This window comes from Epinephelus lanceolatus, chromosome 20 (assembly GCF_041903045.1).
Source record: "Epinephelus lanceolatus isolate andai-2023 chromosome 20, ASM4190304v1, whole genome shotgun sequence".
In the NCBI taxonomy this organism is placed as follows: domain Eukaryota; kingdom Metazoa; phylum Chordata; class Actinopteri; order Perciformes; family Serranidae; genus Epinephelus; species Epinephelus lanceolatus.
The window spans coordinates 26045849-26334206 of record NC_135753.1 but is presented as its reverse complement, the minus strand read 5'-3'; the positions used below and the strand labels follow the sequence as shown (position 1 = coordinate 26334206).

Below are 288358 nucleotides of genomic sequence, written 5' to 3'. Positions count from 1 at the left end.
TTCTCTGTCGTTATTTAATACTACGCCCATTTTTGTTGGTTTTATTTATGATTATTTTATTCAGTCAAAAAATTAATATTCCTTTTATTACTAATCGACTGGTCATCAGTTACTTGGATGCACTGTTATCGATCATTGTGACTTCTGACAACTGTCAAACAGCTGTCAATGAGTTGTCAAACAGTCATCTGTTTGTGGCTCAGCCGATGTGACGTATTGTCCACTGTGCAGAGGATTGTGGGTCAGAATAACCAGAAAAGCATGTAATAGAACATCCTGGTATTTTTGGCATATTGCATTTGACATACTGTGTTTTGGAACATACTAAATCTTCAGGTGTCAGAGTGTAAGCAGCATGCATCCAAGAGGAAGCTTAAAGAAATCACGGGCACAGCGCAGAAAAAAACGCAAATACAGACCCAAGCAAAGCTCGTTCCAAAACGAGAGTGAATCTAGGGTTTGCTTTCACTTCTACTTTCACTGGCGATACTGTTTGCAAACAGTAAACAGTTTCTGCATTGCATACCTGTAAGTAATAGAATCTGTTCGGGGTTCATCTATCTGTTACAGCTGTAAGAAAAGTTACATTAAGATTTTTCCCGAACAGTGCAGGACTCTTCATATGATATGCAAGGAGAGAGTTTGTTTACTGCAACATGCTGCTGGGCTGTCTTGTATCTTGTTCTTGTTATGGAGGGAGAGCAGGTGTCTATTTTTGGTATCTATGTTTCTGACCACTTTTACAAAGATAGTGTAGCTCCTGTAGCTCATGGAGGTCCATCTTAAAGAAGTATTTCACAGCTGGAAAGATGTTCCTTTCTATTAAACCTAGGCTGTCTATGCAGTAGATGCAAATACTTTTGAAACTGGTGCTATGTGAATAAGGAAAATGAAGAAAAAGGGCTGTGATATTCGCTTTAATTCAAGAGATTGAAAGTCTACATCTACTTAATTCGCTACACCAGACCAGACCAATAAATGCTCCTCTTGGTGGGTGATATATAGACCCTTTTACTGTGTCGTTAACAGTATGACATTTTTTGGTGGGTGGGGCTTAGCTAGAGGCAAAACAATTCTCCACAGACATTAGCCAGCGCTAGCTAGCAAGTTCTGTTGGCTTGTTTTAGACAATGGAGGAAGATGATGCGAGTGGTGTATTCAGATATACTCATACTGAGTGTCGGAGCACATTCTGGCACAAACTTATTAACCAGGCAGTGGTGGCTGGTATACGATAAAATGTAAGTTTTGAGCCATGACTCCTTCTATTCTGACTCCCAATAAAACAACAAGACAACATTTTAGAATTCCCATGTAGTCTAATAGCCCTGTGGTGGCAAGCTGTGTTTTGCCTCTAGCTAATAAAATGATGTCATTGTGACGCTGGCCGTAAAAAGGAACTCCCATTTTGAATCCTCAAGTTCGACATTTGACCGTCGCCATCTTGGTTTTTTGGAGCCAGAAGTGACTGTGTTTTGTTGAGAGGCTGGCAGTGTGGAGAAGTGAGAGTTGGATCTGTCAGAGAAGCCGAGGACACTATCGGCAGACAACTTGTCACTCAAAGCAGTGCGTAAACAGGTTATATAAAAATTCAACCCTCATTCCATTGTCATGAAGAGAGACTTTAACCATAGAAACCAAAACCGATTTAGTACCAGCATGTAAACAGGTTTAATTTGGCATTTTAACATGAGAGTCTATGGGGATTGACTTGCTTCTGGAGCCAGCCTCAAGTGGCCATTCAAAGAACTGCACTTACATGCACCAGGAGAAACAAGGTGCATAGACAAGAGTAGGAGGATGTGTGATATTTAACTACTAAAAGAAAGCATGTATGTGTTCACATGTGCGTGTACACACACAAAAATAGACTTCATAACTTTATGGATTAGGATTCTTTGGCTAAGGACACATCTCTTCCCAGTCTCTCTCTTTTCCTGTCTCTATATACTCACTTTCATAAACATGGAATCATGCAGACCGTCTTGTTGCCTCTGTGATCTGGAGTTCTTTGTCTGCTTTGGCCCGTCTGAAGTAAAGGCTTCTGGGTAGGGAGACAAAGTCTGGATTATAGACTGAATTTAATATAGCAAAATTAATCTACCCCACTGCAACACACGCAGCACAAACTCTCACCTACACACACATCCACAAACACCCGGCACAGTATAAATCTTCCTTAAGGTCCATCTCCACCCCCTCTTCATCATAACTGCCTCTCATTCATTAGCTGCACACAAACACACCAATATATACCCGTGCACACACAAAATCATGTCCACACACACATAAATACACCAAGTGGGATTGCCACACGACTAAGATAGCCCCCACGCCACAGTCCCTCTCTCTCTCTTTTAATTACAAAGAATGGGCCTGGGTAGGTCACACAAAACAAATCAATATCTCTAAAAGAAATATTCAAATGTGACCTAGAAAACAGAGCTTGCGCCCCCATTTTATCATTGATTTTTGACGCAAGGTGATTTAGTCTTTGAGAGATTTTTTTGTTTTGTACTTTTTTTTTTTTGTTTGTTTTTTTTTTTGCTGCGTGCCAAACAGCACATAAATATTTACTCCAAAGATAAAGCACAAGTGCGAGAGAATGAATATTGAATTTGGAGGTAAGCATGTGTGTATGATCCAATATCCATCCAAAGAGAGACTGCACATTGTCTCAGTCAGAAAGGCAATATAAATATAAGCATATTTGTTAGAGGCAGGGTCAATATCATAAGGTGGATATGGTTTGCGCCTCTGAGGCTGCTTAGAAAGATAGTTTGAAATCAATGGTGTGTCTGGCACCCAGCTCATTGTCTGATTACTCTTTTGTTTCTTACAGCTACCAGCTTATTTATTTTTTCAGATTCAATCAGGGTGGAAGACCCTGTCTCTCTTTTACTTACACTATTTCATTTAGAAATCAGAGGGGCTATATTTTTAATAACTGGTTTGTCTTACATTCAAAAAAGTCTGTTCAAAGAAGGATTGCTGAGCACCCCTGTACTTTCTTGCCTTCCCATAGTGTGCTGGTTCACAGTCATGCCATCACACATTTTCACCGGGGAGCTGCCCAGTACAGCCGCAGCCTTCCACTGTGGGCAACTGAGCAGTCTCACTGGGGCAGTTGGGAGTTAAGTACTCATCTGGGGATTGAAACTGCCAGCTTTCCTGTCTCATGCCTGCTTCTTTGACGTTTAAGCTGCTGCTGCCCTCAGTTAAACAGCTTGACTGATTGGATTTTTTGGAATTTGTTAGATATTTCATTAACATTTCCAACTCCGTGCAGTTGAGGTGACAGTTAGAGATGTTCTGATATCATTTTTTCCTTCTCACTAACAATTCCGATACCTGAACTTGCATTTTAGCTGATATCAAGTACCAATTTTAGGATATGGCATAGGCTCTACGTTGACGCAGAGTTTACGCCATGTTCTACACTGTAGTCTGACATGCATCTCCCCAGAAATATAACCACATGTTGTGGCAACGCAGATCTCCTGGCTATTTTTGTAGGCTGAAACCATTTCCCTCAGTGGAAACAAAGCATTTATTTACTTAAATTTCTCAGATAATAGATTGTGAAGACAATAAAGCCTCCACAAAAATAGCATTTTAAGTCTTGTGTGTGATTTATCCTGGCTTCGTATGAGCAGAGGAAATCTCTGCTAGTCACTAGGCTAATTTACCCAATGTAAAATGTCATAGGCTTGTGCTAATAATGTTAGCATGTTGTATTTGTTTGGAAAACATGTTAGTATAAGACAGTTGTTTTGTCAGTGAACCTTGTGAGTTGTAATGGAGCCAGATTTTGTACTGTTACCTTTGTTAGGTGTTGCTGTTGTTCCTGGCTTCATATGAGAAGAGGAAATGTCCGCCAGCCGCTAGGCTAATTTATACAATGTAAAATGCCATAGGCTTGTGCTAAAAACATTAGCATGTTGTATTTGTGGGAAAAATGTTTCCAGCAAAAGACAAATTAATTGTCTGTGAATGCTGCGAGTTATAGTGAAGCTGATTTGTGTACTTGTGTTTGAAATTGTCGCTTTTAAGCCTACTGCCACCTAGTGTTTTGGAGGTGTAACTAGGCTCTGCATAAAGCTGACGCACATGTATAAATCTGCCTTAACCCTGTATGAATGTGAGATGAGTGTCAGTCTTAAATCCTTTGTCAAATATAAACAAATACATACAGAGAATGATGCCATAGAACTTTATTTTACTATGTAATGTGAATGATAATGATAAAAACAACTATTATCTTAGACATAAATTCTTTTAGGAAAAACTGTAAGTTCAGCTACAGTTCAGGAGCGAGCAACACTGGTGCCACCCCTTGAATCTAAAGTCCTTGCATTCTGTGAATGCCGCCTTTTTACTTTGAGGATTTTCCAGTGTAAAATATTGCCAAATTGCTGACAGCTAACATTATACTATTTACCGGAAATAAATTCTTCTTTGCTGCTCTAAAATAGTAGTTGCCAGTGGCTGCACAGCACAACATGCTTACAATTTTAGAGCAGCGAAGAAGAATCGATTTCCAGGAAAACTGCTTTTTTATCCCAGTCTGCTTTAAAGTTTATTTATAAATTATGTTGTATTGGATCGGTGCTTAGACTCATGTAGTCAGCAACCAGATGCAGCATTTTAGGCAGTGTAATAGGCAACTGTAGTGGCAGTGTTACTGCTTGCTTAGTTTACAGATACACTATCTGGAGAAAGCTTAGATGACGATCCATGTGCTCCTATGTGGAAGAAGTTGCAACATTTGGAATCCAGAAACATTTATTAATATCGCTATAATAAAGTTATAGTGAAGCATTCATTGTGATGGGAGATCGTTTCAGGAATGTTTTGGAGTGAGAACAAACAGATTACTTTCTAGATGTGCATGGGGCTGCAAACTCAGCTGTTTGTGATGGGTTTTACTCTTAGCTGATTTCTGTCAGTCCCTCTGCTCAGGTGTTCTGGCCTTGTGTGTGTGTGTGTGTGTGTGTGTGTGTGTGTGTGTGTGTGTGTGTGTGTGTGTGTGTGCGTGTGTACGTGCATTTTTTCGTGAGTTAGGAGGAAGAAGAGGGTTTAAGCCTGGATTAAGTTCAGAGGATGATTTTTATCCTTGTAGGGGGTCTCTAAACGGTATGAGATGGATGCAAGGTGACCCTATCTAGTCACACACACACACACATAAACACACACACATACACACACATAGACAAACACACAAATAAAGGTAGACTCCAAAAGAAACATGCAATCACCACGCACTCACCAACGGACACACACATGCGCGAAAACATATAAACACATACCTAAAAGGGCAAGGACTCACAGGAAGAAAGACTCTAGAAGAAACATGCAATCATCACACACACACACACACGCACACACACACATACAGGTGTGTTGTGGTCCACAAATAGGGATTATATAGTGCTGATGTTAGAAGTAAAAGAAAGAAAAGACGGCTCTGCCAAAGCTTCCTCTTCATTGTCACGCCGATAACACTAACAGTATTGACAGTGGATAGAATCACACCTTCAATCACTTCCTCCTTTTTATCCTTTTGCTTTTTTTCCTATTTGTGCGTCCGACTCTTATATATCTCTTTAAGTTGTGTGAAAGATGTGCAGTGTAGTAGAGAATAAACAATTAATGGAGAGGTCTTCCAGCAGTGTATGGTTTCTTTTAGGCTTTGCAATCATACAGTTCCTGATCGAACATCAGGCCAGGATCATGCCATTAAAGAGCAAAGGAGCGGGTGACTATGAGACATAAAAATATAAGAGAGAAACAGAAAGGGTGGGGGTGCCCTCTGTCATTTCATCTTTTCATTTTCCATACAAGTGACGGCAGCGTTTGATGGAGAAGCCGATTATTGTGGGATTTCTCTTTGTTCTCGGCCATTAGAGCTCGAGATAAGCGGCGGACAAGCAAATGGAATTTTCTCATTCAAATCCTCCTCCGCCGTCCTCTTCTGTGTGACTTCCTCCTTTCTTCTCCCCGTCGTTTTCCAGGTCCGTGTCCACGTCTGAGGCGCTGATCAGATTTAGCCCTTGGAAATGAGATTTCAAGGGACTCAGTTCATCGCACAATGCCGAGCATGACCTTTGTTTCTGTCTTTGTGTCTGTCTTGCAACATTTCTACAGTATGCAGGTGCGGGTATACACACTCGCACACACACGCATGCACAGATGACTCCTCTTTAAAGTGCATTTGACACAAACACTCAACACACTTTATTAAGAGTGAGAACAATGTGGGAACAGAGTAGAATAAAAGAAACAAAGATGACAGAATATGGATAAAACAGGCAACATAGTGTAAACTTGCTGTTTGCTCTTGCAAGACTGGGGCCTTTGGGTCTTGACTTGGTCTTTGAGGTGGGAGTGTGGGTGTTAGGTCTGATCTAAAGAGCAGGTGCAAACTCTGATTCCCTTACATGCTTACACGTATTGTTAAATAGAGTGCTCCGAGGGAAGAACTAGCTATATCCTTGTGGCTCCTTTTTGAAGTCGTAAACTCAGCTCAGTTTAAGGCTGCAGCAGGAGGGGAAAAGTTGATCATAGTTTCTCTTGTTTCTATGGTCACCCTCCCTTTTGCCTTCATTTCACAAAGTCTTTAACTTATATCCTTTCTTTTTGGCGCTCTTCCCTCTTCACTTGCTAATACGAAATAATAAAAAAAAAAGGGCCTGCATCCCACCTCGGCTTCACCTTCAAGAACTCCCCCCTCCTCCATGGGATCATTCCAAACAACTATTTCATTCAGGGATGGTAATCAGACAGACAGTCACACACACACACACACACACTTGCACACACACACACACACATACACACAGTAATGGCAGTAAGTGATTAGGTTCACAGATGAGGGATCATTTTTGTCCATTTTCTGGGAAACGGTGATTGCTCACAGCATTCATTAGCAAATCGCAGAGGTCAAATGATTCAGAGGCAGCACTCGCTCTTTTAAAACCACCTCGCACAGTCCAAGATGAATAAAATGAGGCCGCAAATTAATAGACATACCACTAAACTAGTTCTGCAGATGAAAAGGACACGGCGTTATTACGTCCTTGATGTCTCTGGAAAGTTTAGCAAGCACCAAAACAGCCTTTTTAATTTCTCAGCGCATTAGCGTCGATTATCAACAAGAACCAGTTGCATTTTTGCAAGAATATCTGTTTGCGGTGCTGTCGTACAGTCGCAGGGAATATACAGCACAAGAGCCCATTTGAATGGCGCCTTGTGTGAATGTATCATTGAAATGTGTAATCCCCGAGCAGCTGGGGAGCCGCGTGTGATGGAGAGAGCTGGGCTTCATCATAGCCTCCACAGGAGACGGGATGAGTCCGGAGCGAGGGAGACAGACAGAGACGTAGAGACTGAGAGAGAGAAGGAGGGAGGAGGAGAGACACCATACTGACAGTATGAATGATACATCATATGATTGTCTTGGACAGAGCTGTTCTCTCTGACTGCCTATACTGCACTCTCCAACTGTCCTCCATTTCACAAGCCCTGGTGGACTGATTTATTACACTCAACAAAACTGCTATAGACTAGACTCGCTGTTGCTGTCCTTAAGTTTTCAAACTTTTTCTCAGGGGCTTATTCCTAGAATAAATGTATGGATTCTTATTTATCATGTTGTTGTTCCCTTGTATATTTCGCAGTGACCGCAGTTATGGCTAACCTAAAATAAGTGAAAGGCCTAAACTTTGGTTCTAAAATAGCAGAATTCACAGTTCAAACTTTTATTTCTCCTAATCAATGTAAAAAGTTCACTGCTGTTATTCTGTTGCTTTTAAGGAAGAGATAGGATTTTTTTGTGTGTATGTCAGGCGCTGAGAAATCAATAGCAAAATCAAATAAAGGTGGCATATCAAGACATTTAAGTGGATATATCTGAAATTCGCTTTTGTTTTATCCGCTATCAACTTGTCAATAACAGTCGATAATCTTTGAAGTGTGAAGTCTTCTCCTTCCTTTCCTCCCTCCGCTCGACGAGCAAAGGGCCGGAATAAACACATGTCATCAGTTGGATAACAAGAATGGTGTGTTTGTGGGATGTAGGTTACATTTCAAAGGTTTGAAAGGCCAGAGAAAGCTCCCGTCTGTGAATTATTGAAGAGGTAAGGGATAGGATGGAGAATATGAGTGAGTAGCATTTAGAGTTCAGAAGAGAGGGAGAGATGGCCGGCTCGCAGTGAAGTTCTGTGTGCACGACCACGATGGGAAATCTATATATGCTAACCTTTCTTTGTCTGTAGTTTTATTGAAATTGACTGGTCAGAGGGATGGTATTTCATCAGGGTAGTATGGAGGGGCTTCAGTCCCTCCTGAATCCAGACCTCCTTCACTCCTCAACTTACAAACTGTGTTTGCACTGTATGCGGATGATGAAATCTTGTAATATGTGAGCTCCTACTTCCCAATTCTGTCTGGAACAGCTCTTTTTTTTACTTTTCTGGTTGATAGAAACTCGCACTCCTGATAATAAATGTACGTGCTCCAGTGTTATCCTCACAAACGGGCACTGTTATTCAGTTTTTAGACACTGAAACCCTTTTCGGACGATGTATGCACACAATCAAGGTATTCAAATATCACAGTATGTCCATACATTCTCAGAACACTTATGGGATTACATTTGTTTTGGACAAAAACATATCAAATTTTCACTGCCATTTTGCGCCTATTTTCTAAATTTGCCAATTTACCGTAAATAGAGACAATCATCAGAAATGACAACATATGGAATTGCAAAGAGGATTAGGCATAAACATCTCCCATATCTCCTCCAGCCACCCCGTTGAGGGAGGGCAGGTCGGCAAATAGGCTTTTCACATTTCAGACACCACAATGTCACTCCATCTCATTGCGGCATCCATTACGTGCTACCTTGGGAATGAGGAGAGGTCCATGCTGAGAATCAGGGCAGAAAATGGCCGCCCGCGAGGAGGGGTAAAATGGCCAGCGTTATTATTCTGGCTCCCCCCCAGGGGGAATTGGCCTGAATATAGATATGCAACATTATAAAACCAGGTTATTATCTGGGTGCAGGGTAACGGCCTCTTGCCTCTCTCTCCCCTATGACACATACACACTGATAAACACACGTGCACGCGCGTGAGCACGCGTAGCCCTGCACACATATTATAAAATGTGTGTGCAGTATCTGGGTGGTGTAGCATACTGTGATGATTGTTGCCCTTCTGGTGATTGAGAGACGTTTACTGCTCCTATTGTTGCCGCTTTTTCTCCTGTTTTCATCATGTGTCTTTGTCTTTTTGATTATTTTCCTCTTTTATTTACAGAAAATTAACATCAAGCTCCCCTCTGTTCCCCTCTCTGCCTCTGCTCTCCCAGTATACATAATGTCATTTTATGGTGCAATGATATTTCCGATTTCAGTAATGTAGACGACGGCTTCATATCAGCGAGCATTATTCACTTATGGGCGGCTTGCTTTAAAACATACTATTACTTTGGTAATAAATTTGTTATTTGAGTCGATATCTCTCTGTTATTTGTGTGTGTTTGTGTGTGTGTGTGTGTGTGTGGAGGAGGGATTATGTGGAGTTTTTACAGAATATACCTGACATGTGGAGCCGTGTGTAGATATTCACCACCACAATGATCTAGCTCTTTTCACAGATGCACACATGGACAAATGGACATTTAGTGCTATCTCTACATGCAGCACAGGATTGACACAAGCAATTTAAATTAAAGCCACCCCTCTCTGCCTCTCTGTCTCTCACTCCATATGTCTTCCTCTTTCTATTTATGTTCTTATCTTCCTCTCCTCCTCTGTATCTTCCTCTCTCAGTTCCATCTTCCTCTTTCCCTCCTTCCGCTCTTGTTCTAAATTTCCCTTTTTTTTTCTTATTCTGTTGATCTCGGCTGATTATGCCTGCCCTCCGTAGATTTGCCCCTTCCTTCCGATGCTTTTCATACAATTTAATAGCTCTCTCTCTTCTCTTCCTCCACCTCTTTCTATCTGTCTATCTGACTTCTCCAGGTCTGCGCTAATTCCCTCCTTTATTCATGAACCTAACCCTGCTGGGTTAGTTGGCTTGGTGTGTATGTGTGTGTGCGTGTGTCTGTAGCTTTGTGTGTGTGTATTTGTGTGTGAGTGTATGTGTGTGTGTGCGAGAGGAGAGGCTGACAGTAAATAGGAATATGAATCTTTAAGGGCCTGCTGCTACTGTGGCTGAAATGACTTTTCAGAGCCGCAGTGATTTTCCAAGAAGGATGTTGATGAGGGCCGGATTGCAGGAGATGTGTATATGAGTGTGTGTGTGTGTGTGTGTGTGTGTGTGTGTGTGTGTGTGTGTGTGTGTGTGCTTTGGTTACTGCGTGTCTGTTTTGTCTCTGGGAGTATATTTTTAAAAAGGTGACCTCAGTCTTCTTGTCTCCATTTCTAAATCCACAACCCTTTTAACTTTATAATCTCTTTTGCTTTCACCAATAAAGCAACATTTGTTCAGTCCATTGTTTCTCTAAATATGGATTTGGATATAAAATTGTTCATACGTCCAGCAATAAAGCAGGTTTCACATAACTGCTATATATGTTTCAGCTGACTCCTGAGATAAACTGCATTTGTGTTCATCTGCCCGCCTGACAGAACAACATTTTTACCCACTAAATATTCCCTACATCCATTCAGAATAACAAACTACAAATTAACATATCTAAACTCTGCTGTTTTGCCGTTTTCATTTTTGTCATTTCCAAAACCTGAGCCCCAAAGCCCCCCCCCTGCCAACTCCCTGCGGATGTAGCGGACAGAGTGTGGGACCTAAATGACTATTTGAGCACTGCAGCCATGTGTCCAGAGCCCAAAGTGTCAGGCTGATTACTCACTGCTGACCATGATGAGTCAGCAATAATTCATTAGCGGGCCCGAGAGCACAGTTGGGAGAGCAGCTGGGGGTCAGGGTTTGGGGTCGCAGGTCATGTGGGAGGTGCCGCTCACTGAATTAAAATAAGTGGCTAGCCTTGGAACGTGTGCTATCAAAATATTTGACATTTGGTGGAATTCAGCAGGGACATGAAATGGCAAATGTCAAAGAAATGGAAAATATTTATCCAAAAGATGTGGATAACAAGTAACCTGAAGAAAAAACTGCTTTTAAAGTGTTGCTGGAGTGTTCCTTTCAGAAGGGTTTGAATTTTGTGTGTGATGTGACTGAACACCATTTGCCACCAAAACTGTATTCATAAATTGTCTTTTAATGGCTGATACACTGAATATACAAAACATCTTCCCTTGCAGCTGCTTCTGCATAGCCTCCATTTTCTCAAACATTTCTATCATGTGGCTTTTAAGTACATCTTCTCATTTGTGCACACTTATTAATTATGAAAACCTGAAGGGGAACATGGATTTTACAAGGGCTGCCCCAGACTAAGAATTTTCCTAGTCAATCAAAAGTCGTCATTTAGGGCCATTAGTCGACTAGTCGCCTGCATGTTTACGATATTAATTTAATTATTAAATGATATATTTTGGGCGGGGCAACACAATGGTTTGAGTTGAAGGTGTGAGAAAGAATAGTATCAGTAACATTGTTCACACTGTGCTACATTACAGAGAAATACAAAACCGTACTAATGAACCTTCATTAATATAGGCCTGTATTTTATCTACAAGTGCACGTCACACACTGAGCGAGCCGCCTGTTAATGATGCTGTGGGCTAATGGGCATGTAGCTACTTCCATGTTTCAGATGATACGTCATGTTTGTAGTCGACCAATGAAGGTGAGTTTACATATCACCTTGGGTTCGTCCTTCACCTTCTCAAAATGAACCCACACTTTGGATTTCCTGCCCGACATGTTATTAACTAGCCTGTGGAATAACCGCAGGTACCAGCCCTGGAAATTAGAGGCTGCACACATGTTGCGACTTTGACCACCTGGAAAACACAAGGTCTGGCGTTGGTGCCAGCTTTCATGAGCGTGGCGGCAGGTTGCGTCTGAGCTTAACCTGAAATCCTGAGTGCAGAGCTGATCTTCTTCCATGCGCTGTTTATAAGTGTGTAGGCCTATCGTCCGTGGGACACTTTGTCCCTGCACTAACATGATCAGCTTTTCTGTATTTATCAGACTGAATATTTACAGGAGAAGGGAAAGATATCTGTCGACTGTGATTGGTTGGTAATGTGACTCCTGTCTGACTGCTGAGTGTGGCCACTTCCTGTGACTGTCCTTTCAAATTAAAGTCCCACATGATCCAGTCATATAGGTTTTGATTTATTTTGACAAGGCGCTAGTAGAGTTTAATTGGGGGGGGGGGGGGGGGGGTTCTGCGACTAAGCGACCAAAGAAATCTTGACAATTAATGACCTTTGTGGTCAACTATTGGGGGGCAGCCCTAGATTTTACCCAGATTTACCTCCTCCAGTGACCTTAATAATATTTGTCATGATGCACATTTCATCATCAGAGCACGAAAGAAGAACAAACCAGGATTCATGTCACTTTTTGTTTTGTCCTTTTACATTTTTACTCGCCTCCAAAAGAAGCTCATCACGCCTCACAAGGTTGGCTCATAGGCTACAACTGTTTTTACATTAGATTAGATTTAGCTGTAGATGGAGAGCTTAGAAAGGTCAGTGGGTGAGATACTCCTGTTTCATAAACTAATCAAACCTGACAACCCCATCAAAAAGGTCCAAGCAACTGCTGACAGATTCTTGAAAAAAAAAAAAAAAAAAAAAAAATTTGACTGCGTGAGCGTGAGTGTACGTTTACTCCGATGGTGTGTGCGTCCGTGGCTGTGTGCGTTTGTACCTGCTAGAGTGCACCTGCTACTCTGGAGTGTCTGTCACTAGCCTCCATCACATTACCATACAGCCGTGACATCTCTGGCAGCCTTCTGAAGCCTCAAATCTGATAAAAACAGAGATAAATCTGATCTCTGATCTTCCTGATGAATATGATAAGACCTGCTCCAGGTTAATGGACCTTGACACCTATCAGGGCCCCGGGAACCACTGATCCTGGATCAGAGGTGGAAGAGACTGTGGAGGTGGAGTAAGAGGGAGTGAGATCCATGGGGGGGTTAGTAGAAGCTGCCCTAGAGAGGTGCTCGCAGGCTGGGTTTGGATGACAGCCATGGCTGGGTGACGGTCCAAAGCTCCATGCAAAGCCCCCGTCTCTTGTCTGTGGGAGAGAGGCGGGGCTCATTCTCAGTCAGTCACACACGCACACACACGCACACACGCACACAACTTTCTGTCTCTCTTTTCCTGTTTTTAATTCTCCCATCCCACCTCCCCTCTCCTCTCTGTCTCTCTCGCGTATTCTTGTAGACTCTCACTCTCTTCTATTTCTGTTTTCTCCCTCTCTCACTCACACACACACACACACACACACACACACACACACACACACACACACACAGGGATCTGGGGGATATATAGGGGTGTGGTAGAGCTAGTGATGGGGCTCTGCTTTGATGCCCAGTGGGAGATTACAGGGCCAAGAAGCAGAGATAAAAGTACAACCGAAACACAGGTATCTGCTCTTGCTTATGCCTTACAAACACATTCACACATACGCTTACACACATCCATAACACATGTTCCGAGTCGGCCTAGGATGCACACACGCAGACACACACCTACATACACACTAACATCTAATGGCTAGTCAGTGACACTGAGGTCTTAGCCCCTGTCTGCCAGTCCTCATTTGTTTCCCCAGCCCCTCCTATGTGTGTGTAGCAGTAGCACTTGCTACCGGGTGTCTTGTTACTCCTCAGAAGGTCTATTGATTTAACTCTTGCCACAATCTATAACACTATTGTCTTGCCTTAAGTGTCTCATCTGTACAATTCACTGGCAGGAGTCTATACATCAAAAACCCTGCCTGCTTAAGGATATTGGTATTCTGCAACATGCTGGGAATTCTTTTTTTTTTTTTCTCTCGGTGAATTTCACATTTCTTGCACACTCAACCTTACTTTTTTTTTTAAAGCAAAGATGCTCGCAGCTAGGCGTAACGCGGTCTGGTACGGGTTTATTTTTACTACTGCTGTGTTTACGAAGTCAATATTTTATTTCACAATATCATATAGCAGTGGTGTAGAGCAGGAGTTATGTTTTGGTTTTTCCAGAGTGGGACTAAGATGAGATATTTAGTGTTGTTGTGGGATTTTGAGGTATTGAAAAACAATGACATCCTTTGGTTGAAATATACACATTGGCCCACAGTTGAGGAAATGGAAATGAAGAAAAACAAAGGCTTTGGCTCGGGCCTCCGAAGGCCTTTAGGTATGTTTCCAGATCTGGTTTAGTTTAAATCTTAAACACACTTTCTTTCCAGGGCCATTCGGAGAATACAAATCTTATATGCATGCATTGTTATACGAACACATCTTTTGATCCTTTTTGTCCAAGCAGATCAAATGAGAGCAACAAATCATCCCGGTATTCTGATAGAAAAAGGCAATCGCCTTTTCTTGCGAGCTGCCTACCCACTCCAGTGTTTGGCCTGAAAACATTACAATCCAATATTCTTTACAATAATTGTAAGCCCTATATTGATATTGCTTTTATACCTTTCTGAGGCAATATGGGAACTATAAAGAATGTCAGTGCTTACATAGTTATCTGATGGATGTACAGTATTTTACGAGCTCAAGTCCACAGTGTACAAATCTCAAGGTTACCTTTCAGAAGCTGGCAAGATGTTGCAATTGATTGCCTTCAAGTGGCACCTCAATACAAATCATTGACGAGGGGATTTGGCCTCTTCTCAGCAGTATTAATTGATCTGGTAAGAATATTTTGAGAATACTATATCCAAAACGATGCAGTTTCTTTACCTTTACCTTTTCAGGGATGCAAAGTTCTTTGAAGATCTGTACCTTTTGGACACGTGTTGTGTGTCCGATGTTGTGAGGTCCCGTGCTCGAGAGGTATCACAAAGTTCCTGCTGCTGTACGGCCTGCAGCATTGTAAGCAGCCAAATGATGATATAACATTGGTTTTGACGAACCAAGTGGAAGTTACTTGGCGTCACTCGCATGAACATTTCATCTAAAAAAAAGGAAGCAAAAGTCACTTTTATGCATTTATGCATGTACGTAAATAAGCCAAAGTAAAATTTATAAGCCTGGGAGAAAATCTGATAAATGTTGGAACACATATTTATAGGTTTTAGATCAGTGGTCTTCAGTTGGTCCAGCGTTATTCTTGCATTTGGCCATGTCTTTGAGCTAGTTTGCTGTCTCAGTTAAGTTGCTATCTGTTAGTCACTCACTCTACAGCAGGAAAAGGAACTTCAGAATAAAAGCTCTGTGCCGGATATTCACTGTACTTCAAATAAAAGTGTTTTTTTTTTTGTTTGTTTGTTTTTTTTACAAACTTGACACATTCACGAGTCAATTGCGGTCCATTTGGAATGAACCCATGACCTGCTTTTGGACCACGACCCACCAGTTGGGAACCACTGTTTTAGGTACATGTAGATTGGCGTATTAATTAAATTGAGATCTGTGAGACATGAATGATTGACCCATGTATCTTCCGCATCGTAAGGTAATTTAACTTCTTATTACAGTCAAACTTTTAGATAATTCATTGAAGGTGAAAAGCCAAAGAGTAAATGTTTGAGATGCACTCCAGTTAACACTTACCACAATATACAGTTTTATGGACATCTGCAAATGCTACTGTTTGAATTCATACCACCTATGGACAAACCACAGCCCACTGCTTTCCCTCATGTTGCGAGTCCATAAATAGCTGTATGCCATTTATTTTTTTCATGTCTCTGTCCTTCCACAGTTTCCTCTGTCCATACTGAATTAGCCTTCGCATTTATATATATATTTTTATCTTTCTCTCCATGTTGCCAGTGTGCTCTGCCACTGATCTCCATCTGCCACTCCATCTATCTCACCATCATGCTAAGAACCCTAAAGTCACGCGGGGCTCTGGTTGTCACGGTGAGGGCCTCTGTCACTGTGGAGATATCAGCGGTATAATCCACGGGAGGCACATGTACCTCATCCTAGTTACCGTCGTCAGGCTCAGCAGGATGTGACACGGGCCCAGCAGGAAGTGGTAGTGATTAGAGAGGGACAGGGTTATGGAGATGCCATTACACTGGGAAATGATAAGAGGTGTTTCATTAGGAGACGCAAACACATGGCGGCTGTTTTTCCAACATTTAGATTAATATTGAACTTCCTGTGGCATCTATCTATCTATCTATCTATCTATCATAAAAAACAGCATCCTCTCTGTGATGCACACGTTTTCACAAATGATTCTCTCCATCTCTGTATTGGTCCGGAATATTTACACTGGAAATCAAATTCTGTTGTTGTTTCTGGTGCAGGCATGAATAAAAACATGAGGGTGATTTTCCAAGGCAGAATAATGTGCCATTGGCGCCTTTTCCTCTGGAGTTCCATTGCCCTAAAATGAGGCCGGTCAGACGGGGAGTGATGGCGTTCCATGATGGTATTATACGATGACTACCTACCCGCACGCTTCCTTCGCCCTCTCCCGCGCTCCCTCTCTCTTCCCCCTGCCCCATTTTAGCCTCACCGCCACTGTCCAAATACTAAAAACCAGCCATTTTGGATCCGCATCACTGTCATTCCATTATGACGGGAGCAGGCGAGCGTGCACGCACATGTGCAGAGATCACAAATATGTATGAAGTGAATGCACACACGGCCGCACGCTGACATTGTTTCACAATGGTGCAAAAATATCTAACATTGTGAAATCAGTTTGTGATGGAAAGATATTGTAGCTGCTATGTGCTGACAGGCGTTCAGCACTGTAGCAGTTTTAAATGTCAGTATACAGAAGAGGAAGGGAATATGGTATACTGTGACTCCACAGATCTATTTCAGTAGTGGCCTAATTGGACTGATACTCCACATAACGGAAATACATATGGGTGCACTATAAATATATCCTTTGACTAGACTGCTGGCACCACAGATGTGATGAATACATGATTTACCCAGCATTCACTGTCCGACTTATGTGTTGCACTCTCCCTTTGCGTGGTGTATCATGTTGTCCTTGAAACGTGTCAAAGTCTTTTACTAGTCCATCAATATAGATCATCGCACGTTCAACATTCCTTTATACCTGCACTTTAGCCGTTATAGAGATTCTAATTTTTATTCTGTGTTTGAATAGACTGTACATCTGAGCCAGACTGTTCATTTATCCGAGCTGAAGGCTCCTATTGAACGTAACAATGGGCCTACGCAAAGTAATGTTCATAGCAGGAACTTGATCCCTGGATGATGGCTGTGTTAAGATGGCAGATAGGGAAAGAAATCCTCCCCAGCGGTGCCTTCCATCTTTGATATGCAGGCCCTCCTCACATATGGCTCCCTCTATGAATATTTCACACGTTTGTTTATATATATTTACACGCACATTTTTATTAGGGGGAATTATGTCTCGGAAATGTCAAGGTTAATTTCCTGGTAAGGGGAGAGAGTGAGACAAGGGGGCGAGGCCTGCAACAAGGAGAGGAATGTGGAGGATTTGAACGTGTGTGTGTGTGTGTGTGTGTGTGTGTGTGTGTGTGTGTGTGCGCGCGCGTGTGCATGCGTGTGTGTGTGTGTGTGTGTATGTATGAGTCACTCGGTGGGTGCGTGTCTGCGTTGAACAACCACAAAAGAGAGGACAGTAGCCCCATGTAGGAAGGATAGAAACACCTTTATTATTCACATATCTGTGTCATAGCAAGCAGTGGTTCAGATTTAGGAGGAGAAAGACAGGGATCAAGAGAGGGAGAGGATGTGTGGCAGGAGTGTACACAGTAAATATTTTCATCCAGTTCGGCTCAGGCGTACCTGCCAGTGAAAAAAAAAAAAAAAAAAAAAAAAGAAACAGGGACAGCAAAGGTAAAGAGAGACGGCAGAAATATATATTTACCTCCTGGTGTTATAAAAAGTATTTTCTCCAACAGTGCAATTCTAGTCAGGCACAAAAATATTAACATGTAAAAATCATGAATAAACAAAACTATATGGATGAATGCAGACATCATGATAACATCTTTGTCGGACGACTTTCACCACACGTGACAGATGACAGTGAAAGTTTAGGAAAACGAGCAAAAGGTGAGCCGGGTGAAATCGTTTCTATTCAGTCAAAAAAACAAAATATCATTGTACCTCGACGTGCACAAACAAAGAATAAAGTGCATGTTGCTGTTTCATTCCATGCCCCTGCCTCCTCTCTTCCTTCCATCCAATTTACCCTCTTTCTTTCTATTTGGTGAGACATTTTCCCCCCTCCGCTACAAAGCCGACGTCATGTTCAGAGCTCTTCTACATAAGTGTTTCATGTCATTCCTTTTCCCCCTAAAACACACTTGCCTATTCCGTGTGTTCCTGGTCTTATATTTGGGTTTGAGAGTGGATAGGTAACATTAAAGAGCTATCACTTTCTCTCTGTGTCATTTCCCCCTTCTTCATACGCCATTTGATCTGAAGCCAGATATGGCTTTTAGATGTGGATGCGGACACACACACACACGCATGCATGCAAACACATGCACAAGCGCAAACAATGCGCACACACACACCCTCCTGTCTGACTGACAGATAAACTGTTTGAGGGGGGAACACACGTACATGCGCACTCAAAAACAGTGCAAAAACACACCTTTATCTCGCGGAGGCTTTTATTTTGTGCATTTCCTCCGAGCCAAACATCAAACGGCGAATACCATCTCACATCACACAGACAAACAACAATATTACAATCCCCGGCACTCGACAATGCCATTTTCAGATGCCCCACCCTTGACAACTTGTGGAATGGGTTGAAGGAAAAGGAGGATTCAAACAAACAGACATGAATACACAACAAATACCACCTACAGCCAATAAAATATGCATGGCAGAGGACGACTACCTTTAAACTGACTACTGTCAGAATTAATAACATGCACAGAAACACAACGGCGGTGACTGTCTTCCACAGGTGTTTGCCTGTGTGTCTTCATAGTCTATTCTCAACATGTTCTATTTTCACTCTTACTTGTGCGTGCGTGTTAGTGCTATCGAATTTAACAGTGTGATGTCAAAATGGAGACACTCAGATTATTAGACAAGCAGCAAAGAAAGACGTGTGTTTTATTTTTAATATTCTTTGTCATAAAATACTTCTTAACATGACGTAAATCTTTTCAATACCTGAGCAGAGCTGTGCAGCTGTGCAGAACCCTCCAAATATTTAAGTACAAAATGTTCTGCAAGTCTAAATTAATGTGCTCAGATTGTAAGAATGTGCCCGTCAGAAAAAAACCTTGATACGTTAGATCCCAATAACTCATCTTTTCTTTTACTCCTGCCTTTGTTCACTCTCTTTCTGATCTGTAATTGAAAAAGCATTCCATTTTTATTTTTTCGCCACTATCCAAAGGCTAAATCCAAAACACCAGCCAAGAGGTTAGCCTGGTCACCTGGCACCCACAGGCGCTCTCTCTTTCTCCCTCTCTCCCTCTCTTTCACACACACACACACACACTCACACACACACGCGCACACATACACACACCTGGCTGCTGTGCTTCAATAAACTGTAAATTCCTCCTCTGCGCCCACCGTACCCAAGCTAACCCTTTAAAAGTCACCCGCCTCCACCTTGTAATGCATGAACACACACGCGCAGGCACACACACACATGCTTACCCACAGTCACACTCAACAGACAAGCCCAAACACACAAAAAAACAATGTGGCTTAGTGGATGGTATCAAATTTAGTGGCCACGGGGATCTGGCTGGGGTCGTAAATCTATATCTAACATGTGAGAAAATCTCTACATGAATATCTGGAGACACAGAGGGAGAGGGAGACAGAGAGACAGACAGCAGGGTACAGAGGGAGAGACAAAGGGAAAAGGAGCAGAAAGCAAAGTCTTGTGGGGAGAAGGAGAGAGCCCACAGACAAACGGCATCAGTAGGAGACAGGAGTCTGAGCAAGGTATAGAAAGAAATAAACAAACACATGCAAGACGGCAGAGAAACCGAGTGGGAGAGTGGGCGACAAAGCACGGCGGAGGAGAGGAGGAATAAGTAAGGGAGATAAAGATAAACCGGCAGAGGGAGAAATAGAAAGATAGACGGAGCAAGAGAGTCACAGACGGAGACTATGACAGTGAGAGATATATGGGCGGAGAGACAAACCGAGGGAGAGAAGGAGGGCTGGGAGGGAGGGAGACAGACAGACAGACAGACAGACAGAGAGCGAGAGAGATACATGACCCCTCTCTCTCTAACAATGGCTCTTCATGTGGTGCCCAGCTTAGCAGGCGAGCCGCTGGAATCAGGAATGTGGAATGTGGGATTTCAGGCTTGGAAGTGATAGCTACTGTCTGTGTGTAATATTTAGGGCCGACACAGGGAGCCTCTGGCACGCCATGAAACACATGGACGGCACTGCTTCTTTTTTTTTTCCTGCTGCTTATGTCTCTCGCACGCTCGTGTGTGCACGCATACGTATGTATGAAAGTGTTGAAACGTTAGTAATCAGATAAATGCGCGATATATAGGAAATTTTAAATGTCTAAGAAAAACATTAGCGGGTTTTTCTTGTCACTGAATTGTCTCTACTGTCATATTATCTCTGTCAGTTTAATCATAGTTCATGTGATGTGTGGCAGAGGGAATATCCAAAACTTTTACTTAAGGAAAAGTGGCAATACTGCAATGAAAAAACACACTTTTGCTCAAGCAAAAATAAAAAATAAAAATGCTTTTGCCTCCTTTTAGAGTGTTGCATCGTCACACACCTTTTAAATTTATGTTACAGCATTAAAACAATTGTTAATATTATTTAAAAACAGCATTTACAACATTTCTAATGGATATGAGGCTGATGTAAATTACTTTAAATGCTGTGTATAGTTTAACCGATGACAGTGTATTATATTTGTTGATTATATGATTTTAATAGCTGTGAAATATGCAAGCATTGGAGTTAAAAGTATAATGTTTGCCCTAAAAATGGAAAGTAGTGACGCAGTAAGTAGCTTAAAATGTTGAGTAAATGTACTCAGTTGCTGTCCACCACTATGTTTTAATTATTATATGTTGAAGTCTTGAGCGTCCAAACTCCGATCCACACATAAAAAGTTGCTCCGGTGAGTCAAATCTTCGCTGCATGAATAAAAAGTTGCACATATACACACACTGTGTGTTGTCACTCTTTGTCTCTCCCTCTCCGTCTCCCCCTCACACACGGAGCTAACACACACACACCGCTGCTAACACAGGAGACAGTTGTTGCTGGCCGCCCCAATGCCTGTCATGGCTGTTAGGCCAAATCCCATGAATTATGGCTCTTCCAGATGTAAGAGATTTCTAAGCTGCCTCCAACGGCCTGCGGTCTGTGGTGAGAGAGAGGGAGCAAGAGAGAGGGGGGGGGGGGGGGGAGAAAACAGAAAGAGAGGGAGAGATTTGGGTTTATGCAGTGTCATCCAAAAATCCATCTTCCTGTCTTTATCCCTCATCTTTATTATCTCTCTGTATTCTATCACTAGAAAAACTGTCATTACTTTCAATTACATTCGGACAAAAATATTATTTTACTTATCACACGTTTGAAATTTCTCCGGAATATGTGACTTGCGAGGAAGAGTGACTACCAAGCATGCTCATATTTTTTAAAAGTGGGCTGGAAATTGGATATTTTTTGCGGAGGAATATATTTTTCCAGTCGGACGACGGGTGTTTGTGTGAAATGAAATCACGTCGTATTCGACATTTCCTCTGTCGGTTCGTCACCTGTTGGTGATTTTAAGAAGGTTAGAGGTGAAATCACATCATATTTTAACAAAGGCATTTACATGATCACCATTAATTAATTATCAGAACATATTTATCATCGAAAAAAAACAAAAAACTACCAGTTGCTGCAGGATTATCGACACATTGATCATTCTGTCTGACCAGTGCATTAGCTTAATTTCCCCGTACGCACGTCAACACTTAAAATTCAACCCCCATCGTCCTCTTACTTCGTTTGGTCTGCTCTCACTCTTTCTCTCATTAGTACTTCGTAACCAGACAGTTTATTTGAAATTATGAAAGCATTACACTCTCTGATGTAGCAGTTTAAAAATCAATAGCTGAAACCCTAGCCGCCTCACTTAAGCCCTCTCCTATGGCAAAGGGGATGTCTCTTTCTCCCTCTCTCTTAAATGGTAATTTCATTTGCAGTCACTAAGACCTCACTGATAATTACCAATGCCCTGAGAGAGAAAGGCGAGTGAAAGAGAGAGGGGAGACAGGAGAGGGAAAGAGGAGAGATGGATTAAGAAAGGAGAGTGAATGCCAGTCATTAGAAAAGCTTTCCTCTCTCCCTCCTTTGATCAGAGTTAAGAACACATTGCCTTCGCTCTATCGCTCCCTGACACCAACCTCTGAAAAGAAAAGATGGAGCACAGGAGGGGGAAGAAAAAGGTGAGCGAGGGAGAGACAGACAAAAAAAAATGATCCCTGAAGTCTTAAATAGCAGGCCTTAATTTTGACATTGAACCCTCTCTGTTCTTGGGTTACACCGGGGCCGTCCATTTTCAGAGAGCTCCACCATCCATTTTTTTTTTTCCTTTCCCCTTCCCCGTCTTCATCTCTCAAATGAACTAATCAGAAAGAGGAATATGAAGTGTCCTGCAGGATCCATTTCTCTAGAAGCATATGGCAATGATTGATGGGGGACAACTTTGACTTTCTCAGGTCATCCTCCTCGCACACATCTGGGAGCATGCAATAATTCTCTTAATTTTAGACCCCGTCTCTTCCTCCTGCTCCTTCTCTTTCTATCCTTTTTCAAAGAACTTCAATCTCACTTTAGCAAAAAAAAAAAAAAAAAAGCCTCCAGCCTATTCCTTCTCTCTCTCTCAAGGCTAACACAACCAGTCATTTTGGCTGAAATAAAGGTACTGTAGTGGTTGCCAGATGTTTATAAGGACTGTTGGGGCAATCCCCTTGTTTTTTTATGGCTCCCATGATTTTTCTTTCTTGCTTAAAAAAGCCTCAAGAACCACTTATGTCATATCGCCACGGTAACTGGATTTACCATATGTGTAATGCTAGTTGATATTTCATCATGACAAATACTGTAAAAGAGCCACAAGGAATATGAGTTACCTGTGTTTATTGCTTTTGAATGGATTTCAGTTTGAAGGCGGCTTCTTTTACAAAAAGCCACACGTCCAGGTCAAACCAAAAAAAAAAAAAAAAAAATCACTTTTGCTTCTTTAATTCAAAGCAAAATGAAACATAATGAAGTTAGAAAGGGAATTATCGCTGCATCATTATTAAAAGCTGTTTGAGATTCCAACAAGATTTAAGTTTTCAGTGTGTTATGAGAACGAGGAGGGAGAGAGACAAGCATCTCAAACCTCCCCGACAGCAACTGGGCCTTGTTAGCCGTGCATTGAAATCATCTTTGACTCCGGGTTTACAATAACAGAGAGGAACTTCGACCACTAAATGCTTTCGGGAAACCCGCCCGTCCTCCTTCTGCCATGTGATGATCCCACCTCTGAAATATTCAGCGCCATTAACATTCCGATGGGTATCATCCCCTTTCAGACACAATTCGCTCTGCTCTTCAGACCTGTGGGCCAAGGCAGGGAGAGGCCCGGAGCAGATGCTATCTGTTCTCATTCTTCACAAGATCTCTCCTCCTCAAAACGCACACTTATGGCTGTTATATTTGGTGCAGAGGAGACGATACGCAGACTAGTGACAGGATCTTTTTTTTTTTAACTAAACATAAATACAATAGAATCAGATTTTCTTTATATGCCCAATCATGATTTACACTGAATTAAATCACACATAGTTGTATTTTAACTTCAGCTTGCCTCATCTAACTTAACCTGTGCTCTGTTATCTTTAGATACCCAGCCATTAAAAACTTCCATCAGTGTTATTGGCCAATAAAGCTGAAATGTGTTTTATCTTAATTGCTAACGATGTGGCTAAATTGTTTCGCCAATCAAACCTCGTGTTCTCTGCTATACTTACAGCTGCTTTCATGTTGTCAAGACACACAGTTGAGCTGGCCACAATTAGCTAGGTGCTGGATGGTGTGTGTGTGAGCATGTGCTGTCTTTAATCATGTGTGATCATGTGAGAGACGGAGCACTACACTTTAAGCACAATTAGCCAGGCATTTAGGCATCTTAATTGGTGACATTCGATCTCAGGCACTCGCTGATGAACCACTTAGCAGCAGACTTATGGATTAGCAACCGCCGCGGCTCTCCCTCCTCAGATGTAACTAACAGGTCAGGAATTAGTGCTCTTAACGCTGCCTTACAAATGAAGACAGCTGTATTGACTAGCACGGGAAGCTACTTTATCTTCCACTTTGCTTCTTCTAAATTCAGTCTCACTCCTTCCGTCTCTTCTTATCATCTCTCATCGTGTGTTCTCTCGTCTTATCAACTTGGAGCAAGCTTTTGTTTAAATTTTGCTCTCTCTGGGGTGATTTCAACCACCATGTTGGCAGCGGGCCACTCACATTTGGCCGTGACACTATTTGGCGTTTTGTTGTCATGGCGCTGAAGCTGTCTCAGTTGTCTGGGCAACATGCGCCGGGGCTCATGGGAGCCTCATAAATGTCATGTATTGACGGAACCGCTCGGGAGAGCAGGAAGTCCTTGCCAAAAAGAAGATAGATAGAGCGCCACTGGTGTTGGGGATGCCATGTTGCATTAAATCATGTTTGCGCACGGTGATGCGGACATGCACGTGCACTCTTGTACAGATGTGTATGCGACCATGCATACAAATACAGTGACACTTGCCAACACTAGTGCTTGTAAACAGGCGTGTGTGCATGCAGTGATCACCAACAAAACACACAGATTTTACACATGTGTGAACAAACTCTTGGCTTTATTCTCGCCCTCCCCTTTTAAACTAACCCCTGTTTAAGGTGGTGATTCAGCAGCCTCCACCCCGCCCTCTGTAGGTGTGTCACATTTTCGCCACACTTTCCCCTCCCCAGGTCACTGTCATGTGCCTGGACCTACTGAGCAGAGAGGCTTTAAACAGGAGAGACAGCACTTGTCCGTTAGATTAGCGCATCCCCGACGTCACATGCCTTCGCTTGCACACGTCACCACTTGTCTGGAGGTGCCTGTCGAGGTTCATTAGAAAATGCCAAGATTTAAGGAACGGAGAAATTTTGTCAAAAGGTAGACAAAAATCTCTGGGATGCATCTAATGTGTTTCCCCTGAATGTGGGAACATTGATTTGATCTGATGTTGTATAAAATGCTGGTATGAAAACAAGTTTTACATTCTTTTTTTTTTTTATTAATAAAAATGCCTTTTGATTTTTTTTTCTCTGATCAGAAATAAATATTTCTGACCCCACGTCATTATTATTCAACACAAAACACATATTCTAAGCAACAAAGCAACTCCAGGCTGAGGCGAGGGCCAGTCGGCATTTCAAACGCCCCTGAGATTCCAGATATTCTAATACCGTGGGACCTCCTCTCATATTTATTGTGGGAATCAGAATTTATGATGAGTAAATTGGGCTTCTTCATCTGTGTGCCGGGGGGGTTGCAACATGCGGCCGAGATGGCTTGACTTATTGATTACAGGGAGCAGTATGCCCCATTTCAAAGGGAAGGAGAGCCCCCGCCACGCAACTTCTGAGAATTAATTTGCCCGGCATGGGCCTTCATGAGAAACACATGTCAGTACACACACACAGAAATGCAAGCATAGACACAAACAGGCACACAAAAACCAAAGCCTGCAGGTAAAAGAATCACACACACAGAAACAGCTACACATGCATGCAGCCCCCTCCAGCCCCACAACACACATACACACGTGCATTAGACCAATTTTTGCAGTGCTCCAGGTGACAAGACAAGGCCATTCTGTTGTAACCAAAGATTGTGCAGAGATTGTGATCGTACTTGCCGGCGTGAGCGTAACACACACATCTTAAACATTCTCCCACTGTCTGACAAAAAAATTAAACCTTAAAAGGTTCACGGTTTGTTTGTTTTACAGAGACAATAGCTGATTTGTTGCTGCAGTGGTATTTAGCGTAGCAACACTAAAGATGTTTCTGTCTGTGTTTTTTTTTATTCCCTTTTTTAAATTCAGATTATTTTTCCAGACAAACCAAATAAAAAAGGAAAAAATGAAGAAACACAAACCCTGCGACTTAAAAGTATTTTAAAATCTTTTTTGGCCTTTCAACCCCTCATATAAAGTAACATCCAGTGACACTGTAACTGTACTGGGAGCAAATATGACTCCGACACGGTCCCATCCAAAGCGTTTCTCCAGATCGAGCCACAGCTGAACTATCAGTGGTTCATCCCTGGCATTGTCCACTGGATCACCCTCTGCACTCAGACACCAGCTCCTATTTCACCAGCAGCACCCGCGCTAATTTATCATCATGGTCATGACAGACAACACATCTGTGTGTGAATGGATTGAGTGAGGACAGAGCGAAGTGAAGGAGGGACAGCAGTGAGAGCAAGGGGTGGGGTGGGATGGGATGGGGCGGCAGAGAGTAGGAGGAAATATGGTAGCAAGGAGGATTCGGATCGCACAATTGGCAGGGCTTTTTAAGGGTCATATTTTGTTTGAAGGGCCCCATCCTACCCTTTGCTCGACCTCTCTCTATCCCTCCTGCCTCCTCCCTCATAACACGCTGTCAGCTAACCCCCTCGGCAACTGGACAGCTCATTGTCTTGGGCTATCTTATATTACAGCCCATATACTGCAGGTGTGATATGGAAAAGCATTAAAGAGCTTAAGGAGTGAATTGAGAATGTAGACCTGCAGAGGTTTACGTCGCCATATAAAACTGCGGCTTCGCCGGCTATGAAAGGGCAAGCCCATGACGACCGGCTTCTCGACGCTGGTCGCTTATGAAATATTCTTTTAAAAATATTTATAATTTATTTATAATATAACGCCGGTTGACTGACACCGCCGGTGTTTGTCAGCGTGGCCGAGCTGACGTTCCCGTGATGGGCTTGATGGGCAGATAGGTGGAAATATGGATGGACAACAGATGGGGAGACACGCACCTCGCACACACACGTGTCTTGTGTTCATATGTGCGTGCTCATATTCATACGGCATTTGTGTGTGGTTGTGCGTACATGCATGCATACATGTCGAGACAGCAGGTGCGCGCATACACGCGTTCTCATGTGTGTGTTCAAGCAAGCATATCTGTTTACTTTTGCTCTCCAAAACCCACTCACATTTGAATGCAGGAGACAGGACACATCTCCCTGCTCTGTGAGCCGCTAGACAGCTCAGTCAGAATATTTTAGAGTACACACACACACACACACACACACACACACACACGCCTCCCTGGGGTACCCCATATGCAGCGCCTGGGGAGTGCAAAATGGAACTTTTTAAAAGCCAAAAACACTTCTCCCGAACAAACTAGTCTCGCTTAATAATACCACACCCGTGTTTCTCTCTCCTCTCTCGCGACAGGCCGTCATTATCTACAAGGGGTGGGTGTTTCGGCTGCTTTTTAGGGAAAGGTCGTGGTTGTTGTTTTGGCGCCTGAAAGCCTTGCTACATGACATGGCAAATAGACTATAAACTATTTGGAATCTATGCATCAACAAATACATTTTGGTATGGAAATGGAAAAAAGGGAAGGCGTTTGGGGGGTTGTGGATGTAGCGCGAAGGTACTGCGACTTGCAAACTCCCGAGACGTTCGACTGACTGAATTGCTTATTTTGGACCTGCAGCACATGCTCCAATATTTTGATGTGCGTTACTCATAAGAATCAAGAAAATCTGTCTTGTTGAGATTTTTATTTTTTATTTTTATACCATACAAAAGAAGCTAAGGTCTTTTTTTTCTTCAGTTGAGGTAAATGAACTTATGTACACACACACACACACACTCACAAAAACAAACACGCAGACTCCAGGCACACAACCAGTATGTATACAGACAAACACACATGCACCTTCTGCTCTTATGAAGATAAATATGGCAAGGGGTAAATTTTCATCCGCACCCACTGAGCGGGACACACACATTCATCTTTGCTGTATTTGGTGGTGTTTTGGGGGGTGTGTGTGTGTGCCTGTGATGGAAGGGGGGGGCGCATATTGGGGATACAGCAGCAAAGGGTGTGTGCACCTCACTGCGTTTTCAATGTATGGAAATGTATGTGCATTTTTAAAGTAGGGGGGCTAAATTTATTTCTCTTCCCCACGTGCACCCTTCGCCCCTTCCCCTCTCTCCACACCTCATTCCCGAAGCTGATAGACCTATGGATGCATGATAGATGGAGAGAGAGGGAGAGAGAGAGGGATGGAGGGGGTCTCTGCATGGATGCATACATGCATGCATGGATGTATATACACCCCACCCCACCTTTCCCTCTCAAACACACGCTATAAAGTCCCCAGCACACACACACACACGCATGCATACACACCTCTGAATGCAGGATTCATGCGCATACCAAACGTAATCCATAGTTTTACATAATGGGGAGGAGGAGGGAGGGGAGGCGAGCCGGCTCCTGTAGCTGGGTGATAAAGATAATATGAATCATCTGACTCTTTCTCTTTCTCTGTGTATGTATACACATTCACCTAGGGAGATGCTGATATGCTATAGGGGAATATAATGAGATATGGAGAAGGTCCCCCCTGATCGTCAAGAACACATGTGGGTCGTATGTGTGCTTTGTGCAATTTTCACAATGTATAAGGATTATGCTTCACGGTATGCAGAGATTTAAGGAAATTGCTCCAAGTGCAAGTCACATGTGTGTGGAATGGCAAAGCTATTGCACTATTTGCACATATTGCATTGGGAATGCACGATCGAGTGCACTGTTTTGATGTGCAATTGATGGGTTTTCCGTACGTTTGTATAATAGTATGTATATACTGGGAGACTGGAGTTTGTTTGTCGCTGGAATTAATTAACACAAAGTATGCAACACACTCTACATACAAACAAAAAGAGGAGTCACTGTTAATTATTCCAAGAAAGTTAATTTTTCTGAATATAATTAAAGGCATTTAACCATCAGGGACAGAGTGAGATCAAAGATGTATATTTGATGTCATGCAGATAGCATTTTTAAATTAGCAAACCCTCTTAACTTTATAATTATCTTTGGTGTGAGAACTGAGGCAGGAAGTTCCTTTGTGTTAATTCTGGGCCTGAAATAGTCTCCCAAGAATTAGATGAAAATTAATTAGAAATAATTGCAGATAGACATGCAGATTGCATTTACAATGCAAATAAATCTTAGAAGAGCAGAACTAAACTTTCTCTTTTTTTGCCAGTGTTATTCTGTAATAACAGTAAAATATAAGAGGGATATTTTTATTCAAATTCATTAACTTTACATGACATTTTAAAGCCACTCGTGGAATTTAAACACGGATTTTAACAGGGATGTATGTTAATAGAGGTTCTGTTTAAATTAAAGAATTTATTTCCTTCACCTTAATTTCATTGCACGACGTGACAATATTTCCCCGTCTTATTTCTGGGAGAGGATTCATGTTTTGGGATGTGTGTGTCACAACCGCTCTCTTCCCCCCTCTCTCTTCATGTTTCTGCTCAAGCTGACACACACAGTAATGTCCAGATATATCAAGAAAGAGAAATAGGAAGAGGGAGTGAGATAGGGTGTGGTGTGTGTGTGTGTGTGTGTGGGAGAGAGAGAGAGAGGTTGAATTCTATCTCCAAGTATCAGTGGCCCCACGGAAAAATAGAATTGTTTCCTCCATATTAGGAATCAAAGCTAAGCCCGGTGTTATTGTGTCCACCATTTTGACTGCAGCCGACAGACCTTGAGGAAGCAGGTGCACCGGTATGAGTGTGTAGGTGTCAGTACATTTTATTTATTCATTTTCTTTCTTTTTTTATTTCTTATTTTTGCAGGTCAAAGCGCATGCGTCTGTGAATACAATTGTTGAATATTTATGTGTGTATGTTTGCGTTATGTTCACATATATCTATATACCTACCATGTTGTGAATATGGGCGAGTGTGTCCATGTGTGTGGCCGGTGAGCAAGTATGTACGCCTGCAGGTGTCCATGCCTTGTGCGTTTATAGTCCCAGGGAACTGTTGACCTCACCCACCAACCCCCTGCACACAACCACACTGTGTGTTTCTGGAGGACCCTTGAACTTGACCGTGAAGGGAAGAGGAGTGACGGGGCTGGAGCTGAGGCTTAAAACAAACAGCTCTGATGGACAACAAAGACAAGAGAGGGGGTGGTGGGGGTGGTGTTGGCTTGGGCTGGGGGGGGGTGCATAAAGGTTGAGATTCAAGGGGGGAGGTCCTCAGGGTGCATGTATGTTTATGTTGGTGTGTCCATATGTAGTTTATCAGGTCTTAAAAATCCACTTTTTAAATTCCACCAACACTGATGCATTTCTGTTATATTGCCTCTTTTTTCTAAGGTTTTATACAGTGGGTCAAATGCTGCCACAAGAAAGCAGCATGGTATGGTTATCAGCAACATGTGTGTGCAAAGATGCATGCAGTATACGCTGTGTGTCCATGCATGTAAAATGTGTTTAACTGTCTGTGTGCATTGATTCTCATGTATATATTATTTTTGCATGTTGGTCCTACGTGTGCGTGTTTGGATCACTATTTAGATCATACAGTGAGACGTAGATTTGACGCAGAAAACCAAGCAAAAGTAAACTCTCAAGGTGTTTGATTGTTTGAATATGGATGATCGTTAGCTTTTTAAACGATTAAAATATTAGGGTAACACATCAAAACTAAACAAGTAAGACTTGTGACGTGTGAGACCAATATTCCAAATAGATGGTGGTAAAGATGAGTTTAAATAAGAAGCTGCAGGAGAAGATGAAAGGAGTCAGACAAATGTGATAGAGAGGAGAAAGTTAGAGAGGAGCAGGGTTAACGTGGAGAGGAAACGGGCGAGGAGGAGGATGGAGAACAGGTGGGGGTGGGAGGGGGTTGAAAGAGGTCAGGGAGCATAGCATCTTTTGGTGAAGGAAATGAAGGTGCGTGTGTATGTGTGTGTGTGTGTGTGTGTGTGTGTGTGTGTGTGTGCGCGCATGTGTGTGTCTTCCTAATTGTGAGTAGAAGGTGAGGGGTGAGGGCTAGGCACGCTTCTTGCAAAAACAGCAGATAGAGATGGACAGTCAGAGGCAGCACTGTACTGTGTGTGTGTGTGTGTGTGTGTGTGTGAGAGAGAGAGAGAGAGAGAGCACATGTGTATGCATGCGCATCTGCGTGCTTGTGTGAGCGCACGCGCGCACCCCTACGAGTGTGTGTTTTAATAGCCACAGTCAGAGAGCCTCTGTCAGACGGTCAGCTAATTGGCCATCTTACAAGTACAGAGGAGGCTGCTCGCAAATTGGCAAAAAGGGCAACCGGCTTCAATCTGATACCAAACTCCTTTCTGTCACGATGCTGTCCATTAGACAACAGCTTAAGTCAGGGAAATGGAACAAAAATAAAGAAAAACAGAATACAAAACAGGGGGAAAATAGTGGCGTAATTGTGCTTTGGAGACTTGTGTTGTTGCGCTTGACCCGTGTGTAGCGAGACAACGGGGATCATGCCAGATTTAGCGTAAATAAAAATTTGGGGGGAACGTTGTCAACTCATTGGGCTGGCGTTTTTATATCTGTGTGTGTGTGTGTGTGTATGTGTGTTTCCCTGTTGCAGAAGCCTCATGTATTTTAATCCATGTAAAGTCCCAACTGGGTTCCAATTAGGAACAGGTTTCCTAACGCCCTGAGGGGAAACTGATAATTATGCTGTTGACTGTGGTTGTGACTTAGAGTGTTTGTGTATTTCTGCGCGCGAGTGTGTTTTCAGGGGGACTTAGCACAGTGTATGATATCCTTTTTTTAATCTTTCTGTGCTGTTTACAGTGCTGACGTTGTTAGTCGTAGCCAATGATTCCTCATAATTAGACACGATGCAGATATTCCAATCCTCTTATCTTAGTTGTTTATCATGAGTGCTGAGCTTTACATATACACTTGTGTATCATGTTGTGCTCTGAATTTAGGCTTGAAGGCACAACGGGCAAATGTGGTTGAGTTGTTTCTGATCATTTTTGGGCCTTGTCTATTAAGCATATGTTAAAGTGTGTGTGTGTGTGTTTGGAGGGACTGTACAGTGGGTGGTAGCCTATTCTTTTTCATCTTTCTGTAATGTTTACACTGCTGATAGTGTTAGCTGTAGCAAATGATTCTTCATAATTGGGCATGATGCCGAGATTCAAATCCTCTTATCTCAGTTGTTTACACACTGCTTTGGGTATAAAATCTAAGCATGAAGAAACAGCAGCCATATTCGAACAGTATATACATATAGTATCAGGGAATCTGTCTATTAATACATGGGCATTACGAGGCTCAGGCGTGTGTGTGCATGCCAGGTAGCCATGCCCTAATGCTCTTAAACTCCCCGCCCGCCGCGTAACCTTGAAAAGAGAGAGTGACGCTGATGTAGTGGACAGCGCACCTCTCACATCGAAACCTAAATGTTGAAAAATGTCCCCTCAGATAAAATGGATGACCCAACTTGCAGAGCCCATTGGTATAAATACATTGCTCTGCGAGGCTGAGCTGAGAAGAAAGCCAAGAAAATGTTGAATTTTCTCTGTATGGTTTCTGTGCTATTTGAAAAGCTCGCCATAGCGGCAACAAAAAAAAAAGCAGCCCTGTGTTTATTTTCAGCACTGCAGTGTTTTGGGGATGCTAGGGCCTCCTCCTTGCTGTGTATTCATGAACTCTTATTGTGGTTGCCACTATTTCCATATCGTGTCGGTGCAAAAACGCCTCACAGAGGGGGAATTGAATATGAGATATTTACAGCGTTTTTCTTAATCCGTACAGATGGCCATGCTGGGGTATGTACATATCGCTGTAAACTGTTGTAGACTTATTCATATCAGACGAGATTCTGGGAGGGGGTATGGGGTTAAAATCCAACTCCAATTTACAAATCTGAGATAATTTCCACACTCCCCTCTGAAGATTTTTACATGGAAATGAAGGGAGTGGAGGGTTGAGGGGGGCACAAGGAATCTTTTGAGACTGCAAAACAGCATAATTGTTTTGCTATCCAGTCGGGTGTTATACTACACATAATATATGGTTATTTCATACAGCCCCCAGACTGCCAAGATGTTTTCAATTTGGCACAGCCCTGCGATCATGATATCACAGAGAAAAGAGGGAGAGAGCTTCCAGTCTGGGATGGCCAGAGCAGTGAGAGGGCGATCATTTTGCCAAACTCAAAGGCTTTTTTTCTCCCCCCCCCCTCTCCCTCTCTCTCTCTCTGGGACGAATAATTCCACAGTTGCTGAGGCACTGAAAAAGCAATCTGCGGAATACCCCAGGGTCATGTCTGTGGCCGGATGATTTGTGTGAAATGTCATACATTAAATATAAGTTTAACATTCAGCCCGGTGCACTGTAAAACTGCCCTGTCGTTGCCACAGTCCGCCATTTCCCTCTGTGCAGGGAGGGTTCGGGTTCAGGAAAGCGGTCACAAAGGAGTTGGACACACAAATACACACACACACATACACACCACCCCCTGTGTCTGCCCAATCTTAGAGGGAGTAGGAGGGAAGGGGGGTGTAGCGGACGACGGGGAGTTGTGAGGCCATTCGATCCACAGCTGCATTTCATTTACGAATGCGAGAGCACTAACTTTTTTCTTGAAAAATATATCTATATAATTTTTTTCAATTTCATCTTGTATTTTTTCCCAGGGAGCTTTTGGGCCAGACAGGCATTGAGAAAAAAAGAGGGGGGTGAGGTAGACAGACAGATGGACAGAGAGACGGACAGTTTGTCTAGAGGCAGGTGTTGGATTCGCGTCCAGGCTGAGATGAGAAAGTAAGAGAGGAGGTGAGGAAGGAAAAAAGGGTTGTAACTAATTCATAAAGTTTCAGGAAAATAGCGAGCACTGAGAGGAAGAGAGAGGAGAAGCGAGAGAGACAGAGGAAAAAGGTGTCTCCAGGGACTTCAGTGAAGCAGTCATCCCAGAGAGAGAGAGGGGAGATTCTGTCCATCCTAGCAGATGAGAAAGAAATGACAGAGAGGGTACAAAGGATGTCATCTGCCAGATGGACAACTGATGAGTTTTCTCCCTTTCCTCTTTGTCTTTCTGTGTTTTTTTTTTTCTTCCTCATGGCTTGTTTGTTTGTGCTCAGTCTGAGCCTCTGGAAAGTTTCTGTCTGAATGACTACAATAAGATCATGTGTTTGATATGTAAAGGGGAAACGTGGTGGATATTTCAGAAATGTGAAATCCATTGAAGATGGCCAACTGTGGTGCTGATCAAAGGGCAAACACTGGATGTTTTCGAGTACAGAAAGCATAAAACACTATATCTGCCCTGATTAAGATGTGCCAGACCCATTTGATATTGTTCATGAATGTAATTACGTACCTGTGTGCTTTCTCAAAAAATATTCTTATCTCCTTGGCACAGTTCAATTTAGTTTTCGCCTGGTGGTGTTTGACAACATTTGCATCTAAAAAAATCCATGCACCCTTTCTACAAATTCTGCTTATTATTGCCATGAAAGAGCTTACCACCAGATTTATCAATTTCACCTTGAAGGTGTTGTACTCGCCAGTGCATTTGTAAGCAAGTCGGAACTCTTTGAAGACAAACACAGTATCGTACAATCTGTAGCCCACCTCCCCCTCCACCTCCCCTCCTTTCCTACCCCTTCTCCTCCCTTTCCACTCCCTACTTCAAAGCAGAAAGGCTTAGATGAAGGTTTGGAAAGAAATGGAAAACAAATTGTTCATTTGTATCTGGGAGGAGACCAGACACTTGAGCAAATTCTCTCTGCATTCTCGCTTTACACGCGCTGCGGTAAAGTTATCTTTAAGGTGGGGTTGCGGGCGAGCCGGGAAGAGGCAAGGCCCGAGCAATTGCTGTTTTTAAGTCTCAGGCAGGCAATCAAATGTGTAAATGAGAGCGAGGCTAGTCAATGATCACCTTCGGGATGCGTCAACAGAAATATTAAGGGGATTTTTCTGCACCATTCTGTAGAGAAGATGCTGAATTTTGCGTTATTTGCACTGCAGTAGGTAAGAACTATAATCAAAAAAAAGTCAATGCAATATTTATGTGTTAAGAAGCATTTTCATATATATCAAAGCAGAGTTGATTGAATAGTCCGAATGTAAACTTTCTACACCAGTAAAGGCCCAACAGAAGTAAACTGGACAGTGGTTTCAAGTCACGATGACTGATTGATCTTTTGTTAGTGTTACGAGTCAAATAAAATACAATAATGATAACATAAAATCAGAAATGTAACCAGAAGAGTCAAAATTGATTATGGCAGTGATGGACAAGGTGTTAGGCTCCAGCCATAGCTTATTAGGTCCATCTATAAATGCATAAAACAACAATGCGTACCCTCTTGTAAGAGACCTGTCCTGAGCTTTGATCATAAAGAATAAAACTGTGCTCCTTCTTTGACAAAACAGAGAAGCTTGAACCATTGACCTCCCTAAATTAGACCATGTGGAGTTAAACAGACACCTTGTACAACAGCATTCAGATAACATGCATATCACTCCGCTTTAGTCTCGGGGGCAATGCCCGAACCCCAAACTCAAACAATCTAAAAGATAAAGAAGAAACTGCTGCACACTTAAAGTCACCTCGGCACCAATTCATCGTGTCAGTGTTTGATTGATGAGATGAAGGACCGTGCGGCCCAACAAAATTGTAACTGCCACTTCTTTGTATTACCGGCCTCCATTCAAGCACCGGTGCAGGGCATCTGGGGAATTTACACCCATGCGTTTGGTGGGGATTGAATACCTGAGTCACTGCTGTACTGTATCGTTTGTGTGGCAGTATCTATACATAACGGTGCATCCCAGTCCACGCGGTATAAGGCGGAGGATGAGGGACTCCATACCATAAGGGTATATCACAGTAATTCATATATGTTTTGAGCTGCAGGCCTATGATAAGGAGAAATGGGTTGATGGGAGAAGGCCAGACTGCGGCTCCTCGGCCATTATCCACAGGCAGGCAAATCAAGCCAGCAAATCAGGAACAATGGAGCCCTCAAAGAGCAGAGTGGGGATCAAAGCAGCGCTAACTGGCCATTGCAATCCAATTGAAATGTTCACTTTGCATCTCTCCAAAGGTAATGGATGTGGAGAGTGGGAGGTGAAAAGAAAGGGCTGCCCGCTCGCATTTGACGTAAAATTATGGAAGGTAAGAAGAGAAAAGAGGAGGAAAAAAATGCACGTGACAGCCCTGGCCTTCTTAAGTCATCTACTGTAGAAGCTTCATAATGTCCCTTGGTTATTTTGACTTTGAATTTGCAAAGACCCATTTTTTCACTCCCCTTTTTTTTCTTCCTTTGAACCTTCCAATGGTAACATTATGATGATATATGAGATGCTATACTATGGCCCTTGTGCATGTGGAGTAGGATTGAGGCAGGCTATTTCTTAAAGTGTCCTCTCGCTTCCCTCGCTCTCCCGCCGTCTCACTCATTCTCTCTCTGCCCGTCTCTCCCTCTCCACCTCTCTTTGTCTCCCCCATCACTCTCTCCCTCCATCTTCCCATCTCTCCATTTGAATGTGTTGATCACCTGGGGAGATGCTGCATTAATGCTGACGCCCAGTAAAAAGCAGAATCTCCTCTTTATTTATCTGCACTAAAATTCCTCCCAATCTTTCCAGCACATTTCACTCAATCACGCAACTCAGGCCATTCCATTAGCCACACAGGGGCGTTTTACCTCATTGAGCACAACACGCCCCGCACTTCTATGAATATAGATTCCCCTAAATTATGTATAATGGGAGTGCTCAGATTTTAGCATTTTTACTAAGAGGGTTTGAGGGCGTATGAGTTGTTTCTGCTGCTTTTTAAGTGCATCTTGAAATTCACCAGGTCTGCAAGAGACTGGAGATGGTGTATGTACTTCCTTTGAGTTTGTAGATTGTAAATGGAGCAGGGTGGATGTGTACGAACATCGAAGGTTGTCAACAGGTCAAAGCGAGGTTCACTGAGTGCGTGTTTGTGTATGACAGATGAAAGATTAAATGTACAGATTTTTTAGATGTCGGACTTTTTCCTAAATAATTTCTTCAAGGGCAACAATTCATATAGTATCTAGTGATAATGGCTGCACCTTTCGCTGCTGCTTTTATAATATCTCAGTAGTAGTCGGACCTTTCTTACAAGCTACTGCGAGGTCTTAGTTGAGGAAGTCTGAATTTGATCTCTTGTTGTGCCAAACGTTTTTTGCTCCGAGTGTGAGCGGTGTGACTAATTGGATGGTAAGTAATTTTAATTCACATGTTGGCAGTTGGTGTCCATGTTGCTCAGCGGGAGGGAGGGACACAGCTGAGCGATATCAACAAACAGACCAGCAATTCTATAATCACAAGAAAATCAACATCCTCATTACTGACTCCAAGCTGCTGCCTGCATCAAAACGAGCTTCAAAACTCTCCCCCCTTGTTTTCAGGGAGTGATTATGTTTAGTGTCAGGCCAGACATATCAACTTTTGTTGTGCACAGAGACACGCTCACCAGAATACTAACAACCCATCAGGGGAGAGGATAAAGTTAGAGGTATTCTAATCTGATTCATATTGCGGCTGTTCGTTTTGTGTAGCGCTGTAATCATGCTGTAACATCTTGCAGAATTTTTTTTTTCAGTAACTTAAAACACACCAATTAGTATATTTGGTAATTGTTTCATATATTCAGATGTGCAGCTGCACGATTTTATCACTGTATTCAAAATGTTTTTCATCAGTTGATGTCAGTCTCCTCCAAAGTGTGATGGATGTTTTGGACACAGGTGTTTTTGGATAGCAACCACTGAAAAAATATTAGTCTCAGCCATGAATGTTTTCGAAAGAGGCAAAATTAATCGGGGAAAAGTAATTAACAAACAGTTTTTATGTAACCTCAGTCACATTCAAGGGCTGTACTGAAGCTTTTTTTCAACTTTTTTTCAAATAAAATCATATTTTATGATGTCGTCACCTTAAAAAATGAAATTAAAAAAACTCTCAAACCAAATCCTCAATTTGAGTAAAGTGATTCATCAGATTAAATTAGTCCTTTTTTTTTATTAAATTGACTTCCTTTGATAAATAAATGTAATTTAAGTGGATCTGCTGTTAACATTACCCAGCTTGTTTTTAGCATGGGAGCTAACTAGCAACAGTGCCAGCAGATCATTTTATTGCTGTTTTGCATTTTCACCAGCAACACCACCAGGAGGAAACCACAGCTACCTAACCAGCTCACCGGAGGTTGATCCATCGCAGCAGGTCCAGTCTTTGTGCATATGCAGGTATGTCTCGCTCCCAGTTGAACCTCCTGTGCATAACGCTTCAAGTCTACTCTTTGCTGTAGGCTCCAGTTGTGGAGCCCTCGTGGGTAAGTCTCACCCTGTCCGCAACTGTGCAACATATCTTTATCCAACAGTTTGAAGATATTTCATAAAAATGCACATATATTGGTTTGATTAATATCTAAAGAATTAGTACTTCACAAATGATGTAATGTGCTGTAAAACTTCAATTAAAAACCTAGTTCCAATTAAACGCCCAGTCCCTTTTACTAGCCTGGTGTGGCTACACATTTTGACAAATAAAGGCCTGTCTCAATTAGAGGCCTGGTTCTTCAGATGTATAAAACCAGTTTGTTGGCTTCCTCAAATTATGTGTCCATTCCTCGATTACCCTGTAAGTTATTCATATACCTTTAGTCCACAGGATACAGTGGTGTGATGTGCCGTCTGTCGGTGCTAGATCAAATGAATGATTCATAATTAATATGTTATCTGAAACCTATTTTTTATACAAATGATACTGACACTGGTTAAAATAAACAATTTGATCATTTTTGTCCAACTTTGCTGAGATAGAGTTCTGCGTAAAAGGAATTAAAGACCTGTCCCAAATATCAACCTGTTGACTTAAGTGATTTAAGCAAATAATAGCCCAGGCTACTGATTGTGGTACAGTTTTGTGGTACTCTACGTGAAGTTACATAGTTTAGGTTTAGGTAAATAAAGTTACTGTGATAAGGTTTAGGTAAAGAAACATGGTTGGGTGTCTCTGGGTTTAGAAACGTAAATTTACATAGGTTAGGTTTAGAAAATGAAACTGGAGATGACATACCTTAAAATAACTCAAAGTTCAACTTGGTTTCAAACACTGGTCTCCAGGGGGAAAGTCCTGTGTTGTTTGACCCATCCACCACCGCAACATACCTCCTCCTTTCGGTCTTTTTAGTACTTTCTTCATTACTCCAGTCAGTGCATTAGTCACATGATTGCAGCCTTCCTGATTATGTGGGTTACATACCAATTGTGGTGTGTTAATTTTTGTAGGTATATGTGCAAACAGTGCATGAAAACAGCCGGAACTGTGCAGAAATACCAGGTTTAACCAGGATGAATAGCATGCAAAAAAACAAACCTACACATTAATTGCATTTAGAATCTGTCACAGTTATGAACAAGGCTTCTGGGCTTCTAACTACTGGGCACAGCCCTACGTTCTGCAGTTTAAATTAGATGTTTGGTCCTCATATTTGAAAACAGCCAAACCCAGCTGGCATTATAGTGTTTATTCACTGTTGAATCAGCGTCATACACCATGGTTGAATCACTGTTTGATTATGTTTTGATTGTGAAAGATGAATCAACATTGACATTTCATTAACTTCAAACATTGCTTTAAAATTGTTTCAACATTGAAACAGATCTTTCTGAAATTTCAATGTTGATTTCTGAGATTTTTTTTTAACCTTTTTACAACCATCAGAATTAGACGTTGTTTTTATGTTGTTTCAATGTTGAAACAACAACTGACATAATTTCAACCACATTGTAACGTTGAAGGTCGGTCTTGTGCCAGCCAGAGGATCAACTATGTTTCTGTTGTTCAGCTTTTGACTTTCGGATACCTGGTAAACTGTGATTACATACAGTAGCCAAGTACCAATAGCAAATATGTGGTGTCCTCTGTGCCCTTTGACCTCTTGCTGTCTTTTACTACATTTTGGAACCTTTATATATCTGTGGTTTGTGTTGCAGCAGGGCACTTTAACAGCTACGCCACCTTTTTTCTTTCTTTCATTTTTTTAATGTATTTTATATGTTTTGTGGCTCCTTTACACTGTCAGATTTCAACAGTGGAGGAGTGCGTAAATGTATCGTTTACTGGTTTGAACTTAATATTTGCTTCTACATAACATGATCCTTTTTTTTAAGTACAACGTGTTTCTGTACATGGATTTATTACCTTCAGTATGTTCAAAATGCAGAGTTAACTGCATGTGAAGCCCAGCAGCAGCAGCAGCCATTAATGTATATACTGTTCTGGTCCAACTTTTCCTCCACTGCTGCAAACGCAACCACACTGCTGGACGCATTGATTAGGCCAAGCACCCCTCAGATCTGACCAACTAACAGAGATGGCTCAGAGCCGGACCTCATGCAGCTTGGCCACACTAGCAGCCGTCCTATCCGATCACAGCCCATAATATATTCCATAATATCACATGACTGTGCATTTTATTTGCTTGCGGCCAATCTTGGCAGAAACCAGCCGAAAGTAAAGGCCAATAGGTTGAAGGTTGCCAGGGCTTTCTGCATGTTTCATGAACATTGCACCCATGACACCTATTGAATTTATGCTGTGAAAATTCAAACATATGTAAAAATCTTTTAAGGAATTATTCTTGGTGATGCAGCGGCAGTCTGCGGCCGAGCGCCAGAGAGGCTGTCAGAGCCTGTTTTAGGTTGAACCGGGGGCCTGTGTCGCTGGCTGTCCCTGTTGTTAGAGCGTAATGGACGTGTCACCCCTGAGGAAAAGGCTGCTGGCTGCTTGGGTCACCATGCCCTTCAGCACATGACACACACGTCACCGATGTGACAGGAACATGCAAAAAGCATACAGACACCATGGCAACGGAATCTGTGTATGTGTGTGTGCACACGGCTGGCTGTGTGTGCATTGATCCACTGTGTTTCCCAAACTGTATTATTGACCTAAATGTTGTTCCTAACGTCTAATCTGTTCTCGCTGAGATGTAATTTTATAAAGAATTTAGAAACACTTGTTAGTTTCACTTAAGAAATTGTCGGCTGATGGAAATTTATTGCCGCGATTCAGATGGATTGCTTTCATAAAACCTGATGTTGCATTGAGAGAGCCAAATATAGTAAGCGTTCCAGTAACTGTATGATGCCTCAGCACACACATATGCACACCCACACCCACACTCACCCACACACACATATAAACATACGACAAACACTTTCTCATATACAGACGCATACGCACTAACACTTGTTATCGATCTACAGCTTAGCTCATGCCAGCAGGTAGTCCAACTCACCGGTTATTCTGAGGAATTGCTTTCAGTAGCTCTATCCACACACACACACACACACAGGCGCGCGCACACACTCACACACAAACACTGCATGATTGTTTCCAGTGGTTAAATCTACACAATTTGTGCACAGCCAACTCTTAAGACGCCATCACCTCCTCTTCACAGATCAAGGGCTGAGTTTGTCGATACCACGCACACACACACACACACACACACACTTCCACCCTTAGAACTGAACCAAGTTTAATGCCGTGAGAGTGTCAAGTTGAATACTGTTGCATAGTTAGAACAAAATCCTTTATCCTGTCCTCTCATCCCTCCCCTTCCTCCTCTAAATATTGCTTTTCCTCCTTCTCTGTCATAGTCATGCTTCTTGAATTCTCTTTACAGCCGATGACACAGTTTGGAGTGTTAAGGATAAGGGATTAAAGCGTTTTGTGTGAGCATGTATGAATGGCTTGGGCGTACTCGTGTGCAAGTCATGTTTGTTGTGATCCCAAACGGCCCGGGCACTGCCTCTAACGCCGCATCCCCCTTTTTTGAATCTAATTTGAAAACAAGTAAGAGGAACACAAAGTTCAGTTTGTAAAAGCCAGCATTTGGTACAATGGAATGTTTCTCATTAAAGTCAATCAGCCAGTAGACAACAAAAGAACCTTTCATTGAAGAATATGAAGTGAAAATAAAAAACAGGGCACTGCTTTAGCTGGCACCGCTCTCCTTGTAATATGTTATGTGTGCAGCCTCCTCCTCTACTCCCAAAATCGGCCTCTCTTGTTTGAAACGGATCGAATTAAGATGTTCAAGGATTTTTTTTTTTTTTCTTGCCCCTTCCCGCTCTTCTGAAAGGTCATAAGTCTAATGTAATTATAGCACATAACTGCGGCAAGGGAAACACATGCCAGGAGATGATATGAACATACAAGCTGTAAACTGCAACTTTCTCTTCGCTAAGCAGAATGTTGCCTTTTTATGACTGAATCAATATCTTTAACTAAGGCTTGTAAAGCAGCCCGGGTAGAGACTTTATTTAGGCTTACCTCTGCCTGACCTCTTCTTACTCCGCCTTAACTTTTCCCTGCATGAGAGCAGCAGGAAGCCTTGCATAAGGACCAGGAGGCATTACGTACTGTATGTATGAAATTGCCCCGATGTGGTTCATTTTCAAACGGACATTTATTGAATTTATAGTGATGTATATGCTGTTTCTTGATATGATTGTGCTGCAAACTAAATTGATTCTCCCTTCCACTTTCACATTTTAAACTATATTCAAACTATAAGTGATGTGTCATTTAGAATATTAAAACCACATCAGGCATTATGTAGTAAATGTTGGCATTAAATGCAAAATAATATAAAAAGTTCTGCACTCCGAATTTCATTTTAAAATAATCTGAAGGAGAGTTTTGCAGTCCTATGTTACAAGTCTATTAAAGCCTTTGAAAGTGAATGGAATAGCTGGGCAAAATATAACGTTATAAAGAGATGTGCTCAGTCTCAGAATGAAAAAGAAAGGCAGAGTGTAAAGGAAAGACGAGAAGGAGAGAGTCCACAGCATGTTGTGGGATATGGTTTTCATCCTACAGAATTAAATTATTTTTAAATATAGCTTATGCATCTCACATGGCCTGAGTCTGAGCCTACCTCTCTCTGCTTCTCTGCGGGAGACTCTTGATGGGCCGCTGCAACTTACAAGGTGAGGGTCATGTGACTGGCTGCGGTGGCCAAGCTAGCATTCCTACTAGCAAGCTAGCATGTTTAGTGCCAGCTGACCATTACTGACCACTATTAGCTATTTTTAAAATGTTATAGATCCCACTGGTGTGAGATTGATGATGTTATTTTGAGTTTTTATTGTATAAATAAAGCTATAAAGTTGCACTGAACAGACAGAGCTGTGTTTGCCGGAAGACATTAAACACATCTCTGATATCTGATCTGTTGTACGGAATCTGGAAAGTATTTTTAATTAGAAGGCATCCTCAAATAAACGCATTACAGGTCTACTTGCATGAACATTTGAGGCTGGTTGCTACAAAACTTTAGTTAGTCAATCATCTGTTTAAGATTTTTTTTTCATCATTTGAATCATAATTAACTAAATAGAGAAAAAAAGACAGACCTTCTGGAAAACCGCGCCATATATCTGCTAAAAGTTACCTACAGCACTTTGCTCTTCTTCCCCCTCATCCTATCCCTCACTCTGTCACACCTTTCCGTCTGCGTTTCTACCCTCATCCGTCACCCATTCAGCTCAGCAGCTCTGACAAACACTGCGATGCACTGTTTTTTTCCCCCTAAGAAATCCAACAACAACAAATTTGACTTTATTTAATAATCCGTCCGATTTTTCATCAAAACACACTAATTATTATTTTTGTACAAACACCTCTTTAATTGTTTTTCCCCTCTTGACTCGACTGTTACCTGTCTAACCGAGTCATTTTGTGTCTTGAGATCCCGCTTTCTGATCTTTTGTTGCCTGCTGAGGTCGGCTGTAATTCTCTCCCCAGCCGAGACATAAATAAAGAACAAATGGAGGAAAAAGAGAAGAAAACTTCTAGTAATTATAATAATCAGCGCGTTGACTAACCAACAAAGAAACAGGTGTGTGTGTATGTGTGTGTGTGTGTAGGAGGAGGATGGAGGTGGCACTGTGAGCATGCTCTCTCTGCTATTTGCTCGACTGGTAATCAGCCAAACACGCTACAAGTCTCCTGCTATGATTTGCCCCCCGGTGTGTCTCCAGTCTGAACGCCTGTGAGTAAGTCAGTGTTTCTTTATGCCGATGTGTGCATGTATTTATATAGTATGTATCCAGTATATAAGTCTGCTCATGTCAGTGTGTGCATGTATGTCCATATGTGTGTGTGTGTGTGTGTGTGTGTGTGTGTGTGTGCATCTCAGGATTTATATTTGTTTCCTGTTTCTCCCCCCTGCTGAGGGGGTATACCCTCACTGAGGTTTACAGCTTGTGTGTGTGTGTGCGTGTGTGTGTGTGTGTGTGTGTGTGTGTGTGTGTGTGTGTGCTCACAGATGTGTGTATTTGCCGGATGGGAATACAACTCCTAGGACATTTAATCTAGGGTGAATTTCACGCTAGTTACTGCTTGTCATCAAACATTTCTAGCGTAAAATACTGCAGCGATCTTTTATTGGCGGATGTGCGGGCCGAATTCACTGTCAGACCCCTGAGTGCCCCGCTGCCCTCCAGATACACTGAATGTGTGTGTATAAGTGTGTGTGTGTGTGTGTGTGTGTGAGAGAGAGAGAGGAAGAGGCTGATCATAGACAAAGTTTGTTGCCTCCTTTTTGATGCTTTTCAGTTGAGACAAATGAGTGTTTAAGTGTGTGTCTAAGAGTTTTAAGTGCAAATGCAAACTTTGTACTGCAGATACAGAGACATGAAAGCCTCTTTTCTGCACACACACACACACACACACACACACACATGCACACACGCACAGATCTGATCCCAGGCTTAGAGGAAGACCGATCCAGTATATCTACAGTCGTATGTGTTCACTTAGCAAGCCACAGCTGCTAGCGCCATTACTACGATTTCCTGTGTGTGTATGTCTCTCTGTCTATCTGCCCCCTCAACACACACACATCTAAAGGCCTTATCCGAATGGGTTTTAGCAGGACACATATTTTACACCCGCCTGAGTCACTCTGATGTTCAGGTGCTTCACTGTAAAATGTGACCCAGGTTGTCTTCTAATGCATATCACAGCCCGAAAAAAAAAAAAAATTCATGCAGCCCCTCTGCCTTTTCTAAAACACAAAGGAAGGAACTAATAACTTTAACCGTCTGAACAAATTAAGGAGTTCTACCTTTTTTGTGGGTTTATTAAAAGCTTTCAGTATTTAAGTGGGCAGGGAAAAACAAAGGACACATTTGTTTAATAGAATAATCCTTCCTGTGTTTAAGACGACTCCAAAGCTTTCAAATTTGAGCCTTAATGTTTCGACAAGCTGTTCAATCAGTTGTTTTTTGAGGACATCGCAAATGGCAGGCTGTCTCTGAAATACGTTTGCTTGTTTTACCTGACCCACTTTTCCCTCCACCGCGTGTGTTTGTGTGTGCGCGCTGTCCCTCTTTGCTCAGAAGGTTGTAAATGTAATCTTAGACACATGTTACTTCGGCTGATGTTTTTCAGATTGATGTCAGTTGCGATTAGCATATCTCCTGCCAAGACACAGGAGTGCTCTTTAGAGCCTGGCCTCGTACACACTCGCGCTCTCTCACACACACACATGTACGCAAACCGTTGGGTAAACATAGCTACAGCTGCCATTTTGAATGATTGCACGATGATTATTTGATGCAGTGATTTATTTTGAACGCAGCCTGTAAGTAAACTGAGGCAGGAAAGGATGAGAAATCTGACTGACAAGCTCCAAAACAAAATTCTACCCCAAGACAGTCTCCTGACACCCCTTTCCCAGCAACATATTATTACATCCAGGCCCCAAAAAAACACATTTTAACACTCCCTGGCCTCCAACTTTAATGTCACCCTGTCTGTTTCTTAAAATGCCGTCTGCAGAGAGCAGCCATGTACGTAAATGCAGCTGTGACCAACACACTCCGCGCCGAAACTGTTTCATTTACATTCATCTTGTGCTTGGGAATGGAGAATTCCTCCTCCAATGTAAGACAGCGGGGGGAACTGTGCAAAACGAATTTCTCGCCATCTCTGGAGAGCCAACGATATAGGGATTCAGAACACACCCTTCAGACAATGGAAGAGGAGGGGGTCTTATTTTCTCTTCTCTCTCTCTCTCTCTCTCTCTCTCTCTCTCTCTCTCTCTCTCTCTCTCTCTCTCCCCTCTTTCCCCTGTCTCTCTCCACACCTCCCTGACCCTGCTTCCCCTCAACCTGCCCAGCAGAGTGAGAGAATAAGTGTAGCACCAACACGAGGGGGGGTGGGGAGAGACAGAAAAAGAAAAGTCAGATAAAAGTAGTTAAAAGAGGGAGAAAAGAGGAGGGGGGGGGGGGGGGGGGGGTAACAGGAGAGTGACTGACCAAATACCCAGCGACAGAAGCAGAGAGGAAGACAGATGCAGAGAGGGGAAGAGAGAGGGGGGAGAGAAGATGAGAATATATATGCGGTGGCCAGTGTTGTGAGACAAGGCAGGTTGCTGTCACTTTAAAAATGACTGTAATAAAAGTGACCGTCGGAAGATGGATCTGGTGATTTTGGCTTGCTAATCAGTCATCTGTGAAGAGGACCACAGCCCAGATTCAGCGGCCGCCTGACACCTCTTGATTGATGCCTGTGCCCGATAAAAAAGGCCCATTAACTGTCCTCCTATTAAAGTGGATGAAATGGCAAAAAAAAAATGCTCCCCTCTCCCACTCTGCTCCTCCAATCTCTCTTTCATTTAAACCCTATATCCTTTTATATTCTCTGCCCTCTTTCCCCCCTTATCAGCCCTCTTTGCGCCGTTAAGGTAGTCTGTTCTTCTTACAGTTATTATTGAGATGGTGGGAGATGTTAATCAGCAAGGCCTGCTTGTGTTCTGCCTGCGTGTGTGTGTGTGTGTGTGTTCACGTGTGCACCGGATGTCACATACTGTATTTGAGTACAGTCCTCGCGCTGCAAATCAATACATCAATAGGTGGCCGAAAACACACCGCCTTAAGCACCTGTGTCACACATTCTTGTTAGGTATGCAAATGAGTAATCAGTGATGTCACAGAGTGTGAGCCTTCCCTTAGCCTCATGACATGCGTCAAAGAAATAAATAAAATAAAATAATGACCCCGCAGCTGAATCTCATATCTCCTCATCTCGCCTTCTCCCTCTAAGAAACACACACACATACACACACAGAGATTGCCTGCAATAATAATAACCCCACAGACGACAGCTTCAGCCCCCTCCCCTCCCATTCCCTCATCCCCACCTCACCCCCCCTCCCACATACAATCAAACAAAGCCTCTCTCTTACCTTGCGCATGACCAATCCTTCCATCTCTCCCTCTTTTTTTTCCTCCTCCTCTCCTCCACCATCCTGTCTATGCATGCTCTTCCCTTTCTGTAAACCCAACCACACCTAACAGCAACACCTTGCACTCTCCCGACCATCCCACAGCCTACAGCACGGCACTCACACCCCCAATAAATACAGCCCTGGTCTGCCGTTTTCCCATCTATCCCTTTTTCTCTGCCCCAGTCTCTCTCTCCCTCTCTCCCTCTCCCCTTTCTCTCTCTCCTCTGTCTTTCCCTCTCCCCTCGCTCCTGGCTGGTGCTGGTGAAATATCAGGGCAAACGGATTCCAGCTTTTTTCTCTGGCTCAGAGGGGTTGTTCTGTGCGATTTGGCCCTGGGGTGCATTTCAGCGCTTCTGATGTGAGAGAGGGGGCGAGAGGGAGAGAGAGAGACACGGAGGGAGAGAGAGGGCGATGGACAGAAAGAGAAAGGAAGTGTGAGAGAGAGAGAGAAGGAGAGAGAGGAGACACTGCCAGGGTTTATCCTTTTCTTTCTGTGGGGGCAGTCAGAGGTTTTAAAAAAACGACAGGCTTTTGACCGGTGTTGAACCAGCAACTCAAGGTGTGCACGCTCTCCGTAGCTTACGGAGGCCTTGAGGTGATCTCCATACATAATCAGGACAATCCACCTCCATGACAGGTGCGCGGCCATCTTGGAATCTCTCTGAGCCAGGGGGACTTGAGCAGAGTGTCCGCGTTCACGGAAAAAAGATGAACGACTGCAGCTCTGCGGTTTTATTGCTTTAAATAAATTGACAAGTGCTCGAATGAGAAGAAAAAAAAAGTTTCCTTTTGCAGAATATATATTTTCATTACAAGACAAGACTGTCTGGTATTTTGATTTCATTGAGCTGCTTCAGGACACCTCGACAAAGATAATAAAGTGCTTGAAAATGTACCTGTGTTATTCATTTTACTCTCTAAAATTAAGGGTGTGTTATTACCTTTGTTAAAAAAAAAAAGTGCATGAGAACAAGTTGGGCAGAATATTTTAGTTTCCTTTGAATCATCTTTTCAGCATCCACTTTAACAATAATAATGACTCTGGTATTTTTAGTTTTCAGGCCAGTCATGTTCTTCAAATACATTTTTCAAAGCACATAATTTTGCAGATTTTTTTTCCACAGCTGATTGTGTTTTACCTTCTCCTTTGTGTGTCCATTCACGTGTGTGGTTTGCACAACTTGGTGTGTGAGTGATATATGTGTGTGTGTGTGTGTGTGTGTGTGTGTGTGTTTATGTTTCCTAATCTCACATCACACTGTGGGGCGTTCTAAAAGGATTTGTCATTCTCAGCTCAGTTGGGCTGATTGTGAATTAAATGTATTTTTAGGCACCTTTTTTTTTTTTTTTTTCGTCCTTTTGTGAACCCAGTCAGAATTGAGGTCAGGACACACAAACATACACACACACTCACACACAAATGCACACACCATCTCAGAGAAAGACACATAGCTTTCAGAACAAATCACTGTTGAACTACCCTGTGTGGAATGATTCTGACATTTTGTTTGGGAGAAATAGCATTTAATTGAAGGGAGGGGCGATACGGATGGCAGTTATGCAACCAAGGGAAAATGTCTACATTTCAACCCAAATTGAAAACATAACAGAGTTTGTGTTTGTGTGTGCCTGCGTGCGTATGCATGTGTGTGTCGAGGGGGTTGCTTGCACCATTTCACTGTTATCCACAGTTTGCCTGCTTGTTTGATTGTGAATTAGTTCAAGTTATGGAGGTTTTGTTCCATAAAAACAATATTGACGTTGCATTATAATACAAGTAACCTCTCTCTCCTGCTTTTTAAAGTCCATTTGTCTTGGTTGAACTTAATTTGCAGGTGTAACATTTACATGTTTGATGAGGAAGTGCAGAGCTCTCCCTTTGCCACATGTTCACTTTGCTGGTTAATTTTTAATCACTTCATTTTGCGCTAATTATTTTTTGCATAAAATAATCAGCAGTTAATGATGGGAATTACAGATTAATTCATTTAATTTTCAATTTCCAAGAACAGAAAAAAATTACCTCCTTTTCCTCGTTAACTAAAGTTCCACAAGCTTTTTAAAATCATAATTGGCCTCTGCTGTTTTATAATTTGCTTCTTTTTTTAAATATTAAATTATATCTTTAAATCATGTTGATGTCCACAAGGAAAATCTTTTGTCTTTTGCCCCAACACACAAAAGGTCAGAGGTCAGACTCACCCACAGAACAGGCATCTGCAGCAAGGACTGACTCACTCTTTTGCTCAATGACACTTCGGCACGGTAGACGCTCGCAGAAATGACTGCTTGAGCGCAGGTCATCCAGTTTAATGATGGTCACTAGGAAAGGAGGCTGAAGAGCCCTCATGAGGACTCTTCTGACACAGTGATGAAGCCAACAAGCATCTTTCAGGGTCACTGCACAACTCAGAAATTGACGCTTTTTCTCTCCCTCACCCTTTCTTTATTCTCTCTTTCTCTCTCCAAGCGTTGCCAATTTGTCTGAGCCGCATCCGCTAATCCGTGCGCATTTACGCATTGGTCATTGCGCCTCCGGTTGACTTGGCTCGCTTGATAGATGATGGCGTCCAGGCAGGAGACTGACTGTACAAGCTCACAGCTGACAGCAGTGTTGGGTGGTAACTCCGTGCTTTGTGATTTGCTGCAACACAAATAACGAGCGGTGAAAAGAATATTTATATGCGTAAACGTTTTTTGGGTCAAAATTATGATTAAAAAATGTCGGGGTTTTTTTTATCACGCCAGTGGAATTAAATTATTCAAAATGATATTATAGCCTCATTTTAAGTATGATATTTGTCGCAAAATAGGGATTGAAATACTTTGAAATTATTAAAACATCCACATTTGGGCGTAAAAACGCTTAAATATAGGAGAATAATTTCGCAGCAGCAGCGTCACAAATAAAGGCCTGCTGCCAAGGAAAAGTGAACCACAGTAGTATTACTTTTAACTTCTGAGTAACTTATTACTTTCTGGAACAGCACCGGCCATGAGACGCTTCTGACGTTTCCCCCCTGGATGTCGAGGTGTCAATCTGTTGCCATAGAACTCACTTCTCGCTACTGGCCGGGTTATTTGCCGTGTTGGGATGGCGCACTGCGTGTCAGAGGAAAAGGAGAGAGGGGGGGCTGTGGATGGAGATGGGGATGGGGATATGGGGGGCATGGATGGATGGATGATAGGTTGGGAAGGTGGAGGGGGTGACAGTCCCCAAGAGAGAGGGAGAGTGGGGGCTCCTGGAGAGGACCTCTCGGACCACTAAATTGACATGTTCAAGCTCCTGGCTTGTCATGAAGAAAGCACTCTAATAAGCCATGTGACAACATACAGTGGAGCAGTCTCACTTTCATGAGGCCATTAAATAGCAGGCCTCCTGTTAGATTTCAAATTATATTCCTATTGCTTTAATTTGACTCACATTTTATTGTAATAATTTATTGCAACACAGTGTGCGCCATCATTTATTAATATTACTTTTATTATTATTTATTCCCCGCAATTTAGCGTATTTTTATAAATATAATAGTATTGTGGGATTTTTTTAATCAAGCTGCATATTTAATACATTTTTCAGGAATATTTTTAGATGCAAATTGGAGGTAAATTACCAAGTTATTTCGATACGGAGCACACAGGTGCCATTGTTCCCATGCACGACGTCTTTACAGGTCTATAAGTGTGTGTGGATCTGAGTGATAATCAACAGACTTTGGCGTTGAACAGTGTTGTGTGTGTGTTGTGTGTTGTGTGTTGGGGCATCAAGAGGAGGCCGTTTTGGGGAGGGGGGGGGCTTTTTTATTCCTCTGTCCATATATGGAGGACACTCACTGGACGCGTGTCTATTAAAGAGGGATCAACAATGAAAAAGATCGGAGGAGCAAAGGGCCAAGTGGGAGGAGGGCAGCAGGGCGAGGGGAGACTGAATGGAAACAGCAGTGGTGTTGGTGGTGTGTGAGAGAGAGACGCACATGGGGAGGAGGGGAGGGTGTGTGTGTGTGTGTGTGTGTGTGTTTCTGAGTGTGTGTAGTGTTGATTTCCTCTCGCGAGCCACCGAAATGCGGGCGACGACGTCTGCCAAGTCACCCTTCTCCTCCTTCTCTTGTTTCTCTTCTTCTCCTGCTCCTCCTTCTTGCTTGCCACAACACTTGTTCTTCTTCGGGAGCAATATCACGGCAGCCCCCCTCCCCCCCTTGCCTCTGCCCCCGCCTGCATCTGGGTAAAGACTTTACAGTCAGGGGCCATCGATTGCTCTTATCAAATAAACAGAGTGGCACCGGCGGCTGCACGGACCCACCACCCTGCACCTCCACCCCATCCTCCTTCCTCTGTCTCCTAATCTCAACTCCCCCCCTAATTCCCCCCCACCTCTTCCCCAGCTCGAGAGCCTTAGCAGCTGTGGTCCCATGTAAATTTTACATGATTGGCACCTCCTTATTTTACCCCCATTCCCCTGTTCCTCACCCCCCTTTCATATCATGTTGCATATTAATGCACAGTTTATGCAACAGCTCATCTGACAGTGCGCACCGGCCATCATGTCCAAGCCTTTTCCCTGAGAATTTGCATACCTGATTATAGTGCCTGAAGTGCTTGATTGTTGCTGGGGTGGGTTATGTGATGCTGAAATGTGATATTTGGCGTGGAGGCGGGGGGGGTGGGTGGGGGGGGGGGCGGGGGGCTGGAGGGGTGCTGAAACGGTTCCCCTTGACCCTTGAAATGCAACGTAATCCCGTGTGGCCCCGTTTGATTGGGGCATTTTTCTGTCTAATTGTTGTCATCAGGACTTGCACTATCATTGTGCATCTGGAAGCACTTTGACATCTAAGTCAGTGGGTTTTTTTTTTTTTTTTAAAGTGGGGGTGCAAGGATCCTCAAAAGGTCCACGAAGGCCACTCAGTGGGTGCGCACTCCGTCTGGTTAAAATAAAGAGTTTAATGTCACTGTGATTTCATTAACTCTGAAATTATTCCAATGAGAGGACACGTGTTGAACAAAGGTGTCACCACTTGCAGCGGGTTTACAATGCAATGCTGGATCAATAACAACAACAAAACCCCACATTGGGAGTCCCAGGGACAGAATCCAATTAAATGGGGACCCTTGGCATAAGGTGTGTCCATTTGGGGGTCCTTGACATGAAAATGCTGGAGAAGCCCTGATCTAAGTGACTGAGGCAAAGGGCTGCATTGACAGTCTTTGTTTCTTTTTTCTCTTCTCTGCTTTTTTTCATCTCTCTCTCTCTCTCCCTCTCTCTCTCAATCCCCCCCTCCTCCTCTCTGTCTCCCTCTCTCTCTCTCTTTAAAAGGGAGCGGAAGAGTGGGCTGATACCGGTCTCATGTTGCGTATGGATTTTCGTTTATATAATCGATTGAAATGTCCCAATACATTGATTTCGGGTTCAGTGTTTTACAAACAAGCGTTTATGGGTCTCGATTTTATGTTAGGGGATGATTCCAGTGTGACACCGACGCGCAAAGAAGTCGGGAGTTGTTGATTTTTAAATAAATGATCTAAACACACACAAATAAAATATCTATTGTTTCATGTATAAAAAAAAATATAAAAACTGACTCGGGATAGGGGGGAAGGCGAAGAAGAAGGGAAAGAGGGTGAAAAAGACACAATATTGTGCTGCCTCTCTCCTTAATCAAATAAAGTGGTGTAAAAAAACACACACACGCACACACACAAAAGCATTTCCTTCCCTCTGAATTTCTCCTTGAATTATATGCCATCACTAGTGTGTGTGATTGCGGAATATTAAATTAAAGTGGGATAAGTCCGCACCGAGGCGGGCTGCGTCCAATCCGCAACTCATTTCCCCTGTTGTAGCACCGCATCACTGCGCTCCTCTCTTTTCAATGACAATGTGCCAAATCTGGGCATTTTGAAAACACTTTCCATATGCTATTATCGGATCGCTACTGAGCAAGAGAAAGACAGAAAAGAAGAAAAACGGAATGTTTTATACCAAAGGTACCGAGAGTTTACATTTTTATTTCTCTTCTCTTTCAATGGCTTATTATACTTTATGCTTTTTGGGGGATTTAAAAGAGGTAAGAGGAGGAAAATTTTGAAGTTTTTACAACGATTGCATATTTATGGAGCGCTGTTGGATTGCTTTAGGGCTGAGTGTGGAGACGTCGACAGACTTTATGTTGAGCATATAGGGGCAAAAACTTCATTTTGTGCCACCGCTTTTTTCACTGCGTTTTCCTCTTTTATTGCTAAAGAGCCAGTTGTTTTTGCCCACTCCTCTGGGGAGTGTTGTGCCAGCAAACAAGTTAAAGAAACATTTTTTCTGTGACGTTAATTACGCTGAAATCACAGAAATAATTCTGTCTTTTTGGATTTATTTGCATTTAATTGATTTTGCAGCTCGGTGCTGTAATTTAACACAGATGACAACTTGCATGTGACTTTACATTTCGAGGCTTTCTGTGTGACGGATTTTTATTATATTGTGGTGGGAATACAGTTTTGATTATTGCACATATTTTGCAAGAAGCATTTTTTTTTTTATTTGGTTGGATTATTTGGAAGTGAGTGGCAACATCTTATATTGGTGTCACGCGTTGAAAGAGTCACACTTAACTTGTTATTGTGTGTTTTGTGGGGCCTTTGTGGAGCTTGTTTGTGCGTGTGTTTGCTGGACGAGAGTTGGCCAGTGGGTCACTGTGGCAGGTTGCGGGTCAGAGCTGTGGGCTTTTGCGTGTTGTGTGTCCTGAGGAGGCAGAAGGGGTCAGCCATGCAACCCCATGAGGGCGCCGACGCATAGGACAAACAAGGTGGATGTCTGTGTGCACATCCAGAAAACACTGACCAGGTGACCGCTTGTGCACAGCTGGAATTGACTAGATTATTATTTTAAAAATATATATAACATAAAAAGCTACAGCAACATCAACTCTGGTTTCCAGTTTGACTTTTGAGCATATATCGATGGAGCAACAATGGTTGCATCCCATGGCATCTCTCAGTGTGTCAAGCCTTTAAGGTAATATCTCCGGACGATTCAAAGTTATTGATCCACTGGCATAAGATCACTATGAGTGTTCAGTGCCACATTTCACTGGCAATACATGCATTAGAAAAGAAAACACAACGCCTTTAATGTTTGTTAATTACACAATAATTAAAAGACTTTAATTCCACTCATCCTGCTCTGTGTTAGTGATGCCACTACAATTTTCACAGCAATTTATTTGCTTTAGATCACACACAAATACTCGCACACTCTCGCGCACACACACGCACACACAGACACACAGGAGCAAGCACACACAGACACCAGACCGGAGTTTACAGATAAAAATCTATAATTAATCGAGGATGCTGCTGATATGGAAATAGGGCGAAATATTAGTTAACGCGGTCTATTGTCAAGCGGTCCTCCGGAGAAAGAGCATCGTCTGCTGGGAGAGAGGGAGGGTGGAGACCGGGGGGATTTACCAAACGCAGGAGGTTAAGATAAGCGGCAGCCTATATCAGTTCTCTAAATCCGCTTTGTACTTTCTCTTTTTCTCACAGAAAACAAATAAAATAACAAACGCAACTCCGCTGAAAATGTCAGCAGCGCGCACAATTGTAATCATAGAAAGTGAGGAATAAGTACATCCTTGCACAGAAATGGAGATGCTCGTGTAAGAAAAAGGAAAATCACGGTGGTTTTTGTCAACAAAAGTCCTCCGTTTAGGTGCGTAAAGTCGCAAATGAGAAATAGGTCCACTCCATGCAGCTTTGGGAAGCTCGACGCACGGCCCCGGTGGACTTTTTGCGTGTCCGCCGCAGCAGCGGGTCGACTCGACTCTCCAAGCCGTCTGTGAGCGACGCCTCCCAAGGCTGACAGGCTAGAAAACCCCCCTGGAGGACAGGGAGGCAGCTGCAGCAGTAGCGGCAGGCAGCAGCAGGAGCCTTGGATCCGGGTGAAAAGTGACGCCTCTGTTTCCTCACCTCGACCCACCCACCCCCCTTTGTCAGAGACCTCTCTAAACCCAGAATAAACAGCCTCGGGTCGGGTCGGGCTCGGATCTCTTGGCTTCTTAAGGATCCAGTTGGTATGGGTGCAGTCCAGTCAATGTGGCTGCAAAGTAGACCTAGTAGTTCACTTGCCAGCAGCAGCCTTATCATCACATCCCAAGCCCCGGCTCATGCAGTTCAATTCACCCCCAGCTTCGATTTTTTCCATGAAGGCGAACAAGATCTCTTGATTTTCTCCCCGATTGAGACTGTGTAAAGTCTTCCTCTTGCCCAAAAGCCACTATTAAGGAACCGGGGGGGAAACACACAGTAAACGGTTTGCATTGAAAGGCTATAGGGCCAACAGACCGATGCACTTTGTAAGGACACTAAATGTAAACGCCAGTGAATGGAGCTTTGAATAGAGAGGGGGATTTTTGTGTGACCCTGTATTGGATTTTGCAGTTTGGCTCTATTGAACCCACACGGGGCCTCAGCGGTCCCGAAAGGGCAGTGATGACTTTCCAACATGTGGTGAATTACTGTGATGCATTGTGGCTTTGATTTTTAAGCTTGGACGTTTATATCCGCCCTGTATGCAACAGATCAGATACTCCTCATTCCGAGAAAAAAGGCGACTGTACTATTAGAGAATCCAATAAAAAATAGGTGTAACGGTGCATCCACGTGAAGCGTAAATTACTCACACGTGTGTGGATGCTTTTTGTGTTTTTCTACATAAATGATATTACCTATAAAATGCATGCCACCGTATGTGCAGGCCGGGTTTGACGCGCGATGTGGCACGGTTGTGTGGTTTGATTCTCTCCCTCAGGTGTGTTTTTTCTGTCTGTTTTTATGCACATTACTGATTAAAAAAATGTTAATCTGACAGTCAATCTCTTTTATTCATATTCATAAATTGTTCCAAAGCTTTAAAAACTCACAGATGTATTTTTTCTGTATGAATTCTCGGATTATTCCGCAAAATACGCGCTTCATTCTGCGCATCCTTGGAAAATGTAATTCACCTGTAGTGTCATGATCAATAAAAATCAAAAGCAGATGTAAATACACAAATGAGCATCATGTTCAGAGTATTTTGTTAAATAAAAGGAGAAGTGTGTTGGAGCGTCTTTGCGCTTCAGTGCAGAAATATCCGTCTGTAAAGTGTGTTTTCTTTATTATTATAGGGCAAGATGAGTTCTAAGTAGTTGTAAGTAATTCAGAGTGCAGGCTGTTTGCTGTGCAGGAAGCTGGTGTCCATTGTTCTACATGTGATTTGGCCCTCAGAGAGAAACCATACAAAAGGATTCTTCTGCGCGCATAGACCTATGCGGCCGCCAGGGCTCCGTGTGCGCGTCATTTGCAATGTGGAGACTGTTGATCAACTCACTAATTACACTTCTCTCCTCTCTCTCCCTCCCTCTCCGTCTCTCTTTTTGCTCCCTCCCTCTCTCTCTCTCTCTCTCTCCTCTCTCTCTCTCTCTCTCTCTCTCTCTCTCTCTCTGCCTCTCTCTCTCTCTGTCTCTCTACCCATTCCCAGAGTGCATATCGGGAAATAGACACACAAAGACATGCGCACTCAACTTAATCAGCCATTTTTTTAAACAGGGCTAAAACGATAATAATTAGCAGAATAAAGACATATCGGATTTTCATTTCCTTTCCTCCGTTTCCCGACCCCCGTCCACAAGAGAAACTGCGAGGCAGCCCGTCGACACGTCGTTTCACCGCCACCGGAACCAAAATAAGGGATAGCTCTCTAAACGCTTGACATTTGTGGTTTTACCCCCTTTTCCCAATATAAAGTTGGAGGATTATTGTAATTTTCCCTGTTTTTCCACGTTTTGATTGTCCAATTACGCAAGCCGCTGGATGTGACTGTTTTATAAAGCCAAGAGCAGAGAGAGAAGCGGAGGTGACGGCTTTGGAGGGGGAAGAAAGTAAGTTTTTTTCCTTTCCACCTCTCCCTTTAACTTTTATTGAGTAGTTTGGGGTGTGTGTTAAATTTAGGGGTCGGCTATCGATTATCTATCTCGCTGGTGGATCTTTGACATCGGGGCTGTTTGGATAACAGGTGCTGGGTGTTTTTTAGTCCAGAATAAAGGCGGATATCGTGATGTTAGTGCAACTCCGGCGCTTTGGCTTCAATAAAACAAGCGAGTGACAGGGTCGGAGGCGTTCTTACGCATGTGTCCGTGCTATTACACTTGGATATCACGTCCAGACCTGCCTTTTGCAAAGTTTATACTATTGTTACGGAGATCGTGTGGTGGACAGACACACTGAGTACACTGTTAGATACGAGACGAGCGTTTCTCTTCCCCCCCTTCTTTGTGGCTTTGCAGTGCGGATGTGGTGTTCCCTTTCCAGGAGTCCGATCTCTCGGACATGTCCGCTGTGAGCTTGTTTCTAGTCGAGGGATCCGGCTTGATGTTTCCTCACACTTCCCGACTCCTCATTTCACTCCCCGTTCACCAGATATGTGGTTTAAAGACATCATCCGGACGCGCCGCAGCGCTCAAAGCCAGTTTTAACACATCGGGTTTCATGCACCTTCCAGGCATTCACGGCCGGAGTGACGATCAGTCTCCCGACACGATTCCCTCTCGTGTGCACAAGTGTATCTCTCTATAATACTCGATTTGACGTCTTTATTAAATAATCGTTACAAAAACAACGTGCATGTGCCGCTTATGGTCCATACATCTTTACCTGCTGCGCTCAGAAAGTCGTCTCACTTTACCGAGGCGTGGGTGGCTGCGTCGCCCAGGAGGGAGAGCGATCGTTGGGCTACTGATAGCACGGCGAGTCCCTTCAGAGCCAGCCAACTCCTGGCTCTCCTGTTTTCCTTTCTTATTAGAAACACCAGAATGTTTCCAAAAGCCATACTCTACAGTTATTTATTGATATTACCACATTTTAATTTCCGCTTTCCATCCATAGTCTACAAGTTCCATTTCCACCCTCGGTGCCCATCCACGTCGGTGGGTTTATAATTTCCTCCTCACAAATTTTCCCTCTCTTAATTCCCAGAGATGCGGGTTGCAACATCTTCTTTTAGTTGTCGATTGTTGTTGTTTTGTGCCAATTTAGAGGAGGCAGATCACAGAGGTAGGGCTTCTCAGGTATTTTTGCGCCCTGATGGCTGTTTTTTTGAGGTAGGCAGATAGACTTGGCTCGGATTGGGACGCGACAGTGACAGGGGGGACATCGATCGCACGGGAGGAGAAAAAAAAAACAAAACATCAGGGCCAAGGGGCCAGTCAGTCTCCAACCCGGGTATGTAACGGTGTAGTGAGTGTGTGTGAGTGTGTGTGTGCGTGGAGAGACTGTATACGCTCCAGATGAACGGTGTACAGGGGTAGACGACCTTTTTACACGAGTGTCTGTTTTTACACACGGCTTTCCTGGCTTTTTTATGTGGATGTAAGATCATATTTATCCCCGAAAATACAGGGTTTTAGAGCAGTTTTTCCAAATGTGTCGCACTTTTAAATTTGTTTAGATTATTGAATGCGTGGATAATTTTAAACACAGAGTGTGAGCTTACTTTTTAATCAAAATACGTGTTTTTTTTGTGGAATCTAAAACAACAAATATGGACCATAATCACTACTTTAATTATCAGAAATAATCAGTTTTATTATTATTATTATTATTATTATTATTATCATTATTATTACTGTTATTATTATGCAAATACATAAACTGATATTTAAACTAAATCCAATAAAAACATCCCAGTTAAATGTTGATTTAAATCAGATCAATTTTATAGATTGCTAAACTATGAGCTCTGATGTTATTTGGACAGGATGGATCTTCTCTCCAGTTAGACGATTTAATTGCATCTGCATAAAAATCCTTCATGTCTTTACAAAAATTGTAGCCCAGGCCTACTAATAATAAAAAAAAGAAAAATTTAAAAATAAGTGGAATTATGAGAGGAGATGGTCGTGTCTAATTGCAGTGAATTTCATCAGTTAATGACAGTATTGTCTCACTCTATAATAACACAATCTCTCTGGTATTTTTCTTGTCTTGCAAATGAGAGAATTTTGCAGCTTTGTGTTTGCAGAAGCCCAGGACCCTTGTTTTTGTTTTTCTGTGCGTGGCGTCTTAGTGCTATCAAAGGCTGGGTGTGTATATCTCTGCATGTTAGTTAAGCAGCTTGTAACGTTCATTTCACCCGTAGCAGTCGAGGGGAGGGATACAAAAACATATAGTGTGAGAGATGGGCTGACAGCCCTGGGAGGACAATAGCTGTTGGCTTGAAAATGCTTCTTGATTATTAAAAGCTAATGCATTTTCAGCATTGCAGCCTTCATTAAGGGTGCGGATGGAGGGGTGGAGGGTGGGGGGTGGCGAGAGGGATGAGAGGGTACTGGGAGGAGGAGAGGATGGGAGAGGGAGAGAAGGGGAGAGGGAGACAGGGGCTGAGTCTGTCCTATAACTCCTGGGCCCAAGACACATGCAGCTAGAAGATTGGCTCGGGCCTCTCCTAGGGGTCGACAATGTGTCATTTCCACCCGGGTAGATTGCCCTCTGCCTATCTGATATTAATGTGCAAATCAATATTTCAGGGATTAAATTTCCCTTCTTCATTTTTTATGGTTTCTACCTCAATAAGTCTCCCGTCTAATAGAGGAGGCTGGATGATTTAGAAGCCTTTGCTGCAGAAAGAGAGAGGGGAGAGAGAAAGAAATAGAGAGGAGCTTTGCAACAAGGCTATCGCTGCATTTTAATGTTCTTCTTCGTGGATCCCCCATAGGCCCTTAGTAAGGAGGACTATATCGCTGCTTTACAGTGTAAAGACAGCCAATTTGGCTAAAAGGGCAGAAAGGGAAAATATGAGTCCGGTTGAATACTTAAGACGCTGTGGTAATCCGAGTAGCAGGTATTAGTGAAGGGAAGCTCCCCCTCCTCAAAGACACACACACACAGAGCTACATCCAAACCTGCATTACCAGCCGTCATGCTTCAGCGAACAGTATAGCTCACTACACGCAGCACTGCTATAACAATATATTTTTTTCTGCTTCTCCTTTTCCTCCACGTTTCGCCTCTTTTGCATGGAAGCCCATCGACGTCCATTGGAGAGATTTACTCTCCGGCGTAATAACATCTGGCGTATAGGCGCGATAGAAATGAATCACTCTGACACAATGACCTGTGTATGATTATTGGGGTAGGGAGGAGCGTATTACCATAGTCATAATGCTGCATCTCATTGAGAGTCAACTAAATGAGCTTGGACCCTTTGACTCCCCATAGACATTCATTAAGGGACAGTGCACACAGAGGCGTCTGTCTGCCAATAGGTGTGTGTCTGTGCATGTGTGTTTATTTAATCCTCCTTCCTGTACCATCTGGTGCGTGTGTGCATGCGTGTATACGTGCGTGTCCAGCGACAGCACAGTGCGAATTGTCCCCCCCCCCCCCCCCCCAAACACTCACACACACACACACACACACACACACACACACACACTCAGCCCCCAAAATGCCCCCCTTCATTCAGCTTTTGCAGCAGAGCAGAGTAGACTGTTTTAACATACCCTTGATAGGGAGAGTGTCAGCGAGTGAAAACACGAAAAGAGAGGGAGAAAGAGACAGAGGAAGAGGCACAAAAGAGCTCTAATTGTAGCACGACCGCTTGGCTTCCTCCCTGATTCACGGCCATTACGATGTGAAAAGCACAACCGCCTGTCCTCCATTATCAAAACGGCAGGCCTACACACACTCTCACATCCATACACGCATACTCACTGGGGGGAATCATGTAGATTTTTTGTCTCTTATCTATGGCTCAAATAACTGCTATCATTCTGGTCACCAGCTCCGAGGAGATTCAATATTGAACATATCCTGCATTCTCCTCACACGAATAGTGGGTGGTTGAATTTACAAAGTAAAAAATAAATTCTTAATTTGAAGGTTTCCAAGCTGGATCGTCTTATTTGACTCTGATGGGGCCAAGTTGTCTTTTTAAGATTCTCCCTTTCACTCTCCTTCCTTAGGTTTTTAATAGATAGTGTTTTATGCAACATGTATTATGCAACTGCAAAGCATGTCGTTTTTGATGCAAAGAGCTATCTAACAGCTGAATATTTTAGATAGATCAAGGTGTGATATTCTCTCGGCTATGTAGTGCGTGTGTGTGTGTATGTGTGTGTGTGAGGGGTGACGGTCTGCAGTAGTAGTGTCAAGGTCTCCTGGCTCAGCGAGGCCTGTAGGGGGAGAAGCTAAGAAGTCCGCAACAGCTCAGCATTATGTCTCAAAGAAGGGGGGCTTCCTTTGTCAGCCCTGGGGCACCACCGCTAACACACACTTTCTCTCTATCACACACACTGAGCGAGAGGCGGAGGAGGGTTAAAGACTTGGAACGAGATCAAGCCCCTCCGTAGCTCCCAGGGAGGGTACTTGTGAATATTCGAGTTTTAGTGTAATTAGCACTTAATTATATTAACATATGCAAATTGTCAGGCGGAGAGCTTGTACCGCCGGTGGGTATCGGCTGAGATACAAGTGACTCTATTGTACCACCACGGCAGAAAAAAAGAATAATGGGTGTGTGTAAGGCAACCAGCCAGCAGCCAGCCAGCCAGCCCCCCGTGCTAGCACATAACCAGCTAGCTCATTTAAGTCTCTGGCTGGCCGCTTTGCCAAATTTCATTAGTCGCCATGACGACCTGGCTAATTGTGCTGACTAATGTCCCCTGATCTGTCGTCACTTGGGATGGGTGTGCATCCCCCCCCCCCAAAAAAAAACATGAGAGGGGCAGATAGAGAGAGGCCCGACTGTCCAGATTAAAGCAGCACACAATGACTCCTATTTACACATGTTCCGCTTGTACGAGCATTTGCATATTCAAAAATACTCTGCCATCTTTCCTTGTCTGCTCACTGTGTGTGTTTGCATGTGCACTCGTGCATTGGCAGGGCTGCGCGCATGTGGCAGCAATGTGTCGGCCGGGACGACACAACAGTTCAGCTGTGTGTCGTGTGTGTGTGTGTGTCAGTCTGCGTGCGTCACATGTGCAACACACTGCTGTCTGTGAAGCGAGACTGGTATGGACCCTGTGTAGCGACATAGCTGAATTTGTTTTTGATTATTGTACAAGACCGAGATTCTGGCAGAGAAAGAGCTCGGGCCTAAATAACAGGGACAAGGAGTTCTGCCTTTGAAACTTTCAGCCCTTCTTTTCATTCCATCCAAATATCTAATTACAACACATCTTTATAGCTACCCCCAACCAAGCAGCAGGACTTTTTTTTAAGGGGGAGGGTGGACAAACATTTAATTTTCTGTGCTTCCCGCTAGCCAAAGGTGGATAGAGATTGGGCCTAGTTGGTGCTACTAGTACTTGCATGCTAATCCTGTTTTTTGACAGGAATGTAAACTGATATAATTGCTTTTCAGAGGCAGGAACGGCGGTTTATACAAGTGTGAAAGCACGGGAAAGGGGATTAGCATTATTTTGCATAATGCTGGGCAGGCGCTGAATGGGGCATTGAACGCTTGACTGGGTGACAGAGATGAAAGAGAGATGAAATGCTCTACCCCTCTTCTCTCTCTCCCTCCCTCTCTCCCCTCCAGTCCCTCTGTCTCTGGCCGCTGCTGCCGGTAGAGGACTGTGTTTGCTGGAGAGGACCCCGGAAACACGGGGCTGGTGTTTTTGGCTGTTTGTTCGGATGCCAGCAGATGGAGGCTGTCATGTGAGGCAATATGTATGATAATAGAGTAACTGTGGTAAACTCTTGGCTTCCTAAGCCTCCATGTATATACTAAACTGCATCCCTAAAGCACTGGAGTGTGCAATTATGTAGTGGATGGATGTGGCTCAGGTAGCATTTACATGGAAGGAAGGGAGCGGCTTTCATGGATCAAATCAAACTACACTGTTCTTACATTTTCCTTTATTGAGATGTTTGTGAAGGATTTGGTCGGATATCGTCTGGGTAGAGGCAACTGTGGAATTGCGAGGCAGGTGTGTTTCATGTGAATGCCTGCATATGTGTGTGTGTGTGAGCTGTGCTGGTAGTGGTAGTAGGCGGGGGCACAAGGGTGGTGACGCAGCTTAAAATTGCCACCGTGACTTCCATATGACCCGGCTCGACTTTGTGAGTAATTTATGATCAACCGTCATCATTGCTATTGCATCTGGCGTATGGAAATGATCCCGGGTCGAGGGAGGGGCGCGAGGTTGGGTAGTGGAGAACATGAACGCCACAAAGGCCGGTGTGGCCTGTTTTTGTTGTCTCTCATTGGACAGGATCCTCTTTCTTTGACCTTTTGCACGCCTTCCCTCGCCTTTCATATGTTAATGCCGGCCAGACCCGAGGAGGAAACGTGCTGGAGCTGAGTGGAGGAGGACAAAGACTCCCTCTCTCTTTCTCTGCCTCCTTTCCACGCTATATCTCTTCTTTTCTTGCCTCTTCCCCTCTCAACAACTTGACAGACTTTGGCATGAAAGGAAGTGAGTGCTTAGCGGATGGGAAAGGTGGGGATGGTGTTCTCGCCGTGACCTGCACCACCTGTGAGGATCAAGTGCGCTGCAGCGATCCTTGGTTATGTGTATGTGGAGTGTTATTTTGAGTGGCCCTTGTAGTGTGTATTGCAGATCGGTAATCGTTTGAGCCGTGCCACCGGTAGTGTTATAGCTCGGTCGGTTGAGGAGTGATTTGTTGCTTTTCGAGTGAAGCTAGTCGAGTTGTCATACAGGGTCTATATTTCTCCCCATCTCTCTCAGCTCTGCCAACTCCATGTTCTTAGAACCAGTAAAGTACTGTCTCTGGCGGGGTAAAAGGATACTAATATAGTTACTGCAACCCTCCCCTAACATAATACTCCAGCACACCACTGTTGAGCATGACGTGGTTTCAGGGCTCTTCTGGCTCTGTTATGGGAAGGGGGCATGTTATCTGTAGGAAATGTAATTTTTGTCCTCATTGAAATCGTTCATTATTGAGCGCGGTTATCTAAATGTTTTTGTTGCTGTTGGTCCTGCGCCAGTCAGGATTGCGTTACCCTCTCCCTCTCTTTTTCTCCCTCTCTCATGTCTCTATGTCTGTCTCTCTCTCATCTCGCCAGGCCTTCATCAGTCTCTTAAGGGAAAATAGAAAGAGGGGGATTTTTCTCTTCCCTCTGTGCGCCGTCCCGTTCTCAGGCTCTCCTGCCTATTTTGCATCAGCCATCTCGTACAGGATATTAGCCATGGAAAAACATGGGTCTGGGTATTTCATTTAGAATAATATGTTTATTCTTTTCATTTCAAAGTGGAAATGGGGAGGGAGGGGGTTCGTAGGGTGGGGAAAGAACAATCAGGGCCGTGTGTTCGAAGAGTTTTTCTGTTTGATCTGAGGTCCTGTGGGCCCTGGGGGTGGTTAAGATTCTCAGGTTTAGGTCAAATCAAATAGGCTGTTGAAAAAATGAGGCCTCGCTCTTTCTGTCGTATTGTCTAACTGATTTGCTTTCTCTGTGGAGCTCTGCTGGTGTCTCTGTCTCACGTTCTCTGTTACTTTCTGTCTCGTCTTTTATTTGTCTTTTTTTTTCTGTGGCATGGCAGTCAGGTAGGGAGGGGAGTTAATCGCAAAACTTTTACTTTATTGTACACATGTAGCTTTGCTCATTTCACGTCTGTTCATCGGTGTAGACTTGAAGTTGCGGTTACCTTTCAGACTGTGACATTGCTTGTCCTCCATACTCCTTGACGTAGTCACCATGAAGGACACTTGCTCAGCACTTCACGTCCATGTGAGTGCCTCAAAGTCCTCATCTTACATATTCAACAAAGCATTCAGCGGGCTTTCTGTTTTAGAAAAAGCTTTGTCCCTCTTGTACTTACCAACAAAATAATGCACAGTACAAAAGGTTATATGCCACATTTTATCGATTGCTCTTAGAAGTATTTTCATTGCTTTAAAAGCTGGCGAGGTAAAAACAAAAGCAGGAAGAAAAAAAGAATATGCACAACTACTTCTTCCAAAGAGAAGTTAAAAAGACAAGCTCTGAGTTAAGAGAGGAGGGGGGAGAGAAAAAAAGTTGATGAATGACTAAGTTTCTCCAGGTTTGAGAAAAGATACACCACAATAGCACAAGACGTCTCATGACAAATGATACATTCTCCCTCCTCGTTGGCCAAAGACAAAGGTGGGGATTGAAGAGGCAGAGAGCTCAGTCACAGGACAAATGCACATTAATAGACCTTGAGGGGAACAAAATAAGGAGAGAGTGATACTGCATATCAATTAAAATAAAATAAAAAACTTTGCAGATGTGTTTCAAATCACCTCTGCTTTCTTTTCTAGCTCAGGTATATTATTTGTATGTGTGTCGGCATGCGCACGTGCCAGTGTGTGCATGTATTTCTCATATGCGACATGATTGGCATGTGGTATTCCTGAAGGCAATAACATGTGGATATCAAGGCCATTGGCAGGGCTCGTCAGGGAATAAGTGGCTAATTAATTATGCATGACTTGTGGGCTTAAACAAACAGTGTAATGAGAGATGAGATGAATTTACCAAAGAATTTAGCCCTAGTTGCGTGGAGACCTTCTCGGTTATTCTAATAATAATAATAATTGAACAACACACAATTCTTTTACTCTGTTATCAGTATGGAAACTTAAAAAAAAATCGAAAAATTTAAAATGCACTAAATGCCCATCCACGCTACTTGATTGTGGATTGTTTTGTAACTACAAGGATACATGAGCAGTGTTAAAAAACAGAATCTTTCCTTTTTCCAATGCAGCTCTCAGTCTGATCTAATACAGGCAAGTAAGCATGTGTCTCCACAACTCCCCCGAGGAGACTCCAGCCAGCACTATCCCTCTCAAACCCTGCCTCTTCTTTTTTTTCTGGCTTGGCACCAGCCTGTGGAATAATCTTTAATTATTTGCTTTTAAACAGAAAAAAAAATATAATAAGACTCTTTTTTTTTTCCTGTGACAGTAAAGAAGAAGAGCAGAGCAGGCACTGGAATGTTCTTGTATATGAAATTGTAGGTATTAACAGGGCCGGTTTTGTCAGCGGTTTCACTGATGTATCAGCTCCCTGCCCCTAGACTAAATAAAGAGGGGAGTTTTTGCAGTGTTTCATCCCAGTTTAGATGAGCAGATATAGGATGGCTTTGGAGGAATTGTTAAAAAAGCAAAGTATGGCTGAAGAATGGGGCTCTTCCTTAGCACAATACGCTAAACAAGTGTCAAGATGTGGTGATGGATGGTGCGGTGTTCCTCATGGCTTGTTGGAGACACTCATCCTCACACCTTTATGTGATATTATAAAAGCAGCAGCGGGGATTTTATTAAAATACCTGAACATACAGTGATTACGTGCCCTGTCCATGATATATGTGTAATTTAAAAACTAAGATATGTACCGTATCTGTTTGAAGCTGGCTTTGCTTTGCTGTAATCTGTGTGTGTGTGTGTGTGTTTGAGAGAGAGAGATATTGCTGACTCTGTTCTTCAGCTGCCTTGTCATTGACCTCCACGGTCACCTGGTTGTCACATTAAGGGCAATGCAACACACATACAGAGGTAAAGAAAAAAAAAACAGAAGGAAAGACGGCAAAAGAAAGAGACCTTTATTTCATGTTGATAATTTAACACTAAGTACACAGTGACGTGTTTTTTTTTCCATCTCATGTTAGATTTCAATATGTTATTGTGTCACTTATATCTAATAGCAGTTATTTCCTGCAGCGAGCAGCAGGGTAATGGGTCCATTTCATCTCGGTTCCCTCTCAGCAGGCTGGCCCTGGATTTGCGTGACATGGTGTTTATTTGATAAAGGAATATTATGGTGCTAATCTAAAACCACGCTAATTACATCTGACAGTTGTTTGTTTGTAGTGAAATCCAATTAAAACGTACACTTTTCAACTCAATTGCTCATCTCCCCCCCCCCCCCCCCCCCCCCCCCATTCTCTTTCTTCCCTCCCACGGTAACCAGAAAAAGAGCCTATGATGGCATAAATAACAACTGTGCTTTCCTTGTGGTTTTTGTGAGAAGAGGGCAAACTCACAACAGCTGTCAGAAAAAGGGGGTTTGTTTAAAAAGCAAATGGCTTTGGTCTAAAGTTCATTTGGAGACCTCTCTAATTAAATAGAGAGCCAAAAGCTTAAGTTAATTAGTAATTCCCTGGGTCCAGAAATTAGACCTGTCACGAGTATTCGAGCTCTTGGAAAGCCAAAAGGTATGTGTGCGTTTGTGTCTTTGTGTGTTTTTCCACAAATCCCTTACGCCTGCTCCCATCTCTGTACACAAGTGTTCCTAAATGTGTGTTCATCTGTTTTTCTTATGCTGCGAGGCCGAGCATTTTTTTTCTCTTCCCCCTGTCGAAATGCTTGTGACATTAATATTCTTTTTGTGGCGTGTCAGAGAAGTGCTTCGGAGATGTTTAAGTGAGGGGCACATAGCTTGTGGCGTCAGTCAGGATACCTGCCCTATGATTATGTTTATGAAGATAATAACAGGGCTAGGGTCCCGCCGAGTACTGTCTTTAGAAAACAGCGGGGGTTTGAACTTTAAACTTTATTGTTACCCCTGGAAAAGAACTGGAAGGTTCGGTCGCCATGTCGCAGAAATGTCTGTGCAGTTAGCAAGGTGTCTCTGTCTGTTCCTAACTGTTAAATGTAAAAGCAGATGTTCTCTTCTCTCCTTCTGCTTGACAGTTGGACAGATAAGCACGGGCTAAGCAAACACAAATAGGCTGACTTTAACACAAAAGAGAGACAAGATGTCCCTGCCTGTTCAGACCATAATAGAGCAATAAGTAGCATTTGAGACAGCCAGCAACCACACTGCTATGGCACAATGCATGGACTAACATGTGCTGTCCTATCACTGGCTGTGCTGCTGGCATGTTTCTCGGCCACTTGATATAGATAGACATCTTTCACCAAATAGGGCAACGTTTGTGACGTTTTTTTTCCCCCCTTTCCCTAAAAAGGACTGAATGTTAGGCAACAAGTAGCCGGAGTTGCCACATTAGTTTGTAATGCTTAATAATAGGTTCCAAAATATCAGCAGGACTTACTGCTCTTGCAAAACTGATTTCAGTGCTGGAAAAGTACTTCATGCTTTTAATTTCCGACTGCTGTGCCTGCGATGTGGCAAGTATTTTAAGAATATATCATTGCTATTTTTTTTTTTTTTTTTTTTGTGGCTTAGGATAAGTTTCATGTACAAGTTGTTTCACAAGCGTCGCAGTTATCACGGCTTAAAATAAGCAGAGAATCGGCGGCTCGCAGTAGTTGATACAGTATAACCAGCCGTTTATATTTGCCAGGTGGATGTGAAATGCCTGCGTCAGAGACTGCTCTCTGTGTCTGTCTGTGAGTGTGTGCTATCCTTGACTGACGTGGACAATGTTTGCTTAACCTCTTCTGCGCTGCACTACCACGGCCTTGTCAATTTAAGTGTGTGTGTGAGTGTGTGTGCATGAGAGAGAGGGAGAGAGGGAGAGCAGCAATGGTAGCTTTCATTTTTCATGTTCCCAGCAGTATTTTTGCTAAACAAACCTGCTGAGAGGCAGAGTGAGAGAAAGAGAGGGGTCTGAATCAACATAAATGAGTGATATTTGTTGTTTTTTTCCTGTAGTGACACATATATATATATACACCCCAATAGATAGCACGCATTTTAGATACCAGGCTTTGTATTTAGCAGGATTATTAATTTCACTTGGCAAATAATCCCACCCTGCCACCCCGTTCGACTTGCTACGTTATTGCAAAGAGGAGGTGTGTGTGTGTGTGTGTGTGTGTGTGTGTGTGTGTGTGTGTGTGTGTGTGTGTGTGTGTGTGTGTGTGTGTGTGTGTGTATGGTCTCATGCTTTTGCCTCATCCAAAGGATAAGGCTGTGATTTATGTAACAGCTAAGCCCTTTCATATTGTGTATGTTGTACCTTACAAGAGCATGATGAGCAGGCTAGATTAATATTTATTTAGCACAGGCAAATCAAGGATTAAGCAGTCATCATTTTAGCACTAATCCATGTCTCTGGTGAGATGCAGAGACAAAGAGGGGCAGATTACTAAACACATAACACCGCAAAAACCACAATTAGTTGGCGACTTGCTTCCCCTCAGCTGTGCAGGAACAGAGATGGGCAGTGGACGTGCACAAGCGCACTAAAAGCGATTGTTTTTGCTTCATCACGCTTTGGTCACTTACCTATTGTTGACCCTGTTTGTTTGCCTCACCCTGACTTTTAACTTGTAGTTCTCACCCTCCTCCTCTCTTCAAAAGAATCCCTCATTGAAATTAGCGGCGGTTTGTCTGATTCACTCATCTGACGTAAATGTGTCTCATGATCTTTCCACTGTCCGAACACACATGCACACACTCGCACACACAGAGACTGACACACATGCAAGGGCAATGAATACTTCTTTCTTAGCTCCAACCACGTGGGAGAGGGACAGTTTGCTTATACTGTGTGAGTCTTTGGGAGAGTGTGTGTGTGTGTGTATTACGAGTTACTTGGGAGTCTGTAAATAAAATTACATTCTTTACTAATTGAGTTAAACTGCTTTGCTGGAGATGTGGCAAAGAAAGATGAAAGCTCCCTGTGTATGTTTTGTGTTTGTACATTGCAAGTCCGTGTGTGTGTGTGTGTGTGTGTGTGTGAATTTCACTGTGTAGGGTGGTAATCGAGTTAGCTCTTAGCACTCTCAGGTGGGGATGTTGTGTGTGTGTCACTGTTTGCTAGCTCCGTCCTCAAGCTTCAGCGTATGTAGAGCGTCAAACGTGGCCTCGCCAAACAGATAATCAGGAGCCAGGCTCGGAGTAAAAAAGCAGGGTGTGTGTGTGTGAGTCTGTAGGGGGGCGCCGCTCACACGGGAGCAACGACAAGGAACAGCAAAGGGGCCTAAAAAGAGCATTGGAGGGCTGTTGCAGTGTAGTGAGGGGTGATTTGGGAGGGCGGGGAGGGGGCTCCAAACCAGATGTGAGGGCGATTGAGAGAAAATAAAAAGAGGAGAGATAAATAAAAAGAATGGACAGACAAGTCGTGCTGCGATAGAGAAAGACAGGGAGAAGCACAGAGAGGGAGAATGGCATCCTCAGTTCCCCTTTGCCCTCCTTCCTCTCTCTCACCCGGCCACTGAATGTTAATGGCTTTTTCTGCTTCACCCCCCCCCCCCCCACATGCACATACACATACACATATACACACACACCAATACACCCCCCCCCCCCCCCCCCCCCCCCCCCCCCCTCCTCCAATCCCTCCCCATGGACACTGGTGCTTTGTTTGTGGCAGTGCTTCTATTCTTTCAAACTTAATTACCTTCTTGCCTTTTGTGGCGTCAGGGGCTGGAAGTTTTGCTCTGTGGCAGTGGAGGTCGTCACACATTCTTTGGCGGTGCATTCCCTTAATCTGGGGGGTGGCGGAGGTGGGGGTGGGGGGGTAAAGAGAGCGGCGGAGGGGAAGAGTCTAGAGAGCGGAGCGTCTACCAGCATGAGCTTCTAAGGTGGTTATAGTACCCCCCCTGTGCACGTGTACGCACGCGTGCACAGTCATAATAGTCAGGACATAGGCTGCCCTTTGTTTGTGCGGTTCATTTCCAATCAACCCTAATTAACTAGAGAGTGTTTCCAGATTGCCGGCAAAAGAAAAATCCCCACTTTTTTTTTTCTCGCTCCCCTTGGTCTTTGCTGTTCTGAGTTCGAGGAAGGGGAGTTAAGAAAAAAATGGAGGCATTAGCTATGTAGATTGGCTTTGCCTTTGATGCTGGAAAAATCTTTAGCAAGGGCAGTAAGTGGTGACTGCGACCCAGCAGTGTCTCACTGTTTATTTTCATGTTTCAGTTTGAGTTTAGTTTGAAATATTGCCTCTTCAAAGGCGTGAGACTTGTGCATATATTTAGACTGGACTGTGTAAGCCCGAAGTCCATTTGTAAAAATGTTACAGCCAGTCAAAGTTGTCTTTAATCCATTAAACTTTGTCTCTATGAAACTGTACACGCGGCAGATAAACACTGACATTGACCTGGGATACACATCCAAGGTATTACACTGAAAAACTGTTTTATGGAAATAAATTTAACTGGGCTCTAAACTCAATAGGGTGTCCTAGAGTCTTTGAGGTGGTTGCCTGTTAGCAGGAGGGCATGATAGATGTTTTCACGTCAGCCTGGTTGAAGTTAGGATAGGGGCTGGTGTAATCTGATCCTAAATCAGATTTGGGGACCCATCCATGGCTTGAGTGATATGATTCTCTTGTTGCTGTGAGAGAGAAGAGAAGACAAACACGGCCCCTGGGTTCACAGTTTGTTCTCACCTGAGTCAACAAGTTTGTTTTTGCATACTTGACTATTTTTCATGTCCTGTGACACTCTCATCTCGCATGTTGCAGATTATTTCCAAGGTCACCCAGATCTATTTTTTTCTCTAACAATGAGATATCAGGTAAGGACCTGAGGGCAGTTGGGTGTATGTTACCTGAGCAACCAATGAGACCAATTTACTTGTCATCAACCTGAGGGATAGAACCTGCATACCTACTCTAGGAAGAGAAAAAAGGGCCACTTCCGTCCTCTACATTTCCTCATTATCTTGGCTCCCCCTCCTCCTCTGAACCTTTCTCTCCATTCTTTCGCCTCCTACTACAATCCCAGATCATTGCTCATGTAGGCGTAATTTTGATTTTGATTCGCTAAAAGGCATTTTTTTGCGGAGTAGGTAATTTGTCGAACAAGATTCCTGTGCTAAATGGAGTGGGGCTTGCTTTAGGTGTCTGGGCCGCGCCTTGCAATAATGATAAGGTGTCTTTTGGTAATGAAGGCCTTTGCTCACAAGGGAGACACAGGGAAGAGGACGGGAGGACAGAAAAGGGCGTGGGGGGGCATCAGGGAGATCTACTGCATCTAGGGTCTAATATTACACCTCCAGGCAACAAACAAGGCCTGCGTGAAAACCCTTTGTGAGATTCAGAAGTAAAGAAGACAAAAAAAAAACTTGGTCACGCAAAAGCCCTCCCCCTCTCATCCTTTTGCAATTTTCTCCCTCTGTCCTTCCTTTTAAGACTTTAAACAGAGAGCATTAGGCCCTCTTCTGTGATTGTGTGCATGTGTGCATATGTGTTTGTGCACGCATGCATCAGCGCTCTTTGATGGCAGCCGAAGCTCCCCTCACATTGTGAGGAAGGAGATAATTCCCCTCCTCCTTCATCCACTTCGTTTTTCATCCCTCCGTTTCTGCATGGCAACAAATAAACAGGTCTAATTAGACCAGAGTAGGCCTATTCATGGCACTGACAGTGGGAGATGGATGCAGGGGCTTTCACAGAGCCCTTCGCCTTTGTCTTTGGCTAACGCTTGGTGACATTTTGATAGAAGATTTGGTGTTAGACTGAGGGGCCACATGCCGAGAGAGGGATGACCTTCTCGGAGACCTAGAATGGACACATAGCCGTGGTCTCAAACTGTCTCCTGACTTTGTTGTTTGACTTTATGAGCTTTCATGGGTCACCTTAAAGAATCAGCCTGGATTTAATTTTGCCAGTTATTAGCTGCGCTCACTCATGTGTCCAAGCAGTTTGACAAGCAGAGAGGGGAAAAAACATTTGGAACTCCACTGACCACATCCCAAAGTACCGATCTGCCTAATTCCAGTGTTTACAGATCCTCTAAATATTCGCAGCAGTATTAACAGCGCTGTCTGCCCTTGCATTAAGATATGGGACAGTTAGTGATGAAGAATTTGAACCTAACAGATCCCTGTGTAAACAAAGACGGCAGTGTGGCGACACTGCAATTACAGGTTTGGCATTTAACAGGCTGCATTTCTGGCTAATGCGCGATCGTCTGACAGGAGGACAAAAGCAGGAGGAGACCCTGACATCACCGGGAGCTCAGTACCTCAGGGTCTGCACTGTGGACATGTTGTTGTGACACTTCATGTGTTATCAGCACACTTATTACAGCGGAACAAGCTTATAATTGATATTAGGGCTCTGTATTGGCAAGAATCTGGTGACACAATACGTATCGCGATACAGGGATTACAATTCAATATATTGCGATATATTGTGATTTCTTTGTGAGCTGTCATTGCTAGAGGTGTGCTGTTTGTGACTACCTGTTTCATAGGCCCCTGTTCTTTGTGTTTACCCTTGCAGTGTGTTATTAAGTTGGACTGGAAGAGTCAAATGGCTTAAGATAGATTACAACACTAGACTTCACAGTCTGCACAAAATGAACCACTGCCACGAGTCTTTGCATGTCAACTATTAATTAAAAGTCTATAGGGTTTTATAGGGTTTATAACACTGCGATATTCAAGTGTATCAGTATTTTTCTGTGGTAGTGTTTGTAAGATACAGGATCCAACTACTAGCTAATCCGGAAGCGCTTTAAGAAAAACCCAAATAAGGCGGAGAGAGGAGAAAAGTTTGGAAAAAAATGAGAAAGAAAAAAAAGAAGTGGAGAAATCCCCCGCTTTAGACTGCCTCTCTGTCTCTCAGGGAGCTACTGAAAAGCAGATGGAGGGATAGAGGAGAGAGGAGGGGAGGGGGGAGAAAAACAATAGGCCAAAGAGTCCCTTAGCCCCTTTCTCCCATCAGAACTAGCAGTGTCCAAACCAGGCATTCCTGGGCTATTATTTGCCTCTCACAGGATCTGATCTGCCACTTTAATTACCTTAGTGTATGTGTGTGTGCGTGCTTGTGTGTGTGTGTGTGTGTGTGTGTGTGTGTGTGTGTGTGTGTGAGACTGTGTCCGTGTGCATGTGATGTGAAAGCAAGGCGACATGCTTAATTAAAAAACAGAGGTAGGAGCGGCTCGGGCCATCTCTTTTGTTCTTCTGTTAAAAGACGGGAACTGTTTCTGCAGTGTGGAAAAACCTGGGCGTCATTGTTAGTTTCCCTCTCTCCCTCTCCTTCTCTCGCTCTATGTATCTGTCTATCTATCGCTCTCTTTCAAATGAAAGTAGTCTGGTTGGTCAGCAGAGCGAAGGAAGCCAGTGGGGGAGAGAGGGAGGAAGGTTTTCTTAGCTAGCAGTAACATGATCTGCCTTAAAAGAAGCAGGAGTGGGCAGTGCTGCCGTGAAAGGTGCAAAGCCTGGGGAATGGAGGAAAAACAAAACTTTTCCGTCTGTTTATTCTTGAAACAAAATGTCAGGTAATCAGCTTTCATAGAGCTGATTATGAGTTATTATATTGATCCGTGCAAGTCTGAAGACTTTGGTGTCCAAAATGTTGCTTTGAGCTCAGAAAGGTAGATGAAAATATTATATTCTCTTGATAGCAAGATCAGACATCTAATTACCTCTCTGTCCAACTAGTTAAATTAACACATGCTGAATGGATCAGAATGACTTCAAACGCCTCCACCAGGCTGCAATGCACCACATATTTTTTTCATAAGAGAGGATGGGCGAAGTTAAGAGCTAAGACTGTAGCATTTTGCTTAAGATCTTGCATCCGGTTTTCTGAAAAGCAAAAAAACAGCTCCACTTTGAGTTCTCAAATGAGGGTCAGCTCTTAAAAGACACTGATATCCAACTTAAACATTAGTCACAGTGTTTGTTTGTTTGTTCGTCCTCTATTGGTGACAATTAATGGGCTCAGTCAGAACCAGAGATACCAAAATAATGGACAGTTAGAGTACTGTTGGCAGGCAGTGCACGTGTAAACAGCAGCTAACCTGTTAGCATTAGGGGTGATGTGTCAGTGGCAAGTGCTTAACACATTGGCTTATCCATAAGACATAATTCCGTGCTTAAAGTGTTAGGAGATGCATAATTCATAAACCGCAGTGTTTTATGTCCGAGCTACAATTCAAAGGGGTTGCTCCCCAATGAAATAAGCAGTGAAATGACACCACTGACAAGTAGTAAATCCTGTCGTATGTGTCGCATTAGCTCTCAAACCCACTGCTTCTGAACAGCTTTACCCTCAATCACATTAAAGACAAACCTTGGTGAGAGGGACACTGGTGGAAAAATGAAATATGTTTATGTTCGACTGCAGGAAGAAGCCTGGTATGTTATTTTGGCGCAAGGTGAGCGCGATGGACGATTTAAAATGAATGAGCTGTAATTTCAGTAGATGTGGAAAAGCCTTTATTTTATATAATTTTTCTCTGCTGCCAGATTCACTTTGTTTTCTTTTCCTGTCACACGGGCAGCACGGCTGTATCTGAAATTGTGAAATTTGTGGTGAAACAGGCCGAGTGTGTGTAGTTGTGTGTGTGTGTGTGTGTGTGTGTGTGTTAATACCGTGCATTCTTGTGGCATGACACATATTTGGCCTGTTTCGACCCCATGCTTGTTTAGAATGCAGAGCTAATTGCTGCTAATTTCTTTGCAATTACAAATGTGAGTGAGCATCTAGACAGGTGTGTTTGTGTTGTTTGTGTATAGAAGATCATAGCTGTTATCTGCAGGATCCGCACCTTGGGCTAAAAATCACGTGGGTTAGAAGAAAAATCAGATTAAGTGTAATGTTTGTTTTGAATCCTCTTAATCTAACGTTCGCTGAGTTTACTGTATCACGGTAGTAAGATGGATGTTGGTATCAGTCACAGAAATGTTCATCTTTTGGCAGACATTTTTGCTCTCCATTAAGATTCTTTTAAACAATGTTTGCTTTACTCCGCCTGACTGTACATACCAATGCTTAGAACTTAATGTACATGCTACACGTCCACCTACATTTTGCCACATCCATGCTCAACAGATAAGCGCTGAAATTCATTTTCTGCTCCTTGTGAATTCTCCTTTAATCTCACGGATAGAGACACAGAAACTGAGTGAGACACAGAGAGAGAAAACATAATTTCTCTCTTTTAATCTATCACTAGTCCCCATGGAATCATCTCTGGGATATGTCAGATTAGACCTGATTATAGCGCGTGCACACACATGCACCCGACAAACACACTCACACACGTTTGATTTCATTCCTCACGCTTTTACTGTCCCTCCCACTGGCTTTGTTTAGCCCTGGATTGTTGCAGATTAATCCTCTAATTGCTTTGTAGCTTTGTTGTGAGAGAGAGGGAGTGTAGGAAAAGAGAGGCAGAATTAAGCAGCAGGTGGATTGGGTTAAAGGTTAACATGGCTCTTTAAAGCTTTCTTTTAATGCCAGCTCATTTACACGCAAGCATCTGAAAGGCGCTGGTACTGTATCAAGTTCTAAAAAAACAAAAAAACTGGCATGCACAACTAGTTCATTTGTTGCATTTAGCTGAGCAAGAAAGCTGTTTCTTTTAAGTAGCAATGAAGCTTCAGTTCTCAAGCTTTTAGTCTGTTTTTCTTTCTCTCCTCTTATGGCTTTGTCTCTGTTGTTTTCCTCTTGTTCTTTTTAGGTGATGGGAAATTATGCCTATGATTACAAAATGAAATGACTGTGGGGTGCTGTGTGTGTTTCTGGGCTTGGGAGGCTTTTTTTGTACATTGTGTGCGTGTGTTTGTGTGCGCCTTTGCCGTTGCATTTGTGGCTTGTTGTGAAAAGCCAAGAGATTGAAGTAGTGAGGGGCTGAGAGATGGGCAGCCGCCCAGGATTGATAACATCTCGCTGGTATTCCAAACATCATTCCTTATGGACGCTCATTCTTTCTCCCTCTTTCCTACTCTCTCTCACGTTTTCCCTTTATAACTCCTATATGAAAAGACATTTGAAATATTCTTTAATTTCCTGATTTATTCCTGCAGCTGCACACTCACGTTGAAAAGTTGCCACAAGCGGTGTTCTACCTCAGTGGCTTTCAAACGTTTTTGAAATGTATGGACTTTGAAATATTTTTTCAGCCCAGTACCCTCTGACCAGCGCAAAACATTTTTGGTGAAGCAAAAAGGTTCAGTGCAGCACTGTGTCAAACCCTTGAATGCTGAATTAAAATGTTTAGAATCAATCGCTTAATTAATGGCATCAGTGATAGTTTTTAAATTAACATTTAAAAAGAATTCCATGTACCCCTCGGGGTTCCCTCATTTGCAACACACTGTTCTTGCTTCCCTCAGCTGCATGACAATATACACTTTCGTAATTTCCTTGTCCACACAGAGTCTAAGTCATACCTTCAGGGCATTAATAGGTTAATAGGTGCAGCCTAATTAGCAACTCCTGACTGGTAAGAACATGCCAAGACTGATTTAGCCAATGACTAAGGACTCTTCTAACTCCAATCCACTCTTCCTCTTAAAGGAAGACACTAACTGTTCTGCGAATAAGGTATTTGATAAACTTTGATAGTTGTTACCTCTGTGTGTTTGGTAATTTGCTCACAACTTTAGGTTATGCAAAGCTAGCTGGTACTAACCTGACACCATAATCTTTTAACACAGCATTAGCACACACAGGACACAAAAGAGGCGAAACTGCTTCTAGCTTCCAGTGTTGCACAGTGGTATGTCGATCAAAGAGTCTATTTACTAGACAATTGGGTTATTCCTATAAACTTCCCTCCTGCCGGCTGGCGTGGGAGCTGCTTCATTCATTTATACCTAATTTCCCCTGTTTCCAAGCTCTGGTCCCTGGGGTCAATAAGAGACGAAACTTTTGTTCAAGAATGTTTTTGTTTTTTTCTGTGGTCATGGCAAGCAATCTCAGTCTGCCAGGTTTAAGACAAAGATGCAAGCGGGAGCAGTTAATATTAGATTTCTCTGCTTTTCAAAAGTTGTCATGGTGTTAGCTCCTTAACACTGGTCTTATGTCTGGAGGGTGGTGGGCTATACAGAGGTAGAATGTCATTTTGTTTTGTGCATGTAAGATGCAACTGTAACTTTTGGTGTGTAGATCAATATTTGTAACATGTTTCTCATCCAAATGAGTCTTAAAACAACGCAGTTAATACAATGTTGATTTTGGGGTGAGAATAAGTTGGAGTTGATTAGAATAATGTTAACAGTGGTTTAGAATTAGCCAACATTATCTCCTGTTAAACACCATCTACTGAATCCTAAGTCCTTTTTAATTCCTGTCTTTCTCAACCCAGGTCCCTGTTAGGCTGGATGAGATGAGATCCCTATGTAGTGGTCGTCATGGCAACTTGTGACTCTCCCCCTATGGTGTCATCACGGCAGCAGGAACATGGTGGCCAGAGGCTGGACGCTGCTGCTGAGGACAACTCCGTCGTCGCCATGGAGACCAGTGTCGCCAATAGCAACAACGCCAACAACAGCCAATCGTCGCCTGCTGCCATTGGAGAGCCAGAGAATGGCCTTGGAGAGCCCGCTGTGAGCCCACTGAGGTCCACTGCTACCCCCACCACTGTCAGTGCAACCACCGACCCTGTAACCGAACAGAGTCGGAGAGAAAGCTTTACTACCGGTAACAAAGGGAGTGTTACCGGGACTTTACCAGGAGGAGGAGGAGCAGCTTTGGGTTCGGACTGTTCTGCCCCTGCCACGTCTCCCGTGGCACCGGCAAAGGAGATCCCCTGCAACGAATGTTCTAGTTCCTTCTCCAGTTTACAAAAATACATGGAGCACCACTGCCCCAATGCCCGTCTGCCTACCACTGGAGGTCACGAGGAGGGTGAGGAGGTTGAAGGGATGGTAGGGGAGGAGAGCGAAGATGAGGGAGAGCGTGAGGTGGGTGTTGCAGAAGTGGGGGAAATGAACAGCGAGATGGAGATGGAAGAGGATAGTGATGTGGAGAACCTGAGTGGCGAGATCATCTACCAGCCCGATGGCTCTGCCTTCATCCTGGAGGACGCCAAAGAGCAGCGTGGCAACCAGGGGGGGCTCTCTGGGCCTCTCCAATTCAGGGGCCTGCTGTCCCCCCAGACCTTCCCCAATGCCCAGGTCAGCAGTGGCCAGAGTGGCCTGAGCCCAGGGGGGGAGCGGTTGGAGCAGCCCGCTGCACCCATGTCCTTCTACCCCCAGATCATCAACACCTTCCACATCGCCTCATCCCTGGGGAATAACTCCCTAGCGTCCGACCACCCCTCCTTCCCAAATACCTCAGCTGGAGGGCTGGCGGGCGTTGGTCCCGTGTTGCACAGTTTCCGTGTCTATGACCTCCGCCACAAGAATGACAAAGACTATCTAAAGGCGGATGGTGCAGCCAAAAACTCCTGTGTGTCCAAAGATGTCCCCAACAATGTGGACTTGTCCAAGTTTGAGGGCTGCGTAGCCGATGGGCGGCGGAAGCCTGTGCTGATGTGTTTCCTGTGCAAGCTGTCTTTTGGCTACAGCCGTTCCTTCGTGACACATGCTGTCCATGACCACCGTATGACCCTGAATGATCAGGAGCAGAAGCTGCTGAGCAACAAGCACGTCTCTGCCATCATCCAGGGCATCGGCAAGGACAAAGAACCTCTTATAAGCTTTCTGGAACCAAAAACCCCCCCCAACTCTGTGCTACCCCACTACCCCACACCTGCCAACTTCCTAGGGCCAGACACGGGGCTCCGCGGCTTGTGGAATGCTTTCCACAGTGGGGAGAATGCCGATTCCCTTCAGGCAGGTTTTGCCTTCCTGAAGGGCAGTGCCAGCAGCTCCTCCAATGACCAAACCCCCAGAACCCAAACCATGCCAAAGGCTGAGACCAACCCAAACCTCGGGGGAGGGGCTGGTGCCCACAGAACCCCCAGCGGGAGTTCTGCTGCTGCTGCCACTGGTGGCAACCTGGAAGGTCGGAACTCTGATAGTGACTGCAAGGGCCACGTTAGGGACACATGCACTTTGCAACCCAATGGGCCGGACCTGAGCCAGTACCCGCATGTCAAGCGGGAGCCCGGTGCAGTTGGTGGAGAAAGTCCAGAGCAGGATGAGGATGCTTACTCCAATGGTGGTGGAGTAGAAATGGAGGCTGATGAGGAGGAGGAACAGGCCATGACCATGGCAATGACAGGCCAGCGGGCCGACAGCACCAGTAGCAAAGATTTCCCTCTCTTAAACCAAAGTATTTCCCCCCTTTCCAACAGTGTGCTAAAGTTTAACAGTGACAGCAAAGGCCCTGAATCCACCTCCTCTTCCTCCCTGCCTGTGTGTGAGAAGCTGGAGATGGAGAAGAGCCGCCTGTCCACTGCCCTGGCAGCTGCCAGAGAGCGGGAGAGCAGCAATGACTCAACCAGCGAAGCCCTGGCAGGACGGGATGGGTCGTCGCCATCCTCCCACCCCCTTGACATGATGATGTTGCGCAGAGATGATGAGAGTCCTGGACCTCTGCATCAACACGCAGGAAATCCCAGTACACCTGGAACTCCAGGGACACCTGGTACCCCTGGTCCAGGTGAAGGGTCTCCAGGTAGTGGGGTGGAGTGCCCCAAGTGCGACACGGTCTTGGGATCCTCGCGGTCTCTGGGAGGGCATATGACGATGATGCATTCGCGTAACTCCTGTAAGACGCTGAAGTGTCCCAAGTGTAACTGGCACTACAAGTACCAGCAGACGCTGGACGCTCACATGAAGGAGAAACATCCGGAGTCTGGTGGATCATGTGTGTACTGCCGCACAGGACAGCCTCACCCTCGTTTAGCCAGAGGCGAAAGCTATACCTGTGGATACAAGCCTTTCCGCTGTGAGGTCTGTCCATCTAATTTTTCATCTCTGTGGACTCTATGGTTTTACTTCTGTCTTTTTTGTCTTTATAAAATTTCAGAATCATGACATTGTCCTTATTTTTAACCATTTTAGTTGGGTTTTTATTTGATAAGCCAACTTTTATCCTCGATTTAACCAAAACCTAATCAACTAATTGGTGGACATCAGCTAATAGAAAGAGTATATCATAATTTTGGCAATACAGTTAAAGCAATTTGCTTTTGAAGACACCTTTGAGGCATGGGTATCTGACCAGTTATAGCGACCTACGAGGAGGATATCTTTAGTCAAATGAAGAGTCAGTATCAGAAGAGAGGAAGGAGGGAGTTAAATGTGTTTGTCTCTTTCTTTTTCTTCAACAACATCTATTACAGCTATAAAGGTTAAAGTAATTATCTCAAAAGAAATCAGAGTTTTCATGCAAAATCATTCATCAGATATCAGCTAGTATTTATGATAAATGCACATTGTGTACATCATGCATCACTGTATAAATTCTTCCCTTCTAGGTATGCAACTACTCAACCACCACCAAAGGCAACCTAAGCATCCACATGCAGTCGGACAAGCATCTAAACAACGTACAAACACTCCAGAACGGTGGCAGTGAGGCACAATATAACCACAACCACGCCAACCCTGTGCCCAGTGCCAGCCTCGGTGGAGGCTGCGGTGCACCCTCGCCATCCAAGCCCAAACAGAAGCCCACTTGGCGCTGTGAGGTAATGAAACAACAGTGTCATTGTAGTGCTGTGGTAGCTACATACCAATTTGCTTGTTTCGATGTCTAAACAATGAGCCAGTTATTTCCCTCTGCGTCACTATGTCTATTATTTTTCTTGGCCACATCATCTGACCTCTGGACATTATAAAACAGAGTTTCTCATACATTTTAGAAACCATAGAGAATTCGTCATCATTACCAGAAGTCTTTTATCTATTCAGTGGATGGGGTATGACGACAGTTGTTTCAGTTGTTCTAAGTGCCCCTTTTAAACATTATATAAATGGTTATAATAAATTGACCATTAATGAAAATTAATCCCAATGATTTTTAAAAATTAAAACAATGCTTTGATGATGATAATTAAATAAGCAGAGTCAGATGTCTTAAATAATTCTATTCATCCCGTCTTCCCTCCAACAGGTGTGTGACTATGAGACCAACGTGGCACGGAACTTGCGAATCCATATGACCAGCGAGAAGCACATGCACAACATGATGCTGCTGCAGCAGAACATGAAGCAGATCCAACACAGCCTCCATCTGGGCCTGGCCCCGGCTGAGGCAGAGCTTTACCAGTACTACCTGGCTCAGAACATGGGCTTGGCAGGTGTAAAACTGGAGAGCCCGGCTGGCAGCAGCGGCCCAGACGCTCAGATGATGATCAACCCGTTCCAGCTAGATCCTGCAACGGCGGCTGCTCTCGGGTCTGGTCTAGGTGAGCGATACTAGTCAATTAAAATGCAAAGAAAGTTTTGTTGAGGGTGTGACACAGTGTTTTCCTTTTTTAATATATTTGCCCTCAAGCTTGTTTTTATCGGTTTCTTTGTCTCATCTTTCACTTGGTCAGTTTTATGTGTTTTGTGTCGTATATCTGATGCCATCTGGGTATTGTTTTTATCTCTGTGCCTTTCCTTTGTTGCTCTTCATTTTTCTTCCTGCCCTCTCACCTACTCTTTTTCTGCTCCCATCCCTTTTTTACCTTGCCCCCCCTTTGCCGCACCCTCTTCTCTTTCTCTTCCCCTCTTATCTCCGCTCTCATATTGTCCCTCTGTCATTGTCTCCTTTCTTTGACCCCTCTCGCTGATTAAAAAATGATTATGAGACGCCACATGAGAATTATTCTTAATCTTTCATTTGTAATTTTCTTAAGTCAGCTTAATCCCCCCCCCCCATACACACCCCACCCCACCTTCGCTCACCCTGGAGAGAACTCACACACATGTACACACACGCACACACACATACACACTCTCACACAGCAGGAAGCGGATTCCCGTAGGAGTGAGAGAGATTTAACAATGACCCTGCAGTGTTACACACCCACTCCCTCCTCTAGTGTGGAGGTCACAGCCCAGCCAGCAGATGTACTCTCAGTGAATTACACTGATAACACACAGCTCCCCATAGTGAGCGCAGCTGTACATAGGCTTAGATGGTGGTAGAATATTTATGTATTCAAATACTGGCGCAAAAATGCACACATGGGCGCAGGATGAATATATGTGTGCATGCAAATTTAGATATACACACTCTTAATATCTGCTCACTTTTGCGTCGTCATTCAGCTGAAAGTGTGACACACAAACTCATATTTAGTCATCGACTAATTGAGGGAATTATACTTAATCTGTAAAAAAAAAAAAAAATCAGATTCAGATGATGTGTAATTGTTAAATCCTCTGCACTCCAAACACAGTGTTGTGATATTATCTGAAAAAAAAGGACATGATTAGTTTTGGTAACATGCATAGAGAGACAATGAAGGGATCAAATGAAAGAGTTAATTACATTTCTATGAATGGCAGATCTTTTCTTTTTTTTTTGTCCCAGGGTGGGCGGGAAGAAGAAAGAAAAAAACTTGTATAATGCATTGATCAGCTTTTCAAATCTGTGCCTGGATGTGAGAAAAGCCTGCAGCCCTAAAACCGTTGTCCCAGCATTGCTGAGAGCAGTAATTAAAGCTACCTGATGAGCGAGTTAGCAAGTTGAAAAGGATGATTGTAATTGATCCTGATTCAATCCTATTAGGGTTTTTTATAGACAAGACTTTGTAAGGAGCCCTAGTCCTCTGCGAGGCTTTATTTTATCAAATCCTTTTGTGTGAGAGAGGCCTGCATGGAGGACTCACTTTTCTCTCCACGCTTAATTTCATTAAAAGAGCCTTTTCTCTTTCTCTCTATCCGTTATCCCTCCGTATGCATGCCAGCCTTTCATTTTTACCCGAGCTTTGTTTTCCTGCTCTTTGTTTTTATGTACCATTCGTCCTTCTGTGCACACTGCCTGCCTTCTATCTGACATGTTATGCTCCTGTGCTTCCATGTATGTAATCCTGATGAAAGCTCTGCCTTTAAACACCGTTCTGTCTTTCTTTTTGCCGTCTAACCTGCTTTCTCGCTCATTTTCTCCGCAGTGAATAGTGACCTCTCAGCGGAGTTGCGTCTTGCCAGTGGTCAACTGATGGCAGACGACCTATCTCTGGTGTCCTCGGGTGGAATGGGTGGCATGTCCTCATCAGACCCCTCTCTCTCCTCCCTGTCGCCACCTATCAACGACCCCTCGCTGCGCCTCTACCAGTGCGCTGTGTGCAACTGCTACTCCACGGACAGCCTGGAGGCTCTCAACGCCCACGTCAATGCCGAGCGCTCTTTGCCCGAAGAGGAGTGGCGCTGTGTGGTTGGCGATGTCTACCAGTGCAAGCTTTGCAGCTACAACACGCAGCTTAAGGCCAACTTTCAGCTGCACTGCAAGACGGACAAGCACATGCAGAAGCACCAGCTGGTGGCCCACATCAAGGAGGGAGGCAAGGCCAACCAGTGGAGATTAAAGTGTGTGGCCATTGGCAACCCTGTGCACCTCAAGTGCAACGCCTGTGACTACTACAGCAACAGCGTGGATAAACTGAGACTACACGCCACCAACCAGAGGCATGAGGCCGCCATCCGCCTCTACAAGGTAAAAACACATTATGATTCTTGCAGGACCCTGATTACACTGAATAACATACAGCTCAATACAGCTGTAATGGCATTCCTGCTGGTATACATCTGAGGGGAACACGACTCATTTTAAGATCACATTGAGATAAAGCACACATGTTTGTGTTTATAAAGAATTTGCCCCCTCTCTTAACTGCAGTGTCACATGGATATAAAGTTCCCATGAGAATGGAATGACCGAGATAGAAAAGGTCACTGTCAGAGCGCCCAGGATGATTTCCTTCGGATATGGGTATATGTCCTGCTTCTTATGACCAGCTGGCACTACTGTCACTGTTAATTACACACAAGTCACGTACTGTCAGCGGGTTTCACATGTTTTAAAGTTTTGATTATCTTCAGCTGTCTTTTCAGCTTGTTTTTTTCCCCCCACGCAGCTGTAAATAATTCTGGAATAATTCAAGAATTTGTTTTCATGATTAGGCTTCAGAGACATTTTAACAAGTTAGCTTTGAACAGTGACACAGTGAAAGTAAACCACACTCTAAACTTTGGTATGTGATCCCTACATGATGCACAGATACAAGAACTTAAAGGGACAGTTCATCCAAAAACCTTACGTGTAGTGCTGTTTATCAATCTAGATGGTTTTGGTGTGAGTTGCTAAGTGTTGGAGATATCAGCTGTAGAGATGTCTGCCTTCTCTCCAGTGTAATGGGACTAGATGGCACTCAGCTTGTGGTGCTCAAAGTGCCAAAAAAATACATCACTTAACAGCAATGTCTCTTCCCAGAACTCATGACCCGGTTACTGTTGTGAGCAGTTTCATGTAGGAACTATTTTCTTTCTACTGAACTACACCCACCAACCATATCATAGCGCTGAAGGAAGAGTGCATCTACTGCTAGCACCACTGAGCTAGCTCACGTTACAGCTCAGCCAAGGAGGACACCATTATTCTTTATGTCTTGCGCCATCACAAGCAAGAGCCTCTCACCCATGAGTAGATGCACGCTTTCTTTGGTAGAAAGAAAATGGTTCCTACATGAAACAAGGTCTGTTGATTACCTGTAGTCACCGGGTCATGATTTCTGGAAAGAGACATTGCTGTTGAGTATATCAAATGTATTTTTTTGGCACTCTGAGCACCACAAGCTGAGAGTATCTAGTTCCAGTATATTCAAGAGAAAGGAGACGATATCTCTAACACTCGGCAGCTCACACCAAAACAATCTAAATTAATAAATAGCACCACAGGTAAGAGAAAAAATATATATATTATTGGTTTTGGGGTGAACTGTCCCTTTAAAGAAACAAACATTGCATTGATTTTTTTATTTTAAAAAATGGCTTAATCGTTTTTTTAATGAAAGAACACATATGTATTAGTCTACAATAACCACACAGAACCACACAGTTTGTTTACATGATCATTTATGTGCACATCCACGCGGCTTTCCTCCAGACAAACACTCTCTGTTCTTCAGGTCAGTAGGGAAACCTTTCTTTTGCCTTGGGATTACTTGGTCGTGACTTGTCACAGGTTTACCACACCAGTTGCCCATCAGAGTGCTGAACTCGCACATAAGTCACTTACTTAACTAATTAAACCCTTTGCTCTCCGAGCAATAAACAGTTCCTGCGAAGAAAATTCCAACACAACCAATATTTGGCGTCTTTTCTCCTCTGCAGTATATTTAAGGTGATTTAGTTTTGTCAGACGTCTCCTTCAGCTTAATAGGATGCTGTTACATTTCCAAGGCCTTGACCTACAGGACAGGATCAAGTGCATTACATTAATGAGGGTTTCTTTACTACTGTACACAACATTTGGCAGTGGGAGGTGTTTGTGTGTTTATGCGTGTGTGTGTTTGTATGTTGTGCCTTAAATGTAGAGACAGCAGTAGTAAGGATATAAAAATCGGGTTCTGTTGATGTTGTTAAAGTAGAATATACAGCTAAATTTTGTACTTATGTACCCACTTTTGTATTTTAAAAAGAAGACCCTGTCATGATTATTTACTCTTATTTTCAAAGTGTGATTTTTATTCTTTAAATTTGAAACTAGAAGCAGGAAACTCAGATGAAGCAGAATTAACACAACAAAGATTAATATTTAAATCTGCAACATCACATTTATAAAAGCAGTCTTATTCAGTGACCCACCGAACTTTGGATCATGTTTTGTGAGAGGGGTTTCTGTGTTGCACTGTAGCGGCATTTAGTCAGAAATCTGTGTCCGATTCTTACTTACAGTTCCCAGGCTTGAGTGGATTAAGCACATTTGGCATTCTTAGGGTTATTTAAAACAGTTGTAGTTGACTTAAACAGGATGTACGTATTGACACGGGATTGGCCGGCAGTCTGGCAGAGGCTGAACTTGGCATGGGATGAGTTGGAGATGTCTGTCCTCGGGGGTTGTGTAGTAATTGCATTGAAATATTTTAAATTTATACATTCCTAAGAAAAGTGCTGCCTGCACAGTGGCCTACATACAATATCGCTAACCTATAGGATCAGCTTGATTAGCCCACACTAATCAGGATCTCCTTACTGCCAGAGGAAGACTTAGGCAGAGGTGTGTGCATGTGTGCTTACATTTTAGAGTGTTGAGACACTTTTAGGTTGATTTAAAATGAGGCAATAGCCAGATAGTAGGTTACCTAGGCTACACCGAACACAGGCAGCTATGTAATCATGCAAAGAAAGCTATTTATATCAGTTGTGATTAAATGTACAAACCCAAGAAGCACAATCATCAGTACAGAAATAAAACGAAGAGGTTTGCCTGAACATTTTCCCTAATTTAGTTCTTGTGTTGCTTTCCAAGAACCTTACGCGAAGCAGGGGTGTATCCTTTTAGGCGCACACAAACAGCAGTTTAGCCGAGGCAGGCGAGGGTCATCCCGATGCCCCCTGTGTGCACCCATACACCCCTGTACCTCATCTACCCACCCACCTACCCCACAGGCCTCAACAAATCTGTTCCACAGATGACGCTTTTAATGCCTCTGGCAGAAATCCCACTATTTTACCCTCGGACATGTGGTAGTAAAGCAGAGAGAGGGGGAGAGGAGGCATAGAGCAGAAGCGGAGCAAAAGGCAGAGGGAAAAAAATCATTTCTTTATTTGACCAGAAAAACACCTCTCCTTTTATGTATTGGCAGAGGTGAAAAGCACATGGGGATGGAGGTAGCTTGGCCGGGCGCATAAAAGATCCGAGTGTTGACGACTTTACCATCTGGTTTTTTGGAAACACAGAATATCTTTATGGCATGGGAAACCATTTGAAGATACAAACAAAAAGCATATTCAGGAGATTTTATGGCTGCTTTGTAGCAGCAATGGAGTACTTCTGAGGGGAATTGGGAGTTTAAAAGTGTTCTTTTTTTTCCCAGACTTTGAAACTGCAAGAGGGAAATGACATTAGCAGCACATGGACATCAAGTCATCTGGTGTCCAGGGCACAGCAGGTGGCGCAGGAAGTCATAGGCCTTATATGGGGAAAGCGGAGGTCTACGCCTCGCTGCGTATTGGAGAGGAAGTGTGGGGAATATGATTGGTTGCTGTTTGTTTTTAATGAGAATAATACCACACAGGGTGTTTTTTCTACGTAATCTGTCGTGATAGAGAATTTAGTTGGAAATTCAAAGTGTGCACAGAGCCTCACTTCAGTGTTATCACAGCTGTTTGGTGCAAATCTTTATTCCCTAAATGACAAAATGGAAGATGTTTTAACGTAGCGTTTGTATGCTAGCAGCCTGTGAGGTAATCTCCGCATTAAACGGTGCCGTAGCATAGCGTGTCCATAGCTGGCCCGGCTCGTGTTTGCATTAGCGTTGAATATGATGATGTATGGCTTCGTTATGATTTTTAATAACAAACACTGGCCTTAATACACATGGAGACAGGAGTAAATCTGTCAGTGCCATTCACAAGTGCTGCAGGGCTAAGTAGGGGGTTTAGCTGGTAGTGAGCGTGTGTGTGTGTGTGTGTGTGTGTGTGTGTGTGTGCGTGTGTGTGTCCACAGAGCTTTGAGGTTTAGATCTGGGCTGTGCTTGCCCCTGGGTCATTAGGAGTTGAGAATGTTCATGGTCAGTGTGGCATGGTCAAGGACCACACACACATGTACGCACACACATACACTCTGTGTCTCACAGGCCGTGGCACCTGTTTCTCAGATGGCTGTCCGAATAAATCTTAAACTGTCCTCAGCCACCACCACCATCTCCACCACCCCACCCCTGTCTGTCTGTCTGTCCAGCTTTCCGTCATAACTCAAGCGGAAATGGACGTCCGGGGTCCACTGCACATTTCCATATCTCTGTTTTTCTTTTCATTATTTCTTTTTCCTTTTCTTCCCTCACGCTCTCCTTTGAACTCAGAATCTCAGGCTTATAAAACACTCAACTTTTTATGATAGAGCGGGAGGAGAGAGGACGTTAAGATAGGGCGCTTTGTTAGCGGGACGTACAGAGAATGAGAACAGAGATAGAAGGTGTCTCTTTCTGACGCCGTCTTGCACTCTTTCGCTCCCTTTCGTCGTGCCCACTCTCTTTGTTTTGTCTCTGACTCTCTCTTTCTCATATTCTCTCTCTTTCTATCTCTCCCCTGGGGAGACGCAGATAGGCCATCTCATTACCCATGATCCTCTTGGCAACACCATGGCCGGGAAACGAGGGGTGGGGGGAATTAAACGAGGGGAGTGATGGGAGGAGGGAGGGAGGGAGGGAGGGATGGAAAGAAGAAGAAGAGGAATGGAGGCTGGATTTGTAGATGCATCAAAAGAGGAGTCTCCCCTTTTCTCATTTTCATCATCTCCTTTGTATTTTTCCTCTGTTATTTTTATTTTTTTTGCTTTTTTCTCATCAACCACTGGAGTTTTTTTCTTTCAGTCTCCCAACTCTGCCCCCCCTCCCTCACATTTTATTCTCCGCCATCTCCCTCAGATGGAGATGGCTGTGCTTATGCATCTGTGATATTAAGTCTACCACTGTGCCTTGGCTATTAGCAAGGGTCAACCCTGCCCACTCTCATTTGAAAATCAAATGGCCCTATATATATGCAGCCCAAATTATTGGACTGTCATTTGGACTTGTGTGATGGGGAAATGGACAGGAGATTGACTCCCATAGATTTGCATAAAAAGCCATTGTGCCGGTCCCTGGAATAGAAAAAGAGACTGGATCTATTTCAAATGCATGGCACCATTTATGACACACACACACACACGCTCTCAAATAAATGCATATGTGCATACAGAGGTATGGTATTACATACATTCATAGAGACACGCTCACACATACAGTAACCACATACACGCTCACATACAATTGCAGTCTTATCAAGTTACCATTTTTCCACTTGAGCCCGTGTCCGCTTGTTCCAGACACAGGCTCTTGATCACTGCGTCCTTGTCTCGCACTCGCAGACAGACCTAAAGAGTTTCTCTTCAAAAAGGAATGTTTGCAGACACTTCACACTATGCTACTTGACTGCAAGATATAGATTTTCATGTTCTGTCATGGAGACTGATGGTGCAGTCTGCCGCCGAGAGTTCAGCGCTGTAAACCTGAGCAGATGAATTCACGTCAGTGTTTTTGCCAGAGAGGTTGTCTGTCTGTCTGTCTCTCTCTCTCTTTTCATTTTTCATTTCTACAAGTTGTTATTTTCCTCCCTCTCTCTCTTTCTCTCTCCCTCTCTCTCTCTGTCTGTCTCTCTCTGCGAGGCAAAGAGACGCTGGTTAGTAGATTATTCAAATCGTCTCCTCTTTCACCTGCGTGGAGATTACAATGGAAATCTTTCAGAGGTCCGGGGGTGGTGAAGTGGGGGATGGAGGGTGGCGGCTAATTAAAGCATAAAAGCAGGTGTGTGCATGTGTGTGTGTTTGTGTGTGTGTACACTGTTGCTTTGTGTGTTTGACAGAAAGGTTTGAATGGATGGACTTCCCCTCCCTCCCCCTTCTTCCTAATAATCCTCATAGATATTAATAAGAGTTTCGCCCATTCTCCCTCCAACGCCTTAACCAGATGGTCGGCAAAGCATTAGTGTGTGTGTGTGCGTGTGTGTGTGTGTGTGCAATATCCAGCTTTGGTCCACCTCCTGATTGACACTCATACGTAATGTTTAATTACCCCAGCCAGCTTCCCTCTCCTCTCTCCACCTCTCAACCCTCCTGTGATTTCGTCAAAACCTGCACACTGCGATGGTGGGACCTAGCAAGGTGTGTTTCTGTGTGTGTGTGTGTGTGTGTGTGTAAGACAAAGACAGGGCTGGTTTTCTCATATTAATAGCCAGATGTGATCCTCTTCATAATCATCCCCACTCCTCTCTGAGCTGTGGGTCATCTGGGCCGGGCCAGGGCCAAGCCGTTTGTCCATGTGCAGGGGACTGTGAAGCAGATCGGGGCTGACAGGTATGGGAACGATACAGAGAAGAAGAAGGGGGGTTATGGAGTGTGTGTGTGTGTGTGTGTGTGTGTTTGAGGAGGGGGGGGTTTAGTAGTACTCGGAGTCTTCCAGACCACCAGAAGGAAGGGAACATCGCTGGGATGCAGGAACAAAGGAGCTAGCAGGAGTTTGTCTTTTTTTTTTTTTTTTTTGTCTTTTTTTCCCCCCTTAGCTCATCTGAACCCTCCCACCCTCGCTATTTCCCCAACACCCACCCAAATACACATTTTCCCCCCTCCTCCATCCATCCTTGCACCCCCTACTCCCACACTTGTCTTCCTCCTCCTTCCTTTTTTTTTCCATCCTTAGCTCCTCCCTATCCCTTCTTTTCTCTTGGGTCTTGATCATCCTGTTGGGACAAAGATAACAAGAGGGTGTTTTTTAAAAAAGAAAGGAATAATCAAAGAGGGCGCATGATCTCAAATATGATCTCCCGGGGCACGTTGCCTTCACTTTTGATTCCTTGATTTGATCAGAGCCGCTTCAGACAGATCACATGGCAGGAAGATCAGCTAAATATTTTTGTGTAAGTTCATTAGCGTAACTTTTGAAATAAACTGACATTAAAACGCCTAATTTGTATGAAAGTTGTCTTAGAAATCGTCTCTTTGTACTTTATGTGTCAATTAGGGACAAGTAGGTGCTCTATTCTTAAAATAGTCTGAAACGTTACGTCAGCTCTGGAATTGTATTTAGATAGAACAATCACGCTTTTCCCCTCTCATGAAGCTATCAGGATATTGATATGGACAAAGTTGAACTGAAATACTCCTCAACGCCCCTCCAAATCAATAATCAATCGATTGGAGGTAATTGTGCCTCCCTTGGAACGGTCCCAAGTCTCTCTCCCTCTCTGTCGCTTTCTCTCGCCTCCTCACACTCTCTCTGTCATTATCAGCATGTGGCCCAGTATTCGGCATTTCAGCATTCCAGCTGTAATTGATTTTAACCATTAGGTGCTCAGTGAATAGATAAGTAGTGGGAGATATTCGATTATACGGTGAAAGAGAGAGAGACGAGGATGAAAAGAGGGAGAGAGAGGGAGAAGGATTGAGGGATGTTGTCGGCAGGGCCGGAGAAAGAGGAACTGACCTGTCCTGCTGTCTATCTGTCTCTACCACTGGTCTTCCATCCTTGCAGCAGCACAATACAGCTGACCTCCTGTGAGTTCAAGCAGCTTAGTTTCTGCGAGGTAATCCCTAATGCTTTGAAATAGACCTGATAGAAAGCCCACTTACTTGTTCAGGATTAATGTGGGTTGGTTGGGGGGGTTGAGGAGGAGGGGTCCTTAGTTTTCGGCACATTTAGTTAAATTAACCCATTGGAATTATCATATTTACCTCTTGATTGTGGAGTTGCTCGTGCAGGGATCGGGAGTGGACTGTCTTTAAAAGCATGTCAACAGCAAACAGATGGGAGACTTGCATTTAACATGCATCCATAATATCAGCCGCATGCGTTAATACGCCGCCCTCCGCTATTGTTTATGTTTAGATTTACTATGCTGGTGGCCAGAGCGCTATTATTCCTTTCAGTGGTTGCCCATCCCCTACAGAGGCCATTTTGAATCTGAGTGCAGCTGAGGGTGGTATTGCTTTCCCACTGTTTTCTGAAGATATAAGTCTGATTTTTTTTTTTTTTTTCACTCTGTCCTTTCTCCTCTTTTCCTCGTTCTGGCAGGAGTGTAGGTTAGGACTAGGGGTAGGGGCGGATGGGGAGGGTGGTGGGGGAACAAAGGCAAACATTTGAGTAATCTTCAAAGAGCCCATTGGTATGTTGAGTGGACGCTGGTATGCGGACTGCGGCTGAGGCTTTTTCAGGGGAAAACAATATCCTTCCTTTAGACGGCCGGGGCCTGGGCAAACACTACCAGCCAGGCGACTCTGCCCAGTGCTGCCACCACTATCAGCTTACCCCCCCCGGCTCATGCAGAAAATGGTAGGGTCCTCTGTGTTGCCGGAACAGCACAGAGCTCATCATTACAGGGTTGTGGGGGTAGACAGAACATCGCGGGGTGTCGAAACGTTCAGCTGACTGCGCAACTGTCAGAGAGATTGTTACCTCCCTGAGATGCAGTGAGTTTTTAAATGTTTGAGTTTTGATACAGAGAGGTAAAGCAGACAAAAAGAATAAGGCGTGCGCTGCAATTGGCTGCCTTCTGTAAAGAAAGTAGGGAGGGATCAAGTGTGCCATCTTGTAGGTCAGCTGCAAGGCATTTGATTTTCTGTGGCAATATGCAAAACGGAGCTGCTGAAGAGGTGCTTTCATTGTGCGCTCTTTGGCAGAGGTACCACTCCAACGTGCACACACACTTACACACAGCTCATCCACACAACAAGTTGCATTGTTTCCAAGGAATAAGGCCTGAATTTTACCTTTTGTTCTATGATGAGTGTTGAAATCTTCGGAGAAGAAGTGGATTCTGTAACATTATAAATAGTATTTTGCAGTATTTAAAGTTAGGTATAGGTTAAGCAGGTCATGTGTGATCTGCTTATCAAAAAAGTAGCATGCTCGAGCACTCATTTGATAAAAACAGCTCTTTAAAGAAAGAAGCAGACAGTCTACCATTTTGTGACAGTTCCAAAATGAACTCCCTTTGTCCAGTAATCACTAGCCATTTTCTCACGAGGATCCACCCCAGGGATAATTTCTCCCATTTCTCTGTCATTAGCAGGGTCTGGTATTAGGCTTGTGTTTTGTTCCCTGTACCTTTTGTTTTGTGCTAAGTGAAACCATGCGACAGGGTAGGGGCTAACTGGAAAACAATACTCCCCTTCACAGGCCCAGGAATGTGTAATTAGTGATTTGAACCCAACTACGCTCGTCTAGATTCTTCCCTATCATTCTCTCCCTCTCCCTCTGTCTCTTGGTCTTTTGTTCTCTCTGTTATAGATTCTCACTCTCTTCGCCTCTCAATCTATCGGTTAGTTTCTCTCACTGTATGTTTCTGTCATTCCTTTTGTCTAACTCTCTCTAATAGACATTTTTCAGCAAGTCTCCATTACAAACGGAGCGAAGAAAAACAAACTTGGCAAAAATCGCTGCTCCTCTCGGCACCAAAATTATTTTTCCTTCTCTTCCCTTTCAGTTTTAGTTAAATATAACAACATCAGTGTAGTACAAACCTCTTTGATGGTACCAGCCAATACGCTGAAGCCCCAGATTTTTCAACCCCTTTATTTTTGTTTTTCTCCCCATCTTTCATAGATCCTGTCAATTAGGCCTTGCCTTGATTTCCCAAAAGCATCACTGCATGTTGGGAAAAAATGGAAAATGATGAACCCTACCCAAAAGCATGTTAGCATTTCAGCAATATCCCTCCCCTTGCACAGCACTGGAAAAAAGATAATCCCACAAGCATGTTAGCATTTCAATGATCTTGATCTCAGCATTTTATGATCTCTGTCCCATTGTGAGTTGATGGAAAAGATAATCTTCGCTGCAATATGGTTTAGGGAAATGGGGAGGTCTGGTCAGTCTCACCTGGCTGCGATGGAGACAAGCGGGGGCTTTTAGACCCTAATGGGCTAAGGTCAGGATGGCTAATAGGGAGTAAGTGGCTGAGCCATGCTGTCTAAATCTAATGCTAATGTAAATACTGATCCATTTTCAAGGGGTGGGTGGAGGTGAGCTGGCTTTCAAGACACCTAACACACATACATGCACCGATGAGTAAGTAAGATTTGTCCTGGTGTCTCTGCCTCCAGGAGTCTGTTATTCGACTGCTGGGTCAGTATCATAAAACATGTGGCAACTGTGCTTAGAGATGCAAAAATACTTTTTGTCCTTCACATTCATTGACTAAGATCTGACGACATGGATCATGTTGTGAATCAGCAGGATTGTTTTTTCCTTGTTCCTTTGCTTGGGTGTGTGTAACTTATGTTAGTGTGTGTCTGGGTGAAAACGAGAGTCAGAGATAGAGTCAGAAAGGATTTTTCCAAGAGAGAGGCCAGAGGTCAGGAAGCTGTGAACTACAGATTGACCTTTGCCCCATACGTCAGACACACTTACGTCACTGCTACAAGTGTGTGTGTGTGAGTGACTGCGTGTCCATGTGTGGGAGTCAGAAAAATGGAAGGCAAGACTGTTAGCTGGACTTTAGAGTTATATTATTTTCCAAGCTCTCACAAAGCCCTATGACTACTGCTTCCTCATTTTTTTCTGCTGACAAACAGCAAAGAATAAAGGAGGAAGAAGAAATGGAGTGAAAAAAAGAGGGAAAGAACAAGTCGAAGGCAGAGAGAGAGAATGGAAGAGAGAGCGATGACAGAGAGTGGAGAAGAGCGGCTAACACGGAAGGCTAGCTTTCCGCCGCTCCTCTGTGATAATTCATTTATTTGGTTTGCCGGCCATTATGCGATGGATGCTTATTATTATTGGGTGACCTAAGCTAAGCTCACCCACAGGCCCTGCACCTCATGGACAGGCCCCAGAGCTGCGATCACATGTGACTGCCAGCAGAGAGAGCCGACAGAAACAAGAGAGGCAATTTAGCTCTGGGAAATATTTTTCTTTGCATTTATGAAAGTCGGAGCCTTGGTGGTAAAGAGGGGCCATCAGGAAAGAAAGGAAGGTCGGGGATTTTTTTTTTTTTTTGCTGAGATTGTTTTGTTTCTCCAGTATCTTTAGATCACACACAGTGGCCTTGTAGGAGAGAAAGAGAGAGGCAAGAGATGTGCGTTGTGTCTGTATATGTGTGCATATGCAATGTGCACTCAGCACTTTTTGTCTGTGGCTTCTATTTGCATATTTGTTTTTGTGCGTGTGCAGCACTGAATCTGTCTCTCTGTACACTATATTTGCTGCTCTCTTTATCCGTGGAAGCGAGGTGGCACATACCTGGGCCCCCAGCATCTCTTTTTCAGCAGTGCAGTCTGCCAGAGAATCCATTGGCAGTGATCTTGCGTTACATCTATGTCTTGGGGGCTGAGCGGCGGTTAGCAGTAACATGTGTTAGGGAGGTGGTAGCACTGATGGAATTCTACACTTGGCAGCCTTCCAGGCAGCGCTGGTATGTGTTTAAAATACTTTCAAGGAACAAAACACGCTTTTGTTGTTTGCTGGGCCAAGTGGGGCTGTTTTTGTCTCAGATGGCCCCCGGGGGCCCAGGGGATAGCACCGGAAGCTGGTGACGTTCCAAAAAGAAGGTATACCCGACAACAAGCTCCCTGCTTCCCCTAAAAAAAAAAAAAAAAAAAAATTAAAAAAAAAAACACTTATAAAAGGAGATAAAGAGGTTTTTATTTTCACAGTGTGTGGGGCGCACATTTGCATGCAGGCACATATTCTCAGCGGACACAAATAGGAAAACAGGATGTGTATACTGATTCCTTACGTGTAAAACGCGTACACACATGCTCTGACGCGCACACACACTGGTTATTAAGACATAGCTGTGGCAGCGGAGGGATCTTATTTTCAGTATGTGTTCATTAGCTGCCTGGTTCTACACTTAATGACAGGAAGGAGTCATGTTTGTACTGAATACCCTAATTTGTCATTTGGTTTACGGAGAAAAAAGAACACAACCCCACTGCTTTGCGCCTCTTTCGAAATATTTTTTTTGTCGTATTACCGGCGTGTATGCACAATCACAAGCGAAAGACAAAGAAGGATGCAGGATTTGTAGACAGACACAAAAACACACTTGTGAGGTAAAAATCAAAAACTGTAGAGTCGAAATTATTGATGCATAAAAACCAAACAGATCCAGGAAGAAGAAAAGAACATGAAGCATTAAAATTATTCCCTCACCCACACACACACACACACACACACACTTTCACGTACATGTACACGCACAGAGAGATAAAAGAAGTTGTGAGAAGATGTCTTTTGCCTTGGCTTATTAAGAATTCAGTTAATGAGGCAGCTTTGTCACCGCAGATAGAACAAATGAATATAAGACAGCAGTGCTGCTTTTCCTCCCGCCCAAACGCAGGGAGCGAGCGGAGGGGAGGTGTGTGTGCTTGTGTTTATGTGTGTGTGAGAAAGGTGTTTTGTAAACATCTCATTCTGCATAATGAATGCAGTCCTCTGTCATCCTCACCCACCCACACAGACACACACACCCATACACAGACGCACAGCAGCAGCAGCAGCAGCAGCAGCAAACCACTACACAAGGGAGCTTCCCTTACCTGTCAAATTGACTCTCCTCCCTTCTGCTCGTAAGAGTACCAGTGTGTGTGTGTGTGTGTGTGGCATCGACAGGGCCGACAATGTTGTGTTTTTGACAGGTAAACAGGAAGTCCCGAGTGTCGTAATTTGCATTGTCTGTGCACGGGGGTGTGTATCCTCCACCATCCAGAGATGTCTGCGCCACGTTTAGGTCCACCCAGGGAGCGCTGTTTAGCTGGTTTTGATTGGCCCATGGGGAACGTTAGCTTATTTGGTTGTTTGCCAAACACTAATCCCCAACAATTAACCACCAGGCACTCTGGAGAGGTGCCATATTGACAGGGACGGGCGCTTTTTGCCACTCTGCAAACACACACACACAGACGCTCATATGAGATAAATGTATGTACAACACATACACACAAATCAGCTGTGGCATAAATTACATACACATTTCAAGCAGACACACGCGGGCGCAAACCCAGGAGCAGGAACAGTGTGTTTGTGTGTTTGAATATGCATTACACAGCCCACGCCTGGCAGGAGTCAAAGTGCTCCTTTAAAAGTTCATAAATCATGGATGTTCTGGCCTGTGATCACCAGACCGCCTGCATTTCAGGCCTGCAGAGTGCCAGAGAGCGACAGACAGCCCTCTAGTTTAGGTCTTAAACAAACCCTCTGGAATGTGCTGATGGGGAGAGAATTAATATTAGGCCTAAACCTATCTGGCAGCCCGGTTCAACCCCAAGTATATCATCTAGCTACTCTCAGCCTACGCCTCAGATCCCGAAAACAAATAGGATATATGTTTTGACGTGGAGGGATGTGAAGCTTTTTAGACGGCTGCTGATTTATATGAGATTATTAATTTGGAACCAGCGTGATAACCTTAATGGTAATGCCAGGAGGAGCCACTGGAAACGCCCTCTCTCTCTGCCCCCTGATAAGACCCTCAACTATGATGCCTTTCTCCTCTGCTGAGAAAATGAGCACACAAAGCACAGCACATTTACAATACGCTTTCCTTCTGTGGCATTTGTTAATATAATACTGAAGGTTGATTACTAGAGCTTAACACAGTTCTGAGTAGCACTCTTCCACAATTGAAAGATCGAGAGAGAGCACACGCAGCAGTGAAACGTGTCCTTGTTTTTATTCTGCAGTTGTAATAATTGATGACAGTGGGGATGTATAAGAGTATGGCGGCTTTTGTGTGGCGTCTAGCATATGGAAGGCCGTTATGAGGGGCAAAACGAGACGATTGGTGCATCCATCCAGTCTTCATACTTGAACTCCTTCACTTGGGGCATCAAGTTCTCAGGCAGAGAATATTGACTGCTCATGTTTGAAAAAAATATCGTTGACAAGAATCAGAAATAAAAACAACATTTATATTTCGGTAGAAAGACATTAAACCTCCGTGTGTGTGCGTGTTTGTGCTTCCGTGAGCACATGTGTGTGTGTGTGTGGTTTCCACGGTAAGGCTCAGCAGCCCAGTTCTCCTGCGAGGGAGGGAGGGGGAGAAAGAAAAGGAGCAAAGAAAAAGAGAGAGAAGGAGCGAGGGAGGCCTCCTTTCACAGAGAAACAAAGATAGCTGTAATTAATGGCCCTGAGCTCTGGACTAGGGGAGCTTTCTTCTGACAACTCCGACTTAATTAAAACTTAAGACTTCTGAAAGGGCCTCTGACTGCGAGGGGACGTCCCACCGTCTCGTGAGAAAAACCTCGTAAGATTTCCTACAAAAGAAAGAAAGAGGGAGAGACAGAGAGAAAAGATGTGTTAGCGGCTGTAGCTATGTTGCTAATCCCTGTTTGTCAAAGGAGGAAGAGGGAAGAGGAGGGGAGGGGGGGTTAGAACTCACACACCTGCAGCTAACTGTGCCCCCACCACCCCTCCAAAACACCACACACACTCCTCCCACACACACATTTTTCCAATCTCTCTCTTCTTGCTCCATATAACCTGATGCAACAACGCTCAGGAGGAAATATTACCTTGCTAACTTTTCATGTACCTCTAGAATGAAACATCTTCCTATAGGAGCCATGAGAGACAGAGTAGGGTTAGCACGCAAACACACACACCTACACACACACACACGCCATTATGTGTATTAATTCATGCATAGAAGCCTGCACCTGTTTCTCACATGGCTGTCTGAATAAATCTTAACAAAGCACAAACTAACCTACGTGAGCCACCTCTGTGTCTCTGTCTCTCTGCCTTGCTCTCTTTTCCTCTCTCTGGGTCTTTCTCTCTATCTCTCCCTCCCCTCCCTTCCACAGAGGATCAGATAATAAAAGCTTGGCCTGCTCTTTTGTTTTTGTGCATTGTTCATTAGCCCGGCAGCAACAACAGAGGCACACTTGATATGCTTGGCTTGACTGGGTGTATGGGAGTAGGGCAAGGTGGGATGGGGGCTGTGCTTGCTTACGTGCATGCGTGTGTATGTGTCGGTGCACGCGCACATGGCGAGGTAGGGGGTAGCTTTGCATGGCTGCAATGCCATTAAAGAGGCAACTGGAAATTAAGGGCTTGCAACTGACAGCACACGTTGAATGAGAAACCCCTGCAGCTGCCAACAATGAGGAGAGCTGGACAATGTGCATGTTAAAGACCAAAACAGTGCTCTGAACTCAACCCTTTATCTGACTTTTTGTGTGTTGTTAATCTTTATGTCACCTAAAACATATCCAGTTCATTTGGGATGTGTAATGTCTGAATATAAGCACAATTACTCAGAGCTCTGACAGTTATTGCGTTGATAGTATTATCACTATTTGACGGTATTTAAGTGGAAACAGTGACTTTTCAAACTCTGGTGTTATGATTGCGTTGCTGTTTCAAAGACAGCCTTTCTGTTTCCCTCAGAGTCCAGCAACTGCCACAGTTTCCGAAGTTACTTGGTTTTTACACTGTCACCATTTTCGATAGTAACGGCAAAGAACTTACATTGATGCTATGTGGTACCTGGAGTTAGCTGCCGATAGCTATCAGGGGAAACAAAAGCAATATCCTCTTCCTAAACAATGGTTTACACACTTCCTATGTGCCATAAATTAAGTCTGTATTTTCCCAGGAGTCTTACAGGGAACCCGTATAAACACTTTTTCTTTACTACATAAAGAGAAGTTAAACGAAATTGTCTTTGTCCATAGGATTTAATCATTGTTCTGGAGCATATATTTTTGTAACCTAGCCTGCTACTACACCACGAATACTAATGTGACACTGTAGTAAAATGTTAAATGAAATTCAGCGTATCTTCATACAATGGTTCGTATCATTTCTAACGAATTAGCGCCCCATGAATGAGGTTATGTCTTATATACAGTTACGTACAGTTACATAGGTTAGGTTTAGGAAAAGAAACATGGCAACAACGTACGTTGAAGTGATTCAAAGTTCACTTGGTTTCACGTGGTTTTGAGCACCGGTCTCCTGGGGAAAGTTCTGTGTTTTGTTACCCATCCACCACCCCAACCTGCCTCCCCATACGCAGACTGTTTCCTTCTTTTCTCCTGTCGTATTAGTCACGTGATCGCAAACATGAATTACTGGCTTATTATTACATGGTTATACACAAAGTTTGGAGCACTACTTTTTATAGGTATGAGCAGTGTATGAGAACAGCCTGTGATACATAATATGTAATACCAACGACTGGAATCACAGTTTAAAGAGTGAGGAGCATACTGTAGGAAATAATGGGCCAAGCAAATTTTTTCTACCCATTGACTTTGTGCTTGTTTGATGTGAAGGCAACTGGGACTTCTGGGCGTTGGAATTTTGGAACCAAACTGGAAGCAGGGTAGAAGGAAAGGCTTTTATAGCCTTAAAGTACTAAAGACTGAGAACATGATTTTGCAGACAAGCGTCACTTGTTGCATTTAATTTGCTCAAATAACTTAGTAATCTCACAATTATTAAAAACACCACTCTAATGAAAACGCTCCAAGGAAACAAATGTAGCTGTGAGAACAATAACTCCTTGAATCGACCACAGGACGCTGTAAAACACCACCTAACATCTGCGCTCTCCTCTCCTTCTGTTCCACAGCACTTGCAGAAGCAGGACAGTGCGTACGGCCCGGAGTCGTGCGTCTACTACTGCACGCTGTGCGACTACTCCACCAAGGCCCGCCTCAACCTGGTGCAGCACGCCCGCTCGGCTCGCCACCAGCAGAACGAAGGACTGAGGAAACTCCAGCTGCACCAGCAAGGCCTGGGAGGGGACGAGGATGGACTGAGCTTCCACGAGCTGTTCCACGTCAAGGAGTGCTCCTCCAGCCAAGGTCTGCGCTTCTTTAACCCACTCTTGTCTGTTTGCTTAAGTTGTGACTTGAGTTTTTGTTATTTCTATGGCTTATGTTGAGGTGGTGTACGCGTTTCCTGTGTCATATCCTTTTCTGTCACCTGACTTTTTTCAACACACACACACACACACACACACACACACAAGACTTTTTTGTTCCTGTTTGCTTGTGTTTTTTGAATTTTAGTGAAATGCTGATCCCAGTTGTGGTGGTCAGTTTTCTTCGTTTGAAGTCAGATCTATCTTTCCTCGCTCCCTGCACTCCTCCCATCTCTTTTTCTGTTTTCTTGCACCACTCCCTCTTTATTCTGTCAAACCTCCCTCCCTCCCTCCTTTGGCCTTCATATCCAGATCACGTCTCTCGATACAGACCCGTCCATTCTTCCTAATCTCTCCAAAATGAGCATACTGTTCCTATTAGGCTGCCGCGCTTATATGTGCAACACACACACACACACACACACACACACACACACTGTCCCGTGCACAGGGACATCCCAGGCAGGCAAGCAGTCAGCTTATGAAATTTCACCTTGGGAGTATCTCATAGTGAAAAAGGCCTGTACACACATACGTTAGTCACACACACACACATACGTTACTCACACACACACACACACACTCACACACGCACACACACTCGTATGCTACGGCTACACAGTCTCTCCCTGGAGTGAGCTTTCATTTCCTTTCTCATGACCAAAGCAATTTGGCTTTCATTTAAGACTCTCCGTCCTGCCAGCAGCTAATAAGTGTAACAGAACTGTAAAACATTCAGAGAGACAAAAAAAAAAAAAAAAAAAAAAGATTAATCGTTTTTCTTTGAGTGGGGGTTGGATGGTTGGTGAGGGGTTGCAGGGTGTAAGGGGGAGGGGGCTGCGCTGTAATTTAAACCAGAAGACCAAGAGTCAGGGTCCATTATTTAGTCATCCCTATGTTAATGCTGCCGGGAGAAAATGAGCGCTTAACTTGTTTTTGCTTTGCTTGACCTGAAGGAGCGGGTGGGATGGAATGGGGGCGAGGAGGAGGAGGAGGAGGGGGGCTAACACGTTTTGAATAGCATTCCAGAATAGCATTAGTCCATACATCCATCTGTGTGTGTGTGTGTGCTCCCCAAAGTGTCCTGTTTATACTGTACATGTACTCCCAAAACAGATGGAGGCCCAGCGCTTAGAAACATATGTGAATCCCACCACACACACACACACACACACACACACACACACACACACACACACACATGAACAGAAGAAGAGCTCCCAATCCTGAAATGGAGACTGTAGCCAGCGTGCGTTTGGTTTTAATTACACATGGATCAAAGTTTCGGTGAGATTTGGGGTGCAGCAGAAAAGCATGCTTAGATAAATCATTACCGTACATTTTAACATTACCCCCCCCCCCCTTTCTCCTGCTCTCTTTTTGTCTCTCTCTTTCTCTCTCCTTTTTTGTCCTGCTTATTCCGTCTCCCACTCTCCCCTGCTCCTGTCCGTTTTTTCATCTATAACACAAGCCCGGCTTCAAGCCTCTCTTTCTTTTTTACATCTCAAACCAGTGAGCGCAACCAGGTTTTAAACCTGTCAAAAGCAATATTCGCCCGCTGCACCTATTTCAAATGTTCCACTCTTAAAACACACCATATTTGTTGCTCGGGCCCTGGTTTTATACCTTGGCTTTGATGCCACATGGTGAATTTCCATGAGGAAGCTAGTGCAAAGCTTAAGCGGACGCTGGCAGGGTCCAAAATGCTAAGCCACTTTTTTGGATGCCCTCCTTTTGCCCACTCTATATAATTTTTAGTGAACAACAGTATTCTTTCACAGGGTACGTGGTAAACGTTTCAAAGGTATTTCCTTGTAGGCCGTACACGTTTGGCAGGTGTAGGCAGACAGGGGGGGGAGTGAGAGTAAGAGTGTTTCAACCAAAGATCAAACAATGAAAGTTAATGCAATGAATCAGGGGTGTATTTTTGTTCTGTCAAGTTTTGTTGCCTTTTTTTGGTACATTTTGTACATGTTTGAGCTCTGTGTGCTTTTTGCAAGCATGCCATGCTACACCAGGTTATGTTACATGGAGGAAAATGTATGTTATAGCTGCTGTGAGCTCCCATAGTGATAGATGATGTGAATGTTTTCACCGATGGAAAAGCCTCTATAGTAGGCAACATTTCCAGCCAGCGTTCGGTTTAAGGACCCTCTGTTTGTGTGTACGTGCATGTGTATGCGTGCTGTTAGTTTTCTGGGGCTACAACTCCTGACTCGAGCACTTTCTGTTCATTAGAGACTGGTATGAAAAAGATTAATTTAAGTGCTGACCGGTATCTTTCTCTTAAAGCCTGGGACCTGGCACTGAGCCAGATAATTATAGGCCCATTTGGGAATAAGAGTTCTAATGCTCTGGACTTTATGTACATGTGAATGGCTTTCATTAAACAATTTTGATGCTGATTTTATGGCCTAATTAAGGATACAGTGCTGCAGAGACGCACCGCAAGGGTATAGGTGTTTTGAACAAAGACAGGAGTGTACAAGGAACACTTCGGCTGGACTGCATTGTGTGCATGTCAATACATGTGTTTGCTGGTGCATGTTTATTTGAGAACCTTTCACTCTTTGTTATCCTTTTGAGTCTGTAATTCCCCGAACCTGGGCCCAGTCGTCTCATCCTTTACACTAGGTAAACACCGTTGTGAAGTCAGACTAAAGTGTGTGTGTGTGCTTATCTAGTCAGTTCTCACTGACTGTACGGCAAAAACTTTTTTTTCTTTTTCCTCCATGATCTTTCAGCTGTGTCCTACAAAGACAAAAAGCTCACTGTTGCCCGCATTGCTGAGATAAATCTTTGGTCTCTGTGTACAATTAGCAGTGCTACAGAAAACTGAGTTTATTAAAAAAAAAAAATGCCAGTGTGCATCAGAAGAGCATGTATAAATGAATTGCCTCTCAACATGGAGGACTTGGAGGCCGTTTTGCTTTGAGGGTCGTCCAAGAGTTGTTAGAGAATTAGATTTCTTCTTCTCTATAATGCAGTTCCACCCTGAATAGAGCTGTTTAGTAAAAGTCAAATAAATAAGTGAAAAATATGACAGATTGCCAGTCACGGGTATTCCATTGTCGGTTTTATGATTTGAATAATTTGTTTATCTGGATTTTTGGAAGCATTAACAGCCTCTGAAGTTTAGATGTCACAGGGATTTTCCCCCTCTGACTTCTTCTTCTTCTGTCCTCTATCGCAACCATTTGACCATTTGTTTAGCCGTAAAAAAAGCTGTGAGGAGGTGTGTGTATGTGCGCATGAGTGTTTTTTGTACGTGTATCCTCGCCCATTAGCCCCGTGCTCCATCATGTGTAAAGCTCCTCATAAGCCAGACCAAGCAGAAACAACAGGGCCTTTTCTGCATACTTTACTTTCTGTCATTTTTTTTCCCCCTTTCGTTCCTTCTGTCCCTCACAAAAAGGAAAGGGAGATGGGATCTTATGGAGGTAATTATTTCTGAGAGCCTGGCCTGTCATCCATCCCTCCACCACCCCACCACCCACACATCTCCATCCCTCTATGCCCCCCCCCCCCCCACCCAACCCAACATGCATTAAAGAGGGAGGGAGAGGACCCTCTTTGTCTGAGTCCCCCTTTTAAACAAAAGACCTCTTCTGACTTAGAGAGACCGACAACACTTTTATCGTGTGGGTTTATGTGTGTGTATATGTGAGTGTGTGCATATCCAGAGCCCTTTTGTTTTCTCTGAGTGATAAGGCTCTGGGTCATTTTTGGTCCTAGTCAAATTAGTGTAGCTGTGCTAAGCATTTAGATAGCAGCTGTAGGCTAAAAACGGAGCCTAATGGACACTTATTATCCTTATATGTGCCTGTGCGTCCAGCAGGAAGTGATGGAGCATGGGCAGAGAGCAAATGTGCCATCTTGCTTGTTTCCAAGTGCACCGACATTCCTCCTTCCCAAATTTACCCGACCCAAACTGTACGCGTCTGAACTGAGTCAAAGCACCCAAAAAAAACGATCATTCAATTTTCGATGTGGGAAAAGGGCTTTGCTGTTTCCCCAAAGAGCATTTCAATGTGATGACACCAAGGCATCTTTTGAGGTATTAGGTTTTCCCTCCTCCCTCACTTTCACTCCTTCACTCCTTCATCTTATGCTTTTTTTTTCCTCTGGGTAGTGGGGGTGGTTTCGCCATTCCAGCGGTTGTCTTCTTTTTTTTTTTTTTTTAAGGAGGTCTCTCCTCAGACAGAAGTCTATTTCCAGGGTTTGTCTCAGTAATTTGTGGCCATTACATAAACATTCACGGATGGCCGGAGCAGCGAGAGAAAGGATGCAACACACACCCAGATCTAGCTAACCGCTAGAGTTAGCGCAGCGGTGGCCATTTTCTTTTTCAAGTCAGAGTGCAGTAGGTGAGAGCAGCTGACTGGCTCATCAGACGACTGTTTTGTCCTTTTTTAGTTACTCCTTGCCTCTGCTGCATGTGCCACCCCCCTGATGTAGTCACCCAGGAGATATCCATGTTTAGATTAGACGTTTAATAGGTTAAGGCAGCCAATTATATTGCATATTGATTTGCTTACAAACAGCTGATTGCCTACTGTTAATAAATTATTCCTGACCTTTTCTTCCTCATTTACTGTGGAACAGGAAGTTACTTACATAAAAGGTAAAGTCCACAGATTTCAGTCAGGCGGGATCCATTCCTCGCACAATAAAAACTTGGAATGTTATTCTGTGTGCCCAACATGAGTAAAATGCAGTTCCCTGGGAGAACTATTCTGATGAGAGTGATGTGATGTTACCCAAGGGGATTTCTCTGAAGTATGTAGTTTTTTATTGCTGTACAATTAGCTGGAGACAATGCACTGCATTTTAAATCATTTGTCAAATCAAAATAAGGCACATTCATATATGTATATTATTATATTTTCGGCAAGTAGCAATTTACCCCAAATTTCCCAAAACCATATTCTCTATGGCTGAGGGAGTAAAAGATGTGGTCATTTTTTGAATAATTCCATCCAAGCGAATTATAATTACTTTGCGGTCTGTGTGTGCACATAGGAAAAAAAAAGGGCAGCAGGCTGACTTGTGCCTCAGAAAAAAATGAGCCTCGTTCACCATAAACTATTTTTGAAATGGTGTGTCGGGGCGGTATGGGCTCAGGCCGATTGTTTTTCTTTGAGTTGAGCAGCTCTTTGGTGGAGGGGTATTACCCAGGCTAAATTGTTCCCTCATGTTTTCCGCCAAGGTTCTGTGCCCACCACACTGACAGTTATAATTTGCAGAAATTGCGCTGATTATCTGAATTAGCATACCTGACCAATGCCACATTAGTCTTATTTACAATACAAAGCCGTGGGGCTATGAGGACGCATAATAAATATGACTTAACCCTTTGAAGAGGGGACTGGCGTCACAGGGCCAGGACGTCTTTCACATCGGTGATATCACAAAGAGCTTTAGGCTCCACTCCATATGGAGCTGAAAGCCTCTGAAAGGTCCTGGAAAAGGAAGTGGTGAATGTAAAGTCCGAGGACCATATTGAAATCACAGGGTTATTGCATGTTTTTCCTTCTCTCTGACCTTTCTCTTTCAATATTTTTTCACCTCTCAGCTCTTGTCCCCATCTTGTTTCTTTCCCTTTTTTCCTGCCTTCATCTTTTTCTCTCTCCCCCCCTCCCTCCCTTTCCACCCCTGCTCTTCTTTATTTTCATCTCCCTCACCTCCATTCTTCTCTCTCCCCGATCCCCTCATACACCCTCTGTCCATTGACTCTTAACCACAGATGGACAAAACAATAGGCCATGTCACACAGCATTAAGACAAACAATCTGGTGATGGGAGGAGGGTTGTGTGGAGCTGGAGCCGCGGTAACCAGGCAATACGCTCACTGGGTCCAAGCAGCCACTAATCTCAGACCGCGATGATACAATTCACAGATGGACATTTAAGGCAGCCTGTATGCACACACACTCACACAAAGCGGAGAGCAGGAACTTCACTTTAGGAGGTAGCATTGTCAGGTAGAATTTCTGCCGCTCGTTGCAGCAGCAGCAACAAATTCTCTCCTTCAATTGCTCCCTTCTTCCTCACTCTCCTCTCTGTTTCCTTTCCCTCATCCATCAGTGGGAGGTATGGAATTGATAGCAGCTATTGATTACCTATAGCAAAGGCTAATCGTCGCTAACCGGAGGAAGCTTTGCAGCTATAGCAGCTGTCAGTGGCTTGTCGTGTGTGCGTGTGCGTGTCTATATGACCCTCCAGCGGTTCAGTAGCAATGGCTTTTCCTCTCCAGTGTTTACTTACAGCAGACTAATGGCCTTAAAGCAAGGCAGCACATGTAACAAAGAATAAAGATTCCGGACATTCGTTCCAGAATAGGGGGAAATGGTATGCCCAAAGAAACACTGAGAGACATGCCAAGTTTCACCTCCCCACCTATGTGAATAAGACCCATCTCCCTCTCTCTCTCCTTTTCTTCATCTCCCTAATAGGAAATTTTGAGCACACTGTGTGAGATTAAAGCAGAGAATCAATGCCTTGTGAGCAATAATTTCCAGACAAATCTCTTTCATCTTTTTCTCTCCATTCCCACCCCCCCCACTCTCGTTCTCCCGTTCGTTCTCTCTCCCACCTCCTAATGCTAACAGGGGGTCTCATGTCATGACATCCCATTCGCTTTTATCATGTCCTAATAACACTCTGAAAATAGAGAGAGAAAGAGGAATGTGACAGAGAGAGAGAGGGGGGAAAAGGATGCTGGGAAAAAAGAAAAAAAAAGAACGGGAAATGGATAGACTGATAAAAAATCCATTGAATGAGCCTGGGTCTTGATTTGTGCTTTGATGTGGATGTCTTTGTGCAAATTAGACAAATATGCCTGCTGCTTTAGTCATATCCGAGCTCCTCGTAAGATGCCATCTCCCTTTGCTGTTTTCTGTGAAGGATGGGAGGAAGAAATGGCAAGTTCATTTAGGGGCATAAAAATATACATTTGACTAAATTTAGGTGAATAGGGAGACAAAAACATGGCGAACAGAAGGTGTTGTTATGTAAAAAAGGTAGCCGGCACAAGGCGGTTAAAGAAACCGAAAACAAAGAGGACGTGAGGTATATGCAGACGACGCTGGTGTTTCTGCTTGGTTGGGCCCACAAGGTGCTTTACCCATGATGGCACATAGGGCTAATGGGCAAGGACACACACACACACACACACACACACACACACACACACACCTTGGTCAGGCCTTTGTTTCAAAAGCAGGTTAATGGGGAGTGAGGAAGAGGAGCGTTGCAATTTTCTGCTCTTTAGGCGCCGGAGAATTCTCTCCAGTGTAAGAGAGACCAGACTCTCAGCGTAATAGGCATTTTACACCCTCATCACCTCTTGCACACACACACACACACACACACACACACACACACGTACATACAAACACACACTCACCAGAAACGTGTGGGAGTGTAATAGGCATTCTATGGTGTGTATTGCCGGTCCCCAGAGTGCCAGTAAGTGTTAGACATGCATAGAGTCGGCAATGAGACAATCAGCATGCTGAAATTGAAACCTTGTCTGGAGTCACACAGGAGGGGAGGAAGAGGAGCAGGCGGAGAGGAGAGGAGAGGAGAGGAGATGGGAGCGCAGATGGCAGGAGAGAAGGAGACGAGGAAGAGGAGAGACTGAGGGAGAGGAAATAGGAACTGATGTTTGTTTAATTGCCTCATAAGTGATGACACAGATAATTATGTCGAAAAAGGAGATGCTCCTCTCAGGCAGGGCCGACGAGCAGCTGTATCTGTTTTCGTGCGTGTGTTCGTGTCGCCCTGTCGCTCCCTATAGCCCCATCAACGGTCGTCCCCTCCAGCCACATCAAGTATAGGACACCATTAAAGCATTACGGTTTGTGTCATATCAAATCATTCAGCTTAATTAACAGAAACACACACACACACACACACACACACACATACACTCATCATTCGGAATCATTTTAATTACTCTGTAACATCCTGATTATTAATATCTCCGCTTCATATACCTGGGGATATGAAGATGAGTTCACCTATATTTCCTGCGCTGTGTGTTTGCAGGCGTGTGTGTCCATGTGTGTGTAAGTGATGCTCCCTTGACTTCATATCTAATTGTCTTTTTTAATGACAATATTCCACTGTGTGCCGGCTGTATGTAATGAGTCAGGGTGTGTCAAAGTGCAGGCCTGAGCTGTCTGCTTGAGTTAAGCTCTTCCCGTCTACTGTAGGAGCCTCCAGCATACACACTCGCGCGCACGCACACACACACATGTGGCGCACACACTCGAAGAGACAGTATCAATGTGGGAGTTCCTGTATCTGACACAAGATTAAGAGGGCCAAGTGGAGGAACGTCGAAGAACTGCCCTGTTGCATTTGCAAGAGGGAAAAAGGACCATCCTGTCACACACACACACGCACACACACACATGCAAGCATCCTGTGCTGTAAGTGAGCAGTAGCCTCCCTTGCATTATTCACAGTGGCCGAGTGATCGAAGCCTGGTTCAATAGCACTAAAGCGGCGCATGCTGGAGAGATTTGTCTTACAAAACCTTGACACACACACACAGGCGCACATATGCTCTCACACACATTGATTTTTGGTGGTGGGAATCTCCCAGGCTTTGGACGAAAGGCAGGGACGTGAGAGGGGCTTCCCCCGTCAGAGCAACCCCCTGACAAACGCACGCATACACACCGACACATTCATTCTGAGCCTCACACACTCTCACACACACGTGCGCGCGCAGTGCATAGGCAAATACTGTAAGTACATCTTTAATTCACTCAAAATGAGATTTGATGATGATGAGATCCAGCGATAGCGTGAATAAGAAAATGAAAGAAAAAAACTGGAGATGAGAGACGAAGGATCTGCCTCTTAGATCTGATGGGGTTTCATTTACAGTCAGATGAGCTGATGGTGAAATAAAAAAAAAGCAAGAAAAAAAGTCTAACTGATCATATTTCTGTTTTCGCTGACTCTCCTTTTTTTGCATTTTACCATCAGGGGGCTTTTTGCAAGCGAGGCAGAAAAAAGAAATCACGCATTTGCCTGATATGTCATATCTTTCCGCTGCAGTGTGTGTGTGTGTGTGTGTGTGTGTGTGTGTGTGTTTTCCTTTTTTCCACACAGGCGTGTTCAATTTGAAGCCTTCACTTGATTTGAATGGCGATTTTTTTTTTCCAACACATCAGTCACTTCATTCAGTTTTCCTATTTTCTTGAGAGCGGCGGCGGCGGCGGCGGGCAGCGTAGCACACATCACCCCCTCTGGCATTTTTGACGTATTAACATGTATCGACAAGCCAGCGCTCGCATGCCTGTAAACACTGACGCACACATACTCACACCTCTGTCCCCTGAAGACATGTGATCAACCAGACCCAATCCCTTGTAATCATCTGGAACCCCCTCCCAACACACACACACACACATATAGTTCCCATTCAATCCTGGGTAATGGTTTGGGGCAGGGGGCTGAAGCGGTGGGCTTCTTTCCCTTAGCCCCAGTGTCTTAAGCTGCCATTGATTAAATGTTAACTGATATACTCGGCCCTGGCAATCTTGTTAGAGCTGGAGCAGGCAGGCAGCTAGACAGACAGTTTAGGACCCGCGCCCTCCTGATCAATAGCACAGATAAAGATTTCATCCATCAATGAGCTCCCAAAACAAAAGGTATCTGATACCTGATTAGGCCCGTGGGGACAAATACACACACAGATTTGAACACACACTCGCACATTGCCACATGAGTTGGAGCACATGAAGGTATACTCGGTCGGATCACAAATAAATGCAGTGGGACATAAAAACCTGCAGGTGAGCTTAAATAAGCATACTTTTCACACTCTCTCACACATACACACACACACACACACACACACACATTCCTTTCACTCACTTATTTTGTCCGGAATAATACCTCCACAAAACCCATCTGAAGTCAATCAGTTCCACACCTAATGGTGTAATTACAACACGTACACACACACACACACACACACACACATGCACAGTCAAGTTTGCAGATAAGGCAGCCCTGACTTTTCCCGGATGAAGGTTAATTATGCTGTGTTAGTTCACTTAGGTGTGTGTATTTGTTTGTGCATGCAGGTGTATGTGCATCTTTTCCCAGCAAGTATATGTGTGTGTGTGTGTGTGTGTGTGTGTGTGTGCTGCGCCTCAAATGCACGTGCATTTAGATCCTCAGAGCATGCCAAAGGCACCACAAAACGGCTGAATCAATGTCTGGGCGACCACGACTGTTAAAGTGTATCAATAATGTTCCCCTATCTTCTTTCCCGGCTAACGTCACGCGGCAGTTTGGAAGTCCGAGCCTTAGCCGCAATTAAGACTTAATTATAAATCAATATAAGGAGTCATTTGAATATTGATTTTTCCTTTTTCTTCAAATTGTTAACATATTCCCTACCCTGTCTACGCTTTTTTTTTTTTGTTACAACTTTAAGGAGAATCAATACTTCCCTTTACAGTCATCAGAGAAGTGCTTTGGCATAATTGGAGCCAAAAACACGACGGGATATCTTCATGGGGTTCGATACCCTAGAGGTGGTCAGGGGGAAGGAAATGTCACAGCCCCTTCAAATCCTGATGGCCTTTCAAATACAGTTAATGACGCTTTGTGGTTGTCAAAGAGTGATCTCATTTTGGGGGATATTGGGTGACATTTGTTGTCACAATGCCAAAATGCATTTCCATAATTTTCACGGCTGACATTTTCTTTGATATGACACTGTATCAGAGTGCACTTCAAGAAAAAAAAAAAAAAAAAAGATATCAGTGCAACCCAGTAACCTGCGTTTCATTTGATTTAAATGATATCTTTGCTGTTTTATTTTCCTGCTCAACCATTTTGAGGGGCTGTGAGATTTTCAAGTGGCGTGTCAGGGGCCGGGAGTCTAATGCATGGAAACATGGAGCTTTCTGTTTTCTGACGGCTAGCAGAGATAAGGTAGAGATATGGCTCTAGCACTGGCTCAAATCTAAAACAGATCCCGCTGGGGGGGGGGTAAAGAAAGTGAAGGGAAGAAGAAAGGGAGGGGTGGAGGTAGCAAGAAAAGGGAATATTGTCAATCCTCTAAGTGTCTGGCGGTGTCTCTCTTTCTTTCCCTCTTTCTCTCACTCTTTCTCTCCCCCACTCTCCCTCAGTAATCTGATTTATTTGAAGCATATGTGTGCTGCTCTGTCTTTGTCTGCTTCTATTAGGGCCAGTGGGGGCCCATATGACATTGTTTAGCCAGTAATGAAATGGACATTTTTTGCATGTTTTTGAGAAAGTCAGAGGAAAGCCAACACTCCTTATTTGTAACCGTCTGCGAATACCATCTCCGGGGCAGTTGCCCCAGGTCTGTGTATTCATGTGTGTGTGTGTTGCATGTGAACATATGTGCCCATGTATTACAGGTTCCATGTGGTCCTTTTGGAGATGATTCTGAGCAACCTAATGAATATTTGGGCTTGAAGATATTTTTCTTTTTCTTCCGTGACTCTATTCTTCTTATGTTGAAGAGTCCTGCCGTCCTCCCCTAAGCTCAGCACATAATAAGGCCCTGACGATGCACACATTTTTGTTTTGCAAACTCTTGTATGGCAAAAAGATGTGTCACATGGACTTATTGTCGGTATATGAAATTGTTATGCGCTAATGGCCGCTGTGTGGTGGTCCGAAACTCAACCGTGGTGGCCATCAAGAAGGAATGTAGTCATAGAAAAGCGTAGAAAATGAATAGGAATTTTTTTTTGTCATAATTCTTTGTGTAAATCACACAAACACATTGTAATCCAGGCTAAGATTTATATAGTTATACTGAATGCAGCTTGCATACAATGTTTTTTGTAGTTCTTGAAAATACGGATTCACATTTCCGTTGTGCCGAAATCTCAAATTTTTGTTGATAAAAATTTACACCGATAACTAATGCAACTTTTCGTGCTCCTATAACTGCGTTTCTATCTACCAAAATCTTTTCTTTGATTTCCATCCAGGATTACAGTCTTGTTTTTGGTGCCTCTGAAAGCAGATGGTTTTTATGCAGCTAAAAACGGGACAGTAGCCCAATAGGATAAAGATCTGTTTAAGCATTATCCATTTGGCCACTGCCCGTCACAGGCCTATTTTAAGCATAGACCCAAACACACACGCATACACACATAGCCATTCTCTTAAACCACGGCAGCCATTTTATTAGATTCCCTGATTTCCTGCCTCGCATTAGTTCTCGGAAAATAAATAAACCTTGAATACATGACAAGGACCAGTCTGGTCAATTGGAAACTATATCTATCCTGCTGGTATCTTTGTTTACCAGTGTAGTGATGGATGGACAGATAGAGGGATAAATGGAGGCAGCGGAGGAGCAGATAGGCATATGGATGGATAGCTGTGTGAAAAGATATAAAAATAGATGGACAGATGGATAGATAGGTGGATAGATAAATGGATGGATAGATAGACAGATGAATGCGGCAGGGAGATCTTGTTGGGCTGATAGAGTTGAGCAGGTATGCCGAGAAACAGCTGCTTTCTTCATTAGGTTCATCTATCGATCTCGGACCCTCGCTGTGCGTGCGTGTGTGTGTAGGTGTGTGTGTGTGTGTGTGTGTGTGAGGGAGAGAGAGGGGAAAGACAGCAGCCTCTGTAGATAAGTGCTGGTAATAGAACAGAATGAATTCTTATCACAGAGATGGGAAGGCCATTAACCCTCAGCTCCTAGTTCTCTCTCTCTGTCTCTGTCTGGTCCGACTCTCTCCCTCTCTCTCTGTTCCTCCCTCCCTCCATCCTCCGGTCTGGACCTGACAGGGTCACGTTGGCGAGCGTGTGTGATATTTCCACTATGTGTGTGACTCTCCGAGTGTGTGTGTGTGTGTGTGTGTGTGTGTGTGTGTGTGTGTTTTGCGGCTGCCGCTGTGCAGACTGCCCCACTGGCCAGATGTTTATAATCAGGGGCTAGATAAATATTGGACCGAGGAATCATAAAAGACCAGGAAAAACAGAAAATAGAGAAAGGGATGGAGGGGGAGGGGGGGGGGGGGGGGGGGTGAAACAGAGGAGAGGAATCTTCTTTTCAAATTATTCCTAAATCCCTCAGTAAGCTTGCCGTGCCGCCTCCTCGATTCACCTACTCAGCCTAAGGTGATTCAAACAGCCGAAATGCAATATGGCTGTTGTGTAAGATGCAGGTGTTTGTGTGTGTGTGCACACGTGTGGAGGTGTACAGTAGGTGTGCTAGCCTATTGTATAAGGCCAGGTGTTGCGCCGTTTTTTTTTTTCCACTACTGAACCTTTTGAAGCCATATTTTTGTCCTGTGAAAACCTTTTGTATTTGCTATTAAAGAATCATTAACATCATCCTCCCCAGTGCTCACAGCACTGAGAATGAAACCCCTCTTAACACGAAACAACAGTTTCTGTCTGCGCAGCAAGCAAGACATGCAAGCCTTTAATCTTGGCTATGTTTATTCATATGATTTTTTTCTTCTTTTTTTTTTCAAAAGAGTAATAGGTGTTTTGTTAGTCGCCTGCAAGACAGCGGAGCAGGGGCAATTTGAGCGAAGGAAAATACAATGAAGTGTCTCAGGAAGTCGTAATTGACAACAACAAAGCAAATTTGGAGCTGCTGATACAAGCGTTTTTCACACAAAAGTCATTTTTTCAGCTTATTCTGTCAGTTCAACTTATTGACATTCACACCAGGAGCGTATTAAATGTGACAATCCTATTGTCTGGCTCTCAGAGTCAACCTGAAACAATAGATATATATATTTATATATCATTTTTTTCTGCTGCTGTAATAAGTTCTCATGTGTTTTAAGCAATAAGTGGGTGTGTGTGGGTGGATCAGAGCGTGTGGATGGAAACACGTGTGTTTGCTTGTGCTGGTGTGTGTGTGTTTACATGTTAGCATGTGGGCTGTGGACCTCGGCGCATGAAATACATTGAGCGCCGCGTGGGAGTGAATGTGCGGAGGGTTTTTGCGTGCGTAGGTGTGTGTGAGCGAGTGCAGGTGTGTGTGTGTGTGTGTCAGTTATTCCCAGGCCCTGTGCAGGAGCTGTAGCCCCTCTCCGCTGGGTTGATGTTTAGTATTTTAGACATGCTACATTAACAACATCTGGTTAAGATCTAAATGCTTGTTAAACGCGCTGAAATTCGGGGGGGAAAGGTACAGGGAGAACGAGAAGAGCGGAGGAGGGGGGGGGATAAAGAGAGAGAGTAGGGTAAATAAAGATTTGAGGGTGAGAGAACGGGAGGGAGGGAGATCAGTAAGTCTGTAAGGTTATTACCCTGGCAGTATTACCACTGGCCCTTGACTGTGTGTGTGTGCGTGTGTGCGTGGCTGTGACTGTGTGGGATGGTGTAATGTTTCAAAGCTTTCCCCTTTAAAACCTAGAGGCCAAACTAGAGCCACGCGCGGCGCAGGAATGTGACATCACATGGCCCCCTGTTCCTCGCGCACGCACACACACATGCACACGTGGTCTCACAGGGGACCTGACCAGAGTTGTAGGAAGAAATCAGCGTCAACATCACGGCTAAGTGGGGGAGACATGGCAGTCATGGGTGTTACGCAAAACATTAAGGCTGCGTTACTACCACAGATACACTGGACACATACCATATCTAGTCTTTGTTATTAATCCTACACGTATAGCACAACTGCAGAGTCCTAACAGCTGTACAATAGTAGTTTCTCACTCTACTAGTTAGAGCATTTCTAATGATATTTTCTTTGGCAGCAATTACTGTTTCTCTTGATGCTCCGCTTTCATAGTGTCTATGATTTAAGATAAACAATAATGTAAAAAAAAAAAAAAGTGTTTTTTTTCTGACTCCTTTACCCCTTTAATGAGCACCATCCTAGCCCTAAGGAAGCAAATTAGAGGCAGCTCGGCCCAGCTAATGAATTCAGCCATTTTGGAGGCTCCGTGTCCAGTTTCTCTGCATTGCATCGCTCCACCGTCGTGTGCTCCACGACTGAGTCCTCCACCGGGCACATAATGACCCGGCATGGCGGTTATGGGCCCTTAGGGGGAGACGGGAAGGGGAGCGAGTGGTCTCAGAGCAGGTCATTATACAGCTAGAGGGCACACACACACACACAAACACACTGCACTGACACTTTCAATACATCCTCCATTGCCTCCATCTCCCATATGTCTGTTCCTCCATTTTTTCTTTCCAAACATCTCTCTTTATACATCTTTCTCCTGCCTGTTTTTTTTTTTTTTTTTTGTATTTTTGACTGCGATGTTTTTAAGTAAGATGTTGTAAAATATTTTTGTACTTAAATTTGTACTGGAATAATTCAGAACATGTTTTCCTCTAAGGTCGTGTAAACTAAAAATGTGTAAAGATTTTAGGAGGTTTTTTGGACAAACAAGAGAGTTATTCATCCAGGGCCTTAATTGGTTACACTGGCTTCCAATTAATAGTTGAATCTAAAACCAGGCTGATTTGGCTGTATCCCTGATCAAGACTCACTTAATTATTCTTCCTCTCTAACGGTTAAATATAGGCTGGTGTTGGTTGCAGGGTAATCGGACCCAGGGTCTGTGGTTAGCTCGAGCTCACCGGCCGGCTTTAATGTTCCGACCGACCCACATCAAAGAGAGTCCCACCAGGCTGCCAAAATCACACACCCTCCACAGCCTGACCCACTCCCTGTGTGTGTGTGTGTGTGTGTGTGTGTGTGTGTGTGTGTGCAAGGCGGTGGAAGGTGACTGCGAAAGTTTTTGCTCTGTGCGTCCTCTGGTAGCGATTAAGTTGATGGTTAAGAGAGTCCCTGCTGCAGAACCCTCTCCTCTGTGTCTCTCTCCCTCTCTTTTTCTCTCACACACACACACACACCTACAAACACACACACACTTGCACATGACAACTCACATGCAAACACATGCAGTCGCTGTCTCACTCACTTGATCAATGGCGCACATCCACACCAACACACTCGAACGCACGCAATGGCACACGCACGCATGCACACACCCGTGTGGTGTGTAACTGTCAGGGTCAGTCAGAGGGCAGACGCTGTGCTGATGTATTGAGAGAGCTCGTCTGGGAATGTCCTCAGTGTGGAAACACATTCCCCGTATGCACGCATGCACGCTCACACACACACACTCACACACACACACACACACACACACACCACAGATCTAACCGACTAAAAGGGGAAAGGAGTGAAAAAAAAAACACTGATGAGGCCCAGATGATCACCCCTCCTCTCCTCTCTCTTTTTCTCTTTCTTCACCCACTCTTCACCCTCATTCCTCCCTCTCTTTCCCTCTCTCTGTTCATTGTCTCTCTTTTCCTCTGGTGTCCTATGAAGCTACAGGTAGACTGCCCCCTAGAGGTTAGTTAGGGTGCTGGTTTAGTAATGTCATGATCAAGCACTGGATGCATCTGTGGCCACTTTCACCAGAGCCATGTCCTCCTTTCTTTGTTGTCCTGTAGGAAAATGGGGGAGTTTAATTTGCTAGTATAAAATGTGATATAAAACCTATCGAGCAGTATCAAACAAATTAAGGTTAAACTCATAAAGTTGTTTATTTTTAGTCCTGAATGTGTTGCCAGATATGTGCATGATAATGGTCACTAACTTGCTGTATTTAATCTACATTTTTGTTTAAAGTCGCAGGCGATTTATGATGTAAATTTAAAAGCTACAGTATATTATAATAGTGATTATTATATACTAATAAAAATACAAATAATCTGCTTTATAAAAACAGACTGCTTTCAGTCAAAGCAATGGTATATATTTAATTTTTTACACACGGTACATATGATGCTGTGAGGGATTGAAGGCAGACAATAACAAAAGAGATAAAAAGGTGTGTTTTTTCGTGCTGCTTTTTGAGATTTTTTTATTTTATTTTATCCTTTCTTTTGAGACATTGTCCTGACCTTGCAGTGTGTGAGATCTTCGAGAGCTTATTTTTCTCTCTGTGTATTTCTGCTCTGACCCCTCTCCCTCCCCTTCTTCTCTCACTCTCCTGTGAAACATGCTGTTCGATTTGTGCTATTTGCTTTTCCTTGGCATCGAACAAAAGTCAAGTATAGAGAAAAGATAAACCAGTGATGAAAGACTTTCGAACCCACTACGCACAACAACATTTACACAAGCACGTGCACACACACACACACACACACACACACACACACATGCTATCCCTCCTCTGCCCCCTCTATACGAAGGTGGGGTGAATTAAAATACAAAGATGGACGCTGCAGCACCAGCAGTGAAAATTGCAATTTCTGCAGCCCGGGCTCTCGTGGCTGACAGGAGATATTTCATCCTCGTTGTCACCAACGTATTAATAAAACATCAGGAGCAGAGTGCAGTCCCAGTCTCTCTCCCGTTCACACACAAACACACACACACGTACAAGGACGCACACATACACCTTGAAATAGTCTGTGCGTAGACATGTGCAAAATGCGAACAGCGCTCACACGCGTGTGCAAATGCAAAAATACAACGGCGTTCATGAATACGAACACACACAACCACAGTTTCCCTCCTCAATCACATGCCAGCATCTGCCATGAAAATTTCATGCTGTATATAATGTCCACTTAATGTGTTAGCGCTTAAAGCAACGGCGCCAGCACTTAGTCTGTGTGTCTGTCTGTGTCTTTGTGTGTGTCTTTGGTTGTGTGTGTGTGTGTGTGCGCGTGTGTGCACCCCGCTGTATGTGAAAGGGTTAATCATATCATGTTTCCGAGGGGGGTTCTGCAGACCCCTTGTGCTCGTCATACAATGGCCAAAGTGATTGTATGCAAATGCAAGCTGACCTCAATGCACCCTTTGCCTGATTTCTATGAATATGACTCTGTGTGTGTGTGTGTGTGTGTGTTATAAAATATGGTTATTAAGGCAGTGCAGGATTGATGAGCGCAGCTTTTTTACGCACACTCACACAAACACACTCGCACACAGACACATACACCAGCTTCATTCTCTGGCAGAGTGAGGGGGTTTGTGGTGAAAGAGACCCCCCTCCTCCCCCCGTTTAGAAGACATGAAATTTTTAACGGTTTTGCTCTGTGTGTGTGTGTGTGTGTGTGTGTGTGTGTGTGAGAATATGATACCGTGTGTGTATGATCTGAAGCCTGTGTGCAAGTGTTTCTGTTTGATTTTGCATTTGTGTGTGCTAGCCTGAGATGGTGCAGGGTCCTACTAGCTATATGTGTGTATGTATGTTTTGTGTGTGTGTGTGTGTGTGTGTGTGTGCGTGCGTGCCTGGTTATCTGGCCTCTCTCAGACTGCTCAAAATTCATTACAAAGTGACATCAGCCCAGCCGGAGACAAATGATGGCTGGATGAAAGGGAGCGCTGGGGCTCGGCTAGGATTAGTGTTAGCTTGCGCTGGCGACACATATACACACATACGCACTTGTACACACACACACGCACACACACAGGGCGCGCACACACTCGCACACACACACTTTAATCCACTGGCAGAACACTGCAGATACACAGAATTATCAAACAAGGGGCTGAACTCTCAGAGATGGGCAGGCTAATCTGCTAATAGTACAGAGTTGCACGTGTGTGTGTGTTGGTGTGTGTGTCTGTGCGTGTGTGTGTGCACGCAGATTTTTTACAGAGGTAGCAGAAATATAAAGAGAGAATATCAATACATAGGACAGTAGTGGACATTTACAGTATTTACATGTGGTTTTTTTCTTACCGTAATACTCCTAATATTGGTCTCTATTTTTTTCTGTGTTATTAATAAAGTAGCTTTTCATGCTTTTTTTTTTTTTAAATTACAATTAAATGGTAAAAATAATATTTTGTCTGTGCTATGATATGAATACTTGTCTCACCTGAAATATAAAGTGGGGAAATATTAAACATTTATTTAAAAGGAAATATTTTGACAAATAAACATTATTATGCCTGTTTTTAAATACATTTATTTTTATTTATTTATTTATTTAAAAAAAAAAGTGGCTTCTGTAAAGAGGGAACCAAAATGATTTTAAATAGTTTCCATGTAAGACATATTTTTTGCCACACAACTTCCCCGTTTTCAGGCAGTGTGTATTACGTTTCACCCGTTAAAAGTGGCACAGCGGGGCTATTTTCAACAGAACATGTGTTCAAGTCACTAGATGCATTATTTGCTAGCGAGATAAACTGTACTTTAGCGTAAACCTAAGCTCTGTGTAGAAAAAAAGGGGTTTTATGAGGATTAACTGAACATACACAAGCAGGAATATTTTCAAAATGACTAATATGATACAGCAATATCTGATATCTGATAAACAGTGGGAGGGTTCTTTTCACAGTCGCAGAGAATACAGCTTTTTTTTTTTTAAAAAAAAAAGAAAGCATCATGGGTAATGTAGTAATTCTTTTTCTTCTGTGCACTTTCAGAAGATACTGCTGAGGACGGAGAGAGACCTCCTCGCTCTTCCTCCAGGCCTGGACTCAACCTCACTGACCGGGACTTGACTGACAGCAGGAGAACTGACCGTAAGTCCACACACACGCATATACTACTTACACACACACACACACACACACACACACACACTCAAAAAACACATATGAACCGTAAGCTTCCCTTCTTTTCTAAGTTATCGTTCATCTCTCCCTCTCTCGCCTTCAGATAAGGTCCTAACATGTGTGTGTAACATGTGAACGCTGCTGACTAGCCTCCATGTGACCTGCTTTAATCGTTTCCATCTGACAGAAAGAGAAAAAGAGAAAGAGAGAGACAGGGAGTGGGAAAGAAGGAGAGGGAGAGAGAAAAAAAAAGGAGAGAAAGAGAGAGGGATAAGTTGAGTGTTGTGGATATTACCAGGCAATGTCCAGGCCCCAGATTATTTTTTAATCAAATCAGTTTGCGTGCTTGTAATTTATAAGCGCCTTGCATTAATCTTTTCTCGTTCTTGTGCCCTCTCCGATGACATATTAATTTTTCATAAGCGCAGGATTAGATGGGGGGGCCTGTGTATATGTTTTTCTAATATTGCACCGCATCCTTGCAACCCTTAAATTAGTTTTTTTTTCTCCTGCACCCTCCCTTCATTTTTCTTTCTCTCCTGTTTTTTTCCCCCCCCCTGGCTCAATCCATCCTTTAATTGTTGTCCAATCTGTGACCCCATCAGCAGGCATTACCTCACATAGAGGGAAAAAAAAACGCAAGATAGAAAGAAGTGCTTATTCGTTTGTAAGAATGGCAATGTTGTAAGCGGGGAGGGGCAACAATCTGTACAAGGCAGCTTGGTGTTTTTGTTATTTTGGGGCGAGGTAGGGAGCACATAATGCCTCCGCTGCGAGGCTGTGGTCGGGATAGCCCTGGCTTTGTTAGATTTGATTTACCCAAATAAGAATTCATATGGTCTTTTTATGTATGAGATGGAAATCCATGGCTGGGGATGAATATTGCATGGGGTCTCTCTCTCCCTTTTTTTTCTGTCATTGCATGGGGTTCTCTCTCTTATTCTTTCTCCCTCTACTAATGTCTCCTCTCTCTTACCCCACTCTCCCCCTCACACACGCACACACCTTCCAACTCCCGCCCTCTATCCATCTCAGACTCCCTCCCCACCTCCTCTTCCTAGCATGCCATACCTAGCTCCATAATGTGAGGCTCAATGAGGCAGAAGGAGAGCTGAGTGAGGCTGGGGCCTATTAGTTTAGCTAGTCATCTATCTTTCAGCTCTATCTCTCTGACAGGCCTGTCTGACGGACTGGCGGGGAACCACCATCCATGCATTTACTGCCGCATATTACCGCCGGCGTCATTTAACACCACCGCACACATGCAAAAAAGTCTCCGGGTCCCTCCTACTTTAAGGCGTGCTTACGTATGCGCGTGTCCCCGAGTGTAGTTTATCAGATGTCAGGAGTCTATGTAATAAAGCCGAACTGTTTTTCCCTTTTATTTTTTATTTTGCGAATAATTTGTTCGAGGAATCGCCTTGGGGTCGGCTGCGAGTTTGGCTAGGAAGCCAGATATAATATTGCTAGTGGGGGTTTTTGGTGTTTTATTTTGCATTTGGATTAAAGGAGGTTTCAGAAAGTCAAATGCCAGAAAATGCAAAAGGGAGTCTGGTGTGTCAGCGTGTTGTTATGCTAGGGTTATCATCAGAGACAGGGCCTTGTTTTTCTCTTTTCCCAGCTTAAAGTAGTAAGATTTAGCATCTCCATCCTCAGCCCCAAATCTCTGGCAAGCTTGAAATGTTCAGATCTGTGCATGTGTGTGTGTGTGCGCGTGTGTCCGTATGGAGATCTCCAGGGAAGGGATTACAGTGTGACCAAGTGAGCAGTGTGTTTGCGCACTTCATCTCCAAGACCAAGATCCTTTAAACAAAGAGGGGCAGATAGATAGAGAAGGGAAGAGAGAGACAGAGATATAAGGGAGGGGGCGGGGGGGGGGGGGGACACAAGGAAGAGACAGAAAGAGCTTTTTCCCTTGCTTCATTTACATTGTCTTTTATAATCCCATGTCACTTTAGATTAATTATAATCCATGTTACATTTTCCATGCAAATGTCCCCGATGTGGATTACTTCCAGATAGCTTTGTGCTGTGCGTGTAGATGGTGCATGTCGCCACCATGGCTCAGGGGCCCTCTTCTTATAAATAACCAACTAAACAAAGGCCCTGGCATGGAAATGAGCCTGTCAGGCAGCCTGAGGAAATTACAGATCTCTACCTGCTTCAAATTAGCAAAGAAATTACTCATTGCTCCTACAGTCAAATGTTACGTATTAATTTCGTGTATGATTCTGAATCGTGCAGATAAGGAGGGGAAACATGATCAGATGTTAAATATTCCATATTAGCTTGTTCACACTGAGAATATTCTCTCTTTTTTTTTTATTTGCGTGCATCTTGCAAATTTGCCCAACTCAAGACGGGAGCTGCTTTTCTGTCTCTCCAATATTAAAATATATTAAAGATATTAGCATGTTTAATTACAAGCCCGCAGCAATTCTTTTGTGCATGTATGTGTGTTTTCCACGCGGTGACAGCTTGTTGAACGTCTCAGACGATTTGTCAAATGTGACAAGGCCGTGCTCATATTTATCTCTCATTAGAGCACAAGCTGGAGATGGAAGAGAAAGGAGGGCTAGTCATTAAAAAAAAAAAAACACAAACTACAAGACAGCTGCTGTTTAACAGCCTTTTCTCTTCCTCTCTCCATCTCTGCCTCTCTACATCTCACTTCTTTCCAGTCTCTCTCTCTCCCTCTGTGTCTCTCTCTACCTCCCTCCGGCTAGATCTGGGCCTGCTGAGTGCTTCAGTGGGAGTTTGGGGTTCAGAGTGTGTTGCTGTAATGTTATCAGGTGACCGGGGGTCAGCCTAATGCGTAACCTCAGAGCAGTAGGCCAGTAAATCATGCTGGCCGGCCCTCCCTGGCCTGTTTTGGCCAGCTCTCCCTCCTAGATTTACTACTCCGTAACCTTAGCCAGTCTGCCAGGGCTCAGGACAGCTAAATTGAATACTAAATCCAAGCTGCCGCCACCCAGCCTGCTCCTTCTTAATTGACAGCCCACCCCCCCCCCACTCTCTGCTCTATGTTTGTGGGTCTTTTTTTTTTCTTATTTTCATGAAATGAAATGTCAGGAATGGAATCTAATTGTTTTGCGGCTTGTAAAAGAGAGAAAAAAGATTGCACTAGGTACGCTTTGATTGTTTTGAAAGCCCAGCTTCAAGATGTAGTTGATTTCATATAAAGTCATAGTTGGGGAGATATAAGGATTCAATGATATGCTTGCTTGTGTGAAAATCTCATTTGCTTGGTTCAGTTTGCACAAAATGTCTCACCCTTTCCGACACAAAAGGGCAGATTCTAAAATAGATCCACGGGAAAAGCATTAGCTGTGATGGTATTGCTGGTCCTCCTGCCTTTTGAGGAACAATTTGGGACAGAAATATCCTGAGGTATTTAGAGCTATGGGCTCCTCTGTCCCTCTCTATCATTTTTTTCCTTGTTCTTCCCTCCTTTTCCCGACATTTCTCTGCCTCTCCCTCCGTTGCTCTGTACTTCTCTCCATTTGAGCGCCCACTTGCGTGTATATAAGCGTGTGTATACGCAGCTCCCTAAACACCATTGACAGTTGCAAATAAAGATGGGTGGTGAGTGTGCCGCTCTCTCCCCCTGCAATGCAAAAGGGGTTGAGTGTCATAAATCACCTTTTGATTTATCTAATCAAGCAAGGTCCTGCTGCATGCAGACATTTGTCATTGGGGGGGGGGGGGGGGGGGTACGGTGTCAGGTTTATTCTGCCCCTCCGCTTCACTGGGCTGCAGCTGGTGGAGCCCACCTAAAGATGAAGGGATGGAGGGAAGGTGGGAAGGGAGGGGAAAAGAACAGGGAGGAGGAGGGAAAAGGACACAGTCATTAAGTGCGGGGCGCAGACTCAGAGACAAAGGAAAATGAGAGGAGTCTTCTGCTCCTGTCTTGTCCTCAATCCTGCTCACTCACATTATCTCTCTCTAATTATTTGAGCACGACTGAAGGTGAGAATATGAAGCTACACAAGCATATTTACATTTTCGCTCACACATTTGTGGATAAAGCTTGGGATTTGCCAGCCATTGTGTTTATTTGTGTTACAGGTGATTATATCCTTGGAGGACACTCTACAATTTTGAATGCAATTCTATGCCTCAAAACAACTTTATTATTCACTGGCAGGGCTTGGCATTTAAAGTGGCTAAGTGGCCATAGAGGGAACTGCTCTCTCAACATTCAAGGTTAACCAACTGTTTTTCTTTGCATGAGTGTCATAAGTGTTGATGAAAGCAAGAGGTCGAAGACGAATCTAAACCAGAAGGACAGATCTCGGTGTTGCACAGACACGCACACACATGCTACACAAACATACATTTACATTCAATATGACAGTAATCAATGGTGATCTGTGGGCTCTTTCCCCCCCGCCGCATTGTAAATGTGTTTGCAGCCCCTTGTCTGACAATCGCCTCATCTCCTTTTGCAGGGGATGTAATTTAGTTGCAAATTGACTGGAAGACGGAGGCAAAAATTGAAAGTTGAAATTAGAAATGGTCATAATAAATACGGGAGGCGGGGCGCAGGCTTCGGAAAGGTCAGGTGATATGACGGGTGCTTCCAGGCTGGACCGCTCCGACCAATGGAGTGTCAGAGGCCTGTCATGAAGTGCGTAACGCACACACATACATGCACATAGACACACACACGAGCCCTGCAGGGGCCATCACAGGCAGCAGAAGACGAGATTACCTCGCTATTCTGAGCTGCAGAGCAATTCGCGGATGTTCTTGGAAATTCACATTGTGCCCTTGTGTTTTTTTTCTCTCCCCTCTCTCTCTCTCTTTCTTCCTTTCTTCCTCCCTCCCTCTCTCTCTTGTCACTTTCCTTGACAGGCCAATATTTCAGGCTCCAGATATAGGGGATTACAAATAAAATAAGTGGAACGCCTACTTAATGCAACAGAATTAAAATGCATGAACGGGCCGGAGGAATTGATATGCGCCCAATACAAACACGAGCCACAGAATAATATGAAATACAAAATGTTTTTTTTCAACCCCCTCTCCATGTATCAGTGCTTTGATTTCCCTTTTTTTCCATTTGTGCATCTAGCGTGAAGCGTTGATTCGCAAGAGTGAGGCTCACATATTGCCTTGAGTGACCAGACGAGGGAGGGGAGGCAAGAGGAGGGGGGTGGCGGTGGTGGTGATGGCTTAGGGAGAGAGGGAGGAAGAGAGCAAGGGAGATGGGGGGGAAGGAGAGGAGGGAGGGAGAGAGTTGCTGTTGCTGTGTCTTTGTGTTGTGCCGAGTGGGTAAATTGCAGTGGCAGAGTATAGCAGGGCCTGCATGGCTTGTATCTCAGGATGAGGCTAATGAAAGATTTATCAGTGGCTGCAGCATTTACTAAATACAACCAGAGGCTGATCTCTCCACATTGAGCCCTGCTGTTAACGTCACACACGCTTACACGCACACATACAAATAGACACACAAATGCAGTGCTGCTACTGTACCACCAGCCGTGACCAAGCCCTGAAAATTTAGCATCTTGTACAGACAGAGAAGTTGTTGAGGCAGCTGGGGGAATGTATATGAACTAATGAAGTGTATAATATTACCATAACATTTAATGTATGTCGTGCTGTGATAATGAGCCTGCCCGAGTTTTCTCCATTTCACGTGTCCTCAGGGCAGAAACACGTCAGTGTATATGAATGTGAATAATGCAGCCTGTGCTTGTATCCATGTTTTTGGTGTCAAATCATTTTCTAAAATCATCACCTATGTCCCAGTGAATATTAATTAGGTGGACTTGTTTGTCTTATTCACCTATTGCGTGTTTATTAATCGTCGTTTGACCACTTTGTGATGTAACACCACACGCCACAAAATGTCAGACATTTCAATTCATTCGCTCAATTGTGTCATTTTTATATACGTGATATATTCCAGAATAATATTCCCATTTCTCATACAGTATGTACGTGTGATCTATGGGATGCCATATATCAATGTGACATGGCCCTGTTACTCTCTTTCAACTCTTATGTTAAATGTGTCATTTTGCTTCAACGCTCAGTCCAAAAAGCTCCATTTAAAAAATAAATCAACGGTTTCGCCATCAATCATTTTGCAGTTTTGCAGCTTTGTTGTATTTTTATATCGTTGCTGTCATCTGTAATGCTTATATTCTCTCTGTCTCCCTCCATCATCTGCCAGGAGTGAACGCCACATCCAAAGAGGTTACCGGACCGAACGCCATGGTTAAACATTCCCTCCTGCCAGATCGACAAATTGAAAGTCCACCAAAAAGGCCAAAGTCTGCTGAGGGGAAGACCTCTGCCAATGAGCAGGTAAAGGTTTGTAGAATATCTAAAGGAAACTGACAGTTTTGCTGCAAAAGCAACAACCTTGAAAATGTTACCGGTGTAGTTTGTGGCAACTCAAAGAGGACCAACCAAGGACCTCTAAGTGTTTTCACCTTTCTAAAGACATCAGCAGGTTATGGAGCTTTGTGTGCATCTTTTGAGAGCGTATATCTGGCAATTCATATTCCAAATAAATTTTTACCGCTCAGGTACAGAAAGCTAACAGTTAATGAGGCAGGTTCTCCTTTATAAGCACTAATGAAATCTAACCTTCACTGTCACTGTGGGATGAGCTAATGGGAAGACACTTATGAACTGCAAGACGCAGAAATGCTAAGCTAAGCATTTAGCAATTGCTGGCGCCAGCTTTCTATCAAAGGGTTAAACGCAGCCCACCATTCCCTCCCTGACAGAGCTTTTTAGCATCAAGCACAGTAGGCCGGTCTTTGTGTTCTTAAGTGGAATACCTGCACTAGCCTTAGGCCTCCCTCCCTACTTCTTTCCCCCTTTTTGCATCTCTTTAAATTATATGTGTTTTTAAATTAGATTATGAAGTATTAGCTCGTCTGGTTCTGGGCCCTGCAAGGAGGGAGGACTTAGTCATTTCAGAAATGGATTCTATTAAGACAGGTGGTGGGGAGGCAGCTATGTTCAGAGTACTCCCTGTAATGAGGGCAAGGCGCAGCTAGAGAGAGTACACACCTTTGTCATCTGTAATACTGATTAGAAATTCTGGCCAATCGTGTTTTCTGCTAATAAAATTGCATGAGTTGAGAGACTTAAGTGAATTACATGAAACATCTACATTTTCTGTGTTAAGGGGGGGAGGTGGATGTGGCGGGATGAGGAAAGTGGGCAGTGAAAAACAGGAAATCCTTGTAAGAATTAAATTCCATTTTGTAGATGTGCAGTTATTTTCACTCCTAACAGTGCAGGAGAAACAATGTGACCCTTGTTTGTTTTTAAAAGTTAAATCTGACATCTTTTGTGAGGCAGGTATTAGAAAGTCAGCCAGCTACAGTAATGGCTCTGTTGTGTAAGAATGAGGAGTACATCTTGTGCAAAAAGTAATTCCAGCTCTTGGATTAATTTCTTCATTGCACAGGATGTTCTTTTTCTCCACTCCCAATCAGATACTTATCACACCATCTTGTTTTTTTTTTTGTTCCTGTTTTTCTTTAGGTTCAGCAGTGTCCATATTGCAACTACAGCAGTAAAGATGCCAACCGTATGCAGCTCCATGTGATGTCCCAGCATTCCATGCAGCCAGTAATTCGCTGCCCACTGTGCCAGGATGTCCTGAGCAACAAGATTCACCTGCAGCTGCATCTCACCCACCTTCACAGCGTGGCTCCTGACTGCGTGGAAAAGCTGATTATGACTGTATGTTGAAGTAATGATTACGACAATTTGTGTGTTTGCATGTGTAAGCTAAAATGTATTTTTGCAAATTTGCTAATTCTTTTGTCATTTATGAAGTGTTTAGACATCTACAACAAATTGTTCTTTTTTCAGTTTTTAGTATTCATCTTGAAAAGTGAATATGTGATGAAAAATGGAAATTGTTTTGTTAGAATTGTCCAGTCCTACCTCTCGTCTCCTGTGTGGTTTAGGGCAAGGGCTTACTGCAAACCCCCATAAAACATTTTGCATGCGTTTGTTATACTCCCTTGAGATACTGTCATGACATTGATCATTGTTGTTGACTGAGAAGAGCAAATTCTATCTTTAAAATACTTGAAACAGACTCTACGATATCATATCATTATTTACGAATGTATATGATAATGAGGGCATTTCTTTTGTCTTTATAGGTTGTCGGAGCTGACACGGCAACACCGAACAATATAATGCATCCCCAAACTGGACAAGACAAAGGTCTGTCTCTAATGGATTCCTCTACCTCTCTTACTGATGGGTCAGGAAAGTCTCAAGGTGAGCAAAATTTTGTACTTAGATTGTTTTTATTCGGTCACTAATTTGTTGTCTAAGTTATAATACCGTTTAACTTAAATATACATACATGTAAAACTATAAAGGAATACTTCACTAGCAAAATGACCACTAACTTGAATTTGTTAAGTAAACATTTTTCTCATAAGCCTCCATGACAAACGAAGAATCCAAAAAAAAAGGCAAACATTCTTCATGAATTGAAATAAATGATGACCATGGATAACAACAGCAAAACTATTTCAACACATCTTTTTACAAACTCAAACACAGCTCCTGCAGTATAATCCAAGTCTCATTTATCCAGTAGTATGCTCAGTACTTCCCAAACACATGCATTTTCGCTAAAACATTACTGTCTCAAACACATCAGTACAAACAGTCTTATGCGCGGCCAGGTAGCGTGTTGGGGCAGACACGTGTGTAGGCGAAAGTGATTTATATTGTAATGTTTTAGCAAAAGTGCATGTGTTTAGGAAGTTTAGCATTTGACTAGATAACTGAGACTTGGATTATACTACATAAACTGAGAGTGTTTACATATGGGGATCCCCAATGACTTCAATTCATGAATGTTCACCTTTTTTGGATTCTGCATTCACCATGGAGGCATGCAAAAAAAGAACAAGTTTTCGTCACAAATTCAACCCAACATGCAGAGAGTAATTGAAATACAAATTGTCATTTTGCTGGTGAACTATGATAAGTAAATGATGAATTGTGTTTTACTTTAAATTGTATTTTCTGCTTTTAGGAAACATCTCAAAGGATGAGCTGACTAGTCAAGACAAGAATGAATTGGACCTGCAGGGTGAGGAACTCAAGCCCCCAAAGGAGGCCTCAGAGGCCCCAGGCTGGAAGAGAGCCAGCGGGTTAGGACATGATAGCAAGTCCCCTGATACTCTACAGGACCATCTCAGTGAGCTCCAAAGGCTCCAGCAGCAACAGCAGCAGCTCTCAGTATCTGATCGTCATGTCTACAAATATCGTTGCAACCACTGCAGCCTGGCCTTCAAGACAATGCAGAAGCTTCAGATACATTCCCAGTACCATGCCATCAGAGCAGCCACTATGTGCAGCCTTTGCCAGCGCAGCTTCAGGACATTCCTGGCCCTCAGGAAGCACTTAGAAAATGGACATCCTGAACTTAGTGAAGCTGAGGTGCAGCAACTCATAGGAAATCTGCCACTAAATGGAGATATCACTGAGAGTGAGGCAAGGGCCTTGGAGGAAGCTCAGGCCTTTGACAATGACTTGGACAAAGATGATGAAATGGACCAGGAAGAGAAACCCAGTCCTACAGGAAGTGACAGCAGCTCTCTACTAGATGACATGGGAGCAGAACCAAAACGGACCCTACCATTTAGAAAAGGGCCCAACTTTACAATGGAGAAATTTTTGGACCCTTCTCGGCCTTACAAGTGCACAGTATGTAAGGAGTCCTTCACCCAGAAGAACATCCTGCTAGTCCACTATAATTCAGTTTCCCACTTGCATAAGTTGAAGAAGGTTCTTCAAGAGGCGTCAAGCCCAGTTCCACAAGAGACAAGCAACAGCATTGACAACAAACCATACAAATGCAATATTTGCAATGTTGCCTACAGCCAAAGCTCAACACTTGAAATTCATATGAGGTCAGTGCTCCACCAGACCAAAGCCAGAACAGCCAAAAGCGAAATGAGCAGCAGTAGCACTAGTGGTCCAGTGCCTGCAAAGAGCCCAGCCCCAAGCACACAAGGGAACAACAGCAACTCAGACACTGCTAGAAGTGGAACGCCCTCTGCTAACAAAGAAAACACTGTGGAACCCAAAGAAGCTAACAGCAGCAACAACACAAAACAAACAGCAACTACTGACCATGTTTCAGCACAAGCCAGCAGCCACCAGTCAGCGCAGACCTCAGCCCAACTGCAACTGCAGCTTCAACATGAACTCCAGCAACAGGCTGCCTTCTTCCAGCCTCAGTTCCTTAATCCAGCTTTCTTTCCCCATTTTCCAATGACCCCAGAAGCACTGCTGCAATTTCAACAGCCACAGTTCCTCTTCCCCTTCTACATCCCAGGAGCAGAGTTCAACCTTAGCCCAGAACTTGCGCTGCACTCAGCAGCAGCTTTTGGAATGCCTGGCCTTACTGGATCATTCCTAGAGGACCTGAAGCAGCAGATGCAACAGCAACACCAGCTGCAGCAGGCTCAGGCCCAGCAACAGGCTCAGCAGCAACAACAACAGCAGCAGCAGCAGCAGCAAGCCTCACAGACACAGTCGCAAATTCAGCAACAGAAAAACCAGCAACTGCAGAACCACAAATCCAAAATGGAGTCAAGCACTGTGTCAGTTTCAGAAATTCAGATGTCAAGAGAGGCAGAGGACCAACTAGAAAAACAGGAAAACAGAGCAAAAGTGGAAAATGCAGGTGATGCATTAAATGATAAAGACAACAAAGACCCTAGAAAATCAAAGTTCTCAGAGCCATTGATTCCTCCTCCACGTATTGTGTCAGGAGCAAGGGGCAATGCAGCCAAAGCACTACTAGAGAACTTTGGATTTGAACTAGTCATCCAGTACAATGAAAACAGACAGAAAAACCAAAAGAAAAACAAAGACGGAGTTGAACAAGTGGAAATGAACACTGATAAACTTGAGTGTGGGATGTGTGGAAAACTCTTTTCCAATATGCTTATTCTCAAAAGCCACCAGGAACATGTGCACAGTCACTTTTTCCCATATGTGGAGCTGGAAAAGTTTGCCCAGCAGTACAGAGAGGCCTATGACAAACTCTATCCAATAAACCCTGCATCACCAGAGACTCCACCACCACCACCGCCACCACCCCCTCCTCCTCCACCACCTCCAACTCAAGCCCCAGTTACAGCTCCTCAGCCTCCTTCCACATCAATGGCCAAGCCCCAAACCCAAGTACCTTCACCGGCTCCTGTCCCCCATCAGACCCCACACCAACCATCTCACCAGGCACCACCGCCCCAGCCACCACCCCCTCCTCCACCACCGAGTGCCCCTGCTGCACCTCCCCAAGTGCAGCTCCCAGTTCCCTTGGATTTGCCCCTTTTCCCACCCCTAATGATGCAGTCCGTCCAGCACCCGGGCCTGCCCCCTCAGCTTGCCCTCCAGCTGCCCACTATGGACTCTCTTTCCACAGACCTTACACAGCTCTGCCAGCAACAATTGGGTCTAGATCCAAACTTCCTCCGCCAGTCCCAGTTTAAGCGACCACGCACCCGTATCACAGATGACCAGCTTAAGATCCTCCGTGCCAACTTTGACATCAACAATTCCCCCAATGAAGAGCAAATTCAGGAGATGTCAGAGAAGTCTGGCTTGCCCCAAAAAGTCATAAAGCACTGGTTCCGTAACACCCTCTTTAAAGAGAGACAGCGGAGTAAAGACTCTCCCTACAATTTTAATATTCCTCCCATTACTACATTGGAAGATATTCGAATGGAGCCCCAGCTCAATGCACATGAATACTACAGAACTGACTCATCCTTCAACAAGAGGTCCTCCAGGACCAGATTCACTGATTACCAGTTAAGGGTACTTCAGGATTTCTTTGACACTAATGCCTATCCAAAGGATGATGAGATTGAGCAACTTTCCACTGTGCTCAACCTACCAACGCGGGTCATTGTGGTGTGGTTCCAGAATGCCCGCCAGAAAGCTCGCAAAAGCTACGAAAACCAGGCAGATTCTAAAGATAATGAGAAAAAAGAGCTGACCAATGAACGATACATCAGAACCAGCAACATGCAGTACCAGTGTAAAAAGTGCAACATCGTGTTCCCACGCATTTTTGACCTTATCACTCACCAGAAAAAGATGTGTTATAAGGATGAAGACGAGGAAGGTAATGAGGACAACATCTGTGAGGAATACGTAGATACTGTTGAGCAAGGTCCAGCTAAGACTATCCATGTACCTTCAGAGCCATCCAAACAGTCCCAAGGAACTGCCAGCAGCTCTGGCTCAAGCTCCCCTGTGATGGCCTCTCCCCGTGCCAGCATTGGGAAAACTTCCCCCAAGCCAGACAATGCCCCTGAAACTGAACCTAAACAAACTGAGACTGCACCCTCGCCTGTGATCAAGTCCCTACCAGAACCCAGACCATCGAAGGCCTGCACACCACAGCCCCCTCCTCAGAAAGCTCCCCAGCCACAAATGTCAAGACCCCATTCCCAGCCACAGGCAGCTGCAGTGCCCTCAAGTCCACTCTCCCTTGCCCTTTCCTCACTCACAAACAGCCTCCCTCACCAGATGCTTCAGTACCAGTGTGACCAGTGTAAGATTGCATTCCCTACTGTAGAGCTATGGCAGGAGCACCAGCACATGCATTTCTTAGCTGCCCAAAACCAGTTCCTTCACTCTCAATTCCTTGAAAGACCCATTGATATGCCCTATATGATATTTGACCCAAACAACCCCCTAATGGCTAGCCAGCTGTTATCTGGAGGCCTCTCTCAAATGCCTTCTCAGGGTGGCTCTGGATTGGCCTCTGCTGCAGGCTCTGGGGCAATGAAGAGAAAACTGGATGATAAAGATGAAAGTGCTAATGACAAAGATGGTGGAAACAGTAGTGAAGAGCAACACAGAGATAAACGTTTGAGAACCACCATCACACCAGAACAACTGGAGATTCTCTATGACAAATACCTACTTGACTCTAACCCAACAAGGAAGATGTTGGACCACATTGCACGAGAGGTTGGCTTGAAAAAGAGAGTTGTGCAAGTTTGGTTCCAAAACACTCGCGCAAGAGAGAGGAAGGGGCAGTTCAGGGCTATAGGGCCCTCCCAGTCCCACAAGAAATGTCCCTTTTGCAGAGCACTGTTCAAGGCTAAATCTGCCCTGGATAGCCACATACGATCTAGACACTGGCATGATGCTAAGCAGGCAGGCTTTAGCTTGCCACCAAGCCCAATGATGAATCAAGACAATGAAAGAGGTGAAAGCCCAAATAAATATAATTTCTTTGACTACCCACAGCTGCCTACCAAGACTGAGCCAAATGAGTATGAGCTTCCTGCTGCATCCTCAACTCCAGTCAAACCATCTGAGGCACAATTAAAAAACTTCATAAGCCCTTCATCCTTAAAAGCTGAAAACTGTGATGAAACTGAAGGGCCTAATGTTAATTCAGCAGAAGCCTCATCTTATGATTTCAATAAGATGGACTTTGATGAGACGTCATCTATTAATACAGCCATTAGCGATGCTACAACTGGAGATGAGGGTAATAACAATGAGGTTGAGAGCCTCACAGCCAACGGAGGGGACAAGCTGAGTGAAAACAAGAGTGGCCTGGCACCAAATTCTGATGGTGGCAATGAAAGGTTCCAATTCAGCATGGTGAGCCCTGCCCTCAGCTTCTCTGGAAAGGACTGTGACTCTTACTATAGCTCCAGAGATGATGAAATTGATGACTTCAATGACAGGAGTGAATCGTCAAGTCTAGCTGATCCCAGTTCCCCTAGTCCATTTGGGGCAGGTAACCCCTTCAGCAAGTCCGGGAAAGGCAGCAATGCCGGGGACAGGCCAGGCCACAAACGATTCAGGACCCAGATGAGTAACCTGCAACTTAAAGTCCTCAAAGCCTGTTTTAGTGACTACCGCACTCCCACAATGCAAGAGTGCGAAATGCTTGGTAATGAGATTGGACTCCCCAAGCGTGTTGTCCAGGTTTGGTTCCAGAATGCCCGTGCTAAAGAAAAGAAATTCAAGATTAACATTGGAAAGCCATTCATGATAAGTCAAGGCTCACCAGAGGGGCCCAGGCCTGAGTGTACTTTGTGTGGTGTAAAGTACACTGCCCGGATGTCCGTCCGAGATCACATCTTCTCCAAACAGCACATCACCAAAGTGCAAGAAACCCTGGGAAACCAGGTAGATAGAGAAAAGGACTACCTAGCACCAACCACTGTCCGTCAACTGATGGCCCAGCAAGAGCTGGACCGCATGAAGAAAGCTGGTGAGGGACTCAGCCTGCCTGGCCAGCAGCAACAGACTGCAGTGGACAACAATAATGCACTTCATGGCCTCAGCCTACCCTCAGGCTACCCAGGGTTATCTGGCCTTCCGCCAGTGCTACTTCCTGGGGTCAATGGGCCATCATCACTTCCGGTTTTCCCACCCAACACACCTGGTGAGTTAGTATGACGAACAGTGATAAAAAAGTTAAATAGACTAGAAGCTTTATGAACTGAGCTTGATCATGCACTATTTTATTCTACTATACTACTGTTTATTCTGTATCACAGTGGTGTTTGTCAAAAAGTCTTATTTTTTAAAACTATTTTAAAATCAAAATGGTTGGAGTTAGTGCATGCATAATGTCATCATCAGAGTTGAACTGCTAATTGATAATTCAGAGATTTTTTACAACAAATGTATCTATATCATGGCTTTTGTTTGTGTTGTTTGTTTTTCCCCTTATTGTAGGTTTGGTATATTTATATTATAATATATTGGCAGATTGAAATTATCATAAAGCGCATGTGACAGTTTTGATCCATAACAAAATCTTAACAAGAAAGACTCAGCCAGTGACAAATTAAGCATCATTATCTTGTCATACAAAAAAAATTTCCATAGTGATTTGGGGTTGAATATTAAAATATTGAATATTTCCATATTTATATACCACTGTATTTCAGCTTTAGCGTCTCCCGGTGCTGGCATGCTTGGGTTCCCTACACCAGCCACCCCCTCTCCTGCCATGTCTCTCAGCACTACCCCAACCAAGACTCTTCTGCAGACTCCTCCTCCTCCTCCTCAACCTCCTCTTCCTCCTCCTGTTCCCTCCACACCTTTGGCAGCAGTAAATCATACAGAGCAGCAAGGTAAAGACTCAGAGAGAGACAGCAGCAAGAAACCAGGAGACAAGCCACCTCAGATGAAGGTGAAGGACAGAGAGAACGAGAGCGGCTCACGCCCCGAGACCCCCAGCATGGCCAAGAAAAGGGAGAAACTATGTCCAGCTCCAGGGAAACCAGGAAGTGAGACTCAACTAGACGCAACACAGCTTCAGGCACTTCAGAATGCTCTTGCCGCGACTGATCCAAGCTCTTTCTTGGGGGGGCAGTTCCTGCCCTACTTTCTACCTGGATTTCCCAACTGCTTCTCTCCCCAGCTTCCTAGAGGGGTCCAAACAGGGGGCTACTTCCCACCACTGTGTGGAATGGAGAGCCTGTTTCCATATGGCCCAGCAGCAGTCCCACAAGCTGCCATGGCCGCTGGTCTCTCCCCGACCGCCCTCTTGCAGCAGTACCAGCAGTCCCTCCAGGATTCACTGCAGAAGCAACAGCAGCAGCAGCAGAAACAACTTGAGCAACAGCAGAAACAACAACAACAACAACAGAAGCAGCAGCAGCAGCAGCAGAAACCAACCCATGTGAAGACACCCCAGAGCATACAGAGCACCACCACCAACTCCTTCAAACCAAAAGAAGCTATAGATGCTAAGGATAACACCAACAAAGGCTCTTCAAAAGAAAGCACAAAAGAAGAACCGAAAACAGATACCAAAAGTACCATGGATTTTCCAGACGCTTTTATTGTACCGTCCGTCAAGCATGAGTTTATATGCAGGAAGTGCCAGATGATTTTTGCTGACGAAGATTCTGTGGTGCGTCATCAGAAGTCCTTCTGTTACTTCGGACATCCTTTTACTGACCCGCAAGAGACAGTGCTTCGAAAGGCAGTGAGCAACTACACTTGTGTTGCCTGCAATGTGGTTGTTAACGGGAATGAAGCACTTGGCCAACACCTTCAGTCGAGCTTGCACAAAGAGAAAACAATCAAACAAGCAATGAGAAATGCCAAAGAGCATACTAGATTATTACCTCACTCTGTCTGCTCCCCTACTCCTAACACCACATCTACCTCGCAGTCTGCAGCTTCTTCTAATAACACCTTTCCTCATCTCTCTCACTTGTCCATGAAGTCCTGGCCAAATGTCCTGTTCCAGGCCACCACAGCCCGGAAAGCTGCTTCCTCCTCCCCGTCTGCCTCTCCTCCTCCCCCCCTCTCCTCACCTTCAACGGTTACCTCAACTTCCTGCAGCACCTCAGGGGTTCCAACCTCACTACCCACCGAGAGTTGTTCAGATGAGTCTGACAATGAGCTAAGCCAGAAGCTGGATGACTTAGATAACGCGTTGGAAGTCAAGGCTAAGTCGGCCTCTGGCCTAGACGCGAGCTTCAGTAGTATCAGAATGGATATGTTCAGTGTGTAGGAGTGACAAAAGGATCCCTTGCTTAAAGAAAAAAATAAGACTTTTTAAACTGCAGTTCCAAAGTTTCTCTTAACCCAAAAAATTACAGTACCAAATGATTGACTCAGGATTGTTTTTCCCATATTGATATGCTGGCAAGATATTGATTGATTTTTGTTATGGACAGAACTGTTGCAGATGCTTGACTGAGCTTATATTGTATACAAAAACATGGAGTAGGAAAAAATCCCACAGGCTCCCTTGGGGGGGCTTGTTTCAAGCCAAAAACTCTCACGATAGCAAATTGCACCTCAGCTGGATTGTTTTCCAAATGCTAGCATGTACTGTATGGGATGACGATCCAGAACCCTCAAAGAGAATCTCTCTTAGTTTAGATAGGTGTAATTCAGTAGCTTTAAATTCTCAGGTCAGAACATAACATTTCTCATTTGTTAAAGCAGCAACAAGCCTGGGTACACTTGGCTTATAACCAAAACATGTCAAGCTTTATCGGACGCATTTCCTTGATGTGTATAGAGTACCAAGAGACAATATTACTGTTACAGTGGACAATGTGCATATCCTTTTAGTTTTGCCCTACAAAGACAGTATGGTTTTGCCACTGAGGGAATTTAGAATGGTGAAGTAAATGTGTATGATGCCCCTGTGTTTGCCAGTTTGTATTACAACAAGCTGTATCTATTTCCCAACCCCTTTTTTCTTGTAGTATATACTAATCTGTGCCAACTCTTACCTTCTCACTTTTACCTCTGCTCACACCCTTTTCTGAAGAGGTAATAACTCTAGTTTTGATAGACTCTCTCGGATTATGTGAATATAACATTTTTCATTTGTGAATTGCTGTACTGTTACGGTACCTGCTTGTGTCTGGACTATAGTGCACTTATTTTGTTTTTATTTGTCTTTTTATTATTTGAGTAGGCCATTTGTTAATTTAATAGAATTTTTTTCTGTTTGTATGTATGTTTGTGTTTTAATTATTATTTGTGTCTATTGCAGCAGCATATTGGTCCATATTTGTTACAGGATTGATGCCTAACAATCTAGAGACCTATTTAACAATTGGTGCATCCATGAAAGCAGTACTGTATACTTGAAACTGTTAAGGTACAAGTTGGTCACAATGTTAAAAATGGTATGATCATTTACGTTTGCAAATATGCTGCTTTTAAAGGGGGACAACAGCATTTTTGTTGTATATTAAAAAACATTTTCATGTACTTGTAGGACTTAAAACAGTGTTACACCTATGCGCAGCCATTTAGTGCATAGGTTGACGTCCTCCCATGAATTCTCTGGGCACTTCTGATGATCTACAGTTAAAGTCAACGTTTTTAATTTTTTCCACATTTAGTGATTTCAACATTGCAAAGTATTACCTTACAAAGTTTTGCTGCTACTGTGTAATGTTATTTTGCTTGCCATAAATTCTCTCAACTTTCTACCAGACAAAATACTGATCCATTAATTGCTTTGCTTTGCTCTTTTTTATTTTATATTATTTTGTTATTTTGCTGTGGAACTAAGAATGTGAAAGCTGTCAAAGGGTGTTCAATTTTTTACGAATCACTTTCTAGTTTGGTAATTGAAACCAATGTGATTCATTCCAAAGTAACAGAAGGCTATTTGTATGAAAGAAAAAGGCTTGTGAACAAAGAAAGCTAAGCTGTTGTACATATTCGTAGTTGGCTGTGCATGGTACAAATTTATTAATATGAAGAAATGCAAAAATGTATTGCTTTTGGTATTTCCTATTCTGAGATGAGCAAGTAGCATGTAATGCAACTGTTTGACAGGTTAAATCAAATCATGCTTAGTTATTGTTTCAAACAATGAAATCAAGTAACATTTCCTCTTCTGTTTTTATTATTGTAAAGGTGTTTTTTTTTTTTTTTCAAAAGGTTTAAAGCAAAATGTCAGTTTTTCATTTTCTGCGTGAGCTTTTTAATTGTCATTGTTTGGATTTTTAGTATTTTAACATTTACTTTAATCCTGAAGACACTTTTCGATTGTGTTTCATAAGAGACATCCTGGCCTCCCAAGGTGCAATTCTGCCATTGTACAAACATGAGCGACTGTCCTGATTCCAAAGGCTTTCACAACTCTGGCTTTTTGCCTTTCCCCACTCTGTGGCTCAGCATTATAAGACTGAACTGTCAGCTAGCATCATGTGCTAAGATGTTAGCATCAGACAGGACGCTTTCCACACCAAGGACTGGTAAAAGCTAACAAACCAACAAAAAGGATGGTCCAACAATATAACTGTACATAGATATTGCAACTGCACAGCAGCCAAAAAGAAAAAAAAAAGAACTTTTTAAAAAAAATGGATGGATTGTGTCATGTTTATGGGGACAGCCTTCAAAAGGTTGAAATTGGAATTGTTCTTCTGGATGTCAAAGGGATTTTCATGGCGCAATCATATCCTACACAATATGTACTCTTCAACATCTGGGTTACATAGGAAATGCACCCTGAGGTTTTAATAAGAAGAAGCCCCTATGGCTAAAACTTTAAATAAACTAAACCAAAAATGTTATTGATGTTTTATATATAGAGAGTAGTCGCATTAGTTTTTGTTACTGTACTGTTTGAGGTCTCAACTGTACCGTATCACGGTAATAACATGGTTTTGAAACCTTTTTTTTATTTTGTCACAGACCTGTTGTCATAGTTGAAATGACGTTTATTGTAGATGGTATTTGAACAACTTCTGGAAATAGTTCATCAAGTATGTTTGTTGCTCATTGTTGTGATACATTAAAAACTGTATCTGCAAACCAGTTTGGTCTCATCAAATCTTCTTCATTGGATTTTCACTCCCTTTAGGGTCTATACAGCTAACTATGGTAAAGTTTCATTCGTTTTTCTTTCATCCATCTGATTGACTGGCAATTGGGCAGTAATTTAGAATATATGTTTATTTTAACTGCTGTAAATGACAGTTTTATTTATCAGTGCATTACAGTTCTTTTTCTATATAAGTGGAAACAGACAACCTTTCAAAGCCCTGCCCTGCCTTGCCAAGTGATATTGTTGTTGCCATTGTTGGTGTCATTGGTGCAAAGACCACCAGTTCCCTTTTTCCTTTTTCCTCAGAGTCTAGCAACTTCCAACAATATAGGATTTTTTTTCCACAGTTACTTAGGTTATTCCATCATCCACAGATTCCGCGACTGGAGATATTAATGTAACCAAGGGTTAAGAGTTGCGCCTATACTTTAAAAGGTAGTAAAATAATAACATAGAGGCTCCGTACTGTGAACCGAGATGGCAAACTTTTTTCCCTTCCCGTGTTGTCAACAGCAGTGCAACTCCCTCCGTTCTTACCTTTCACAGTAAAAGCCCGAGATGTACGTTGCATGACTGCTAAACAGAGGAAACTGAAATTCACTCAACATTTCGCTAAGAGGCTACTCAATAAAACAGCTTACAGTAACTGCAAAGGACATTAATACTCTTTAGTAGCTGAGGTTAGCCACCAATAGCTAGCGGAGAAATCAAAAGTGCGATCCTCTTCCTGTTTTGGTTGCTCAGTGGTTGACACACTTCCTTTGTGTTGTAAATTTAGCCTTCATTTTCCCGGGAGATCTTACCTGGTGGCAGACAGAATTTTTGTACATACTAAAAACAAGGCTTATGAATCAGTCTAAACGCTGATGATGTCATTATTCTGCCGACAACATTGTGCAATCAACATGTACATCATAATACTAAGTTAAAGGTACACTATGCAGAGTTTTCAGTTTGTAGACATGCTTGCCCGTGCAAGGGAAAGTATAAGCCAACCTCAGATTCACTCTCATTTTGCATGTCACTTCACTATGTTTGCATATTTCGTCGCCGTGTCTCTTGGATGCCTGCTGCTTACAGTCTAACACCTGGTTGCTACCTTTTTATAAAGCCCCAACTAGTTGTGGATGAAGAACCTGAAAGCTTTACCTAAGTAAAAGTACAGATATCTTACCAGAAAATGACTTTGGTAGAAGTTAAAGTCACCTGTTAGAATATTACCTGAGTAAAAGTAGTCTTAAAGTATCTGATATTTTCTGTACTTACATATCAAAAATAATCATATGATATTAAATGTAGTTAAAGATTGAAAGTAAAAGTAATTCTGGTAATGGAAAAGCAAACAGTCAGAATTCTGAGGGTTATGAAGCTTTGTCTTCTTCACTTGTACATCTTAAAAATGGAGCGTACATTACACTTAATGAAAAACAAGGTCTTCTTCACAACTCAGAGGCTTTAAAGAAAACCTTTTGGTCAGTCACCTGTCATGAATCTTTACCTCCTGGTATCATTACTCGCTCTTTGTGCAGAGGGACGCCATTTTCTGTTTCCATCATGATGTCGGTCTCATCGCCGGGTGTAATGTAGTCACTAGCATATAGCATCTGAGCTAACGTGCAGCCTGGGCTTGAGTGGACATCTAAAAATTAACTGCAGCTATGTGATTAACCTGTGATGTAACGTGCAACCTTCTGATTATTTTATTTAATTCTTTTTAGTAACGAAGCAACGAAAACTCTTAGGACACAGAAATTCATAGATACTGGAGTAAAATACTTTAACCTCAGTACATATAAATGTGGTGAAGTAAAAGTGAAAGTTGACAGAAATATAAAAGCTCAAGTAAAGTACAGATACTTCAAAAAAATACTTAAGTATTTACATTACACCACTGGCCCTGGCCTCACCTGTGTTCTGCGAGTGTACGCACCCATTAACGTCCTGAACACAGAAAATAAGAAGAAAATACAGGCAGACTGTAGATAAATACACCTCCACACACTTCAAGTAAATCATAAGTGATGATTCTGTATGAGTCATTAGTTTTGTAGGAAAACCCTGCCAATCTTTAAAGCAAAAAACGTGGATATTTTCATTTCAAATGTATTTTCCGTGGTATGCTTTCAATTAAGACACATCTTTTCCCGAAACTTTCAAGTATGCCTGTGTCATGCTGTTAACAAAATAAGTATTGTATCAACATCCCTCTGAAATTGTCATTCCAGTCACTGACAGACTAAAATTCCAAATCATACAATGGGTATTTCCTGTTATTATGCTATTTGTGGTAATCTGACTCTAAGCAGATGCAGGGGATTATGTTTGGAAGTGTCTGCTAATCTGGATCTGATCAGGTGCAGCTCTGGACCGTTCCTATTAAAAGGGAAACGCCCACAATAACAAATCACGACCATGGATAAACAGACATGCAGCCACAACATCTGTTATTACCCAAGATTGGTGATCCCCAATTGGCAAAACTAAACAACATTTGAAGCTAGATTTCCACTTCTATAGATAGAAATAGATTTGTAAAGAAATAGTTGTTTTAAATTGCTGACTATATAGTGCTTTTAAAATCCTATTAAGAAGCAGAATGCGCGTCGGTGTGAGACAGGAGGGTGACTTTTTAGATCTGAGGTCAACAGATGCTGTCACATTAAAAATTGCACCTCAGGAAAAACCTCAACACAATACATCACACCCTGCCAGCGAGACGTGTCTGCCACCAGTGTCAGGGTCACGGAGAAAGCCGACATTCACAAGTCGTTAAATCCACCTAATGAAATTTCACAAGGGCAGCAAAAATGAAGGGGAAGATGAGGATCTTTTCACTCCAGCAGAATCGGTTGTGGCCTTTATTGTTTCGCTTAACACACTTCAGTGTGCAGTGAAACAGCCGCGACATGTAAAAGCCTCAAAAAGCAGCTTTTTCCTCCCCCCTTCTGACTTCACCCCTCGCCCTTGACGAATGTGCTCGGCTCACAGGGTGCAACTGTTCTGCTGAATGGCCCTTTCCTGTTGCTCACCCTTAAAGCGCAGACGGTTGCCGAGGTAGGGCTCCCCCCCTCGCCATATTATGGGATTGAATTGCGTTTGACCTTTGTGGAGAACAATGGCTGAAGGCCTTTCATTCTCAGCGCCTAGAAGAAGGACCTCTTTACTCTGCGTTTCACTGTGGTCCGCCTGTAATTCACGAGCAGGATGACAGGGTGATCTATGCACAATAAATGTGTATGTGTGTGTGTTTGTGTACACGAGGCCATACACGAGTGTATTGTTTGCCAGTCCTGACTCATATCCACTGAAATTGCTGTTTATAGGTCAAACAAAATATAACATTTTTTAAAAAAAAAACCATTTCGATCTGACCGTATTTCAGGAGGCCACCCAATCTTGTTACCTAACTGCACTGTCCTAGAATAAAAAGGCCCCTCTGAAGAGAAGAGTAGTTCATAGTAGTTCAGACACAGCTTTGCTAAAGAGGCCGCAGCAGTGAGCGGTCTTGCCCTGAATACACGATAAAAGGTTTACTGTAAATTCTAAATGGCGTTTTCTGCAACCCATACATCACTCATGACCATTAGGTTCCACCCTCACTGCACAGTGCACCCTTCTAGCCACAGCTTTCCAGATGATACAGTACAGAGGCTGCAGTTCAGGCAGATCTGCCTTTGAATAGCCTGCAGCCAATGGATTTTCTCTGGATAATACAATGTTTGGGACAGAGAGGCAGGGATTAGTCCAGACGGATACATCCACCACCCCCCACATGCCCAATCTAATTAGACTGGAATCAGTTTAAGATGAAAGCAAGCCCTAGCATCACCGCACTAAATACTGGAATTAGTATTCCCCGCATGGGAATTTAATGACGGAGACTGAAAATCCAATCACATTCACTCCCAGTTTAGCCCCTCATGCATTGGGCCTGGACAATGACGAAACGAAAGAACAACAACAATGATTTGTCTGTCAATAGATATTGACCAACATCACATCTGAGGCCACTTGCGTATTGGCGTTACTATGTTGTCATCATTTAACGAGGATAAACAGCTTATAATCAGATATTTAGACAGTCTGTTTCTGATGTAAACCTTTGTCACATTATGACTCTTCCAGCGGCCACAACAGGAAGACTAACAGCATGTTTTCGGACAACAACGCCCATCGTCTTGTGTTTCTGTTTATTTACAACATATCAATGTGGAGTTCAAATCAGCAGTGCAATTACACAAATGTTTCATGTCTCTCTAATGCGTTTCTGGCCCTACAAAAAAAGTTAACCTGCTTTGTGGAAAATGATGGACTTTGCTTGTCCTCGCTCATTTGTTCTCCTTACTTAGAAGGCTGCATACGCACATAAAAATCCTTTAACAGGGATTGGTGAAGTTAGTTATTAATCAGCTCCTTACATCAAAGCCCTGATTGCTGCATAGGAATTGAAACTGTCAAATTATTGCTATCAGGCAGACGGCATCAGATCCTTTTTAGTTTCTATTATCTTACAGACTTTGAGCCCACATTCGCTGATAAAACAGAACACATTTTGCGGCACATATTCATGTGAAACATTCTCACAGTCTCTTGACTTTATCTTGCCCTTATTATTATTATTTCTCCACCTAAGTATATGCCGTCAAGGGAACTCTATTTTAAAACCGCTAAAATGCAAGCCATATTTCAGCTTCAGCTTTGGTGATTAACGGCACAGACCGGAAATAACTCTGGCACCTGTGTTCCATCCACCACACAATATCTCCTACACCTGCGATTCATCCACCAAAGCATTACACCTGAGGAATCAGGAAGCCATTGTCCCCCGTGCACAAATACTCAACATGAAATCTCATTATTTATTGCTGGCTGTATTTGGGGGTATGCGCCAAAGCGGAACCTGTTGTTTTTTTCTGCTAACAGGTGTAATGCAACTTTTCAACTCATCCAACAACTGATTCTGCAAAACTTTGCTACTTTTTACCCCCAGGAGGAAATTCAGTGTGCTTTTTTAGTAAATGAGGAGATAAATATTGTTTGTTGGCAGCACTGCATCAGTGGGGGAGAGGACACAGCAATAGGCGACAAAAGCCACAATTCTCGTAGTGATGCATCCTTTAAGATGGGAAATAAACATTAACCGCGTTTTCTCCGGATCTGCCCAGGCGTCAACAAAGGCCACACACACACTAACATGAAAAAGGCAATCTAATCTTCATTCTATATATCTTTCTTTTGGCCTGCTTTTAGTGTTTGCTGCTGCAATACCTAATTTCTGAGGTACAAAAGGAGAGAGGGAAGGTGAGGAAAATGGAGGGGGCAGGAGTACACCTGCCTTATCATTGCATTGTGGATGAAGGATACAATCACTGCTGGCATTTCTACAAGACACACAGCCAACTAACACATATTCTAAAGTGAAAGAGGAGGAGGAGGAGGTGAGAGGGAGAAAAGGAGGAAGGCCCAAGAGGAAAGGAAAAAGAGACGCAGACAGACAGGCCAACAGGCTGACAGAGACGGTGTGTCAGGGACAGAGGGAAAGAAAGAAAGTAGTGATACAGACAGCAAAATGAGCAAGTGATAGAAGTGAAGTGAGAGTGAGAGCAGGAGAGAAAGAAAAAGGAGGGGCGACCTGAGAGAAATCAAACATGGGCTCTGTGCAACAGAGGTACGTCGGCAAACGAGCATGTTATGGCAGCCCGCTGGGACTTCCCCGGCAGATCGTTTGTGCTGTTTCCCAATCTGTTCTGAGGAGCGGCACAGCCCCACATGGGGACGTGTGAAGGCGTCAAGATGGGATTGCTTAAGACAGATGAAACAAGGTGTTTTTTGATGCCATCTCGAGCGGACAAAAGCCTGATTTCCTGTTTTGCCTGTGACACAAAGGGTGCTGTGTAGTTTGCAGAACAGTTCAAGGCTTTTTGTTGTCAGGGCTGTAAATAACTGAACACACGAGAGGTGAAGTTACAGAGGTTCTGGATCCACGCGCCAAAAACTGAAAAACACATTCCTCTTTCTTTCTTTTTTTTGTTTGGCATTTATAATGTTTAAACACCTGTATGAAAAGGTTGCCTTTCTCTGTTTCACCAGGCCCAGGTCCCTGACATTAACACTGTTAGGTGTCGGCTTAAGTATTGATTCAGTCCAATGTTTTAGTTCAATTAACACATTATCAATCAAGGTGTATAAATGCCACAATCCCCCAATCCCAAATGGATCCCTTATAGACTTGTTGACTCAATCCCTAAGCCCTTACAGACCTAGGACCAATTCCATTTCTTGCCCTTAGCCCTTAACGAGTCTGTAAGGGATCCATTTGGGATTGGGGGAAGCTTGTTGGGAAGGAGTGTGCATGTATGTGTGATGTTTTTCTTTTTGTATTTTTGTTGGTCTGCCTGGCATGTTGGAGTAGATGCTCAGCAGTTCAATCAAGCATAGTGCAAACAGGTTTGCCTAATTATGGCTGAATCCAAATGTCCACCCTCTGGACTTGCAGACAGAGCCCTTGCGGACTTCAGTCATACGCACTGTGACAAGTTCGCTGTCACCACGTGAAGTCTGCGAGGGCAGAGACCGCCATCAAAATGTTCAGGCGACGATTACAATCATTGTAAATGCTATCATAGTCTGTAGATCTAAGATATAAATCCCATGTATAGGGTTGTTTTGTGAATGAACAAAATAAATTTCCGTATAACATACAGACTGCAGAGACTCAAATACAGAGATGGTAGTAATCAAGGACTGGGTTATGACTAAATAAATTCGGTAGGCCTATTAGTCACATCAGAAGATCTTCTTCAGTGGATTTTCGGCCACTTTTCTAGCCTTTTTGGCATTACACTGGGTAACCGGTAGGGTAGCCTGCAATGGTACAATGCATTTTGATGACTCTCCAAAGCCGAAATTTCTACGTGTTTCTGTATCATGATGGTGCTGAATATTATTTCTGGTCTACACCATTCAAATATTGTTTTAATAGGCTACAGTAACTGTTTTACATACACCTAAGTTACACAAAAACCCTACCACGTTGCATCAATATTGCAATGAAGTCTGTTGAAGTCTGCATCCCAGGCGGACTCTCTGGAAGTCTGCAGAAAGCCCACTTTAGGCCCCTTGTGGACTGGAGGAACTGTAGCTTTGGACAGCCATAAGCACTCCCAAACTTCTTCTTCTAAGTCTGCGAGTCTGCGAGTGCCCGACATATGGAATCAGCCTTCGTCTTCTTAGCAGGGAGAGCTGGGCTGTGTTTAAATGCAGGAAGATAGGTGACATTTTGAAATCTCATATTAATGTTATGGATGTTTGCTCTGTTTATCTCACCCTATACTTACCTGGGCAGGTAATAGTTTCTACTTAGGTGAGAAGGTGAAATGCGTTGGGGAAGGTATAGGCAGCTTGCTGTGCTGCTGCAGCTCTCATTTGTTTGTTCTTTTGCTTCAGTTTCATTTAGTTTAATAGAAGTTCAATGTTCAAGTAAACTTTAGTAAATTAATGGCACTTTTTTTTTTGCTCTATCCCTGCTCGTCGATTGGTTCTTCAACCAAACCCCCTTCTCTGTCATGATCCTGGGTTTGTTTATATGTTGTTATCTTATGACTTTCCTTGTTCCTTGTTTCATGTTATTCATTCATGTTTAATCTACTTCCTGTTTTATTTTGTGGATTGTCTCCTCATGTGTCGTGTCTGGTTTTACTTCCTGTCTTTGTGTGTTTTCCCGCCTGTTTTCGGCCACACCTGTCTCGTTAGTCCTTCCCTGTTCCCAGAGTCTTCCCTTCACACCTGTCCTGTATTAGTCCTGCTCCACCCTTGTCCTTAGCCGGTGTCCATTTCCATCCTTTGCCCATGTCTTCCTACTCCAGCTGTGTCTCGTCCTTGTGATTAGTTTTCTGTATATCTGTGTGTTTCCCTTTGTCCTTTGTTAGTTCGTCTGTTGTTCATCCTGGGTGCATTCTGTGGTTGTGCCTGTGCCCATCCCCATTCATCGTGTTTTCTCGGTTGGTTTTCAGTTTGGTTTTTAGTTCTGCTTTCATTTGGACTTTTAGTTGCTTGCTTTAACTGGTAAGCTCACCTTTTTTTAAGGGTCCTCCTCTGAACTGACACGTGACATTATCGGCTCTTTACATGTGGCGGGGGTGCTACAAGCTGACAAACAAACAGTATTACTTCTTAATTTCTTACATATTTTCCTTGAGTGTGAAAACCAGCGTGTAAAGTGAATATCCTGGCACACACCCATTTACCTCTGGGCAGCCCCGGCTTTTTTTACATTCACTGGACCCCTGAAACAATACCATAGTAACAGAGATCAAAGTGTCAGGCTTCGTAATATTGCTTTACATTTTAAAGGGCGCTGAGCAGTCCGGGCTGAGGTTTTTACAAGGCGAGCTGAGTCGTTGGGGAAATAAGGGAGCAATGGAGGAGGGAATGAAGGAATTTTAGGGGGTGATGGGATATGTCTCACTCTTTGTTCACGTACACACACATACACTCGCAAACTGAAATCATACCATGTGCAGCGGAAGAGCAGGCGGTGAGGAAATAGAAGCTAAATATAAAGTGACACGCCGCATTCCCCAGGTCATTCACAGGCCTTGCACCAAATCACAATGCTCCACAGCTCGTCGTTTATCACACACACAAGCCCGAGTCCCACAAAGAAAATTATAAAGCAGCCAAATAAGCATGCCTTGTAATTTATAGAATCACTGATGAGGGGATGAGGAGATGCATTGACATCAATTTGGCTCAGATACTGGTGCATTCTTACGATCCTCTTTGTGTATCAACTCAGCATCCTGGCAGGAACATTTGTAACAAAAAGCTTTTTTAATGTTTAAATGAAAATTTTAATGAGGCCCTGTATTGCTTTTCCTTTTGAGTCTTTAAGAGCCCTCTAAATCATTAAAACTTGCTCTTTCTTTGATTTCAAGGTCATTTGAAGAAATAAGGCATCCTTAAGTGGCCCTCGGACCAAAAGTGGCCTATATGCCAAAGACCGCAAATGAATGTAGCCTAATGCTTTTTAATTTGCATTCATCTTTAAAAACACAGAAGAGCCATCTCTAAGTTATAATAGGCTGAGATGGCAGTTGGAGGCCCTCTAGTCATTAGTAGCAATGCAGCTCCTCTAAAATGAAGGCCTTTCTCATCTTGTTTTAACTTAAGCCCATTACTGCAAAGATACATTAGCCCGCCGTCCGTTGCCTGTTTGTCTGCATACAATATTTCCGTCTGGCTGTGTGTGTGTGTGTGTGTGTGTGTGTGTGTGTGCGTGCCCACATAAAGTTCACACATACATGCATACATTCACCTCCTTTTCCTGCCCATGAGCAAGAGCACATGCAACACCGCCGCTCAGCAAAAAACACATGCATGGAAACAAAGGACGCCAGAAACGGGGACCTTAGGAGGAGACGACATGCATTGTTTGTTTAATCACGAGATGACTCTGTAATTATGTTGTCATCTGCCCGCTTCTGCGCGGCAAAACTGGGCCGCCACTGCATGCCTTGCTCCTCGCTCATAATTCCACACTTCAAGCTTTTTTTTTTTTTTATCACAAACATCAGTGTGTAGAGACTGATACTGTTTTTCGGAGCAGTCACATAAAGCCTGTTTGACAGTCACTATGTGTCAACTCCGAGTGCATACGTACGAGTGTAGGGCAACAGATGAGCATTTCTTTTACGCACTGTATTGAACTGATGAGACAGCAAATAACAGTGTGTCCTATTAAACACAGCAAGATGGGGCTTTTCTTATTTTCTCTTATTCCCCCCATCCTTCCCTTTCAATTTTGCTTCACGTTTCTTTCTCCTCTCTGTTCAATTTCCTCACCATTCTTTTGCCTCTTTCTTTATCTTCCCCTATTCTGTGCATGTGTGTGTGTGTGTGTGTGTGTGTGTCTCTCCTTTACCCCTCCTCTCTTTCTCACTGCGAGGATAGGTGGTGTGTGTCTGTGAAAAACTGAACATCTCCAGTGAAATTGGTTTTCTGTGGAGAAGCTGATGGATCACTCTGTGTTCCTGACAGGAGTCGGGGATTGTTTATGCCATACGGACAAATACATGTATACACACATATAGATATATATACACACACATATGCAAGGGGTGAGAGGACGAGGTTGGTTGTTAATGCCGGAACAGAATTAATTTTTACGAGCCGTAGATTGCTGTTTATGGGGAAATACACTTTTAAGCTGCATGAGATGTAATCTAGATTGTAGCATTCCCAACAATGAATTATGGTTTCGGAGGCAACAGCTGCAGCAGCCTTCCTCTCACCCTCCATTTCCTCAACGCACACACGCAGATTACTCGCAAAATGTTACTGCTTTTAAAAACAAATGACTTCATATGCCAGGCATATTAGCCCCACACACACACACACACACACACACGCACAGATCATGAACATCTAACTGTAAACTAGTTAAACAAAGAAAATTATTCCCATTTTCAGCCTGAACAGTGTTATTATCATCTTTTCTTTAACACCAGCAACCTCTATTAGAAGAGGTGAGAAATTATTCCATTACCAGCAATCTCTTCTCCTCCTCTGCTTCCACGTACACATACATGTAACCACACACACACACACACACACACACACTGTGAATGAAGGAGGGGAAGCTTGCTTACATTATTATTCCAGCATCTAAGGGTAGCATTGGCTAACATGTGCACACAAAGGGTCTAAATTTCACACCACAGTGCGTCAGATGCTCGCCTGCTTGGATCACGCACACACATGCACACAAGCTGTAAGACATCCTCTACACTCATTTACAAGCATTTACAAGACACGACTTGAAAATAAAAGAGGCCTCACTTTTAGCATTTTGTTCCAACTCTCTCTCTGCTGAGCTCTTCACAGCTCCCAAAATGTTTTACGTGCTGCCCTGGTTGTGTCGCCCTCAACGGAGACATGACACCCTTCAGCACGGATACACACATCAAATGCACCAGATATTGATTTCTTATAAATGTCATATCAATATCTTTAAGGACGATATACAGAGAGGTGATATATGTTGTAAAAGTAATTATAAAACACATCTTAATGAAGGCAGTGTTGCATTTTTGAAACTAATCTTGCAACAGTTTGCAGGTGTGAACAAGCAGATTAACCTGCTTAGTTATATATTTTGTCATATTAAAGGACACATATGACCATTTAAAGATCAAATACTGCTCACTCTCATGCAAAAGACACTCCTGATTTCCACTTGGTGTATCATGACCGAGCATCAGTTGCATAAAAGACTACAATGACACAAATTAGTAATGCTAAACATACAACTTTCTGTGCAGTCAACTTGTATTAATGTGTGTTGGAAATAAAGTTTTTTTTTCAGCGATTAAATTCATTCCCTGTGTCTTTTTTTTCTCCCTTTGCTCCCAGTTTTTATCAGCACTCATGCAATAACTCGAGCGGAGATGGAGCAAATGTATTCCACCCATATGTATGAATGAATGAATGAATATGATTACCAAGTCTTGGACCCTCTCAAGGACAAAGTGCTGTGTTCTCCCTGCGTGTGCTGTTGACAGCCTCGTGTATGTGTGTGTGTGTGTGTGTTTTGTATTTGCGGCGATGCATTTTAAAACGGACGTTCACCTTTGTTTAGGGTGTGTATGATTTGAATTTTGTGAGTATATTTTCTCTTTCTTGTGTGTGTGTGTGTGTGTGTGTGTGTTCATGTGCAATTAAAGGTTCATATAGTGTATGTGTGTTCAGTGGCTGTCCTCTAGGACTGCTGCTTGTTGTGGCGTAATGACAATCTATTTCCTCCCACAGTGCACACACACGCACACAAATACCCATCTTCCCCCGGTCTCCTCCCTCACCTCCTCAGTGACTGTCACATTCAAATGCAGCCGTTTGCAGGTGACGTACCCAGGAAATGCTGTCCTGTAATTGTGTCGCTCTGTCTTCCTGTGGTGAGGTAGCCGGTGGCTTGCCGCCTGCCTGCCTGCGACACACCAGAATTACCAACTGAGGGGGGAAAGAGGGGCTGAAGGGAAGAGAGGAGGGGTACCATTAAAATGCAAAATCACCACTGCGGTGCAGTGCGGCGCCTCGCTCCCTCACTCTTTCTCCGAGGCAGCCATCTTATGATGGAACGAGTATGTGTTTGATGGTGTGTGAATGTGTGTCCGTTTGAGTCTTGTGTGTGTGTGCGCGTGCATCTATATGTCTGTGTGTTTGATAGAGTGTAGAGTCGAGCTGCGGCGAGGAATGGTGAGATGGCGTGGGGTTGGCAGGCGGGTTCGTGTGCGCGTGTGATGGTGTGTGTGTGTGCGTGTGTATGTGTGAGGCAGGGGTGATAAATCAGAGCTAGGTAAAGGCTTTTTAATGCAGCGGACCCCTCTCCCAGCCTCCATCTTCTGTCAGGGCTCAGTAAAAGATGAGAGCCCCCTGGGGAACAGCACTAGCCCGCAGCATAGCAGGACTACGCCGCAGGTCACACACACACACACACACATAAACGCACACACACAGGGGCCTGACGCATAGCCACTGACTAGGCCTTGTGAATGAGTGAATACATGAATAACTGAATCTATTGAATGCATGAATATATAAATAAAACTTTCCACGGGAGCCACGTTTATTGATGAACACCCCACAAATAAATGTGTTTTTCAAATGATTTCCAAATGAATTCCTAAATGATTTATGGCCGGTGATATTGCATTTATATCAGAGAAAATATTTTTGTAGAAAACAGAATGGATATTTGGTTCATTTCTGCCTGCGCTCCTAAGGTCAAACAGAGTCTTTGTCGATGATGTGCCTTGAGTCTTGAAGCGGCCCCAAGTTTCAGGGGGCCGGATATGAAAAATATGTGGAATTTGCCAACATCTGACAATACTTAGTCGGCAATATATCTCCTGTCTGATAGAAAAATGTGTTCTGAATTGCAGATACGCTCTCTTTTCTGGCATACCTTTTTAATTTGACTTTGAGGGAAAACACGCCGGGCTCCCAGATAGACAAGCAGAGATATGACTGCTGAAATGTTGTGTAGGCCTTTGTGGATGGGGCAGTGAGGACTCCAGCAGCTTGGCGCAGAAGACAAGCACAAACACTTGAGAACATAATACTTGACAACGAGCCCAGAGTGTCAGTTAGGGGCCCTACAGAGAAAAAGTCTGGCATGTTTGTGAAGAGGATGAAAACAGAGACTATGAAAATGCCAGAGAGCTGATTCTTGGTTAGAATTTCAGAGAATATGGGACTTAAATTTATGTCCTTTTTTTCTTTGTATAAATTTGTCTAGTTATTGAAGAGGACTTATTGTGCTTTTCCTTATTGCCTGTCATATATGTATAATGTTACAATGTTGGTAAGTGTTTGCATTATGTACACTGCTTCATGTAGCTCCATGCTAATGTAAGGAAAACCAGTAATCTTGTTTATTTCTCCCCAATTTTTGGATCATATCTCTGTTAAAACTTATCTGGTTGATTTGGTTTAGAAGCTTTTATTGGTGATTTTTCCACCGAAAATGCTGCTACACTATGTTACAGTTATTCCCTCGCTGCAATGACGACGCAGAGACACTCAGAGTGCAAATGCCGAAGACCCGAAAATGCCAACCAAACAGAGCAGACTGGGCTTTTTCAGGATGGAGACTTAAAGAGAGGTGCTAAAACTGAGTGTTTTAGACAGAGGGTAAAGTGAACGCAGGTTCCTCAGGCCAGGGCCGTAATCACCTATTTAACACTCGGGGTGGGGGGGGGTGTTTTCAATCGACACCTTCTGCGACCCGACTCTCCAGTGGGGTCTAAGGGGAACAAACCCCAGGAGAAACTTTTAGAAACTTTACTGCTATATTGACCATTTTAGAGCGCTGTGAAACAAAAATCTTAGACTAGGGTTCTCTAAGTTTTTATGAGCGCCATTTTAGGGACATAGGGTTTTTATTTTATTTTATTTATTTATTTATTTTTTAATTTTTTTTTTTTTTTTAATTTTTTTATATTACTATTATTATTGTTATTTGCTTTCAGATTTTATATTTAATTGTTTATAGTATTTCCCTTTTATTCTTATGCTTCTAATTACTCTATATTTTTTCATACATTTTATATTCTTTGTTACGCACTAATACACTAAGCCAAATTCCTTGTATGTGACAACCTACTTGGCAATAAAATTCTGATTCTGATTCTGATTCTTTATCTCGGGTGCATCGGTACGATGGACAACCAAGAAAGGACGGCAGAAGAGATATCCGCGCACCGATACAACTGAGCTGGAAAAAAAGCCCCCAAAAAGGTTCACAGGTTGAGATCAATGCCAAAAAATGTCAGTTTATTCAGAACATTTATTCAAAATAATAAAAAGGTATTTAAAAAAGCAGTAAATGTTTCAGACCTTGACTATCATCAGGGTGCCAGGATATGATTGAGGGCCACAAAGGAGACATTTTTAATGACTTTATTTCATGATGAACTGCACTATGATTTTTTATGACCTTTTTGATGGCATACTAACACTTAACAAAAACAGTCGACAATGGTATATGTAATGTTCATACTACATTCATGTTTTCCACTTTTAAATACATTTGAAAGTAATGAAATAAAAAGAAACTACAGAAGTCGAGCAGCGGTTTCTGCTGGGGTACGGTGTCACCACATGCACATGAACTGCTGTTCACCATAAAACTAGAGCCAGTAGTAATAATAAGGGCAATTTGTTATGTTTATTTATGATTCTGATTACATTTGCCAATGTTTATTTGTGTGGTTGCAAGTTGTAGAAAGCAGGGGTTTCTTTTGCTTTATATTTTTAATAAATATATTATAATTAGTGCTTCGATTCAGGTGGACAGTTTGAGAAAAATTAAGTGTTTTTTGAACATTAAGCAAAATGTTCTAGTGGAAACCCAAAATACAAGTATGAACCTGAAAATGAACATAATAGTTCCCCTTTAAACAATCTGGAATTACTTCCCAGAGGAGGGCACTGCACTTTCGCCAAACCACAAAAGCTTTAACCTTGAAAAAAACTGGTGATTTACAAAATTGGTTATATTTGAAGGATTTAGCTGAAATTATGTAAGGAAATTGAAAGACACGTGAGGCAGAGCAACAGTCACAGGCTGTGTTTTGTATATTATGCCACACTATACTTGACCCTGCTCTGACAGGGTCAGTTATAGTATGCATATATATGAATTTGGTGGGTGCTGCAGGAATATAGATGCATCACTTAGTTGATATGGATGGAAAAATCCTCTCAGTCTGGTTTATGAATTGTGTGAGAGTGGGTGAAAATGCATCTAAAATCATATCTTAACCTCAACCAGAAATTAGGGGAACACATTATATGAAGACATGGCGCTACACTGGAGAAAATTAAACTACACCACATACAGAAAGTGTACAGCATCAGATTTGTGGAGGTAGGACTTTTGTCTGTTTAAAAACTCCACAGTGGAGGTTTAGACCTCATGTAGTACAACAGAACAACATCATAATCAAAGTTTTTTCTTCAGGGTACAGCTCCATGTTCACTCAAGAGTATATCAGCACTGACAACGCGCAGCTCCACTCACAACTGTGTGTTTGTGTGTTTAGAGGCTGCAGCTCAGTTTGCACTGCACTCTGCGTCGAGATGAGAAGGTTAATGCGCATGTTTGTGTGTGTTTGTTATTCTTTCTTGTGCATGTGTGTCTCCGCGCATCTGTTGGACTGAGCAGGTTAATGCCGGTTGACACATGCGGTTCACTGATCTCCTGGAGGAGTCGAGACTCACAGCAAAACCTTCACACACAGGTATCCATGGCAACCACAAAAATTATATTTCTTCCTTCGCCGGCAAGCCGGAGATTCCAAGATGCTGAAATGCACAAATACATTGTCATTACCCGGCAGCCTCATACTTAACAGGGTTAGGCTTTTTCTGCCTGCTGTTTTCATTGTTCGGTGTGTTGCCTACACATGTAATTTAGAAATTCCTCTTGTTACCTTTCCCCGACTGAAGCTCTATATTATCTTTACATGCAAGGTTGATGCTGCTCTCTGTGCCCACGTGAGGCTGCTTTATTGAAAAATCCTTCCATCCACAGACATTATTGTGTCTCTGTTTTACATTCCTACATATTTTTGTGCTCAACTTGGTTCTGCGATGGGAAATATTAGATTTTGTCAATGAAATGAAGCAATGGCGGCGAGATTGGCGAGACGTTATCAAATATTCATGTCACTTTACATGTGCTCCTGCTTGTATTTGGTTGCTTGTGAGGATTGAGGGCCTTGTAGTAGCATTGACTGACAGATGATGGGGAATAAAGCTCTGTTCTACTCCACTATCTTCCTCTGTTGTTGCTGACAACTTCTGGTTGATTGCACAATGATCAGAGGCTTTTTCTCCCCTCCAACACCAGTACATATTTATAGAAATGAGATTATAGCCTGGGCTTCAACAGTATAAAACTAAATATCCATACACAATACTGTTAGCACAAAAAGAGCTAAAGAAAAAGAGATTTTTTTCATGACATATATCAATGTGTGTGTTATAAAACTGGAGATAAATACATGATATGATATTCATCTTAAAATACATTCAATAGCCTCAATTATTACACTGAACAGACTGTAAAATGGTGCAACTTCAAAAAGTTTATAAGCTTGTACACCGCACATCAAACATCTTTCTCTAACAATCCTCTTAAAAAGTGCATAAGACTATATTGTACCGAAAGGTGTACTCGCACCAGAGCCAAGCACATGCCTCCTTTTTTCATCTCTTTGAGGGGAAATAGGAATAAGCACATTGTGTCCTGCACCACATTCCTGAACAAGCAGAGGTTCAATCACATTTGCAGAAGTTATCGAAACTTTCAAAGAGCTCAGCTGGCGCCTTAAGCCACAGGAAATTCACTGGGACATCTGGAGGGATGTGTGCAGATTATTGCTCATTTAGTCTGTTCTAGACATCAGTAGGAAGAGGACTGAGATGGCTAAACACACGCACAGACTGGAGGATGCACACACACACACACACACACAAACACACACACAAACAGGCTTGGCTTTGGCAGATCTAACCCCAGGCTCACCACAACACACCTGTGTATAATCCCCCATGATGCCCTCTGGTCGTTTGTCCAATCCCCTCGCTACTCCTGTCCTCGCTCATCCAATCAGAGGACAGGTCAGGTAAAGTTTGCTTCCATCTCTTTAGCCCTGTGTTAGCGTAAAAGGATGTGAAATATAAAATTCACTGCTGGTGTCTGTTTGGTGTTTTCATTTGATGCGGTCTCGGATTCCTCACATGTCCAGTCGTCGTGCAACAAAGAGACGGGAAAATAATCTGCAAAGACGCATGTCAGATTGTAGAATATCTTAAAAGTGGATTGATTATATTATTGTAAACTTCTGCTCGTTACAGTATGAACAGCAGCATTTAAAGATCCACCATTTTAAAAATGGTTTCTGAAGGTGGACAGATAAATAGATAGCAATATAACAAGAAATATAATATATTCTTTATATGAATCTCTCCTCCACGTCTGTGTCTGTCTGCATGCACGCTATTAGGGATATCTTTGTTTCTGATGTGGAGGAGGAGGATGCAGCCCACATCAAAACTTTTTTAAGTTATACAGTAGCGTGACCTTTATCGACGTGCATCATAAGATACAGGACTTGTTACTGTATTTTCTTGATCTCTGCGTTTGCTCTTCCAAACTACGCATATTGAGGTGAATATATAGATCTCATATAGATCCCAAATTATCCTGGGTCTTGAGAACAAAGAAGGAAAGGCCAAATTCTGTATATTCCCCAACCGGAGCTGCTCCATCTTCTCTCAAGGTGCGAAATGCAACCAGACAAAACCTCAACACCACGATAAAAGCTGAGGAAATTACTTCCTTATTTTAGGAGTGATTGATTGTCCCCCTGACCTGTTAGACTGAAGAGGTGGTTAAGAAGAGGAGGCAGACGAAGATAATTGGGCCCGGTGGTATCCAAAGCCCGGCAGGTGTTGAAAGAACTCTCATAACACAGGTACCTGCAGCGGCTGCAGCCCTGAACTCCAGCACACCTAGGATTTCACTACCTTGGAGGAATTTTGGTGTTTTATGTTTGGCATGTCTTTTATTGAATAGATGAAATATGAGGGATGCGTGTAAAACCTATTGACACGTTGGACATGCCACAAGAAAAAAAGTACATATACAGGTGTCAAAACTCCTCTGACGTGTCAGCAAATAAATGGTGCGTTTTTTTGTTTCATCTTTTCTTGGCACGAAAATAATGTCATTCACTCTTTGAAAGTGATGTCAGTTGTTAGAAATATCTCCCCCATTTACCAGAGAGGTGTAATTCCCTTACCTGTTGAAAAGGAGGTAAAAGCTTACACTCATGAGCAAAAGGATCAGAGATGGAATTTTGTTGAAGTGAAAAAGCACAGGTGTTTTTACTCTTTAATTTCATTAGCGATGCATAGGGCTTTCGGAGTCCTTCTAGCCATTTCAAATGAAGAGGTAAAAGCCGGGCATAAGCTTAAATGATAACATTCTTTCTCAGAGAAAAATATGCATGTACGAATCAAAGCTATTGTACTATCCTTATTATTATCTGCAAGCCAAGGGCTCTGTTCCAATTAAAGAATACCACAGATGGACCATTCAGCGAGCAAGCACACACAAACGAACCTACAATAGGTACAGTAAAGTACCCAGTATTACTGAGCCAAGAGAAGAGCTTTTTACTTTAAAAACTATTTAATCAGGAAAATCAACGCCTCACATCAAAGAAATGGAGATGAGGGACAGGCGGATAAAGAGGCTCATCAAAGAAGGAGATCTAGTTAGGGATTCAACGCCCTAATTCCCTTTCTCTTAAAACCTTCGTCAGAGGGGGCACAGGGCCAATTTGCTCCCTAAATGGCTGCGTGTGAATGGGCAGATTGCTTTGCATAGCCGCTGGGAATCTGGGCTTCTTCCTCTTTTTCTTCTCCACACGGAGCCTGTGAATTAGAAAAGATCCAAAGACAGATAGGCTTAACGGAGCCCTAGCTACCTTCCTTAAGTCCAGAGCCCTGTTCCAACTTCCAACTAATTCAATCCATGGCCTAACTCAATTAATAGACTTTAATGCACTGTTTCTTCTTTATCTGTTCTCTTTCCAGGGGGATTGGGAACTTCACTTGGAGTTGTCGAGTAATATCTGCAAAAAGGTTTGAATTGTAAGTCTGCCTGAATGTTAAAACAATGACACGTCCCGGCGGCATTGCGGTATATGCATCCTTAATCTCCAACATCTCTTTAATCTCGCCTTCTGGGACTCGCTGTACATTAATGTAATGTAGTGCATAAAATATTGACAAACAGTCTTCCAGGTCTCTGGCTGTATATGCATTGCTATAGGATTCATTAGTCAAAATGTCCTTGATGTGAGAGGACCTTCCAGTATCCACACGGTAAGACCTACGCTCTTTACATAATGTCAAACCAATCATCGTCTCGGATTGCAACCTCCGCCTCAAGGTGTACGTTTTCTTTTAATCAAACGAGGGGCTATTTCAATACTTCTGTGTGTTTAAACTGTACAATTCATTAATTTTGGCCTTGCATTACCACCAAGGACATATACCCTCACACATATGCTCTTTCGAAGATCACATCGGTCAGTAGCATCAATTATTTAAGATCAGCCCTGCCAGTACACCTTCCCAGTATTCTTCGGGGCATTCATGCACCTCATGAGGACAAATATACCACGCTTTCCTCTCCGCTCAACAGAAACACTAACCTCATCTGAGTGCAAATGTGTGTACGTCTGTCTGAGCCGGTAGATCTGAGACCAGCTCTCCGCAATAGGCTTTCTATCACGCCTGCAGTTCCGATTGATCGTCTCGGCAATCAGCAATTAAGCCCTAGTGATCAGAGCGGGAGAGGGGAGGAAGGGGGAGGGAAGAAGAGGTGGGAGGTAGCCCCCCACTCCAACCCCACCCCGCTCTTCTCTTGTCAGCCCAGGAAAGGCTTCACTCAGCTGGGGTGCGTTTGGCCCCGGGCTGGGCTCACTGGTGGAGGTTAACTCCAGCATAAATAAGCATCTTTGGACTCATTACAGGGATTAGAGAGTAATTCGCCTGCGAGGAAGGAGACGACTGCCAGGGTTTTGGTACAGTTTACTACAGTCTTATAGGGGCGAGGGCCCTGGAGATTACAGAGGGAGAGAGATGGAAAGGCAGCAAAAGAGAGAAAGGCCAAGGGAAAAGAGAGGCTGGCTGTCAAGTGTGTGTGTGCATGTGTGTGTGTGTGAGAGTCAATCCAAGCCCCCGGCTGCCCCCTTGATCTTGAGCATGTTGGGGTGCTGTGAAAACGGATAATGGGAGTTAGAACGACCGGGCCTGTCTAGAGAGAAGTGTGCTGATTGTTATAACTTTCCCTCATCTCTCTCTCCTCCACTTAACTAAATAAACACCCAAGAGGTAGCACTCTATCAATTTTAATGATGTTGAAATACAATTTAGGCACAAAATACACAACAAATGCTAATTTGGCCATGATGAGAGGCATCAGAAATTCCTCCCATTATTTATTCAGCTGACTTTCTGCATTTTTCATCAGAACAAATATTCCCATTTCAACAAACACACACACACACATACACACACGCATACACGTGCTAACACACAGCCAATTTGGAGCATAAATCAACACGTTCACTCATCAAATATATGCTCTGTGTGGTTCTCTGTAGTCTGTCCAGTGCACCAAAGACAAATAGTTCTGTCCAAAGTCCAGCCGGAGAAACGGGGAAGGGGCAGAGGATTGTCAATATATGCTCACATATATTAAACATAGCAGGTCTATGTGTGTTCAGAAAAGACACAGACATCATGAAGACTGGAGTCAAGTCATAGACTAACTCATGACTTAATGGGGACTATTAAACCATTGTCTTTTTTTAGGGTTAGGGCTATAAAGATATAACCACCACTTTAATTTCAATAAATCCCTGCAATTACAAAATAAACTGAGCTTCTTCTCATCGTCACCTGCCAATCATCTCAACCTCCATCTTGACCGGCTCCGGCTGCCCTGCCTCTGCGCCACATTTGGGGCAGGTGAGGTAAGGGTCTGCGATGCTGTGGCTCTTGATGCAGTAGTAGCAGAAAACATGTTGGCAGCCTGCCGTGTGAGGCATGGTCGGCCACTCTCCGCACAGTCCACACTCTTTCCACACCCCTTGCCCTTCCGTCGCTCCCTCCCCATCGGCGCTTCCACCCCCTAAAACAACTGAAAGCACCGTCGCCTTCAGTTTCCTTGTATTGATCAGCGGTAGCAGAAAGATGAGGAACTCGGCAAAGCCGTGCCACAGCAGCTCGCGGTTCATGTACTGGTAGGTTACGTCCCGGACCACGTTGGGCTTGCTGAAAGCCGCCCGAGCTCCGACAATCCTTTCAGCCAGGACAGGATGGCGACCTTTCCTTAGGAACACGAGGAAGTTAAAGAGGCTTGCCAGCTGCATGATACTAGACACAAGGGTGAGGCACTTGCGGAGACTCTGCTGGAGTAAACCACCGTCTCTTTCGGACACAGGCCCCCCTGATCCCAAGCACAGCAGCAGGCTGTGGGAGCGCTCCTGAAGCCAGCGTGGACCTGCAGTGAGCAGGGCCAGACCCAGCTTCTGCTTGCGAGACAGAGGTCTGTACCGAGGAGACGAGGACAGGACGTTGTGGTAGCGCAGGCTCAGTAAAGACTGGCCCACTGTGGCACTGCTGGAATAAAGTGTAAACCTCCACAGGAGCAAATGGAGCAGAGCCCTCAGTTCAGGCTCCAGCGGGGTGAGTAGGCCGGGGCGGAAGTTCTGGAAGCACTGGGAGAACTGGGTCCATACCAGCTGCTCTAGGGCGGAGTCTAGCTCGAGGGCATCCAGCTGGCTGATGCGCAATACCGGGGTCTGCGGGTCAGCTTCGGTTTCGGGGCCAGAACTTCCAGCTGTCCTTCTTTGGTTGTCCTCACTTTCAAGACCTGCTGGAGACAAGTAAACAACAAGGATGGACATTGAAAATATTTTTCAGGATTTTCACAAGTGGATTTCAATGTTGAAGTTTATACATCATGTACAAATACAAGGAGATCGAGACCTTTTTACAGCCTGGATCGGATTTTCATTTTAGTTTGGGCCATGATACTTTATTCACCAACTTTACTGTTGACAAAATAAACTTCAAAAGTGATCAGACAGGTTTTAAACAAATGAAAGTAAAAGTAAAAAACGATCCCCAATGACGGCCAAAACTACATAAACAAGATCAAGTACATAAACGTCTCATAACTTGACATGATCAAATATCTTATTAACGCACAGGCAACACCATACTTGATCTATTAAAGTCACAAACATGACCAACTATTTAAAGGACAACTGGGTTTTTGGGAGGAATGAGGCCCCGGAGGTGAGGCCCATCCTGTTAGGAAGGTTATTTTCTCTTTATACATAGGAACGGAAATCACTTTTCACATGTAAAACCCGTCCTTAATGCAACCTTTGAGCTGCGCATTGCGGAGGAGCAGGGGGTCTTAGACTGCTCTCTCCAGTGTATAAACACAACACAATCCAACACACATACACACACATAGACACACACACACACACAAACACAGGAGGCGAAGCCCAGGGGCTCTTGGTGCCTGCTCCCTCTGGAGATAGGGTGTGTGTACAAATCACATCACTAGGGATTAGGCTAACGGCACAGTCTCTGGTACACCGTAAACATCTGCCAAATGTGGAACAATTTTCCTCCCCTTAGAGTCGACTCCATATGGGATCCCACCATTGTGACGTCTGGGCTATTTTGCGCTGCATACGTTTTCCAAACTGCTCACAGCCCCCCCCCCCAGTTTTATCTGCCCTTTCCTCAAATGAAATGCTTAAGAAGTGGGAGACTAACTAACGCACGGAGAGACAGAGCAAGGGGCCCACAGAGAGAGAGAGAGAGACAGAGAGGCCTTTTTCTGACAGTGGCTTTTGTGTCTCGCTGAACAGGATTTGTCACGAGGCTTTAAAAGAGATTTCAGCCGGGTAAATATGGCAGTTTTGACAGAAAGAGAGAGAGATGATGGTCACTTTAGACGTTTCTCGAGGAGGTAAAAAAAAACATTCTAATATGTGGTGGCAATGCTCGGGTTTATTGTGGCGCACAGGACCATCTGTGTATTCATGATGTTTCAATAGAGCCAGGATACACCGTCCAACTAAGTTAGAATTAGCAAATGAATGAAAAAAGAGTGAATTCCCGCTGAAGTAAGCAGGTGTGACAAATTCATTGAGCTGCATTTGAAATGCTGCCATGTTTAGTGACTAGAACCTCGCCTGTGACGGAAGTAGAGTTTGGGTTTAAAAAAAAAATAGAGGTAGTCTGAATGTGTATGGTAACCAATAAACAGGCTCCATTTGTTTAGCTTAATCTGAAAGTTTTTCCTTGATGGGAGAAAATGTGCAGATTATGTGCCTGTGTGTGTGTGTGTGTCAAGGGTAGCCTTGATCTATGCAGAGCTCTAATACAGAGCTAAATTAATCTATCAGTCCATGGTTACACAGACGCGCACACACACAGCCAGGTGGTGGAAATCCCCGTCACAGCAGCAGCCCTCTCGGGAGAGCAAACCCGGCCGGGTCCAATATTCTTTTCAAAGCCTTTTATCGAGCAGTTTACAAGTTATGAATGAATATGTTTTATTTGGGGAAACACGGTATTGACAGCCACCTATCAATAGTAATGTGACTATTGTCAAGGGTCTGTCAATATTAATGTAATTATGATGTAGAGGGATCAGAGGGATGCCGGAGTCGGGGGCCAAGTAACATCTCCTGCCCACTGCCATATCAATAGCTGGGATTGCTATTGACAGCTTCCCTTCAGACTTGCAGCACTTGCCAAATATATAACAAGCAGACACTTCAGTCAATGCCGGGCTGCCTATAAAAATTAAGCATTTGAATTTACAGGGCTTTTACCGTGGACAGCTGGAAATCCATGTTCCTTATGTAATAGTCAAAAGTCACAGTCAATGCCAGTGTTTACAGAGCACTGGCAAGGTGTGTGTGTTCAAGGACAGACACTACAGCATTTGCACACAAGAAGTATACACAGATACAAGCAGCCATGCGGACTATTTCTCTGATGAATTCGCTCAAACACACACACCTGGTGTGATATATTGACTTGATAATTCTCTTGTGGGTCAGCCAACCAGCTGACCTGAAGACAAAAATGCCCTCTCTTGGAGAGTGTGCAGCTGACAACCAGCAGAGTCAGAACGCAGGTTAGAGGAGATCGCTGAAAATCAACAGAAAATCCAGGCCCTGGGTTCTGGGGTCTGGCATTTCTACCAGAGCTGTATAAAATACTTTAAAAACATCTTCCTGGGAATATTAAAGGGTATTTTGATTCAGGTCAGATGAGAGGTTTTTTTTCTCCTCCCCTTGTTCCCTTAGCCTGTGCATCTTGTTCAGACAAAGATAGCGCACTGACTCAAGGCTGACTGCCATAGCTTACAGACAACAACAACAACAACAACAACAACAATATCCAATCTAACAGGGAACACACTGCAACATCGCTTCAAGGCAAAAGGGGCCATGACCAGCGTGAAGAAGGAGAGACGAGGCAACAAAAGCGTACAGAGCATCAGACTGAAGCCTCGCAGCTGCACCAGGTCCTCTGAAAACTAGACAACGGGCTGTAGTGACAGCTACCCAACAGAAAGATGGATAGACAAAGAGACAGACAAAAAAAAAAAAAAAAAGACAGACACGTCAGACAACACGTCATGAAACCCCCAGCTGGGAGCTCTGAGCTACTGTCTACTGATACAGTGAAGGAAGGAAAAAAAACTGGGGGCAAAGATAGCTAAGGAGAAAAATGAGGGAGGGGAAAAAACAGATAAGCACAAACCTCTCCCTAGGAGCTGACCTTGAGACTGACGGTCACAATAAAGGAGGAGGGAACATTCCTGAAGCATATGCGGCTCAGCCACACTGAGGTGCGGGCATCCAGGGAATAGCCTATAGACAGAGGAAGGCTGCACTTTCTTCTTGACCTTGGCTTTGGTGTCTAGGGAGGGGATGAGGGTGTTTAGGGCAGGGGGGGGACTAAAGACTGGGGGATGCTGGGAAGGTGGGGTATCTCTAGGGGATTGCGTTTTGCTTTTTCTGCAGTGGACAAGTGCTGTGAAGCTGCTCACAAGGCTATCATTCCTTGCCGTTTGGAAACTGTACATCCAAAAGTCTCGATTTAGCTCCTGGCGTGGCGCAGGGCTCAAATTCCTAAGCACTTAGCTATGGTTGTTACCATAATATATTTGCTGAAATAATGCAGAAACGTTCACTTGGCTTACTATGATGCTTGTAGCGAGAAATAGGCTATGCATTGGCAAAGCATGGATTACAACTTTACATTTTCTTCTCTCGCTCATGTAAATTAATTTGTGTAAAAGCTCTGGTGAATAAAACCTATTTCTCTGAGCGCTCCAGTCTCGTTTTTTTCCCCCCTCTCTCCCGCTCCCTCACTTTATTGCCCTTCTTTCGCCAGGAACGAGTGCGGGCCTATTAGCCATGGCCTTCTAATGTCCTCACTATGAAAACGGATGAGAATGTCAGATTTAGAACTTTTAAGAGAGTGATGTCATACAGCAGACCGCAGGCATTACGGGGGGACGCGAAGATTACCCAGGCGGTAACCAGACTAATTGTTATGAGTCTGTTTCATGAAATATGAATGTGTGCAAATGCACAGAGGGGTCTTCAGGCTGTGTGTATGTGTGTGCGTCACACACTAATGCTTTATCAAGGCTCTCCTCTTTCTGTAATCACCCAAGACTCCTCCGAGCCATAGGGTGAGGGCCAAGCTAATGCCTGAACACACAAAAAAAAAAAAAAAAATACACATCAGTTAGAGCAGCACATCTGACACACACAAAAAAATGTGCTCTGCTTAATCTGGTTTGCTCAGAAGGTGAATTATTTAAGAGAATTAATTGATTTCAGGAGTAGGAAGGTTGAGTATGCTGGGGCTGTATGAGTAATAAGTACAGGGGTTTGCAAAAAAACAACTTAAAAAGTAATGAAACATTTAGAGGGCAGAGAGGCACAATGAACGTGGAAGGGAAAAAGCGGAACAGCTAATAAATGAGAGAACTGAAGTCTTTCTTAGGAGTCACTGAGAGAGCGCTCGGGCCTCACCTCATGCAAATAACATGTGTTGTACTGAGGAATATTTGATTAGCACCGTTTTTTTTAGCCTCTGCTTCATGCATGAAAATATTTTGGTTGCTTTTTTAATATGTGTAACAATTAAAATGTGGAAAATTCTAAACTGAGGTGAAGCTACTGTAAAATCTATGAGAGTATGAAGGCCACTGCAGGATGAGAGGGTTAAGAAAACCGGAATATCCCTTGATATGTATCTATGCATCAGTTAGAATTGGATTGCTGCCGCTTCAAACTGTACCCCTAACGACATGTCAGCATGTTATACTTTCATCTCAATTTGGAAGAGAAACCTGAACATGACTTGATTTTAACACAATTGTTTTAGCATACTGAATGTTATGAGGACATTTTAAATGGCCTCTCTGTAACAGCTGTAAAAGGAATTGGCTGACAAACTGTTTGCCAGTTCTTATCCATCTTTGTAAAGCTGGTAAACATGGATTATAGAGTAGCACTGGAAGGACAGAAAAAAAAAATGGACAAAATCATTGTGAGAATTATGAGGACACATAGATAAATTAGATCATTGTGCAGCTTCTGAAACTGACATTAAAATCCTTTGACACTGTTGCTCAGCATATAACAATTAGGGATGTACCAATCTGATATCTGGATCGAATATCGGCCCTGATATCATTAAAACAGATGGATCGGGTATCGGAAAATGCATGTGTGGAGGTATTTCACACTATTTCAACTGCTGTTGCACTTAGGAAAGAACTGTGTAGTCATCAATGCCTGATGCCTCTAGTCTTTTCTGTTCTACATGTAAAGGTATATAGCTTTTTAGGTCAACCATGGTATCGGATCGGCATCGGGTATCGGCTGATACTCAAAGCCACAACATCGGGATTGGTATCGAAACTGAAAAAGCTGGATCGGTGCATCTCTAATAACAATTAGTTGTACAATATATGCAGCAATGTATGTGGAATATATTTTTGCTTCTGTTTCAAGAGAAACTATAAAGCTAATCCAAGTGCACAGATAACCCCGCTGCCTTTATCACTTGCCTTCATCTGGAAACTGTATAAACTGACCTTGTGACCCCAGAGTGAGATCACAGCCCAATTTAACTTCAGTGACTCCCTTAAAAAACACACTCATTACACTAAGTGTTTAGCTCCAGAGGCACGCGCCTGCACCTCAATCTCATGCAATCAGCCGCTCCACGCTCGCCTCATAATGACATTGTCTCTTAATTTTTTAAGCCCGTGCCCATCAGTCTTTAACAACAACAAAACCCAAATCTGCTCCATTTTGATAATAAGGCAAAAGCATTATGTGATAATCACAGTGGGGATTAGGTTTTGGCAGAGTGTGCGGGAGCAGTGCAGTCAAAGCCAGTGGAAAAGAGAGATATAACCAAGAGACAGATAAGAGTAGAGCAGTGATGATTGGGATGAGAGAAATGAAGTGAGTAGTCTCTTGAAAATCAATAAGATCAACTTTGCCTTGAATCTCAATGTGGAAGGTTTTGATCTCTGGCACTGATTATTTAGGGGAATAATGGAATTATGTGCGGAGCAGTATAACATACTCTTGAGGGAACACACACTCACAAGGTTACCATCCAAAGTTGCAGTTGGTAAATACACCTGAAGATGACTTAAGATGAATACTAATTCACAGTAACGATAGTCAGTCGTTTGAAGTGTATGCAGCACACACATCGACTGGCATTAACAATCGATTTGGTTTTAAATGCATACATGCAGTTAAGGGGGACAAATACCGCTTTACACACACAACACTGACAGCAACACGGAGGTGATATTAGTCCATGAGTCCGTTTAAAAGAAGCAGACATGACGCATTTGAGCTCTCTGTGAGAAAACCAGAGTATGGGAGAAAATACTGCACACTTGAATGTTCGCTAAACAACATAACAAAGACATATTTACCCATTTCTTTACAGGGGAAAAGACAGTCCTCCCCGATAAGACGAAAACAATCTGTATTTCCGCATTGTGCAGTAACCCCCGCCCCTTCAGGAAAAGCCACCAATGATGTACCGTAACGTCACGATTAAGCAGGCGATTTGCACAAAGGAGCCAATCAGATCGCACAGCGCCAAGGCAGCGGCAAACTGTAGGGGGAAGCGTCGGTCTGTCTTCATATAACTCATTCAAAGTCCTCCGTTGTAGTAACGGCACATAGCGACCAAGTTGCTGGTGAAGCCACGGTAATTCACACAAAGTAACACAGATAATGTCTCGCACGCACTCAAAATGCCATGTAATGTATTTCCGTGTCGCTCTACAGTTGTCAGGTAATATAAACTTTGAGGCAAACGTTCAACCAGAGTGACAAACAGTGATTATGAGTGTTAGCTAACGTTAGTCCGGGTACTTTATTTGAGCCGTGCTGAAAACTGGCACAAGCATGAGCCACAAGACAACACCACCAGAGTCAGGTGAAAGCTCAAAGCTGTCGGGACAGGGAAGTGATACTTTGACCTCTGTCTCAGGAGACGAGCTGAGAGGTGACGTCCAGGGTCCAGAGACTGAGACAGACAACATTAAACAGCTGCTAAACGAGTTCAGAGGACTTTATGAGCAGAGGTTGAGATGTCTGGAGCTGGACTCTACAGCAACAGGAGAGGAATCATTGCAGGTGAGTAGCCTTTGGAGCTGATGTCGTCTGAATAAAGTGTGTACGGTAGCGTGGCCGAGCGGTCTAAGGCGCTGGATTTAGGCTCCAGTCTCTCTGGAGGCGTGGGTTCGAATCCCACCGCTGCCATTATGACCATTTAACACTACAGTTAGTTGTACTGCTATCTGTTGTCTGACAAATGGCAATTATGTATATGTGAAGAATACTGGGACATCCCCCTGGAGGCATGTTTAACTCATAGTACCTTTGGTAAGAGCCTTTGTAATGGTTCATCAAGCTGTCAGCGTAAGCATGGAGCCCACACTGTGACTCTCTGAAGAAATAATATCATGTTTTTGGAAAAATGAAAAAGCAATTCCAGAGAGAAGCAGACAGAGGGGTCTACAGTCTGTGTCTGAAGGATATATCCAGGATGTCAAACTGACTCAGCAGCAACAACAGGTTAAAAAGACAAAGATAGTTAGAAGCTAAAGCCGAACTATAGGCTACAGATCACAGTGTAGAAGTGAACCACCACATCACTGCTGATCGCCACACAAGACAATTAATATAAAGGGAAACTTTGCTAATATTGAACCAGCTGTGTGGCATTGCAGTGTGTGCAGATGAACAACAACAACAACGTTCATCTGCACACACTGTGATGACACACAGCTGGTTGAATATCAGCAAAGTTTCCCTGCTTCCCTTCACTGGTTCCTGTACAGCAGGGTCGGACTTTGTTTCACTGTTATAATCATTAAAAAGCATGAGCAGCATGTGTATACATTCAGTAGGCTATATCTTCAGTAGCTAGCTAGCTAACCCTACACTTTTCAGGGTCTGACTTTGGTTTTGGAACAGGGAAGAAACTTATGTCTTTTTCCAACCTCTCCAGGTAACGAGTATCATTAATACACAATGCGCCCCAGGCACAACATTTAGCTCCAAATCTACAAAACCAGCCTGAAAACGAAGGAAATCTGAATGGACTGCATTAAAGTCAGCTGTGTTGTTGTCGGACGCTGGTTTGAGCCAGCCTGATGCTACGTTATGATTGGCCAGTCTGCGTCCACGGGCAGGACTTAGTAAAGGGTCAATTGCCTGTACTGTGTGGTGTTTTGTCCCCAATGTCTTTCTGTTGTGTCTCTTTCCATTGGGTTGAGGACACAGTGGAGACAGCCAAAATTCTGACATGATCTCACATGATCAAATATTGACCTCCTTGTGATCCTGTACTTGTACGGACTAAATTAACACTGGAGACAAATCACTCCTAATTTTATCGAAACATTTTAAGTAGCCATCCATGCCCCTGGACACTGGATTGTATTTATGGGTCTGATCAACAGCAAAAATTATTTAAAAAAAAAAAAAAATACTGAGAATCCCATTCAGACCCCAAAGCCCTGCAGGATGTGTAGTTTAGTTTTTTGCCATCATCTATTGTCATTGGGTTATCATCCATTCAATACAAATCAAAGAACATCCTGTCCACCGTGACTCACGCATCAGAAGATGACCTCTGTCCTGTCAGACAAATGACAGGAGGAAGCGCAGGGGTGCTTTCATAAAGCCGCAGCACTTGTAACAGGTGGCAAATTGCATTATGTTTCCATCTGAGCAGCAGAGATCAGGAACACAGATCCACACTCATATTTAAAAAAGAGAGGTTTCTAATCATCAGGATTGTCATGTGACATCATTTAGCTACAGAATGTAGCCTGTGTGAGCTGGGCTGTGCATCAAAGCAAGTGTAACAAGGTTTCAGAGATGGGTTTCGGTCAGCCGGCCCCAGTCGCGGGCCTGCTTAACAAGGTTATGTGTTTAGAACCCAGGAGCTCCCAAGTCCTAAAGGTTGATGTGCACAATTAATCATAAAGGTTGTCCATTGAAAACACAGAGAACCATTCATCCATGAACCATTGTAGGTTCATGATGCTTCCTGACATGTTAGAACAACCTCACAATTAAAGGAGCTCTGTACGATATTCAGAGCATTAATAAAGCAGCAAACAATTATTTGCTATATGAAGATATAGTGGAATAATGGCATCCTGAGTAAGAATAGAGTCACGCTCCTTCTATTTCTGTTGTAATCTGAGCTTCTCTGTTCTTTGTTGTGGTAGACGGTGTGTTTATCCCATTGGTGAGCAAATTGCTGCCAATCTGCACTCCACTCATATGCGGGTTACAACTGATATTGGGAAGGTATTATCGATAAAGTGTTCTAGCGACGCTCTGGTTCATGCTTGGTTAACACTGTTAGAACTTTTGCTATTGTTAGCACTGTTCAGGCTGTTAGCACCATTAGCTGCTAGCCGTCGGCTCAGCCAACTCCATGTTGAGAGCTGTGTGCAGACAACTTCTGAATCATAGATACGCTCAAAATATCGTACAGTGCTCCTGTAAAGAATTCATGTAACGTTTTTTTTTATTCTCTAGGGCAGTGATCACTCTGAGCTCCAAGACTGCAGATGGATTTTCAAAAGGAGGGTTTTTTAAACCCCAAAATTTAGCACACAAAGAAATTATTTGCCAAAATTGTGGGCCCATAAAAGAGGTCACCTAAACCGAACTGAACTCAGGCTATGTTAACTCAACACAAACTCAATTAAAACTGAACAGACAAAACTGACCCACCAAGACAAAGGAAAACATAAAATGAGATCAAACCATTTTCGAAACAGAGGGGTAACACAAGGAAAAACACTACCAACTGGACTACATATAACATAACAGAACAGTTAGTCTGTTGGTATAAATATTTTAGCACCAAAACAAAAGCCCCACCAACCTAATATAGCTTCTAAAGAAATAAACCAGTGATCCCAATCTCCCCTATGGTGTGACTGGCACTTGGTACATTCTGATTGTCCACTTCCTGTATTTAAGAGCCCTGCTTTAAGGCCAACTTTTCCTCAGGCCTGATAAGATGTCCCTTCAGCAGCAGCAACCACCCTCAGCACTGTAACTGGTAAATAAATAGAAATTAGAACAGCTTATGACAGATTTATCAAATGATAAGAAAATGACTCCATCAAGGGTGAACTATAAAGAAAACTAAGGCGTGCACAGGAGGGTTAGCAGCATTTATATCAGCTGTGCAGCAGGTGCGGCCATCACAAGCATGATTCACTGGAAAAGCTGGAAAACAGTAAGCCAAACATGAGTTTTTGGATGCATTTTTGGTTCCACATCTTTTTAAATACAATGTCAACCCTAGAATGTTATCTCAGATACTGTCACCTCTGCCACCTTTGTAAAGTTACTCTCCCTGAAGCTATACATCAGTGTTATATTATGTGTCGGGGGACGCTGTAAACCGCTTGTTGACTTTTTTGGCTGTAGGGGACAGACGTTTATGAACACACATGTACAGGTGCTCCTCTAAGGCAAAAAATAATTCTGAAATTCAGTGGCAGTCCCTTTTTATCAGAGCTGCAATCACTGTATGTGTAGGCTATCTGGCTACCCGTGCAATCCCTTTAAGGAACAAGTGCATAAGCAGGTTTTTCAACAGAGATAAAAGACTGACCTGGAAGACTGTGCTGAAGAACTGTGAGGATCTGATATATTAGATCAGTTGTGGAGCATGTTCGGGTGACCTATTTTTTGTAAACAATGAAATGTGAACTTAGAAATGCGTTCTTCCAGACACAAAGCAGCAACAGGGAATAACATCTTTCTGAGCCAGCTCTAACCCCTGACCAACTATGTACTCTCGTCTGCTCATGAAGTATTCCTTTCTAATAATACAGTTCAGATGTCATCTATTGTGAGTCCTAGGTGGGCTGCTGTATAAAAGCCAAGAGTATCTGACTGCCTTGTCTGACAGGGCTAGTTTTATACAGAGGTTTCGCAAAGTAAAACAATGTTATTTCAAAACCAATTTGATGCCCCTTAAGAATTAGGGCAATGACTTAGAAAGGAAATTCAGTCCAGTTAGAACAGCCTTTTCATGTATTACCTTTACTATGGAGGGTAGGCTTTCATTTCAGTATGTTTATTTCTTGGTTTGCTTGTCTGTTTGTCAGCAGGATTACGGAAAATCCTCAGGCCTGGTTTTTGTGAAAGTTGTTGTAAGGGTCTACGGTGGGCCAAGAAAGAACAGATCTGAATACACAAATTATTTTTCACTACTGTTAACAATGCGAGATGGGGCATTTGGCCTTGGCGAAAGTCTGCGCTCTCCGAGTGCCCTTGTGGTTACGATGAATGTTATGAAGCTAAACATTAGTAAAGCGGGTGAAAATTTACCGTCATAGAGCTGTGGGTCTGTATCGAGAGTATTTCTGGGTTCTACTCCAGATGTTAGAAATGCATGGATTACTTGTTGCAGTGGACTGAGAGCCTGGAGCCTGGAGGTAGAGTGGATCGTCCACCAATCGGAAGATCAACAGTTCTATCCCTGGATCCCTCAGTCCGCATGTCGAAGTTTCCTTGCACAAGATACTGAACCCCAAATTGCTCACGATTGCTGCTCCACCTGTGTGTGAATGGTTACTGACCAACCCTGTATGGTTACCCATGCAACTCCCTGTTGAATCAGATTCTTAATCTCAATGTGACCACCTAAAATACACAAGGGTTAGATAAAACTAAATACAACATACATTTTAAGACTCTGTTATCCTGTTTGTCTGGGGAGCTCTTATGTTTCCCTTGTGAGGCCACCATTGCTGGCAAGTAGTCCCTGTGTTTTTTTTTTTCTGTTCATTCAGTCGTGTGTCAAAGTGATATCTGACATCACTTTGACATTCGCTGAATCTTGAGGAAATTATACATCTCACTTCTGTAATCCGTCAACTTCAAAAACACTGATTTGCCAAGAGGGAGTACTACATTTATAGGTCAGCCTACGTCTATGTCTCCCAGGAGCAACGTTCGTATTGCAACTAATTTGCAAAAAGCGATTCTATGTCTACTGGCAATTTTTGGCCCCAACGTAGTGCAAGGTAGTTGCAGGAAATGTGGGTGGATTCGTGAAGTGCTTGACTTCAGCGCCGTAGACTGGCATTTGTGTCCCTTCCCCTGATGTAATTTAGTGTGTTTTAAAAAATATAATGATGCTTTATTTTATGTTTGTCAAATAGCTTCCTCTTACCTCACCAATGTTTATTATTTATCGAAATAAACCTCAAAATATACACATCACAATTTGGTAACCACATGTGGATATTGAAAGGCAAACAAATTTTGTATTTTACAATATTGTGTTCAGATACTTCCCCAAAGCATACAAAGCTAATACAAAATAGCCGTGTATCAATTTAATTCTCAGGAAAAAACTGTGGGATTTTGTTTCTGACTGACGCAGGATGTATACAGTTTTTAAGGCACAAATGATGTGTTTACGGCTCTCTTGTTTTTAATGGCAGTTTTGGTTTGTCATTGATTTGACTCCATAAAGTAAAACAACTTTTAATACAGAACAAAAGCTGCTTGGTTCGACTGTCAGCTTGTTAAAACACAGCAAATTAACCACAATTTTATCCTGCTGTGCTTTTATTCCTGCAGAAGAAAGTGCATTTCCTGTGGTCTTATGTGAATGACCTCGCAGACCAGAACCAGGTGCTGCTTCAGACAATTGAGGATCTGCAAAAGGAGGGTGACCACAAGGTTTCCGAATGGGGGACGAAGCTGCGCACCTCTGATCGTAATTTTGACGTAAGGTTTTATAGATATTTTTATAGCAATTTACCTAAATGAAGTAGTTGGCCCAGATAGAGCATCGCTGTTTTCTTTGATATTTCTGTATTTTCAACAAATTTACAGCTTTCTTTACTTCCTTGATAAATGTGTGTGGCATCAGCAGAATCATCTGCAAGAAATACAGTCAGGATTTTAATACATAAAGACTTTTAGAGACACAGTATAGGTACAATGGCAAAAAAAAAAAAAAATACACAGTATATTTCGGAGCACAGGACCTACAACTTGCAGATATGACATGACTTTACTTGTGTGTGCCCACGCATGTATGAAACAAGAGCAATAAATAGAAAAAGTAAAGAAAAATGTGGCTCAGCTGTCCAGGTGAAACCCTGCAAAGATCTGCACCATGAATTTAGGTGCAAACCCAACATGTAACCTCTGGATACACACAAATAAATGTACTAACTTAAATGGCCTTCCTGTTTAACCAGGGGCATTTGCTTAGTATTCAGCAGTAAGTGGAGAAGCATATGTCAATAGAGTAAAGTGTCCACTTATAAATACCATCTATACACAAATATCAAGCACAAGAGAAAACAAGAGAGTGAGAATAACAGCGCATTGCTTTTTTCCCCCTACTCTGCGTTGTCTATCTCCAAGATCCTTTGTGCACACTTCTTGAGGCCAAGGCCTCTTCGACTTTACAGAATCCAATCAGTAGAAATCACACTGAATATGGTTAACAGTTAAGTCCATGAAAATCCCTCATTGTTTAGATGGAGCAATATCAGCGTGCGGAATAAAGGCAATGTAGAAAAGCAATTAGGACAAGCAGGGACCCATGCAACATTTTTTTCTGTTTTCAATGGTAGGAATTCTTTGTTGATAGCTGGTGTTAAAGGTATACTATGCAGGATTGCCGGTTGCTCTTTGTAAACATACCTGCCAGCAAAAGTAATAGTGGAAGCCATTCCCACATTCGCTCTTGTGCGGCGTCTCGCCTCTGTATTTGTGTTTTTCGACGCTGTGCCTCTTGGATACCTGCTGCTTGTCCTTACCTTTTTCGTAAAGCCTTGACCTCACCTGAGCGCTGTGGGGGTACAAACGTCCCCAACACAGAAAATAAGAAAATACAGGCAGAGGGCAGGAAAATACACAGCCACACACTTCTAATGGGTCATAAGTGATGATTGAGAGGGATTACTTCTGCATGAGTCTAGACGTGTCTTTTTATGAAAATCCTGCTTAGTATATCTTAAAAGATACGCTGAACTCATCAGGATAATGGATACTTAGAAATGAGTCAAGCAGAGGAAAGCCCTCTGTTTGTGGACCCAAGAAGAAGAAATCATACATTACCATTCATTCCAGTGGACTGGAGGTGCTGTGTGCAGAAACACTCTACCAACATTTTTTTCCTATTTTTAAAGATTGCATCGACGCAAAGCAAGACTATAAAGACATCATCACTCCATGTAGTGACCTTAAGGTATTGTTCCATTTCAGTTACGGCCAGGCTTCCATCAACATTCGCTCCTCTGAGTGGATTTTGCACACAGAAAAGTAATTATGGCCTTTTATACATCAAAGTACTTATCTGCTATTATGGAGAAGGTCAGAGGGCTAGCTTTGTGTGCTCTCTGCACTGGTTACAAAGGTCATGGTAATACAATGCTTTGCATTTTCCAACATTCAAAGCTTTCCATTTTTAACTTTCGTCACTCTAAAAGTTAATTTTCTTCAGTGGCACTGCTTTGGCAACAAAAAATAAAAATAAAAAAATACCGGCATCTGTACAGTTCTTCTTTCCTCTTTCTCTTTTCTTTGCTGCAAACTATAGTGCAATACATCCTAACTTACCATTTTCACATTGAACTGGAGGCACTTTATTAATTTATTAAGCTCTTGTTTAGATTAGATAAAAAACAGCTCAAGAGGAAAAGGAGAAGAAATATTTTTTAAAACCTAATTAAATGACATTCTCTTAGCTGCTAAATGTCCTTAATTTTACAGTTGTAAAATTTTGTTATTTGTGACAACAACTGCGTCTTTGGGCAGCCAAAGAGACACAGTATGAGGGTACATAACAGATTGTTGCCGCCCCATCGACCCATCTTCCGAGCTTTTGAATCTCCATTTTCACCCGTCTTAAACGATGCTCTCGCTGTCTGTTTATGCTACTTTGTATGTTTTCAGGGTCTATATTGGTAAACAAATACAAACAAATGGACTGCTTCACTCAACAGTCTATTAGGATAGCCAGGGGACAATAGTGTGTTTCTGCTCTGATGTCCATAATGTGAAATCCAATCAAATGAAGAGCATTTAGAGCTACTTATGGACCGTTCCACCATGTAAACGATGCAATGAGCTCTGTAATAGGAGCTTGGCTAACGTCTGATTGAATCGTAGTGTATGGTCTTGTTGATGCACAATAGGGTTGAACTGTAATGGACACTAAGCAGAGTTTGTTTTGTGGTCATAATGTCATGAAATCCAAGGCTTGTGTTCTCTGTTCTAGACTGCTGCAATTAGCCTGTTGTCTATTTGTCATCCATTGGCAGACGGATGTAGTATCTCCATGTTCCCTGTGTACAATATGAATTAAACAGTTCTTTGTTAATAATATGTCTATTTTAACCTGTGGTTACAAGACAGTACCTTCAGTATGTCTGAGTTCAGTTTAGTCTGGAAGTTATACAGGAATCATTTTAAAATCTGTGACACCATTGTCCAGGCTTGATAAACCCCACTGCACTGGTGCTCCACCCTGCTAAATTTACTCTAGTAATTCTGAACAAATACTTTATGACCAAAGTTATTATACTGAGGTACATTCATCTCATCCTAGTAGTGCAGTACTCATTGTCACAGGTTGTTATGGATTTTGAAAGATATAAAGAGGTGTATAGTTCGTCGTCCTAGTGGACTCCTGAACAGCTTTGTTTCACTCAGAGAATCTGTAGTAATTTAGGATGTAGACTCCCAGTCCTTGCGGTGCTCTTGCCAGTATCAGTTTCTACAGTTGGATGTTTTTCCAGCCAGTGAAAAAATGCACGGAAAAACCTTCTTTGTCTCATTTGGTTACAATATAAAGCATTATTATGAGCGCTGGGGAGTTTTTGGAAACTTCCTCATAGTCATTTCCCTCAGTCCTCTGGTTTATATTCTTACTGGACGGTCATTTTGGCAGCTCAGGGATTAGTAATCACACAATGCAATAAAATTGGCACTTTATTGATCTCTGCAGAAATGTTTTTTCCACTTGCGTTCTTCCAGGCAGGTCAAAGGCACAAGGGCAGCTACAGAACAGCTTCTGGAGCTGGCAGGGATTCAGTATGTTGCTTGGAGACACTTTTGGTGGCCAGATGGTGGCCAACTTAAGGTTTCAATGACAGTTGGAGGATGAATAAAGCGCTCGCCTTTTAATTTCAGACGTATAATTAGGAAAACACAAATAGCCAGTCTTAAAACTTAAAGGGATACTTCAACCCCCAAATGACCGCAATTACTCACCCTGTGTTACGTTGAATTCTTGAAGGAAACTTTGTTTTTCTTGCAAGCCTTTGGTGCATGAAAACTCCCAAAATGGAGAAGATTCTTGATGAATTGAAGTCTGAGTTAAACACCACAAATCTATATAAAAACTGTTTATAATTTCTCATACAACTTGTGCAGTATAATCCAAGTTTAATTTATCCATTCGTATAGTGAGGAACTCCCAAACACAAACTTTTTCGCTAAAGCCTTATTATTCAAAACACTTCTGCATAAACAGCACAGACGCACATCTCGTCCGTGCCTGAGACTGTTTATGCAGAATGTTCAGGGTGAGCAATTGCAGCACATTCTCACTCCGACCTTGTCACATATTGGTGTTTGGTCATGGACCTTCCACATCCAGATACGATGTGAAAGGTATCCTGGGTAAGTTGGGCTGCCGTGTCAAGTTCTGCCTGTTACATGCATTGCCTTCTTTCAAAATACACTTCCATCTTAACAAGAAATTTACCATCTACATAAAGTGTCTTTCAAAAAAACGCACTACGTCAGTACAACAAAGCGAATTGACGTTTTTTTCCCTTTAACAACAAATGCACGTGGTTGGGTTTAGGAAAAAAGAACAGGGTTTGGCTTTATAATCTTACGGGACCTTCAACACCGCTCTACTGGGATAAAGTTGGTGTTCGATGTCCTTCACATTTGTTCTTGTCCTGGCGCGTTTCCCCATGATGCTGCCGAGCACTGTTAAATTATAACGGCAACTGGTCGTGTATCATGCCGACGTTAAAGGAGGGCATTTTCATCAGTGTCTGACACCGCAAGTCACGGCCTAAGCGCCGGATTTGACGACTTCGGAGTGAGACCGGGTTTGCAGTTCATATACAAATGTTCATTTAGAGAGGTGAAGTATTCCTTGAATATGTCAGTTCATGTCATACTGTATTTTTGCTTCAATAAGAGCAGGCTGCAGATAGTATAAAGATTGATTGGTAGCGAGTTGTTCGTTGTACTCTTTTGTCCAAAGCTAGAGTTTGACTTGGGTCTGTGAAGAGAGATCTGAAGTCAGACTTAAATGCACAACCATTAGTTGAGTCCTAGTCTTTCTTTTCTGTCATTTCTTGGTCCTTCATGTCTGTGTTAGCATCCATCCTTTGATATGTCTTTGTGTCTATTGGCTATTTTTCATGATTTGTGTGTGTGTGTGTATCATGTGCAGTCTGTGTGTGTGTTTGTCTGTCGGGTGGATTTTTTAATTCCCAGAGTTTAGCCCCTGGCCTGCAGGGCAGTGTGGGGGGACTGTGAAGGCCTGAGGGGGATCAGTGTAGATCAGAACAGATCAGCAGGGATCATTCGGGATCACTGGCCCTCTCTTTGATCCACTCATCCTGCCATTTCACCATTCCCACACAATTCTCAAATTATTACCATACTAGCCATATTCAAAACACCCACATGTTAGTAAACACATTTTTTTGCGACCGGAGATGTGTGGCACTCTGTTGTGCCGCAGCTTAAATTGAAAGTATCCCATTTTCTATGCTTGTTAGCTTTCCTTGTTTATAAGAGACAGGGTTAACAAAGAAGACCTAATTTATTTTGTCTTATTTGTATCTGAGAAGAAACAAATGGGTTATAACAAGTGTCGACTACAAATTTGCTAACTGAATGCCGGGAATGTCTCCAGCTGTGATGAGAGTCTCCAGTTTTTTTTTTGTGTGTGTGTGTGTGTGTGTGATTCACAAAGTGACTATTTATGACGTTCCCCATAAACCACAGAACATGGGGCTATTAAAATGCTCAGGAACCAAATGAGAAAATTGGTCTCATGACTTAATCCATGCTAATGAGAACATCATTTTTCCTGTCATATGGAGCACCCTCCGTAGTAGCACTCTTAAGACCCATTTCAACAAAACAGTACATAAAAGAAGAAGTCTGTAAGTTATGGTGTAGCTGTTGGATGAAAACTTTTGTTGGAATTAGCACAAACAGCCCTCTTTTCAGAGTGACCGCAGCTTTCTGAAATCATACAGTGCGCGGCCACACATGCAGACACAATAAAATCAGCTTTAATCTGTTTCCATGTCGCAGCAGTGCCACGAATATGTGTATACCCATTTTACCAGCAAGATTCTGATAGCATTATTCATATGCACTTTAACTATAACTGATAAAGTAGACTGGCTAGCCTGTATGCTATCCATGCTTTGGACATAGTGCACAGAAGCTTAGTGACTGCTCTGCTCCAGTCAATGAGAGAAGGTGGAAACTCAATTCAGGTCTGCATTAAAAACAATCTCTGAACTGTGTGACCTTTATCACCCCCTCCTCTCTCACACACACTCACACACACACACACACACACATATCGTTTGCTTGTGTAGCAGCAGCTTGGATGGAGAGCAGGGGAGGTCAGGGGGTTGTGATGGTTGACTATGCTAATGCTGTTGTTAATGACTTTGCTGTGAGTGATAATTGATCGTCTTCATTACCATATTAACTTCACTGCCCCCACCCTTCCCAGACCCCCCCACCCTCTACCTCCCAGCCCTCGGTCTGTATGCAGTAATGCATGCCCCCGTTTGATCTTTCAAATAATGAACTAATTAGCTTAATTAAAATCAATAGAGGTGCCAATACCAGGTTAGACATTTCAGGGATGCCGTCTCTATCTGCAGGGAGAGGAATTTGCAGACAGGGAGGGTGAGAGAGGATGGATGGCCGGAGGTAAGAGGAGCAATACATAAACATCAGGAAGGGTGGGAAAAGGTGAGGATTGAGAGGAGGAAAAGCAAGACAGAGGGACACATGTGGGGACAAACGGAAAAAGAGGAAGCAGTAAATTGAAAAGAGAGAATGAGATAAACAAAAATAAGGCGAGATGGGTATGTACAAGCAGATGAAGATCTCAGTGGGATAATGTAGGTAAAAATGTAAAAATGAGTGGACAAGGGCGAAGACAAGAAAGCATGAGGGAAAGGGACAGAAAATATCTGAGGAAAGGCGGAAGCCACAGAGAGGGGAAACTAAACGAGAGAGAGAGAGAGGGCGAAAGAGGTTCCTAATGCTGATTTATGAGTGCTTGACGGTCGTTAGCTGGAATAAATGGCTTGTAGGAGTGGCTGCAGCATTACTCCCTGTACAGGATACTAAGTGCATTGTAAGGTCAGCCATAAGGCCAAACTTACATATGTAGTGCTCTGCCCTTGTAAACCTTTGTTAATATATCAGCCACAGGATGGAACTGTAACTAGTCCATCTGATACGACTGGATGACTGCGACTCCCTAACCTGGATGGCAATTATTTTATTTCACTTTGATTTTGAGAATAAATGTATGCAGTATGTGATACTGAGATCAGATATCAGGCTGATACTGACTCAAATAAATGGATCGGGAGCAGTGAATGTGGGGCCGAGCAATTCAGCTCTATGCTTACATCTGATTACATGTGTGTGTGTTTTGTTTCACACTGGAATTTTTAAATTCCTGTTTCTGTTTTGACCAATTTGTCCCTGCATTTAAAAGGTTCATGACACTGTGACTGGCACTTTAACTGCTTCTGACATTTGATGAATTAAACAATAATGAAATGCAAAAATCGAAACAGATGAACTGCAATTTAAAAAGTAAGTTATTTGTGGCCCTACAACAGTGTTTTGCAGACTTAAGACCTATTCGGATGGGATTGGTTTAACGTGGAGACGTGGGGTAAAGTAATTATTACCAGGGATTTAGTCCCGTCCGAATGCGCCATGCCTGTTATCATAACATATAATGTCAGTAAAAATTACGGCGACTTTTACCTTTTACCATTGTTCCGTGTTTACAACTAGTTTTCCACATTTTTTCGATGATGGAGGCGCTTGAAGAAGCATTCGGTGTTGTCGGCATGTCGTGATAGTGGACATTCTTCGAATGATTGTGTAGCCCTACATGGGAGACCAATCAAAAAGGTCGAGAAGAAAGCACTTTTCAGAGCCATGAGACTTCTGGTTGTGTTAGGTAGGCCTTATATACATCCATATTGCTAATCGTTTTGTACACACAATCCTGATCATGGGCAATATTTCATAATGGGCTAATCATTAATTATTATTATCCTTCAGCTGATGCTTACAGGAAGCAACGTAGCACGCACATGCCGACAGGGAGGTGACGCCAGGGTGCAAACCGAGTTACCACTCCCATCTCTGGTAGAATTCTGGAGATTTCTTGTCCTGTGCGAATCAGACATTTATGTTACAGACATCCTGTGGTAAACTGACATTAGTCCACATCCCTATGTAAAACTAATCCCGTCCAAATAGTGCTTAAACCTGCTAGCTGTGGCATAAAAGTTAATTATGCATATGTTTTGCATAACCTATAACCAGGCGGACACCTGCCATTATAGATTTGGTACCTTACAAGATTATAAGTGAGGTTTATATATACATTTTCTAAACATTCTGCAATAATCTGTGCAGTAGGAAATTTTATTTGTAAAGCAGCTGCCAGTAGAATCTGAAAATGATGACTTGGTGATCACTCGTACCTCTTTACAATCAAGTCTTGCATCTCTGTTGTAAATCCGACTCCTGCTCTGCAGACTGCACAGATGCAGCATATAGTATCTTCTCAATATGGCACAAATAAAAAGCTCTGAATGTAAGGCAGTAGATGTGTTTTTCCTTTAGGCTATCATCATAGTTGCATCACTTTACACTTGCATCAAGTTCACTCCGGACATAATTAAAGTCCACATTTTTAGTCTGCACTCTCTCTAAACATGTAGCTCTTGACACGGTAGAACAAGACGCTGGCGTGTTCCTTCCAGTCACCATCACCACGAGTTGCATTATCCTATTTTTTCCCCCCTATTCCTCGCTTTCTGTTGTGATCTGGTGACTCACGCATACACGTTCCTGCTTTTGTTTTTTCTCCTCTGTTGCTTTCAGTTGACCTAGCTCCAGACAAAAGGAACGGAGGGGAGTGGAAAAATGGAATGATTGCGTAAATGGGTGGCTATTTTCAGATAAAGAAGAAACAAGAAAAGCGAAGTGAGGTGGGGAAAAGGGGGGAAAAAGCAGGGAAGAGGAGGAGGCGTGGGTGAGGGGCAAGTGGATGAGACGGGAGGAGACAAGAGGATGTGACAAGGTCGGAGTCTGGATAGGAAAGGATAGAAACGGAGGGGAAAGGAGAGAGGAACGGTGACAATAGAGGAGAGAAAGTGAACCGATTCTACTAATAACTGTTGCTGTCATAAGTTTTCTTTGTTTCTTTCTTACAGTAGAAGTACTGCGACCATTTCTACTTTTAATATTACTAGTCCGACAAGTACTTCTACTTGTATAGCTCTGCCACTACTACCATTTTCTCTCCATTGTCTAACAGTGACGGAAAATTTGCGACTAGATTCCACATCCTTGCCTTCTCTACTGGAGACTGCCATGTGATTGCTTTGGAAGTATCAGCACTGCTTGTTATAGACAGAGCACCTTCTATAAGAATGCATTTGCATATGCCTGTTCTGTTTGTCTTAAAACTGAGTGAGAAAACTAAGCAATGTGATGCAACATCCATGTAACGTGCTCTCTGTTCCTCTCACTCTCGTACTTCTTTTTCTCTCATTCACGCGCTCCGCTGATTTTGACCATTACTTTAAATGGTAGATTTCCTCACCACTCTATAATGGCATGGTTGTATTACACATCAGCACACACACAAACACACACAGAGACACACACACATACACATATGCACATGAGCCCTCCCCCTAACAAATGAGTTTACCGTGGTCATAACCTTCACAGGGCTCATTATCATAGATTGCAGGCCTTTTCATAAAGCTGAGACCACTAGTGACGGATTACTAACGGGATGGACACACACACACACACACACACACACACACACTATGATCCGTAATGAGACCTTATTCCGGACACCCAACCCAGCTGCCTGTAAATTACAGCCGCCACTCTGCCATACATACTTAATCAGCTAATGTTGTTTTATTCCTTATTATTAATTTGCTCCTGTTTCTGATTTATCTAAAGCGCTCTGCATCACACCAATATTTTGTCTCCTTTACAGTTCAGAGAGGCAGAGAGAGAGAGAGAGTAGGCCGTGTGCTTATTCATGTACTTAGGGGATTGCATCGGTAATGAATGGACTGGCTGTTTAGGCATACACAACGCAGCCTACTACTCACCTTAATAATGTAAGCAGGTCGTAACTCCTGCTAACCCAAGGGTATATAAGGCATGCACACGCAGACACACACACACACACACCACACATATTTCACTCTCCCAAACACACACAGCCTATCTGTATTAGCAGCTGACCTCTACGTGTGCCAGGTCTTCTCACTGTCACATTGCAGCTACATTGGAATATGAATGTTTTGTGACTGGGAGAGAAAATCTTGTGTGTATTTCTGATGGTGTGCCTTTCTGTATGTTGTCTAAGGGAAACACAACTAAGCCCACTTTATTTCAATTAATAAGAGATAAAATATACTATATACTGGGGTTGAACCGAAAACTTGGATTACACAATTATTCGGTACAGATAATGTACTCTATAAAAATACGAGTACTATACTAATAAAATTTGTCAATATCTGTACTCGTGATAAAGAGAAATCCTCATTAAGGTAACTGTGTTTAATATCTCACTCTTTTAAACAAGGCTTAATTCTGAGATTGTTCTGTGAGTACTTTTCCAATAAATAATAAATATAGCTATAGATACAGACACAGAGAAATTGTGAAGACAATAAAGCCTCCAAAAAATAGCATTTTAAGTCTTGTGTGTGATTTATCCTGGCTTCATATGAGCAGAGGAAATCTCTGCTTGTCACTAGGCTAATTTATACAATGTAAAATGCCATAGGCTTGTGCTAATAGCGTTAGCATGTCACATTTGTTTGGAAAAGGTGTTTAGTAAAAGACAGTTGCTCTGTCAGTGAACCTTGTGGGTTGTGATGGAGCCAAATGTTGTAATGTTACCTTTGTTAAATGTTACTGCTGTCCCTGGCTTCATATGAGAAGAGAAAAAAGTCCGCTAGCCACTAGGCTAACTTATACAATGTAAAATGCCATAGACTTGTGCTAAAAACATTAGCATGTTGTATTTGTGGGGAAAATGTGTCCAGATAAAGACAAATATTTGTGAATGCTGCGAGTTATAGTGAAGCTGATTTGTGTACTTGTGTTTGAAATTGTCGCTATTTAGCCATGTTTAATGTGTGTTTCATGTGTGTTTTAGGTGTGTTTAGAATCAACTAAACTTTACAGCACTTCACAGAAACCCTACCGCTGACTAGTGTTTAGCAGGTGTAACTGCAGAGTGACACAGACACACCACCGCACATGTATAAATGCTCACAACGGTATAGGCCACATGCGTAGGCTACAGGGGTCTGCCACACAAGTATAAATCCCCCTTAACATGCAAAAGTATGCAGCGCTATCCCTCCTGCATCAGTTTCGGATGTGCAGGGACAGCATATTAATTTACACCTGTTACAGGCGTTGTCTCTTTTCAAAATAAGCTTCCATTTTCACAGGACATTTGGACTTTCTGCTTGTTTAATGCATGCAGTCTTTCTCACGCTAAACTTAGAGTTTGTTACTAATGTAATACAAGGTAGCATAGTATGCTACAAGTACTAGCACACTATTGTAAGGCAGGTTTCTCTCTCCTGTCTTACCTATAAACGTAGATACTGAATTAACTATCAAAGGGCTGTGGGTGAAGTCAGAGCACGGGGACAGCTTCTCTTGGTAACTTGATCCACTTTAGTGTCCCCAAAAAGAACGTAGGAAAACTGAACATCGACAACAACAGTGGCATCTCACAACTTACATATATCACTCCGCCAAACTTAATCATAACTCTCATTGCCTGCACATAAGCTACGCGATATTAAATAGTTCCAAATTTAGTGTAAAGAGCAAAATAGAATATATAAACAATATATGATTGTAGTTAACATTAAATCATGTAGATGCAAAATAATGAACAGAGATAAACAAGACAATCTGCTGGACATGTCCTCACAAAATTAAATCTCATCTCACACTATGTTGTTACCAAAATAATGTGAATTTTTGGTTTCACACGGAACACAAACAGCTGGCTGCTAGGTGAAAGTCCCAAGTTTGTTTGACCATCCACTTCCCCTCTCGCCCATCCTGTGCAGACTCCTGCTGCCGCCTGCTGCATTTTATACTGCTGCTAAAGGTTGCCACTTTGTGTTGGCACCTGATGCTAAGGGCCACTGAACGAATGTCGCTATTTGATGAGTTAGAAGTGAGACCTTGTGGGTCTTTCAAAAAAATGTTGATGCTTAAATCAGATTTTATTCTACTTGATTTTTTTGTGTTACAACACACTTAATAATTTTCTATCATTATTGTTAAATCTATAAACCATTAAAATACAAAGTAACTTTACATTCTTAGAAACGGTTTTACAGTAAAGTCAAGAATGAAGAAAGAACGTAACAAGTCTGTCTGTGTTTATCATTTGTTGTTTGGCGTATTTTAAAGTGGTGTCCTAAAAAAGCAAGTTGTTCACTCAGCAGACATAAAGGTATCCAGTCCGCCTGCATCACACATCAAATATTAACTTCACATATAATGGACTGAATCTTGTCTCCCCATCCGCTCCAGCTCCTCCTTTTGGATGCTTTTGCGTGTATATTTTGGTACCCTGCATTCATGTAAACATAACACACACGTACTTAACACTAGCATATGCATAATTGAAACACACACACGCAAGCTCACACTTAAAGCACACACACACAAAGAGACACGCATATGCTCACACACAGCGCTGTGTGCTGACCTGTGAGTCACTGCCGTCAGCACTGATTTCCTTTTCCCAGAGTGACCCCTGTCACTGCGGCGATAGAGTGGCCGATATTTCACCGGTATGGCCGGGTCCCTCTCTTTCTCCCAAGATGTCTTTCTTGTTCTCCTTGTGTAAGTCGGACTCTTTATCTCTCTGTGTACTGTGCGTCTCCCACTTTCTCTGTTCAACTCTCCTCTTTTCCTTTGTCCCCGTATGTTTATTCTCTCTTTTAATAGCACCCTGTGATAAAAATGCAAGGTCACCTTACTGTTTCTTGCTCCATTCATTTATATTTTTCAGTTATGTTCTTCTTTTTATACAGATACAATATGAATTGACCTCGCAACAACAGTTTTGACCCATGTTTTTCACCCATCCTCCACAAACTAATGTTCAGGCACATAAAGGGACAGAGAAAGACGGGCAGGCGGGGTAATGGCAGGGTTATTTGAGCCTAAGGAATCGTACTGTATCTGGGAATGAATAGAAGGTTTTGTAGGTCTGCGTGTACGCTTTTATCTACGAACTGTACTTTCTTCATCTCAATATCGTTCTGTCAGAGCGAGCGACTTCCTGTGCTACTGTTGCATCAAATGTATTTTTTTTTTCTAAATCCCCCAAAGAGGACAGCTGAATTATTAAGTCATTAGAGTAATCGTATTTCAAATTCCATCTTGATTCTTTCCTCTATATTTGATTTTGTCAGCTTTTTGATTTGATTTTGGTGATTTGTGTGCAGTTGGTCCTGCTTTGATGAGCAAAACAGAAAGCAGAGACATTTTTTTTCCTTTAATAATATTGTGTACAGTTGCACACACTTTCTTTTTTTAAACGTCTTGTCCTTTTTCTTATGACATTGTCATGTTGCCGTGGTCATCAAGATGCAAAGTCCAAGCAATTAGTTAGGGCTTTTAAACCTGTAATCTTGTCTACTGTCAAACATCGCCACAGTTACCAGCACTTGAGAAAATAACTTTTTACATAATTATTTTCCTGTATTTAACAGTCTGTAATTGATAAATAGAAGTTAAAGTTGTATTAAAGTGAAAATTTAACTGTGTGAATATGTCAGAAGTATTGTGTATGCTTTTTCCCTTTTTACAACATTACATAACATACTAGTCCATACCCATTGAGTGCACAGTTGCCCACGTACAGTTTCACATGGTGTGTGTTTGGGATACAGGTCATAGGAAATTGCAGATTAAATAGTCAACTGAACCCATTAAGAAGAGCAATGTATTCAGACAGAGGTTTTGAAAAACGTGGGACAGACAGAGTGACTGACTGACAGAATGACACACTGACAGTTTCCGTGATTATGTACAGCATACCATACCATGACTTAGTTATAGCAAAAATTAGAAAAAACAACAACATTGGGCCACAGGGGGAGCCACAGCGATCGGTCGCATTTTAGCCATTTTTAAGCATTTTTCTGTTGTCATAGCGCCACTCAGTTGCCAATTAGAGTTAAATTTCTCCAGTCACCTTGAGGCGTCCTGTTCTACATATCTACCAAGTTTAGTAAAAATCAATATGGCGGTTAGGTCTAGATAAGAAATTAGCTCTCTAGCGCCCCCATTTTGTTTGATTGGGTCAATAATGGAGGGGTCCCCTCAGATTATGTGTGGTCATATGCCTACAAAGTTGCGTGGTGATCGGTGAAACCCTTGAGATGTTATACACCTTTATGTGATGAGCCACGCCCTCCGCAATATTCATTGCCTTATAGAAGCTCAGTTTTAGTAAGTTTTCCAACTTTTGCCAAGAGGGAACTTTAGATATTGGCCCCTAGATTATGTTCACCGAGTTTCATGCAGATCGGTCAAACTTCCTAGGAAGAGATCGATTTTAAGTGTTTTTCAAAAAATTCAAAATGGCCTCATGAGGAGAGGCATCTCTGTGCAAAGTTTCATGTCTCTACGACATATGGGGCATGAGATATGCCCAAAGTTTGCAATTTCAATCGGTTGCTATAGCGCCCCCCTTTGGCCAATTGATGTAATATTGCTTCATTCGCATCCTCCCATGACCCTCTACCACTGTGCCAAATTTCACATGGATTGACCAAGTCAGTGAGGAGAAAAACGTGGAACAGACACACAGACAGAGTTTTCGTCATTATATAGTAACATATTAAACTACTTGGTGTAATGTAATCCATACCTTAAGCTGTACACAACCTCCTCAGGTCCATACCAAATGAATAATCATTGCTGCACATGCCCGATGTGACTAAAGATCTGTATATCATCTTTCCTAGGTATCTGAGGGTGATCTGAGGACTTTGTTGCTGGATGAGCTTGTTGGACCTGCGGCTCACATCCCACACAGGTACGCATGGTTACAGGCTGACTTCTAATCATTATTAGTTCCTCAGCCTCCCTCCTCATCAAAAAGGCAGCTTTTTTCCCAGGAAAAGTTTACTCTTGACTCAAATAACTAATAACTTCTTTATAATAACTTCATGAATCGACCACACACACACTCACACCCACACACGCACAGGTCCCCCAGTGTAGAGAGAGGTAACAGAGTTGGCCTCGGGGATTCTGTCTCTCCTCAGGGAGGTTGAGCTCCTCGGGGAGTCGCTGGAACACCACTGTCCCTATGGCAATATGCAAATCCCTATATGATATTTCCCACCATGCAGTGCTCCAAGGCCCCTAAAGACTTGTTCCGTTTCTACTTTAGACCTTTCTGGAAAGACAGAAATCTTATTTTAAGTTTCACACATTTTCCACAAAACTAATGAAAGGAGCATTTTCTGAATCTAAATCTTCATGCTCATACATATGTACCTATTGCAGGTTTTTTCCCATCGCTAGCTAGACACCTGGACTCACCAGACCAGGGAGGGGTTTGATATGAAAATGACTCGAGTTCCAGTAATACCCATTGCTCGCTGAAGTTAAAGTTACCTGCTGTCGATCATTAATATGTTAAGCTTAGCAGCCGAGCCCACCCTGTTCCTGTCAGTCAAAACTATCCTGCAAATAAAGTATTGAAATCAATGGAGCTAATATAACAACTGCACACTTTAATACTTCTTCACATCAACTTTCCTTTGATGTCTTGCGCTGGCATCGTGAGCAAAGCAGAAAGCAGAGTAATAGATTTCTGTCAGATACAACATCCTAGACGCTGACATTGTGATAAATCGACTGATTTCCAAACATAGGGATAATATTGCAGTCAATATTGTTTTTTTTATTTTTTAGAAGCTGTCATATGAAAACTAAGAACACATCCAAATACGGTCGGAAGTAACCAGTCAGTAGTTTGACAGCCTGCAGCGCAGCCAATTAAAGCACCAAGCGAAGCAGGAATCGGTGGTCTGGCACAATGTGGCACAATTGAGTTTTCGGCTGTACGGGGGTTTCTTTGCCAATCCTGCAAAAAAGGCACTGAAGGGCGTGATGGATCCTCAGTCAGCGCGCTCGCTGTCAGAGACGTGGGGATTTGCATCACACCTTGAGCGTTTTAAATGGCTGCACATATAATAATAATAAAAAAAAAATGAAATAAATGAAATGAGTAAATCAGGTCTCATGAAATGAAATGACAGGCAGGTTGAAACAGCGGGTGAGTGTGTGTGTTTCTTGCCACCAGCGTCAACATTAAACACATCAGATTGAAGCCACCCTCCAGGGTAGCATCACTCAGCCAGGTGTGTGTATGCGTGTGTGTGAGTGTGTGCGTGTGCATGGTGAAACCTAAGTCTTTTATCTACTTTTCCCATTTCCTCTGGTTTTTGTTTATCTACAGATTTATATATATATTTCCGCTGAAATGGCGCATGCAGAACACACACACTCTCACGCGCACATTGATCTATCGATGTATTGATGTGTGAGTGGGTGTCAGTTTTTTATTTTCCGTCTCCCTCCAATTTTTTAATTATTTTCCCTTAGTATAATCTCCTGCAGACTTTTTTACACCTGAGTTAACTTGAGTGCTGTTTTCCTTTGCCAAAAGCAGTCAAATGCTGAAAGTTAGTTAGGTAAAAAAAAAAAGAAGCTTTGACAGAATATCCTGATTCTCATTTGGGAAAGGTAGGAACTTAACTTATTTCACACTCCGGCAGCTTCCCTCAGTGTAACTGTTCTAATTCAACTCCAAACTTTTCTTTGTTAACACAAGTGATAAGATATTTAGGCGTCAGAGACTGGAGATTCATTATTGTTCCATTATTATTTTCCTCATGGCTTTGCTTGTTTTTCTATTGTCCAGCTGTTTATCTGACAGTCTCCCGGCTCTTCCTCTACCATCGTCTTCACTAGTGAATGCACATTTCTTTCTATCTCTCCCCTCTTTCTCCCACTTCTCTCCCAAGACAGGAGGAGGATATGTCTCTTTTTCTCCTTATTGACTTTCCCAGGTCAGGCTCCTCTTCTCCTATTAGGCCAAGCTAACTGATCAATACGCAGGCCTGGTGGGCTGCTGTGTGGACATGCAGACCGGCATACACAGCGTGCCGTGCCCCGGCCGAGTGCCACGCTCATTAGCACACACACAGAGCAGGACAATACACATATCCACACTCATATAAGAAGATTTGCATGTGAAATTTATAATGATACAGCTGACTGTGGAAGCGTTTTCTAATAGAAAGTTGCAAATCTAAACGCCTAAATCAATCAATCAATCATGTATAAATCTATATATCTTCATCCACTTGGCTGCCTCTCTGTCAAATGCGAAGATGCGACAAACTCCTCCTCTCCTCTCCAACCTTCTCCTCTCTTCTCCTCCCCTGCTGTTCTCCCAGCTGGTGAGTTGTGACATCTGCAGTGCTGCGACATGGATAAGCAGCTGCCAGAGATGGAGGGAGGGAGAGGAGGGGGAGGAGGGGAAGGAGGGAGAGCCATAGAAGACAATGCTGGAGAGGAGTGAAGAGGGATGCGGGTGCCTAAGGGAGGGGATGAGGGGTGCTGACAACCAGCAACAGTTAGGTGTACAGCAGGGGGAGACTGTCTGTGTGTGTGTGTTTGTGCACATGCATGTATATGTGCATGTCTGCGTAGTGTGTATCTGTGTGTGTGCGCATGGCAACGTGCCAGGCGGTGCCATCTGGCTGCTTGACAGAGCTCTTCTCATTAACAGGGAGGTTAATTGCTGTGGCAGCACCCAGGCTGTGTCAAACATCACCCTGGGGACACAGGAGGCAACAGTCGATCTGCGTGTTTGTGTGCGCACGTGCACGAGTGTGTGTGCATTTGTGTGTTTAAAGCATAAAACGCGGCACTGGAAATCTTAAAGCGCTTTTCTCGACATAAAAACGGTTAACGGCAACCTGCTGTATATTAGCCCTGGCATGTGAAGAGGGCAGCGTAGGGGACCTGTGACCTGTGTGTGTGTGTACATGTGTGTGTGTGTGTGTGTGTGTGCTTGTGCATGTATGCCAGGCTACATGCATGTTTATATTATTCTCATGAATTATGTCTTGTTGCTGTAATGATGTAGAAAGAATTGGGTTTACAGAGCCAATGTCTATAGCCCCGAGGGCAAACACACATACATATAGGCTCTCTCTCTCACACACACACATGCACACACACATACACACGCGCACACACGCAAGACAGGGGGGAAGGGGTGGCAATTTGCATGTTATTACTGCATATTCATGACTAATTTTGTTAGCCTTGCCTAATAGGCCTGAGTGACAGCTTGAGATATCGAGAGCCTGCTTTAATATCACACACACTCACCGTGACACACACACACACACACACACACGCACACTCTTCAGTCACATTCACTCGCCCTGCTCCCTCTGTCCACACAGTAATCATAACAACACTTAGGGCTCTAAATAGGAATTCCCTGTTCATCTGTCGGTGTGACATTGTGTCATTTGTTTAACGCAGCTACTTTATTGTATATAACAATACAATAAATCATACAGCCTCGTTTGTTACGTGCATAATCATGACCTAATATGCACCCATACATGCACACACACACACACTGAATAGCATGAATAAATTTGCATTCTGACTTGTTGCAGGTCAGAATGTGTTGCATGTTTTTGTATTTATTCTCCCCAAAAAGATGCAAGAAATACCTGTCGTATTAAATTCTGTTTCATCCATTAATGGTGCAGGAAATAGAACCTTATGTGCCATTAAGTAAAACAAACTGTCCTTATATTCTCCTCTGTTTTAATCTTTGCTGACTACATATGAGCTTGGTGCGCGCTCATTTTTGTGTTGTTAAAAAAGAATGCACGGCCAAGACAAAATGACACTCCTTATCTCAGCTAGCGAGTGTCTTCTGTAGTACACACATGCACGTACACACACGCGGCACACTAAACCCACCACCCCACTGTGCAGGTGAAAATAGGGATGAAATTGGCTGCAGTTACTTTTCATTCAAAACCCTCTTTCGATTTTCAACTTGTTCCCATTTCGGGCCATTCGTTTCTAAAGAATCTCTCCTAAATTTGGGGTGATTGAAGTATTTTTTCCGCCAAACTGACAGGAAATAAGTTTTGAAAATGCTAATAAACAGACCAAGCTTCTTCCCTCCGTCTAAAAGGTCCTAAAATAATAAGAAAAAAATCACGTAATAATGCAACTGTAGACGGTTTTGTCCTTTGTAAAAGTTGAGGATTGATATTTTTGCATATCTTTAGGGAGAGAATGTCTTTGTCTACACATTTATGTACATATAAAGACTTCTGTGCATGCTTAGGAGTACACATGGTTTTTGTACATTCCCTTTTAAGCAGATTTTCTTAGTGAAATGCTCGGCAAAGTGATAATTCATAACAAAGACTGTAGTTAGAACTGATAGCACAGCAGCACACACACACTTTCCCATTCTCTTCCAGAGACAGAAACAGACTATAATCTAAAGTCAGTTTGTTCACACTCTCCTCTGTGGCTTTTACTCTATTTGACTGAAAAGTTGTTTTTTTTTTTTTTTTTTTTTCCTGAAGTGAAAGATTTAACTCTCAGCGCGCTCTATCCACTCACATGTCACTTTTGTCAAATCTTGCCTTTCCTTCCCTGCTTGGTGTGAACGTGTAGACACGCTTGATCAAATGTGAGTTTAACATTTTTAATCTGCGCAAAGTTTCATCAGAATAACTCATCTCAAGAGGCTGGTAAATATGAAATTGTGTGTGTGTGTGTGTGTGTGTGTGTGTGTGTGTGTTTGGTATGAGTAGTGCACAGTACCGTGTGATCTGTTTTCTGTGTTTTTTTTCCCCCTCTCCTTCCATCTCGGGTGTGTGACAGCTGTCACTGGTGACTCAGAAAGGTGTCTGGGCAGAGTTAACATATTTTCACCGCTGGGAAACACACACACACACACACACACACACACACACACACAAGCATATCAGCTCCAGTTGCTGTCACCTACCACAAATTTCACCAGGCTCAGCATCTCTTTGCTGCTTTTGAATTAGATTTTTTTTTTCATGAATCACACATTACACTGTACACACACTGCATCCTATTTACACAGTGGATTGCTTTATTAGTTATTTCTTTCCTTATGTTATATGAATTAATTTAACACTTTAATTAACCATCAAGGTTTAAGTTTGATGTATCATGTGTCACTATTAATACAACAAACGGGTGTCAAGACCAGCCTTGAAAACAATGATATACACCGCCATAGGCTGTGTCATTTGCTCATAAGCATTCACTGTATTTAGATCGTGTGACGATACTTCGGCTTTCACATCTGTAATAATCTCAGATCACATATGTAACATATTCAATACACATACACATATATATCCGCAGCTTATATAGTATAACGTTACAGTACGTGACACACCAGCACACACTTCAGCCTGTGCAGTGGTGTTTAATGCCACCTGTCTCCCCCTGTAAGAATCATCACGAATCATCCTCATCCTCCTTGTCTCTCTGTCTTTCTGCTGTAGTCCTGGGTCCTTAGTCCAGATCACATCTGAGATTGAAGACCTGAAAATCCAGCTGCAAACCAAGGACATGGTCATCTGTGATCTGGAGAGGGAGCTCAGAGAGAGTTCTCAGCAAAAGCAAAAGGTGACCGACTCAGCTTGTTCCGATTTGAGCTTATTAGAAAGGATCTGTCCAGTCTTCAAACATCTTGTGTAAGATGATTTAGTTTAAGGTGTTCCCTCTGTTTCTCAAATTGAATTGCATACACCTACATGCATTTAGCTAACTTCTCCTATGTTGAGGTGTAAAATAAGGAGGAGATTTTCCCCCACAGTTCTGAGACTGCCTCCACAATTAAATGACTTGGTAAGGTGATTTTTTTTGCAGCGTGCTTGTTATTGTTTAGAAGCCTGTCTGAGAGGTGGAGAAGTCTTTTTTTTTTTTTTTTTTTTTTTTTTTACGATATTGGTTTGGCAGCTGTGCTAGAAGCGCTCCATGTGCAGCCAGGTTTAACAGGAAGCCGAGGCGTGTGTGATGAATTACCGGCATATCTCAGAGCCCTGGGTAACAAACATGGCGTCGCCGGCCGGGATTAAAAGGGAGAGTTTTTTACGGCCTCCCCACACCTCCTTACAGGGTGTCACTAAATTATACCCACTGCTGTTTTACTGTCTTCTGTGGCTTACGGTTAAGACGCACGTAAACACACACAGGCTTGCAGAAATGCACACACACACACACATGCGCACACATACATTTGTGCTTGTGGTAAACCCGGGCTTGTTGGTTGTTTATGTGTGTGTTGGCTGGTTACTGTTTGTTTATGCCGCTTGTGAGTTGACTCATTTGCACTGCCGCTAATTAGTGGTTTGTGTGATTACAGAGCCTAAGAGAAACAAGCAGAGTTACTGGAGCTTGTTCTGTTAATCATATTTTCAACAAATGTTGATATATCTTTTCATTCCGCTTGTGTTTCTGTTTAACTGGTACGTCTGCAATGTAGATGCACGGGTAGATGTGTTGGCACACGCTCATGTACTGTACACACCGCCTTAATGAAAATGATTGCCACAGAATTTGTTTGTTAGCAATAAGCCCGTTTCTGTGTAACTGAATACATATTCAGAATCCGACACCTATGAGGCCCAATTAAACCAAGTGTATATGTTTAACAATGAAAACAAGGCATGTGTACATGTAACTCCTTTGAATTTGTCAGTGTGGAAGGTTTTCATCTGTAATGATGTGTGAAGTGCCAACGTGGGTGCAGTGTCTCCTTTACATCACCCATACAATTGTCCTCTGTTTGACCCTGTGTCTCCTCTGTACGGTCTTATAAACAATAGAATTTAAGACATTAACAGCTGCTTTACTTGGGAGAGACTTAATATAAACATTTTAATAAATTATACTTATGCTACATGACAATCTTACTCATTACAAAGTGTTTATATGGCTTAAGATTATTGCACTAATCAGCCACATTTCTAAAACACGGCATAAAGACACTAATTCACACTCACTCAGAGTAACTTTCTTCCTTTTGAAAGAATCTTTTTAACGTCTAAACTCCTTCACGGCCCAGACTGCAACACAGGTGCTGGAAAGCAGCGAGAGGCTGGCGCACCTGCAGAGCGAGCTCTCATGTCTGCAGCGCATCCGGAAAGACAACATGAAGGAGGTTGCTGAGAAAGACATCTGCGTCACCAAGCTGCGAGCCAACATCGAGATGCTGCAACAAGAGGGGGCCGACGCACGCGCTCAGGTGGGCAGAGCGTGCATTGGTCGCAGTTTCAGATCTTTTACTCAAGTAAAAATACCAATACCACAATGTTATATGTAATACTCCATCACAATTGTTTTTAAGTACGGAATTTAACATCATATTGCAGTAATATTTGATAAGTAGTATTAGCAAAATATAAATGAAGTATCAAAATTAAAAGACTAATATTTCATTTTATTTAATTTATGTTATTTAATTTAATTTTATTTTATTTTATGTTATTTTATGTTATTTAATTTAACTTCATTTTATTTTATGTTATTTGATTTAATTCAGTTTAATTTAATTTGATTTTATGTAATTTTGTTATTTAATTTAATTTAATTTTATGTTATTTAATTTTATTTTTATTTTTTTTATATTATTAAATTAAATTAAATTAAATTAAATGTTATTTTGTTATTTTATGTTATTTTATTTGTGTTTTTATGTAAAATCCTAAACTGAAAACAATCTATTGAGTACACCTGTCTAATAAATGTATTTTAGTTAAAAGTTCAGTATCCGAAATGTCATGGAATACAAGTATAAAGCAGCATAAAATGGAAATACTCAACCAAAGTACAAGTACCTCAAAATAGTACTTAGTACAGCACCTAAATGTACTTAATTATTCTCCATTACTGATGATTTGGGATTCCTATGTGCACACATGTATCTCCACATGCGCTATGGATACTGAACATTAAAAATAGCTGATACTGTAACCATTAATGCACTCGCTTGTCACTCCAGGCATCTTTTTTTTTAACCTCCTCCTCCTCAGCTGTCGTACAGGATGCTACCTTGCAATGGGTCTCTTGATGTTCCAGATTAGTTTTTAGATTAAGTGCCTGGTACCTCATTTGTTTTACAGAGTGCAGAGATGTGACTGCCTGCACATTTCTGCTTGTTTTTTTTAATTTATTTTCTGTCTCTGACTTTAGCTCTCCAAGCTGGATGTGAGAGCGAGGGAGCTTCAGGAGGAGCTGAAGAGAAAAGAGGAGGAATGGAGGCAAAGGGAAGAGGAATGGAGGCTGGGATGTGAAAAGGAGCATCAGAGAGCAGAGGAGAGGAGAAGGCAGGAGCAGCAAAGGAGAGAGGAGGAGTGGAAGAGGGGGATGGAGGAGGAGAGAAAGGCCCATGCTCAAGCTGTTAAAAAGTGGGCTGAGAAGGCAGCTGTTTTGAATTCTGAGGTGAGTGTATAAATGCACTGAGTAGATCTATTGTATCCAACTATCTCCTCCACAATGGGTGATAATGTGCAAAGTTGGCTGTGAGTAAGAACATTTATTCTCCTCATTGTGTTCCCTCATTTTAATTCTCCTGTAAGAGATGTTGCTTTTTTTCCTCATCACGAGCTTGAGTCAAAATATCACACAATTACACACCTTCATCCACAATTAAAAGATGACTACAATCATTCAATTAAAAATTTAATTATCATTTTAAAAACCGTCTCTCCTCCTTTGAACTCTGAATATTTCCATTTTTACCTCTTTGTCTTCAGGCCCCGACTACTTTAAATCATAGTTTTTACGATGAAGTTTTCTTAATTGAACAGTTTTAGTATGTTTACTCACAGCAGTACAGAAGGCAGGGTGTAGACAAGCATGCATGTACACGCACTTACACAGACTTGTAAAAAAACCCCCACAACAAAACACTTCACCTTAATTCAGACCTCAGACACTCTCTCCTCTCCTCCACCCCCACATCCCCTCCTTCCTTCCATCCTGCCATCTCGCCACAACCGCTCCAAATTAATCTGCAAAATATTGATTTGAGGAGCAAGGGGGTGGGGGGGGTGGGGGCGCACGATTGCGGCCGCATATTAATACGAACGGGCCGCTCTTCGTCTCTCCTCTATACTTTAAGATCCTCATATCTTCATAATTGATTAATGTTCCTTTGTGAAGTGGGGATGAATAATACATTAGTGGGCCTGCTGCACCCTCAGGCTGATGAGAAAATGTTTAATTTCAGTAAATGTAGCGCTCCCTCTCTCTTTCTCTCTCTTTCATTTTCCCCTCTCTGGTTATTTGTGAGTGCTGGAGTGTGTTTGTGAGTTTTCACTCGTGAGCCGCAGACTAGAGGAGTGTTGTTGATTTGCTTTTTTCGTGTTTACTGTCGGCTTGAAGCGCATGTTAAGCATCGCAAACAAAAGGCAGCATCTGCATTTGCAAACATGAATGAATAAATTGGTGAAATGAGCTCAGTATTGTTCCATTAACTGATATAACTACGAGAGCTGTGTCACTTTACAAGGTGTTTGCCCTCCAAAAAAAAAACAAAACAGAAAAGAAATAAAAGAAATCACCCTTTTGGACTTTTTTGCAGACGTCACATCAGAGTGTGCTATGAACATCAGCTGCGACATTATCCATCAGCAATCAGTGCAAGCATGCAAATGTCCCATAAACCCACCTGATGGGGACAAGTAGCCTCTTCAGCAGCATGGAAAGGTGCCGGGAGGGTGACATATGTCAGTTGCTGTGACTGGCACAGCCTGAGTCGACTCAGCTCATCTGCTTAACAATGCTAATTATGCTAAACAGAAGCCTAATGATGATGATTAGGGATTTAAGAGCTACAGCATGGCATGCTTGCTGTGTGTGTGTGTGTGTGTGTGTGTGTGTGTGTGTGTGTGTGTTGCTGGGGGTGGGGGTGAAAGGGTGGGGTGTCTGGCACCTGATGGCGAGCATCTGTGTGTGTAGAATAGATAAATGACGAAATGAACACATACACCCACAGGTCTCACTTCATGGCTACTTAGCTCTGCTTCATTTTCATTTGAACTTGTGCCAGTGATGTAGGGGATCCATACACATGCACACATGCACAGCTTCCTACATACACACAGAGCGCTAATTGAATAAATAATTCTTATCCGTTAACAAGCATCCTAATTAGTTATGCTAATCAGCCTAGATAACCCAATTAACCTCATAGAGTGAAGCAGGGAGGGCTCCTCTCTGTGTGTTTATATGTGGGTGTGGATTTCTATGCCTGAGAGCATATCAGAGACACTTAAGAAAACACATTTGCCTAATTAGTTTTCAATGACATAGACAAGCATTTATGTTTTTTTCATGTCCTTATTGTTCTGCTTTTGAATGCGAGGTAATAGGCTTTCCACAGCAAGGATATAAGTGGTATTGGATTCATGTAAACAGTGTTTTCTACGCGCACACGCGAGGATATATGCATTCATGAGCATTTCTGTCTGCCTCCTGCCAGTCTGCGTCTCAGTTAGATCCACATGGACATGTATATTTTTACAACTATTATGGTAGTTTAAACAGAGTGTGTATTTGTTCAGAGAATGTCTGCCTGTTCCATTAGTTTATGTCCTTGGAAATACAATTTGGCCTCAAGTTCTCTCCGTTTATTTAAAACCTTCAGTCAGCGTTCCCATCCTAATAGTGAGCCGTGTTTCCTCTCGTTTAGCTTCGCCACTCATTATCCGGGCCATGTGGAAGAGACAGTGTTTAGAGAGAAGAGGGAGAGAGACTTGGAGAGGGACAGAGAGAGAGAGAGAGAGAGAGAGGGAGAGAAAATGAGCAGAAAGCGAGAGCAGAACCAGGGAGAAGGACAGAGGGAATGAATGAGTGACTGGAAGAGAGAGAATGTAGATTTTCTTTGAACCTGACCACAGCTTCTTGTGCTTCTAATGAATGGTGAGAAGGGAGGGAGACATCCAGACAAGACTGTCTTTGTTGTGCCTGTGTGAGAGAGAGGGAGAGAATACAACAGATTTATGTCTTACAGGAAGTCTCCCAGATTTGTGGTGTCGCAAACCGCCCACCCCGAGTCAACTCCATGCTCTGGCTGCTAATTAATAGTCAGTTTAAGTTTCTGCGTGTGCACTTGTGAGTGTGTGTTTGTATGTGTTGGGTGTTCGTTTGCCTGTGTGCATCTGTTCATCTCTGTGTTTGCAGCATTTAGGTATGCAGTTTTTCATGTGGAGTTTGTAGATGAAAATTAGCTTTGACAGAGTAATACTCATCCGCTCCTCTGGTTTGCTGTGTATGGCTGACAGTGGGAGAGCTTGGTTTAAAACACGTCACAATGATCTGATGTGATGGTAAGAGCTTCAAAGTAAGAGTATGAAATTTGGCTCTATAATAACTGTCAAGGTTCATGGACAAAACAGATGTTTTATGCTAGTCACCATTACTAGCTTCAGCCTATGGTATTTTACACTGCATTAATTAGCTTAGCAGCTAGTGGACTTTTCTTCTTCTACTCAGACAAATTACATGTTTTATTTATACTTTTTCAACATCAGTTAGCGTCTGATCATCTTTTGGGAACTTGCTTTTATTGCACATAACATAACGTGTTATTGTCAACTGCTCTGCTTCATGTGTGTGTGGGCTAAGCCTTAATTATAACTTACGGGTCCGTCACGTGATGCCATGGGGCCCCACAAAGACTTTTTCCCATAGAACTGCATTATGCAAGAAATGTCTGTAAATCAGGAGGCAGAGTTGTGCAGTGGTTAGCATTGTCACTTCACATCAAAAGGGTTCCTGGTTCGAACTCCAGGATGGGGGGGCCCTTGTGTGTGGAGTTTGCTTGTTCTCCCTGTGTCAGTGTGGGTTTTCTCTGGGTACTCCAGCTTCCTCCCACAGTCCAAAGACATGCAGGTTAATTGGTGTCTCTGAATTGTCCGTAGGTGTGAATGTGAGTGTGAATGGTTGTCTGTCTCTATAGCCCTTTTTAAATAGGAATTGTGCAAATTTGCAGGAAAGCTTCTTTAAGCATTGGCAGTATAAAAACAAAATTGGAGAGTGCAGCAAAATGCCGCCTGCCTACTTTTGTTTATACAGAATGTGCCTTTTTCGGGGCGATGGGGCGCGTGAGCAAGTAACAAAACATGTAGCTCAGCATGTGACGTAAACAGTGACGTGGGAGGGAAGCTGCGGCTGGTCAGTCTTTCAGCAATTCTCTCGTATGTCAGCCCGTTCTTCACTGTTCCTGTCATCTGACGGTTAATGGCCTTTATGTGTCAGCCCCGTGATAGTCTGGTGACCTGTCCAGGGTGTACCCCACCTCTTGCCCAATGTCAGCTGGCATAGGTACATCAACTTCCCCATAGGGACAGTCAAATAGCCCTAATTTAAATCATGTCCAAGAAGTTGTAAAATTCACTTACAGCTGTGTCTAGAGTCATTTCCCTCCTGCTATCCATGTGAGCGTGCCTGAGACCGAACAGCTTGGAGGCAGGGTTAAAGGGAACGCTAATGCGCTTATTCTTTAGGCACCACGCTGCAGAAGATCTCGGTAAATTTAAACCCGGAAGTCAAACGTTTGTTGGCTTCTTGGGCACTGAGCAACTATGATAGAAGAGAAGCACCACCTCCAACACTGTATCCAGTTTTCTTACATACATCCATGGTGTGGACGAGCAAAACCAACAATAAGAGGAGAGAATAGCACGACTGTAAATGATATACACATATGTAAAATACTTGCGGGGGGGGGGGGGCTCCCATTGCACCCCGCCATGGCACTGGTGGGGGAAACACTGGTTTTCTTTTTTAGAACAGTTTAAGGGCTCCCCTCAATTGACTTGACTAAGGTATTAAATGCTGCACCCAGCATTAGCATTAGGTCATGGCACCAACGCTAATGTGCTAATGGAATTCACTGTGGTGAGCTAAACTCCGAGGCTTAACATCCAAAGCCTGCACTTTTGTAATGGGAAGACCAAACACTGGATGCTACTCTGTGCAGCGCAGGTCTTGGATGTGGGGGGTGAGGTGCTAATATTAGCTCATGCTCACATCAGCTGAGTCATCTCCTCTGTGTCCTTGGCTTATTAACTGATTTAAGACTGATTAGATCAGTCTTTGCACGAGCGTGCACTGGCACACATGCACACCAAATTTGAATATCAAAATGGAATTGCTCTGACCAGTGAAAACTAGATTAATTCAAAATGTTTGCATCAAGGTGTGGGTAAAAGCGATGACTGTGCATATTTTTAATGCACCTTGCAGCGTTTAAAGCCATTTATGACATTATCTAAAGCTCATGTTATGCAAACACATTTTGCAAGTCAAAGCCACTTATGTTGAGAATACTTGATGCTCCTTTTTTTTTTCTCCTTCGCCTTGATTTGACTTCATGAGATCATCAGCATAGGTATTGATTTTGCACTCCATTTGATGGAGTTTTAGTGAGCTAAAATGTGTATACCTCTTCCATAACAACCTGCCACAGCAACAGAATAATGATGTTGAGCTCTGCTGATACACCACTGCAATGTGCATGCCATGTGCTTTTCATCACGAGCTGCAGACACCTCAGATATGTTAAAAGGAATTAAGTAAAAGATTAAAGAATGTGAGTTTTACATGGACAGTGTTCTGTTACTCCAGCCCCCTACCTGTTAATGTGTGTCTTCATCTAGCTTTGTCAAGGTTATGTAAACAGATTGGCCATTGCTCTGCTCCCAACAAATGCCACAAATAGCTTTTCTTCTCTGTAGTCTCCAGAAACTGTCAGGAGATTGCACTGTTGCTACCAGGTCAAATCTCCTGACAGCCTAACAGCATGCTGGGTGATGTAAGGTTGGCCTAGAAACCTCCCACATCCTTATTCTTCCTTTGAAAAATCATTTCTATTATGTCATTGTTGTGGTTGATGTGAGAACCCATTGCACTCCTGTTTCTTCCTATTTGAATGCGTTGCTCAGTTCTACTGTGAGCTATTTGATCAGCTCAGAACACGATGTTACACTTTCAGATGGTTGTTTTTGTAAACAAGAAAACGTCTTGCTGTCTGTTAGTTTGAAAGTAGAGTGTCAATTTCACTCAGTACTTTCCACGTTAGATGTGAGGTAGTACTCAGCCAATGTAAAAATGTGTACGGTTGCACATGCTCGTGCACAAGATCGTTTGTTTCCACCTCTCTTTATGTGTGTGTCTGTGACAGTTTCCTCTCAAGATGTTAATTCCTCCCTGTTGTTGTCATGCTAACACCAGCAGTGTCTGCGCCAGGGAGACGAAGACATATTGGTGTTAATGAAAAGCCCTCCTAAACTCTCCTCCCCGCATGAATGTTTAAACATGCTTGTCATAACATTCATTCGCTCACACATGACAGCTAGCATCTGCAGCTGCCTTGCTCGCCCTCAATATTTTATCATACCATCTCCCCTAACCCCAGACTAGCACAATGGCTGTGTGTTAGCAAACGGAATTATAATGACTCAAAACAGGCCGTAGTCAGACACACTGCCAGCGCAGGCCATACATAATGTATTCGGCAACACCACAGGCCTCATAATGGTACAATTAGTCGATCTTAAAAATGAAAGAAAAGAGAGAAAGGCCAAATGGAGGAAATGTGGTGACACACAGAGGGAAGGAAAAACAGAAAAAGAGGGATAAACAAAGACAGAAAAGCAAAACAAAGGGGCAAAATGTGGAAAGGGAAAAAAAAAAAATCCACAGTCATGTCCGTATACAGTTTGCAATTCAGAGGTCCCATAACATTGCAGGTCAGCAGTTGTGACCTTGGTGGTTTTGACAGAAGTGGTTCACCATGGTAACGGTTGGTCGGCAGCCCTCAGAACATACCCCCCCCCCTCCCCCGCACCCCCTCATCACTCCCCAACCTTCCTTACTTGCCTCTCTGCCAATTTGATTGGACGCACAATTGAAATGTCATGCTTCAGCAACACACATGCACACACACACACACACACACACACACACACTCTCACTGGATCAACCAGACTGCAACAGCGGTATGAAAGCACAGGGTGCGTTGTACATGTCAGAGTGAGAGAAACCAGAAACAAAAGTAGCACAGACTAAAGAGGGGAGAAGGGTTTTTAGTTTAGCTTTATATCACACAAGTATTTTGGAAAGCAACAAAGAAAGTGTCTCGGTGTGTTTATCTACACTCATAGTTACAGGGTTAACATAGTGTGGTGGACGGGGGGACCCAGGCACAGAGCATCAAAGCAGAGAGTCTTGTCATAGCTGCTGAATACAGAATCAAATGAATATTAATGCGGAACCAATTACCTCAGGGAAATGTTGTCTGTAGGTTAGCTTTGCTAACACACGTGTCTCACCTTTAGCAAAGTGGAAGCAGTGGGGGGGAAAGCCTGGAGGGTGGACAGCGCTGATGTATTCGTTTCCCTCCTAACAAGCTTGTCTCCCCCGTCCAAAATAGAATTGTCCAGCACACAGCTCCTCCACCGCCGCTCTCCTGATTTCACCTAGATGCAAACTGCAATTTAAAAAAGTGAATTATGGAGAGAATAAATGATACAATTCTTCAACAATGCCCATGGCTAAGAGGAAGTTAATACTGGTGCCATGTCTGACCACGTTGTTTGTTTGTAAAGATTTGATAAGCAGGAAAAATTGCACTTTTAAATGCTATGCTACAATACAGGCTAAAGGATTTTCTTTTTTCTATATCAAGCTTGGTTAAATGATAAAATTTTTAAACATAGCATAAGCCACTAATCAAAAATAGGCCTTTAAAGTCCCTTAGAAGCACATTTTCAGTTCACACACCTTTCCCTGTGTGCAGCAGTTTTGTGGTGACATGTATACTATATTGTTATGTGAGCAGCTTAGCACAGTGCAGCACTGATCTGTTCAGGTCTCCGGCTGCTGCTGATCTGCATAAGTGACTGTGGCACACTTAAAGCTGCTGGCTCCTTAAAGCCCCTTCTAAATCAGTGTTAAAGCCTTGATAATAGACCTCGCTGGCCAATTGATTGGCCTTCATATGTTTACAGCTCACTTTAATTGCCTCAAAAATACCATTTATCAGTCATGTGTGTCCATGTATGCACGCGTGTGTGTGTGTGTGCAAGCATGCCTGTCCATCGACAAAAAGGCCTATTGATTTATCAGCATCTGGATTTGTCCCGTTCACCGTACATAAAACCCCCGCGTATGTGCTGTTCAAAATGGGAAATGGCCCCATCGATTCCCTTAAGTTGGAGCCCAAATGCTAAAGATTTTTGGATAAGCTTTCTCATTATTTAAGCTGAAATCAATAGGGGAGAGCATGGGTCTAATGAATGAACGGGCCACAGATCAGATGGGGTGTGCTCATCCCTGGCCTGTCCTGGTCGATCTGTGTGGGTGCGTGTGAGTGTGTGAGTAAGAGAGAGGGAGACGGAAAGAGAGTGAAAGAAAGAACCTGACTGTTTGTGCGTCACAAATCGTTTTCTTTGGCACTCAAAAAAAAAAAAAATCACACTGTACGTCTGTGTGTGTCTTTATTTCTTTTGGTTCATTTGACCCATTGCTGTTTGATTAACTTCCTTTCGTTCTATCGTCTCTTCCTGAATGTCATGTGCCCAAAACGTGACAAACAGTATATCAAATTCAGCATCATTATTATTATTACTGAGCTGTCACACACTCTTTGTCTCTGTGTAGTTGACGGTCAGCAGGAAGCAGGTGGAGCGGCTGAGCAGGGAGCTGTCAGAGTCCCACCAGAAGGAGGAGACGCTTCTGTCTGAGGTATGGAAAACACTAAAACATTCACTGCATTCATGTCTCACCATTGTCCTTACATTCATTTAACTGTGGTCTCCCCTCTTGACTCCACCGCCCCCCAGAAAATTATAAATGCAATGAAAATTCATCATCTGGCCTCATCTGGACTCATAAGGCCCAGTTTCCCCACGGGGGTCAGTGTAGTTTGGACTTATATCTCTGCTTAGAATGCATCCAAAGGGGGAAGTAAATTACAAAATAAAACATATGCAACAGCAAAATTGCGAGTGATCATGGAAGGCACCCAGGAGTGGAGATTTAAAAAACAAAATTAGCCCCGATACTCAACACCTTCAAATAAAATCTAGGTTAAACATAAATCTGCATGGGAATATAATATGCGGTGCGGCTGTCTGTCTATATGTCAGCCAGTGAAACCAAAAATTCAGCTGGAGACAAACACACGCACACACACACACACACACACACACACACACACCAGTTACCCCTCCCAACCGCAACCCCTTTGGCTGACTTTTTGGTTTTTCCACTTTCCATTCTTTCCACTCTTTTGAAATCTCAAAACGATATGGAGTGGTGTGTCTCTAGGAAATTGTCTTTGGCCGAGCGTGCAGACGCTGCCTTTTTAGAGTGGCCACATTTACCAGACAACTGCTAAGAGTTTCACTTTGTGGTTTGGCCAACTCGTGGAATTAACTACATTAATTATCCACAGCTGATATTGCAGACAGTTGTCATGTCAGCTGCTGAAAGCGACACTCGCCGGCTGGAAACGAGAAGCCTGCAGGCATTTAAAGTTGATAACAAGTTGATGTTATCATAGTCGTTAAATACCGCATATATGTAAAGTTGGCAAGTGGATTTCTGCCAAGTGGCTCCACATAAGAGTAATGTCAACAATATCAACAATGAAGACTCCGGAGCAAATATCACTAACCAGTCCAATTTTCAAACAGTAAACTCCCTGTCCCTTCCCCTCGCTCCCCTCAAAGGTGTCCCGCCTTTTCAACTCATAAATATGGAAGGCAAAAGATGATGAGATTCACGGACAAGAAAGGAATCAAAATCTATTGTTGCGTGTCCTTTTCCCCGTGTAAAGTTTGGATTAAATGTCACACATTAGCATGTGAACTTTTAAATGAGCTTGTTTGCTCTCCGCGGTGTGGGGCATGTAAATACCCATCTTGAGTATGGAATGGGGATTGCTTAGTTGAGCGGGTGGGGGCTCACAAGAATTGGGAAGTGTAGGACATATTTGAGTGTTGCACCAGCAATTAGGCTGCAGCGAGGGACCGGAGTGCCAAACAGCTCTATTGACTGGTTGCGTCCGGCCGGTGTTTCACACCTGAAGTGGCAGAAAGTGGCAGATGGGGGAAAGCTCCCTTATGGCTGAGGCTTGTGGTGATTTGAGGGAAGGGGGATGATTGACAGGCACTCCCAAAATGAGATGATTGACGCGCACTGTCGCAATGAATCCACTCATGGGCAAATTCAGGTGTGAGCGGAAAGGAATGTGTCTGCGAGTGGCTGTGGGCACATTGTAACCTCGGGAGTGTAGCTCTGAGATATTTACCATCAAAGATTTCACATATTGCCTAAAGTGTTGTGTAAAATTCTGTACTGTTGTTATATTCTACTTTCAGTGCTTTACTTCCAGAGATTAACCTATAAAAAAAAAGCATATAGCCGTGATGATATGTGAAATATAAATCAGTTTTGTTTAATGTGTCCTGCGATGTGCATGTTTGATAGTAACCAAACATCATTCTATATTTGCACATTTCTTTTCATTGACTAGGATCCTCTTTGTTTTAAAATGGGAGGCTGCTTATTTATTGACATAATTTCCTCCCAGTGAAGGGCTTGTGTCTGTAAAACACATTAAAATCATAATGCAATCTTTGCTAACCCAGGAGCAACGTTATTGTTCTATTATACTCACCGAACAACAGCATCCCGGCCTGTTTATCAATCCAATATCTCATAATGTGCTCTCTGCTTGGTCATTTTGAATATAAAAAGATCCCACACTGTTATTGTACCATATTTCCTATATTTAGTATCAATCTCTTGTTCTGACATGGATCTGACACATCCAATATGATATTTGATTAGTTGTTGGGGTTTTTTTTGTTGTTGTTTTTTTCATAGTCTCCAGGTGATATTGGATACATGTGCAGAGCTGGTATTATGTTGGCTGTTTCATCTGGGTATAAAAATGATTTAGTGTGTACTCAGCACGCAGTGTCATTGACTAGCTTTAATTTCACTGCAAGGGTGGGCTTTATTACTCTGCTACTCTCCGAGTGTGTGTGTGTGTGTGTGAGAGGGAGAGCGAAGGAGCAAGAGAGAATTAATGTTTTTGTGCATATGTATTTGTGTGTTTCAACGCTCGCTGCCACACCTGTACGCACACACACGCGTTTGTGCGTATCTCTGTATATCTCTCCACGACTGCTGTATATCCAGCATCTTCGGCATGTAATTACCATTCAGTGGAAGAATCAACCAAACCGATGTGCGGAGCAGCTTTCACATCACACTCCGGCCAAACCGGTGGTCCCACTTCAAGAAACAGAGGGGCTCCACTTTGCCGTGACAAACCTTACTTTTGATCAAATGCTACAGAGCTATAATCATGTTTGTGCCACTGAATTCTTTAACCTTTCCATGACCCTGCTGAATGCCAGCGGCCCAATCACAGAACCTAATTGAATCTGCTTGGCGGCGCCCCCCCGACTGATGAAAAAATAAAATTGGAGGTGAAAAATGAATACAGCAGCAGCAGAGAGAGAGGAGGGGAGGTGATGCTGGTGAAGGTGGTGGCAGTGGAGGTGGAGGAGGGAGGGAGAGGGGGGTCGCACTGCAGTTTTATAAATACACAGATGTGCTCACAAACACACAACCAGACACGTACACACAGTCACACCTTTTTCAATCCTGCAGGAGAATGGGGAGCGGGAAATGACAGAGAGGGAGCGAGAGGGAGAGGTTGGGCCCAGGTTTCTCATTACCCCCTTGGCCCATTCGGAGGATATTCCTATAAGATAATCTGATTTATTTGCAATTTTCCTTTAAGCGGCTTAGTGTTTACCTCCAAGATTAATATTTTTCTCTGTTATTAATATCAGACTGTAATTAGGAGTGATGTGTCTCGCTCTGCACAGTTCTGTGGCCGCCAGGCAGCTAGCTGGATGAAACTCTTGTTGCGACTCTGTGATCCCGTTTCACAAGACAAAAAAAAAAAAGAGAAAAGAAAAAGGAAGTTTTAAAAGGAGGGAAGAGGCTGCAGGGTAGGGATGTAGAATTACAATTGCGGCATACCTGTCTTTGTGTCTATGGGTGTGTGTACGCGGGACCGTACGAATATCTGAGTGTTTATTTCTTTAGTTTATGTGCGCGTGTGTGTATGTGTGTATGTGTGTGACAGTGTGATGGCCCCCTCTGATTGATAAGGTGTCTGTGCTGGCTGCAGATTGCTCTTGCTGATTGCTTCTGAGAGCTCCAGCTGATTTATAATCAGAGCAGGATGAAGGATTGAGCTGTGGATTGCTTATCTGTTTAGCCCCCCTCACAACATAAACTGACAAATTATCATGTTGAACACACACACATATACACACGCATAGACACACACAAGCACATGTGAAAGAGGGGGAAAAAAGCATAATAATGCGGACCTTCTTATTAAACACACACAAACTCACTGTCATCATACACACACACACCGGCCACACAGAACAGGTTGATTCATCAGCACAGTCATATTTTCATGATTGCCCAAAGAATGCAATCAGTCTCATTTGTTTACATGTCAGTATCAGATGTATGAAGTAAAGTTAAGTTGCAATTAACTTGTTTTATGCACTTAGAGTTTTGATTTGCTCCATGCTGAAGAATTATTTGGAAGATTCTGTTCCAATGATGAAGGCTGGGGATGTTCTTCTTCTTTTGTTTTTTTGACGCACACTTCTTGCTGCTTACTTAACCTGATACTTACGTCCCTAGAATCAGCACTGTGGGAGGAGTGGCTAAAACACCCCAGACATAATGACAAAAACACATGCTTTTATTGTGAAGAGATTCTGATTGTGTTTAAAGGTATACTGTGCAGGAATTGTCGGTTTCTGTTTGTAAACACAACTTTTAAACTTCCACTCCTCCCTACACTGTTCCTACCAACACATTCCTTGGTCAGTGGTCCATCACGTCAAAATATGATGCTCTAGGTGCCCCTCCTGTATCAGTTTTGGACGTTATGGGATGGCACTTTACTTTCGTCACATGGATCATCTCTTTTCAAAATAAACTTCTGTGTTTACAGGAAATGTACTATTTCTGCTTGTAGAATGCATATAATCCTTTTCAAAATAAACATAAACATAGGTAAAATACTTGTTTTTAAGTATACTTCATTCAGTTAGGCAACAAAAGCATGGGGTTAGGTTTAGAAAAAACATCATGGTTTGGCTCAATATACGTACATTTGTCACAAACGGAATATGAGGTCACGTTGTGCAAATGTCCCTAGCATAGTATGCTACACATACTAGCACACTACAATGTTAAAATAACTTGATTGACTTTAGGTTTTACAGGGGACGCAAACAGCGGTCTCTTGGGTGAAAGTCAACCCCGTCTCACTCCAAAGTCGTCAAAATCCGGCGCTTTGTCAGTGACTTCCGGCATCAGACACTGACAAAAAAAGCTGTCCTTTAACATCGGCATGATACATGGCTGATGACTGTTATAGTTTAACAGCGTCAGGGGGAAGGCCTATGAACGAAAGTTAAGGCGCCAAAAGTCTGAGTAAAGTGGGCAGGAGGGGCGGTGGATGGGTCCAACAAACACCGACTTTCACGCGAGAGAGTGGTGTTTGTTAGAGCTTAAATTGGGCCCAAAAAATCCAGCCAGACCCCACCCGAGCCCGTGCATGTTCTGTCTGAGCCCGGCCCGGCCCGGCCCTTTAACTGTAATTATGAGCCTGAGCCCGGTTTAAACCCAACATTTTTTTAAGGATACAAACGTGGACATTGAAGTCTGACTCTTATCTTTCTTTTCATGGCAAGCCTTCCTCATGTGCCTCTTAAGTGTCGAGGTCCCCGTCTTTTTGCTGTCATATACCAGCATAGTGCTACACTTGATGCACTCGACGAAGCCGTCACACACGTTGTCACCGTCGACCACTCACATGTGCGCGGCCAGTGGCGCCAGGTGTGATAAGTAGTTCCTTCCATAGCCTAGGTCTGTTATAAGGAGCCCGACCCGTCCGAGCCCGAGGATAGTGGGAGGAAATTACGGTCCGAGCCGTGGGTCCGGATCGGGTTCGGGCTCAGGCAGCGAATCTAAGCTCTAGTGTTTGTGTCCCGTAGCATTATAAAGGCAAGCCCTGTTTTTTTTCCTAAGCCCAACCACGTGTTTTTGTTGCTGAAGGGAAACAAATGTCATTTTGTGGTGTTCTACCAGTGTAGTGCGTGTATTTTGAAAGACGGTATGCAAGCGGAAGTGTATTTTGAAAGAAGACAATGCATGTAACAGACAGAACTTGACACAACGTCTCAGAATGTCAGCAACCAACACACCCAGGGTATTTTGCACTTTGTATCTGCACATGGAAAGTCCATGACCAAACATCTATATGTGATGAGGTCGGAGTGAAAATGTGTTGTGACAGTCCGAAGTTTGTTTGACACATCCACACCCCCTTCCACCTGCCCTATACAGACTTTATCACTCTTTAAACTGTGGTTGTTGCCCGAAGTGTCCAAAAATGCCACTGCCTGGGGCATCTCATATGGCCACTGAAGGGTGCCTCTGTCTGTTGGTGTCCATACTGACAGGCCACTGGCTAAACCTCCCCAATTTATGAGTTGGGAGTGAGACCAGGATGTACTGTAAAGTACTCTACCGGTGCCATAATGTTATGTTTGTTATAATGGAAACCCTAAACTTTAGCAAGCTAACTAAGCTAACTGCTGGCACCTACCTGTCCAACAGAACACTAGTCAACTCTGAGTCACTCTTCATCCCAATCCTCTCCTTCAGTGCTCTACAGCGGAAGTGAAAGTGAAAGCCAACCCCAGAGTCACTCTTGTTTTGGTACCAGCTTTGTCTGCTTGGCCTTTTGCATGGCTAGAGTTTTTCGGCGGTGTGTCTGTGGTTTTTGTAGCTTCGTCTTTGATGTGTGTTGCTCTCAGACTGGCACCTCGTCGCTACGTTATAAGTCCCATCTGCCGCACCGTGCCCAGGGATGTCCTGAACACAGCAAAATAAGAAGAAGATGGGAAAGTACAAGCAGAGTCTCTGCAGATAAATTCACCACAGCATACCTCTAGTGGGTCGTAAGTGATGATTGAGATGTATGAGTCTATACTTGTTTTATCGGAAAAAAACATTAAAGTATACCTTTAAAATATCATATTTATATAGTGTAACTAAAGTAGGTGTTTGTTGTCTTTCGATAAAGAGGCTGGCATATTATGTGAGACTAATTCTACTTGGCAAGCCAGAGTACAAGCCAGCAGGTTTAAATGCTGACAGGTTTAGTATGCCCTATGGCACTGTGACAGCTCTGTGAGTGTGTGTGTGTGTGTGCACGTGTGTGTGTGTGTGTGTGTGTTTCTCTGTCTCTGCGTCTTTCTGTCTTTCTCTTCCTTCCCATTCTTACCTGTCTGTCTATCTGTTACTTTCTGTCTTTTCACCACAGTTGTTTGTAAATGCACAGTGACAGAATCACGAAAGAAGCACAAAAACACAAAGTACAGGAGCGCTTGGCATCAGACGCACGCACACACACACGGAGGGACACGCACACACTGACGAATGGCAGCAATTAGATGGGGAAACCAAGCATGTGAGGACAGAGGAGCGCTGAGGGGCTGCAACTGCTGTATGGAACGTGTGTGTGTGCGTGTGTGTTGTCCTTGTTTGTGTGGATTTGGAAGGTTTTTTTTATTCTTCTAATGCACCATCCATCTGTCTAAATATCAACACTGTCTCATATGTCACCGGACAGTGGCTGTGGCGGGGTGCAGTTGGTCTTGGGGGGTGTTAACATTTGCAATCAAGGACCAAATAAGAAGAAGGAGTGGATTACAACATTATCAGTTTGCAGAAATTAATTGCCCATGGGACTGAAGCTGGAACAGAAAAGCTTTTTGTGTTTGGCAGCAACCACGCTTCTGTACAAAAACACACGGAAACGGTACAGACAGAAAAGAACAGACATGCTTGTGATTTCTGTTTTCTCTCACTCCGGATCCATGTCAGTCCACTGAGTTGTTTAACCCATTGACACTGAGACCTTGAGTTTTCTCAGCTCCTCTACTCGCTTCCCATTGGACGAGTAACCTCCTCACTCTAGTCAGAGCAGCAGTCACTTCTCATCTTCCCTTTTTTAATGTGAGATTTCATCTTTTCAAAGAATTTCCTCACAACCAGCCTCTCCTTTCTGAATCAATGCCATCTCCATCCACTCCAACTGCTAAAAACAAATCTCTCTCCTCACCTAGTTCTGAATGTTTCCCTGCCTTTATTGAACATTTTGATGGCTTTTTACTTACATGTCATCACAGACATAATGTACAGGTAATGTAGTCTTGTCTCTTTATCATTTTCAGGCCACATGGGAAGCCTGTTTCATATTTTTCCAATCCCACGTTAGCGCTGGGTGAGATGGCACTGCCGAATTGCATTTTTGAAAGTCACTATTCATAGTCAGGTAATAAAACAAAGTCAACCTGAGCTCAATTTATTCGTATAAAAAGATGTAAGACACTGTAAAAAGCACTTAATTAGTGAATGCATAACAAACAAGCTCACACTGACAGCACTGGTGACTTGTGTCCTGCACTTTACAGATGTAAAGAAGGCTACGTAGAACCCAGCGTTCCTTAAACATATCATGTCTGTCTGTTTTTTTATTCCAGGTATTTGTGGAGGGTGTGATGTGTGTGAGAGCACATTTGTGCAGGTTATCAACGGTTTTGCCTTCTTGCCAGCTTTTTGCTGATTTATTCCCTCCTCTGTGGGATTGTGCAGATTTTTACAAGCAGGTGTATGCGTGCGTGCGTGTAGATTTGGATTTATGGCCAGTGGAGATGTGTGTGAGACACCGCCACTGATGAATTACTTCACTTCTGATTGCTTATATCACAAATCATCCCCATATTATAACCCTTCTCATGCAAATAAGTGGGCACCATGTGGGTGTGTGTGTGTGTGTGTGTGCATGTGAGAAAGAGCGAGAGGGAGGCCATGAATACATGTGTCTGTAAAATAATGCTGTTATTTACATATAAACTAAATGTACACTGTGAGTTCATATATGTAGCCCATGTATGGTATCTATGTGTGCGTATTATGAACGAGTGAGTAAGTACGTGTGTGTGTGGTAACCCTGTATCGCTGGCGAGCTCATTTCTCTCAGAAATCAAAGTTAAATGGGTCATCTATCATGAGAATATGTGACTGGGACACTTGTCTCTGCCACGCCGAGTGTGTGTGCGTGTGCAAATATGCACACAAATGCAAGGTGTGTGGTGCAAGGGCAGCGTGTGTGTGCTTCTGCAGCTGTGTGCACCCTCTCTCGCGCGCGTGTGTGTGTGTGCGCCCATGTCCGTGTGTGCGCATGTGTGTATGTGGCGGCCACTTGTCTTTGCCTGCGCTATGATTAATGGTTTACATTGGGCTGTTCAGCCATGCATGTTTCTTGGTTTATCGTTTTATGCTGTCTCCAATTAAAGCTCCATAACTTGAGTGATGGCTTCACGCCAGTGTCCATCAATAGAGGCCATCAGCGGCCTCATGCATTCAGGATATGGAAGCCACACACTAACTATTATCCTCTTGTGTCAGGGCCAGTGGGCAGTCTGTGTGTGCGAATATGCAGGTGTGTGTGTGTGTGTGTGTGTGTGTGCGTGTGTGTGTAAAGTAAAAAAAATGTTGATTTTACATAATCTAACCAATAACCCTTTAAAATAAATCTAGTTTACTTCTTAAAATCTTATCTTCAAACAAATGAAACATATTGTCAGTGGGGTAGCATAATACTATCTAATCAGTATCAATCATAATGTAATCAATCAATCATCCTGAACAAGTGGAATCATCTTAATCGTTTCTTTGTTTCTTTCGACATTGTAAGGAAGCAAAACTGAAAGTCTTAACACAAGAATAAGTAGTTTATTTATTGTGCCATGTGTGCACGCATGCAGAATTTTGCATCTTTGTGTCACAGTGTGTGTGTGTGTGTGTGTGTGTGTGTGTGTGTGTGTGTGTGTGTGTGCTGGCCTGCCTGTGCCAGCAAAGTGTCAGGCGATACATACATCTGGACGCATGAACCCGTTCATGTGTGCACCACACAGGCAATGCACGCGCCGCGCAATATCATTTCACGCAATATTATTTCTCATATAGCTGTAATGACATTAGGCCGATATGTTGATTATACTGTCGGCAAACAGCAGCCCTGCTGATTGGGTTAGCATATTACCCTATATCACATCTCTCCATTCATCCCTGTGCCTTTTTTTTTTTTTTTTTTTTTATTGCCCTCATTTTTCCAAATCACTTCCCACTTCCCCAGTTTCCTGGGCGAGGTTCCAGGCTATGCAAGCAGGTGATGTGGAGTAATATGATGATAGGAAGGCACAACAATGCAAGAGAGGAAAAGCTTAAAAAAAAAAATACAGAGAGCAGCTGTTGTTGCACGTCTGGATGCAGGACCAAGCCCAGTGATTGGGAAGCAAAGTGTTAACTTATGTGCAAATATAGGGGTTCATAAATATTTGATCACAGCAACAAAAACACAAATGAGCACAGGAGGGTGTGTGTGTGTCATGGATTCTGGTCAGCATGTGTTTCGGATAAGGAAGTAAAGGGTGTGCAGATTGGTGAAGAAAAATTGGGTGTGATTTAGTGGAGATCCAGAATGAGTAAGGGGGGGTGGGGTTAGGGAGGCAGGGAGATATTTCAGAGTGGGCTACTCAGATTGTTAGAGAGAATGAGATTTCATTTGCAGCTGGGACATTGAGTGATGACACCCACGGTGTGTGTCTGTCTTTGTGTGGGTTTGTGTCCACATGTGTGCATGCGATAGTGCCTGTGTGTGTATTTGCACATAGAATACACACACACACGGAGTTATATCTATACCGTATATGTGTGTGTGTGTGTGTGTGTGTGTGTGTGTGTGTGTATCTATATGTATTGTAAAACTGCAGAATTGCTCTTAGGTATTTCTTCTGTGTCAGTTCCCTCTTTAACACCAGTCTCTAAGTGGTAGTGGCAAAAATCAAAATCACTGTAAAACACACTACAGCAGTATAGATTCACCCTCTTCTCCCTGTACACACAAACACAGTCTTCATTATAAACTAGCAGGAAACAAACACCACAGGCAATATCTGTGTCACGGTGAAACAGAGACTTGTGGTGCCGTTAAGCCCGCGACACGATCGTGTCTAACTGTCATGATAGGAAATTTCCCTGCAAATTACTAATGGTGTAATTCGATATTTGCACCACACTCGCAGGTAATGATTTAGCCATGCATAGCGTACAGTTGGACACTCACAGGCGGTAAATGGAAAAAAGATAACAATAACAATAACTCACATCAGCCGTCCCTAATATATAGGCTGCTACACCTTGTCATGGATATATGACACTTGGAGAAAAATGAACTGTGGTTATCTGAAAATTAAAAAAGGGACTGATTTAATATTCAGCAGTGGCTGAAGGGGCTGGGGGAAGGGAAAGAAGGGCGGACCTATGGATCGTGGGGGGGGAGGGGGTGGAGGCGATGGAGATGGAGGAAATTAATCAGTGGTATCATCTCCATGGGAGTTTAGCTAACCACCGACCTCAGCGCTTTAGTCAGCCTATGAGGGAGCTCCTGCTGTAGCTGCTGCCATAACAAACCAAACCCACCAAATTACCATGCATATACATTTTTACACAAAGACACACACAGAGATCACACATCAGACTTATAAGCCCACCGCCTTCAGACAAGCCCTGTGTCAGCAGAAGTCCCACTCGGCTATGTTTGGATGCGTTAGTGTAATATATATGCATATAATCTGTGTGTTCTGTCCATCTGTATGTGTGTGGCCAATATCTGTGTTGTCTAATGTGTGAAAAATCAAATCATGGTAAAAATCTCAGGGTGATGTGTGTGTACTTTTTGCCATTTTATTGCTTCAAATGAGAGTGATTCCACACAATGTCACTCATAATCATTTGTCTGTCAATTTTCACATCTGAGGGTCTTTGAGTGAAAACAACGCACATGCCACTTTGTGTGTGACAGTGAATGAATCTGAACCCTGACTGTGTTCCAGGCTGAGGCCAAGATGGTGTCTTTAAGGGCTGAGCTCAGCGCCTTGTTTGAGAGAAGGATGGAGGAGAAGGAGGCGAGGATTGACCAACTTACCGGAGAGCTGAGAGAAGAGAGACGAAAGGTAAGATTGTCATGGTCAAGGTCAAGGTCAACTTTATTTATATAGTACATTTAAAAACAACCAGAGTTGACCAAAGACAGAAACACAGGGCAAACAAACAAAAACAATATGTGGAGTCGAGATGTCAAAGATCAGCTCACATTAAAAGCCAAAAAAAAAAGTTACGTCTTTAGTAAAGTCGTGAAAGATTCAGCGGTCTGAGCAGTTCTTATCTGCACGGGTAGACTATTCCAAAAAGCTCGGTCACCTCTATTTTTTAGTCTAGATCTATGACCTCAAAGCTCTGACAGGTGTGTGGATGTGTAAAAGCTCACATGAATAAGGAGGTGCTGTGCCATTTAAAACCTTAAAAACAAGCAATAAAATCCTAAAATGAATCCTGAAGCAAACAGGAAGCTGGTGAAGTGAGAACAAGACTGGAGTGATGTGCTCATGTTTTCTTGTTTTAGTTCAAATCCGAGCAGCAGTATTTTGCACTACTTTTGGACTGTATGTGGCCCCTGAACTTAAAGCAACTCTTACCTTTCTTGCATTTCACGCAACACTTAGAAAAAATTTGAACATCCACAAATTCCGCCTCCTTCCAAAGTCCCACCCCCCTCCTCCTGCAACTCCACCTCCCTCCAAAGGCCTACTCCCCCCTCCTCCATTACGTCTTCGTTACGTTCATGATAGACGTTGACGTTGGCAAGGTAATGTTAGATACACGGAAGAGGAGCGCAAGTGTAACGTTACAACAAAGACAGTCAAATGTAACCCCGGAGTTTTAAAACTCAACAGGAGTCAGTGATGACTGATGACAGTGCTAACATTAGATAGTAGCGATAACCTTACTAGTAAGTGGAAACACACAAGGAAGATAACGTTAATGTTTCAGAGGCTACGCTGCAGTAGGCTAACGTTAACCATTAGCAACTGGATGCTGTGTTGTCATATAATGTCCTGCACAGTCAAAGGCAACCCCGGAGCTTTGAAACTTACCTGGGGTCAGTGATGACTGATGAGTTTTATAATATAACGTAAACGCTAACGTTAGATAGCACTGGTGACTGGCAACAAACAAGGAAGAGCGGTTACATCTGTCGGAGGCCTCCACGTGGGGAAGACAGACAGGACAGGAGAAAACTCCGACCAATCATTGCATTCCGTGCGAATGCAATGATTGGTCGGAGTTGTCTTAGAACCATATGAGAATGGTACAATTATGAGTTTTTATCTCTGGTGGAATTCACTTACATTTTAGTGTACCATCAGCTTATTACTAGCATTTTAACCTAAACAAAGAAAAGCGTAAAATTTCCAGAAAGGTAAGTGTCGCTTTAAATGAATTTAAAACCTCTGACCTAAAGGAAAACTTCACCCATATAATGATCATTTGTACATCAGTTAGTATGTCGTGTTACCTTGAATTCGTCAAGACAACTTTGTTTTCTCGCATGCCTCCACTAAAAACGAAAATCTTGATTTATGGATTTGATCGGGGGCCACGTTTAACAGCAGCAAAACCATATCAAGACATCTGTTTACAAACTCTCACACAACTGGTGCAGTATAATCCAAGTCCCATTTATGCAGTCGTATACCCAGTACTTCACAAACACATGCATTTTGGCTAAAACCCTACAATTTAAATGTGCTCTCTTCAAAGCCAGACTCCAATTCGCCCTCCAATAATACTGCCCTCCAATAATGATACGTTTTTTTTTTAGAGTTAATGCATGTGTTTGGGAAGTTCTGAGAATACAACTGGATAATTGAGACTGCACGAGTTGTGTGAGAGTTTATAAAGGGATGCTTTGATATTATTTTGCTGTTGTGAAACAGCAATCAGTGAATCAATATGTCCACTGTTTTCCATGGAGCCATGTGAGAAAAACATAGTTGTCTTCATGTATTTCGGATAACTTGATATAACTTATTAATTTACAAATACGCCTTTGATTTGGCCTCTAAAAAGTGGGCAGGCTTTGAGTTTAGCGTAACACAAAGCGACAGTGGAATCGGCTGCTGAGCAGACTGTTGGCTCCAAACACATTTTCCTCACTGTTTGATCGTGAGGAGGACAAGAGGGGAATAAATGAATTAGATGTCAGCCGCATAGTTTTGCAAATAAAATTAAAGTTTTTGCACACTGATATCCAAACACACATCTCTTTCTAGTACAGTTTCTTATGACCAGTGTGGCTAGCAAGTTGCCCAAAGTCTTGTTTGTTAGGATGAACTTTTGTAAGAAGAGATAAGTGAACAATTGACACAGGCTCTTTCAAGCTCTACACATGCAGACTTTTTTTGTCAAACACACACAAGAACCAGCATGAATGTACGATATGATGTGAATGTGTGATATTGAAAAGCTCTGGAGCAAATCAGGAATTGTATTGCATCGTGCCGCTTTGGCTAACATCGTTGCTTGACCCCTGGGATTCTGTTAGCTAATTTAAGTACGCTATCATAGCGCTTCAATCAGTTTTCCTCCCACCTATTTTATACCCTTTTCAATTATACAGATTACCAATGCTGCTACAGCTTATTGAGCTGTACTTTTGATTCAAAGGCACACTGGCCCATTGAGGCACAAGAACTGACAGGAGTGCGCACACACAAACACACAAAGTACACACCACTTGATCTGCATATCATTATGCTTTTGATCGAATGCCAAGGTTTCGCCGAGAAAGACATCAGAGTCAAATGGAGCGAACATGTACACACAACACCTGTAGGATTTGTGTGTGTGTGTGTGTGTGTGTGTGTGTGCCTGTGAGAGAGGCAGCTGTGAAATCTGCACCTGTTTAATTGAATTAGCCTCGTTAATGTATTCACACCGGCTGCCAAAAAAGCACGGCTTTAACGAGCTCGTTAGACCAATTAGTTAATTAATTGTCTGTATAGCAGCGGCTTCCCAAAGAGCTGCGTCTTCATTATCTGATGGCTGCCGCCTGTTGGATCATTGAATGAGAGCTGATAATGCATTGCTGTCACACTGCACTCATGGCTGTGTGTGTGTGTGTGTGTGTGTGTGTGTGTGTGTGTGTGTGTCTCCTCAAATGTCACATATTTCTTCACATACATACATATATATATATATATATATATATATGTGTGTGTGTGTGTGTGTGTGTGTGTGTGTGTGTGTGTGTGTGTATTGGATGCGTGGTTCTTCCGGATGCACGTATGCTTGTGTATATGCATTTGTCTGTGTGTGTGTGGTATGCTCAGAATATGGCGGCCAATATCAGTGTGCATATTGCAGTGAAAGGTTATGTGGGGGCCGTCACTCCCACAGGTAAAGACAGAGCAGTCCTCCTAGCCACTTTCTAATCTCTCTTTTATTAGAAGTTAATATCTTGCCTGCTCTTTCTCACTCCACACTCCCACCTGCTTAGAAATGGCCCCGCTTCATCTTTTTAATTCAATTATATTAGCCACCCTCTCTCTCTGTGCCCATAACTCTGCAACTCACATCTCTCTCTCTCTCTCTCTCTCTCTCTCTCTCTCTCTCTCTCTCACACTCAATCTCTCCCTTTTTTTTCTGTCTTTCTTTCTGTCTCTTCCCATCTCACCCCTCCTTCCTTTGTCCTCAAATGTTCCATTTCTATTCGTAATCCTAGATGGAGGATAGACTTTGACCAATCAAGGATTTGCGCAAGCCATTTCTCCCTTTCTCCTCTCGTCCGCCTCAGTGGCAAAAACATATGATGGCTAGAGGGGAGGGGAGAATAAAGGAGAGGAGACAGGAGGAGGAGAAGGAGGAGGTGAGGGGGGGTGCAGGAGCTGAGGGGAGGACCCCAGGGGTGAAACCTTAATTGCTAAAGTAATGAGACTTGATCAGATTGAGGTTTCTCTCTCAATAGGGACTCTACTAATATGAAAGTCCAGGGCTTAAGCACTAATTTGAAATAAAATCAAAATCTGATATTCTTTCTCCAGGACTTCCAGCCAAGGTCCTATACTCCCCCACTGGAGAATTAAGACTTCACACAGACCACATGGGAACTTTTAATCATCTCTGATGGTGGCAGATTTGGGGATGAGAAAAGTCCCCGTAATGTATTAATTATGTAACAATATTATGGAGTTCTGAAAGTCAGTGGCATAAAGACCTTGGGCTATAGGAGGGATTTTGACAGGCATTGTGATCTTTAACTAGCTGCCTCATGGATAGATAGCAGTGACCACACAGTGGGTGGGATTGTGGAAAGTGCGTCATACTGTATGAATATCTGAGAAAATCTTCATCAGAAATTAGAATCGATAATACAAATAAAAATATTACAGGAGCAGTAACTGTCTGACTGTCACAGCTCTGAATATAGCACTGGTAATAAAACTCAAGACTATCGCTTCCACCATGAATAAATAGCTAAACACTGTACGCCACCAGCTGCCTTTTTAGGAATCAAATTCCAGTCAGAAAAATCAAAGTCCCATATTATAAATCAAATTACATTGCCGTACTTTGTTTTCCTGCAGGCACTTTGCCATGTGGCTGCCATTGTGGCAATATTTTCACACACTGCTGCATCAGCTATTAAATCATTCATTGTGCTCACTAGCTTTACTTAGTCAGAGCTAGCTACAGAAATGAAAAACATTATTATCCCCATTTACCCTTAAAAGTCTTCACATGCAGTTGGACTCTATCATTTGCTTACCAATGTTGTTAATTTAACAATCCTGATCTGACACATTAATTTAGATAAATATACATATTTTTGGCTGAACATTTGAAACTTAATATCTCAGACTTTACTCCAAACAGATTCAAACATATTTCACATATTATTTTGAGGAATACAGTCCCATAAGGTGAGACGGCCACAAAAATACCAAAGCAATGAAGTAACATATTGTGTAGCTTACCTGACACATCCAGTGAAGAGTGAAACAGGATTTTTGTTCTCATCCTCAGGTCATCAAAAACTGACGCATTGTTACGCCCCTTGGCATGTGATTTAGCACCCTTTAGCATCTTTAAACTATCTCCAGTTTACTCCAATGTATACCCATCCGAGGCAATTCTTGACGCTGAGAGCAACTGACATAGTAAAAAGAGCAAGAAAATCTGCGCAGGATGGTCAGAAGATGAGGTGAATGGGTCAAACAAAACAAGACTTTCACCCAGGAGACTGCTGTTTGTGTCAAGCACCCATTGTATTTCCTTATCACCAGTGACACGGGGAAGTCTCCATCTCGTTTATCGTTCAGAGCGGGGTTGCACGCCGACATTTTCAGAACAAAATAGAACAGGCTACAGTTAGCGTCTTTCTTCATGGGATATTTAAAAATAGTGGGTTTGTGCATTTAGTCCTTCTCAGGCAAGCTCAGGGGTTTAGTGTTGCTGGAGCCCACAGGAACAACGCTTTTTTCTTCTACATGTGAGGATTAAAATAGATGCAGTTCACATAACCTGGTCAGAATTAATACACATAAATGCTGTACATATACATATATAATGATCCATTTATCACTAAAAGTGTATGTGTATAAAAACTAAAGTAATGGTCAAAGCTGTCATATAGAAATTCAAGGTGTGTTGATGGATTCACATCGCCAACTCATGCATTGAGTAACATAACAACTAAATGTTCACACTTAAAAGTTGCTGGCAGTCGGCCCAGTGAATTAAGGTATTTTTTCACCAACTACAGCTGCTGTGAGAGGCAGCAAAACATCCTTAATTTTATAGTTACAGTCTGCCAATATATGTAAAACACTCCATGGTATTAACAGCGGTTACATGAGCCTCAAAACCAGCCACAACTCAGCCCTGAGCAGAGTGACCGTCCGCTACTGACCAATCAACAGACTGCAGTGTGCACTGTGTGCTAGGTACCCCAACAGAGGGGTGACCAAAAATGGGGACGGTACGGAGCGGTCCCATTGGTACCATCCACAACTTTTCACAGTGGAAATGGAAAAAAACGCACCGAACTGAAGTGTACTGGACTGCTTGGTGGAAATGGGGCTAAAGTGTTGGTATCTGATGACCTGGGAATAAAAAGCAATCAGTTAATAAAAATGCCTGATCGGGATTTAGTTGTGTAAATGTCTGACCCATCCGGCATGCCTTCTGCTTCAGCAAAATACTGTAAACGATTCTGTTACACATTTATTCTTTACAGAGGAAACTTAAACCAAACAAGCAAAGCAAAACAAAGGCTGGAGACTGCTGCACACAAATCACAGCCACAGTATATTGCTACATAAACCTAAAAGATACTTCTCATGTTCAGTGTTGGAGACCAAATGACTCGATAGTAGATACTAATTTATTTAGTCATTCAGAGGAAAGAAAGTGCATCTAGGTTTGATCATGTTGTGATGTAGTTAATGTTAATAACAGGTAAGTGATGACTTTAACAAGTTATTAAACATAAGTGCTAAAGTTGATCTCGCTGGAGAAGGTTTAGTCCTCATAGAGCTGCCCTGCTTTCTTGTTTGCACTCATTGAGTTTAGAACTGGCAGTACCTTAGACTTAAGCTTATAGTTTAAACGCACAACCGTGAAGTTATGTAAAAAAAAAAAAAAAAAAAAGTAAAGATATAGATTAATGGTGTCACTTATAGAAAGATTTGTCTGTAATATTTGGATATACTGTATACAGTTTCTACTGCATATAAAGTATCAACATGAATCATAGTCATACAGTGCAGTAAAACAGTTACATGGGCTGGATTTTAAGAGATATCATTGCTTTAACTTGGTTTAACACTGATGGTGATAATATTTAAAATGCACAGAAAATTGGCCCTTTTGCTTCATAATCGTTTTTCATCTGGAATCCCTCTTGCACTATTGATGGGTTACCATAGAGAACATGAACTTTTGCCCACTTATGTAATGTGTTGAACTTGGCTGAAGCTCTGAAATTCACACCCTATTGTCTCAGTTTTGTAAAACTTATTTTATTTCCCAATAGTCACATTAAAATTGGTGGAATATCCAGATAAAAGAGTAATTTTAATTCAGTGTCGCGGTGCTGGCTGCCCCATTGCTTATAATTGTTACCATCCATTAGCCATGCTGTAGATGAGTTAACTGCATAAAAGGCCACCTTTAGCTCGCCGTTACAATAGGTTGGATGATATATATACTGCGTAGTGTGGTGAGCTCACTGAGGCAGGGGCGGGCTGCGCTCGTGCCAAGACACAAGTCCGGAACCACAGTCTGCTGTTAGAGGAGGTGACAAGAGAGCTTGAGAGAGATCAGAAGTTAAGAAAGATACCGCACTACAGATACCCACCATGTTTGTGTGTGTGGTTATATCAGCATGTGGTCCTCCTGTCTCTCAGATCCCAAACCATCCCGTCTGACACACTTGTGTATGCACAACGTGTATGGAAATGCGTTTGAAAGTGTGTGTATTTGTGTTGACTGTCTGTGTAGCCTCCGTACTAATCTAACACAGGGCTCATTTAACACAGTGCTAATGAATAGGGGCTTTGATTTGGCTCGGGGTTCTGAACCACAGGCCCACACACACTCACATTCATGCACGGGGTGAGGAGTTCAACCACTGTCTGCTTCCTTAGAAATAATCACTCTCTGTCCCCCCAATAATTACTCAAGCACTAATGTATGTGCAATAATAGGTTGTATTTTGTAGTTTTCAGGTCTACATAAAAACCATTATGTGTTCTCTGTTGTTGTTGGTGATGAGTTACAATATTAATTTTTGAGGTTGATGATAAGAATAATACCAGTTTTACATGCTGCTATAAATATCACGTAACAGTGGTTAGACAAGAGTTTGAACATTTGTCAAACAAAATATCAGAGACTAATGGACCTCACACAAAAAATGATAAATTGTTGTTTTCACATGGAATTATCTTTAGTTCATCTGCCAAAAGCATTGTTGGACAGACTTCCCACAGTGATCAGTTAGAGCTGGTGCTCAAGAGACACACAAGAGACTATTACAAGATGTTTGGCAAAAGACGTTTTTCTGTGCTTATCCAATCTTAGCTTTTTTAGTGTGTATAACATTTTTACAAAACTGAAAAAGACAATGTGACTGTTTCTGGGGGGGGGGGGGTCACTGACCGAATGTAGAGGTGAAACCAGCTAAAAACACTGACTATATATAAAGATGGAAGACGCGTCTCCACCTCCTCGAACTTTACAAAAATTAAGTCAAAATATTCCAGATACAGGTGCTGCCACCTTGTGCTGATTAGGGGTGCACCGATCCGATATCTGGATCGAATATCGGCCCCGATATCATCAAAATAGATGGATCGGCTATCAGAAAATGCCACCTATACCTGAGGCAATCCTTTCCCTTTAAATCTCTTGTGATGCGAGCTACGTCATACGTCATGGAACGAAGGAGAGAATCTGCTGTGTGGAGGCATTTCACACTATTTCAACTGCTGTTGCACTTAGGAAAGAACTGTGTAGTCACCAATGCCTGATGCCTCTAGTCTTTTCTGTTCTACATGTAAAGTATAGCTTTTTAGGTCAACCATGGTATCGGATCGGCATCGGGTATCGGCTGATACCCAAAGCCACAGCATCGGGATCAGTATCGAAACTGATAAAGCTGGATCGGTGCATCTCTAGTGCTGATGACGTCAAGTTTTCATCATGCACCTGTTCAACTCAATAGCGAGTAGCGCTGTTGATTGCAAGCACACCGGTTGGCATGCAAAGCTGTCAATCATCATGTCACACCCCCTTTTTGTAGCATCAAAGAACTAATTAAAACCAAAATTAGCAGAAAATTGAACACTTGAACATACATCAGAGGGATAAGACCTGAATTCACAGACACAAAATCTATTTGATGCTTACTTTGATACTTTAGTGTGGCCCATGTCCTATCTGCTAACATGAAGGCGATGGGGTTTAAGACCTTTACTGTAGCCGCTGTAGCTGCCAGGGTGCGTTCCAATACCCAGACTACCATACTATTTAGTACACAGGAAAAAGATTTAGCATATCCCAATACATAGTATGCCAAATGCAGTATGCCAAAAATTACCAGGATGTTCAACTACATCTGGACCAATTTCACAGGATGCAAGCAAGCATGCTTTTCTGGCTGTTCTGACCCACAATCCTCTGCACAGCGGACGATACGTCACATCAGCTGAGCCACAAATAGATGACTGCTGTTTGACAGCTGATTGAGAGCTCTCAGATGTCACAATTACAAATGACAGAGTAACCGATGACCAGTTGAATAGTATTAATAGGAATATTGACTGTTTAACAAAATAATCATGAATATCACAAACAACAAAAGGACATAACTATAAAAATAACAATGTCAGATGTAATCTAACTGTCACAAATATAGTACGTTATAATCTACAATCTGTGCAGTTATAACTTTAAAGTTAAACTTCATACGTCACAAAGTAACAACAGCAGAGCTCTCCGGGTCAATCTTCGTCTCTGGTGAATTTGGTTAGTGGCGTTTGTTTTATCTCCAAGGTAACGGATATAAAAGCAAGAGGTTCAATGTTCAGGGCGTAATGTTATGAGACAGTAGTATGTCCCGCTTTTGTCCATACTACATGCAATTGTATGTACTTAAGGGCTGCTGCAGTACCTACTAAAAGTAAAAAGAAAACGAATGCGTTTCGGAATGCACGCAATGTTTTGGCTTCACTTGTTGGGGAGCTGTGATGTCGTTCATCTTTATGTGCAGTCAAGTGACAAAAAATATTAACAATAGTGTCAGAAATACGTAAGTTTGATGTAAAATGTATGGAGGAAAAAACCTTAATACAAAACTTACATTTAACTTGCTTAACGTAGCTTACTTTTATTTGCATCGTCAGTGTTTGCATAACCACAGTGCAAGTAAAACCTACACGCTGTAGTCTTAGTGTGTACGTATATGTACAGTAATGTATAGTACAGGCTGTTCTGTTGTCCATGTGTGTGTGTTAGATGAAAGACAGAGAGGAGCATGTGAGGCACCTGGACCAGGATGTGGTTGGTCTGCGAGCCACACAGGACTCTCTGAAGGGAACCTTGGCCATGAAGGAGAAACACACACAACAGCTGGTCCAAGACAACGCACAGCTCAAAGAAAGCTGGGCTTCACTGCAGAGCAAAGTAGGTAACACACACTCTCTCTCTCTCACACACACACACACACACACACACACACACACACACACACACACAGGAGGGGAGCTCTTCTTAAATAAGGAACAGAATTGGGCAACCTTCTCTAAATCAAATCCAGTCAGGTACATCGGGGAATTCTCCTCATCTTTTACTTCCTTCACAGTTAATCATCCGTCCTTCTTCCCCTCCTCCTCCGCCTTCCCCCTCTCGCCCTCTCTCCATATTTAATAACTCATCGCCACCATCTTAGCTCCGCAGAGGGTTGGCTCGTTGTACAATAAAGAACCATGTTCGTGTGAATATCACTTAGCCATGAGAGGGAGCAAGAGTGGGGGAGGGGTTAAATGTTGTTTTTGTTTCTTTCTTTTGTCCGTTCATTATTTTCCTCCTCAGATCATCCTTTCTTTCTTGTCGTCTCCCTTTTTTCTCTCTCATCTCCCTTGTCCGGTCTCGCCCTCGCCCCAATGAGAACCAATGGTAATGTATGGGAACATTAAAGAGTCATACGCATGATGAATGGAATGGCCTTTAGGTTTCTCTCGTTGTCCTTTTCCCGCTCTTTCTTATAATTCTCTCTCTTCCTCTCTCTGTCTGGCTCCTACTGTATTTCTTTCTTTCTCCTTCTTCACCTCCTCCTTGCGCCCCCCCTCTAGGTATATCAGTGTGGCGCGTGGCAGTGATGTGTTTTAGGCTTAAATTAACCCATTTACTGTGTCCTTGACCAAGCCAAGTCATTCATCTGTTACTACTGTTTTAGTGGTGCGACTGCCCAGGAGCCAACTAAACAAAGTATATTCAACATAAAAGCGCATTAGTTACTTGACTTAGGGAACACTTGAAAGACTCTCTTAAAGGCTGACTTTATACCCTTACTTTTCAAACACTAACTCAATTTCCCTGTCACCTTACTGATATCATTACTGTGCTCTGGAGGTGGCAGCAAGTTTAAACGGCCATCTTAAGACTGTATTTGTTTTTGTGCCGGTGCTCACTTTGCATGCTCTGTGTCACGGGTTTGAATCTAGTTCAAACTGCTCTATTTTTCCTTTTCTTTTACTGATATAATGTCTGTTCATAGAGAGAATGTTTGATTTAGTTTGCCAACAAAAGCAGCTACATGGTTTGCAGTTGACTTAAAAGCTGATAGAAACAGGTTAACAGGAGCTCACTTACTGTGTGCCGACAAGATGCGCTGAGTGGTAATAGATGTAACAGTATTATTTATACTTTTACAGCTCTATTAATTATACAAAAGATATTTAAAGAGATATTTCCAAGATCAGTAGTAAGTGATACCAGGGCAGCATGGTGGAGCAGTGGTTAGCATTGTTGCCTCACAGAAAGAGGGTTCCTGATCCGAATCTAGGGTGGGGGAACCCTTTTGTGCAGAGTTTGCATGTTATCCCTACAGTATGTCAGCATGGGTTTTCTTCGGGTTGTCTGGGTACTCCAGCTTCCTCCCACAGTCCAAAGACATGCAGGTTATTTGGTCACTCTAAATTGCCCATAGGTGTGAATGTGAGTGTGAATGGTTGTCTGTCTTTATGTGTCAGCCCTGTGATAGTCTGGTGACCTGTCCAGGGTGTACCCCAAAGACTGGTAGTAAGTGATACTGATACCAATAGATTACTTCCTTTGATACCTTTATTTTCTACGTAATATTTCGATACCTATCATGAGAATGGTGGTATCCAGTTGTGTTAAATGTCTCCAGACGCCACAGGCATGTAGCACAGCCATTTTTTCAAATGTTTTGGAGGCATCTCGGCTCTCTGAACTGCCAACTCTGTCAAATATCCTGTGCTTGACTTCACTGTACCACAGACTGTATGGCTTGTAGCTGCTATGGTAGTCGACGAATCAAAGAACACGTTGATTGGCTACATGCAAAACCATGCAAGTAGTCACTTCTTACTACATCTCTCCAAAAAAAAGGATCAAATGCAAAAATTATTTGACTGGAGAAGTTTCTATACTACTTGGTACTGGGTTATTTCGGATGATACCTTAAAGGTACTGAGCACCAATACCCAGCCCTAGTGTACATGAGATTGGCAGTGTTATTTCGGTGTACATCGAATAGAGAAATGTGTTTTTTAGGGAGCCATGTTAATAATAGCACATCCTTTCTCTTTTGTGAGGTGGATCAAATAGATAAAGGACCACAGCTCTCTGTGAGCCTTGTCCTAAGGTTTAAGAAGCTCTAGACTACAGTTAGTGTCTCACGACTTTATGATGTGTAGTCGAGCACTTTTATTGGTCCTGAGTCAAAGCAGTAACTGTAGGGTTCCCCAGCTTGGCACAAAGCCTTTTATGATGTTCCTTTTCACTGCTATGGAGACAGAGCGGAGGCAAACGTCCCTAAATTATACTTTCATCTCCTCCTGCTCGTATCTTGCTGTAACGGTTCACCCATTCTTCTCCTTGTGTGCTTCTCCTCCTCAGCTCTCACTACAGCTGCCCGCCTGCCTGCAACTGTTCCTCTCTCAGCCTTTGGAGGAGGTTCAAACCAGACATACTGTACTTATTCTTCATCTCTCTCCCCTTCTTTGTATCTCTGCTTTCCCCACTCAGTTACAAACAAGTGAGCGCATGTTGAGCGACATCAGTGAAACCCTGGATCAGACCAAAACCAGCCTGGATGCAGAGAGACAGCAGAGGCAGCAGATCCAGGACCAGTTGCACCACGCCAACAAAAAGATGGAGCATCTGCAGCAGGAGCTAACACAAGTGCGTCACACCTCTGAAAAGAAGGTAATTGGTTTCCTCCTCAAGGTCTTCATTCAAATATTACTTTATACATTCTTGCAAAAACTTTGCTTGTCCAACTTTGCCATTTTATTGTGACACTCAAACTGAGACTTTCCTGTTGTTGGCCGTGCAGTGGTGACACTGATACATTATCAGTGAGTTCATTTGCTTGCAAGGTCAAGAAACATTTTCTGCACAAAGTGGACAATGTCAGGAAGAAATGGTTAAACTGAAAATATGCAATTTCTACAGGACGGAGATGAAATATAATATTCACTTTAATGTAATGCATTGTCTTTTCCCACAATGGGACTGATAAGAAGGGTCGCACAGGTGAGGGATTCATTTAAATATTCAATTTTCAAATGTAATATTCACTGTGACAGGCATTGTCTATTTCTACAATGGTGCTGATAATAAGGTTTTAGATAATGGGTAATGGGATGTTCTGATATTTAGAGCCTTATTAAAAACACACACTTTTGACGAGGACGGACTCGACATAAATTTGGATTGTTCTGCTAAAATGGGATTTTTTTTTTTTTTTTTACCACTACGACTATAGTAAAACTCAAAAAGCACATGTTCATATGTTACGTTGCTACTTAGACCTTTTTATGCTCTGCCTTTTTTTGTGATATACCACAAGGATATATAAGTGCTCAGTGGTTTGTATCTAACCTTCAGATAGCCGGGTTGGAAAGATAATGTTCACCGAGGTTTTGGTGCATTTGAAGAGTGAACAAACAACAACAACAAATAAAACACGTGAGGTTTAGTCCTTTCACTGGACAGCCTCTTCACTGACTCATCTCAGAGTATTTTTAGGTTTAAGGTCAGGATTTCGTTAATCACTGAGGCTATTGTTCCAACAGTCTCCATGTTTACAGAGCACGCATTCAAAGGACTACATGCTCTGTAGCTCGTGTTATATGACAGCAAATGGGCTCCTGTAAAATAACATATTTTATTAAGGTTCAGTATGAGGCATTTAGAGCATTATATAGCAGCAAACAACTATTTGCTATTTAAGAAGCGTCCTGAGCTGAAAATGACATCACACTCCCTCTATGTACGTGTGCATGTATGTTTACCACTTGCAACCACATTGCTGCTGATGCCGCTGATATCGGAGCAGCATCCTCACACAAGTGTAGCACCAGCCCTCCAGTTCCCCCTGGCTGACACTGTTAGCTCTGTCAGCACTATTGTCATTGTTTAGCATGACGTTAGCACTGTTAGCTGCTAGCTGCAAGCCCAACCAAAATAACCCTGAACTTCACAGAGCCTTTTTAAAAACTTTAGAGTGTATTTTTGACGTCTTGTAATTCCCTCTGATGAAGTGAACACTATTCTTTTGTCACTGATTGGTCAAATCATCGCTTTTTTATTATGTTGTGGATGTACAGTGCATGTAATTACTTTCTGTCTGTGTGCATGTGTGCACGCGTGTGTGCGCGGGGTTGTGTCTTTCATGTTTGGATTGGTTAAGTCAGCGGATGGACCATTACACTCTGTCCAGGGATCTGGTTTCTGCTCCACATCTGGCCCTGCTTTGTGCACCAAAACTGTTCTCTCTCTGATCTATTACAAGCCTCGCTCTCTCACACACACCCACACACAGACACACACACACACATGGACATACACACACACAGCTTTGCATTCACTCATGCACCCTTCACTCCACCATTGTATGGACAGTGGTAGAAGTAGGTATGTGTGTGTATAAAAAGAGAGTGCCTGCTCCCACTTGAATATACTGTAAGTGAAAGTGAGAGAACTTTTGGTAAGTATTTTCCTCTACAGCGCTAAATGTCCTAACATTAGCACAGCTGAATAAATACTGTCAACACTCTCCTTCATCTGAAATGTACTCTGCTGATTCACTCTCACTCTTACACTCTCCCCCTCTCACTTAGGCTTCTTTGCTCAAAAGAATAGGAAAGCAGTTTGCCTTTTCTGTGGAGAATGAGTAATCCACTTCTTTTTTTTTTTTTTTGATCTAATTCACATAAAAAAGCTTGGAAGTAGATAGGGACATGGAGTAGATCAGAGGATATACTGGTGTGACACGAGTCCTGGGGGGGGCGGGGTATATATTTCTATATTTCATTTTTTCTTGTGTTATCATTTCTGTCTCTTCTTGATAGAACCGTCAAGAAATAACACTTGAGTAAACAGTGATTTTGATATTCAAAACATCTACAGTCTAGTTACAATCAGCTGTTGAATGTTGTTGTGGAGAAAAACAACCAAAACTGACATGTGGAAATTCACTAAATAAAAGCAGATGTTTGTGCTTCTTTTGTGCAAAAATAACATTTTTAAGCACAAAATCCTCCGTAATGTCTTTTTAATCCCTCATCCTTTATTTATCTGAATCCCTTTTTACTTGTTCTCCATCTCTATTCATAGCTCCCTCCATCTCACTAACTCGCACACATCATCATCATGCAAATGGCCACATGTTGCTGCAGTCTTTAACATGTGGTTAAAGTGTTATACTCATTCAGACTCCCCCACTGAGGGACTTGAAAGTAGTGAAGCCATTAACGTGACAAGGGGCTTTGTCTCAGAGATGATCTGCAAGAACCAGAAGTCACTTGCATGGTTCTCTGGAGGTTTCTCTTTTGAATGTTCAGGTCATAAATGTACACAGGAGGGAGAAAAGGAGGGGATGAGCGAGACAGATGGATGGATTCAGTGTGAGAAATGTGGAAGAAGGGGGAAAGGTTGTAGGGTGTAGGGAGTAATGGAAGTGAAGATAAGGGGTGATATCCTCTGATCCAGCGGGTTGAGTTTTCAGTTCACAACAGATTGGGCTGTGGCCATGAAATTTGCAATAATTACAGCCACAAAATGTGGTTGTTGCATCTGAAACCCTGTTTACACTTAGTTTTAAAATGTGTCCAATCACAAGTGGACCTGCACTTGCACTTGTATAGCGCCTTTATAATCGTCCAACCACTCAAAGTGCGTTTTGTCACATTCACGCACTGGTGGCCGAGGCTGCCATACAAGGTGCCAGCTGCTACTCACTGTTTAACAAGCTCAAACACCAATGGAACAGCCATCAGGAGCAGTTTGGGTTTCCATATTGTGCTCAAGGATACTTCAACATGTAGACTGCAGGAGCCGGGGATTGAACTTCTGATCGTACGATTAGTGGACAACCCATTCTACCTGTGAGCCACAGCCACCCCACGTGGACAGCACTAAATACAAGTGTACACGACCACCAAAACACATTGTCATCCGATCACTCAAAGCACTTGCTGATGTGGTCCAAGACCACCACATATCTTTTGTAGTGTAAGTGCTAATACGTCCTGATGCGTCCCCACAAGGATGTGGTGGCTGCTCGATCAGGCAACCAACTTGCCTACATTATGGCAAGTTGGTTGCCTGATGGTCCATCTTTTGTCATATGGAAGGAGACATGTTGGATTCTGCTGCGATATTTCCAGCTGTACCGACACAACCGCTAACATGACTGGGGAGAGTGTGGATGTAGTTACTGTGCGTGGGGCCCTTTGTGGGAGTGAGGTAGACAGTGAGACCACACGCGGTCAGATGGAGATGAGTGATAGACACAGGTGTGAACAGCGATGTGTCTCAACCGTCCACCTGTGTTCATGTCACCAAATCGCATTTTAAATCCAAGTGTAAACAGTAATCTTAGTTTTGTTCGGCAACGGTGAAAAGCTTTCTCAGGCCAAAAAGCAGCATTGCCATGTGAAAGCTAAGGGCTGACCCATCACAATCATCTTTTTTAAATGTTTGATTTTGAATACACAAGTGGGAGCTAGACTCAAATCTGCATAAAGACCATTCACACACACACAAAAAAAAAAAATACTGGAAGTATTGAGCATTTTTGTTCCATTTTACTGTGGCGTGAGAGCTTGTTGTGTTACTCATTTTCAATTCTATGCGCTTGCAGATGCTGCACGGAAACAAGATCTGCGAACGTTAGTTCAATGTGTGATGTCCAATCATTTTGTTTATTGTTAACACTCCGGCACAGTGTGTCTCCAGCTCCCCCACTGGGATTCCAGTTTGAAAAAGTATACACTCATAGTTCTTCTGTAAAGCACATTGAATATAAGAAATTGCATATTATTTGAAATGGACTAAGGGGGGGCTGATGGGGAGGAAGAGCAAACAAGACTGAAAGGAGACAGAGAGAGCGGAACAGTGGAAGGTAAGCAGTATTGTGGAAGGTTGTTCAAGCCTTCAAGGTTGGATTTGGACAAACATTGGTCCTGCTCACAATGCTTTACAACCATCAGAATAGCTGACTGATTTTTCTCTCTCCCTGCGTTCTCTCTTGATCTCTCTTATTGCTCATTTCTTTTCTTGCCTTGCCACTTCTCCCTTTCATCCCCCCGTCACCACACCCCCACCCCCAACTGTTCAAATATTATTTCTCCCCCTCCTGTCGTCCTCTCCCCCCTTATTTCTCCCTCTCTTTATCTTGTCATTGCCTGTCAGTAGGGATTCTATCTGCGCTGAGTGTTGTGTGCGTGCGAGTGTGTGAACACATTGAGACTGAGATACACTTAAGAGCTCATTGATTTAAAAATACCTTCGATATTGGAGGTCCCCTCCCGCAGATTCGTTCAGAAGCTTATCACACACACGCATAGACATCCACGTAGAGATATGCATAAACCAAAGCTCCACTCCAAAGTTTCTCCTTAAACTTTGTGATTGACCTAGTTAGCGTGTCGTGTTGACAAGTTGTCTGTTTTGACACGACATCCTCCGGTGTTTATCAACATTCATTTTGCCTATCACACGCTCACATTGGGAATTCACGTGCACACACACACATACACACATACACACACACACACATACAAAGATAAATCAAGCTAAGATGTAAAAATTGGCAGGAAGTAAGTGTTGTGTTTGCTGTGGTTAAGTGGAATGACTTGTATATGGAACATTAAATTAATGCTCGCAATCTTTTTTGTTCTATTTAACCTGATGTCCGCTGAATGCAAAACGTCCAGGGCATTACCTATTTAAAAAAGTCTTTGTGTGTTTACATGAGCATGATGTAGCTGCTACGTGCATAGCAGTGTGCATACAGTCCCCCCCCCCGCCCCTTCGCCATAGCTCAGGTTTAGTGTGTCTAGCGAGGCTGGCCGCTGACAGCCAGAGGTGAGAGGTCAAAGAGCCAAGTTAACTCCATCAATCCCCCAGGACAGTTACAAACGAGCCCTCAACTCTGGTCAAAACAATCCCTGGATCATGCAGGAAGGACAGGAGGTGGGGAGGGATGGAGGAAGAGAGAGCAAGCATGAAGGACTGTGTGTATATATAAATCCAAAGACTATTGCTGTGTCTGAAATTGGGTACTTCTGTTAGTACATGTGCTACACCGTGCATAGTTTGCAAATTTTTACATGGTAGTTTTGTCTCAAATCAAACGCAGACATTGTGCACTTAATGGAAATGACCATCCCAAGATCTGTCAGCTTTTCGTCTTCTGTGCGGTGAAATGCAGCCCAACATTTGATGAACAATTGTCACTCACCAAAACATATGCTTGCTGTATCTGCTTGTTTGCTCACTTAGCATCTTCTGTATTTATTTATTTATTTATTGTGTCTAAAAATGAATGTGCTCTCATGGCACGTCTCTATTTATATGAATGTCCGTGGCTGATACTGGCTTACTCTATGACCAGCTGATCTATTGAATTTTACGAATCGTTACAACTTGTCAAGCACCTGACCACAAATCTACAAAAATTTTCTACAGTGAAGATGACAATTTGATATGAATAAACACCAAACGTAATTTATGCCAATCAGTTAATAACTTCCGCCTCAACAGATGTAACGCCAGTGCCCGATTATAACCAGTAGCTAGCTGGCAAGCAAATGTTAGCATTCATGTTATCGTTTGTTGTACCAAATTACGTATATTTACAACTTGTCAAATACCTCACCACACATTTGCTAAAATCTTCTACAGTGAAGACAACAATTTAACATGCGCCAAACACCGAAAATTCATGCCATCGTCCTTAGAATTTCCGCCACAATGCATGTAACATCAATGTCCGATATAACTAGTAGCTAGCTAGCAAGCTAACATTAGCATCCATGTTGTTGTTTGCAGTACCATATTAAGTATATTTACAACCTGTCAAGTATACCTGACAGATCTACTAAAATCTTCTACAGTGAAGATGACAATTTAATATGAATAAACACCAAATGTAATTTATGCCAAACAATTATATATATTTCGCAACAACACATGAAACGTTAATGCCCGATGTAACTAGTAGCTAGCTAGTGAGCAGATGTCAGCATTCATGTTATTGTCTGCCGTAACAAATTATATAGAATGACCCCAATAAACAAACTGACGGATCATTTCCGATGACAGTATATTCGTACACATGCATGTTTGTACAATGCTTCAGTGTTCACCATGCGAGTTAGTCAAAATTTTACAAGTCTGAAATTTGTTTGTGGTCCTGCCCTTTCTGCTACATGGGCAACATGGCAACCATGGACGGTCAGAAGTGTTCAACATTTCACACTCAGCTTTTTGATCATTATGAGTGCACCATCTGGGTACTTATAGTGCACTGCATTTTGCCTTACTTCTTAGTATGAACACACTCATTTGCTAGTCATTTTGAGACACAGCTATGTCTCCATCACATGTTTATACAAGTGATAAATGTACAGTGAAAATTAGATTTAAACTTCTGTTTTTAGGTTGTGGAGTCGGTCTTATCCTCATTTATTCAGTATATATCCTGTATGTTACAACAGTTCAGTGCCCTGAGTCAAGGGATTTCCTCTCTTCAACCTGTCGAAGCTTAAAGGAACGTCTCAGCATCTTAAGAAAAAAAATTGTCAGATAAGTGCTCACAAAAATATCCCAAAATATATCAGAAACCTGTTCAACTCAAAATAGACAGCACATAGTGGCAGATACCTGGCCATTCTGACTGACCTCAAACAGAGCAAAACTGTGAGAAAGCACAGACTCAGTGAACACAGACAGAAGAGATAAGAAAAAAAATCCAAAACATTTTCCCAGCAAACTTGTGAGGTATCACACCCACATGCAAGCACGTGCAGACGTGCGCACACACACGCATTTGGCGTAGAACTGAAGAGGGTAATTAGGGAAGGTCACCAAGGAAACAGACAAACACAAGCAATTGTCAGACATACTGTATACTCAAGAGAAGCATAAACAAACGTCATCCACCCACCACCGCCGTGGCTTTAAACACAAGTATGAAAACAAGACTGGAATATTTTATCTCAAGTTTTGTAAACAGTGACCTAAGTTCCCCTGCTTCCTGAGATACAGTTTGTGTTGGCAGTGATTCAAGGAGATGTGATCCTTAACATCATGTTAAATCGTCAAAGCTTGATCAAAAAGAGCATCCACTCTGCAATTAAAAAAAGCATCATCCAACATCCTTGAATCCTGAAAAATGTGCTTTTGTTTTCCAGGTTCAGAAGAGGGAGATTAAGATGTGCACACTGGTGAAGGAGCTCGCAGAGACTAAAAAGCAGCACTCTGAATGTCAGAAAGAGGTTAAAACAACATCTTCATTATTCACCCAAATGATGATTGAAAAGTATTTTGCTCATGATTCATATTAATGTTAACTGTGTTAGAAGGAACATTTAATTGTTGATTCCGCTGTCAAAGAAATGCTGAACATTTTTAGAATCAGCTTAATTAAGCCTTTGTGTGTTGCACATTAGATAATGCTGAGTGGGTTTAGTGATCCTCTAATTGATATTTTATTACCTTCGCATGCACGGGTGTTATTTAAAGTTGAATATTTTTTTTCATCGTCCCAATGTGGGTGTTGGGAAGTACTTCGTGATTGAGCGGCTCAATTTTATTGCATGTTTCCCAGTTGCTCCGACGAGAAGAGGCTACGGAGAAACTGCGCGGGGAGAGGGATGAGCTGAGAGCCAAGATGGAGGACGGGAGCAGAGAGCTTGTCCACCTCAACCAGACCAAAGAGAGACTGGAGGCTGACTTGGCTCTGAGCCATGAGAAACTCCACACCTCACACCTGGAGGTCCATCTCTATGTCTTTTTGTTCATGTGTTTGTGTGTGCACATACATACGTAGGTCAGAGCAAAATGTTGTCAACCAAATATTTAACTAAAGGAACATAATAAAGGCTAAAATGCCAGCATACACAATTTATTGGTGCTTACTTTGAAGTGTATTATCTGTGTGTTCAGGTTCGGAGCAGAGATCAGTTGATTCTGCAGTTAAGATCTGAGATGAAGACAGCTGAACAGAAGCATCAAAGGACACAGGAGCAGGTGTGGTGCATTGTTTGTGTCTGTATGTTGATTTGAGCTTTGCCTATCATTTATATTCATTCATGTCCTTATTATGAGTTCTCTGTGTTTTGTTATTGTTTGGTTTCAGTTTTTTTGTGCATATTTTCATGTTCTAATTTTGTATAGTTTATAAAAGATCATACCTGTCTCTTTTAATATCCCTAATTTTGCATCTTCCAGCTGTGTTACATGAGAAAAAGGTTCAAGATTTTATTCCATTTTTTGGATTTTAAATTTGTCTCAGGGCTTATATCCAGTGCTAGGTAGTACTACAAGGGTTTTAAACCTGTCTTTTTTGGTTTTTCCTTTCATATGCTGAGGCTAGGTTGAGTGAGCACCCCTGTGTTTTTTTTTTTCCTCCAACAATGACCTGTTTTACACCCACAGAGTTGCACACATCCACTCAAGGGAAGTGCCCAAACCAGCAGCAGTCTTCTACAGTTGGCTACTGAGCAGCTCCATTAGAGCAGTGGGAGGCATAGCACCTTGCTCAAAGGCTCCTCGAAAGTTGGAGCTAAGGAAAGGGGAATCGTTACTCATTCATGTCTGCCGTGCCCACATTTTCCCAACTGGTCCTGAGACTAAACTGGGAAACTCTCTGACTCAAGCCCGATTCCCTCACTTTTAGGCTACTGCCGCCCCCTCGCTGTCTTTTCTGTCTGTCTGTGTGTTCTTTGTATGCCTGCATTAAGTTATCCCTTTCCCTCTCTTTCCTCTTGCTCAGGTGGCAGCACTGGAGGGTGAGGTGAGACACTTGAAACACGCAGTTAGAGGACACCAGGAAGAGGCCCGTCAGTTTAGCGAGAAGGTCAGAGATATCGAGCGCCTTAAAGACCAGAAGGAGAAAGAACAGCAGCAGCTGCATGATCAGCTCCGTATTGGTCAGCAACAGGTAAGGAAGAATTCCCTCTTCTCCTCTTCACCTTCGCTTGTCTCCACTGCCCCTACAGGGGGATCTATAGATCAGTTGAACTCTGACCTGGAAGCGGTGAGACAGACTCACTGAGGAGCGTCCTGCTTCACAGCCAGTTGAAGCAGAATGGCTCTTAGCTCAGCCAAATCTGGAGCAGGCTGAAGGACTGAGAGTCGGAGGTCACAGAGCTCAAGGACAGTTTAAGTCAGCAGCACATAGCTGCAGAGAAGGCAAATCTATTGTGCATTCAGCTGTCAATCAGATCCTTGATCCTACAGAAAAACAATCTCTGGTGTTAATCCAGTGAACAAAATAAAAATAAAAATCAGATGCACTTACGTGTTTGAGTGCGAGTCATCTAAATGACAGTGGACAATCAAGTCAGTCTTTTGCTAAGAACAGCAAACTGGCCCGTTTGCAACTGACAAGCTTCATTTCGCAGTTTACTTACATATATCCCCATAAACATCATCTGAATTACCAAACAAGACAAGATGACCCCTTTGTTTGTCAGTCCAATCAGACCCAAACATGAATACAGAGGGGAGAAGATCGACACAGAGATTAAAAAAGAAGACGACGAGAATAAAGTTACTATCAGCTGAGGGTCATCTTGGGAAGTCATGTGACGGCAATGAATACCCAAACAGCAGGCCAAATGAGGGTCAAAGCGATGTTCTTTTTATCATACTTAATGAGGGCCGTTTGTTTCCATGGAGCACAAGCTCCTGATTATGGTCACAAGAAAGCCATGGTGTTCCCATTAAGCCTTGTTACAAGGCCTTTCATCCAGAGACGGAATGAAATGCTAAATCCACCATTAGTGGTTGGACTGTTGGGTAGTGGACACATGAAAGGGAAGGAAATACTATGACAGAACAAGTTAACACATGAAGCTTTAATAGGTAAAGTTGGCATGTGACACCTTACTTTATATCGTGTGTGTGTGTGTGTGTGTGTGTGTGTGTGTGTGTGTTTCACAATGGGACTTTAAAACTGTTACCTTGGGTAACCTTGGGTAAAGCATTCACCATCACACTCGAATAAAGTCGAGTGTGCATGGGCTGAGTCAATGGTTTTAAACAGTCCACACACACGCACGCATACACCTACACAGGTTGTTCAGTTTTTGACTCTAAAGTAGAGAATGGGTGTTGATGGCGCCCTCCTCTCCTCTCCTCTCCTCTCCTCTCCTCTCCTCTCTTTTGCACGAGCAAGTTTTTCACCCAGTGTTAGTCCTAGATGGGCCCAGCTAATCCCTGGTTAAACCGAGCTGTGGCGAACCCCTGAAATCTAACTAGTTGGCTGTCATTAGTTGTAAACCCTCGTGTTCTGATCCAGATTACAGCGGGATTAACGTGGATGAACTCAAGATGAGTGTTAGAGCGGGTTTAACTTTCTCAACCTCTCCCCTTGAAAGGTGAGCTACGGTAGGATTCCTTGTGTAACACCGGGATTAAGCCTGGTTTCACTTCCTGGGTTCCCCTTTCATTATGAGCGAGGTTACTGTAGAGCAGCACATTATACTGCACCGTGTCAGACAAACTAGCGTCAAGTGTCAAGTACACTGTATCCTGATTGTGTAGCATTATGATGATGATGGTTTTTGTCAGTGTAAAAGTTTCTGCATGCCTCTAAGTTTCTTTGGTCTTCTGTATTCGTGCATATGTTGAGTCTTTCTACCGCTTTGTTTGTCAGTAACTTGCAACACATTAAATCAGCAGCTCTCCACACTTTCACACTTGGCAGCTGTTCAGTCGATGTTCTCGAGAGCACCTATACATGAGGGGAGTCAAAATCCTACACTCCTTTAAAATATAACAGAGGTTCGGTCACTCGACCAAACCTTCAGGCTACAGTTGTTCCGCTTAAACAAAGAGCCGAGGTCTATTCTCATCACCATTTCCATTTCACCGCGTTTGCTTTCAGGTCGAGACATTTGACGGGAAGCTGAAGAAGCAGGAGGTTGAGATGGAACTTCTCCATCAGCAGCTGAAAGTAGCCAAGGAGGAGCTGGAGGATGCCAGTTTACAAGCCCAGGAGCAGAAAGAAACAGTAGCCATATTTAGACAAAAGTACACAGCAGCAATAGAGAAGGTGCATAGGGTGCAAGGGCAGGTGGAGCTTTTGGAAGAGGAGCTACAGTATTCACAGCAGCAGGTAGATCATAGTTTCCAGTAATACAGCATATTACCATTATTGCAGTTTACTTGCTCTGCACCTCTAAGGAGATTTTATCAACTCAACACCTATTCTACATTCATATTGTACAGTTTTCATTGCAATCCTGTGATCTGCCATTACCTTATGTTTAATCGGCAGCTAAGAGAGTCCCGGTTAGCAACACATTCAGTGAAGGAAGACCTAGCTGAGATGGAGCAGCGCTACCAGGAAAAGGTTGGCCAGTGGGAGAACTCGCAGGAGGCTCTCGACCAGTTGATGGATGAGCTCCAAACCAGTCAGAATCTACTGAGGGAGAGCCAGCAGAAAGTGGACCATATGAAAGGCCTGGTTGGATCCCTGCAGGAGCAAGTGGACACACTCAAACAGCAGGTCAGGACAAACTTACAGTAGCACAGGTAGACACAACAATGACACAGGCACAAATTCAGACACAAATACACATGGATGGATTACGGGACAGGCCTACGAGGCACAGGCCCAGGGGTCCAAAGTTTCACTTGGCCTTCACCTGCAAAGTTTCACTGAAATGAACATGTACTGACCAGGAAGAACCTCAAAATGACCTCAAAAAGAGGACAAAGAGGTTGAAAGGAACTGCGAAGAGACACAAAATAACTACAAAAAGGGACAAAACAACCACAATGACACACTAAATGACTACAAAGAAGAACAAACATCAACACAAATGATCTCAAACAGATACAAAACCACAAGAAAATGTGGAGCAACTACAAAGAAATGCAAACAGAGGCCAAGCTACCACAACATCTGTGTCTGGCTCCCATGTTAAAGAGATGGTAGGGCTCTTTGCATGTCTGTGCCCAGGGGCCCATTGTCTCATAATCCACCCGTGGCAATATACACCATCCTTGTAATATTTTTATGTAACAATCAATGAAGCTGCTTTGAAGATGATCAGTGGAAACATACGCAGGTAACATAACCGGACTAGTCACCACTGGGGGCAGTCTTTCATTTCAGAATAAGAAACAAATACTGTTTCAGTTTGACAGTGGTTGTATGTATTCTTTAAGGATGCAGCTTTCACATGACCTCACCTGAGTTCTCAACCAAGAAGATCAGGATTACCAGCGTGACGTTAAATGGGTGTCTGAATTCTTGCGTGAGCTCTCCCAGGTGCTTGGCAGCTCCATCAGTGTTGTGTGAGGGCATGCATGGGCCTTTGTGTGCGCGTGTCATCGCACGCATGTGTGTACAAGTGTGCGTTTGTGCATGTGTGCACCGGCGTGTGTCACTTAATCTTTTCTCCTTTTTCTTTCTGTTTTATATTTACTACGTCAGGCAACAAATGAATCATCTTTATTACGGAGAAATTTAATTTGGATGAACTTAACTGCTGCCGCCAAGGTCAGACGGGCAGAATGTCATTTTAATCCAATCAACTTTAATCTGTTGGTTATAAAAGAGTTAGGCTGTTGAAGAATGGCTGTATCTCAGGCCCTTTATTACACTGGCTAATGACTTTGATTGTGAGGCGCCTATCAAGAGGTTAGGAGTTCTTGTGGAGCTTCACGTCCTGCTAATTCTCTACCTCGTGCCACTGTTGGGCTTGGCTAACCCTAAAATCACTAATGTCTTCATTTCCTGTTTACAAGAAAATCTCAGTTGAAAGAAAAAGTGAATTACTTTTTAATTTTTTTTAAAAAATTAATATAAAATCATTGTGCAAGTTATAGCATTTTATATTGCAGCACAACTGGAAAAAGAAGCGTCACTTACACAGGGAAGTATCTTAATGCTATCTCTACTCTGGTGCATTTGTATTCTGACCAGGGAATATTTCACTATAACGTAAAGATGAATTCTTTAAGACAAGTACAATTTCTTCTTTCTTCTTTTGAATTAGTCGCATAATTTGCCTATATAAAGGACAGCAGTTAATAGACTAAGATTTAGGGGGGTGATACATTCAGCAACAGATTTAGAAAACACAATGAGCTACAAGGTCTTTTATTCTAAGGAGGTACTCCTTTGTAAGTAAGAGGACATTGCTTAGACCTTTAGGTACCTATGAGGCGCTTTAAGACCAAACAGTTCTGGGGACTCCCCCGAAATCTGCATAGCTTTAAGGGCTTTTTTCTGTTTGCATTTTCACCCCGAATAGGAATCCTGAAGTGACATAAGCTGATCTAGGCCTATTTTTCTTGGACAAATCAAAATTGCGTTGTATTTCCTGTGTCGCATGTATGCTCCGTAAAGCTTGGACTTCGCTATCGGCCCATTTGTCCATTTTTCTTCCATTTTTTTCATCACAAGTCCTTTTTGTGTGTTGTCTGTTGTTAACATTGCTAACAGGATTTTAAAAATGGCTCGGAGAGTACCCACTCTGACATAGGAGCTGAAGCAGTACCTGAAAAGCCATTCTAAGATATATGATTGTTCCTAGTTCTTCCGGTGCAGACGCAATAAAAAGGGGCTTCTCAGAAATTTGTAAAAGTTCCTCTTGTCCAAAAAAACGCCTATCGGAGCTTCTCACGCTAGATTCAACTTTTATTGTTATGTTAGCTTTGTTGGAGTTTGTCACCTGTGCTCGGAACGTCAAGGCCGATGTGTCTCTGTGCTCTGCGATGCAACAAATCAAGTCACAAATGTTTCTAATACATAACAATGTGTTTCTGCATTGGCACAACAGTGTCGTCATTTATTACGAAACCAAAATGCATATAATGGGTTAAAATGCAATTTCAAATTCATTACGAATGCATCCTTTTGAGTCTTCTTTGATTCTGTGTAGGATCACTTCCTGTGTGCATTTTGGTGGTTACATTTTTTGGTGTATGATTGACTAAAGCCTGCCAAAAAATAAGTCATAATTAAATATGTTGATGTGAATATTTGTTGAAATATTACCGTCTATTCTTGCTTTCTGTACACATAGAAACTGATGTTGGAGTGCGACCTACAGCTCTATCAAAAGAGTCATTCTTATTCTGACGAGGAATACCTCAGCCTGCTAAGACATAGACAGCAGCTACAAAAGGTAAGGTCATACATTGTACTCTCCTACACGCTAAGGCTACACATTATAGATGTACATATTTTCATCCCATTAAACCATTACAATATGTCCTGTACTTACGGTGACATTCAGTGCTGACTATTGTCAACATTCCCGCTGTATTCAAAAATAAACAGTATTCAGAGTTAGACTTAAAGTTAGTTTCAGGTTTACACTGACAAAAAAACAAAGCAACATTCCAGCACTCACATTGTTCGTGTGTGTGTGTGTGTGTGTGTATCTGCATGTGTGTGTTTCAGCGCTGCACCGAGCAGGTTGAGCGCCTTGCGGAGTGTGAAAAGGCTATTCTTCAGATGAAGTCAGAGCTGGAGAGACAGTAATAACCGAGTCTATAAAACTCTCATTCTCCTCTGCTGATCCCGGTTCCTGTCCTTGTCTCTCCTCTCGTGCCCTTCCCATCTGCCTCCGCCCCCTCCTCTCTCTCATTCTCTTAACAGTCTACTCGCCAAATGGCACACAGTGGCACACTATATGTCACATGGATAATTTAACATAATCTAGTCAAATCATTTCGTTTCCTTTAGCTTATCTGTTATCTGGTTTGATTTTTTTTTTTTTTTGTTGCAGACTTCTTTTTGGTTCTGTCACTGTGTTCAGGAGCACCACGCATTCCTCACACAGCAGTCACTCTTTGCTCTCCGTCCTCCAGAGCCCAGGAAAAAGCAGGTCTGAGGCAAAGTCTTGTTGCGTCCCGTCACACACACATGAGCGATCGCAGCCAGCTGGAACAGGAAGCGATGCATCTGAAAAAGGAAGTTACACGCTTAGAAGTCGAGCTGGCGGACACCCAAAAGGTATTAAAGTGATGCGTATCTGCTGACCTGTCCTCTAATTTAAAGACAGCCATATTATTTTGACCTTTTCCCCCTCTCCTTTTGAATTTGAAGACGCCTCAGCCACTGTCTTAAATTGTTGCCGATGCATGCGCCTCAGGCTAAGAGCTGGAGATTCAATTCAAGATCCCAAAGAAGAGTACTCAAACCACCTCCACTGGCAACCGCACACACCCACCACTCGTGCGATTGTCCCGTGATTGCCTGGCAGATACAAATTGCCTCGCCATTAATTAAAGCACCAAACGTGCCAAGGCTGGTGAAATTGACTCCAATTAAGAGCTCAATGGGACACTAAATATTCAAATTACTCAAAGTGGTGACTCTAGCCTGGCAGAGTGCCAACATTGCTGGCAGTCATAGTCACATCATTCATGTGTGTGTGTGTGTGTGTGTGTGTGTGTGTGTGTGTGTGGTCTTGTATGCGTAGGTGCAAGTGGGAACATTTGATTTTACACATTAATTTGTGCGTCCCCTGGCACATACAAGTGATAGACATGTCACGCTCACTGAGATCAAGTCTTAATATCTGTGTAAACTCAGGGACACGTGGCTACATCTTGTACAGTGCAGTATGTGATGTGTGATCATAAATCCACCCGTAACTGCTGTGAAGGACTTTCTTATAAGTTTTCAATATGCAGAGTCGACTACTGTAGGCCCCCTGAACCCTTTAACACAATTAATTTGCCTGTGTCAAACAGCAAAGACAAGATTTTAAAGTTTGCGTCTACGGCGAGCCGCCAAATGTCCACCGCCTTTGTTTCTTTTGCTGTATGACCGAGGCAAATATGTATTTATTATTTATTTTTTCTTTTAGGTTTCCGTCAAGGTTTTCCTTGGGTAAAAGCAAATGTAAGCGGGGAAGCCAAATCAAATCATAACTTGTCACTCAATACACATTTTAGGCTCCCTTTTATCCCAAGTGTGAAGTGCATCTTAGAGGCAATCTCGCAAGATACTTGATCTGAACAGGGGCCACAAAGGCCACAGGTTTGCGCGCGCGATAAACACAGTCACTTATTCACTGTTTACTTTGGCTACAGGTACATGTGGCACTTCTCAGACAGTCAGAAGAGGAGCTGAAGGAGGCCAGACGAGAGGCAGCGAGGAGAGGCGGTGAGGTGGATGCGCACAGAGGAGAGGTGCAGAGACTTCAGGAAGAGTTGCAGCAGGGGGAGGAGAAGATGAGGAGTGCCGTCAGGGAGAAGCAGAGTCTGAGCAATCACATCAGGCAGCTGAGCCAAGAGCTGGAGGAGCTACGCAACAGGCACAAAGTGACAGGTAGCAATCAGTCAGTAAATCCATCATTTCATCCATCCATCTGCCCATTTAGCCATCAACAAATAACTTAAGTCAACTACACACACGTAAACAGTGTCTATACATTCAAGTTTGTTGATTTTTAATTAACCCACATTTGACTGGTGGCGAGAACAGATTTCTCTTTCTCTTCCCTTCTCCTCTCGTGACCCGGAAATCATTCCCCCTCCGCTGTCATGGAGGATTTTCCAATCCTTCAAATACACCTAAAGGAGACAAGGAGACAAGAGGCTACTGGAGGAGCTTTATCGTACGCAGAAGTCTGTTATCAAGTAGCGTGATGTATACATGGGCGCTATATTTATTATACTCAATGTATCATGGCTTGTTCCACGTGGGATGTATAAAATGTAACAGTACTTTATATAACTTTTATTGTACTTTATTACTTTATTATAACAGTACTTAATTCACCTTTTTAATAACTGTATCGTACTTAACTTTATTTTAACACTACTTTTTTTAAACTTCATTATGACAGTACTTTATTAGGCGCCGTCCAGCTCTGTTGCTGGTCCCTCTTGTATTTGCCCATATTCTCCTTCTCCTCCTGCTCCTTCTCCTTCTGAGGAAATCTAACTGCCCATGCATGGAAATAAACCAAACTTGGCACATAGGTACAGTCCCATGCTAAAATTCATCAACAGGAACTGGGGTCCAGTAGTCCTGATGGTGGCGCTACAGCAACTGTTTAAAGTTCAAAACTTTGAAAATTCATAACAAATCACCTGCATGGCCTACAGCTTTGCAATTTTCACTGACTTGTAGGCTCAAATGTGAAGACGCTTTTGTAAAATCCAACCTAGTGCAAATAATGAAGTCCGTCGCTCCATTATCAAAAACTGTAAAATTAATTAAACCTATTTCCTGCCACATTTGTTGCTCAGTTCACACCAAACTTGCTACACAGTGCCTTAAGACTGTCCTACACAAAAGTATCACATAGATTTTCAAAACAGTGCTTTGTATCATTAGTGTGATGTCACTTCTAAGTTCTACACTGGTGAGGTAGCTCAACGTGATAACAGCTTGCCATTGGTGCCCAAAGGCCGTGAGTTCAAGTCCCGGGTGGTGCAGATAAAACATGCTTTTGCCTCCTCGGACGTTGTGCTGTGTGGGTTATGAACACATGATTTCAAAGATATATTTAGCCCAGAAAGTTCTACTTATGGATCCTCGTGGGTTTTTTAATTGTCTTCCTCCCCTTCTTCTTTCCTTTTTATCTTCCTCCTCCCTGTCCCTTCCTCCACTGCTCTATATATGTGTTTAGCTCAGCCATTGGGCTTTAACAAGTTTGTTTATCCATAGGGGTTTTCCCAGCACAGACAGCTTAACTGGATCACAGTCAGCCATTGTTCCTCTTCTTGCTCTTCAAAAACGGCCGGCCCCGACCCATTACTGCGCAGCTGCTATAATTTAATTTCATTTTCATTGCAGTTTATTTAACGTCATTGTAACAGTATTTTAATATTATTATTACTGTCCTTTATTTAACTCTATTATAACAGTATTTTTTTTTACTTTATTGTAACAATAGTCTTTTAAGTAGATTAGCATTTTAGTAGCCTACAGTAGTTTAGAAGTTTCAAAAGACTAAGATAAACACCATGTGTTGTGATGTAGCCTAAAAATATTGTGATAGGCCGCATCACCCAGCCCTGGTGTGAAGTATAAATGCAGCACCTCCACATGCGGCACAATAACTGATGTCACTTAAGACTGGAACCAAGGATTTCTCATTTGGCAGCTTTAGCTCCTCCATTCTTGCGTCTCCTCTTTGCATCTCTGTCTCACATCCTCGCTGGAAGGAGTTGAGACGGGACGAGGAGACACAAGTGAGGGAAGCGAGGAGACACGTTAGCATAATGAAAAGCACCCACACTGTGCGCTGCCTTTTGTTTTGAACCGGCCACACTGCTGTTAGCTCCATCAGTTAGCTAAAATTAGTCAGCAGTGGTGATTCAGTTGCTAGCCACACACACATATACACACACTGTAGATAGAGGTTTGATTCAATGGCACAGTGCTTTAGTGGTATGGTAATGATCTGGTTTATGTGTGTGTTCTTGTGTGTGTGTGTGTGTGTGTGTGTGTGTGTGTGTGTGTGTGTGTGTGTGTGCGCACGTGCCCGACGGTGGCCTTTGTAGTAGTGTGTCAGTGCAGGAATGGTGACGGCTCGGTCTCACTGGGCACAGAAATGTCTCATTAAGAATTAACGTACACATCTATGGTCACGCCAGGCAAACACCTCACATACACACGCTACACAGCCATCTCTCCCAACTCCCACTGCTTTAATTAGCACACACACACTCGCTCTCCGAGGTACAAATACACACACACGCACACACACAGACACACACACACACATTCACCTATTGTCCGCAGAGAGATGAATCTGAGGTCTTTCTCTGTGGCAGACAGTGGCTGGCTTACTCGGCGAACACTGCTCATTAACAAGATAGAGACAGAAGGACAACGCTGTGTAGCTTGGCCTTTGTCTGTGATCAAAACGCATTCCCTCAACTCCACGCTCCACACAAAAACCACATATTATTCAGCTTTTACCTTCAGCAAATACAATCCAGCGACGTAGAGCCTATTGTAATGACTTAAGAAGAATAAAGATGCATTATTATAACAAAGGGGGCATTGTTTACCTGGATATAGCAGTAGCCTGAATAGACTGGGTGAGGAGTCAGCTTGAGAAATTACTGTTGTGAACAAAAGGCCTTTTTTATTAACATGAAGTCCTTGTCGAGGTTCTGTCTGTATTATGAAAACATCGCCTTGAGTGGAGATGATTCTTTTTGTTGCTTGATAACAGTAGATCTGGTCTAGGATGGAGTGGATTGAGAAAATGAACAGGTTCGAATGCACATTGTTAGAACAGTATGGACAAACACAAGGAGGTAAACAGTAAAATAATATGGAAAAAAACTGCAAACTTCCATTGAAATCACATATTTACTTCATTTCATGACTTTATATTCTGTTATAATACACATCCAGTCATACACCCGTCGTCTTCTGGCAGTTTATAAAATTACAGAGTATAATTTTTACTGCTGATGGTTAAATTATTATGGAATTGACATTTTTTACGAGCATTTTTTACTTGTGAAGTTGTTTGGGTGCTGCGTGATGGCTAACATGTTACACGAATCCCACAGTTAACTGGGCGTGCACACAGTTGGGATGTGATGGATATTATATTTAAAGGTCTCTGTGGCCAGATAGAGGGAATGTCAAAGGAGCAAAGAAACAGAGGATAGGAGGACGAGTTGGGAACTAGGGAAGTGTCATGTGGATGAGATTGAAGCGGCCGAAGGCAGCTGGATTCAATCAGACTGTGGCAGGAGAGACGGGAAAGAAGAGAGTGATTAAAAAGGAGAGGGGGAGAAAAAAAAAGTCCTTAAACTTGGCATGTGACTGTATGTGTCAAATTTACTGTCACTCTTTGACGGCATGAATTTTCGGTATGATTCTCAGTTCAATAGATTTTCTGTTTCTTGCAAAATAGTGAGTCCAGAGAGTAAATCACAAAAGGACTTAATGAACGACACATGGTGCTAAGAGACACCCAGCATGTGCACAGAACATATATTAATGCATGGCATGATTTTTGAAACTCTGAGACATTTAGTCAGACAACAAATAGAGAGTCACAGAGACTGGTGTGTGGTATCCTCTATAAAAGGCAGGTTAATTGTTTTTGTTTTTTCGTCGCACCTACCTGTGAAATTCACACAGGGATGCATGTGTGAGATATTCAAATACGGCTGATAGTGTCATCTTACATCTTAAGTAAGTCGTGTTGTAAGGCTGGCCTTAATGTGAAATAAATGTGATGCTGTGTGACAACAAATGAAATAACAGCATAAACAAAAACACAATATCCATATTTCCACACTTCCACAAAAACAGAAATGTGATATTACCACCCCTCTGCGCTGCTGATGTGCATCTGCCTAAAGATGATGAAATCATTATTGCGTGCATGTGTGTGTGCGCAATGCGTGCATGTGCGTGTGTGTGTGTGTGCTGCTATCCAATCTGGATCCCTGGACGCACACGTGCACAGGCCTCTCTCCTCCAATTCACCTCTATTACTAGCTATAATCCCATTTCACACTCTATCGATCCCCAAAACTGTTGTTCACCGGAACCAGCAGCAAACACTGGCATTTCTCCCCATCATTTCACCACCATTGTTCTTTATTACACAAAGAAGCCCCCCTTTGTCTCAGAGCAAACTCAGCCCCACTGAAATATGAATTATAAATGTATGGCTAATAAAAGAGAAGGGGGGAAATGGGAGAGAGAGAGAAGGGGAGAGAGATAGCGATAGAGAGAAGTGGTTGGTAGAAACATCAGAGAAAATGACTCCTTTACAAGAGTCTATTGATCAGTTTCTATCAAAGGGGGATGTCAGACATGAGATTACCTGGCAGTTTGAGCATTAGGTGCCGTGTGTTATAGCCCCGGGCCCTTGTACCGCTGCCAGAGGATTGTAAATAAAGCGGAGAGGAGAGAGCAAGAGGGGAGTGTGTTGGGGTGTATGTGTGTGTGAGTTTTTAGATTCTCCATGTGTGTGTGTGCTACTCTTTGTCTTTGTGAGCGTTCACCATTGTGTGCATACGATTTTTTTTTTCTTCTTGTGGTGTATTTGTGTGCATGACGGTGTGCGGCTGTGCGCCTGCACCTTTTGGCTTATACCCAAAAGCAGTGTTGCAAGCCCATGAAACTTCAGAAAGAGAGAGAGAGTGTCTTGGGAGGCTTTGGGATGTCTCTCGGGAGCACCTTAGCCCGCTACGAATCCCCCAACAAAGCCAAAGGAAGCCCCTATGAAGCCTTATGAAGCTTTTATGAGGGCCAGGCAGGGCCCAGCCTAGCCCCAACCACTGATTCAGGGTTAGCCGGGTTTTCGTCCCTCTCATGTTAAAGGTTAGCTGTGAGAGCGGGGTAATCTGATCGCAGATCTGTGATTATAAGATGATGCTGCATGATGGGCTTTGAAGCTCGTATGAAGGCATTGAAAGGTAGAGATCGAGAGGGAGTTAGATTATAAACTAATGTCATACCTTAAGTTGTGTTACCAGTGTAAAAGGTCAAGAAAGGGAGAGACCCAAGATCTTTGATTGTGGACTAATGTCATAACTTAACTCATGAAGACAGTTGTAAAAGACACCAGGCCCTAGAATATGGACACTGATCTACCTGAAGCTATTAGGACGAATCGAGTGTTGAGAGATCGTCAATCTGCTGCAGATCCTCATTTAATGTGGAAAAAGTTGGCAGTATTTAGTCATCAGACTGAGTTAAATATACCACACAGCTTATCTATTTGTCTAAAGTGAACTGGTGCATACCTGCTTCCTACTTCTCTACATTTTAAGATATAGAAAAGGATTTTCACTTAATTTTTCCTGTGTGTTTCAGCTGTGTGTGTACCTTGTGTGTGTGTGTTTGGGTGCAAATAGTTTGTGTAAATGGTCAGTCTCTGCAGCTAATTGCTCTCTCTGTGGCCTCCCCTGGTGGACGGTGTCACCGAGGTCACCTCAAAACTAATGCCTTGAATGCGAATTTGATCCCCATCTCAAGTTTTCACATCTCTGCTTTTATTGATTATTGAGATTCATAGCAAACTTTCACCTTGAGACTCAGTGAAATAGCCAAGGTAGGGCGCACGCGCACACACACACACACACACACACACGGAAATAAAAGTGTTTGTGCATCGTTAAATATTTAGCAATTCCAGTTGCCGCTTCAATTTTCCTAGGGCTTCAGTTTAAACAGTTTGGATGCTGCGAAAAACCATAAATTAATCATAGTTTTATTAAATGTAGATTTTCTTTTCTCTGTTTGCTCCTCTCTGGTATTGGTTTTAGCCCCCCCTCCGCTCCCTCCACTCCCCATTCAGTCTGTCCCACCACTACCATCACAGAGTGGTGCGTGGCCTTAAAAGCATTACAGCAATACACTAAACATTTCTCTGTTTCTATTTCACACACTAAAATACACATGCACACCCACAAAGTCAAGGTCCGTCTTGTAAATATTCAACACACACACATACTCAGGAACGCATACACCTCTACATATTCAGCGCACACACCTTCTCAATATTCACTAGCCTTGGCCACCGATGGCTGACAGTTTATGTTATATTCAATGAATACTGAATTTAGTGAAAAGGTTTTAAGAGCTACGAAGAAACATTGACTCACAAAACAGCACACAGAACAAAAAAAGGAGAGAAGGGGGGGGCAAATCCTAAATTTTAAATTCAAACTGAAAAGAGCCTGCAAAAGCAAAACCTAACCAAGGAACCTGACTAGTGGTTTATTATGCATCTGCTCAGTGTGCTAAACTACTAAGTGTAGGACAATGGGGTTTTATTGCATGTAGACGGAGGAGACGGCTGAAAAGGGAATGTGATTGAAGGGATGCGGTCAGGAGTGTGAGCTCAAGTGGCCTGCTCAAGGTAAAGAGTGCCATCTATTGACAGAGTCGGGGAGCGCTCCTTTTGTCTCCCAACAAAAGGGCTGTTGCCTTGTCTGAGTGCGAGCAGTGCCACACTTTCACTTCTGCCTTCTCTGCTTCTGAAAGGCATTCAGCGCCTCTTCTGTGGCGGAGTTCGTTTTGCTTTGAAGGTGGCTCGCAGTTCATATTTTCCCCCCACTCGTGCTGAACTTGACGAGAATCAGTAATCACTCCTCGCGTATGCATGTTTTGTAAATCAATCTGTTAACCTTGGTGTGCCAGAGCATGTGAAGTGCCATGTATATCTGTGCTCATGTGACTTATTTCTTTCTTTAAATACGCTGAAAACAAAATTAACCCTGCCTCTAAGAGCTGTCTGTCATATAATATCTCAATTGGAAAATGTCCTTTTTTTCCCTGTCATATGGCCATTTGAATTAGACCCACTCTCTAATGAATCCAAGCCAGCAGATTCTGAAGTGAACTGTTGCTCTTTATCTCACACTTTTCTCCCTCTGCCTGTCCTCTCTCTCTCTCTCCTGCTCAGTGGAGGAGTTGGCAGCCCGTGCAGAGGAGGCGAGGCGGATGGAGGGGTGCCTGAATGAGGGAAAGCTAGCAGAGGGGAAAATAAGGTAAGAAGGGAAAGAGGGAGAGAGGGAGAGGAGCTTCCTCTCTTATCCCATTTCCCATCGTCCCCTGTGTAAGCTCGGTAATCAAAAACATTTAGCTTTTTTTACGTGCGGCGTACAGTAGGCTGTTTAGACGAACATGTGTTGAACAGAGCAGCCCTAAGCTCCAAATACATATTGTTTAAGAGTCTACGAAGCAAAATGCCTAACTTTTTCGGTCTATCATTCATGAAATGATTGTGTCTTAACATTTGGACACCCCAAGTGAAAATCCCAGATCCGTTTATATCTGTAATCTTAACAGAAATATCAAAATGTGTATTGATGGGACACGGTTGGCGAGCAGATGTTAGGTCGTGGAGTTCAGAGTTCAGAGGCGAGACCCCTGGTTGACCCCGGTGTGTCACCAGAGCTGCGGTGATGACATCAGCAAGCATGTATCACCCAGTAGAGTGTGTGTTTGTGTGCGTCTGTTTGTGCGCACATAGTTGTGGGCTGTGGCTTTGGCTTCGACATGACCTCACTGCAACAGTCTCCGTCTTAGGGAGTTTCTCGGTTAAGCCGAGCCATGGAACATTTTCATCGTCAACCGACAATTTTCAACCCCGGCGTGGAGGCTTTATAGGTTACATTCTGAATTATTGCATTTTATTACATTTAAACCAATTTTAGGTAGTGACTGGTAAAACAATCGCTGCGTCTGCATATTATATCCATTTGCAGAATCATGCTGTTTACTGTTAACCCAGTATTATCTAATAACTGCAAAGACATGAAAGGTTTTTAAGCAACAACACCGTACTAATGGCTTCCATCTGTGCTGTGGGAAATCCCCTCCTTTCTCCGCAGGATGCCTCCTCTCCTTCTCTCCTTTCTCTCTCCCACTCTGTTCATCCTATCATGTGTTCTCTCCATGGACCAATCTATCAGGCATTTTCTTTCCTTTTTGTTTTGGCCGTTCTGCTTCTGCTTCAGCTTTTACTACCACTGAGTTAATCTATCAGTACCAGCGTTTAGTTCAGTGCTCAAACATTTAGTCAGTGAATCTGTGTTGAACCAAAATCTTTTAATAATCATTTGAAAAGATAATTGATTAAAATTGACAAACTTTGACCTCACAACTGCTGAGATCGACTTTCTCATATCATCACAAGATTTTTTATTAAAACAAAAACTTTAGCTTTTTGGGGGTGTAGTCATGGCTGAGGGGTTGAACATAAGTTTGACTATAAAACTGCAATATCCTCAGTTTGATCTCAGTTCCTGAACGCCTCATTTTCTGTCAGCTTTCTACTGTCCACCAGTGTTGTCGGGATATTCGAAGTTCTAAATTTGATACAACACCTTGAAAAATATAGATATTCAATACCATTTTGCATACCTTGAGGAAAAATTGACATTGAGGGCATGCAGTTTGATTTTTTTTATTAAAAGATACATGTAACAAGGGTATATAATATGACAGCAACAACTTTTCTTTTCTTGGTTAGCAGCAGGGAACAGCACAATGACTGCAGTAAACATTGACAGTAAGAGAGATATCAAGAAAGCACAGCTGACCCTGGTGTGTCGACACTGCAGAAAATGAGTATTGAAAGTGTTTCAAATATTCAAAAATGATATGTAAAGATAAATTGACATTTTTGACAACAATACAGTTCAATGTCTAGAATTTTTTTTTTTTTTTTTTTTGAAAAGCCACAAAAATATCAAAATATTTGGGCTGAAATGGTTTGTAGAATCATCACAACAATTTTGATTAATTATTTAAGTATTTTTTTTCAATGGAAAAATTCCATAAAATCTGCCATCCGAGCTCCTCAGATGTGATTTGGTGGTTTTCTTCATCCTGTTTTGTGATTAATTTTGTGATTAATTAATAAACCGAGAAAACAGGCAGGTTAATTGACAATAAAAACAAATGATAGTTGCAGCCTTGAGAAAAAGGAGAATCTAGTAACTTGTAATAGGTCATTGTTTTTGACAGTTAATAGACTAAATGATTAACTGCAAAAATAACACATGATGTATACAGGGAGAGGGCTAGATATTAAACTCTGCATTAATTTTTTTTGGTAGTTTTTAGCTGTGACAATTTAACACAAATGCCAATAACAGCTAATAGTCAGATGCTGACTTTGTGTTCTCTCCCTGCGTAGTCATTCTTGTTTTAACTGTAAAATCTATAATATACTAACTTCAGTTCACTCTCCCAAAACTTTTGCTTTACAAAGCCCAAGTATTTTTTACTATTCATAAACTTGTAATTCTCTGTTTTTATATTTGCTTTAAGAGGTGTGGGTCAAGAGTGGGGGTGGTTTGTTTTGGGGTGTGTGTGTGTGTGTGTGTGTGTGCGCGCGGAGAAGGTTGGTGGGGGTGTCGAGGCTCACCGAGCGGCCGAAGCGAGGCTGTGGAGGGAGGTTTGTGGAAATGGTAATCATTTGTCGTATTGATCTCGCTGTAGCCAGGGCAGCTGGCACACACAAACTCGCTCGCACACGTGTACACACACACTCGCAGACACTAACTGACTCACATACACACAGACGCACAGTTGCGTGGCAGGAATAGACCCCTTCATATTGATCCCCTTCACATTCCCTTAGCTCGGCTGCCACACACACTCACAAACACACACACACACTTGCACTTTCTGGGCCTGCGTTAAACACTCCCACTGATCTGGATTTTCAAGAAACCTGATATTGGGATGAAATATATTTGGATTGGTCATAGTTATATCAATTAAAAATATTTCCATGAGTTTTAAAAAATGCATCTGAGATATTGTGGTGATTTAAGTAATTTTCATTAATTAACTTTATTGTAGTTAAGTGATAAGTTTGATTGTGTGTTTGTGTGTGTGTGTGTAGGTCAATGGCTGCGAGGCTGGAGACAGAGGTGGCAGAGCTCAGGAGGAATCTTCAGCAGGCTGTCGATCACAAACTCAAGGCAGAGCGAGAGAAACGGGATGCACAGGACCAGGTAAATAAATACACACCAGACCTGAGTGACATAGCCTCGGCAAATAATTCAGAGTGTTTGTTTAAATTGGCTCGGAGCACAGCGCAGGTGAGGTGTTTGTCATCGGAACCACTGAGATACAGTCTGTACTCACAAAAGCTGTACCAAATTTATCATTTATATGTAATCATCTAATCCTCATGCCAGGTATTGATTTTCTATTGGTGACCCTTACCTTTTAACTCTTCGAGAAATATGTGAACCAGGTGGACTTTACTACATAAACACGAATACTTACACACATGCTAGGGTTTCTACTCTTCTCCTTGCCCTCCAAGGTCTTCCTCACCTCTCCTTCCCTCCTCTTCTCTCTCCCCACACCCCTCCCTTACCTTTTTGATGATTAGTGGCATATATCCGGTGCTAGAGCCCGGATTATCTTGTCCAAGAGAAGGAGGGGTGTATGCGGGACCTAAACCTGGCAAGGTGATTTAGAGCGTTAATTCCTGGGTGTAATATTCCCTGATATTCCCTAATGTTCTGGCTAGGAGTGGAGGAGGAGGTGGGGGCTGTCTCAGGGGAGAGCGGTTGTCAGAGCTGAGCCGCCGCCGTACAAAGGCAGAATGGATAATTAAGGGTAAAGCCAGGACGGGGGAACTGATGTTCATTTAGATTCGACAAACTTTGAATTCAGTCTTAAGCTTCTGTGCACAGTGGTGCTCTCTCAGATCTTGATTTTTGCATTTTGTTTAAACTCTTCTTGAAGTTACTCATTTTCTTTCATTCTTTGCCTCCGTTTCTTTATTTTTCTCTCGTTCTGTCTCCGTTTCTCTTTCATTTGTGTTTCCCTGTCGTCTTCCTCTCTCCGTTTCTTTCTCTTTCACTCGCTCTTCCTCACCTCACTCTTTTTTTTTTTTTTTTTCGCTCTGTCCTTGTGAATAATGCAGCCCGCATAGCATGGCTCTCCTTTTTTTCTCTTAACATTAGTGCACCAGGGTCTGACAATAGCGATTGCCCAGGGCCAGTAAGACACTGACTTAGGCCAGTTGATTGGTCAGTCAGTAGCCAAGCCAGTGCTCGCCAAGAGTTCTTCATCTATTTCTCAGCTGTTGAAAATCCTTTCATCTCTGCCTCCGCTGTGCAACTGGCCCTCTTTTCTCTGTTGTACAATCTCTGATCAAACATATTGCAGGACATGTCAGAGTTAGTCACAGGTCTGTCAAGTGAGAGTCGTGCATGAACAAGAAACAGCAATGGCTACTAGTGTATGAATTATCATATGTTCCTTTTGTATTAGAAGTAGGGCTGCAGAATTAATCAAATATTTATCTTGATTGTGATTTTGGCTGCCCACAATCAAATGAATATGATCGACTGCGATTTTAATGTTTGAAATGTGTGCTCTGCTCGTAAAAAAACTCCGCTGCGTATCAAATCAAGCGCTTCCTAAACTAAAACCCATGGCAGCTGTCATGTCACTGTGTGCACACCCTGCAAAAGCAGCCTGTGAAAAACTTGCCTGAATGTTGCAGCTGCAGTCCACAGTAAAAGAGTGATATACAACAGAGAGCAGACCGGCAAAACGCAAATCAAATGTCTGCACTTGGAAGTATTTTGGATTTTGAATGCATGAGACTTGTGTCCGTGCTGCAAAGCATCACAACAGATTTGTTCAAGCACCTAAAAGAACACCACAATCTGCAGTACAATGAATGCATGAAGGCCAAGAAGAAGAACATCGCTAACATTACTTCACTGAATCCCTGTTCTTGTCCAGCGTTAACTCAGACATCCAGCAAGCTGTACAGCACGTCTACATTTCCATCAAGCTGACAAAGACGGACTGAAATAACCAATGCAGTCACGTTCCATTTTGCCAAATATATATATATATATATATATATATATATATATAATATTTTATTATATTTTGATTCTTGGAGAGGCACTGAATTCAGGTGGAAAAGAACCTTATTTCAAGTCTTATTTTGATGCAGACGTTTACATGGGCAGAATTGTAGCACAAGTGGGATGTAAAAGCAGTGCTCTTTATTTAAATGTGAAAGTGCAATAAAAATATTTCGCCCCTAAAATCATGAATAATCATGATAAATTATTCTGATCTCTATTTTGATCAAAATAAAATGGCATAAACGTTCTGCCCTAATTAGAAGTAACAGTTTCCTTGGGCTGAAATATCTTTGGTTAAACTGTTGACATGGTTGCAAACAGTCAAAATATTCTTGAGCATATTTGTTTTTGATATGGAAAACATGTCTTACAAATATAATCAACTTGATGTACAATGCAATGAAGTCTGTCTCACTGTTAGCCGCTGCATCAGTTAAAATTGTTCAGACAAGACAAGAACTTTAATAACCCATTTACATATTAGCTTTAATTACAACTTGCTTTGAATAATTAAATTGGAGAACACATTTTTTTTAATGAAACAATTATGTAATCATACCATTGCAGTAGTATATTAAAATATCACCCAGTCCTTCACTAAATGAATGAATTGTGATACTTGAGCCATTTTTCCTGTTTGATGGCAAGTTTTCTTGTCCTCAAAGAAAGTGTTTCATATTTTGGTAAACAAGCTTATTTCCTTTCTTGCCAAGAGTTAAGTGAGATACCAGTCTCATGCTGTATGCACTCAGTGTCAGATTAGCTACATTTAGCATAACAACTATAACTGCTAGTCTGGTTCTGTCTTAGTTTTCTGGGGGTTGTGTGAGATTATATCTTGACTGGGCGCAGTGATTCCCTACAGTTTTTTTGTCCTGTTACCTGTAGACAGGCTAGCTGTTTCCGCCTGCTGCCAGCTAAGCTAACTGGCTGTCTAATATTACCAGTCAGTTATAATATAACATGGAAGTTGTATCAATCTTCTCATCTCACTTTTGGCAAAAATTTAACAAGAATATTTGCCATACTGTCCAACTATCCCTGTTAGGCACTGACACCACAAATAGATGCTGCACCTGTAACAACAGCCAGCAGCGTGTAGTCACTATGATCATGAAGCAGACAGGCAAGGGCTCTGCTAGCAATGACAGTCTTCCTAATATTAGTGTTTTTAAAAATCGCAATACAGTGAATTGTAACCTTTGTATCGTGATGCGTATCGTACCACCAGATTTTTGCATCTTTTAAAAGCTGATTAAATCATCATATTTATGTCTTTAAATAATTCACAAATCTTAAACTTTTGTTTATTTTTTTCCTGCATGTGTAGTAAGCTGTTTGGGAGTGTGTGTACTCATCTGTATGTCTCTGTGTAAGTGTATTCTCTGGCTGACTCCTACGCTCATACATAATCCCTTACGCACATTTCCCCTTTGCATTCATGCTGTCTTCCATCATTTCAACAACAGATGAGCTTTTCAATGAATTTGACTCCAAACAGTGTTTAAACACCAGTGTGATGGCCGTTCTGACTATGACTCCTTCATTAGGTCCCAATCTCTGTTATTGACCAGCAGAAGATGAATTATCCGCTGGTGAAAAAAATCAAAGGGTTTGAAATGGTAAATGGTACACTACAGTGGCCTATAGAGGAAATCTATATTACAAATTGCCTCGGTGCACAGTAGCTGAACCTCAGATAGCTCTGTCTTTCTCCGTGTGTATGTCTTTGTACTGTATGCACAGTTGGTGTATGTGTGTGTGTTGGTGGTGTTTGTTACATGCAAAGTCTTGTTTGTGTTCTCCGGGTCTGTTTAGTGTTTCTTTTCTGATATGAAGAAAGGGATGTGCATGTTATCTGCCAGTCAGTTTTGAGCTTGAATGTATGCTGCTCAGCATGCACAGACACACACATACATGCACACACACTTCACTCGATCCTGCCCCTCTGCATGAGTCCAGTTCAAATACGAATCGGGGTAAACATGAGGCGTGTTTATGTGACTGATCAGATCATCCCCCCCCTCTCCTTTTCCCTCCTCACTCTCTCTCTCTCTCTCTCTCTCTCTCTCTCTCTCTCTCTCTCTCTCTCTCTCTGCCACACACACTCGCTCTCTCTCTCTCTCTCTCTCTCACACACACACACACACACACACACACAATCACAGTCATTAGTGTGTTTACCTCAGCCCCTTTTAGCATGGAGTAAAGGATTTTAAACAGCTTTAATGAGAATTTGCAGAGAAGTTTTCAGATAGGAAAAAGTTCACGAGCATGTTTTCATTCCCGTAAACTTTTTACAACTATTGATGTCATCCTATAGAAATACAATTAGACAGTAGCTTTTAATCATTCTTGGTTGGTGGGGTGCCTTCCTAGTGATTACAGAGACGAGCCTGGTTGCTGCTTACAGCCGAGTCCAGATGCACACTGCCGCGTAGTCACATTTTTCAGGAGGTGTGTAGTGCGTCCCTGCAGCTCTGTGTGAGCCCTGTATCCGTCCCTGGTGCTCCGTTCAAGCTTTTTTGCAAAAGTATGAATTATGATTCAGGGGATACTTTGCCAATTTTCAACCAGCTTTGTACCATAACAATGTAGCAACTATTTGTAAATGAACTCTAAACTTCCCTCCAACTTATCATCGCCCAGATCTGCTCATCTCTCAGCTCCAATCCGCTGTGTCATCCGGCGGATTTTTGCTGGCTCTAGGGCTGTAGCTCGAACAACAGATTGTACATTCACATTTTACCTGTCACTCCCTGTCAAAGAGTATAGAAGCAAATTGACAGAGAGACCTGCTTTCCCACCCTGACAAACTCAGACCAGACTCAGATCAAACTGTGAAACTAAGGAGATTGTGAACAGGAAGTGCGCGCCATACCATTTCCTGTATTTTGAAAACAAAGGTTGGGGTGAAAAAACTGAGATCAAACAGTAAAATTAGGCACTGCTGATTAAATATTAACCACGATTATGTTACTACGTTGCCTATTTCTTGTCTAAAATGTTTTTCATAAACATTTTTTTTAGCGCTGTGGTTCCCAACTGGTGGGTCGTGGTTCAGAAGTGGGTCGTGGGTCCATTCTGATTGGACCACAAGCGACTTGTGAACGTGTCAAGTTTGTAAAAAACACACTTTATTTTGAAGTGTAGTGAATTTCCCGCACAAATCTTTTATTTTGAAGTAACATTTCCTGCTAGCTCAACAGTTAGCCAAACACAAGTATGATGCTGAATATATTAAACTGTGTGGACCTTGAACTAATGACCTGAGAAATGTGGACCCCGTGGCTGCACCACTTGGGATCCACTGTTTTAGTGTACTGTTTAGCTGTAACACGAGATCATTTGTTACCAGCTAGCCGGCATATTGTTTCCTGTGGAAAACATGGCCAAGCTCACATCATGTCACTGGCAGGAATGTTTATTGGTTCTGTGCGGCACAATGCATTCTGGTAGTTGTAGGTTTTCTAAGCAAAAGCAAATCCACAGTCCCGTTTCCTCTGTTTTCTCTCGTAACATCTCTCGCAACACCAAGGTGAAAACACCACCTTTCCAGTTGTGAAATGCTTCTTTAAATATCTGTGAGCAAGACAAAGAGCTCCGATATACTGTGTAGTTCTAAACCTCGCTGTTATCTAATAATTTTTGATACAGACACCTGTAAGTGTCTGTGTTTGTCTTTGTGAAATGTGGCTGTGTGGGTGAACTTTGCAAACATGGGTAGTATTTTCATTTTGGTGATGCCGGAGAGAGTTGGTCTCTGGAACGGTCTTATCTGTTCATTGATCTTACTCATTATACCTGATAGAGGCCTCAAGCCTGGCCTAATTAGCTTAAAATGACTCGCGCCAGATCATAGTTTTCACACACACACACACACACGCAAGTCTGATGATGGAGAAATACGGACAGACAAATGAAGCTCATTTGTTTAGCTGATGAATAAAGAGAAGTGGTCCAATTGTCTGACTGTTTAACCATGGAATGGCCTTCGTGTTTGTTCAATGTGTGTGCACATGCGTGTCCTTGTGTCCCATCACCCTCAAACACAGCTCATTAGGCTACCGTAATTCATCTGAGGGATATGACAGACACCAACTGCTATTTGTCTCTTGGTGTCTCCATAACTTTCTGTGTCCCTCTTGGTTGTCAAGCCACTTTTCTATACCAAAGAAGGCCATATGTCTTTGTTTCTGTATGTAAAGCATGGTGATTTGGAATAGGCACATAGGTATTTAAAGGTTATTTCATTCTTGTTTTCAGGTCATGTTTAGTTTAGCTTTATAGATACAGTGTTTAAAAAATGTTGGATTACTAAACCTTTTGTTCTCCATGTGCTCAAAATGTCTATTTACTTTGTTAGATTTAGCAAAAACCAAGGCCAGTTCATATGTTAGTCAAAGTTCAGATGCCTCGCTTTTATACGCCTGTGTGTTTGTGACCTTGGTCAAGGGAGCTTGGTAAAAACCAGGGGAAATTAGTCTTTACAAATCGCAGCTACCACTCATCTAACAGCTTTTAATTTTTTAAAAGTAAGTAAGAATGCTATTATTGTAATTACTCAAGGCTAACCACTAATCATCTCACCTCAGCAGCGAGTTTTACTCTGTTAAAATCCTCTTCATAGATTCCAGAAGAGCTGTGTAATATCACCCTATTCAAAGTCATTCTTAGCTGTAAACCCAAAGAATATAGACTTGTCAATTTAAATTGATATGATTAAAAATGTCACAGTGGAAACCTATGAAAGTATGTTTCTTTTTAATTTAACAATTTTCCACAGCAGTGTATTGTCAGGGAGACTGGGGTTGGTTGGCACACATATGTCTATGGCATGAGTAATGTTGAAATATTTAAATCAGCAACAGTTGAAAGGTTAAGGTCTAAGGTGTAAATAAAAATGTTTTAATGTACTTAAATGTAAAAAGTTCAAATCTAATATAAACGCTTCTGTCCAGTGAATAGTATGATGCTCGCTGTTAACCCAGCATGCTTCACTGTCCTGTAAAGTGAACTGAGTGGCTCTGAGAACAGATTGGCCTCGCCACATTTTTTTGTGTGTGCAGAAATTGTTTCCTAGAAAATCAATCATGTAGCAGAAAGTAACCAATTATAAATAAATTCCCCGCCGCCGCCATACATTATTTTTTATTTTCCAGCATTTTATTAAGGTGCTGAAAAAATAACAACAGTGCTGGCAGTGTTTTTCCAGCCTCTTGCTGCATCAGCTCATCACTAAACAATGCAGCAACAATAAAAACCTAAAATTGTTCTTTTGTGATTCTGCTGTCAGCTCAGCACTGTTGCAAGCTGGTCACCTGGACGACTAAACATCCTAAGGTCTGCCAAATGGGAAACCCTCACATCCAGGACACATTTATAGCTTTGCTATTGTTGGAGCGCACCAACAAATATAGCAGTCCGAGAAGCTGTGTGACACTATTTGCATCTTGTCTCCAGTTATCCTGTTGCACTACTTCAACCTCAAGAACTAACTTACCCAAACTAATGCAGAATCTGTGGACCTACACTATGCAGCTGAGTCACTTTTAAGGTTGGGTATTGTTTGAAATAATACAAGTGCTAACATGATTACCGGATTTAATACAAAAATCAAATCAATATTTTTTTTGTACACCTTACTTTGGTAGTTATTTTTCTACAAAAGCCCTTTTAAAAAACTAGAAGAAATCAAACTTAAGAAGATTACAGATGTAATATAGAGTTTCCTGTCTGCTGATCCTCGTAAGGTTTTATCTGATGATTATGATATGTAAACAACTGTATTTGATGTGTTTAAGAGGTTAATCATACAACCTATTATTACAAAGCTACGCTCCTCCATTAATGTGGACCATTTCAAGATACAGCCATCACAACAGGTTCAATAAATGCTTCTGGCACACAAACAACAAACAAATTATAACTTAGCTATTATGCCTTATCATAAACCAGATTGACAATATTCCAACAAAAACGGTCCTTAAACAGTCCTTATACACTCCTAAAGGTCCAGACGATCTAAATTCAGCCAAATATTTAGTCCAAACACATTTTTACATCCATAGATATCCACAAACTGCCACTGCATCATTTCAAATGTTCAAATTTGTTTTCTTTCTGTACGCAAAAAATTCTGTTTACATGTAAATATGCTGACTCATCGGATATCAAAACAGTGGCTAAACTCTGACCTTTTGATTGACACCTCATTTTAGCCAATAGCAGCTTTCCATGCTTTCACTATCATCTACAATAGCCAACGATTGTCTGTGTTGAAAGGAAGGGCCTGCCTCACTTCCTTTGTCACAGAGCCAATCAGTAGCCAGTGACTGGTTTTGTAGTTAATGGTAGTCCTCACCTCCAGTGCACTTTTGAACGGGTTCCTACCACCATAGACTGACATTAAAGTAAAGATAAACAAATGGCTCTCCTGTTGTCTTATGGGGAAAAAACAGTGTCTATTCAATTTAGGTTCTTCTGAAGTGTTTTTATATTCAATAAGCTCCTAAATAGACATTTCTGCATTTGTTGCTCTTTTTTTTAAAAGCATCTGGACAAAGCTTGAGAAAAACATGTAAAATGTTTATTTTCTGTTATAATGTTATTTACTTTGAATTTGGACTGTGTGAGGCTTCATGCTATCTGCATCATCTTGTTTTCAAGAAAATTTTCAGGTGAAGACAAAAAACCTTTTTATTTTGGTGTGTTAACTTATATAACTCAATGACAGGAGCACTTAGTGATTTGTCAAATAAGACTATGTATGTACCTGTACAAAAAATGGAACAAAAACAGTTTTCAATTTACTTAAGGTTTGCCTTCGCTAAGCGTTTTAGCTGAAATTGGGTGACTTTTACGTAATGGTGAGATTATGCTTATTTTCAGGTTCATACTTGTATTTTTGAGTTTCTACTAGAACATGTTTACTTGCTTTAATGGTCAAAAACCACTGTTTTCCTCATACCGTCTGTGCTGGAACACCTATATTTACACTCTGTCATAAACGCTCCATTTTAGCACCCCCACCAAAAAAGCCCTGTCTACTCTGATTGGTTGGTGTGGTAGAAGATTCTACTGTGAAAAATCACTAATAAAAGCTTCTAAATTAAAGCTGACATGTTCCAGCAGGAATATGATCTGAAATTGAGGAGAAATTAACAACATCAGATTACACTTCCTTGTTGTTAGCATGTAGCTACATGTAGCACTGTAAGCTATATAATGTAGCACTGATAATAAAGCTGCTTGTTGTGCGTGTTTAAGAGACAGAAAGAGGGGAAGAGAAAGTGGAAGGTGGACTATTGCATGACATTTCTGTGAGTTATTGATAACTTACTCAGAACACTGCTTTGTCACGTAATGACGAGCCTGCCATGTATCAAGAAACCTGTGATATTCTAATATGCTTACCTGAGCTGTGTCACTAGGGCCTGGAGCAGATGGCCATATAAGGAAATCTGTCATGATCTGACATTCACTTATGGCCAAATATGAAAAACATGTTTAAATCAGAATGTTCACAACGGTCTGAAGCCTGAGGTTTTAGTTCTCAGGTATTACTTCTTATTACTTCTACATATGTTTACCTCATTATTTCAAACTTTCTCCATGTTGAGCCATGAAAATCCGACCTTGTAACATTATATAGGCTATATATGACGGACAATAAAGAAAAGCATAACAGGTCCCCTTCAAAGGGATACCTACTAGATGGGGAACTTCATCTAGCTGGGAAGTGGGTGAGAAACTTTTTACCAAGGCTGGTAATGTAGCTGTGCTCATGCAGGCTCGATGCAAGATAGGGGACTTCAGTAATGGCAGCCACTGATAAACAACCCAGCAGCATGCGTAGGAGAGTCTGTGATGAAAGGACTCGGGGAGAGGAGTGAGGCCATGCAGCAGCAGACGAAGGTAATTAAAGAAGCCATCATCAGCATCATTAATATGCTAGATCTGCTGTGGCCCACTGACTAGTCTAATGGAGAACATGTCATCATCGTCACCATTAGGGAGAGTGGGACACACACAAACACACGCACACATGGACTTAATGTTGGGTCACGCCATGATTATCACCATTAAGCCTAGAGTGAGAAGACCTGCTTAGGAAACCTCATTCTCTCCCGCCGTCGCACATGCACATGCACACATACAGTGTACACACACAGACACACACACGCCTGTAGATCTTTAATTCAGACCCTGTGAGTGATAAGTATGCATATTTAAGTGATGTCAGGCCTGTTGGGTCTTTTAATTAGACAGAATGAATGAATGTTTTATAAAAACGTGTTTAACAATAAATGTGTTCATTAATTTGATGAGAGGATGTGCTCTGATGAGCTGAGTGGAACAGAGTAATGGCTCGTATTCAGCTCTGGCGGTTTGATGGCGATGGTAGCAGCAACCAGGCTGTCGGTTTCTGAATTTTTCTTTTCCCCTCATCTCCGTATTCCTCTCTTTACCCAGAAAAGTTAACTTTGAATTATGTTTATCCCATGACCTTGGACAGCTTGGTCTGTTTTAGTGAAAATGCACTTCTGTCCTGGACAGCTAATGTGCAATGTGATACTAGTCCACAGCTCTATGGAGAGTAGGAAAGATGGAAAAGCCATTAAGTCCCCGCAATCTTTTTTTTTCTGTCTGCGTGTACGCTTTGTGGTTTGTTGTGAAAGTTCATGCAGATGTATAAGTTCAGAAAAAGATTGCACAAAGTCCATCTTGTATCTATAGTCAGTGGAAAGGGTGGACTGTGGACTGGACAACTCTGCCTTATTCTCATAGAATAAACCATCAAAATGATAAATACTGTCGCAGCAGCTGTAAAGATCCCAAATCCGTCACCAGCACTGCGGTAGTCAACTCATATTCTCTAGCATACCCCTGAAAGGACCAATGGTATCGCCAAACTTGGTTATAAGTGTGTCCCAAATGCATTTTGTTGCCCCTTTTAGCCCCCATCATCTGCTAAAATATTTGTGCAACAAAACCAATCTAAATGTTAAGCAGGTATGCTACTTTACTCCTCCCCCCGCTCGCATTCGCACCTCCTTTGTCGCTTTTTCTCTAAATGTCCTCCTCCCTCTCCCCCTCTCCCTAACACACCCTTTCACTGCCTCCCTTGACACTGGTGGAAACAGAGTGATGGTGCGTAATTTAGTCCTAATCACAACATCAGACTTGTGCTGCGATTTACATCCCTCCACCAGCCGAGCCAGTCAGACAGTCAGCAGGGAGATGTTAATGTGAGACCACAGGTAATTACTGTCATTACAGCACAGATCCTGCCAGTGTGTGCGTGTGTGTGAGGGTGTGTGTGTGCATTTGAGGGTGTGTGCAGATGCATTGTGAGCGTGGCTGTGTTTTGAGCTTTTGAATGCTAAGGTTTGATATTTTTGTGTATATAATTAATATCGGAGTATTAGCGTGTGGTTTTGGTTCACAACAGAACTTCCCCAACACAAAGCTGCGTCTGTGCATGATACAAAACAGGAGTGAAATCACAAACAACAGGGGATCCACAATATTTACTCCATTGTTGTTCAATGTAATTACAATCGATGCCCTGACTTGGTTTACTCTTCAAAATTTAATGATCTGATTGATGTAATGTCATTGTTGCTCCAGTTTTTCTTCATTGCTTTATTTGTTGAAATGAAGCCCTTTCTTAATCAGAGTGTAATTAAAAGTGTAATTCTTCATTAAGTTATGCAATTTTAATGGAGCTCTATTCAATATTCAGACCATTAATATAGCAGCAAACCAGTATTTGCTATGTAAAGATAAAGTGGAGTAATGGCATCCTGAGCGGAGAACGAAGTCAAGGTCCCTGTGTGTGTGTGTGTTGTAATCCGAGCTTCTCTTTTCTTTGTTGTGGTAAACTGTCCAGCCGTGCGGGCATGTTAGTGCACTTGAGGCCTGTGAGTGTACCGGCTAGCTAATAGCCACCGTTCTGCACAGCGTTATGGTGGTTACCGCTGATATCGGGATGCATCTTTGTGGAAGCTCAGCGCCCACTGTCCCGTTCCCTCCCCAGTTAACACTGTTGGCTCTGTCAGCACTTTGTTTTCAGCCATTGTTAGCACTGCTAGCACTGCTGCTAGCCACCAGCTCGGCCTCCTCCATGTTGAGAGCCGTGTGCAGACAACTTTTGGATCATAGATTTCCTCTGAATATTGTATAGTGCTCCTTTGATAATTGATTATGTGTCACTGTCATCTTTACATAATTGTGACAAATGGGTGGTTGCCCAAGTCATGTCTCATAGATTTTGTAAATATTAGACAAAGTCAAACCTTCCTGTTTTTTTTTTTATCAATAGTATTTCAGATATAACAAGTATATAAAGTACATTAAGTACATTTTACAGATACTTCATTTTATGACATTGACATATTATCATTTTAACATCACATGTCAAGCAACAAAATAAAAAAAAGACAAAAAAACAAAAATTAATGCATACATTAAATTGTACAAGGGAGATTACAAAACTACAAAACTAGATACCATACACCTTATTTCTTTTTATTAGATTTAATTTTACCAATTATTTGAGAGGTCATAATCGCTTTCTTGTTCGTTGTTATCTCAGAAACAGACTCAAAGTAGTTCAACACAAAACAGAAGCTGAAGCACTCTTGTCTTATGGATGTGATATTTGAACCTCCCTGAGTTTCTTTCAACAAGAACCAGACTTCAGTGGCAGTCCTGTCTTATCTGACTCCTCACACTACTCTATGCCAGCCTGCTGGCTTCCAACTGGAATGCATTAGTTTTGTGTTACATGTCCAACACATGTGTCAAGTATTGTTCATGTCTATTCCTAAAACATTTGACCTCACAACAGATTTTGATATTAGATTGCACATTGTGCCGTGAGTTGCTTTTTGAATTTCTCTCATATAGAGTATGCAGCTAAGTTGACTGGTCAGCTGGTGAACTTTTGAACTGTCTGCCCAGGGTAGATGTGGTGCAGACATGAAAGACTGGCTTCTCTTAGATAAAGTTGTAAATAACTTAAAACATTTTCACCTCAGGCAACTATAAGCATGATATTTTCACTTCAACCTCGGGGCGCACAAGCAGTAGTCCTGTAGCCTTATTTGGGTGTGACCCAGAGGAGTTCGACTTATATATAGACACAGCGTTCAATCCCCAACAATCCCTACATCAGCCAATCTTAATGATTCTCCACTGGCTTATTCTCTGCGTTGTCATGTTCCTCTGAAGCCATATATTAATACAATGAAGGATAATTATTTGACATATTTACCTGTTTTTACTCCAGTACACAATCTTCCCATTCAGCTCTGCATCAACAGGATCAGTTCTCTTACTATCTCTATGTTGCATTGAAGTCAGTGATGTTTTCCAGATAAGCACCAACAGGAAAATATTTTGGCAGATATATGTGATTCAACATTCACACACATGCACACACACAGCACATAATTCACCTCACACAGCAGTTCTTTTTTTTTTTTTTTTTTTGACATTTTGGGTTAATCATATGACATTTTTGGACACTTAAATCATGGCCCACATATTGGAAACTTTTTTTTTTCATGTTTGCCCAAGTCTTTGTGGGAAGATGGTATGGTGTATCAAGGTGTTTCCATGGCGATAAGGGTAATGTGTCAGGGTCCCCAGAGTTTAGGCCTGGAAAGGTCCTGACTGATAAGCAGAATGAAAAAGTCAGCAGTTTGGTCGGTGCCATCCCATCCCTGTTTTCACCCCTCACCCGTCTCCTCTCCACAATCTCGTCTTCAGTCTGCCTCTGCCCCCCCCCCCCCCACCCCTGTCCTCCATCTTTCCTCTTTTGCACCTGCTTAATACCTCACCCCGCTATTTATACCTGCGTCTGCAAATGCCATCTCTTTCATCCCCCATTATTCTCCATTTACCTAATTTTTCCTCTTGTGTTGCTATTATGCTCTATTTTTGACATTTATTTTCACCCTGTCCTGGCTGCCATCTATTAAAGCCTCACTTATCCCCCCCCCCTCCCTTTTTTTTTACCTTCCTTTATTTCACACCTTTGCAAGTGTGTGTAGAATAAGAGGGAGACTTAAACCCATCTAAATTTAGAAAGCCAGTGTTAGATGTTAATACTTTCCTTGAAAGAAAGTAATGTATTTTAGCTGTAAACCTCTGCTTTAACTGAAGTACATTAAAACCATGATAGAGTGAAGGTTGGTCTTCAAGTTTTCATCACGAATCCAGTCAGAGAATAGATGAAGGGTTTATTTAAAGTTGGCAAAGTCATTAACTAGAGGGGAAATGTGAAAAAGCACATACATAGTAACCATATAAATTGTTGTATGACGACTTGTTGTGATAGGTGATATTTGCCTGTGTTGTAGGTGGACATACTGCGGTCAGAGCTGGAGGGGACCCGGTCTGACAATGCAAACCTTCGCCATGAGAGCCAGCTGGTCATGACTAATGTCAACCGTTGGATAACTGAACAGAAGTATGACCACACTGATGTGTTTTTTTTTTGTTTTTTTTAAATGTTATTACTATGTACGTCTTTTCATTGATATTGTGTGTGTGCAGTGTATGTTTTCATGTTTCTTTACACTGTAAAGCCTATGGCCACTAAATAATCCCGGACAGGCCCCAAGTTTGTCATGACCCGGCTCATAGGCCATGACAAAAATGGGAGACACACACGGTATCAACTGAAAAGTGCCCAAATTTATTGTTAACAGAAGATAATCGCCAAAAGCATAACTGAGTTATGAGGTGTGTAAATCTGTGTGTCAGTGTGTCGGGGTGAGTAGGTGAGTGAGTGATGTATGCAAGGTGTTGTATGGTGTAAAACACAAACTGAAAACCAGGCCGAAGCCAACTAAACAAAACGTGATGGCACTCACTCAGCTACGCACATCAGGACCTACAAGCCACAGCAGACAGACACGGGAAAACACACACAAAGCAGGCTTAGCTGAAGCAGGAGGCCGTCACAGTGTAGTGACACTGCATTATTTTTTTAGTGTTTTACCTTTAGTGTCCTCTTATAAGTATTTTAAAGTTCATCACTGGATTTAAGAAGTCTGTCTTCTCCTCTTAGAGCTTCCAGTGAGAGCCTCGCTGCCCAGATGAAGGCCCAAAACAAAGTGCTGCTCATCGTCACCAAAGAGAAGGAGTGAGTGTTTATTTTCTAAGTGAGATTGAGTGAAAGATTTATCAATGTGTGAATTTTTGTTTGTGTGTTGTTGGTGTCGGTGTGTTAGTCCTGTTGGTAACACTTTACTTGAGGGCATCTACATAAGGGTGACATGACACTGTCATAACTATGACATGACACGGTCATGAACCTGTCATAAACATTATGTACATGTCATAAACCTTCATGACTGCTGTCATTAAGTGTCATTCGGATTTTGTAATGACAAGTTGACAATGTTTGGGTTGTCTTGATTATGTCAACTTGACATTAATTAAAGTGACATTACCAGAAGCTGTCTTTGTCATGACAATAATAATCATTATGTCAAGTTGTCATAAACACAAAAAGAGGTGCATTTCTTGTTAATGTCAAGTTGTCATAATAAGGACATCCCAAACAAATTTAATGTCAACTTGTCATGACAAAGACAACTTCTGGTAATGTCACTTTGATTAATGTCAAGTTGACATAATCAAGACAACCCAAACAATGTCAACTTGTCATTACAAAAACCGAATGACACTTAATGACAGCAGTCATGAAGGTTTATGACATGTACATAATGTTTATGACAAGTTCATGGCTGTGTCATGACATAGTTATGACTGTGTCATGTCACTCTTATGTAGATACCTTAAAGAAAAGTGTTACCGTCCTGTTCAGTATATTCATGTACTAAAGGTGAGTAAAGATGGAGGAATAAAACAGCTCAGCGAACTGCTCCACCTGCAAACTAGGTCACCTTTCCCACCAGAGGAGTTTGTGACTCCATCACGTGTGTGTGTGTGTGTGTGTTTTTATGTATAGTATGTGTTGGAGTGATTCAGGTGGACTCTCTGACATGCTCGCACCTGACAGTCATTCTGCATATTTGCATCATCATGACTCACACACACACACACAGACACGCACACATGCACACACACAGACATGGGCGTGACATATTTTCTCTTCCCAGAGATCAAAGCAGTCTAGCTGTCTTCTGTCATCCCACCCCCCTGCCGTGCCATACCTCCCTCAGCCCCGCCCTGCAGCACCACAATCGTCTGTGTGTGTCTGCTTTTAACTCTCTCTCGCTCTCGCCTAACTTCCACTCCCTGTGAGTGTGTGTTTTGTTCTTACGTTTTTGTTATGGTAACCTGTAGCAGTCTTTAAACAGCTGGAACACACAGGCTACACGAAGTTAGAACGACAGAATATTTCCTCCTCATACTTAGTACATTGCCTGAATATGCAGAAACGTAATACAACTATTTCCGCTGCTATTAAATACAACTATTTCATGCTTGTGATGTGTAGTATAGTATTGCAATAAACATCTGAGTAAAAATTGTTTTATAGTTATGGATACTGGAAATTTGTGGCATAACAAAATGGTGAAATAAATAGCCACAAGGGGTACGTGATGAATGGCTGCAGAAATATAGCGTTTCATTATAATGGATCGTGAAGTGTGTGTGTGTGTGTGTGTGTGTGTGTGTTTGTGTGTGTTTGTGTGTCAGAGATAATGTCTGAGCTGCTAGTTAAAGGCTCTGGAAACAGAGAAACACAGACACCATCGGTGTTTTGTGGCAGAATATTTTGTCTGCCATGTTAACAGGAGTCTCTTGATGATAATAGGTGTCTGTCTCTCTCTGTGTCTGCCTCTCTATGTATATGCCTCTGTTTAACCCTGCATCTCCCTGGCTTCGTCAGACATCTCCAGGACGCTAATGACACATTGAAGGCGGAGGTAAAGAGACTAAAAGATGTGGCGGATGAGAAGGAGAGAGACGCGGAACACTTCAAGGTGAACAAGGGCAAAGTGGAAAAGCAATGAACTACAAGTAGGGAAGAGACAAAAGAGGGTCGATCACAAACAGGTTTGTTTTTCATTTTATAATTGTTCGCAGGCCCGGATCCGAGACCAGGACATCCAGCGAGACGAGAGAACGTGAGTCATTTGTGTGTGTGTGAGCGTACGTATACATTTGTGTGCATCCACCAGCTGATCAGAGTTTAGCATTCACACGTGACAAAAAGCGTTGCCCACCGTGTTTCGCTCTTTCACACACAATCTAGCCCGAACAAAGCTGATGATGGTAATAACAGCAGGAGTGCCAAGTTGTGAATGAAACACCCCGTGGGCCTAGCCACCTGTGATTCCCCGTGTGTGTATACGTGCGTGCCTCTTCTTCCATCTGAATACATTATTCACGCTGGGCCTTTAACAATGATTACACTCCAATCAAGGACCCATCCTCTCCTGCTTGCCACCCCCATGGCTGTCAAATAGCATTCATCAATAGAGAGGAGATATATTTATTATGTTCATTAAGGCAATTAAAATGAATGTGGCACAGATGGGATTGGGTGTAGGATGGATGTGAGAAAGGAGGGTGTTTGTGGGGGCACCTGCCTGCAGCAGTACTCCCCATACCCCCAGTGTGACCCCCCTGAGGTCTCCCTCATTAACAACTCCCCCCACCCCACAACCTCACCCCGTTTTACACACATGCACACGCTCATGTTGCACCCCTCCCCTAACGAACCACCAGGCTCTGTTTCCAAAACGGATCAGATTTGTTTTGACTGGAGTAGGTTTCCAATGCTATTCAAAGCTGTCACTCATTTTAATGATATCATTAAGGGGCCGCGACAGAAAGATGAATCGCTTTTCTTTGTCTTTCCCTCATAATTGCGAATGAGCGAGAGAGAGGGGACAGAGCGGGAGAGGCAGTTCATATAGATGTATGCATAAGAGGGGTTTTGATTGAGCGAATATAATAACATGGAACGAGATAAAAACAGTGAATGAAAGCCTCTTCCATAGTGTCTCCCCATCCATTCTCTCTCTTTCTCTCCTCTCCAACCCTTTTCTTTATTACCAGGGTTCCTAATTTATTTCATTTCATTACTGTACCCCCACCACGCACACACGCACCTACCCAAAATGCCATATGTATGAAAATCATACATCCATAAGGCAACAGATGTGTCATGATATTTGCATGGCAGCCATATACATTCAGTGTATGAATCTCATTACTGGTGGCAAAGGGGATATCTTCAGTGTCTCTCTACTGCCACTATCGCTGACAGCAATCAACACGGCGTGAAGGTTTTGTCATTAGATATGCCTTTATTAAAGAAATGTATTATGATTACATGGCCTACTGTTCCAAAGCAGCTGGAGTGTCACAGCGTCACATTGTCGGTGACATTTTGTACCAGTAAAGCTCCTTGGAAAGACGAGGAAAAGAGAAACAGAGGAGATAGAAATTTAGATTGATAAATATTACAGAGGCCTCTTAAATATTTAAGTTAGATGAGTTGTTTTAGGCACGATGTAACTTTATGAAGAAATATGTACACCTTGCAGTTTTTACTGATTATTTCGAAATAAATATGTCAATCAGTCAATCAATTGTCACATGATATCATATAAGGTACAAGTCCAGTGAAATTAGATCCTGTCAGCTCCTTTGACTTGTGCTTTGCAATTTAGCCCCTTCTTGCCTCTTCCTACATTGTAGTCTGCTGCTTTATAATTGGCCATGTTGGCTGCTGTGCTCTTGTTTTATGCATCTCAGATAGCTCTGATAATCCATTTTAGCTGTGGAATGATATCACTGTAGTTTGGGGTGCTTCTGTTTTCCAGTTACATCATTGTTGTCAGCAGTGACATTGATGGTGATGGAATGTCATGAAAAGTACTTCAGACTCTGATTTCATCCATCTTTCTTAGTGTCGTAGTTTGTTTACATATCATGACCTCAACAGGATGGCCACATGGTCGCTCCTCCCAAACACATGCAGCAACTTTGCTTTGTAGCCGCCTTTGAACGGCGCAAAACAGCGATCCAGAGTGTTTATTCAGCACTTAACATTCCCACCGTCAGACCATTCCTTATTTAACATAAAGCACATGTCTTGTCCCCGTCTCTCGCCTGAGTCCTCTGCAAGTTCATGATATCCCTTTGGAAACTGATGCAGGCTTGACGGTTGACCAGTTTACTATCCAAAGCCTGTATAATGGCTAACAGTATGCTAGTTTGGCAGAGAAGATTGGAGCGATTGCGACCACTTGTCACGGTGCCTCCGATGTAGATATAGCTGCAGATACAAGCCCCTTTTACACTGCCAGATTTTCCGCAAATGTTGGGCCATTTTGCCGGCAAGCTGCGAGCATTTAGACACACAGAGCCAGACTGGCGAGTTGATCCGAGATGCCCTATTTTCTGCCTCATTGGTGGAACCCTTTTAGTTTAAAAAGACCAAGGCGGCCTTCCGCAACGGGAGGGGCTGTTGATGACTTGTGGGAGGAGCTGTTGATGACGCCGCATGTGCAACCCACTGGCAGTAGATAAACTGGATACAGCTGATAGCAGGAATTAGCGAGCAGCTAGTAGCAAGAGGGAAACGCAAACCTGATAGACACTGTAAAGATGAGCAACTGGGAAGACAAGGAATTGTGCGTCCTCCTTGCCCTCGCAGACAAAGAGGCCATTAACCGTCAGATGACGGGAACGGTGAAGAACGGGCCGATTTACGAGAGAATCTCTGAAGCACCACGTCACTGTTTACGTCACACGCTGAGCTACACGTTTTGTTACTTGCTCACGCCCCCCATTGCCCTGAAAAAGGCGCATTCTGTATAAACAAAAGTAGGTAGACAGCATTTTGCTGCACTCCCCGATTTTGTTTTTATACTGCCAATGCTGAAAGAAGACTGATTGGGCTTTCCTGCAAATTTGCACAATTCCTGTTTAAAAAGGGCTACAGTCTTGATTTTCCATGTAGACATCTGATTCATAGCTCCTTCTTATCTTGATGTTTACTGACGTTTACATTTGAAAACCTCAGCTCGCAGAGTCAGCAGGAGAGTTTTCCCATCCCACAGCTACACACCACCACTGACTGCCACCAAGCACAAACAGCATCACCAACACTTGTAAAATACATACATAAGACATAACAGCATTCATGTGCATACTTTAGCGCAAGTGTAGCTGAGCTGATAAAGAGACTAGAAACATCTGTGCCATATTTTTATTTTAAGTTTTAAATATAGTATTGGGGTATTTGTTTGCCCCCCTACTGATCTTCTTCATTGTTGGATGGCTGGTTGGAGAATATGGTTGTTCAGAAGATGTAGGAGGGATCGGAGGTATTGGCTTGAGAACAATACTCATTAGTTTTAATTGCTATAATCTGTTGCACAGCGCAGACACGATCTGAAGTAACAGTGTTGTATCAATCAACAACGCCATAAAAAGCTGACAGATCCCGGTCCGTTGTTCAGTGTGCCTGTAAAAACCTCGGAGATGCTACTGTATGTGTAGCAGGGTGTGTTTTCCAAACCCTGCCTGTTGCCTGGGAAGGAGGATGCTAAGTTTCTGGCCTTTCCCTCCCCGTTTTGCCTCCAGAAGCGTTTAATATGAGGAGTAAGAATTGGCGTTGGTGCCATAGAGCCGTGTTTGTGCTGTAAAGCAATGATACTACTTTGTATGTTTGCTCTGAAATCCATGTGCAATGCGGAGGAAATGCAAATATCTTAATGTGTTTCTCAGCACAATTACACTCCAGTCTGAAGCTAATTAAATGATTTGTTATCGGATTTCTTTCACATTTCACCTCAAATGATCTAAAATTCTATCTGAAAACATTAAAATACCAGTGCACATTGAAATACACTAAGTGGTGGAAGCAGGGATCGATGCTGTTTGCTGTGACTGTCTGTGACACAACCCATCTGGGGGGAAAGCGCTCATAAAGCATCAGGCTTCATCAGTTGCACCATTAACAATGTGCTTCCAATTAAGAGCACCCAGTGATCACAGCAGAGGATTTGTACAAACACAGAGAAGCGACGTGACGGAGAAACAGAGAGAGGAGATAAGAAGGAGACTGCGGGAGAAGACAGCCAAGTCTTGCATAAAATTTTTGAGATGAGAGCAGTAAATAAGAGAGATGAGAGTGAGATTGGGCCATGTAGTTTATTGCCTGGTTTAGAGAGCATGGCAGCTTGGCTTTGACACTAATGACTGTAATTATACACACACTGATTGGGTTAGGCCGCTAATTACACACATCCATGTTTGCGTGTAAACACAGGAACACATGTTTACACAGGCGTCATGCCAAAGCGCTAAGCGCATCGCTGCCTTCTCACATCGGGTGCATAAATCTCACACAGTTGTCTCAGCGGCGGTGATGTTTCATGATCTGCTGAAGACCACATTAGCATCTAGGAAAGAGTTTAAATCATGTGAAGAATCTGCGGAGATGGTGGCGCTTTGGATTTTTATACTCGCGCTTAAAGTTTATGCCTCCTGTTTTTCCCTTCGCTGTAGCAAATGGAAACTTGTGGGACTCATCTTTTAATTTAAAAGGCATTTACAATTTAAAAAGATCAAAGGGAATTTCAGCATTTCTTCTTATTAATGTTCTTTGTATCATCATTATGGTGTGAAATTAAAAGATTTGGAAGGGTCAGTTGCAATTATGTTCAGTTTATGAATGTCATTTTCAGGAAATGAGGTTTCTTTAAAAAAAAATGGCAGAGCTTGATTAGTTAGTTGGTTAATAGGCAGTGATTCAGATGATGTTCTGTCAGCTGGTGTATGTATGGATTTTTAATATGAATTTTCATGGTTCATTTTCTGTTCGTACATGTGTGGACAAATTAATCAAAAACATATGTTTTCATTATATAATTTCGTGGCTGTTGTCCACAAAATTATAAAACATGCATATATGATTTTGATTATTTGCCCAAAGGATTTTTTTTTTTTTAATAAACTGATGCTTTCGGTCATCCTTTATTTGTCTCGTAACTCTACTGAATCCTCAAACTGTCTAATTGTTGTCTCATTATTGCTCAGATAAACAGAGAGTGAGGGAGATTTTGGCGTCATGTAATCACTAACAGGACAAACTGAGCACACACATAGCTACCATAAACTTTCTAACCTATAGGTTGATTAAAACTTAATGCAGGGGTGTCAAACATAGGGCCTGGGTGCCAGAACTGGCCCACCAATGGGTCCAATCCGGCCCACTGGATGACATTGAACACTTAATAGTGATGCACTTGTGAAGGCTGAGTGGTGCCAGGTTTCAGGAGCGAGTTAAAGAGTGAGTAGCTTTCTTCATGTAAAATGCTGCGTCAGAGGCTTTCCCACCCTGACACTTCAGCTTGCTGTGATGTCAGGATTACAGCACAGGAGAGGAAATGTATAGAAATGCACATGTAATGACAGCGAGTAGTCGACTGACTGAACGTGGAAAAACTGAGAAATATTGCTGAGACTGCATTTATTCTTCTAAAGACATCACAGGCTGTTTGTCATCTGTTTTGTAAATGGACGAGTGTTTGTAAAATGTACTTCTTAAAACAAAAAAAAGGAAAAAATTTGGAGGCGTTTGTTATTTTTAGGATATGATGCAATGGTTTTACTGGTCCAGCCCACCTGCAATTAAATCGGACTGTATGTGGCCCGCAAACTAAAATGAGATGACATACTTGACTTAATATGGTGCACTTACTGGCTCGGATGTGGCCGTTCTTATCAATGACGGGCAAAACATGCATCTCAACATTTGCTAGTCAGAGACCTTGGAACTCTGTTTGAGTTTGATTTTGGTAAAATGATAATAATATGGTGACGTATCTGGTATATATTTGTACCTTGATGTCTTCAGCAGTAATATAGAACTTAAATTATGACTGAGTCACTGGATGGTAAATTGACCTGCATTTGTATAGTGCCTTTCTAGTCATCCAACCACTCAAAGCGCTTTTCACACTACGAGTCACAGTCACCCATTCACACACGCATTCACACACTGGTGGCCGAGGCTACCATACAAGGTGCCACCTGCTACTCAGTTTTAACACACTCACACACCGATGGAACAGCCATTGAGAGCAATTTGGGGTTCAGTATCTTGCTCAAGGATGCTTCGACATGCAGACTGGAGGAGCCGGGGATCGAACCCCTGATCTTTCGATTGGTGGACGACATGCTCTACCTCTGAACCTTTTTTTGGTATAGGCTTAGTACTGCACAATTATTATAATAAATACAATGGTTAGGGATGCATGATAATATCGACACGTTATTGGAATCAGGTGATATCGGCTTTAAAATGAAATGCTTTAATAAATAATAAATGCTTTTTCTTAATTTGCACAATGACAGAATATTACATACGTTGAAAAGTACTGTATTTCATGCCTCCATCTGCTGGTGGGCCATCACAATAAGAGTATACATACATAATATAATGTGAATTCCACTACAGAGGAGACTTGATGATCACCAAAATTAAAGGAGGAGAGAAAACAGTGGATATATCGATATTGGTATCGGTTATCGGTCAAATGAGTAGTTACATATTGGCATATTGGATAGCGGCAAAAAAATCCAATAATGTCCATCCCTAACAATAATATAAACAAACAAATATTGCACATCAGTGCTTCAGTGTAACTGTCTGTTATATGTGTTGTAACTCAAGGTTGCATCGTTTTCCACAGAGAACAAAGAGACATCACAGTCAAGATGGTACCGTGGACACTGTTGTTTATGTTGTTGCTATTGTCTCCTGGTTGATGTTTGCATAGATGGTTAAAGATGCATAGGAGCTGAAGTGTTTCACTAATGAATCTCATAAACTTTTCAGACAAAATGTCAGTTCACATATTAGCGTCTGCCTCAAGTGTCTCCTCAGATGTTAAATGTTTTAAGTTAATGCTAATAGGGCCAAAAGTTTGTGTGTGTGTGTGTGTGTGTGTGTGTCTCAGCTCACCCACATCCACAGGAACAATAATGCCATTTATTAGCGTTTCGATGAGCGTGTGCGCGTCTTCTCAACTGAAGCAAAACGGGACCGTCTTTCCATCCGCTGCTCTGATAGAAAATCCCAGCTTGCTCTTTTACAAGAAAATTAACATTGGGGAGGTACAGTGGTACTTTAATGGGCTAAGAAGTCTTCAATAAAGTATTTAGAAGGTTTTTCCGAATGCTAACTGGACAGGTTCACTGGGGCATGAAAGAAAGAGCGTAAAGCGGGGGCAGCAAGCTCTTCAGCCCGTACAGAGCACCATTATCCACCGTCGTTAATTTAATAGACATTCCTTAGTCAGCCCTGAGTCTGAAGATAGCAGACCCTCACATTTGTTTGTCATTTCCCAAAACGTTTTTAATAAACAGTTAAAATCTTAAATGGCTTCTTGTACTCTTAATGTTCCCTGGCTGCGGTTGCGTTCGTTTTGTTTTTGTGTGGTTTTTTTTTTTCTTTTCCGTTTTATATGCGCTTTTATATATAATTTAATGATTCCTGGAACTCATTTGCTCACCCATCTTTGAGTTTAGTAATAAGTTATAATGAAGACGGTTATAATGAAGCTGATGTACGCCAACTTCTTTATGCCCCAGATTTTGAGGACATTTGATTGAAACTGTTTTGTCTTGCGAATGCGTATCACTGCACGAAAATACTAGAGTTTAAAAGTTTACCACGACAGGAGAAGTGTATACCTAATCTGCTTTTTATGGGAAACATGAGCCAGTTTCAAGCAGCAGCTGGAAAGTTAAGGTTTTATTATTCTGTTTTCTTAAACTACTACAGGTACAAAGATTTAGAGACGTCAAAGCTAATTTCTCAGACATGTTCGTGTGTGTGTGTGTGTGTGTGTGTGTGTGTGTGTACGCTTGTGTTACAGGATGGAAAAGCAGGGTTGTATGGCTCTAAACCTCAGCAAAATCGAGGACATGCAGACCAGACTGCGACGCAACCTGGAGGCCATCGGAATGCTAAATCAACAAGTAAGAGTACACGCGCACACACACACACACACACACACACACACACACACACACAAACACACACACCAGGTCCTGACAGTCCTTTTACCCGACAGATACAAACACACACCCACACACCAGCCCACCTGCTGTTGAGCTCACACAGAAGAGGAAGCTTTCATGCGTCCAACTTCAAACGCACACGCGCACTTACACACAGGCGCACACAGACATCCATTTCCTCTTCCTACGATAAAAGTGAAGAGTCGGCAGCGGGGTAGGTGTGTGTGTGTGTGTGTGTGTGCGGCGTGGGGATGGAGGGGGGGGGACAAATCGTATCGGGAAAAAGCAGTGACGTTTCTTTCCACTGGTAAATGATTTCCCTTTCATGAAACTGAGAGAGGGATGTATATCAATACAGCCGCGCTGATCTCTCCATGACAGCATAGGGAAATGGCCCGCTGTGATAAAACAATGTGGGGGGAAAAAACACAGAGGAATATTCTGAGGAAAAGCTGACATTTTTTTTACTGTGTTGAACTTCACAAGAGTCAACAAATCACCAAAGGAGAGACAAATCAAAAGTACTCCTCAGCCCCCTCAGTTCTCCAAAACTCCAGGGCCTGGGGAACGGCTCACCCGACTTTTGTTAGTCTGCGGAATGGCCCGCTGATTGACGGGCTACGACAAAAGCTAGTACTTGTTGAAGTTTTAATGTAGTGTTGTCTCAGCGCAAAGCAAATGGCGTTAGCTTGCATGCACGAGGCAGAGGAAGGTGGAGCGGGAGGAAGAGGCCGACAGAGAGGAAGAGAGAGGTGTTGTTTAACAGGTCAGGTGTGTAATAGCACCTCTTAATCTCTAGTGTGAATCATTACACACATCGATCCGACATGAGCGTCCTGCGCACACACACACAAACATACAAGCACAGCTGGAGAGGAGAGGATATAGACGGTTCATTTAAACAAGGCTATTCCCTTCACTGTCCACCAGACACGCACACACTCACACACACGAACAGATATCAGTAAAGAAGCTGAATGGAATGTCTCAGTTTATCTGTGTGGAAGGCGCTGGGTTATAAATCAGGTCTGTGTCTCTGCTTTGGATCAGTCTCATTTACTCACAGTCACAAACTGGTTTAGCGCTGTTGTTTCCTCACTCGCCCACAGGCGCATATTAACACCCGCTACACAAAACGCGCACGCGTGATTTCCATCCGACTGTCAGGGAAATTTCATGCAAACTTTTGAAATGTCACACAACATTAGATGCGAATTAAGTGATTTTTTTTTCCATCAACTGGGATGAAGATGAGCATCAGAGGAGTGTGTTTCAAGGCTTGATTAGCATTTAGCGAGCTGTTATTGTGCTTTAGTGTCGGCTGATGTCCAGATTGTTTTATGCTTTAGTGTGAAGATGAAAAAGAGATGCAGTATTCCAGCACACCTTCTACGACAGGTGTTGCACCGTACACAGATTTCAAAAACTTCTTTTGTGCTGCTGTTTGCAGTCGGCAGATCGACCTGCACCAACGGAGCCAAAACCCCTTTAAAAAATAACCAAATTTTAAAACTTTTTTGCCAACGAGACGAATTATATTCAAAGTTAGCTGTCTGTATTCAGCTTTTCTACCTCAGTAATTTTCATAATTTGTATTAAAATACTTGAATGGAAACCCAGCTATACAAATGAAAAAATGCAAACACACTCACGCACCAGCAATGAAACACACACCCCCCTCCGTGTCTTTCTGTCTATCCCTTTCTCTCCCTCACCCCCCACCCACTTACACCCATCCTTTTCATCCAAACGTATGCCCACCAGTTCACCCGCAATATGTGAAGGTTGAGGAGACAAGCTGTGATTTTTAATTTCCAGCCCCCCCCCCCCCCCCTTTACAATTAGGGAAGCATCCAGAGCCACCAAAGACGAGGAAAATTAAACAGGTCCCCTTGAATATACGGTTAATTACAAATGTCAACCTCAGTGTTTTTCATCTGGAAATTCTATTGCTTTTGGCACAACATGAAATGAACACGTTGAGGGATGTTTGCCTGTTGAAGATAGTAAATACTCTTTAAGCGTCTTAGGATAGTTTTGACACATCGACATGTCATTGGCTCTTTGAGGGTTAAGCCTAAGACCTTGCTATTTCTAGTCATGAGATGTAATACATTTGCTCAGATTTATTGAGTGTGTGTGTGTGTGTGTGTGTGTGTGTGTGCAGTGCGTCTGGAAGGGTAATGTTAGCAGAACCATCCGGAAATGTGTCTGTCTCATCTCCGTTTGTGTTTTTCTCTCCCCCCTAACACACACACACACACACACACACACACACACACACATATATGCACACGAACACACATGGCCAGACATGTCGATGTGACATCATTCTTGAACCGCAGCGTTCACACAGACGCACACGCACTAAAAAACAGATGTGGATGAGTGCAACTGTCATTACCCGACGTGTCTCTTTGTCTGTCCATCCTTTAATTTCTTATTTTACTCTTGCTCATCGCTAAAAATACATTATTTCAAATCTTTTATTCTTTTTTATCTGCCTTATTACAATTTTTAGACTGGCACATTTTGCATATAATTACCACGCTTGTACACCAAATGTAAATGCGTTTTATTTTTTTTTGCATTTAAAGCCACTTTTTAACTCACACTCCTCCCCGCCTTTACCCAAATGTCCCCGTCAAAAAATAAAACACCCTCAATTTAGCTAGTCTGTAATTGTGTTTCAGGGAGCCCAATCATGTTCTGACGACGTGCGATTTGTTTTGTGTCACGGATGATTTTGTGTCAAATCGACCTCTAATGATCGCTCAAATTGGTTGTTTTCATGTAGAAATTTACACCGTCGCATGACTCCCACTTGCAACCATTTCAAACTGTGAACACAATGCTCTCCCGAAAACCCCCCTCGCAATTTTCCACTCGCATTTCTGTGTCAACAGGCATGAAAGTAACTGTGAAAGATGAATTAAGCACATAATGGGATGTCAGCTACTTCATCAACTTGATAGCTGTTGACTTTTGATGGTTGATATTTATTGGCAACTTCAAATTAAGTTTGTAATGTGGTTGATTTAACTAAACGGGTGTGATGTTATAACTTCCTTGAAACTTCGCTGAATATCCCCCCCTCTTCTCTGCTCCTTCTGTTTCACAGTCACACGTGAAGATTTTCTTTTAAAACTATTGTTATTCTCTTTGTCTTCCTCCGTGCATATGTCTCCCTCAATGTGTCTGTCTTTCTCTCTCCAGTTGAACTCCCTGGGCAGGGAGAATAAGCGGTTGCGTAGGCAGCTGGAGGAGGAGAGGTCCATGCGTCCTCCTCCCACATCCCAGCAGTGCTCCTCTGTCCACCTCCCCCTCTCTCTCAGTGTCCGCCCACCTCCTCCCTCCACCTCCCTACCCTCATCCCTCTGCCTCCCTCATCCCCTGAGCCTGGACCCAGCGACAGCGGACACCCACGACAGGATTCTAACCCAAACCAAGGTGAGCAGAGCCGGGCTGGGGAGACCAGGTGAGTCCGAGGCTTTGGGTGAAGCGTTCTGGATTAGGCCCACCACCTCTCTGGAAGATGCTCGGTCTAGGAGGACAAACCGGGATCTGAACAAATGAAGCCCCCTGAAGACTTTGACCTGTCATGACTTCTTGACCCCCAGCTCCTCACCAGAGAGTGCACTCAGTATGAGGTTAATGTCCTGCAGGTCAAAGTCAAGTCCCAGGGTGCTTTTTGCCTGAGGGCGGCTCCAGAAGCAGCGAATGATGGAATTCCCTCAAATCATCAAAAATCAACTCTCAAGTACTGTGCCATGAAGAGATTTATTCCAAGAACACATATTTTTTTACAGATTTAAAATCTGACACTTAACATAAAAAAGCAATTGACTGCATCCTGCTCTGAGCAGTGGTAGCTTATAACATTAGCAAATACTTCCTCAAATAATGATCTTGTTTTGCAAGAAGACTGTAGCACTAAGCACTAAAATATTTTTTGCCTGCACTTATTTAAAAATTCCGACATTTCGGATGAGCTATAATCAATTTCACTCAACTTAAATAGGCAAATGAGCTAAACAGAACAAGTGACTAACTGCAAATTCTTTAGTGTTGATGAATGTGTCTCACACTGCACAAGAGAGAGTTGTGCGTTGGATAAATGAGGGATGGCACATCATCAGTATCCACAGACATACCTCAGATGTGGATGTGGACGGCTGTAACACAGTCTCTGATTACGCCGCAGCTGTGCGCCATGTGTCCTGCATCTACTGCGGTGACTGTGGCCGTGTGTCTGTATGTGCGAGTACATTATGTGTCTGCGTGCTTCTGTCTCTGTGTAAGTGCCTGCGGGTGAGCATGTGCTCATGTGTGATTGAGTATATTAGATGTTTATTGTCGTAGACGTTGTTTTATATTTTGTTTTATACTTTAAAAACTATTTATTGATTTCTCTCTGTTGCTGTTTTCGAGCCCCCGCGTTGTAAAGACGGGAAAAATAAAAACAGATGCATTTGTAAGTGGTCGTACCTCGGTCCTCCCCGTTTTTATTTCATCTGTCAGTATGCCAGCAATCTTCACAACAGGCTAGCAATGCTACCTGTTAACGTTATGCTTTTTTTTTGCTTTTTTTTTTTTTTTTTTTTTTTTTTTACAGTTTTACATGACTGCTGGGACACACAAAGATGTTGCCACATTGGTAACCAGCAAAATAAATGATCCGAAATGTGGTTTTGGAGCAGGGGCGACGGCAGACTCGCACCAAATTGACCTGCTGTCTTTCCATGAGCATCTACTGGTGACTCGTGGCTCTTTTTATATGTTTGTACTGGTTGAACAAGAGCACTTTTTCCACATTCACACAAGCAACAGCAAGAAAAAGAGGCATGCAAACATCTGAACTTAAATAGAAGGAGCACTGTTATGCTGTGATAATGAGAATTCTGGGGGAAAGCAGGTCTCAGACCACAATTGGCTTCCTCATTGTGCCATTTTTTCTCGCTGTCTCCCCCCACCTGTCCCCCACACTCCCCCACCTGTCTTCAAACCCCCCCTTTTTTTTATCCTTCATTGGTTCTTTACATACATAGCTGTTGTATAGCCGGTCAGGATGTCGTACATTTTAATGATTCCAAGTCGTACTGCATGTCCTTGTTAGCTTGGTTTTCCTCATTTGCCATGTCACACTCAAAAATACCCTTCTTTTATGTGCAAACACACACGCGTGCACCCACTCACACATCCACACACGTTCATATTCTTTCACAAACACACACGCGCTAACGCAAACGGCGCAGTCATTAAAAATGAAACCACAGGCTTTTTTTGAAAACTCCCAGGACTGAGGGAAAAGTCAGCGGCGCAGCGGTGAAAAGAGTCCCCCTGGAAACAATGAGGAGAATGATCATTTGTTGTTCTTGAAAACCCGGTGAGGTTTCACAGAGGTTAAGCTTCCCTTTGATGTGTTTTTAACTCGTTTCAGCTCTGTGGAGGGATTAGTCAGCCTCTCACACACACAAACACAAATGCACACGTTCGCACACACGAGCACATACAGGCTCTTAATTTCCACACCATGAGCTCTTCTCTCACAAAGGCGGAAAGCACAGAACAGGCTCCTTCCTAACCTAATTTCATCAAATGAGAGTGGGTGGTACTTCACTGCTGTATGTGTGGTCCCTTGGAAATCTGTGGTAAACCAGCAAAATATTGCAAGTCAGTATTTTTCTTTTCATCCCAAATTAGCGTCGGGCTGTTTGTGAACAGTGTGGGCCCTCAACCACGAGAGACGGAGAAAGAGAGACAGAGTAGCTGTTGATCATCACGGCGCTCATTACAGTGTTTACGAGGCATTATTTGATCCCTATTTCAAGATACAAATGATTGGGGTGCTTGTGCCTATGATGTGTGTTTGTGTGTTTGTTATCAGCTCCAGTCTGGGCTTCCCTGTAGGTCTCTGTGTGG

The 288358-nt window shown here is 42.8% G+C and overlaps 4 protein-coding genes and 1 non-coding gene across 8 annotated transcripts; 4 read left to right on the top strand and 1 right to left on the bottom strand.

Annotated features, from left to right (window-relative positions):
* The first annotated feature begins 53344 nt into the window (after positions 1–53344).
* zfhx4 (zinc finger homeobox 4) lies at positions 53345–137756 on the top strand. Of its 3 annotated transcripts, none has more exons than XM_033639043.2 (12): positions 53345–53450; positions 78399–80934; positions 81462–81674; positions 82100–82394; positions 84090–84631; positions 101251–101485; positions 120950–121048; positions 127266–127399; positions 128597–128797; positions 129229–129349; positions 130122–135521; positions 136033–137756. In XM_033639043.2, exons 2-12 carry the CDS (start codon positions 78445–78447, stop codon positions 137610–137612), a joined length of 11310 nt encoding a protein of 3769 aa, XP_033494934.2. In that variant the 5' UTR covers positions 53345–53450; positions 78399–78444; the 3' UTR covers positions 137613–137756. The 3 variants fall into 3 exon arrangements, with proteins under 3 accessions (XP_033494934.2, XP_033494931.2, XP_033494932.2); XM_033639040.2 differs by lacking the exon at positions 53345–53450 and adding an exon at positions 57039–57379; XM_033639041.2 differs by lacking the exon at positions 53345–53450 and adding an exon at positions 58581–58718.
* Positions 137757–160941: 23185 nt separating this feature from the next.
* Positions 160942–168646, bottom strand: pex2 (peroxisomal biogenesis factor 2). 2 transcript variants are annotated; one of them, XM_033638498.2, is made up of 2 exons: positions 168574–168646; positions 160942–162426 (listed from the first exon to the last, which is right to left on the bottom strand). In XM_033638498.2, exons 1-2 carry the CDS (start codon positions 168575–168577, stop codon positions 161444–161446), a joined length of 987 nt encoding a protein of 328 aa, XP_033494389.1. In that variant the 5' UTR covers positions 168578–168646; the 3' UTR covers positions 160942–161443. The 2 variants fall into 2 exon arrangements, with proteins under 2 accessions (XP_033494389.1, XP_033494391.1); XM_033638500.2 differs by having other exon boundaries at positions 160942–162423; positions 168574–168637.
* Positions 168647–168877: 231 nt separating this feature from the next.
* LOC117265081 (uncharacterized) lies at positions 168878–245325 on the top strand. Its single transcript, XM_078162604.1, has 18 exons — positions 168878–169285; positions 174785–174934; positions 189544–189614; positions 195193–195316; positions 196758–196937; positions 197885–198133; positions 206363–206446; positions 217789–217908; positions 227816–227983; positions 230573–230752; positions 238252–238335; positions 238668–238835; positions 239006–239089; positions 239835–240002; positions 241953–242183; positions 242346–242576; positions 245107–245208; positions 245320–245325. The coding sequence occupies exons 1-18, from the start codon at positions 169055–169057 to the stop codon at positions 245323–245325; spliced, it is 2631 nt and encodes an 876-aa protein (XP_078018730.1). The 5' UTR covers positions 168878–169054.
* On the top strand, positions 169330–169411 carry trnal-uag (transfer RNA leucine (anticodon UAG)). Its single transcript has one exon. It is a non-coding gene; the product is annotated as a tRNA-Leu (tRNA).
* A 165-nt stretch (positions 245326–245490) lies between the features above and the next one.
* LOC117264968 (uncharacterized) lies at positions 245491–286919 on the top strand. The gene is made up of 11 exons (XM_033639305.2): positions 245491–245563; positions 245897–246041; positions 247127–247364; positions 254440–254524; positions 257395–257506; positions 271768–271877; positions 272481–272555; positions 274275–274368; positions 274472–274512; positions 282292–282394; positions 285653–286919. Exons 1-11 carry the CDS (start codon positions 245541–245543, stop codon positions 286010–286012), a joined length of 1386 nt encoding a protein of 461 aa, XP_033495196.2. The 5' UTR covers positions 245491–245540; the 3' UTR covers positions 286013–286919.
* Positions 286920–288358: the final 1439 nt, after the last annotated feature.

Excerpts from the sequence above, each read along its gene's own strand:
- zfhx4 (XM_033639043.2), top strand. The coding sequence starts at position 78,445 with ATGGCAACTTGTGACTCTCCCCCTATGGTGTCATCACGGCAGCAGGAA. Across the intron at positions 101,486-120,949 it reads GGAGTGCTCCTCCAGCCAAG|AAGATACTGCTGAGGACGGA; the intron begins GTCTGCGCTTCT and ends GTGCACTTTCAG. Across the intron at positions 129,350-130,121 it reads TGGGTCAGGAAAGTCTCAAG|GAAACATCTCAAAGGATGAG; the intron begins GTGAGCAAAATT and ends TTCTGCTTTTAG.
- LOC117264968 (XM_033639305.2), top strand. The coding sequence starts at position 245,541 with ATGAAGTCAGAGCTGGAGAGACA. Across the intron at positions 247,365-254,439 it reads CAACAGGCACAAAGTGACAG|TGGAGGAGTTGGCAGCCCGT; the intron begins GTAGCAATCAGT and ends TCTCCTGCTCAG. Across the intron at positions 274,513-282,291 it reads ATCCAGCGAGACGAGAGAAC|GATGGAAAAGCAGGGTTGTA; the intron begins GTGAGTCATTTG and ends CTTGTGTTACAG.
- LOC117265081 (XM_078162604.1), top strand. The coding sequence starts at position 169,055 with ATGAGCCACAAGACAACACCACCAGAGTCAGGTGAAAGCTCAAAGCTG. Across the intron at positions 227,984-230,572 it reads GGGCTTCACTGCAGAGCAAA|TTACAAACAAGTGAGCGCAT; the intron begins GTAGGTAACACA and ends TTCCCCACTCAG. Across the intron at positions 242,577-245,106 it reads TGGACACACTCAAACAGCAG|AAACTGATGTTGGAGTGCGA; the intron begins GTCAGGACAAAC and ends CTGTACACATAG.